The sequence below is a fragment of the Sylvia atricapilla genome, chromosome Z, assembly GCF_009819655.1.
Source record: "Sylvia atricapilla isolate bSylAtr1 chromosome Z, bSylAtr1.pri, whole genome shotgun sequence".
Classification (NCBI taxonomy): Eukaryota; Metazoa; Chordata; class Aves; order Passeriformes; family Sylviidae; genus Sylvia; species Sylvia atricapilla.
Window position 1 is genome coordinate 58,415,589 of NC_089174.1, and position 288,358 is coordinate 58,703,946.

General features: G+C 35.2%; 1 long non-coding RNA gene across 1 annotated transcript; it reads left to right on the forward strand.

Moving 5' to 3' along the window:
- The first annotated feature begins 63,782 nt into the window (after window positions 1-63,782).
- Window positions 63,783-207,455, forward strand: LOC136373640 (uncharacterized). Its single transcript, XR_010745685.1, has 3 exons — window positions 63,783-63,848; window positions 64,187-64,294; window positions 207,409-207,455. It is a non-coding gene; the product is annotated as an uncharacterized lncRNA (long non-coding RNA).
- The last annotated feature ends 80,903 nt before the right edge of the window (window positions 207,456-288,358 follow it).

A 288,358-nucleotide genomic window follows, 5' to 3' on the forward strand; every position in this document is an offset into this window, starting at 1 on the left:
GCACATTAACCTGATGATTCTTCCTGGTATACTTGTATCCACAGAGATTCGGAAGCTATAGACAACTTTAATGACATGTTTAAAACTCTAAAAAATTAATATGCTAATTCAGATGAATCTCTTTTCCATGGTGTCCTGTGTATGTGGGTAAAAGCGCAGCCCTTTTGTCTAGCATGAGTGTTACAAGAAGTTAGTAAAAAGACAGCATAAAGCAGGGGATTTATAAAATACTTCTGTCTTTCTTTCCCTTATGCCTGCATATAAAACTTTCTGGATTCTGCTCTATATTCCCTAAAATACTTTCTCAAGACATATTTCTTCTGAATAAGCTACATAGCCAGTTACATATATATTTATGAAAATTATTTCAGATATAAAAATGGATCAAGAAAAGCAAAAACACAAAAATATTTTTGTGGCAAACTGCATCCTTTCTACCTTGTCTTCTTGTTTTTTCCATTGACTTTCACTTTTTTCTTCTTCTTCTTCTTTTTTAAAATAAAAGGTAAGACAAGAACTTTGATTAGCTTAGCTCCTGATGATCCTGACTTCAGTGGGACTATGTAAGTTCACACCTATCTCAACTTTTAGCTGTTTTGTGCATTGTTACAGACAATCTGATCTGAACAATTCACACTGTCCTGGCCAGAAACACTGCTATACTGACTATGATGAAATGATGACACAGACACCTAAGTAATTTGACTGAATATAGACTGGAGCTCTTACTTACAAGCGTGGATGTGCATTGCAGAGCAGCTCGACTACAGTTATGCTATTTAGTGTTCAGCACATCATTTCCACTCTGTAAATATATCTTAAAAGATTTTCTCAGCCTAAATGAAAGATATGGAAGGTGAAACAAATTGCCTCTTCAGTGGATTGCACAAATTCTTATCCTCAATTTTCAGCATTCAGATTTCACCAACCTGTCTGGGATATCTTTGTCATTATGGTAGTCATACACTTGGAGTACAGCAGTCTCTGCTTGTAGATGTACTCAAATTCCATCTTGCTCCCTCAGTACTTTGAAAATGTTTAAAGGATTATATAGGTGTTTTACTTTGGTTTGGGCCAGTGACCATGTAGATAGAAAGTACATTAGAATACAGAAGGCGGATCTGACAGAATATTTTAAAAATGTTTAGGCATTTAGGGAGAGAGTGTCAAAAGCATCAACTAATTAACACGACTAACAGGTTTGTTATAAGGCCTCTTTATGTTTGCTTAAGGAAAAGGTGCATGATGCAGCTTGACAGAGCTCTCTGAAGGCTTAAAAATACTGTACAAAAGGCTTACATACCATTTGATAATTAAAAGACTAGCATTGACATATGGGCTAGAAATAAAAGAGGGGCTTAAGGAGAGTTAATTAGTGAGAGGGTGGTCAATTCATTTAAAAGCAACTCTCTGGGGTTTTGATTTTTTCCCTCTTCTTTTGATGTTTCTTCTTTCTTCAGAGAGGCATAAAAAATCTGCACTTTCGTAACCTATTACACTTGTCAGGTGATTCAGCAGAGGCTACAATCAAGAATTATAATAATTTTTGGTGGTCACAAGACTCAACAGTAACATTGTAATTACCTTTACTACCACACACAGTTGTGACACATAATTTTAATCTAACAGCATTCTCTCTTTAACTTCTATGGTTTGTGGTGGCTTTTAGAAAAGGTCAAGCCTATGAACATTTGAGTAGTCAATTCCTTGTATTTGGATGAATGTGCATATGTGCACACAATGAAGTCGTAAGATTTTGAGGATGATCAGTTGTAAAGATTATAAGCAGGATAGGGACTGCAACTGGAATACATCTTCTGGATTTCTCTTTAATCTTCTTGGAAGAAGAACTTGAAAAATCCAGCAATTTTATTTGATTCTTAAGCTTGAAAGAAGTGCTGCAATCCTCTTAATTTTCCATTACTATCCTTTAGAGTAGCTTTAATGCCCTGATGCTTTTTTTTTTTTTTTTAATTAGTACTCTTATTGTGTGCTCAAAAGCACTGTGAAAACTTACTTATCCTTGCTTTCAGAATGCAAGGTTGCCTTCCATTTATGGACTCACCTTGAGATGGTGTAGAGCCTGACCTACTGTAGAACCTGAATGCATCTACACAGTGTTTGGTCCACGGGTTTTCAGATACATTCTAATGGTATGGCATAACTTATAGGGCCTGAAAAACGCAGAGCATCTGTTCCCCTCGGGACTGGGCTGTCACACACAGTATGGGACTACATTTTTCATGAGAGTCTTAGCTACATGTAGAGAGTTAACATTTCTCACTTCTTTTATGTGGGCTTCTGGGTTTTACAGTGCCATATGTGAAATCACTGTTAAAGATTTCATTGAAGAATTTATACAGTGATGGCAGTCGCAGTCCATATTACAATCCTATCACTCTGTGTACTGTGAAAGAAATCTAAGGGCTGTCTCTAGTACTTGAAATTAAAACATAGCATTGGTCTTATTTAATGTAATATTTTTCACTATTTTTTGAAGATCCTGAATAAGTGAGTATTATTTCTTTCCCCATACACATTAGGCAAAACCATCTGGTAAGTACTATGTATATAAAGGCCAAAAAGAATCTTTTGCAATAGAGTATGCATACGTGTATGTGTAATGTCTTTCAAATGAAACAAGAACAAAATTACTTCAGCTAGTCTGCTATCTTATCTGTATATGACCTGAAATGGCTGCTGACCTATGCAAATAGATCTTACAAAATGCTGCAGTGTTTACATAACTCTGTGGAATTCACTTGTTGGAAAATACATTCTTCTCAGTGTGCATTTTAAATTATGTCAATTTATAGGACTTCTGCAGAAGTTGATGCAAAAAGAGGAAGAAAACACAGATATTTCTGTAAATTTTTTTGCACCTTTATATTACTATGTAAAGAAACTCTTCCAGTCATATGAAACTAATTTAATCTTATCTTACCAGGTAGCCCAGAATCTTCATGAACCTTTAGATAGATTATGAGAGATTCTTTACCAGGATAGAATTACAGGAAAAAAAAAAAAAAAAAAAACCACAAATACTCATTGACATTAAAGGTGAATTGCAAGGCAGAAGAATATACCCAGGACCTTGGTTAGATTTTATGCTACACTTTCATCCAACAAATAAATATCAACATGATGAGGGGAAGCAGAGGGGCAAGTACCAAACTTGACTCTGTCATGACTCAAGAAAACGGCATGAAGCTGGGTCAGGGCAGCTAGATCAGATACCAGGCAAAGTTTCTTCACCCAGAGATTGACTGGACACTGGAACTCCAGAGCTCCCCAGGCAATTGGTTACAGCACCAGCCTGAGAGATTTCAGGAAGTGTTTAAACAATCCTCCAGGCAGATGGTGTGACTCTTGGGAAGTCAATGATCCTGATGAGTGCCTTCCAACTCAGCATATTCTATGACTCCATGATATATTCCTTATTTGATTTCTAAATCTTCTTTCTAGCCATCTTATCTTTTGTTGTCGACCAACTATTGTTGACATTTTTTCTTAATGTTGTAATTGGAAAGATTCCTTATAAAATTGAAACCATTTGTTGGAAACTGGATTTAGTACATTTTGATCTGCTTTTGACATTTTTTATTACTAAACAGCCTAAAAGCATGAGTCTTATTACTTGGAACTACATACACATCACTACTGTATTTTCACTCTTAAAAATATGTCCTTGAGAGTAAGAGGTCAGATTAAATTACTAACTTGAAATTTGTGATACTTCTCATTCACTGAGGATCTGTCCAGCCTCATCAGCCTTTCTGCTAGTAATCCACTAGGATCTTTAAAAATAAGGTATAGTTTTTACTTTTGAATTACATGAATAATTTAACATATTCTAAGTATGATGTAATTCTTATTTATTGATTGGTTTGTGAACTTTTACTTTAGTCATTTAAGGGGTTTATTTTTTAAAAAAAAACATATTGAAGCATTTTAAGCTTTCCAAAACTGGTTTGAGTTATTTGGAAATAGAAAAACTATTCTTACATAATAAAACTTGTTGGTACAAAATTTAATAAAATTATTGCTCTACTCAGACTTGCCAGTGAAATTTGGTGGTATAAAACATACTTTTCCATCAGCTACTTCATTAGAAATGTCAGACCCCTGTCCACTGTAGATGGAGAAAAAAAAAGTCAATACTCTATATTGTGGTCTCCAAACATCCAGGACCATTAGTGTGTACTTACTGATCATGGTAATACTTCAGAACACTTTAGGGATGGGAAAAGACAGTGGAGTAAGACTGGGACTCTTCCATGGTCGAAGGCTATAGAATAACTTCATAAACATCTGTTCTTAAAAAGGATCATGTACAGGTTTTGGACATAGGAAGCAAAATACTTTCAACATAGCATAGGATGTTCCTGTAATGAATTTGAAGTTGTCTCCTAACTACTGAAATGGAAGGAATTACATCAGTTTGCTTCAGCTATTGCCATCTGCAGAGAAACTAAAAATTATTGGCACCTGGAAAACTATAATTATGTTTTGAGGAATATTTTTAAACTTTGATGGGTGCTCTATTTGGCAAAATTATGGAAACTTTTGATTAAATCCCTGAGGTCTGTGACATTCACAGTAATCCACCATTTTTCATGTTAGTTTCATTCACATAAAAGAGTTAGAATGAAAATGGATGCAAGCATTTCAATTAAGACAGTCACTAATTTTGGTTGAAAACATATATTTTTAAAAAGACCAGACAATTCTATTAGTAATATAAATTTCTTTAAGTCCCAGTGTGCTGAATCAGACAATTCTTTTTACAACAAATGTTTAGAAGATGCAAAGTTAGTCTTATGTAATGAAACAAAAGAAGTAGAACACATTCTTATAATCAGGCTGGTAAATATGTAAAGAGAATGTTATGTGTAAAAAATAAGTTGCATTTATGCAATAATAGTAATTGTACTCAAATTCACTGTTCATGTTTCCCCATTGTTGTATATACTTTCGCAGAGAGTGAAAAGGAAAACAAGACTATTTTAGGGAACTACTGAAAGTCCTCTGTTATATTTGTAACATTTTTGATTGTAACAGTGTCTCTGTTTCTTATAGCTTAGCTACAAAATCAAGACTCAGTTTTGGTGGGGGGGAAAGAAAAATGTCGAGAGTAGAACTTCCATGTGCACTAAAAAAAGAAAAAATCAATCAAATAATGAAAATGTTTAAAATAAAATAATAATCTAGTCATCCTAAATTTTTTCTGTTCAAAATACCAGTTTTTTTCTTTTTCATTTCTTATTTTGCAATTGAGTAAAATAATTAGGGTATTATATGGTCTTTTTGCATAAAAGTGGGAGAAACTATCAAACCATATGAAAATTCATTTGTGGCTTAAAGGAAGTAAGTCTCCTGCTAAAATAAAACCAAACGAAGAAAGCAAAATAATCTTATCTTCCATGAATTCTTTCATGCTATGACTACCAAATTCTTTGGTAATAGAAGATCCCATAGCAAGTGTAAGAAGAAAACTGAAATAAATATTGAATTTCAAGTGGCTTTAACTTCTATGAAGAATGTTTTCTCAGAAGAAAACTTTTAGGTTTCTTCTGAGAAAAGAAGAAACAGATTAGCTCTTCTGAAGAAACACACATTTTTAAATATTGTATAAATGCTGATAGAGGATTTGCTATGATCCTTAGGTTTCTCCAAATGGTATCAGAAAAATTATGCTTCCAGACTAGCCTTCGGGGAAAAACAAACAAACAAAACAAACAAACAAACAAAAAAAAAAGGCAAAAACAAAAACAAAACCAACTTCTAGTCATTTTGACAACATTTCAAGGGTACTGTACTATTGTGGGGTTGTCATTAAAAAGTATGATTCCAAGATTACACGAGTATCTAGTGCCTTTAGCACTACTGTTATGGAAAATTTCAAGATACTCCTGTTTCATAGAGGAGAGAATTTTGTGAAGTCTTTGACCACTAAATAAATACTGGAGTACCTAGTTCTGCCTTTATTCGTACTGAAAAATCTGGCTCATGTTGATAGGCTCTTACATTATTTAGGTCTTGTTCATTTGGTAGTAGAACCAGACAGCAATGCTCTGAGTTGCTCCCATAGACAGGACAATGCATCTGTGGCCATTGTAGGCAGATTTTCCTTAAAATCTTGTGCATTTCAGTGCCTCTCCACTGCCCTGTGTCTCTATATCCCCACCGAAACCAATTAGGAATCCTGTTGTGTGAAGCACCATACAACCATGTCAAAATACAAAGGAGTATTGAACATGATAGATAAATGAGAAGGCTCAACTGTTCAGTTTTAAAATCCACACATTTTAAACATAGAAAGATTAAAGGCCTCACATAGATAAGGCTGGGGTTCTGTATCAGTGCTAGTACTTAGCTTCTCTAGAAAACAGCAGGACTGGTGTGGGACAACCCGCATTACCTATAAATGATTTTCCAGACTCCAGCCAGTATCTGGAGTCTGGCAGTCTTTGACATCAAGAGACAGTGAGTTCTTTGCTTTCATAAGATGGTGTAGTATTTATAGCAGAGAAGGCCACGGAATCCATGTTGCCTCCACACACCACGGGGTACAGCAGAAACACACATTGAACCTAGTGGACTTTCTAACTGGATTAAAAGTTGCCTCTCTCTGTAAAGCAAAGATATAATAGGATTTTATTTGATAATTTCTTTCAAGCTTATTACCTTCAGAGCTGTTGAAAATTTTATATTTTTAAAATCAGAGTCAAGGTGGATTCCATGGAGTTTTGAGGGATTTTCCGACCAGAGGAAGGGGTAAATATTTTGTATACAGTATCTGGTTTATTTCTAGGAAAATATTTTTGTTCTTGAGACAGAGAGTTTTTTTCTCTTTTATTTTTTTAGACTTTCTTCCCCATAGTGAGCTCATTCCACAGAGTACACTCATTTATAAATGTGCTTCTTTAGCACTACTTGAAAATATTATATCAACATGAATAAACAGTAATGATTTTATTTTTCCATTAAGAATTAGTGTGAAAAATAAGTCTTTTGTAAAGATCATGTGTCATCTGCAGTAATAGACTGAGAGGAAGTATTCAGTAACAATTCTAGGAATCACTATTAAAATCATACCCTGAATAATTTTAAAATAGGAATAATCAATTTTCCCTTTCATCAGAGGTAATTTTTCCCTAATAATCTGGAGCACTACCTGTTACTTTGAGATCACTGGCATCTTAAATCCTGGCTTTTTAGTTTTCAGTATACCTAAGACATTCAGGTATCATTAATCTCACATCAGAGCAAAATGCTCAAACTTCAGTGCATCTTGGGAAAAAAAAATTCTCTTGGGTTCCAGAGAGAGATCTGAGGTCAAGGTTTCTTTTGTATTAGTAGATCAATAATAAAGATAATAAAACAGTGCCACTGACTTCTGTCACATCTAACCTTGAAGTACTAGATTATTGCTCAATAGCAGTCAGAAATATTTCATCCTTTCATGATTACTTCACTAATTTTTCACAATCTACAGCACTATCTTCTTCAAATACAAATAAAGTTTGGAAGCAAAAAGGTAACTAAAAGTGACACAATTATATAAACTATGAGCCACCATGGGTATCAATTACCCTCCTAACTGAATACATTACAGAAAGTGTAATTACCTTTCTATTATTGTGTGAAAAATGTTCCGGGATTTATCAAAATTAGTTTCCAACCCCTACAGAGGGTTTTGACTAATCTATCTCTACTTTTTTTAATGAAACTGCTTATTTTTCTTAATATTGAAGAAAAATACTAAATAATTTAAAAGAATTGTAAGTGAAGTAGATCCATCATGTTGAAATATTACACTGTAAGAAAACTGCAGTAACATGGAGTAGAAAAATTGCTGAGGAGGCATGGTGATGAATTTGAAATTGAATGTCTTTTGTACTTACATTAATGCCTTTCAACACATGTAGCTGCCAAAAAAACAAGTTAGAGATTTGGGTCATTACATACACATGACATTTATTTGAAAAAAATAGAGAAGAAGACTTGTTAATCAAAATTTTTCTAACAACTACCAATAATAATGCAAAGGCTTTTTGGCCACACTTCATGAAAAGAGCATAAAAGAAGGCAGTAAACACTAGCTCAACCTTAAGAAAGCAAGGTATTATCTTAATTTACTTTATTCTTTTAAAAAATCATCAGAAATAAAAGCTTGAGTTGTGTCTTCCTTGTAATTTTGAGAAAAGCACTAGCAATAAAAATATGAATCAGAATTCCTGGTCAATACTACTTATAAAACAATCTTTTATTCAGTTTTTGAGAGAGAGAAGTCACGCCTGTGGTTTGGCAACTTTCACCAAAAGCAGTCTGCCCAGAAGTATCTGCATTTGTGGACCTTCCCATACCACCTAGCCGTTCCCATGACTACCTATAGGCTATGGACCTCACAAAATTGGGGTGGGAGCTTTTAAAAATGAGATGTTAAAAAAAAAAAAATCTTTTTCAACTCAGGGAACAGAGATGGTCTTCTCACTTCACTGGCAGAAGGCTTCTTCTCACCTCTCTCTGTTCAACCTCTCATGAGGGTACAAAAATGTTCACTCAGTTCATCACAGATACTTTGCTCAAATCTGAAAATCATCTCCCCAGTTTATATTGTCCACGATTTAAAAGACTACCCTGTTACCAAGATCCATGGGAAATTTTCAGCCTAGAACCAAAGCAACTCATCATCTCTACCACTATAAAATCACTTCTCCTTCACTGACTTTGAGATCTCCATATTGTCCCTTTACATGCCTCCAATTTAGCCTTTTCTCTCATCTCTGAGAAGGGTTAGAGTTTAAACTCTCAATCTGTGTCAGGAAAGAGTTAAAGCCTGCCCAGGCCTGTGGTGGTCAGTGGTCCTGTGAATTCTGCCAGGGCAGCCGAAAATGTTTCAAAGCCATGCCCTAGGGGAGAGGCTGATGGATACTTCCTCTTCCACCCCTGGATCTGATGGTGTGAGCCACTTGCAGCTGCTCTGTAAAGCCCAGCATAGAGTGGAGGGGGGGAGAGATCCCATCCTGCCCCCTTTGCCAGGGGTGCTGGCAGCCACGGGGGTCTGGGGCACGGCTCTGCCACAGCAGGCTGGCCCTGCAGAACTGCAGCCATTCCTCCTCTGCAGAACTGCAGCCATTGCAGCCATTCCTCCTCTGAGGAACTGCAGCCATTCCTCCTCTGCAGAACTGCAGCCATTCCTCCTCTGCAGAACTGCAGCCATTGCAGCCATTCCTCCTCTGCACAACTGCAGCCATTCCTCCTCTGCACAACTGCAGCCATTCCTCCTCTGCAGAACTGCAGCCATTCCTCCTCTGCAGAACTGCAGACATTCCTCCTCTGGGGCAGCAGCTCCCGGAGTCCCGCCGTCCCCAGCCACCCTGGGGGCAGCCGGGGCCCAAGCTGGGATCTCCTCAGCTGCCCACGTGTTACACACTCACTGGACAGGGGGAGGAAGAGGAGGTCTCCAACCCAGCTTCAGCTTTTATATGGATACTACCAAAAGTCACTTTCTGTTTTCTGCGTGGTCAGAACTTCATGTGAAATCCAAAACCTGCCCCTCCCCATAGGTCCCTGTCCTTTCCAAAGAATTCCAAGGTCCTAGCAGAGAGATACTGTTTCAACCCATGACAATGTAGATGGGGTAAAAGGACAGGTCTAGGGAGTGATGGACAACTGGGTGAGGGACGAGATAACCTGGGTGATATCAAACATATCAGGGGGGAAAGAGGGATAATCCATTGGAAAAATAACTTCACAACAACTTAACAAAAACACACCACCACAGTCTGAGTCTGAACATGAAATCAGTCTCTCAAGCATTTCCTTCCATCTCTAACAGAAAAGAAATAAGATACCCACACATCCGCCATTCACTCTCAGCAGGGCTGCTCTGATCTGCTCCTCCCCAGCTTGCGTGGATACCTGGCCCAGGTGCAGCACCTTGCACTTTATCTTATTAAACCTCATGAGATTCCCACAGGACCACTTTTCAAGTTTGTTCAGACCTCTCTGAGTGGTATCCCATCCCTCAAGCATGTCAGATGCACTGCTCAGCTTGGTGTCATCAAATACTACAATTAACAATAGGCAAGAGACATTTTCTTTTTAAAGGTCACAAGATACACTGTTTAGAGCCAAGCTTTTGACCTTTATTCAGGAAGTTTCCAAGAGACCTCTAGCTGAACTAGATGGGGGAAAACAAAAAGCAAGAATTAAAAGAAGGAAACAATAATACTGTTACAGCAAATTCAATTGCTGATTTTGCTAGAGATTAAAATTATCAATATATCGTGCAGGGAAAATACACAAAATTAAGTCTTTAACCCACAGACACACACAAAAATCAACATGCCTGGGAAATTTTAAAACAATATCAAACAGATCACAAGACTACACTGATCAGGTGTATTGGTGGAAAAACTGGTGGAAAAATGTCATTGTGGGCCATGCATGGGCATAATGCTATAGCAGAGCAGAAAATCTTTGTCCTTTTAAACAAAACAAACTCAAGCTAACAGCACTTAAATGATATCGGTCTTTTACTAAGTATAATTTATCACAAATAGACAAAATCAATGAAAATCTTAATAAAATAATGGAATGTGAAAGTAGAAGTGAAATTTGGAACATATTGAAATGGAAGTAAAGACATAGAAAAAGAATATTTCCATGGCCAGAAGAATCAGGAAACTTAAAAATCTCATCAATATTTTCAGTTAATTGTCATTCTAGTATGCTTAAAATAATAACTGAAAAAACTCCTTCTTGATTTGTAACTGAAATTACTAAGCAACTGAAAATACTTGGTAACTAAAAACTGTTATTAATTTCATGGAAATGCTTTTTTTTTATGCTTGCTTCCCAGTGACACTTCTCTTGTCAGTCGCTCAACAGTAGTGAATCTTCCTCACCAAAAATGCAAGTCCAGATCCCAAATACTTACTCTATGCCAGGCCAGAGTGACTTTAAGAGAAAAAATGGTTTATGGAGAACAGAATTGTCATTTTTCCTCATGATAAATCTGTTTGTGATTTATATTAAAATTAATTTTAAAATATTTGTCATTTCATGTCTATGTGGTCTTTTTTAACAATGGAATCAATATTAAATACATGGTCTTAGTTTATTTGCATCATCATTTTTGCAGCTTTGGAGAGCAGTTATTACAGATCTTACTAAAAAATTACAAACTTACAAAAATGACATACCATAAGAAAATTCAAAATTCTTACAAGGCCTTGTAAACCAAAGATTATTTGAAAATCTTTCCTAATTGTTGAAATAGAGGTTTGGGATTTGGACATTTATTTTTAACTAAGTAACTTCCACTATCATTCTCCTGTCTCACCCTCAAAAAGTAAGTATATGGAATTTCCTAAGAAGCTTGTCCATGCTCACCTTTAGAAAGTAACGTATGAAAAAGGAATACCTACCCAGTAACAAATGACCACTAAGGATAAAAAAGGCTTCATGTGGTGGTGAATTAAGAAACACTGATAGAAAGCCACTGCAAAAGCAGATGAAGAATATAAGAACTCATTTTAATATTTTTTCTGGAATGCTATATGTTTAATTTTCTTTTGAAGGTACATAATTTGAGTGAATTTGAATGAAATTCACTGATGTGCTCTCTTAACACCAATGCTTATGATAGCCCTCTTTGCCTGACCTTAGAGTAAGAAATAGTATTTTCAAAGGGAAGAGTTAAATTAATTTTGTATGGTTCTAATAATGGGGGTTTTATAAGGTGAAAAAGTACAAAAACAAGCCAACATATGCAGAGGAAACAAAAAGCAGAGCTAGTTAAGGGGAAAAAATGTTTGACAAAATCTGTGGCTTAACCCCAGCCAGCAGCTAAGCCAAACACAGCTGTTCAGTCACTCTCTCACAGTGGGAAGAAAATCAGAAGGGTGCATGTAAGAAAATAAGGGTTGAGATGAACAGTTAAAGACGTAAAGGAAAGTCTGTGTGAGTAAACAAAAACAACACATAATAGCATGTAATATGGGCAGGCAGGATTTCAGCCTGGAATGCTGGAATGCCAAAGTTACACAGAAAGACAGATGCCATAGTTCTAAATGTACCCCCTCCACTCTTTTCACCCAGTATTATTGCTGAGGATGATGTCATAGAGTATGGAATATTCCTATGGTCAGTTGGGGTCAGCTGTTCCTTCTGTGTCATGTCTCAGCTTCTTGGACATCTCCACCCTCCTTGATGATGGGATGTTTTGAGGAGCAGAAAAATGCTTGACGTTGTACTGCTCCTCAGCACTAAGAGTCTCAGTATCCTAGATGGTGTACAATACACTCCATTCACTATAACATATTTTTGTCCTCTTTTTCTTCCAGGACTAGTGTTTTACTGATGCTCTCTACACTGTGACCCTGCAATGTCACTTTCCCATGTTCAATTTTTATTTAATTTATTTATGTTTTCTGAAGTTTTTCACAGAAAACATGCAAGTCCATCCAAAACATCTTAATTGTTTCTTAAAACTTTCAAAAAGTAAACCACTTGTTTGACACTTTTTTATTTGTTCGATGACTACACCAACCTGTATCCATGTGGGAAACCTGTCTTACGAGATGCATCCCTTGTCTGTAAAAGTCTCTAAATAACAAACATCCCAAACAATGCACTTAAGTGAGAAATATAATGCTCTCATTAGCTCGGCTTACTCTTGACACTTATCTCTAGGGAAACAAGGAGTACACTTTTGCCATATACTCTTCCATGCCTAGCATATTTTCACTCAAGATTATTGTATTCATTTTTCCATTTCACTTCTTTTTTTTCCATCTAAATTTGTTTTTCTTTTTTCCATTTAAATTTGTTCCAGAAAGAGTACAGGAATTAATATCTGTATTCCACTCACCACATTTCTTCTTTGTAATATAAAATACAAGCTATGTGAATGTTTATTCTTAAAGTCAGTGAGAATCTTGGCTTCCACTCATTTATTTTGCTATCCGAAAAATTATTGTCCTAAAAGTCACTCTGGACCTCTGCTTTAACTCTGAGTTTTGGTATTTGGATTCTAGAGACTCTGCTTGGTAATGACTACATGTAACACTGAAGCAGTGTTCCAAAACCTTCACATGATCACTTGTTGTATAACCCAACTATGAGACCGGGTTGACACTTGTGAAGTGATTACTTCATCAGTCACAAGGATTGTGATTGATTAAATATAATTTTATTTTTGCTCTACCATGTTACCACTTATATAGTAGGTAAGTTGCTGAGCAGACAGTGATGCTTAAGTTATCACATTACATGCAGGGTACAGCATAATTTAATTGATGAAGATAGTACGTTTGAGCTTTGAATGCATTTTGGGGTAGAGAAAAACGCAATTTTTAAATTTCTTTTACCAGAGAAAAAAGAAATGTTTTTAATTTACTGCAAATGATGAAACAAGAATGGAAGTATTGATATTATTAGTACTTCTTAAAACAAATTAACACAATGAATTTAAATTATTTTTTTTAATAGTGAAATAACAAGCTTGGTTTTGCTTTTGGGGTATTTTTGTTGTTTTTTAGGTTTTCTTGCCTAAATGTAATTTCTTGCACAATAATATGTATCATATGTATAATAGGTCATTAAAGCAGAGGCTCTAAAACAGAGTTTAACTGGAAAATCACATTACACTACTGGAAGAACTCACTCAGAATCAAGGTTTTCCTGGGGTATGTAGTTCTTCTTAGCTTCTCTGTTTCTGAAGCTTAGTTTCATGTTTCTGTGAGGATTGTTTGTCAGAACACCTCTTTGTTTACAGGGTCGTGATATATAAACCTCATTTTTTTCTTAAGTCTATGCAGTCATATTATATAAATAATTTATACTATTGGCTAGATTTCATAGAAAATAATGAATTTGTGTCTTTGGCATGAAAAAGTATAATTGTCTGAAACTTATATCTATTTCTTGATAATGGCATGATGTTCAAGTAAAGACAAACATAGAATATGGATAAAAAAGAAGGCTTGGGGGAGGTTGAAATATTTTAATTCTACTTTTTTTATTACAGCTTAATTTATACTTACACAAAATATGTGGTAATTCCCGATGGATATATGTGGTCATTCTTAGTGTATAAGCCCATAAAAATTAGGGGAAAAAAATAGTGGATTGTAACTCTCACATAATTTACATAAAACTATGTTTAGTTCAGAAGGGCTTCGGTCCTAAAATGCAAACTTTCACTAAATATTATTATTGGCTAAGCTGGGCATGAGAAGCCTTTCTGTCTTGATGTTAATGAAGACAATGAATTCTATGAACTGCCTTCTTTTTTTAATGTCAGATTTGACAGTTGTTTTCTAATTACATATTATGCATTGATTTTAATTACTAGTGAGAGTTTTATTATGCACCACAAGGAATTTTTCAGTAAAATCCCTGAACTCAAATGTGTTTAGCTATATTGGTAACCTAGTGAAAAAAAAACAAATGCCTCCTGCTTGATGAAATATGTAGACATCACTCTCAGGTCAATAAAATAATGATTGATTTAGCTGCCTGCTTTTGTAATCCCAATCCCAGCCCAACCTGGATCCATGGACGTGGCTTTCTCTCCTGCTCTCAGATGTCCTTTGCCCCAGGCTGTCACTGAATCCAGGTTCTCCCTGGCCACATTTTCTGCCCCTGACCCTGACTTGCAGCCTCAGTGTTTTGGATCCATGTCAATGGAGGGCAGCCTTGCCCTCAGCTCCTGGCATCCTCCCATGAGGAGCAGACAGAACTTGCTCCTCAATCACAGCAGGTTAAGGAAAGAAAACTAACACTGTAACGCTGAGAACCCTCATATGTGATCACTGATGGCAATCAGAAAGCAGAAATTGAAGGAAAGTGTGGATCTTTCCATGGTGTAGGTTGAAGCAACTAAAAATCTGGGGACTTTCTATGCTTGTGTAACTCAACATGATAAATGTGACTATACTGTAAATTTTTTTGGTCAATACACTTTTAACCTTTGCATGATCTTCGGCAGTGTATTTCACTGTGTATTTCCACTATTTGTGGAAAGGCAAAGCTTCTTGTTTGCTCTGAAGTTGCTCCTACACAGTGTCAATGAATTATTTGTGATCATGTTTTCCTAAAACAAAGTACAACATAATTATTATTCATTTTAGCTAAGGAGATCTGTTTACTTATGTGACATTTTTACAACATTTTTCATCTTAGAAGTGCTTATCACATATATTTTATACATTTTTATTTTTGTATCAGATAATTTCAAAGATCCTGTGCTATTCATATTCAGCAGTATGAACAAAAGAAAGACAAAAAAACCTCAAGGAGAATAGGCAAAACAAGCCTTCTAAGTAATATTGCATTTCTCTAGGTTTTTTGAGGACTTTTTCTCTAGTTTCATCAGACTCTTATTACAAAGAATGAAGGAATGAAGATAATCTAAAATCTAGCTAGATCTTGCGTGCAGGTGTTGCTAGGTACTGATGGAACAAAATTTCAAAAACCTGAGAGGGGAGCAAAAAAGTTGCTCTGAATGCTTATCAATTCCTTTTTTTATGTTTCAATATAACTTTTAGAAGTACCTGCTTAAAAATGTAGTGCTTTTAAAAATAAGAAAAAAAAGTCAAAACTTCAACAACAACAAAAAAAGTGTCACTCTATTTGCAAATAAACCACTACATATTTCTGTTGCAATTGCTGCTCTATGTATTCTGAAGACATCAGTAGAATTTTTTGATCTTGTTAAGTTTGAAAGTTGAGACATACCTTAAACAAGATTTTACTTAATTTTTCAAAATGTGGAAATACAGATAAAAGTAGACAGAACCTATCATTTTGTATTTCAAAGCCATTCAGTGGCTGCAGTGAAATGACTTGGACACTATCATTGATCTATGTTCCACATTTAGAGAATAACCTTCAGAAACCACAGAAAATATGTGTAAATGTCGTGTTATTGAGAAAGAGTAGCTTTGACCGCAAGAACTTATGCAACAGAAGCTGTAGAAAATTATTTTAATCTAAAAACTCCCTACTGGTTCAAAATAAAGCAGAACTGTTCTAGCATGTGATACACATCTTATATTTGACAGAGTGTTTCATATATTTCACTACAAAAATATTATATGAGCTATAAAAATGAGTTGGAAGCAGAATTAGTGAATGTTATGCCTCCTCTTGAAGATGTGTTTGCCTGAGAATTGTTGACACTAATTTAATTGCTGTCCATTTATATACTAGAAGATAAATATATATGTAAATAGAGAATTTCACTGAATTTTACATTATTTTGTTATATTGTTTAAAAACTTATAACTTCTAGGTGTTGTAGCTCATTTCCCTAGAATTTGATTGCATCAAAAATATTTAAAGTGTTATAAATTTCAAGTAAGAACTAGAGGTAAAAACATTACAGTACTGTCCATACTGCCTGGCTGTGCCCTGGTAGAGCAGAGAAAGGACTAGAACTCACTATCTTTTGTTTGTGTTCCTCTATCACCACCCTAAATTTTCACTTCTTCTGAACATGCGATTACAAGAGATGTGGTTTGTAAACCATACATCTTAACCATAAAATGCTATATTAATTTTTTTTATTCCTCTCCTCTCCTCTCCTCTCCTCTCCTCTCCTCTCCTCTCCTCTCCTCTCCTCCTCTCCTCTCCTCTCCTCTCCTCTCCTCTCCTCTCCTCTCCTCTCCTCTCCTCTCCTCTCCTCTCCTCTCCTCTCCTCTCCTCTCCTCTCCTCTCCTCTCCTCTCCTCTCCTCTCCTCTCCTCTCCTCTCCTCTCCTCTCCTCTCCTCTCCTCTCCTCTCCTCTCCTCTCCTCTCCTCTCCTCTCCTCTCCTCTCCTCTCCTCTCCTCTCCTCTCCTCTCCTCTCCTCTCCTCTCCTCTCCTCTCCTCTCCTCTCCTCTCCTCTCCTCCCCCTCCCCTCCCCTCCCCTCCTCTCCCCTCCCCTCCCTTCCTCTCCCCTCCCCTCCCCTCCCCTCCCCTCCCCTCCCCTCCCCTCCCCTCCCCTCCCCTCCCCTCCCCTCCCCTCTCCTCCCCTCCTCTTTTCCTCTCTTGTCTCAGCTACATTTTCCAACTCAGCAGGAGTCTTTGCTCTCAACTTTTCAGATGGAGGTTCAACCACAAGCACTGTCTGAAATATCAGCTACCTTAGAGGAATGTGTACACGGTGCATCACAAACTTGGATTTGTTTCACTTTGGAGTGGTTACCACTGCTATACCAAGCTATCACCCTGAATGATCGTGACATGTGTCATTTGAAAAGTATTTCCATAAGTAATTAAGGATTATTTAGCTTTTACATCCTTCAGCCCGTGTTGAAGTCGCCTCTAACAATTCCAACACAGACATATTCTAGTTATTATCTTGTTTAGATTTCAAGTAGGAACAAAGAAAGAACATTTTGGATCTCAGTGTAAAAGTCAAAACAATGTTTACTTCATCAAAGATTTGGGTGGCTTTTTTTCAAGCATCTGCTAACTTGGAGAATGAGAACTTGATCTACCAGCTCAATAGTGGAGGATTTGTATTCCAACCTGCTTCTAAAGTTAGCTGCTGTCATTTCTGTATACACAAACTTGTTAACAGGCAAATGAAAATGGGATTCGACTAGTTACTAAACTACTACTCATATAACTATATTTGTTGTTTTGAAGAGAAATAAGACAGAGCTCAAATAAAGTAATACTATGAGACCCACAGTGAAACTCATTAATGAATAAGGCAATACAGAATGTAGAAACACAGTTTTGCTTTTATATTGTGCTGGTTTAAAACCACCTTGGAAATTAACTTTAAATAGGCTCTCTCTTTTCACTTCACACCCTTCTGGCGAGAAAGGAACTAAGGCACAGACTATGGATTGAGACAAATATTTACTAAAAAAAACAGCAATGGGATGAGGAAAGAACAGTAACAGCAGCAATATTGATAACATGAGCGTACAAAAAAAAAAAAGGTGATTTACACACAAAGAGGTGCTCAACCACTGCGACAATTCCCTATGGCCAATGGGATTAAGACAATATGGTGGTTGTTCCTGCAGCTTGGTAGTGACAGAGTTTTTCTGAAGACAAAAGATAGTGAATGCACCATATAGTCTCCTGAGATAAAAATGAGATGGTGGATGCTGTCTGCAGCCAATGTTCCCCCTCCCTGAACCTGAGACAGCAAAAAGCAATGACAGACAAACCCCTAAAAACCTGGATGGTCTGTGTATCACTGCCCACCACTCCCCTGGGGTTTGGCTCTTCTTGCCAGTGTTTACCACTTTGGCACAGTGCCTGCACTTGAGCTGTGTGCAGCAGTGTTTGGTCGGGCTCAGTGTGACTTGATTTGCAGCTGCTTGATTCCCTGGGGCTGCTTCTGGCACTAATGCCAGTGGTGCATGCACCCCACTAGGCTCAGCTGCATTTGCTTCCTGGAGCCACATCCTCCTGAAGGACAGGGGGTATGAGCAGCAGTGGGGAGAGGTAATAGAGTCCACAGTGCCAGTTCTGGAAACTTCCTTGAGGGAGGAACCGTACAAAATGGCTCACTTTTGGTGTGCATTCATTTCTTTCTCCTGAAACCATGCATCCCACGAACAAAATGTATGGTAGGGAACAGCACCCTAGCCATGCTCCGCCCCTTCTCTCTGCATATAGGATATATATTATTTTCGATGAAAGAACATAACACATACATAAAATAAATAGATTTATCAGCTACAGATTTGGTATCAGCAGCAGTCTAACATGAGCATCTCTGATTTAATTTGACAGACCTTTGAGTGGATATTTGCTTTCTAGAACCTGCCTAGATTCTCTCCTCAGTACAAAGAAAACTCTCTTTTTAAAAGTTGAGGATAGTAGAAGTTGGTTGTTTTAGGAAAAAGACTTTGAGTTGTAATATATTTCTTTTCACTTCTAAAATGGTATATTTCGCTTTTTCTTGACAATATGAGATTGAAAAAGATTCTATTTTGTCTTTGGAAAAATTTTTGAAGTTTGAGAAAGACATTCTTTGATACTTTATTCTTTATATTTTAAATGGCATGCAGTATTATCCTCACTTGGCAGTCTTACGTAATTGCTGAGCAAGAAGTACTAGAAATTTGTGAACACAAATCTCCTATTCCATTAGAGTCCAATGGAAGTGATGAAACATTTTCTTCTTTTTTCTCAGTGGTTGTTCCACTCCCTTTTCAAGTAGACCCAAGATAAAACACATAAAAATGGCATATTTTCATCTTTAAGTCACAACACTTACTAGAAATATCAAAACTCTCAACTTACATTTACACTGAAGTAGCAAGAAAATTATAATCTACCTGTCAAAGGAATGCTACACTAAATACTGCAAATTCAATCCAAGCATATTTTGTGTTGACTACATTTAAACACAACAGAGCTAAAACCAGAAAAGGTGATTACTTACAACTCTAAATACACCTAACATTAACTTAACTAGGAGCTGCAATGTCAATTTAGCTACATTCGAGAAATGCATGAATTATGTATATGTGATTACATTTTTTCGTGATGCTTGAAGTTTATTATATTTATGCAATAAAATGTGTTAATATGCCATGTGCTTATGTAGCATGTATAGATGAGAAATAACTTTTGTATATCTTCAGTGTACATATGTCAAGGATTTGACAGAGCATTTCCAGTGTGTACTTTTATGGAAATGTATTTCCTTTCTTCACATTTCTGACAATGAGAAAACAGGTGCAAAAAAATATGGTAGGCAACTTTACTTTCAAATATTTGGTTTTAATATTTCATGTTTTCTTTCAGTCTATACAATGAAGAGTGTGATTATTTTTATTTCCAGTAATATGATTGCAAAGAAAGAAGTTTAAATATATTTCAGAAAAAATAAAATTAAAAAATGTGTGTTGAAATATGTTTATATATGAGATATATTTTGAGAGAATACAGCTGATGTTTTTATAAACTTTTTTTCTCAATTTTGTATCATGGAGTTTTTCAGGATACCAGTACAGGAAATTAAAAGGCAAATTCTATTGTTAATATTTGACTTGAATGTAATCTTTTAAAATGTATTCTCTGCAAGGTAAAAAAGGTATCTTCTTGGGAACAAGAAGATATTATGGGTCAGGACAGTACTGATAATTTAAAAGAAAACTATAATCTACTGGTTTTGGTTATTAACTCAAAATAAGCAGCCCAAATAACTTGATGAGTGAGAGGTTTCTTGTTTCTGAAAGAGATTGAGAGATTTGACCTATGTATGACTATGTATTGTTATACAATCAGATGGTTGGCTTTTCTTGAGATTATATAATCTGGAAAGAATAAGTAAATCTTTTATACAGATATGGGAAAACTGAAGAGGAAATAAGAAAAAAGCTGAAGATGAGGATGGAATATGTAATTACCCAATCTTAACCACAAAATAAAGGTTAGGGTAAGGTTGCTTGCAGATTCTCCCATAAGTAGAGATGGAAATTAGAGTTGATTGCAGATCCTTTCATTAGGTGAGATACTGTGGTCAGGCCTTCGCCTCTCCTGAAATGTGGACAATTAAATGGAATTTTGATTCCTACTGCCTCCCTGCTAACTCTACCAGTTATCATCTACTCTCTCTTACTCTGCTCTGTCATCACTTTTATTACTGCTTTTAAGTACTTGCTCAGAACAGACTCAGCAGAAGCCCCATAGCCCTAGGGAGAATGAAGCAACTGCAAGTTGAGTCTAGGCGCCCTGAAATAAGAAGCAGCAAAGAAGTCAAAAAGAGCACGTGCTTTCTGCTAAGGTAAGCAATCTGACAGGTAGCATTTAAAACACACCACTAAAAAGAACGTCTTTTAAAAAAATTTTGGCATTCTTGAAGACCAGCTTTTCACAAGAATAGCACCATTTCCTAAATTTGGAATAAATTCTCGTGAATGACTTAATTAGTAGTATCCAGTAAAACATCCAGTAGAGAAGATAATTACTTGATTGTCAAATGGAATAACAAGGGTTTTCCCTGCAGTGAAATCTCTACCACTGTAATTAGGTTATGTCATACTTTACCCCAAAGGGAATATTAAAAACCCAAGACAAGCCAGTTTCATCCACTGTATTTTTTCTGTTTATAGTTTAGTGCTAAATTGCTGCCTTCATGATGCAGCAAAGACATCAATAACGAAATAACCACTCTTCTGTTGCTCAATTAAGTTTGCTACATGGATATTAATGAAAATATGTATCTTCTAAGAGAATTCTGTTAACTAATCATAAAAAATATATGTATGAAGTTTTACAAGAAAAAATAACAAAATAGAAAGATATAGAAGCAGGATAAAAAAGAGCAATAAATATATCTGCAAGGATTATACATATACTGACACACTGAGTGAATTTTGACTTAACTTTTGTCCATTTCTATTTTTCATTTCTCCTTTCTCAGAACAACAACAAAACAACAGCAAAGAAAACCAAAACAACCAAAACAACCTTAAAAAAATAAAGAAAATTACTGATGGATTTGATATGATTTGATGGATTGTCTATCCTTATGGCTGATTCCAGTTGCAAAAAAAAAAAAAAAAACCAAAAAAAAACCACCAAAACAAAACAAAACAAAACAACAACAACAAAAAAAACACCAAAATTATTCATTTAGGTCTTGGTACCTGTTTGTATTTATTTATATAGACTTAAAAGAAAATATTATTCACAGGTGTGAGTACTGTTCTGTTTTCCATATGCATTTGGTAAGTATGAAAACTGGTTGTTTTATACCTAATGTAAAATCAGACCACACTTTTTTTGTCTAGAATACCATATTGTACTACTAAATGAATCACTTAATGGAGTAAAATACACGAGAAGAAAATTGCTTTTTAAAGTCTTTAGAGAATTAGGAGAATCTTAAAACGCCTGATGTTTATAAAATGGCAAAGAAAGTAGTTTAATTTTTTCCTTGAAGTAAGAGTTAAGGAGGCTTCTGGTTTAAGATTTGAATTTTCTCTTAAGATAAGACTACTTTGTAAAATAAATTATAAAAATCAGAAATACAGACATGGTTAGGAGAAGAAAATGTGGAAAGAGACCTCACTTAGATTTATGTTCCATTTTGTTTTCTATTTTTTTAATGTTTTGTGGAGTTTTTGTAAGTGACACATAAACAAAACCTCTCTCCAGTTTCAGATGTCTTTAATACCAAGCTGAGAATGGATTAGTAGGAATATGGACTTTTTACGTGACCATTAGTCTGTGTATTGAGGCTCTTTAACTTGGAAAAAAACCTGCTTCTAAAGCATTTATTGTTAAGGGTCACCATATTAAAAAAACGTAATGATCTTTGGAAAAACAGGAAAATTGATAATGCACGTGACTAGCTTAGAAGCTGCTTCATCTAACAGGTGGGGTAATTTAGGAGTGATCAAATAGGGCCAATGACAGCTAGAAATGCATTATAAGAATTTCTTTGAAATCTGAAAAAAGCAGCATTCTTTTTTATATATTTATATTGGATAATTAGAAAGGTCTAAGGAGGAAGACATCCACATCTTAAATGCATCCTAAAACAGAGATTGACCAGCTTTCTGGTGCAATATTGCAAAAACTACATGGAATTTCCAAATAAAGGACTGACATAAAGAAACTTCTGTGTGCTGAAAATTAAAACCACACTATTATTCCTGCTTTTATTTCTCTCAGCATTGCTGTACTCCTCAGATCTCTATTTGAAAAATCAGTCCTTGCATGAGTGTCCAGTCCATGGAGTGAGGAGTTTTCTGTGGAATTATATTTCACTTTAATAAAAAGAGGTTTATATAAGTGTGACTTTTCTAAGTATCTAAAATCCATTTAAAATTGACTTGTGGGGTGTTTTTTAGCTGTTTGTCTGTTTTTCTTGTTTGGTTGGTTTTTGTGGGTTTTTTTGCTATTGGGTTTTTTGTTGGTTGGTTGGTTTTGGTTTATTTGTTATGCTTGTTTGGTTTTTGTGTTTTGTTGGTGGGTTATTTTCTTTTTTTTTTTTTTCAGTTATGGGAACACAAGTAATTATTTCTTCTTCATTATTATCCAATGATATAACAGTTTGGATCAAAAGGGACTTTAGAAATCACCCAGTTCCAACCCCCATGCCATGGACAGGAACATTTTTCACTAGAACTCGTTCAAAGCCCCATCCAACCTGGCCTAGAACTCTTCCAGTGATGGGGCACCCACAGCTTCTGTGGGCAGTCCCTTTAAGTGCCTCACTACCCCCACAATAAAGTATTTCTTCCTAATATCTAATCTAAACCTACTGTATTTCAATTTGAAGGCATTCCCCTTTACATGCCCTTTATCAAAAGTCTCTCTCACAATCTTCTGTAGCCTCCTCTAAGCACTGGCAGGCCAAAAGACATCTTAACATTTTACCAGATGCTGCTGCTATTGAAAATTATTGTATATGGTTTTGGAAATTATTAGCACATATATCCTTTTTGCCAGTCTCCACAAGCTTTAAAAGTGATTCTAATATATCCATGAGGCCATTTAATATTAAATTTCAGGACCTCAAATTGTCTTCAGGTAATCATCATCTGGTGCAGAAATAGCTATGACCTCCTCTATACTAAAGTGCAATTGCTTATTGATGGCTTCTGTGATGAAGCCCAAAGGTTTTCAAATGTTTTCCACGTGTCATGTTCTCACATAGATTTAATACCTACTAGAAATAAAAATGTAACACATGAAAGTTTGCTTGTAAATTATTGTTACTTTTCCTTTTTAGGCTCTAGTGAAGGAGCATTAAATGTTTTGCACTAGCTGCTGCCCTAGCAATAAGACCTATTAATGTCCCAAGTGATCAGTACAGGCGTCCCTCACCAATATGCACCAACAAGAACCCCAAGATAGTTCTGAGATACTTATGCTTCCTTGTCCACACAAGATTTTATTTCACTGCTGACACCACTAACATGGATTAAAGATCAGACAAATTGTGAAAGTAGCTTTAACTAAGATTTCTGTCTTCAAGGAGCAGGAAAGACAGTATAAGCTTGTTTTGCACAAGTTACTGCGCAGCACCCTTATTAAATTATTTTCAACCACCACCAGCCAAAACAAGGTAAGACCTATTGACCTGGTAATACAGGAAGACTCTATCTTGCATTATACAACTTACCAAACATTGTTTACACATAGGCAGACGCCACACACAATTGAATCTGACTAATCCTTCAAACAAATTTTTATAATAAAAATAATACTTTATGTTTGCTATCCTGAGACTGATCCTGTGGTGACGTTCACTGATTAGCTCATACGGAGAAAATGTGTGCTGAATGTTATATTTTTTTTGCTTGATTAGGAGAATCCTCTTGTAGACTTAAATTTTAGAGGAAAATCTGACCAAAGTCTAGAAAATACTTCTTTTCCCATACACAATTTTTATCAAGAATAGTAGTCTGAAAGCAATGGTATTACTGAACCTCTCTGGGAATATCCTGTGGAGCTATGGATGTGGGAAGATATTGTTAGTCCCTTTGCATATAAATATGATATTGTAAGTGAACAACACTAGTATGCTTCTGCAAAACTTCAGACATGTTTTCTTACAGTTCATGCTTTTATTTTTCCTTATTTTTATCTAAAATTGCTTGATTTTTTTTTTATTTGGCTTAACTTTGTAATGTGAATATTTTATTTTCACAGTTTCTGCAGAAACAAGGCCTGCTTATTTTCCAGACTTTTATAGCAATAGGAATTAGGTTATTTGATTCATTCTCTACAGTTCCTAATTAGAAAAATGTGTATCTCAGGCTGTGGTATGTGGCCTGCCCTACATATGTTGAGAGACATTAAAAGGAAGTTATTTTTTTGTATTTTCCTATCACAACTTTTTTCCCTTTATTATTTGATCACTTGCAAACATGATCAAGGTTTAATTTGAAATATTTCTTTTCTGAGGAAATATTTGAAGTTTTCAAGTTAATGGAAGGTATTTTGTGGGAAAATAAACCACAACAAAGTTAATAAGAGAGATCATAAGTGTGTTAGCAGGCATTGAGGTTGATTTAGATACTAAGGTTAAGTATGAAACATTTCAAGCTGTTTGGGACAAATTTAAAAACAAGATCAATGAGATAAAGGACAAAATGTTTTGCAGCATTCAGGAATGAGAGGAATTAATGATGTCTCAAACCTCAGTAATACATTTTTGGCTCTGCAGCAGCACAAAATCACAGCTGAAAGGGACTTTTTGTCCTCTTTTTGCTTCTTTCCCCTGACAAGAATAGTCTACTCCTAGCTGAGCTCCTCTGTGGACACTCAGAAGCAGTTTCTAAGTCACCTCTAAGGGACTAATTTCCTTTACCCAGTTTTTTACCCTGCAGAAATCTGGTGTGATATTATGGATGATCCCAACAACCATCGGGTATGATCAATTTTATCGTTTTTTGCTTCCATCTTTAATACCGTAGCTTGCAATGTGAACAGTGAGCTACAAATAGTTTTCCAGTCTCACCAAACATTGAGAGAAGTTTTATATCTTCCACAGTTTCTATGTGCTTGCCCACGTACTTGCTTGGTGTGATGACGGTAAAAGTGAAGAAAGTATTTATCAAGAATAATAAAAATGTTTTCATCTCAGGAGAAATGTGCTAATACCACTGGCCAGATAAGTATTTTACTGAGCTGCCTGACGTCTTTTCTGCAATGCCATATCACAAAAATTCCCTTAGTTTTTATCGGTACTATTTGTGCATTGTATCACCCTTGGTCTTCAAAAAAGACACATGTAAAAATTTCTGTACTCCAAAATGGAGTCTCAATTGAGTCAGTGGGGATTCAGGCAGACAGAGGAGAGCATTTTCATGCACCACATAGCTGGATCTGCAGATTGGAAATCTCCACAGGAAAGGGATTTATAAAGGTATGCTTCCTGAGGAAATGAAAAATATTTTCTCTCAGCAGAACTTTCCTGCATAATAAAACTTTTACAACAATATGGTGCTTTAATGGTGGCTGTGCAATGAAAAACTTTTAAGTGCCCTGAATTGTGATTCAGTATACTATGGGTTGCCACTGTGATACTCACTTGGCAAGGTTCATTTATACATATAGACTACAGATCTAACTTAAATATATGGAATAAGGGAATATTTTCTGTACAGATTAGAAAGACTAAACCAATTCGGATTCAGAAGTAAGATTCAGAAAATAGTCCAGAAGGATTATTGCAGTAATTTAATGTTTAGAGAGATCATAAGAAACAGTTATGCAGACAATGAGGACAAGTTAAATGGATCACTATAATACGATTTTTTTGAGGAACAATAATGTAATTTGCAACTATTTGGCACACATATAAAAGGTGGTTATCTGAAAGAAGGCATATTCATGCCTCTGAAAACAATTTGAGGAAACCGTACGATCCTACCACACCTAAATGAACTTTATTTCAGGTTTCTTATTATTAAAATGTCAGGAAATTTTCTCATATCATTTGGATCTGCTCCTACCCATTATTCTCTTAATTCACTGCTCAGACTCTCATTGCTTTGAATATTTAGTTTTCTGTCTTGGCTGGTTGGTGTTTCCCACCCACAGATTTTCCTTGTGAGCTTGTCCTGCTAATGGCTTTTTATTTTCTCAGACCTAGACCTGCCTGCTAGCATCCACACCCAAGCCTTTATGTACTTTCTCAAAGCTACATAGATAGATCTTTAAGTACTTTAACCTGTGCGGAAGGGATTTTTTTTATTTGGAAATCTTCAGTCTGCTTTTCTTTTGCATCTCTACGACTTTTTAGCTAAGCTACAGTGACTGTTTTCCAGAACTCCTGTGCATTTTTTTCCTATATTGTTCTTGTGCTGTTTTTCTTGTACCTGCAAACCCCCATTTTCTTACTGCTGTCTTCTCTAGCAAAGTAAATATCTGTGATGTGAAACTTGCCACTTTGTTGCTTTATTTTTCCTACATACTGCTTTGTGGAGTTTAGTTTATGTTGGAGAAACTCAAAACTTAATGACTAACAATATGGTAGTAATTTAAATGTGCAGTAAGCAGTACCTAATAATGCATGTGCAAGAGAATGTAACAGGCAATCAGCACAGAGTGCTCATGACAGATGAAGCATACTTTAATCCACACAAACATTATCATAGACAGTGACAAACCAGGTGATAGGGTCACACTGAAAATTGAACAGGAGTAGGGAAATCTGTGTAAAAGTCAGCATTCTCATAACCTTCTGCTTTACCACATGCTATGCTAGAGAGGATGCACAGGGAAGAGTTGTATTTTTCTTGAATTGTCACTGGGAAGCTTACCCCTTACACCTCACTCTTGAGTTGTTTAGAGAGATCATAAGAAACATTTATTCAGACAATGAGGAGAAGTTAAATGGATCACTATAATACAATTTTTTTCTTTGTTTTCCCCAGAAGCTATTTCCACACTTAGAATTTATGTGTGTCATCAGCAATGATCTGAATAAAGAATTGAGTGTGTAAGTCTGTCTAAGCATCTTTTGTGCAACACACATTCCATTTGTTTCATTCAGCATTCTGGAAAACAGATAATTAAGGACTCTGGACTTACCTCATAGAAGGGAAAGCTCCTAACAGTTTACCCTATACTTAATCAAGGAGTGTTCTGCAGGGGGTGAGCAAAGAAAAAGTTAAGAGAAGTAAAAAGACATACTTTATTCTTGTTTTCCATATGGAGATTACAATAAGATACAGAAGCAGATACCAAGACTTATGTAAAGAATTTTGAAAGAGCACTTCTCATGATTCAGCTCTTTCAGTTCTTGCAGGAATCTAAGTAAACTCTAGCTGATGTTGCTGCCACTGGAACAGTTTGAGAGTCACAATTCCATCTATTCCCATCTGTTCCTGGAAACACTGCAGACTGCAGCAGGAAAACTGTCTTTAAAAAGTGCCTCAACAATAGGCCTCCAGCCTGAAATGAGAGACATCTACCTGTAAATTATCCAGGTATTTTTCAAATCCCTGTTTCTAACTGAATAGTTAAAGAAATTTGACAAAAAAATTATGCTTCATAAAAGGTATGAATGCAGCTTATTGTTTTACTGATGATTTTGTTATCATCAGTTATCCTAAGGCATCCTAATGATCCTTAGGATCAAAGTATTAATTGATTGGCTTATAAGACATTAAACTACACTGTAACATCTGGTGTGACACACCACAGATTTGCAAATGCATTTAGTTTATGTGACAAGCTGTTTTCAGGCAATTCATCATGTTTTCAGCGGAAGAGGCTAGCCTCTAAAGGATATCCTCTAAAATGAGAGGCCGAGGGCTGTCCCATGCCAAATACAAGTGGTTCTAGCTAGCTCAGATAGATCCACTGCAGAGCACAGCTGAGTCCCTCAGCCCATCTGGAGGTATCTCCAGAAAAGTCTGCTTTAAAAAGGGTAAAAAAAGCTGTGCAATGAATCAGAGGAGTGAGCAAATGTGAACAAAATAGCCCTGCAAACACCAAGGCCAGAGAAGGAGGCGAAGAAGGTACTTCAGGGACTGAGGAAGAGATTCCCCTGCATGGCATGGAGAAGACCATGATAAAGCAGGTTGTTCTCAAATAGCTCACGGAGGATCCCCTACCACAGAAGGTGGATTTGAACTGAAGGAAACTGAAGTCAATGCAAAGCCCATGCAGAAACTGCCTTGGGAGGGGAAGAGGTAGAAAAGTCAAGAGTGAAGTTAAGCCTGGAAAGATGGGATGGAGGCAAAAATGCCCAGTTCCACTGAAAAAATCTACTTTTTTTGTCTTTGCTTTGCACCATCCTACTTTATTTTTAATTGAACATGAGTAAAATAAATCTTCTCCAAGTTGAATCTCTTTCCCTTGTGATGGTATTTGGAGAGTGATCTGTCAACCAGTGAGGTTTTCCACCTTATTTTGTTCCTTGTTCTGTTGAGGAGATAAGGAAATTTTGACTAGGTTGAGGTCTCTGAGAGCCAAAGTTAAATTCACCATAGCAATGCATCAGGAAAAGATATTTGCCACTTACTAGAGAATGATTCCTCATGAAGACAATAACACTGTGTGAAAACTCTGGTGCAAAGAGACACCTAAATTACCAGTAAGGTACCATGAGCTAGAATTTTACACATACTGGATATTTCTTAAGCCTTACAGAAGACACCTTTCTAGTCCTAGGTGCAGTAGAAGTGGAAAGATGACAAAGGGACAATTTGCAAATAATGACAAAAAAAAGTGACAATTGCAAATAAGGGAATAATAACCTTATGCTCAATACTTGACGGTTCTCTCATGTTTTTCATCTAACATGAAAAATATGAGGTAAGCTGCCCAGAGATCCCTCAGAGAATTTCCTTTCCTATTCATGATTTGAATGGGAAAAGTTGTCCACTCACTAGGGTGTTCCTAAAAAGTATATCATAATGTTTATGCTGACACTTCTCATTCTTCTCATGAACAAATAGAGATAACATTGTATGAAGAGGCAGGTGGCAAGCCAGTTTGTTTCATAGAATCATAAAACCATGGAAGTAGGCTGGGTTGGAAGCAGAGAATCATAGAATTGCTGAATGGTTGGAAGGGAGCTTGAAGAGGATCCAGTTTCAATACCTCTGCCATGGGCAGAGATACTTTCTACTGCAGCAGATTGTTTAAAGCCCCATCCGGCCTGGCCTCAACTACATCCAGGGTTGTGAAACCCACAGCTTCTGTGAGCCACCTGCTCCAGTGCCCCACAGCAAAATATTCTTCCTAATATATAATCCAAACCTACTCTCAATTTAAAGGCATTACCCCTTGTCCCACCATTATATGCCCTTGTCAAAAGTCCCTGTCCAATTCTCTTGTAGCCTCCTTTAGGCACTGGCAGGCTCCTATAAGCTCTCTGTGGAATCTTCTCTTCTCTGGGCTAACAGCCTCAAATCTTGCAGCCTTTCTTGACAGGAGAGGTGTTCCAGACCTCTCATCATCTTTGTGAGCCTGATAGACACAGTACTGCAAGTGTGAAAGAGCAGAGTAGAGCGGCAGAATGCCCTCCCTCAACCTGCTGACCATGCTAGTTTTGATGCAGCTGAGGACACAGCTGGTTTTCTGGGCTGCAAGTGTCACGTTGAGCTTCTTGTCAACCAACACCCTCAAGTCTTATCCCTAATGTTGTTCTCAATATATCCTACCATTTTATTTGTGCTTGGGATTGCCTTAACTCACTTATAGGGGGTTGCACTTGGGCTTCTGTACATGCCATATATGCCATACCTCATACGTTATCTGTCAAGTAGGAGATAGGCCACGGTGGGTTCAAGAGCCTTACATAAGGATGGATCACCTGGGATCTTTTAGAGATCCCTCCTGCTGGTGTGTCCCACCCATTAGCTGCCTTAGAGATAAAGCCAAATGTCTTCCAAGATGTAAAAATTGTTACTTCCTCCTAGTAGTGAGCATGGCTTGGGAGAAGGCCATATGTCATACACCACTATCTTATACTACAAAAGAAATTTTGTTGTGTGATTAGGTAATTTATGCCTTGAAGTAGCATATCCCATATGGTTTAATGGACCTGAACATCCAGAAGATGACAACTTCAGGAAGAGCAATCATGAGAAGAAGGTCTGAAAGAGATTCTGTATCTCTTTTAGAAATATCTATATAATAAATAACTCTGTATCTATTATACAGAGAAGTATTTTGTATGATAATAATTCAAATTCTTTTGCAAGAAGTTGAATAACTATTATATTCTTTCCAATCTAGTGAAAATGATGATGATTTCTATACATACAGGCCATAACTGGTCAACTATATTATGCACTATAAATCATGTCAGGCAAGCTGTTATTCTGTTTATTTTAGGCATTTTTTTGAATAAAGAGTAATGTGAGAGAAATAAAATACGTCTAGTCAACAACAATAATGCATTCTTTACCAGTTAAATGACAGAAAAGTACATCGTAGTCAAATATTGCAGAAAGACCTGTGTGTGCGTATGTATTGTAAAAGAAAGGAAACTACAGGCCTTCATTAGCACTATCTTAATAATTAATGGCATAAAATTAAAAAAAAATAAAATCAAGAAAAATTGTAATTTCAATGCATAATTATGTCTGTATAAAATGTATGCAGTAAGAATGTCAAAAAATGATGGTTTCTAGAAAAAGAAACTATCTAAAAAAGAAGAGTTTTAACAAAAGGAAAAGAACAATGTGAAATACTTATTCAATGTAACAGTTATTTTATCAGAAGAAGCTGACAATTTCTTTAAATGTATTCTATTCTGAATTAAAAAAGAAAGTCCTGTATGGGAAAATTAATTCTCTAAATCACAGGATGGAGATGTATGTAGTAATTTTATTCTCAAATGTAATACCTTCTAACATATTACCTTTTTTTATAAACCATTTTGTTTTTCAAATCCATGCAGAGTTTCAATCACCTTTGTACTTAAAAATTACTGTACTCATAGCAAGCTTTAAGGTTTCAGTGTACCAAATGCCACTTCTCCCATTTTTATTCCTTACATTTATCTATCTTGTTTTTTTCATACAGTTTGCTTATCTTTGCAGTTTCAGCATACCCTGTCAAAAGTTCACTTTTTAAGTTTGGTCAGACTTCAGATAAAAAAAAAACAACATTTGCAGTCATTTATTTTCATGCTAACTAACTATCAAATTGAAAATATTTAGGAGTTGGGAGAAGTGTTGTTTTGGGAGAGGGAGAGACTGTTGTTCATTTCTTTTGACTATCCATTCCATCAATGTTGGAGTCCAGGGCACAGGGAAAACCCTTCAAACTGCTCTGAGGGGTCTGGGACATCTGCTGGGACCCCAGGTCATTGCCTTTGACCTCAGCCCATGGGAAAAATTGCCAACACTTAAGATGAAAAGAGAACAGCAAAAATTTAAATTAGATAGTAGTTTAGTTTGTCGCAGTGTGAAGATTTGTAGTTTTGGGTTTTTAGAGTGGAAATAGATAGAGGCAAGATGGAGAATTTTGGGTGGTGTCTTAAGTTCTTCTTCTTCCTATTCCATCTTCTGCTGTGAAGGTGGCACAAAGACATTGGTTGAATGTAGACGATGTAAAAAATTGCACGTCTAGAGTTAGTAGTAATTATTGGTAAAATATTGGTAACATTGTGAATATAGTACATTTCAAGAGTTAGTTGAGTCAGAAACCTTTAAGAGACCTTGGACACCAGGTCTCAGGCTCTTGGCAGCAGTGTCTTTCAGCATGCTAAGCCTGGGGTAAGGCGGCGTGCTGACCTTTGGATAAAAAATTTAATAAACACCTTTCAAGACTGAGCTGCGAGTTCCAATCTTTTTGCAAATTCTTGCACGGGCCTTTGAGAAAGAAAAATCCCCTAATAAGGGGGATCTTGGACACGAAACACAAGATATCAATTTTACATTTTTAGTTTTACCTTGGTGGGGCCTTATGGTGTACATACTTTTGTATCCTTTGTGTAATCTTCCTGTTCTGGGACCTAAGGAATTCAAAACTGTTAAATGAAACTGATATAGATATAGCATATATCCTATACAACCTATATAGATGTAACCTATATAGATATAATCTAACAGACATAATCCTATAAATGTTATAGCAGTGCCAGATGTGGGATTTCTTTTAATGAAATGCATTATCATAATCTAAAACACCAAAACCTGTCTACCAAAAATCAATACCATGCTTTTCTCTGTTATTTGAATCCCCAGAATGGAGTCATTCTGAATATTAACTAGTTGAGGGTGAAGTTTATTCAAGAGAAATGTGAAGATCTGGTGGTCTGAGGACAGAATCTGGTTTCCAATGGAGTCAATGAATGAGAAGTGAAATCTGTTGTATATGTTCTTCACTTCAGAGTTGCTAAATGTGGGTGTAATCTGAACCACAGCATGAGAAAGCACAGTGAACCTTATCCATCCGTGAAGATTCAAGCTCTATACTTCAATTTAACTTTCAGGATTTGTTTCATTTATAGAAGAACTACTACATGATGACTACTAATAATTGTTTTTGAAATCTAATAAACATCAGAATTACTGGTGATATACAGTAGTAAAGAGCTTTTATTTTTATATTATGAAAGTAGGTATCTGAACCAATAAATTTGAGCTTTCTATTCTTGTGATCACTATCTAGTTTGAAAGACAGATGTCTGCTAAGGAAAGCAGAAGCCTCCCTTAAAATGGAAAATGTAAACTCCCTCCCTCAGAATTATAATAATTTTGAAATCAAGGGGCTCTCAGGTGAAGATATGAGAACAAGAATAACAGCTCCTTACCAGTATGTACAATAAGGCAAACAACCCACAACAGCTCTGGCATTAACAACAAACAGAACCACAAACCCAGTGACCCCTTCTCAGCCACAGGCACTTTCCCTGTTGGTGCAGTTCCGGTCACAGCCAGCAGGGGCGCTGGTGGCTCCTGGCGGGCAGGGCAGGTGTGATGACTCCCCCACGGCTGCAGGGGGCGCTGTGGCGGAGCTCAGCCAAGATGGGGAGGGATGGAAGAGAGGTTTGCTTCACAAACCCCCTGTGCACAAACTGATCCTGGTGCCCCTGCAGGACTCTTGGAAGTCACAAGCCAGGACAGCAGGATGTCTTGGCAGGCAGGGGGTGTGTGGCTGCAGTGCAGCAAAAACTTGGAGCAGCGCTGAAGAAGCAGCAGGGGTGGGGCAGCAGCAGCCCAGCTCCCAGAGAGAGGCACGCTCAGGATCCCTGGCACCTGAGCAGATGGGGGTAAGTCTCTCTTTTTAGTGAGGTAGGTGCTAATAGGATCCCAGTTCAGTGGCTGCTCTCACGAGCAGAAGCCCACCCTACAGCATAAAAGCATCTCTGGGCTGGGCTCTGGTGGCAGCAGCAATGAATTCCCTTCCCCAGGCAGCAGCTCCGACTGTTCTCCTCTGAAGCCAAGAGAGAGAGAGCGAGAGCAGCTGCCCCAGCCCGGTCTTTTTTTCCAGCCCAGTTCTCGCGGTATCTCTGTCCCTCAGAGGGAAACTCCCAGATAAGAGATGTGCAACCAGATGCCCTCCTCCCCTTAGCCTGGCCACTTCTTTTGGGTTTTTTAAGTACCCAGTCAATAGTGTTTCCTAGCAACTTACGGGAAAAAAGATTCTACAAGTAAAAAGGAACAAAAGGAAAGAAACCTAACACCCAACAATCACATAAGCAGGAAACACTATCCTTTGGAGAATTCCATCTCCCACCAATACCTTGAATAAATTTAATGGAGGTCAGTGGCTCACTGTGTATCTCTTCAAACCTTTTTCCTCCCTGTTATTGTGTTAGCTGTTGTACACAGTTCAAACCATCACTTATGGCAGGTTATGTTTAAAGGATCAGCTCAAGTAAAGCATTAAAAAATTCGCAAGTCCAGCCTTAGGAAAGTAAAGGCTGATTATATGCTTCTCTTATTTACACAAGAAGCCCTGGTAGACTTCTTATGACATGCCATTGAGAAGAACATAAATTTTTTCATTTCTTTAAAAAAATTATTTATAGCAATTCTCCTGAATGAACTTGTCAATTTGTGTGTTGTCAGATTTTGGAATGTTGTGCTATATCTCTGTTTCCTTCTGCAATTTTATACTGTATCTTTGTTTCCTTCTGTTTTCTGTCTAAATTTTTGTCCTTGTTTTTGTTATCCCACCTTAAGAGACAGCTCTTGAATTTAAATTGCAGTGAATAATCTAAGTTCCCTTCTGCAAGTTAATATTTCCATGAGTTTAACCAAATTAAACTTTGCAAAAAAGTATTTCCACACTGTGAATACCCTAAATTTAATAAACATGCCTAGGAAAATAAAAGTGAGTTGAGAAATGAGACCTTTTTATGGATATAGGGTTACCTGCATCTCTGGTACAGATTTAATGACCAGCTCAGTTAAGTACCTGACAATTAACTACCAGTTTGAAGTACAATTCTTCCTCAGTTGTTTTCCCAAATTTTTCCCAAAAAGGGCAGCTCCTTTAATAATCTCAAGCTGTATTTTCACTACAAGCAGTTGTCAATTAGAATGTAATTACTCGGTTATCTTGAAGAGCATTTAAATAAAGAAAAACAGATGCATTGACTAGAGAATACAGAAATGTTTACAAAACTTTTCTATAGCATTGCAAGTTCTTTTTTGCTCATACATATTCATTAATAGCTATATATGTGCATATATTTGATGAAGGCCCTTTACATAACATGTAATGCTGCTGAAGGAATGGTATTGTTGAAATGGAGTTCTGTTTTGAATTCTAATATGAAAAAAAAAAAACTTTATTAAGGGGGAAAAGAGACCAATAATTGCTTTTATCATGTTACATTTTGGATGCATTTGTAAGACAACCCAGAACAACAGCTCTAAAAAGCTGTTTCCTGGCTGGTAGAAAAGGAAGAAGGAATTTTCAGGTAATTAGCAGCTTGGGGCCACCAGATTGAAAAAACAAACAACATAATAGGTCATAATTTTTATTTACTAGATTCTTAGCAATTAAATTTGTATAAAGAACATTATTAGAAGTGTAGATTAAAATTATTTGTGTTAGATTCTGCATGAAGATATGTTAGATTATGATACGAAAATAACAAATCAGTGGCAAAGTGTCAAAATATGCAAATACTATTCTTATTCATGTATGCAGTAAGGTACTTGTGTGATTTTCAAATAGTTACAGGAAATATAATTCTCGAGAAGTCACATAACTTGTCTGCCAATTTTATGTTACAGTGAAATAGGATAAAATCACTTGTTTTTTTTCAATACATCCAAAATTACAGTATTAAACCAAATTCTTTAGGAGATAAGTGAGTAAGGAGCAAGCATTCTTTTAAAAAGCATTACTTGTTTCTGCAGTATCTGGGTGATATAAAAAATTAGTGTTCACTTCTAGCAGTATTCCTCTAAAAGCTCTATTTGTTATAAAGGCAGAATGTTATCAACAAGTACAAAACTAAGTAACATAAAATAGAAAGAGAGCAGATTATTCTCTTAGTCTTATCCATATGTGTTATGCCACAGTCTCTGAATGCCAGCCAGTAGAGTTATAAAGCAGTGTAATCTGAGCTCCTAGAAATCCTGTCAGTTTGTCTCTGTGCTCTTTATTTGGCAACTAAATTTTGGAAAAGGGTCTACATTCAAGGCATATTCACCAGTAATGGTGCATTTGGCAATATAGGCAATCTGAACTACTTTTCTGAGCAAACCCTGGGTGGGGCAAGGGGCTGTGTTACTGGCAGTGACAGATGAGCGGAGTGGAATGAAATTGATGATAGCATTCTCTCACCTTACTTCTCACTATCATTTCCACAAGACATTTCCCTCCAGGAGGAGTGGAAGTTAGCAATAAGGAAGCAGCAACCATAGATTTCTGTGCACCTTCTGTCCATCCCCATCTGATGGAAAAGCATCTTGTCTCCTCAGGCTCTAATAGTCATGAACGTGTGTTAACAGTCACTATACCAAAAATAACCTCAGAAAACAGAGTTGGAGAGTAAAGTAAAATGATGCTGATAAACAGCACGGATAAATGGTATCCCTTTTTCTACTTTGAAAGTTAATTAGTGATGACAAATTATTGACTTATTTTGTGTAACATTGAATATCTACCTAATTTGTTCATTAACAGTAAGGATTAAAAAATCACTAGTGCCCCAAATCAAAGAGAAAGCATCCTACTTGGGAGTTTGGGTTATTTCTTTTGCTTGCATTTTTCATATGTGAAGGATCAATTAATAAATTTATTTATTAATAAGTGAATAAAAAAAGCCTGTAGGTTAAAAAGCTGTTTGTTTTTTCTCAGTACAACACGATGTGTTTCTGCTGAGAAAGTCAAAGTCACTTCTGTGCTGTGTAAGATAATTTGCGGCGGTGCCTGTGTCGCCTGTCCGGCCAGCCCTGGCACCACAGCAACACAGTGGTTCTTGGCTTATCAGGAGTGCAGCGTGGCTATGGCAAAGGAAATGAAAGGAGGGACTCTCCAGTGGTGGATCCAATCGAGTTTATTGGAGGCTCCAGACGTGGAGTCCTCACCTCGGGACATCAGCCTCAGAGAGACCACGAGCCCCTCTGTGCTGTGACTTTTAACAGGGGGTGTGACACAGGGGAGGGTTCAGTCAGGGACCAATGGGGTACAGTAAGGGTGTGGCTCTTAACATAATAGACATGGGCAACAACCATACAAAACACAATGGGAGGGGGAAGCCTGGATCCTGCCCAATCACTCGATACCTTCCCTGGAAATTTCTGGACACAGGGAGAGGCCTCAGAGTGACAGACAGGACCAGAAGGTTATATAACCAATGATTGACACATAACTGAACATAGGAGAAACCGTACAAGGGGAGACATATGGGGTTACAGAACGAACCATTATATAAAATATTATTGAACAAATCAAAAACAGGAATATGAATAAAACACACCACCACAGTAATTCTTGGTTTGTAGGTTCACAAAACCATATTGGCCTTCTGAAATAAAAAAAAACCTCAAAGTGGGGTAAGCAGTCAATTTTAATGCCTCTGTAAAAGAGAAAGGCAAACTAAAAAACACCTCCTCACCAATACTCTATGGCAGGATCTATGCTACCAGCCTTATTCTAAGTTACAGAAAAAGGAAAAGAGAAAAGAAGAAAGAAAGGAAGAGAAAAAAAAATGAAGGAAGAATGTTGCAAAGAATATGGATTAGCTGTAGGCAACTGCCTGAAAATGAGCTCGTCTTTGTTCATGGTTATGTTCTCATCTAGAGTTTTTCAAAAACCTGCAGTGATGATTATTCATAAACCTTGGGAAGCAGTGTATGCAACTTGGACTAATTTTCTATTTCTAGAAAAGAAAACTCTTTTTAATCAACATTTTCCATAGAGATTTCATATTACATTATAAAATAAATATTACATAGAATATTCATTATGGTATTGTAAGCATAATAAATTCTTTTTATTATTTCATATTTCATTCCATATGTGATATCTTGGGGTTTTTTACTTACTATAGAAAATAGAGCACATTAACTTGTGTTTAATTTTTCTCTTTTTACTATTTTCAATATTTCTGATGTAAATGAAGCTTAAAAATACATAAATTATGAGCTGGAAAGTGGAAAAAATTGCTGAAAAAGAGAAGAACATAATTTGAATTTACAGTTATATTGAATTTATAGTCAGAAAAGGTTAGAGGTTTTAAAAGAAAATTGAATTTAGAAGATTTAAAAGGCTATATTTTCTAAGAAAGCTGTGAAATTTTAAAAAATTTCTTAGCCCAAGCTGTTTTTTATTTTTTTTTGGCACTGGCAGACCACTTTAATTTTGAACTGTTCTCAATAATGTAATGTAAAACTTATTCTCTCTCCCAAAACCCACATAAACTTCTTATATTGCTAAACTCTTTCAAAATAGAAGAACACAAAATCACCAGTATCAGAATTACAGAATCATTAAGGGTAGAAATTGATTTTGTTCTTTTAGAAAATAAGCATAAAAAGGCACAAGACATGTTCGTTGGAATTTTGGGAGAGATACTAGCAACAAAAGTACTAGTGAAAGAGGATTCCTGCATATACAACAGCTTTCAGGCTTGGATTCTTATTAACTTATTTATGCTTATATGAAATTAGTATTTAGCCATTGTAAATTTGCTCTACTGGCCCAAAAATATGAATTCTTTAATTCTAGCAAGAAGAGGTTGCTAGGTTGCAGTCTTCCATAAGTTTCATATCAGAAGCTTGTCCTGTTTTACTATCACAGAACCATAGAATCATAAAATTGTTTAGGTTAGAAAAAACCTCTGAGGTCATTGAATTTGACCTTTGACCAATCACCATCATGTCACTTAGACCCTGTCATTAAGTGCCCTGTCTATTTATTTCTTGAACACCTTCACAACTGTGGCTCCACCACTGTCCTATTCCCAATCCAAAGTTCCCAAATAATACTTTTTTTCTTTGGTATATTCTTGTCTCATTCTTAGTTTTTATTATTCTGGTGACAAAGTCTTCAAAAGGCTTATGCCTTTTTAATTGGAAATTGAATTATCTATCTGGTGGCAATTTTTATTTTTTTTAAATTATAGCTCTCTGATGTTCAGGCTGCCCTCAGATATATAGAAAGACATTTTAAATAGTCATTGGTTGTGATAGAAGAGGACATAGAATTGATCAAAGCACACGAGTGATTACCTTCTCCCCTTCTTGAACTACAGAATACATAATTTTATCTGTTACTGGGTTTTTTTAATGAATCATTTATATGAAAAGGAAACAAAATAAACACTTGGTTTTGTGTCCCTGCATCCATTTATCTTCATGAATGCAAGTATAAAATAGAGAGAGAGGACAAAGAAATAGGAACAGGCATGGTCTGGCTAAAATAGTTTTGTGTGCAGTACAGATATGCATAAATTTCTGCAAAATACTCATTGGTGCTTCTTCCTGGCACCCCTGACTTCCCTAGTGTCTTTGGAAATGTTGATCAGGACAAATTGTACCTGAAAACTTCAGGACATTTCTTAAATTAAAGTTGTAAAACATCATCAGAAAATTTGTATATGCCAGACTATGAGAAAACAAGGACGCACAAAGACATAGATTAACATTAGCTTGACCATATTGAGAAATTAATTTATTCATGTTTTATTCTTTTATGTATGTATATCATAGGCTTATTATAAAAAAACTGTAAGGTGAATCCTCAAAAAACTAATCTTCCAAAGAATCTCTGCTGGAAAACCAAAAAAGGGAAAAGTATATTTTATATTGTATTAAATATCATGGCAATTTTAGAAGAATATAATTTTCACAGGTCAGTAATAAATTTTTGTAGAGTTACATCCAGATCTTTTTGCCAGCACCATTTCCTGCATACTAACTCCATGTATATTTTGTTTGAACTCAGATATTTTTTTTCCCTGAGAGAAAGCACAGATAGCTGGCACTGGTTTTGGTGCATTCTGTTACATCAGTTGGGAACTATCTGGACCAGGGGACAAAAGGAACTGGAAATTCTCTTTTAAGTAATGCTTTTACTAAGGTTTAACTACCTTTTCCATTATTAACGAAGACTGATGCTCTTCTGGTCTGTCAGAAGTCTTTGGGAACTCTTACAAAAAACAGAGTTATTTCTGAATATTGAAAGAAATATGTTCTTTGGTTGGTTTAAGAGACCTTAGAAGATTGTCTAGTCATGTCCCTGTTGCTATAGATATCATTCACCATATCGAGATGCTCAAAGCCTCGTTCAACCTGATCTTGAATTTTTCAATGAAGTTGTACAGTTTTTTCATTCATCAATACACTCAAGTCCTTCTCTGTTCTAATCCCTTCATCCTCCAGCCTGCATTGATGATGGGGACTGCTCTGACTCATCTGCAGGACCTTGCAGTTGGCCTTGAGTCCTGGTTTAGGGAAAATTTTGGGAGTAAAACTCCAAATAGGGTCCCTCTAGAAGGCAGGTTCATTCAGCCTCTCCATGTTCTGGTTCTGGAAAAGATTTCCTTTAAGAAAAGTGGAAGAAACTATTTGTTTAACAAGCAAAATATTTACAAGTACGAAAAAATAATATTAAACAATTAAACCTCCCACTGTTCTGAAGAGAAGACAAATTCAGAAAGCCCTTGTTATGGGGTGTACCTCGGCTCACTCAGTCTCTTATCAGTCCCTCTTGTGCTGGAAAATGCCACGTCCTGGGCCAAGTGGGCCACAGGTGTGATCTCCTGGTGTTTTTCTGGGTTTTCAGTCCAGAGCAGGCTGATCAGCTCCAAAAAAGAGAAAAGCCACAGTCTGGGGAACTTCTCTGCCTCAGCTAGGAAAAAAAAAAAAAAATAAATCTAAAAAGCAAAGGAGAGCTCTCTCCTGCATGTCCATGCTGCAGACAACACAGTCCATGAGAAGGATGCAAAGGAGCAAGTGCAGTTCCTGAACACAAACTGCACACTTCTCCTCACCTCTGCTCTCAGAACCAGCCATAAAGGTGCAGAACTTAATATCCAGCATAAACAGAACAGACAAACATCTGTGATACAAGCACCATAAAGTCACCTCAGGACACCTTGCTAGATTTGATGAGGTTTTATGGGGCCACTCCTCGAGACTGTCAAGGTCCTGCTGTATGTCATCTCTATAAAATGTCTATCAAACTCTGATGTACTGAGTTTGAAGTTATTTTTAAAAACTGTTTTTGAACACTGTGCAAGAGAAATACTGAACTTGCAGTAGTACAGAATATTATCAGAAAATGAAGTGTTGTCAATTAGTACCACACTTTTGAAGGACTTCCAAAGTCATGATTACCACATATAGCAAGGCATCCTTTTCCAAATAAGATGGCACTTGACTGGTGAAGGTAATATTGCAGTATGCAGCTATTTAAAAGACAGGGAGGTGACGTGGGAACAGTGGTCAAGGAGGCTCTGTTCTTTGTCAGTCAGTAGTTTTAGTGGCTCGAGTTTTCCATGGCTGTTTTCTCCAATCAATTATCAACGATTTACTACAGCAGAACAAGACACACACAAAAAAAGACACCTGTCTGCTTTATGTTCATAAAGGCATTCAGAAATTTCCCAGTGAATGAGGACATCCCTTAGTATGTCCTCAGGACCATGAGGTCAACTTTGCTGCACATAAAATTTTGATGTCACCAAGATATTCTGAATCCTTACACTTACAAAACAAAAATCCAGTAGAAATATATGCAAAAGCCATAACTTCTTATACCCCTCTGTGATAACCTATTATGCTGAAGCTCACTAGGGACAGAAGTAATGCTGCCTATTTTGAATGTAAAATTTTCCTGGTGCTGTGTCTCTCTTGTTATTTTCCCTCTAAATCACCCTACAGTGATAAATTTGGCTGTTTAAGGTGTCTCTTCGGCAGGCTGTCCTTTGATTAGGCAATTTATCTTTAACATGCCCCAAAAAAGACATTCTCTATGAACAATAATTGACAGTTAGGTACTTGTACTGTGAATGCTATATTGTACTGGCTAGGTAATATACACGGAGAGTGAGATCAGCCAACACAAATGCTCCTTAATAAATGGCCATACTCCATAGCAACAATATATAGCCATTACTATACAGGTGAAAATATGCTGCAGGATTGGGAAAATACAGACACAATATATTTCATATTAAATAAGATTTATCAAGGTATTCTTTTGCAAAACATGGTTTATGTTAGACAACGTGTCCTACAGAGATCTAGAGTTTGGGTAAAACTCTAAGATGGATGCTGATTATTTTATCAGCCATGTGAAACAAATGGCCTGCAGTTATGTGTGAACAAAAGCAGCTATAATGAAGTGGTCCAGGTTTACATTAAGGCCATGTGAAGTATTAGTTACAAAATTTAAACATTGAAAGACTTAACTATCTTTTCTCAAATATCTCAAAAATGGCTATGTGTCATATAAAATTATACACTAGTGGTGAAGACTTACTAGTCCTGAATTTTAGCCAATATTTCAATACAGCTTTTGGTAGGAAATGTTTGATTTTTGGCTTACACTGTTGGCTTTTATTCTAATGTAGATGTTATACAGTTTTCTTGTACAATGCTCCAGTATCTCTGCCCACATCTACTGTTATAGAGAATCAGCATAGAAAATCTTGGCCAAAAGAAAAAAAAAGTAAGTAAAATCTAACCTTGCCATTATTATATAGATAATTGTCATTTCTAAAGTGAAAATTTCATTTTATAAAACCTAATTAAGTTAAAAGTGAGTTTTATCCACAGTTTCTCTGGGAAATCTGTTCCAGTGTCTAAAAAAGCTCTAAAAAAAAATTCTTCCCTATAACTAATATAATTCTAGTCTCTTTCAGCTTAAAACCATTCCCCTTATGTTACTACAGGCCACTTTCAAAAGTCTTTCTCTGTCTTTTTTATAAGCCTCACCTTTTTATATTGAAAAACCATAATCAGGATTCCTTGAAGCTTTTTCCTTGGGCAAGGAAAAAGGAAACCTGAAATCTCTCCAGTTTTCTTCACAGAAGTGTTCCAGTCCTTTGTCTTATTGTACTGGATAAAGTTTTATAGGACCACTCCCCAAGACTGTCAAGCTGTTTTCATATGTCATCCATTCCTTCATGTCTATCAACTGCACTGCTCAGCTTGGTGTCACCTCAAAAAAAATCTTTGAGTGCTCTCAATCCCACCATCCCAGTCATCAATAAAAACATTGAACAGCCTGTACTGACCCCAAAGGGACACTATATGCCACTGATCTTCATTTGGACATTGAGCCATTGATAAGAGATCTTTGCATACGGCAAATCCAAATTATTCTTTCTGCATCAAATAGTCTGTTGACTGAGCACATATCTCAATGATTTAGTGACAAGCATGTTGTGTGGAACTGTGTAAAAGACCTTGCAGAAGTCAAGACAAATAGAATTAGTTGCTTTTTTTTTCCTTATCCATCAACACAGACATTCCATTGCAGGAGGCCACCAGCCTAGTCAGGCATAATTTGCCCTTTTTCAAAGGGTATCATGTTGGCTGTTTCTAATCACCTCACATGTCAGTGATATGCCTTGGCATGTCTTCCACGAAGATCTTTCTCATGACCTCAGAGAGGAGAGGGTGATCAGTTGGTAACCCTAGTGTCTTTGTTTTTACCCTTTGTAAAAAGGGGAATAAATTTCCCTTTTTAGTCACCATATGTAGTGGCATGACTTTTCAAATATTGTGGAGAGTGATTTGATAACTACGCTACATACTTTACTCAGAATTCTGGGATACATCTTGTCAGCTCCCAAGAATTCATATTTGTTCAGTTTCCTCAGATGGCTTCAAACCTGATTTTCTCTTGGAAAAATGGGACATCTTTCTCCCAATCCCTGTCTTGAGGTTCAGCAGCTTGAGAGGTGTTTGGAGACAGATTACAATGTATTATAAGATTTAGGTCTAATGCAATTTTTGCATCAGTCAAAAATGGGCCATAAAATATTCAAAAAACATTTATGACAACAGACTGGGTTTCATATAAAAACTGCAGTACCTTTCAGCAGCAGCTGTTAGAGGTTTCTGGCTTATGTGGAAATAAAATGCTGATATATAAAGGTTTGGTTTTGACCCTGCCTTTCCATTTATCTCCAGGACAAATCACCTTTTTTTGGAAGCTTGTAGATATTTAGTAATAAATTGTAGCATAGTTTTTAGACTTTAATCTGGTTTATCAGCAGACCAAGGAAGAAACCTTGAATATGTAAGGTGACTATGATAAAAAGACCTTGTTTTATTCGCTGGTGCATTATTTTAAGTGTTAGCAAGGTGGTGTTTTTTTTGGTTTTGTTTGTTTGTTTTGGGGATGGTTTTTTTGTTGGTTTTGTTTTGTTTTGTTTTGTTCTTTTCCTTTTCTAGCTATGCCCAGCATTTGCTGTTATCATACCATATTCTGAATTTAAAAGCTCTACACTAAAAAAGGTGTGGAAGATGATAATTGTCATTGTCATGTCACATCAATATTAACTTTGGAATATGAAAATAAAAAGTTGCCTTTTCAAAGAAGTGCATGTCATATATGCATTTAGTGTTACTTAGAGAACTAGAGTTGTACTTCTTATTAATAAATTGCTGAAGATAGTAACAACTGTGTTAGGTTTGCATGGCAAGGTTTTGATAGCAAAGGAGAAGGATGACAGAGTAGCTTCTGCGAAAAATTGCCAGAACTTCCCATATGCTCAACAAAGCCATCTCCAAGAAGACCCACCTCTGACCAGCAGCGGTAGTAGCATTGCTGGCATAATTTATATGCGAGAAAAAAATTATTATGAGAAAGTAATTGAGGTCAGAGATGACACAAGTGAGAATATGTGACAGAAACAGCTCTGCAGACATCAATATCATTGCAGAAAGAGGGGGAGGAGGTGCTACACGTGCCAAAGCAGCCCATGGCAAAGACCAGGATGAGTGAGGCTGGCTCTCTGGAGAGGGGCCATGGAGGTCCATGGGGAAACAGGTGAATGTCTCCAAAGGAGGCTGTGATACCATGACAGGTACATGCTGGATTAGGTTCCTGGCAGGAGCTGTGACCCTGTGTGTGGAGAAAGGAGCTCATTATAGAGTAGGTTTGCTGACAAGACTTGTCCTGGGCGGTACTACAGGAACAGGTTGCTCCAGGGGACCCGTGCTGGAGGATCCTGCTCCTGTAGAACTGCGCTCTGTGAAGGAGACCCAGACTGGAGTAATTCATAAGTAACTGCAGATTGTAGGAAGGACTTGCATTGCAGAAGTCTGTGGAGGAATATCTCCTGTGGGAGAGATCCCGCTCTGCCCTAGGGGTCTCTCTGAGGATGAAGGAGTGGCAGAAACAACCACAACCCCATTCCCCATCTCCTGCACCACTGACGGGAAGAACATAGGGAGTCAGGAATAAAGTTAAGCCCAGAAAGAAGGGAAGGGTGGAGAGAAAGCACTTTTAAGTATTATTTTCCTTCTATTGAAGGAAAATTGCTTCTATTGAAGCAATTACTTCAGAAGGAATGCTGAGTTTCTTATTGCCATGCTGCTACATGGCAGTATGAAGCAACTAAGTGCCTGTACATGGATCTCTTTTGTATCTTCCTCTGGGTTTCCTAATGTGAAGCTGGCACTGTTACATCAAAGAAAAACCATTAAACAAAGCTAACAGGATTTAAAAAAAAAAAAAAAAAAAAAAAAAAAAAAAAAGATTGCAAAGAGAATGACCTCCTTGTCAGAACTTGATTGTTTTTAGTACCTTCCTCTGATAATGTGTGTCTCAGATAGCCTTTTGGAGAGCTCTAATGGTATTGTAAATCGGCATAGTCTTAGAAAGAAAAATTACTCCTTAATTTATAGCCAGTCAACAGTCTGTATATTAATGAATTATTTTTAAGATAAGCTCTACTTTACAATGCCCACTCTCCATTCTTTGAAAATCATCAGATAAAAAAATACATCCCAAAACGTAAAACTTCATATATTTTAAAATTTTGAGCTGAAACCAAGACACCTTATAGCAGCCATTACCCTTATGACTACACAATCTTCCTATTTCTCAATGTATTTTCCCTGCTTTAAATTTCTACCCTGAAATTCAAACTGAAGTAGGCCTTTAGTTTTTAGATCCAATAGTAATTGTGTATTTCACTTCCACTGTGGCCTTTGATAGAGGTATCTTCCAACATAATCATGTTATTGCTGATCAATTTAAAGACTCACAAGAGAAGACTACAAAACTTTCACAGGATTGGGACCCAGCCTGTAGCACTCACTCCCACAGATGCTGAGAATTCCCACAGGCTTGGCATTTTTCAAAACTAAATATAAAACATATTTTTATTTAGCTTTCCCCGATAAGGTATTTTCACTGGAAAATAACGTATGCAGCCTTTCTCTCTACCATAGATAGTACAGCATAGTACAGCAGCACCTCCTTCCTTCACCTCCTTCAATTAAAAAATGAAACAATAAAAAAAAGACAACAGCAATGACAACAAAACAAATAACAAAAAAAAAAAAGGAACAAGAAAAAAGTCACCCACAACCAAATCCCCACCCCACTTAATTAAACTACATCTGTCACATGATAAAAATGAGAGAGAAGAAGAAGAACCAGGATGTCTGTGGGTTTCTTCTATTTTTAGATACTCCAGAGGCACTTTGATTCTATGATGATGAGGCTATATATGTATCTCGATAGTTAATTCCTTAGTCCTCTAAGGGAGTCATTGAAAAATAAATGTTGATATATAATTGACTCATAGATATGTTGCCTCTGGCAATATGCTATAGAAATGGCATCATGAGATCGAGGGAAACAGATCACAGATTTTAGTAACTGACACTTCACATTTTGTAAGTTTATCCCTATGTATTTCAAATGTTAATTGGGATTATAAATCTCTCTACATTTGAGTGAGGTTGGGCTTTATCTCCTTGACAGTAACCTAGTATTATATTTTAAACTTACAGAATTGAAATTACAAATATCAGCATGAGTTGGAATAGTAAAATTGTATGTTAATTGTAAATTCACAATTAAAACCGACACTTGCTCTGACATGTGACTGCATGAACATTGTGGTGGCAAAATGCTAGCAGTGCTTTTTTGACACTGCATATGTAATTAGGAAAAAAATTTCTACCTCCTGTCAGGGGATTCTGTCTAACTGTAGTGTATGTTTTCCATATCTTTTGTTAATATTACATTTCTGAGAGTGTTTTATTGGTCCAATCAACAACAAACAGTATTCTGAAATTAAGGGAAAGGAATTAGTTAGTGTGCTTCTTGTTGCATGTATAGCATAGAAAATAAAATGGAAAATACTGTAATTTGAAGGCAGAGATTTGGGATGCGTTCAGAGGAGCTATTCGGTGACAATGTCTAGATAGTTAGCATTTTTAAGTTTGACTCCTTGAGGGGTATGGTATCTATCAAGCTGTCTTTCTGACAAGACAGCACTCTACTCAGATATGAATAGATAATGCATTTAAAAGCGTAGCGGGGGGGTGGCGGGAAGAATCACAGAATAATATAAACCAACCGTTAGTAGAAGGCATAACTTTAAATACAGATGGGTTGTAATGCATGTCAGAGAGACTTGTACTATTTTAGAATCTTAAGAGACCATATGTGGGGGCAGGTAGTGGGAGGAATGCAAAATTTGTGGGTTTAAAAAATAACAACAGAAAACCTGTGTTGAAGTTCTAAAAAAAGATCATGTTAATTTGTGATTCATTGCCAAATGCAACTAGAGATTCATAGCACCAATTAAATCAAGTGTTCTAATTAAAATGTGTTTTTGTTTTAGTCCATGAAAGTTGTGCAAAGTTAGCGACAATGTGTTTCTCAATTTTAAATAATTTTAAAATTTCAAGGATGAAGAAGAGCATTGAAAATAGGAAAAGGAAGATTTTGCACTAGTCATAAATCATGATTAAGGTCAGACTTGCCTTTGTGATATGTGTAGTTTTGACATTGAATGACTCATCAACCTTATATTTATTTGGTGGATCTCAGTGCTTATGAGATCAAGGATCCATTATCCCTGTATTAAGCTTGTACCCAAGACGTTTGCAGCTAGATCTTGTAGGAGGACCAGTTCTATCCCATTTCAAAAGATTTAGCTCAAATACAGTTTAATGTGGATAGTGTTCCATAGAATCCTCAGAGTCAAAGAAGACACATTTAAAGAAGCTCTCAAAAGAAGTGGACCAGGAATCTAAGATGTGCAACAAATGTACACATTTCTATGTAGATATCAAACTTTAACTGTTGACACAACATGATTTCTCTTGCATGGATTATATGTGAAGGAAGGAAATTAATATTATCAGATTTTCAAATCCCTTGGTGTGTTCAAGTTTGTGTGGTTTTAAATTTCACATTTGAATTTAGCAGATAAAAAACCCATACAAAATCCCCCCAAAAAACACAAATGAGACTGCTAACTATGATAGTGTCCTATCTTTATTCAAAAAGTTCTTCTAATGCACAAAACTAGGTACCCATATATATATAAATAGTTTTCTGCACGTAACACACATTAGTACTACTCGATACTCAGTCACTTTTTCCTCACAATACTTATTTATCCACTGACATAATCCAGAAATTTCTTATAAGTCTCTTCAAATATACTGTGGAATTCAAATTCTATAAAAATTTTACTTGGTTTTACCTGAAATGTGTTGGAAGCAAACACACAAACACTAACCCATTTCATTTCTTTGGCACTGCAATTTTTAAAGCAGTGCCAAATGTAAAGTAGTAGTGAGTTGTTTCGCAGATATAATCATCCTAAAATGCAGCTTTAGGACATTCAGACAGAGTCACAATCCAGAAAACATGGATCCTGCGCTCTGAAGGGACCTTAGCGCTTTAAGAATGGGTCATGTGATCTGTATAAATATGCATAGGATCTTCGGTTCTTTCGTATGCAACAGGGTCATGGAGGAGGAGTGCCTAAATTTCATGGATCACAGTAGACTTTCTAAGTTAAAAGTAGTACCACATACAACTAATAAAAAACCTACCAGTCAAAAAAAATCATCTCTGAGAAAGCTGTATTATCTCTGCTGATATTTGGAGATCTTTTATACTGAAAAAGTGAAAAAAAACCTCTCAGAATTCCTTACATTCTTAAAATTTTATATAAATTATGTAAGCATCTAAAACACAGGCATATTAAGTATTATAGTTTATCTGTTACCTGGAAATAACATAGTTAATTCAATACCATAAGTAACACAGTGAATTGTAAGTCCATGCTAAATGTAGGGGAAAATCAAAAGTATGTTTGCTATAAACTACTAGTGTAAGAACAATTTAAACAGACAAATAGTGTTTAAGCTTTTTATATCAAACCTGAAATGTTCTTACTACAATTTAAAGAATAATGAAAATGGATAGATGATATTTCAGTTTTGTTTCTTTAGCTGTGCTTTTTTCTTAATTTCATTTATGATTAAAGAAATAACAAGATTTAGTTAGAAATATTAATAGCAGATAAATTTTGTGATACACTTTTTCGGGCATTCGAACAATCAAGCTAGGGTGAGAGAGACAGAAGATGAAAGATGATCAGGGTAATAATTGATACTAATTATATTTATAATGTTCTATTACCCTCTCTACTCAATCCCTATTGGATGGTCCGTGGATCTTGATATCATAACTAGTCAGCTGGAGATACAACTGAAAATATTTACCAAAATCATGATGGTTTCACAAACAATGGCATTTCTGAGGCCTGGAGAGGGACAGTATTGGTAATGAAACACCTGAGCTGCTTTGCTCCTGCCCACCAAAAAACTATATGCTCTTTTGAGTTCATGAGGCCACTATAATCTCTGGAGGGTGACTATCCAGACTTCTAAGCACACAGATAAACAAACAAAACCCTAAAATATAGCACAATATTGGAAATAAGCTCAGAGTCCTAATACCTTGAAGGCAGAATAACAAAGTCCTGCAGACTAAGGAATGAAGATTGTTATGAGTGGCAAACAGTACTGAGATAGGGAGATCTCAGCAGAGGCAGGTGAGAGGTTGGCAGATCCCCAAGAGGTAGGAAAGCCTTCATCATACATAACAGAAAATTGTGATTTCTCCTGCAAAAAGCGCTTTCGTTTTTGCCATTAATGGAGTAGAACTGTTCTTTTTTTATCGGGTTAAGAAAAAGGGATATGTGGGAAGTGAGGGGTCAGAATGTCTGTGGTACTTGTTTTGGCTGGCAGGAGCACCAAAGCCTGCAGGGAAATATCTTGTGTTTGAAATATAATGAGCATCATCAGCACAACATCTAACAGCACCGTAGCAAAAAGAAAATTCCATGGGTGTCAACAGGTCCACAGAACTCAATGTGTGGCCACACTTTTAAAGAAAACTGTCCATATGACAACATCTTGTTCATTTTTTATATTCATAGAGTATGTTTAAGGTGTATGATTAACTTATTTTCTATTGCTGAGACTTCTCTGTTCACATTGCTGTGACATTTCTATTCATATGCTGCTAGCTTTCAGAGAGTTCAACAATACCCCTGCTGCCCTATAAACAGAAAGTCACTACCTTAGGAATACATGGTTTTATGACAAAAACAAATATCCCTTTTTGCTTCTAGCGGTATTACAGAACAATACCCAAGAAAAAATGGTATGAAATAGCATTGGGTTGGTGCAGCACCAGTGGAGTCACATGGTAAGAGGCTAGGTGTGCTGCACACATTCACAGTCCTGCTGATTTTCAGGATAAATCTCTAAGAATAAATGCTCAGCAACACTGAGAAAGCACCCTAGTCATCTGTTTCAATGAAGCTGTGATAGCATAAGCTAGAGGAGATTGCCACATTCTAGTGAGGCTGCAATTTGGACTGCTGAGCTTTCATTGCCAAAGGGGATGTTTGGGAAGCAATGAGCTTATCTTTACTTTTAAGTGTAAATTGACAGATAGGAATAGAGAGTTCTCCCCTCTCTGAAACCAATTTGAGATCAAGATTCTAAAGTCATTTCACACAGAACAGCTGAATGCTGACACACAGAACCTTTACTGGTATAAAGATTCTTGTCTGAATGTGGCTTCAAAAGCAATCATACATTCCCTTTTTTTTAAATACCTCAAGAAAGTTTTTACCTAGTGGAGACATTGCACAATAGCCATTGAAGATTAGGCTCCTAAGTTAATTTATAACTTATTAAACAAACTGCAGAGTCTCAAAAGTTCTCAAATTTTATTATGGTTGGAGCACCCTTGGAAGTTTAAAACCAACAAAGATGTGAGTGTGCTCTTAAGGACCTCCTCTTTCTGTATAAAAGGACAGTGAAGTAGTTAATATTTCTGTCAACAATAAAATGTATATTAAAAAAAATCCAAATCCTCCCATGAAATTGTGATCATGTAAGAAACATTTTGCAGAAGTAGCATCCACATATGTTGGGTTTTTTCCTCCCAGCAAATGCAAAAACTACTGCACTGATATATTGTGAATGTGAATGAAACATTAGAATTTCTGTGAATAGACTATGAAAAAAAATTATGACCTTTTCTTAGTATAACATAAAATGAGTTTTCAAACTGTGAAATATTAGTATGCATTATTTTTTTGTCTGAATATTTTAAAAAAATCTTAGTTTAGGCTAACAGTATAGGGTTGGGTTTTAAAGTTTTGGAGGTTTATCTATTCATTTTTGGAGATCTTGTCTGTCAAATATGCAGAAGTTAAAAATTAAAAGCTAACAAAATATAAAATTTATTTTTGGCATTTGATAAGTAATTATTATAATCTTAACAAACTTGATTAGAATAAAAACATAATTACTTTTTCATCAGAATTCATAGTTAACAATATTTTTTGTTGTTCCAGAACAAAATATTCCTTCAGCATATGCATTTTTATGTTTGTGTTCTGAGCAATTGTTTTTTCTATGTAAATAATTGGTCTTCCAGCAATTAAAATTTTTTTAAAAAAAGCTTATATGTTTCAATAACAGTATTAAAGCTAATACTCAATTTAATTAAGAAAAACATTTGGAAAGAATGCAATCTTTTTTTTTTTTTTTTTTTTTTTTTGGATTAAGAAATCATGTAGCATACATAAGATATTTTCTTTCTAGTGAATAGTTAAATATAAATATGATTCTATAGGTCTGTTTGAATTTGCAATTCTTCTGGCTTGTTGTGTATTTTATTATCACAATTAAGTAAAAAGTAAATGTGTTTATGTTGTGGTTTAAGAGTGGTTTTTCCTAATTAAGTGCTTCTAAGCACTAAGACTCTCCACACTGCCTCTCCCTGCAGTGGGATGTAAAGCAGAACTGGAGACACAGAAGGCAAAGATCATGGTTTGAGGTAAGAACAATTTATGGGAAGCAGCAATGAGATAAGAAAACAAATCATAACAGCAACAGCAGCAAATACTAAGAGAGGGTAAAAGAAAACAAATGCTACTGCTCACTGTGGAAACCCCTGACAACAGAAAATTCCCAATCTGCTACAAACCAGCATCACACAAACTTTTCCTCCAGCTTAGAACTGGCGCCATCCCATCACTCCCTTGGCAACACTTACTCAAGCATAAGGAACCCTTTCTTCCCAAAATTACTCCTTTTCCCCTGCTCCCACAAATGATGTGAGGTTAAATAGAGTAACCTCCCGTGTCCTAGTCATGCCCATTCCTGGCTACTGCAAAAATTAACCCTGTCCTGAATGTTCAGAACAGTTTCTCTGTTTCTGTTTTCCTTTTTTTCTTCTCTTCAGCATAAATTTTTTGGTTAAAGTAAAGGATAATGTAGTCTGGTGGGGCCCTAGCAAGGCACCTACCCAGACCAGGCTCAGCCATGGGGAAGACTACGTTGCTCCAGGCTTTTCCCAGGCAGTTGCCCTCTATCACTTCCTGCAAGTCCCTGACAAAAAAATTTGTGCAATCTAGATCCCAGAAATACCCCTGAATCACTCACCTTATTAACAGTTTCCAGACAGGCCCATTATTCACTATTCTCTGAGCCAAATAAAGTGAATCCATTAATTTTCCAGTGACCAAAGTCAGCCACTTCCTGTATTCTCATTTTCTTTTTTTTTTTTTTTTTTCCCACTGGTACTCTGCCACAATTTTTGATTAGTCAAATTTATCTTTTAATACATCTACCTGTTGTCTCAATAAGGACTATTCTATCATTAGAGTAACCAAGTTTTACTGACCTTTTTGCCCTCTCTGATATGTCCTATGTCACTTTCTTAATTAAGTTGGAATTTCCTCTAAAAGTATATTTGATCCTAGCACCCTTTTCCTGTGAACTGGAACTTGCATACCACTACTGCATCCAAGACAACCACTGATTGTCATATCTGCTCTTCTGTATTAGTAAAGGTAACTGTGAGCAGACCCAGCTGGGCACCACTATTGGTTGGACCATCTAGTACCTATATCACCCGCCAGAAACCTTCTTTTTCACTTGTGTTTTTAGTAGAAAGTTACACTTGTACTCTCCTAATATAATAAACTTACTATCAGGTTAATGAGCATCCAAGGAAAACGAGACACAATCAAGCAGTCATTCTATTTCCATTATTTGTGATTTGTGAATATATTAAAAAAAATAACCAAAACAAAGCAACAAAAGTTTTAATATAGAAAAGACCAGGAGTTTAATCCAGCTTGTAAATATTATTCAATATCTCTAATAAACAAATTTCACGTTTTTTAAAGACAAGATGGACTTCTTTTACCCTCCCCCCAAGGTTTCTGTGGCTTAAATGCTTCACAGAATCAAAGCTGCTTCTTTAGACTCAATGTTGAAATTAAGATCAATGAACACTTCTTAGTGCTCCCATGTTGTCATCCTTGTGTCCATCCCCATGTTCTCCATGGTAAGAGCAGGGATCTTGAAACCGAAACAAAAGCTGATAGCAAATGTTTTAGTAAGGTTAGACAGTTTTCAAGAAGCAGTTTCAAGCATAAATAAGAGGTTTGAAGTTATATGCAATGGGATTTTGCAAACTGATTTGAGAGCAAATAAATTAGGAAATACACTATCAGCCCAGGATGTTGTGGTGACCGTATTGATATACAAAGCTAAGTCCTTTCAATGGCAAATGAACAGAAAGGTGAATATGAGTAAGGTGAATGAAATTATTGGCATTTGAGAAGGCCCAGAATACAATGATATCAAACTTCCTGAACTTATTAGAGGAATAACTCTTGGCAAATAATTTACCGTGGATGTTTCATGCTGTACAGCCAGTAGCTGATTCACCTAACAACCCAAAGTTGAGAAGTCAGTGAAAGAATATACACTTCCCCTCATTCTTTCCCTCTACAAGAATGCAGAGATAAATTAACTAGTTATCAACAGCTGACAAATGTCAGTAAGCAAAGTATGGGACACTCTGAAAGAACAGAATACATAAATCCCAAATACATTTACTTTATTCCTGAATTTGACTGGCTTACTTTTGTAAAAATGAAGACAATGCCCAGACTTATATGGTTTGTGTTAGCTACAAAGCAACTATCTGCAAGCCAAAATAATTATTTTACTTCCCTTCATCATTATTTTGGAGAACTAATAGTTTCTCTATGAGCTGAAACCTAAAATTCACCTTCTGTGAATGGTAAATTTACTATTTTCTGTATGCTTTTGCAAAATGTTTTGTAATGATCATAATTTCCTTACTTTGAATAAGTTGCTGTTATTATGTTTACATACTCTGCAACTGCATGCAGACAATATCAGAGGTTATATTTTTCTTTTCACTTCATTGAGCTGGAATGCACAGATGCCATGGGCCTATTAGTCCCAGTGCCAGCCTGAGAAGGGCAAAGAGTCTTGTCCTGGCCATACTGAATGGGGATAACTTCTCTGGATCTGTGCCAAGTGTTCTGATGCTTAACTGAGGCAATAAGAAAGGCTGAACTTTTTAATGGCAGTCTAAATAATGGATCATAACCAAATAAGGCATTCATTATTGCATAAGCTACCAAAATAAGCAGCTCCTTGGTCACCCCACATTTAGTGCCATGGAGTATCCAGGTATGTAAGACACAGCTCCCAGACTCTACAATACTAGACTAAACTTCTTTCACACTGTAAACTTTTAAAAAATTTATTCATTTTATGAACTTTAGTTAAGTGGAACTGGAAGGGTTTTATTGATTTTTTTGTAATTGAATAAGCTGGTAATTAAGCAGACTAGAGATTCTGGTTTCTTTTATGCAGAAATTTTAATGTACTTCAGTCTCATGATGCAGTTAAAAGAAAAAGTTTCTTCTGTTAGTACTAGGATCACTGAAGGTCAGACTATGATATTGGGGGTCCTCATCTGGAAATAATCATGAGCCTGATTCTGAGTTTATACAGCTATTGGACATCTAGTCTAATGTTAAGAAAATTAGTTACACAAGGCCATATTTAGGGACTTAATAGACAAAAACTACCTTTGTCTTTATTATACTTTAACATTTAAGACTTAAAATAATATCTTATAATTTGGGGGTCTACTTTCAGACTAATACTCTTTCTAAGTGAGTGAATTTTGCTGTGGAGCCTATTGCCCTCCTCTATCAAGGGAGTATTGGAACATACATTGACTTGATTGTTTCTCAGGCAATATATTAAGATATATTTAACTCTTGTAATCTGTCAGAACATGGAAAGCATTATATATCGCTGCAATTTATGGTTCTAATCAAACTTCCTAAGTTAAGGGTTGTTTGTCTTCTTCTGCTCTCTCCTTATAGTTATTGTATTGGGCATGGTAGAAACATTTGTAGGAGACATTCTAAATAGATAAGATAGCTCAAGAGAGTGTGTACTGGGGAGAATTTTCTAGTGAGAAATACAAGTAGAACTTTAGAGAAAGTGAGAGGAAAAATGCTTAGATTTCCCATTAATCTCTTCATGCTCTTTTCGGTTTCACTATTCTTTTTATACTCAGAATTTTTGCTACAGAAAAATCAAATTATCTGTGATTCACTTGGAATCTGATAGAGTACACTGGAATTTCTGGGTAGTAGACTATACTAAATACAGTAAATACTGGAAAGACAATGCCGTAATATTATCTCTTGGTTTATCAAAGTTACTTCAAATATTCAAGCAATCTTATAATACTAGATTTATTTATTATGCTACAATATATCAGGCAGAAAACAGACTCTATCTGATCTTGGATGGGTTATTTTGGATGAAATGAAGAATAAATACACTGTGTCAATAATATGTAATGATAAATTATGTGAGACCTTGACGTGGCCTATGCACCGGTTCCTCATGGGGTACCCAGTGCTTCACATTGAAAGCACAAACGGCTCCTTGCTTACAGGAATTCCAACTTTTCCTACCTTGGCAGTTAGCATGTATGAACCTGAAGTTTTAGAAATATTTCACTCTAAGTAGTCAAGAAAAAAATTGCAGTGTGTGGATTAGTTATTTCCTGATTATGAATTTTACCTCTTGGAAGAGTATCAGTGTTTCTTTGAGAATACACTTACAGATAGAATCATTATTAGAAAATTTTAGTGTGGAACTTTGTCCAGAAATGTAGACATTTTCATCTGCTAAAATGCTTAATAAATTTAAACTTTTAAAAGTTTTAAAACTATTTTTTCTTTGGCACATCGTTATTGTATTTTTGCTATAAAACTTTGAAGACACTCTGTTGAGTATGCAAAGTCTGCATCACATCCTAAAATATTGCTTTCTCTGGCAGTATTTTCTCAACAGCAGTGACACTTCAAATTTAATTTTCTTCATCCATAGGCTTTAATATTGGTTCACCAACATTATGCTTGCCAGCGCCAGTACTGGCACTATATAGCTATGTGAAACTGTATTACTTACCTAATGTCATAGAAAATTGCTGAAAATACTGATCATTCAGACCCAGGCTGTACAATTTTTCTCATCTCTGTCCTCTCTACAATAAAGTTTCACTTTCACCAAAATTTTCCTTCACTGCTGATAGATCTAGTATTGCAAATCATAGATTCTAGACTGCTGAATCATGAAAACAAGTCTGCAGAAAGGTGATTTCCATAAATAAGAAAGAGCTGTGGGTACATCTATTATCTTGCCCTCCTATTTTTTTTTCTTTTTCTTTCTCCCTTTTTTTATTTTTTTTTTTTAATCTCCAAGTTCTTGGTCCTGTTAAAAAATATGCATTATATTTGCCAATTCTTTTGCCAGTAATTTTATTGATGATCTATATTTAGAAGAAATGTGAGAATTCCTACTTGTAGTTAGCTTCCTACAGATCTGTGCAGTAATACATAGAGGATTTTGTTCAGTTTTTATGCATGGCATAAAAATGGCAATGTCATTGAGTTTCTTTTGATATTTCAGTTATGTTAGGGAGATAGAGGCACTGTTGCTGACCAAATCCTGTTTGGCATCTCAGTGCATTTACTTCTCCACATCTGGAGGGGTGACTCCAAGAACCCTGGAACTTTTGCATTATTTTTGTATTATTTTCTCTTTTCCATGAATAGTTTATATTCTGTAGAATTAAATGGAAAAGTTGCTGAAAATATTGTTAGCTATAAGTCTTGGTTTTCAACAGAAACTGACTCCTAACTGCTACATACAGCTACTACCTGACATTGTTACAATATAGGAATAGTATCTGATCTGCAGATACACACCTATTTCTGCAATGAAAGCAGAAAAAGTGTAACAGAGACTAGAGCATAATAAACAGTCATACCTCCAATTACAGGTTCCAGAGGTAATGGAAAACACCAGAGTGAGGCTAAATCTTGATTTAAATAGGTTATTAGAAACCTAATTGGACCTTAGAAGAAAAAAAAAAAAAAAGTATTTTTCACCAAAACCTGAATTATGCAGAATAAGCATTCCTCTTTATCAGACATTATGAAATGCTTTTGGCAAACAATACTTTGATTCTTTAAAATATTTTTTTTCACTGAAGACTTTATTCTCTGTCTAATTTTTATTAATAAGCATTTTTAAAGCTGCATACAGAACATTTTTAGTATAATACATTAGCATATGTTACATTAGTCCACAAATTAAATATGGCATGTTTGCCTGACACACACTTCAGCATGGAAATAATCAAATTTCTTTCTTTCTTTAAACCATTACTATAATAGAGACGGAGGTTATTATATAAAAAACCGTAAACAGAATTATGATTTTTTTTTTTTATCATGAGGTGCATCATTATTTGCCTTAAGGAATTCTGCCATCAGTCATCTTTTTTACAAAAGTGCATCTCCTTTTTCTCTCATCACCATATTTTTATTTTTAACAGTTCACTTTTTTTTAAATCAAGGATATAAAACATGCTCAAGACATATCTTGTAGGAATTAGTGAAGAAAAGAGGCTTCAAGGTGAGAACTACATTGGGGTTTTTTTCCCTTTCATTTCAGAAATCTTAAGTTATCTTAGCTCTGTATTCCAACAGTATAAGAAACTCAACCAAAATACCAGGAGGTGGATTAATGAAACACTTGTCAAGCTCTTCCCAGGTTCTCTGCTTACAAACAGAGACGAGGTTACCCATTTGGAGACCAATCCTGCCCTCACTAAATTAAATGACAAAATGTTGCTTTATCTTCAGTACCACAGATCACAATCTAAACCCATAATAGACTGAAATCTGATTAAACCTCAATGCATGTTTTAATGCAGACTCAAATCCCTGGAATATTTCAAGGCTTACATGAGCATTGGTATTGATATACTGCTCCAACTTTTGGCCTGGTCAGATGGACTTTTAGCTGTTTTGGAAAGGAAAAAAAAAAAAACAACACAAACATATATTGATGTCGGATAAACATTTCTTCCTGTTTATTCTCAGGTTGATCTCTAACACACAGAAATCTGCTCAGATCCTTTTTTTGGACTCTTTGGTTAAGATTAGGCAGGTGCCTAGCCAGAGGTAAGCATGTTCCACAGAATCACCCTGAAGTGTTGCTTTGATGAGGTTAATTATTGCTCTACAGAAATAATAAGGGACAGCAGTTCTATGAATTCAAACATGGGTGCCTAAATAGAGTTTTATAGAGAGGGGGCACAATAGCTCGAGACTGCCAGATCCAAATGCTCTGACCCAGGCTCTACAGTTTTAATGATCGAAGGTTTCCATCTCATGTTATTAAAAATAGATGCAATATTTTTGTGCAGTGTGAAACTGATAATACTTCTAATAAAAGGTTAGGAATAATAAAGAAATAACACAGCACTCAGGTACACAGGAAAGAATACTTTCTTCATAATGGGGATGCATAGACCCATTTAGTTGCTTGATCAAAAGAAAAAAGACATATAGTACAACATTTTAGCTTGAACATTTTAGTTTCCTTTTTAAACATTTTTCATAAAAATACTAGCAAATACCGGTACAATTACCAAACAATTTTAAAGTAAATATATTTACAGTTATGGTGGTTCCTCTGTAAATGAACATAGTTAATATATAAATATTACTGTCCTGAAATAAAATTTCATTTTTTCCTCATGAATATCTTCTGTCATGCTTCCTGAGCAACAGTAGTTCCCAGGAAAAGTTCACAATTTCACGCATGGGGTGTTAGGCTCATGAGTGCATTACTAGTCTTTTTAAGCCAATATCTTCATTTCAGTAACCTCACAAGGAAAGATTGCATCAGCAACTACATTTTTAGGAACCTTGTAATCCAAAGGTAAGAATAACCTCCTTAAAGATAAATTTCTCTTATTTTGTAAGAAAGCTAATTCACATAAATATATATATATGAATGAAGATTTTTCCCAGTTTCTCTCATCATATGAACATTTGGAATATGTGTAGCATACATAGACTTTGAACAATGGACAATAATGTTTTATGCACAGTGAGAAAAAATACATATAATCTTTTCTGAGTGTCCGTAAAACATGGTAATCATGAAAGTATATTAACACTAACAATGTGTAACTCCTTAATTGAATGTTTTATTTTGCTTTTTAGAATAAAGTATTTAGCTCTGACCAGTATGAGCAAGGAAAAATGCTAGGAAGAGCTTGTATTGACGAACCCGTCTCATACAAAATAATCATATGAGGATACCGGGTTTTCAGAGCTGCTTGCAGGCACCTGGTCTTGGTAGGAATAGTCCTTTTTGCCTTCCAGGCGGTTACAAATTGCTGAGTCATCTCCTCAGGATGCAGGAGAGGTTAGACTGTCCCAGAAAAAAAATTATCAAGAGCAGTTTCACAAAACGTTTGTTGTTATGTATTTTCCTGTGTACTTCCTGTTCCTTTTATAAGTTTCATTTTGGGGTGGGAAAATTCAACCTTTTTCTGTTAATGGTGGTTATAAATATGCTATGTCATAATGTCTACTGCTTTTCCTTAAAGATGATAGTTCACAGAAAGCAAAGGTCTGAGGACTGAAGCTGGTTGAAAAAAAGAAGCCCACTGAGACCTAAAGATTGAAGTAAGATACGATAGTATTTTGCATCCTTAAACTGTCAGCTTTGCATTTTCTTTTGCTCAAGCTTCATTATAATTTTTCTTAAATGGCCAACCTCAGCCATAGTTTTCCTGCATGGCTTGCAAAAATGAAATAGATTATGCCCCAAAAGAAGTGCTGTTGATGTACAAAACAGAATATTTACTACTACAACTAAATTCTAAATAAAAGGCAGATATACAAACCACTTTTCCTACTGCATTAGTTGGGTTTAGTGCAGCACGGTCTCTGTTAAATATCAATTATTTCAGATAACACAGGTCATAAATTCTGGCAGACATTGCAGCTTGGAGATTTTCTCAATTCTGATACACATTAACTTCTACATTAATATTTGGAACATCTTAATTTTATTTCTAGTTTATTTCTATATGATTTTGCCTTCACTTGTTTTTTTTCTCCAGTTGCTCTTGTGACCAACTATGCAACACTTTCTAATATTGAATTCATGTCTGCCTTTCACAAAGTTTGAAAACATAGTGTACTGCTCAGGATGCAGAATGGGTGGGTCATTTGGACTTCACTGTTAATTATCATGAAAAAACTTCTTTAAAATACAGTACTGAACAAAAATTTCATACTCATGAAATATAATATATACCAATTTCTTACTCCTGGAAGAAATTTGCAGTGAAATGCAGGAATAAAATATGCTAAACCTGAAAAATATAAATAAGGAAAAAAAAAAAAGGGGGGGGGGGGGAGGAGGGGAAGGACTGAAGATTTGAAAGGAAGATAAGAATGGAAGATGTATAACTCCATACTGATAATGGAGTGTAAAGATCTTAGAATCCCTAATTTTCTATTGCATTTAGCAGTGTTTTACTGTACAGATAAAATCAGTTTTAAAATAATTAGTGAGAATTTAATTGCAAATTAAAGTACTACTCACAAGTGATCTACCAAAGGGTAAAACAGCACTGGGAGGAAGAATGTGGAGGGAAATATTTTTCTATTCTTCTTTTATTGTCCTTCCAACCCCTCCCCCCAAACACTGAAGCTTCATGCTTCAAACTAGGTCAAATTGAGTTGAAGTGAAGCTTAAAGAAAAGCCGGCAATAGTCAGTACCAGGTGCTCTTCGTCGTCTATACTCTTATTTTAAGGGTAGATCTCTAGTTTGTGCAGGATGAACCTCAAAGATGAAATCATATCCACAAGCGGTCGACGCCCCCTCTGCCACCTCTGGGAGGGCGAAGATCCCCCTCTGGCCCTTTTTCGAGTTGCGTGTGGATTGCATCGTCTGACCTGGTGCGGTGACCGCGGGGCGAGCCCCGCCCGCCCCGCCCAGCCCCGCGCCCCGGCAGGGATGCTTCTCCCCGGCAGGGATGCTTCTTCCCGCGGCCTTCCCCGCAGGCTGCGCTGGGCTTTGGGAGAGGCTTAGGCCCGTGCCGTGCCCCTCCTCAGGCTTAACCTGGTGCCACAGCACGAGGAAGTGCTTAAGGCTCAGCATCTGTGGGAGTAGCAGGGGACCAGCAAGATAGAGCTGTACATCTAAGGGATGGGAAACGCCTATCACGAAAAGAAATCACCTTGATTCAAAAAATTCCCGCAGGAGGGGGGAAAAGAGGAAAGGGAAAGCGCTTCTCAAACCTCAGAAATCAATAGGAGGTAGCTGGCATACTGAACAAAGTTTAATGCAGATTAAGCGAAAATTAAAAACCAAAAAAACCCACAAAAAACCAAACCAAACCAAAACCCCAAAACACACACACAAAGCACTAAAATATCCCCTAATCAAACTCTACAGAACACAAAGACACCCCAACAACAATATAATTTTTACAAAAAAAAAAAAAAAATCGTAAAAGGTAAGGTCCGTGAAAAAAATTTGCACATGGTTGTGGGGAGGCTATTGATTAAAAATGTTCCTCTTGGAAGAGAGTGTTGACCAGAGTTAGAAATACCTTTGTAAATTAAATCTCGACGGGATCTATTTATGAAAAAATCTTAATTAAAAATAGCGCAAAAACAAAACTGTATTCTTAACTAAAACGAAAATCCCCTCCTCCCACCCCGTCTGTTCTCAGACCGTGTAGCCTTATCAGTGGAACTGAAAACCTTACAGCAATCACCCCAGCATTCTGCTGTAAAGAAGCAGGAACGGGGAGGGGGGGCAAGAGGGGGAGGAAGGAGGGGAGGCGGCTCCAACGGGTCTCATTGCTGGGAGATACTTTGAGGGCAAAGTAAAAGTGCCCCCTCGAGAGCAGCGCTCCGCTTCTGTCGCCACCGCTGTCTCAGATGCTACAGTATCAGGCGGAGAAGAAAAGAAAGGAATTTGGAGTTGATGTACACGCCGGAGCAGCAGTAAAAAGATATAAGATATCGACACGCTCAGCTGCATCTTGTTAAAAGCTTCCTGCGGGTTGGCAGAATGAAGTCTTTATTTAAAATACACAAACTATCGTCAGGGGAGGAACGGAAGGGAAAACACTAAAAGGGCCAAACGCAGAGTTTAACCCACCGGCATAAGCAAAAGGGGAGAAGAGATGAGACTGGTTTGGGGCGAACGGAAGAGAAGGGAGGGTGCCCTCCTTGCCGCTCAGCCACAGAAAACACCTGGGGACCCGGTGTCTCCACTTAGCTTCGGAGACTTTCTCTTTGATGGTGATAATGATAGCTGCTCTGGTACGGGAAAGAGACTGAGGAATACCAGAAGCAGAATGTGTGCTCTCATTTGGGCGTGAATGATAGGAAAACGTGCCTCGCCAGCACATCCACAGCAGGGCTCTCTTAAATAGTGGTAACATTATTTTATTATGGCCAGCCGGTGGCTTTAAACGTGCATTATTTTAATGCATTATTAATTGTTTTCTCAGGGCTAGAGGAAGGTGGAGATTTGGCTGATTATTATTAATAGCGAGGAGCTCGCTCCCGTCGCACACGCCGGGGAGCGCGGTGGGAGGAGGCGGCGGAGGGGGAGGCGGGTGGCGGAGCGCGCCCCGGCACCGGGCTCATTGCGCGGCTGCGGCGCCAACACGCGGGGCTCGGCGCAGCCCCCGCCGCGCCCTCACAGTCCCCCAGCCCCGGCCCTCGCCCTCCGCCGGGCGGAAAGTTCCGCGGGCAGCGACCGGCGCGGCGCCTCGCCGCCGGCGCCTCCCCATTCCCAGTTCCGCGGGGGCGGCGCGGCTCCGCGGTGTCCAAAGTTGCGGCGGGGCCGGGGGACGGCGGCCGCTGCCGGCCATCAAGTGGCTCGTTAAGGAAATGCAGGTGAGCGGGCTGAGCGGCGGCGGAGGCTGCGCGGGGCCCCGCGGGGAGCGCGCCCCCCGCACCGGCCCCGGCAGCCCCCTCGGGCCGCTGCCGCCCGCCTGCAGACGGCAGTGCTCTCGCCGAGAGCTGGCGGCCGCCGCACCCGCGGCGAGAGCCGCTCCAGCGCCCCCCGCCCCGCACACACACAGACACACACACGCACACCCCTCACCCCTCCTCCCCACCCCTCGCTCGCTCCCTCTCTCCTCCCTCTCGTCACTCTCTTCCTCCCTGTCTCTCTGCCGGCCTCATCGGAGAGAGTTGCAGGTACCTTGCCTCTTACTTCTCCGCCGCCCCCCCCCGCCCCCCCCCCCCCAGCCCCCCTCCTCCACAAATTTTAGGGCGCGGGAGCCCCAGGAAGCCTGCCTATCTATCTATCTATCTATCTATCTATCTATCTATCTATCTATCTATCTATCTATCTATCTATCTATCCATCTATTTGAAAGCACTCTTCAAAAAAAAAAAAAAAAATCTTTGGAAGAATGACTCTTGTCGGAGTCAGCTCTGAAAACAGGGTTACCCCCCAGGAGCGAGCTTCAGTGGCGCCGGATCCCATCAAAACAGAACTGCCTGATGTGGCATGTGCTTCTCTCTCTTTGCAGTTCCTTCTGGGCCTGTGTGGACTAGGGGCACAACGCGGCGCCTGACTGACAGGAGGGGAAAGCGGAGACTCCTTCAGGTTTCCAAAGAGGTCCGAGTGGACAGCATTAGTAAGTAAATTCTCTGTGCTTGCTTACTGTCCCTGTGTTCTCAGGCTTGTCCAGACCTTTTCTTAGCATTCAACACCTACATATGCACACACACACATCTTTATCATTGCATATATAGGTGTATATATATATATATGTGTGCATGCATTTCTTTTTTCCGGTTACTCTTCAGGTCAGAGAGAAACTTGGCCATGGTATCTTGAAACTGTTTTTAGTGGGAAGGCGCATTAAGTGGTTTGCTGGTTTTTATGAGTGAAGAAAATTGAGGGTGAATACTTGTTTAAAGAAACTAAGAATGGCAAGTATTGTATAATGTCATACTTCAGTGCAGGTGTAGGTATGTGGTAGAATACAGACAAAATCTAAACAAAGAGATGCTCCCTCAGGAGGGTTCTGCAGAATGGTCTGATCTGCAAAGCAATGCCAGGTGACAAGACATTCAGTTTAATATAAAATGTGCCTGAGTTATAGATGCTAAGAGTATTTTTGTCTGCGTTCAATTGCAAGCATTTTTAGTCCATATCTCTGAAGTTCTTAAAATTTTCATCAAGTTTTATATGTATAAAATGTATGTATATCTTTTCTTCTAATGAGGATGACAGTTCCAGACAACAGCTTTGCTTTCTAAGGGCTTTTATGGGGCATATTCAAAAGTAGTGATGGTACTGTTTTTGATAGGTGGAAGAGATCTAGGGGAAACAAAATGATAAACTCGTTTAAAAGGGCGTCATGAGCAGTGGAACTGAGGTTTGCTGGCTGAGCTGTAGAGTTAACAGAAGGTACAAAGATCATATAAATGTATGTCATGAAGTGTCTGCTCTTAGGTGTTGTTCAGCACTAAATAGATCTGCATCTGGCAGAGAGAACTTTTGCAGGCATTATTTCTCTTGGGACAGTGGACCCGTTATCGACATTTGCTTCATTTCTCCTAAAGGAAAATTAGTAGTTGAGGGGTAACTGTTTCCAAGGTAGAGAAAGGAAATAACAATGACAGGTATGTAAATGAAAATGTTTGCTCATGTTTGCTAATATCTAAATAAAACCTCAGTGTTATGTCAGAAATACAGTTGAGTCAATTGTTTTGAATGTACTGGAAGGAATCAATAGCATTTCAGCATTTTTTCTCTATTCAGCCAAATGGACTTGGATTTAAATTCTTCATGTGTTGTATCTATTGTAGGGACAATGTGGATTTGAATTAGAATAAAATAAAAATATGTCTTTACAAATTCTTGGCAAAATTGGGTTATTTTACAGTACAAATTCAGAATAAGTGGCTACTGTAAGTAAACAATACAGCTCAAATATCTTATATATTCTGTCTTTACTGTTCACCTAATCAGAATAAACTTGTGCTGTTAGAAACCATTAAACATGAACTTGCAAATGCATTTTATTAAACTTCCAAATGTGAAATTCATGTTGCACTTTCAAGTGTAATTTAAAATCACTCATAACTAACAAATGCCACTGGGAGTGAAAGTTTATCAGGGTCAATTCAAATGCATTTCTTCCCGAAGTAAAGAAATTAGTTTATGTCACAACAGTAAAGACAACTAGACAAAATTTATTTAGGGAATTAATGTAACACAAGCAGAAAGACTAAATCTGCAGTAGCAGATGGATGACATTCAGAGTTGCTTTCAGGTATTCATAATCTTAGAGCTAGGAAGGAATTACAAAGCACAGGGTACAAGTTCTGAGGCCGTGAATCAGGCTGACTTTCGTATTGCATTACAGTAGTCTTTTGGTAATTGACATTTATGACAGAAAAAATACCCCATGAACTCATGAACTTTTAATTAAAGGATAACACATTTTCTGACTTAGTAAGGAGTCCTACTGTTAGTGGTTTTGTACTATGAATTTACCTTTCAGTTAAAAACAAAATGCTTTTTTTGCCACTTTTTTTTTGTAATGACTTAGTAACATTTGACATGGCTCATTGCTGTATTGTACTCCCTGTGGACAGCACATTAAAATAATATATCCCACTAATTTGCATTAACTGTTTTGAGACTGCATGCAGTGAAGTTTATTAGGCTAAGCTTTCAGTTCTGCTAGGTGGTCCTAAACATGCAGCAATGTTGAATGTCTAACAATGCCTATTTGAAAAAAAGAGAAAAAACATATATATATGACTTACCAGACAAGAACTATGTTGTCTAGTTTAGCCTGAATCTCTACATACTCAATGGCTTTATTAGTTTGGAACACAGTCTTCTTAATTTGTCTTTGGGATTTTCTTTAATCTAGGATATGTCATGGCAATACTTTAGAATCTATTACTCAAAACACACACCACTTTTGCTGAAATTACTACTGTGGGAAATTACCTGAGTTAAATCATGGCAATTACATGTGATACACGTTGTATTTGATTATATATTCATGTACAATCTTGAATATTGGCATAGGCAAATGTCAAATCGGGTCAATCTGATACAGAAGAAACAAGAGAGGACTTTAAGAACACCTATTGCTATGAAAATATATAACTGATATAACAAAGTTGCATGTGTCAGCAGTAATGTGGTTTATTATGCAATTGTTCTTGTTATTCAGATTAGATAATGGTCTGAGGAAATATATAAGCAGTCTACAGGGAATCAATGATTAATTCCTCTGACATGTGCAGATTTAAGATTTCTTTCTAATAAAATCTTAGATACCTGCGTTAGTTTTCAATAGACAAAGTCAACTAACACTGTCAATATTAATTACTTAATATACTGAGCTTCCACCAAACTTTGTGGTGATAAAGTGTGATGAAAAAATTATGACAATGTTTCCTTCTTTGTTCTTTGCTAAATGTGGCTTTGCTGAAGAAACAAATAAGCATGCTGCTTGATAGCACAAACTATTTTGAAATGAGGAACGTGATTAAAATCAAGTAATACACCAATGCTTTAATCGTCTTGGTTTGTCTGTTAAGAACTTCCACAGCATTGATAACTTTTGTGTATATATGAGTGATAATTCTACATATTTGAAGTACTATCACTATAAACAAAGATATCATTGTTAGCTTAATTGGAGAACAGGTGAGTTCAGCATTTAGGAAAAGGTCACTGATACTTTTCATCAGTCCAGAGCTTGTTTAGTATAAAAACGGATTGCTACCTGAATCCCACGTAATTAGACTAAGTCCTATTGATTAACTATCATTTTAAAGACCTCGTAACCAGCAAATACAAATTCAACGGTGACATTTATGTGGATGTTCTATAATTTTGGGGTTTGGATTTTGATATCTGTACCCAAGGAAAGTAGTTTTTTTCCTTCATTAGTAGGCATATGGGTTGTACAGAAACTGGCTCAGGAGGAAGGGATGCTCAGGGTGTTCTTTAAAACAGAAAAAAAAAAAAAAAGTGGAAAGGCTGTAGGAAGATCTTAGATTCAAAAGTACTTGAGCTGGAGAATGCTTGTATATGTTGCATTCTATTTTGTTTTGTTTTCCACGGATGCATTATAAAGTCATTAGTATTAGAAGTTTCTTAAAGACCCTTTATGTTACCCCTTTTTCTTGTAAACTTTCCACCTTACAGTTTTGCAGCTATAATACTACCAAACTCTGACAAAGTTAGCAAGGGACCTTATGTCACAGCGATAACATAATGATAGAAATGGGGTCAAGAAGTATTGACAAGAAGTGTAGTTGGACTGTAAGTTTTTGGACATATTTGATTGTGATAAAAAATATTTAGTAGCAAATAAAGATTTAAAATTTTAATAGGAAATAGGCAGTAAGCATAAACTAATTTTCAAATGATAATTAAATATATTTGATAATAATGACTAAGAGAAGAGAACAGGCACACAGGCAAAACAAATGCATATTGGGAGAGTTTCTAACACTTTTTAATGCTTTTAGATGCTGTTTGATTTTCAGTTTATCCTTCCTTGTAGCTTCTTTGGTAAAACAGCAGCAGAAAAGCTAGCAATAAAGAGAAAATTGCAGCAAATTTACTACTCTTATGGTCAATACAACAGCTAAATTGCTCATCTATTTTTATTTGCTGTCAATAGGTGCAGAAATGATCCTATTTATCTTACATTTCTATTGTGTTAAATATGCTTTATTAAGTAAAGACTATTGTGCAAGAAATTGTATGCTTTATTCTAAATTTCTGCATTGACAGCTTTGTAACCACTTCTAAAAAGTGGAGGTTTTTGTCAATATATAAGATGAAGATCTAGTTTAATAAAATTTTAACTGATTGGATATTAGAGAATCTGGTTTATAAAATCAATGTTATAAAATTTCTGCCAGCAATACTGTGAAATTTATCAAAATACTAGTATGTTTTAAAGTTATGCTGAATAAAGTCCTGCTTTAAATGCCTTTACAGTTCTTCGAATTAGCACTTCCCAAAATTATGTACTTAGACTGAGTTGAAAAGTAAAATTAAGATTTTGGAGATGAGTTTGGATAAAGAGGATTCTAGATGTGTATGTTTGTAATATGAAGAAGGCTCTGAATAGTCCGATGATTTTCCTGAAAATGCTGGAGGGGATTTGTTCCAGCTGTAAGCAGTGTGAGATCATATGATTGCTAATTAAGAGATAGATATATTTTAAGGCCCAGTACTCTGCTTTGTATAAATATTTGGTTTAGAAGAATGGATTTTTTTGACATCAGGCAGTCCCACATTTAAGTTTCACCTCATTGTGAAAAGCTGCTTAAACTGAATTCTTCATATGTTTCAGGATGGCTTCTCAAAAGGTAAGGTGAGGTTTTGGTGGATATGGTGCATTCTGTTTTCTTTTAAGTTTAAAAACTGAGAGCTATACACAGTGGCATTCGGGAAATCACTCTCTTTCCAGGATTCTGCTTTTTATTTGGTTTTAGATTACCTAGTTCATTTGCAAAGTACATGTAATACTGCCCAACAGTGAAATGTGAAATGCATATGCTTTTTGTTTGCAGTGAAAATGTGGGTTGAGAGGAAACTGCTTCAGCCAAGGTGATTGTCTGTAAACATAAAGGGGACTCATGGGATTAATGGAAACTGGAATTATTCAGCTCTTCCAGTTATTATGGAAACAGTGTGGGTAAGGTGAACTCACGTTTCCAGAGTGGTCCTCCTAGCTGGTTAGCTTCTTATAGATGACACCTCAATTGCCTTATGATGATGACTGATGTAAAGTGACCAACCTGAGTAAAGGTCCTCTGGTGGCAGCAGGTTGAAAGCGTACACCAGTCTGTCTTCTGGGAACAGTAATTCTTAAGGGTACTGCAGTAGAAGTAACTGCATAAGAACAATTGCCTCTACTCTACTCTGAAAGTGTGAAGTGATTTTTAGACTCTCATGCAGCAGTTTAACAGCCAGTGTGGGAGTATGTCAGGCAAAGTAAGTTTGCTCTAGCTTTGACGCATTCTTTCTTTGTCTCACCCCTACACACTTAAAATGTAGCCTTCATTGTGGTGCAAGGCACAAAGTCTCACCAGACCCTGTACTACATAAACCAGCATTTAAAGTAGTTTGGTGTTCTTCTCACTCTGTTCTTTCTTTTAGCCAAACATGTTTTTCTTCAATCTTTAGTAACAAAGAAAAAAAAAAAAAGTTTTCCATACTGCAACTAGATCTAATACAGAATATTGATTTTTAGTACATGGATTTTTTGTTTTCTAAGCAGGAGTTAAATAAGAACACTTATGGTACCAATTTTTGATATATGTTGAAGGATTTAATTTTAACCTTAAAGGTCAGTTCTGTATTCAACTTCGGATGAAGCACAACATACTTTGAGTTCCTGCACATAAGTATAAGGGAGAGCAATGATGTAACTCTTACTTAGGTAGTTACAGAATTACTGGCAGCAACAAAAAGATAATCCAAAACTGTGTGTGAATTGCCCTTCATTTAGGTAAAATGACATAAGGATATCCATCCCATCAATATAACACTCAGAAAAAATCTTACAGGATGGTGCATTTTCTCAGTTTTGAATGATTTTCTTTTATATTAGAAGGAATGTGTGAGGCAAGCTCAAAGCATCAACATTTCTCAATGGAAACGGTTCAAAGAGAATTCATATGCACTGCCTATGTCTTAGCATGAGATGCTTTCCCTTTCTTATTGCAACCGAGATTTGCCAGATGGCATTCTCAGGCTTCTTCAGAGATGCAGAAAACAATAAAGGGTTTGTCTTTATCAGAAAACATAATAGTATAAAATTATAGCTGATACTTTTTGATCCATCTAGGTTTTCCTGAAGGAAGTGTGTGGGTTTTTTGACTATTAATTATTGTGCGTTTTGACTATGATGTAAAAGTGTTACCATACTTACACGTTAGTAGTACAAAGCAACTCTCAAACTGTCATATAGCTAGGATATTAAAGTTCATAAGAAAAGAAGTCAGAGTTGAAACCTATTTTGATGAAACCTTGAAACCTGAAAAATTCATGCGATGAGAGGAATGTGCTGAGAGAAGCTTGATCAACCCTAAATCATGATTACTGAAATATCCTACACTTGTTAGTAGAAGTATTGAAGAATATACCAAGAATTTCTCCTTGAGAGAAAATTTAGGTAACTTTTTTATATGTTAGTAAATTTCTGAAAATTGTAGATACAGATAAATCATAAAAGCAAGTTTCAAATAATTCATTGCCTATAACCTTTAATACAATTTTTGTGTAAACCATTCATAGAAATAGTCCTAATGAAAAGTCGTATTAATCATTGCTCTTCCTTCACAAACAGAAATCTGCCCAGCAAAGGTCATTAATTTCAAATTTGACATCAGTAGTTTTGGACTGGCATCATTGGCATACCAAGTGGAGTACTTAACAAAAAATAAGAAAACAAAGTAGAACTGTTGTATTAATATAATGATAAGTGTGTCCCCCTTTGAATAATTTAGCCATTTATTCACTTTTGTATTTCAGAAACTTTCCTTTCTCCCTATGAATAAAAAATTCACTAATGGCTTTTAACAGAATTTGTCCTAATCTTTTTTTTTTTTTTTTTTTTTTCCTAAGCGTGCTGGGCAGCTAGACTTGAAAAGCTGCAAAAATTTATTTGTCTGTTTTTTTCAGAGTGTAGGGTTTAGAGTGGGTTGATTTTGCTTCTGTTATTCCATGTACACCCAGCGTCCTCTGGGTGCAACAATTCATTGAAGCAACAATCAGCTAGTGAGGTTGGAAATTCTTTTATCAGATGAATCATCTGGAAAGTGTACAATGGACAGCAAAGCTTCCAGAGCAGCCAAAAGGCATGAAGGTCACCATAAACCATACCTAGGTAACCAAATATTCTTAACCATGCTAGCTATATCTGTGAAAGCCTTCTGCAAAATTAAGTTTCTCAGTGATAATTGGATCAACAGCACACAATAATTGTTACTCAAAGAAAAAGGGAAATAATTCCAACTAATATATTCTGCATTTGTAGAAGTGCAGTGGGCTTCTTGTGAAATTTGTTTTCAATTTCTCATGCTAATGGAGAAAAGTGGCAAAATAGAAAAAAATAATGTTAGCTGCTGGAGGCCGTTTGATGGACTAAAGTGGTCAGGAAATGTGGTTTGATTTTTTTTTTTTAATTTTTTTTCTTTTTTTAAAGGTTATTAATGTTTTGCTGTGTTGTTGTTATTCTTTTTCTGCGCAATCTGTATTAATAAAAATACAGAATTAAAATTTTTTATCATCAGCTTTCATACAGGTTGTGATGCTTTCTTGACCTAATCAAAATGCATGATTCGTCCTATTTTAAAAATATCTTTAATTTGGAAACTATAGGTTTTCGTTGGTTCCTTTTTTTTTTTTTTTTCCCTAGGATTATTAGAGAAAAGTAATCTTTGTATTTGGCATAACAGTGCATCTGTTTTTCATCATCAACTTTAGGTTTCCACAGGTTTGTATAGGTGTGGAAAAGCAGTCTTTGGATATTGTCATTGTCGTATTCTACATGAAATCATAAATTGAGAAGTATCTAAATATACTTGTGCTCAGACTCATCTTTTTTCTGCTCAGCATGGAGGCCAGCTTTTTCCACTCTTTCCCATCTTCCAATTTTTTCTGCCCTTCCTTTGCAGAAGGCTGTAACAAAGGTAGAGCGTCTAATTAATTTTTAAATTAGCTCATAATTTGGATTTCTGCTTTCCCTCACCGATCCTAAGCACAGTGACCCTTCTGGGGTAAGAATTTGTTTTGAAGGCCGATGTCCTCAACCTACTTACTTTGTGTTTTCTAGAAGTGATAAAAAGGGGAAAGAGAGCACTGCAGTTTATGTGAATATTAGATATTTCCTAGTGTAGGTGAAGAGATAAAGAAGTAAGTGATACAGTTCTGCTACAAAATCAATAAATTGGACATTTATGAATTTTGGGTTGAGTTTAGTGTGTTAGTATCTTTGAGTAACACTGAAGTGCACTTATAAGATTATATGTCTTTTTCCCTCTCCACTGCTCTGGCAGGTTTTGGTTGGCTTGAGAACTGCCAATAAGAACAAGAAGGAAGCTCATGAATATTCATGTTCTGTTAATTTTATTAATCATCAATGCTGAACAAATTAAATGAAGGGTGAATTGTGACATTTCTTTAACCAAACATTTCTTGGTAACTTAGATTTGTTTTTGTAAAAAAATAAAATTGCAATTTATGTTTCATTGTATATTTAAATAAGGAATTGTTGGAAGATGCATGATGAAGAAGGAAAGAAAGTGAGGGTAGAAAATGAAAGAAATGGAAAGAATGGAGTGAAAGAAATCCTCAGCAGTAGTCATGTCAGTCAGGTCTCTGGTGCAGTCTCTGCATCGAATCAGATGACACTGTCTTTAACCACTGGATTTAAGTTCCGGTTACCTAACCATAGGTAGCTGATGCATTTTAGATGCCCTAAGGTAGTTGCTCAGGGCTAGACTACTGTTCTCGTGTATCAAATGTGGCCAGTCCCATACAGGTATTTCAGGAAAAAAAAGAACATGTACAATTGCACGTTCCTTTGCATTCAGGATTATGAATTGTGCATGTCTATATTATGATGGTGTATCTAGAACTTTGCCTTTCCTCCTTGCCTTTCCCAAAGGCAAGGATTTTTTTTATGTTATGCTAATTATATCTGATGCTAACACAGCTCCCTTAATCAACACTTGTGCTTAGCTATCAGCATAATTAGATTAATTATGTTTTGGAGACATCCTAGAAATCCTATCATGCATGTATGTGCGTGTTGATAGTGACATTCTTGTCTTCATATTTGGAAACAGGTCATATGTTTGGTTTCATTTCCTTGTTTTGTTATAATTTTTCCCCTTTTTGCAAATGATACACAAATTGATGGAGTCCAAAATCTCATGCTGCTAATTATAGTCCATCCACAGAATCAGTTTATGTGCTTTTCTGCCCTGACACTATGCTGGTGCCTCTGAGACTAATGTGATGAACTTCGTAATGTCACACTGCCTTTTTTTTTTTTATTTGCTACTTTGGTAGGTCACCTTTCCTGATTTTGGAAAGAAAGATGCACCTAGGGATAAGGGTAATATAATTATGCTGAGGTGAGGTGTGTTTTCTGTTTTTGTATTATTGACATTTTGACCATTATGCAACCAGTAAAGATTACTGGCAATAGTATTTTCTTTTGAGGTCAGGGTTATTGATCTTGGGGTAGAAGCAGAGTTGATAGGATAAATCTTACTGTCATAATACCATTTGTATCTAACTTTTGACAGCATTTGGTTTGGACAGAAAGTTTGGGATACATGAATGTGCATTTACTGAAGTCACTTGGATATTATGATCATTAAATGATTGTTGAAAAAGAAATTTTAGTGTCCAGCTTGAGAAGGAGTACTGCAACTAGCATGCATGAGAGACAACCTCCACTTATCAAGGCTTTATAAAGCAAATATTATAGATCTTGTTTGTGAGCCAGAAATATTTTCCATAACCAACAGATGAAGTGATTTTCAGAAGTTATTCTTATAATCAGAACAAAGCAGCTTCATGAGCAGAAAAAAGGATCCAAGAAAAACTTTGTATTGTTTAATCTCATTTTGTGAAAATATATATGCCTCATTCTGGTAGTGTGGTATCCCAGTTTACACAAACTCGGACATCTCTCTATGGTGTTTTGCTGGCTGTCTGCTCTTTAATAACTTGGGGAAACAAAACAAAAACAAAATAAAATACGTCAATTTGAGATTTTCAAGATTTAACCCTACTCCATGTTTCCAAAAGTATTGCAGTATATTTTGTTGTCATTTATGTCTGAATCAAATAAAAGTTGCAAGGCAGATATAACTTGGGAAATGATAAGGAAGATGAATAATAATTAGGTTAATAATAATCATGGTTATACCTTTTGGTTGACAGAAGACCACATTGTAAATTTCAGAGGAAGGAGATTTTATTTTCTTGCTTACTTCTCAAGGATAAAATATACAGAGAAAACAATATAATACTTTTTTGTTTGTTTGTTTGCTTTGCTATGAAATTATGGTTTTAGCAGTGTTAGGAAAAAATTAAGATGTTACTTGTAAAACATATTCATGTGTGATACCTAAGAAGCAAAAGATGACATACAAGCATAATTTGATTTTTATTCAATATAGCCCTGTAGGAATGGTAACTTGTAAAACCTGAAAACAAGGTGTTTAAAAATTGATATAGGTGTGTATTCCTTTTTGCAGGGTAAAAAAATTCCAAAACTAAACCCATAAAACCGTAAGTGCAACAGACATGTTTAGGCATTATTGGAACAGTAACTGAGGTTTTAATTGGATTATATTACCCTGCATATCTCCTTATATATCCTGATTGCTCTGTACTTGCCCACAGAGCTACTGTGTTTTTCAAGCTGTAAATAAGAGAGGAGTTGTAAGGAGTACCACATAGGGCAGTTTTATGAAGCAAAGATAACCAATCAAGAAGAGTGCAGCACTGCTAGACTTACACAACTTCTAACAAGAGTTAGTTTGTGTCTTCCATCAATAAAGGTCTCTCAAGGAAGGCAGTGGACAGGAATCAGGAGGAATGGCTACAATCTCTTTCCTTCTGCTGTAGGACCAGGAATTAAGTCTCTGTCTCATCTCTTTTCAAAAGTAGTTCCAGGAGGCCTTTTTTAGCCCTTAGAAATTTTGCAATGTATATTAAACTATTGATTGATTATAAAAATACAAATTAATAAGGTTGGTATATCTACGTAGCCACAGGCAAATCCTATTCCCAAAACTGCAATAAAAAATGAAATTATTGTCATGCACACTGTGTGTAAATTCATGGTGAAACAGAATTTCCCCAAAATATCAAAATGGAACGTTAATTCAACTTTAGAATAAAGTTGAATTATATCTCACTCTTGCAAAGTGAGATATAATTCTATGTGCTACTTATTTTCATGATGGTATTTGAAAGCCAGTATCTTCAGAGTGTTACAACTAGTGGAAATACATAGGGAATCTCCATTATTCTAGTGATGCATATTTCAAAAATGCAACTATTCAAGTCATTCCAGTAAGATTATATTATTTTAAGTACTTTTTTTTTTTTTTTAAATATATATTTTCATGGTGATCAGCAGGGGTGTTTTTTTGTTTGTTTGGGGAAGGCTATGACCTGATTTTTAAATATGTTTCTGAGGAAAGACACACATAGTATGCTCCTCTTCCTCTCTCCACTATGAAATGATAGGGAAGATTTCAAAAAGTGGAACTTAAAGTATGTGTACACTAGAAGTGCACAGATCATTATTAAATATAGCAGCACGTTACTTAAGTCAAATAGTTGCAGTGGAAGCACAGATGATATATAAAATAAGAAGATCCAGCAATACTCAGATTGGAAGATACAGTTGTACATGGAAATATGAATCTTACAGAATAATGGCCTCCATGCTAATCAGAGGACAGCTGGGGCCAGCTGGAATTGTTAGTAAAGCAAGACTACTTTTTCATGTGCTTCTTTTATGTAAATTCATCACCAGTTAGAAAATCTAAGTAGTCAGCCAAAGTTGACACAATTTGGGTGAATGGTTTCCTCCTCTTCACAGCAGTGTACGATTTATATGTTGTCAAGTCTGTAAACAGAAAGAGCAGAATCTACTAGCTACCAAAGACATAGCCTTTGAAACATTTTTATAATTAAATTAGTCATTTTTTGTACATCTTGAAGATGACAGTATGGTTGTAGTTATATTGTAAATTGCAAATTGTTTTGTTTTCTGGCAGCATCTCAGATTATTCCAAATTGTTGCCTGGCTTGTAAACACAGACTTAGTTATTTGACTACATATCTCACTAAGTGAGACCTTTTTGTTATTTAGTAAGTTAAGCAAAACTTTACTCTACATAGATGTTCTTACAGAAACTTACAATATTACATGGGGTTCTATGTTTGTCTGAAATACTGTGGGACCGACAGTATCTTACATTTAAGATCTTTAGGCTAGAGACGAGCTGACAGATCATGAAATCCAAACATCAGCCTAGCATCACCACCATGTAGACTGTTAAAACATGTCCTCAAGTGCCATGGGTTTTTTTTGAATGGTTCCAGGGATGACTATTCCGCCTCTGGATATACTGTCTCGCCTGCTAAATTTTGGACTGTAGAAAGAGCAGAATCTTAATTATGAAAATTTCTACCAGAAATCTCTAACAATGTTTAAAAAGGATAATAGTTTCTCCTAATAAACTCAATTGCAGTGACTTAACAATGGTCTCTCTTTTTCTGGAAGAAATTAGTTTGGTTTTCTGTTGGGGTTTTTTTCTGGTAGCTTGATAGGTGGGAACAGGTCTTTTTTTTCAATTTCTGGGTCTACGTCATAAAATACACTGGCTGCTTGTCAAATATAGAAAGGCTATAAAATCAACATGATCTAAGGAGCCCTTGGGCTTTGTACTCAGCAGAAATGAGTAGCAAGCTCCAGGTCCTGCTGATGAAAAACCTTCAGTGATTCTGCATTATAATTAGATTCTTGGAAATGTGCTGGAATGATGATTAGGGAGAGTGAGAAATAACACAGATTTATTTTTTTTTTTCTGTTAAAGCAGATCAAGTGTTGTTTAATGCCTCTTATCTAAATGGAAATATTATTCTTTGTTTATAAGTGAATTCTTGTTACATGATCATAAGCCAGTGTCATTGGAGAGCAATTCAGTTGGTTTTCAATTCAGTTTAGGATGCTGATTCTCCTTATAGGCTGCTAGTCATTCCCATGGAACATCAAATCATATTGTAAACAAAATGAAAGTGAGGCCAAATACACTGCAAACATGTCACTTTTATAGTAGGACTATAAAAAGAAGGTTTTTTGCCTCTTGTATCCTGAATTGTTATCATGAAACCTACAAATTATTTGACACCTTGGTTCCAAATTGTTTCCAGGGCAAAAATTCCTTAAAAGAGAAAGTCTTTACTTATATTTCTTTTGAATAAATGGGTGATTACCTTCCTTTTTGTTGCTGTTTTGTTTCATTAACTTTTCTTTTTATTTGAATGGGTATTGCCTCCTTTTCACTTGTGCTGTTAAGATGCCTCATTTAGAGAAAAGAGTTTATTCAACTTTAAAAGATCACTCAGCTATTAGAAATATTGAAGGCTTATGAATAATTTGTAGTTAGTACTTACCTTGGCCTATAATTTGGGGACCTAGATTCAATTAATTTATATACAAGAATTCTTATGTTAATGAAGACTTCAGTTTAGCAGAAGGTCCTATGCTGTTTTTCAAAGGTTACTTTTAACAAAAGTATGTGATAAGAACTGGAAAGTGGGGAAAACATGACTAAAATGATGATTTTTTTTTTCCTTTTGAGGTTGACATATGGTTTGAATTATAAATTATGAAAACTAGTATTACTTAAGTAATTTAGCCAAGCTGTGCTGAGACCCTGAAAGAGGAGTGTATATAATGTGGTGGGTTTTCTTTTTATTTTCTCTGACAACACAGAAGTAAAATCTTTATGTATTTACCTTTTTGAAGTGCAAACGGTAAAGTAAGGAAATGGCTTATCTCTTTTAATTGGGTGGCATGGACATTTTTCTTCAAAATAAACTTTATCTTTCAGTATGGAGACATCAAACCTTTGGATCCCTGGCACTGTGGTACTATGTCATCTTCCATTCAGTGATCTGATCAATTAAATAGGTCAAGATCAGAAAAATGTAAGTCACTCACGCAATTGTTGCTGTTAGTCACTACACCTAATGGCTATCAAATGGCTTAATAAAACAGCTTTTTATAATAAACAGTTGTTAATTTCAAAATATTCTTAAACTGAAAAGAATTTTCCAGTCTCAGAAGAAGAATACTGTATTATGTTATCCTAAGAATATACAGTTTTAAAGGGCTCTTTAGTAATGCCTGCAGCAGCAAGCTTTTTTATGCAAGTTTCCTTTATGGATTACATATATTTAAGGATGCTTATTCTTTCTTATATAGATAGAAAAGATAAAGATGAAGTAATGCAGTGCACAATGTTAAAGCTACAAATCAGCACATATCAGCTTGTATGAGATATTTTGGTAGTGGGACAGAAGTAATACAAATTCAACTGATGAAAAGTTGTGTGTGTTTTGTTTTTGGGTTTTTTTTGTTGGTTTGTTTTAGTTTGAGAGTGTTTGGTATTCGAAAGTGGGATTTAACTGCTAAAATAGGAGGCAAAATATAATTATCTTAAATATACTTATCTTCAGCTGAAGATGACCTCTGACATAACTTTTGACTTAATGACCCCACACTACAGTATTAATTCCTTATAGAAATGCTGAGAATAAAAAAGTTGCAATTTTAGAGTTCCTAATTGCATGTTACTTCTTTCATCCAAGACAATCCTGTCATAATAAGAAACTGAGTGCTTTTTGTTATCTTCAGATGAAATGTGTTTATTTTCTGAAATGAAGAAATAAATGTAAACCTGTTACATATGGTAGTGTTTTTTTTCAGAATGTGCATGAATTATTTTTCACTTTGTTCATATGTATATGGACATTTAGAAAAAATATCAGGCGCATATTTGCTAGCAGAATGAAAACAGGCAAAATAAATTTAAAAAGAAAAAGCAAGCAAACATATTTTCACAGTCAGGGAACTTCTTTCTGTCTGTCCTGCTAGTATAGAATGCAAAACTATGTGCACTGAACATATTAATCAACTTTTGTTGGGGGTAAACATTTCTTACAAAGCAATTAGAATGCAATTGTGAATGGACCCAGAATTGAATAGAAAACTAATGAGGATTAGAGCCAGAGGTCTCAAGTGTTCAGTGGTTTTCTGTTAGCAGGACCATAGCTTAATATTTAATTCTTTAAATTTATCTTGATTCTAAAATGCTGTAAACTAAATGGGAAAAGGAAAGTAGAAATTAAGTCTTTGTTGACAGTTTCTTCCAAAGAAGAGTGGTTCAAAAGAAAGAGGTATGAAGAGGAGAAATTAAATCAAGACAGCTACCCCCTGAAATTGTGTGCCTCTGTGTATGTAAGAGAAGTGGTACACATAAATGTATGTGGGATCCCACTGACCTCATCTGCATGTGATGACATAATCATATTGGTTTCTTGCTGTTGTCTTACAAACAAGACAACAGGAAAAGAGAGAAATGTATATTTTATTATCTAAGTATTTTTCTGACTTGCATTATTTATGTGTTTTTTATCCAGTACGTAAAGTCTGGGGTCCTGATAGAATTCTGTAAGTTGTTTGGCTTGGGGCAGAAGAAGAAAGACATTAAAATATTGTACAGCCAGAACTCCAAATCTCTTGTATGTGACTTTTCTTTGTGGTGTAGTATTATTTTAAATCCCAAAATAGATGTTTGCAAAACAGTAGAAAGCTAGTTTAAGCCAGCTGTTTAAACCAGTGATACATGAACTGGTAAGCAAACCCAGATGAAGGTGTAACCCAGTGCCTAAAATTCTGGAGGTTTCTAATAGGCAACAGAAGCATAGTTCATGATGATGATTTATATTTAATATTACCATTTGTTCTATTTTTAGCCTAAAAGGAATGAGCCAGAACATAGTGAAAACAGAGCAATAGGTAATGTAATCTCCACACAGAGTTTATTCTTTGATAAGAAAGGTAACAAACTAGAGGTTAGTCTATAGATTAGATTTTCCCAGCCTCCTCCTGACAGAAGGAAGGAGAAGAAATGATTAGGCATATGATTTTTGTCTTCCCAACCTTTACAGGTTATGCTTATTATTTAATGGGGACATTTCTGTGAGAACGGGCTGAGATAGTTGAGGTTGTTCATTCTGGAGAATTCTCCAGGAAGATATTTTTGCAGACTTTCAGTATCCTGAGTGCCTACAGGAAACCTGGAGAAGAACTTTTAACAAGATAGCAGACATGATAGTACAAGGGACAATGGCTTCAAACTGAAACAGGGTAGGTTTAGATTAGCTATTGGGAACAAATTCCTCATTATGAGGATGGTGAAGCATTGCAACACATAAGGCAGAGAAGCTGTAGATTCCCTATGCCCGGAAATGTTGAAGGCCAGACTGGATGGGGCTCTGAGCAACCTGGTCTAGTGCAAGGTATTCCTGATCATGGCAGGTGGGTTGGAAATTTAAGATTGTTTCCAACCCAAATTGTTCAGTGCTTCTATGGTTAAAGCCTTATTCATGCTTTCCTCTACTACCCAATGCTATTTCTGAAGTTAGTCTCTTTGATTGATAAGTATGGATCTGCTAAATCACTTCCTTATCCTTTTACAAAACTTTAGGGATTTTAATTTGTGTATTTTTCAGGTTTATTTCAAACTCTCACCTGAAAAATTGGACTAATTTTACTTTTATCTCTAATGATTAAGTGTGAAAAATGTATTATTTTTAATGTTATGATGAAAAGTTCACAGAATATTGCAAGAGCTTGCCAGATGAATGTGCATGACAAATTCCCAACCTGCAATTCTAAAGGATTTTAGATTGCTTCCTTATCTTGCTTTGGTATATATAAATGAATATAAGAAATATTTGCCATCCTCTTTTTTTTTTTTATTAAGGACCATATTTCATGTTTTAGCATAAATCTCTTAATTAAATGTCCAAGTTTACTATTTTCATATTTTGCTTTTATTGCTTTATATTTTTCAATATTAATTTTCATTTCTGCTTCTCAGCTGAGTTACTGAGAAAATCAGAATTCATTTAAACTTGTCTTACTGCTTGATAAGGATGCAGTTTTTATCCAAATTTTATATTATCAGCAAATGTACCAGTCTTGATCATTTGTAAAAATTAAAAACCAGAAGTCTTCTCAGAGATGACACTAGTAAAACCCCACTAGATAGTTCTATATTCAGCACTTTCATATGTCAATAAAGGAATTTTTGTAGTCTGAAGCACATTTCAGAACATCTTAAGTGACTTGACTCATCTGTATGAAGACACCAGAATTCTGATTTTTGGATGATTTGTGCAATGAAATCTTGATTTTTTTAATTTTGAGATATTATTTTATCATACCTGAAATTAGTTAAAGATGTAATATTAATTTTTGTTATCTATGGGTTAAGAGATCAATTTATTCAGAAACACATTTTTATATATTAAAGTAAAATACACAAAGTATTATAATCCTATTAATATCATAATATGTAATACTGTGCTAATATTAATACGTAACAGCACTATAAATCCCTCCATGTCTTAACCTATAAATTACACTGATCTCGTCTTAATATTTGAAATTCTCTAACACCACATTAGATAGTCACAAGAAAAGATTTCTATTGATTCCTCAGCTGCAGCACATCACTATATGAAAACCAAATGCACTGTATAATCTTAACTCTGTTTATAGCTAATGGCATGTTTTGCTATGTAAAGCAGATCTGCATTCCATGTATGGCTCCTAAGAGTAGTTAATAATTTTTTTATTACATTTATTTTACATAAGTATAATCTCTCAGAATATTTTGTCTTTATTCAGCTCTGTAGTGCTAGTCTCTGCTTCTTCACCCACACAATTCTTCTTATTTCCCTTCTCACTTGCTTGTTATTTTAAAAATAAGAGTGGTTGCTACCTTGTGCACCCCAGAAACATTACATATTTTCTAGGGAAGCTTTCTTCATTAATCGGATATATTGTGTCTGTACTTAACTGTGCTGTGTTGACAAGAATTGTTTCACTTCCCAAGTTTAAGGAACTTGCCATGTAATATCTGGTGAGATGTCTATGCTTAAACAGCCTCAAATTTCAGACATTCCTTTCATAGAAGTTCCTCATTGCCAGCAGTATGAAAAAACTCTAAGACCTCCAGTCTATATTTGTGGATAAATTTGGATAGAATAAGACATACTGAGTATTGAGTGATATGACTCTGACTGTCCCAGTCTGGGCTTTGGTTTCAGACAGTGTGGGTGTCCTGAACTGTGTGAGATAAGCTCTCATCTGAGAAGGAAAAATTTTCTGGGTAATAATGGGACAGCTGGGGAGGTAGGAGTGTTTTGTTGCAGCTGCTGGTGTTTAGTGCTGTTGCTTGGGTGAGACTTTGTTGACAGGGATTCTTCTTACTTGCGTTAAGAGCTAACATGCTGATTTGTTTTTGTCCTAGAAGCTAGACTCAAATGGGGTGGAGAAGTGAGACTCTGCCCACTCTCTCAAGACATCTATTGTTAGCATGAAGTCTGTTCTGTATCAGCAACAGAACGACTCTAAACCCCAGCAGAGGCAGAAGAAGAAAACTATTAAATGTGGGCTAAATTTGAAGTGGTGTGTTTCATTTTAAAATACACAGAGTTGATTTTACACTTTGAAGTGATACCAGCCAAGAAGGGGTGAGTCTTCTGCTTTAACATATTGACATGCCCATTATTTAGAGAGAGGCTGAAGCTCTGGCAGTTTTAAAAATAAGAGTCTGGAATGTCAGTCTCAGCTTCTCTGATAGAGTAGATGTATTGATGTACAATTTTACTGCACAGCAGTGATAGCTAAAAAGAAAATCCACAGACCGTGAAGGCATGCAAAATCTGTCATCTAAATTATTGTATCACACATATTTCCATAGTACTTGAGCCATAGAGAACCTAATCTTGGGGCATCATTTCTATAAGAGTTATGGTCATGGCTCTCTTCCAAACAGGACTTGTTGGTCCAATGAACTATACAAAAATCTATTAAGCCCATCCTTAACTTAATATGGTTTTATCTAATTACAATATTTCTTTAATTGCATGACTTTAGTATAACTGCTCATGTTTAAAATCTTGTAGTTGTAAAAGTGCAGTTTAAAATACTATGTGAAACTTCTTTTCTGGTTTTTACATTCATTTATTTTTATGATAGATAAGAGTGGGTAATCCCAAACACCAATCCTCATAAACAGAAGTGGGTTTTGTTGGACAAGTTAGTGGTTTAGTGCACTTGACAGAGTTTTTGGTCTGGATGTCTAAAGTGCTGGACAAGCATTTAGCATAAAAAAAATTCTCAGAAAATTTTGTCTGTAATGGAAATACTTGTTTTATTAAAACAAAACAAAAAACAACAAAAAAAACCTCACAAACACTCCCCACCCCAAAGAAGCAAAGAAAAGCCCCTAAACAACAAGCAGCTAACTTTTTCCATATAAAGTAAGCATACAGCCACAGTGATGACAAAGCCAAAAAAGTCCTGCAACTGCCTATGAAAAGTTGTGTAGGTGTCTTGTGTGAATTGTAGTACAGCTACTTCAGACCTGTTTTTCTGTGAGGTCTGTTCTTCAGCTTGATTTATTTTCCAGGCTTCAAAAAGGAAAATATGCCCCTAAGGAACCCAGGTGACTTGACTAGATGTGAGATGTTCCTTAATTTGCTTCCAGCATCTGTACTAAGGCCCGTTATTTTTATGAACACTAACTGTGAAAGAAAACCACAGAAAACAATAAACTGGCCACTCTTCCAACTGTCTGCAATTCTTTAGAAAATATGAAGATACCTATCAGACTATTGTTTACTAAGAAAAACAGACAGCAAGCTTTATTCTGTTTAATTTATTAACATACTGTACGTCTGTATATTTTTCCATCTCTATCTATGAAATTCATAACAAAGTGAAATAAAAAAAATCTCTAGTAGTTGTGGAACACAAGGACTTGCAAACCTCTGCTTTACTTGCTCTGGCACTCAGTTGATGTGTCTGTCACACTTGTTGTTTTCAGACATATTTTCTGCAACTTTGGTGATGATACAATTGTTTTGAATGAAAGAGTCAGCTTGTGAGTTTTCTTTTTCCAGGACTCTTGTCATATTTTTTTGATGTATGATATTCTTTGTCCAGCATATTGAAAAAACTATGACAAACTTGAAGTATTTGGGATAATAAGGATGTCAGTCTTCAGTGAGTGTAATGTAGCCTGCAAGACAGAAATGGTTGTGCTCTTTGGAGTCTCTCAATTTCATTCTTTCCTTGTTGCCTGTTAATTTTTAAGCACTATTTTCAACTCCAAAATTAGAAAGGTTTATTTTGGTTTTCAGAAATGTTGATGAAACTGGATCATATATTGTCCCCATGAAACTGTTTAAGAAATTAACTTGAGGCCATCCAATGGATAGCGAGTGGCATAGATTTTTCAAAATCTGCCTATCTAATAGACAGATTGAAGGCTTTTAGTAATAAGTCCTATAGCACTTGAAGTTACTATTGCTAAATCATTCACATCCCTTTCTCTCAACAGTAAAAATTCTTATGAGATATCATTAGACTCTTACAACTTATAATGGAAAAATCAATGCAGTAAGAAAATTAAATTTTACTGAGAGCCTTTAGGCAAAATGCAATGTGAAAATGCATTTTAGCTTCCCTTGTGGTTCAGAGGAAAAGGAAGAAATGGAATCTAGGTTAGCTGTCAGTGCACAACAGTTTTTAGAAGCCAGCAAAGCAGCCCGTGGACTAAACTCTTGCTTAATGTATTTCTTCCCTGATTACTTAATAATGTGAAAAAAAACACCTTAATCTGATCACTTGAAAGGTCAGAAGCCTCTTCTACCCTTTTTAAAACCCAGTCTTTGGTCAAAATCAATGAGTAGATTCATCTTCCTAGGAAGAGGATTTAACAAAGGAAAACTGATTCATCTGCTAAGGTATACAGCAATGACATCTGAACCCCTGGAGAGAGAGCAGGAGTGAGAGTAGCTAAAGTGGAATGAGGTGATTGTGGTGTAATCAAAAAGAAGTCGATCAAAGCTGCCAACAAGCTCTTGTGGAGAAGTGACATATACACTACATTTGGTGTACTTTGTAATCACTGTAAGTGGTCACTGTCTTGCTGGCAGACAGATACAGCAAACAAACTGACATGACTACTGCAGATTTAAAGTTTATTAAAAAAAAAAATCCATTAATTCTGTTCTTTAGGTTTGCTGTTTCAAACTCAAGGAAACATTCTGAACATTTTCTATTTCACGCAAAAATTTGTTTATACAGAATCTATAGTTAGAGGACTATATAGCTATCAGAGTCAAGGTTAGATGACAGCAGTGGTCTTCACTATCATTAGAACATACACAGTAAAATTTCCAAGTTCTAAGGCATAATGACAAAATTTCTAATTTCTAAGGCATAATTACAGTTTTTAAAATAAAAAAAATAATTAATCATTTATAAGTTGTACACATGAATGAGATCAGTCTGTTTCAGAAAGATCTGTGAAAGCCTAGAATAAGAATTGTTTACAAGCTAGTTGCTTATATTTTCTCAACTTCTCTGGCCTTCCAGGCAGTAGCTGTATTGTCTGGGAGAGGATTTACATATTCCTCTACACACCCATTATATTTACAAAAAGAAGTGTAAGCATAGATACAAAAAAGAAATGTGTTTAGATAATATGTGTGTTATGATATATTTGGAAAATATGTATTTATATATTTAATGAATAGAGACTAAATATTGCAACTGAAGCACTTTTTTTTCTGGAACTTTGCTTTCTGATCAAATGCAAATACACTGCTTTGTTTTCCAGAGCCTAATCTGATTTTACATCAACACATTTATTTGGAGGGGGGGAGGGGGTTTTAACAGAAATATGGTAAATTAAAAAGAAGAAAAACCCACAATAACAACTGAAAAAAACCAAAAAACAATCCAACAAACCCAATCAAGTTATTACTGGTGGCTTAAAACTTTGCATTTCTTTGAAGAACTAAAAATAGAAAGCTCATTACTAACTTGTGTAGGCATAAAAGAGTGAATATTCTTGATAATTCTAGTGGTTGATGGGGTCTCCTGTGGCTGATTTTTAAGGTTTCATTTTTCAACTTTCTTTAATTTTTTGAACAGATTTACTTTTGTTCTCTTAGTAAAGACCCTCATATCACTGGTGTTTTGCTTCCTTACATTTTGTCATTTAAAAATATGTGCAAAAATAAATCTCTCAAATCTCTTTTGTATAGCTAATAGAAGAAAGACATTAGTTAGCAGCCTCTAAAGACTAACTAAGTCTGAATTTTCTTTTATGCTGCACATTAAAGTCCATATCTATTTAGAGTATTAAGGCACCAGGGAAGAGGCCTATTTGGAAACTCGTATCTAATTTACACAGAATATTCTGCAGTGGTTGTCCAGACTCTGAAGAAGCCCAGGTGTGACAGGCTAACTGAGGAGCTGAACTTTTCCCCAGAGAAAGAAAACCCAGTAATATAAATAAGAGAAATATACTGAATGATGACTTTTTCCAGATATGGTGGAAGTCTTGCCTGCGTTTGTTCTGACAAGAAGAAGGTCATGCACATGTGCTAGGAGAAATTCACCCAAAATAGATTCTTTTTCCTGATTTAAATTTACTGGCAAAGGTATAATCTGTATTATCAAAAATCATCTATATAAATCAGCTTCGTTCAGAGGGAGGAACATTAATTTTAGAAACCTTCTGTGTAGAATTTCTCCATTCACAATGAAAGGTATATCAGTTTCCCCAGTGTATTAATTATGTGTTTCACCACAATTGTGAGGGAGTTATTCCATATGTAGTGGGCTGACCCTGGCCGAAAGCCAGACACCCACCAAAGCAGCTCTATTTCTTCCTTACACATCCTGTCAGGGAAGAGAAAATATAAAGAATGGTACACGGGTTGAAATAAGGACCAGGAGGGATCACTCTTCAAATACCATCACAGGAAAACAGACTTGAAATTAGAGATATGAATTGAATTTATTACTAACAAAATCAGCAGGATAATGAGAAGTAAGGTAAACTCTTAAAAACACCTTCCCCCCAAACATCTCTTCTTGCCAGCTCTACCCCCCCCCCCCCCCCCCAACAGGGCAGTAAGACAGGGAATGGGGGCAACACTCAGTTCATCACATGTTGATAATGTCCTCATCCTGTGACACCATGATATCCCTCCCACAGGAGACAGTTCTCCATAAATTTCCCCAGTATGGGTTCATCCCATGGGCAACAGTCCTCCACCAACTGCTGCAGTGTGGGTCACTCTTCCGTGGGGCACAGACCTTCAAAGACAGGGAGCAGGGCCCTCTCCCCACAAGCTTCCCACAGGGTCCCAGCCTCCTCTCAGACATCCACCTGCCCTGGGGTGGGGCTTCTCCATGGGCTGCAGAAGGATCTCTGCATCCCTGTGGCCCTGTATAGCCTGCAGGAGCATTGCTGTCTCACCATGGGCTGCACCACAGGCTGCAGAGAAATCTCAGCTCTGGCACCTGGAGCACCTCCTCCCTACCTTTTCCACTGACCTCAGTGTCTGCAGAGTTGGTCCCTTCGTGTGTTTTCACTCTGGGTGCAGTTAAAACTGCAATTTGTTCTTACATCTGTTATCATAGAGGCATTGCCACCATTGTCCCAGCCTTGACTGTGGTACCTCCATGTTTGGAGCCACCAGGGATTTGCTCTGCTGGACATTTTTGCTTCTGGCAAATAACCTCAGAAGCTTTTGGCTTCTGGAAAATACCCTCAGAAGCCATCCCTGTAGTTCCTCTGCTACCAAACAAAATACGCCATAGCAGGTATTTAATAATTGTTTCACTAGGTTAATAGGTTAAGATAGGAGATGCAAAAAATGTATGTCATTCTTTTTCTGCTTCACAGACTTTTACCTGTATAATGTATGGATTTTTTATTAAAACAACCTGGTGCTTTTTTAACCTCACATGCAGTCTGGTGAAGATGGCTCTTTCCATATTTACTATTCACTGCAGCTTTTCTGATGAGGGAAAGTGAGAAAATGTATGTAGCTCAAGCATCTGGTGCTGGTTCTGCACTCTTGGAGGAAAAGTTGTCCTCTATGAGCAAACCATGCAGAATTTCCCTGAAAAATCTTCTCTGGAGCAGGTTTTGGCAAAGAGATGAGGCAAAATGATCTGTTTGAACATATTTGTACCCAGCTCTTAAACTCATTAAATAGACAATATCTTTAACTGGTAGCATCATCTCTGAAGGAGAGGAAATAGCCTCCATTATGAACTTGTTATTGTAATGCCAATGCCTGCTGATAATCGCAGTCATAGTTTTGTTGGTAGAATAATCTGAATATTACATAATGATAAGCTATCTGTTATTCCCTCCAATGTCTCTTTTCACTGTTAGTGTAATAATTTATTACATAAGTACTTATATATTGCATAATTCGGTTGTTATAATTGTGGTAAAGAATCAGAGAATCTTATATGTTTTGGGTTGGAAGGGACCTTTAGCTAATGCAGCAGCCCTGAAATGACCAGGGATGTATTGAACTAGATCAGGTTGCTCAGAGCTCTGATCAACCTGACCCTGAGCATTTTCAGGGGTGGCACATTGTCCACCTCTCTGAGCAACCCGGTCCAATATTTCACTGTCATCATAAGAATTTTTTTTGTTACATCTAATCTGAATCTACCCTCTTTTAGTCCAAAACTGTTACTCCTTTGCTTGTCTTATAAACACTGTATTTAAGTATTGAAAAGTCAAATAGGTCCCACTGGGTGCCCTCTCTTCTTCGGTCTGAACAATACTAACTCTCCCAACCACACCTCATAAGCGGTGCTCCATTCCTCTGATCGTTGTTGTGGCCCTTGTCTGAACCCTCTTCAACAGGTCCCTGTCCTGTCTGTGCTGGGTACCTCAAAACTGGATGCAACACTGCAGGTAGGATCTCACTAGAGCTGCTTTGGATGCAGCCCAGGACACATTTGGCTTTCTGGGTTGTGAGTGCCCATGCCTGGGTCGTGTCCAGCCTCTCATCCACCAGCACCCTTGAGTCCTTCTCCACAGGGCTGCTGTGATCTGTTCATCCCCAGACTGTGCTGAGACTGGGAGTATTGCCCCAACCCAGGTGCAGCACCTTGCGCTTGGTCTTATTGAACCTCGTAAGATTCCCATGGGCCCACTTAAAACACTTATAGAGGTGCCTCTGAATGACATCCTTTGCCCCAAGTGTGTCAACTCTTCCATAGACTGAGATCTGCTTACCCTAAAATTTAAAACATTTAGTATAACATTTGCTGAGTTATCTATGGGACTGTAATTCAGGCTAATACTGGACTTCTGGCTAGGGAACAGGAATTTGCTTGACTCAGTTGTGAGTTGAGGGTGTTTTGAAGCCATGCACCGCTTTGGGTTATTTGGGGATAAGTAAATGTGTCTACAGAACCAGAACCTCAACCTTATAAAAGATCATGCCACTTAAATATTTTTAAATTTTTGGTAATGAAATGGCTGGTAATGATTTGGAAATCATTCTCATCTGCTAAATTACACAGATCTTCAGACTCATCATATTTGGAGAATTTTGGAATTATTCATCCCAATAAGTTCTATTATCTTGCATTCTACTCTTGATTTACAATTGTAATTTTATTTGGGGTCTTTTAGGTGCCTTGAATTTGTTTAAGCTGTAACATGTCTGATGTACTGCTTGCCCAGTAGTCATAAATTATTATGTGTCAAATCCATTTACAAAAATTTTGTTTTTCTGGAGTGTTACTTAACTATTAAATATAAAAAAAAGAGATGAGCTAGAAATAATGGAGGTTGAAACAACACATTTAATTTAAATAGGAAAAAGACACTAATTCAAGCATCCAGCTGTGGATAAAATGTTAAATGTTTGTATATACAAGTTTGACAAACTTCCTTTAGACTCCAACTCAAGTAAGAGAGGCAGCAGCCCTGGACTGTGTTGTGAGAGGTGATGAACACCTGCATTTGATGTGTAAGCTCAGGGGTTAGCCAGAGCTCAGGTAATGATGCTTTTTAGTGTACATAGACTTTTGTGCCACTCTTTTCTCTATGTAAGGTACTTAATTTTTTTAAAAAAATGTCAAAAGGTGATATCATATGATACTACTCAGTAGCTACTCTGCTGATGTAGAGCAATTTTGTCTGAACGTAAATGCCAAATAAAAGTTAAGAAAGCGATGACTATGCTGGGACAGACTGGTAAACCACATGTGGCAAGTATTCTGCTTGGAAGGTTCTACACTGGTAAATAAAAAAAAAAAGATATATACTGATATCATGTAGTTTCTGAGATATGCAGTATTAGCTATCTATTCAGAGGCCCACAATGAACATCAGACCACATCAGTAAGCAACCAAGAACAAATGTACAATATTAATTTATCAAGTATTTCTCATTTCTAAAGTGCCATACTTTGGTATTTACAATGTGTATACCTATGTGAGACTTAATTTTATCACCCATACTTACAAGACTTGCATTTTTTTGCAGGAAAATACTGCACTTATGTGTGATGACTCAGAATGTCAAGTGTTCAGCAAGCTTCATGATATATACAAACTGAGTCTTTCAGGCTCTGTGGCAAATTTCAGCATGAATTTGACCAGTAATGTGGCAAAACTGTTGAGAAATAATGACAGAATTTCATTCCTGAAGTTTTGCATTGCTGAGAAACAAAATTGAAGTCCTTATTTCTCCCATGCTTCACCTGTTGAAAATATGACAGTTGATCTAACAGACACTATGGATTCAATCCTTTTAAAACCTCAAGAAATTTTTTTTCCAGTGACAAGATGAGTGGATCCTAAATAATTTGTTAAAATAATGTTACTGAAAATAGCTATGTACAAAAAAAGACGTATTATTTTTAAAAAGTTAAAAAAATACTGAGATAATTCAATAATATATATGAACTAGTCACTACTTTCTGCAAATCTCTTTTTTGGATTCAAAACTTTTTTGTTTACTATTACAATATATTATTTTACTTTTTAACTTTTTATCATAAGTTGTGCAAAAATGAATTTATAACTCAGTAATTAAGACCTTAGTGAATTTATGTTAATCAAAGATTGACTGAAAATCTTTTATTCGATATTTACCTTAAGCATATTATAATTTTTATTTTTCTATTTTAGTTAATCATTGCTCATAAAATAGTTGCTAAAAACTGAATCGCATCGTTTGAGTTAAAAATTAAATATGAGTCACAAAAGGACTTTTGTTCTTTCTGAAACTGCAATGCATACTACTTATATGTCAATACTTGTTTATATGATAGAATAACTTAATTATAACTTCATACTTAAATAATGTATAGAAACATAAAGTGTTAACTCTATGCTAAAACAAAAATATTTCTTTAGAATTGTAATGTAGTTTTCTGGGTTTTAATGTTAGATAAAAAGCAGCTAAACAAAAAATGCCATTTGAGCTTCCCCCCCACCCACCCCTTATCAGATGAACAGCATGGACAAAGTAAAAGCAGAGTAGGCTGGAAACTGGCTGGTTTTAAATGCATATCTCTAGAGCTCCTGTGAGAAAAGCAGCCATTTCCTAGTACTAGGAGGAGGAGTGTCAATATTTTGCTGTTGTTTACTGGCTTTTGTTAGAAAATCTCAAAGCTTACAAAACCCTGATTTTTTTAACAACTATCAAATGGGAACTCAAAAGGTGCCTCATCAAACAGATGAGAAAGATGGCACATACATGGAACAACGTCTGTTTTATACAATCATCTCTTATCTAAGGTATAAAAATATCTGTGTGAAATATCAGTGATTCTGTGAAAGAGCTAGGAATAGCAACTGGCCTCCTTTCTCCATTTCTTTCTCCAGGTCCACAAAATGACTGTTTTTCCAATGAGAATAGGTGCAATCAGAATTGTGAAGTGACTGACGTGAAGTTCTGTAAAATACATATTTTGGGTGAACTGGCTACATAGGAATACAATAGACAGTAGCATCACCACATAAAAATTTCCAGAAATCATCTGATGTCTCAGAAAAGGTGCATCACTGCAGACACTTGCATTTTTTATTTTTTTTTTTTACCTTTGAAACTAGCTAGCTTTGAAGGTAAATGGCACCAGGCGAATTCTGCCCCCAAAAGATCAGTTCCATTACAATCTTTCAAATGAGTGGTGATTAGAGCAGGTTAAAAACCAGTTGTAATATTTTATACAGTTGAAATATTTCTCTTCTGAACCTAACTTTCCATCTGTTCTCTGATCTTCAGAAAATCTGCCTAAAAGCACATATGCAGAAACAATTAGTAAAATAAACAGTGTGGACAAAAAAAGAAAACAAAAAGCAACTCCAGACCCAGAAATTTTATTTCAAGCCTTTTCCTATTTGTACAACAAATGAAAAAAAACCTGTCTACTGCATAGGTATAGTAAAATGATTATAAGAAAAAATGCTATGTGTATTAACTCATGGCAACTCCTAGTAAAATAAAATCCTTTGATAATCCAAATGTTAGATGTGTTTTAGTATGTTAGTGATTTCTAGTTGTCATGGTGGATGTCTATACTCCTATATAAAACTTAAAGATTATATGTTTCTGAGGACTATATAAGTACAAGCTTCATTTAACATAATTGATAAAGTGGCAGTAAAGTCAAAGATCTGAAATTTAAGAGAATTAAAATGTGTAACCATCCACAGTTGGATCATGGATTATCCAATGGTTAGATAACAGCCTTTGATATTATTTAATGAACTATTTAAGAGATAATATTTTTTACTCAGTGATCAGAAAGCAGCTGTACATTTTTACTTTGGTGAACCCTTTTTGTGCTTGATGACTTTCTATGTTTGTCACTGAGAACTGGGCTAAAATGTCTGTTAAGATACTACATTTGAGTATTAGTTTGAAAGTTGAGTCAAAAGCCTTTTGTGTTTTTACTGGATGTTTCTATACTGTGCTTTTCTGAGTCACTGTACAATATTTGATGGAATAAAAATTAGCTGTGTATACCTTATTTGGCTGTCTTTTAAAATTAATGAGTGTATATGTGAGTTAATTTATACTAATTGATTAAAGTGGTTAGGCAGAACTTTATGGTGAACAAATAAAAATCAATTAAGATTCAACAAATAATTAAATATCTTAACGTTATTAACAAAACAGATTAATAGAGCAAGTTATCCCATGAAACTCTGAGGTAAGTAATAAAATAAACTTTTGTACTGTCTTGTCTTGAGTAAAAGTAGAGATCCAACTCCCTATGGAGTGAAGTCTGTGCTTGTGCTTTGACAAATAGTGAATAATCTGGCTAGTGAAGAACAAAGTGCAGTAGCCTCCGTTGGATGTGCTATTTCTGCACCACTATCTTTGGTCTACAGCAGTTCCTCTGTAATGGAGATAAATACTATCTATATAACTTTTTGTATGTAGTGGAGGAAATGTCTGAAAGTGGTGAGGTAAATTGCAGTTTTGAAGAATGTATTTATTTCCAACAAAAAGGAGCCTAGAGATACTAGCTCTGTGAATACTACAAATACCTATTGTCAAATGACATGAATCCTATTTGTGTTCATTTTGTTCTTACACTCTTGAAGAGTGGAATTGTTCTAATAAGCAATTTTTGTGCCATTTTTAAAATGAAGGGATTAACCGAAGAGAATGTTATAAAATACGACATCTGGTATGATAAATTTCAAGAGACTTAATATAGTAATGGCAAGAAACTACCTACAGGCTTGCCCTTTCCAAAAACAAGCCGTGAAATTGAAGAAGGTTTTGAGACTTAAAAAAAGATCCTTCAGGAGGGTAGGGGGAGACTACTCTGTTGGTTCACAGACAAGAACATAGAGACTTAGAGAGCTCCAAAGACAAACTGAAGACTTAAACAACAGCAACAGTGAATCTGTAATGGTACAAATAGATATAACCTGTTGTCATACTGATACTCCTGAAGAAATAGTACAAACATCAGTAGGACACTGGGATAGGAGGCTACGCACCTAAGAATTTTAACACAGAGTTGAAACAACTTTTTTACTAACAAGCACGTGTAAAACTACCTTGGTACTTGAGAATTGTGAGATGAGAAGTGTGCTGCCAGTGTTTAGAGAGGTGTTCCAGGAAAGGCCTGTATATCTGTATGCCTGATATCTTTACTGAACCAACTGGTGAACACGGGATAAATACACTCAAAAAAGAACAAGCTTTATTTAAGGACAGCTCTCCCTTTAAATTCCTTTCGAGTGTTTTGAATGTGTTAGGAATTGCACTAGTAAGTTTCAGTAGACATGTAGATTTCCAAGGCATTTTTTAAGGAATTTTGACATCCCTACAGAAAAATGGAAGGTCTGATATGGGTAAATAATTCATGGCTTGGCTTAGAGGGTAAGTTCTTGCAGTGTGAGAAGCCACAGTGGTTGTTCTGCAGGTATTCTCACATCTTTTAACATATTCATTCATGAAAATACCAGAGAAAAAATTGATCCACGGAAGTGAGAGAGTTTGCTGATGGTACAAAACTACTGAATGTAAAATGGGTGAGTGGTGACTGGCAAGTATGACAGAAGAACCTTACAAATTTGAATGACTAGGCAATAATATGGCAGGTGAAATTCAGTGTGTTTCACATTCATGAACTGAGTTATAACAGTGCTGATAGTTTTCGGTATAAAGGGATGGTTCAATGCATTGTTACTACTCAGGAAAAAGGCCTTGAAACTGAGATAGATGCTGCATGGGAACAACAAACAGATCAATGCTTGACAGCACTCAAAAATACAAGTGACATATTATAAAAGATTAGAAAAGGAACAAAGAACACAACAGTTAATATGATTTATGCTCCTACATAAATCCATGGTTTGCCACAGCTTGAAGATTATTTGAGGAGTTCTGGCTGGCTTATTCAAAAAAGAATGTATAAAAGTGGAAGGAAAAAGGTTCAGAGAAAAGCAACATGGATAACCAGAAGTATGGACTACATCTACTATTTTAGACACGGTTGCAGGTAATACAACTCATTCATTTTAGAAAGTGGCTAAAAGGGGTAGAAGAAGTCTGCAGAATCATTTTCAAAAGAGAGTAGACTGTCCAATGTCTCTTCCATTGCAACAAGCAGGATTTGTTAAACAAAAATTATGGAAAAAACCCCCTTGTTTTAAAACAAAAGAATGGAGTTTTTTATGACAGACGGTGATAGAGTTCTGCAAGTCTTTGCAGGTTGAATGCACATTGTGTACATTGGATGTGCAAATTGATGCTGTGAGAGCAGAATATTTACATGACTTTGAGTAGACATGGAACAAGAACTTGGAGGAGAAATTAACTGGTGCTTTCTGCATAGTTCCCATCACACTCTGGAAATTGCATGAACTAAAATACTTTTGGTCTGGGAAAAATTATGGGATAGCATCAGAATAGTACTATTCTTACACTTTCCGAGGCATAGTTGTTAGAGTGTGGATATTGTGCTAGCTGTGCTCTTCATCCAACTTAGTTTGCATAGTTCTGTTCCAGAAAATTCAAAGAAAAATGCATATATCCTCTACTCAGAAGAAGTTTCTCTTGTGTTGTGTATCATCTGGTCATGATATATATGATATGGTAGGATATGTTACATGTGTTTGGAGAGCTAACTAAACACAACTGGGCTGCAGCCCAAAGATCACCTCTGTGTGAAAGGATAGCAGAACTCCTTCAAATTTTTGATGAAAAAAGTTTGAGCAATTACCCGAAGGCTTTACAGATGTAAAGCAAAAGCTGCTCTGAGGTTTTCCTTATCTGGTATCGTAGTAGAGAAGTTGGCTTTACGTCTTCTCATAGTTATATCTGCTAGCCTGTAGACCATAAGAGAGAAGGTATAGGAGGTAATGTGGCTTTAGTGGCATATTAGGAGTCCCACTACAGAAAAACTAATTGCTTTAGGGCTAATTTTGCATCTTCTTGGCTGTTTTATGCTAGAAATGGCTAGCTGTCTTTATTTGGTGATGAAGAGGATACAGTATTGTCAGTTAAGCTGAAGCTTACATAAAAAAAGAAACAAATGACAGTACGATTTACTGTGATTTTTAAAATTCATACATCATGTTCGCCCCTTTTGCTCCTTTGGCTTTGTGAACTATTTTCTAGCTCATATTCTGAGTGATTCTGTATAATGCAGTTGTCTTTGATTTTTATAGAAATACCCCATTAACCATTTAATTGATATCTTGACCTTCCAACTGACTTTCTAATTAATATTTCCTTTCCCTGCACCTGTTCAACAATTCATTTTTATGTGCTTATTACTTTGTAAAAGGTTGCCTTATCTACTGCTATATATTTTTTTATTCATTTATTAATACATATGATGCTTAGTATTTTAAATAGACCACATTTATATTTCCAAATCCCTTATTATTTTCTTTCTGTTAAGTACAGTATTCTGAACTAGTGCGGGAAAGATTAGGCTAAATAAAACATGTTGTAGGGTTGTTTATGTTTTTGGATAATGTTTGTTTGTTTGTTTGTTTGTTTGTTTGTTTTTGGAGCCCAGTGACAGGCATCAGTAGGATACCATGACAATACTGTAATATGAGTGCAAGTTTGGCAAACCATATCAAAGTCGTTACTTTATTTACTATGATAATCTTGTATTATTCTGTATGCTGACCAGGCTTATATGCACTTGAATGTTTCTATTTTTCCTTTCCATGGCCTTACAGTCTGCACTGGGGAGAGAATAACTGGGTGAAAGGGACTAACAAGAACAGACAAACAGACAGTGGTCTGTAAGATGAGTTAGAAGATGAGTATCACAGCAGGGCAAAGGCAAGAGTGCCATCCCCCAATACCTGAGCCATAGAACAGATCTGTGGAACAGATCTGTGGTGATGGTTTGGGTTAACTAGTTTTCCATAGTAGCATCAACCCAAGAAGTCAAGCCCTTAAGTCAGGGCCAAAAAGTGCTAGTCTGGTGTGTCTCCAGGCACATGGAGGACTGCAAGCTCAGGCAACAAGAATGTGACAAGCCTGTCCTTACAAGTAACTCCTAAATGTATAGAGGGCATGCCCAAATTGAGGCCTATCTGAAGAAGAGCTGGTCACCTGCAATACAACTGGCCCAATCTGAACAGGAGCCAAGTCACAGGGGGACTAAGATGCATGCACAGCTCTGACACCCCTACTCCTCCTTTGTCTTCCTCTTCCTGTTGTCCTTCTGCTTCTACTTTTCCTTCCCCTCTGCTCTCCTTCCCTGGCTGTTTTTCTTTTCAGTTCCCTCATCCTGCCCTTCTTCTTTCCCCTGAAAGAGTCACTGTAGACCAAAGTAAACATGCAACTAGAGATAACGAGAGCCTGTGGGGACAAGAATGGTGTGCAGGACCCTGTCCTGACTTCCAGCAGTTTTCATCTATGTGGTCTACAATCACATCCTGGGTATCTGAAGAACAGGATAGCACTGAAGTGAGAAAGATTGATCTTCTCTATCCCCAAGTCCCACTGACCCATTTGCAGTAGATTAATTGCTATTCATGTGTTAACAATACACTAGTTGTTTCAATGGAATGGTTGAGATGGCATAAATCAACACTATGTAGTTAATTGTGTGTTTTTAATATCAATCTTTAATTACATTGTGTGCCAGCTAAAGGGGAAAAAAAAAACCTGGAATGAAAAGACAAGAGTAATAGTAAACAAGTACCAAAGGAAGTCATGCAGTTTGAGAAAGAACATATATCGCAGAAGCATGTTTTACCAAAGATGTATTTTGTAGGACATGCCCATAAAATGTGTCCTTCTTATAACTCCATTCCTCATAAGAACATTAGACTTCACCAAACTCAGTTATCATTTACTCTTGAGTGCCTCAGAGTGCTCAAGTTGTTCAATAAATTTCCAGGCACTGTGACTGGAAAAAGCTATTATGAAAATTTTCCTATTTTGCTATTAGAGTAATATTTTAAGATGCTGTATATGTTCCATTGAAAAATTATCAGAAGCATGAAATAATTAATGTAAAATTGCTGCTTTTTTATAAATACTGAAAAATGTTGACAAGTTCTTTTAATGATACTACATTGTAGCAACACCTCTCCTGAAAAAATGACACATCTTTGATTTCAGATATTGATTGGATTGATGGATGAGTCTGTAACACCCAGCTAATTGCATTTATTTCCCATGGAAATAAGGGCTGATTGTTCATAACAGTGTTATTGTAAATCTGAATTGTAGTTGTTCTTTCAAATTCTTTCCGTATTTATGTTTCTAGCTGCCAGACAATGTCTCTGGAAGTGTTCAGGAGGTGTGACACTTGGAGAATATGATTTGGGTGGTGGTTATTGTGACATGTTGACAGTTGGACTAGATGATCTTTAGGGTCTCTTCCAACCTTGATGATTCTGTTAACTGCATTATGCTTAGCAATAAAACTAGAGGGGTGGAGATTGGAACTGGCTGGGCCTTGGAAAAGTGAGGTTTTTTTCAAAGTGTTATTTTCTGTAATTTTGTAAGAGAGGCACAGGAAAAGAGAAACACTCTGGCAGGAAGTCTGAATTGTCATACTTTATTGTAGAAGTTAAGGTATGTTTATAATATAGTCTCACTTTGATGCAAATTTTCATGACCCTACCAACATGTGGGCAATTTACTTGCTCTTGAGACCAACCTTAGCTTTGAATTTGAACCTGAAATATCTGATTGACCTTTTAGCAATTTCATAAATTGCCTTCTGAGTGCAATTCCTCTTTAGAGGAGGCTTGTGGGAAAGATTTTCACTTGAAAAATGAATAGCATTCAAATTTCCTTTCTTGATGTCTTCATACTCATTGAGTACAAAGTGGTCATCTGTAATCTTTTGTTTGGCCTTAGTTTCCTTATAATAATAATAAAAAACTTGGTCTTACTTATCAATCTACATATTACACTACATTTATGGAATGTGCTGCCAAAGAATGATGACTTTAGCAAGCAGAGAACTACTACTGTCATCTAAAAGTCTGTGAGATGGCTATATTACTTTGTGCAATAAAAAAAGGTTTATTATACTCTGAGAAAACACTGTTAAAAATAGATGGTTATATGGGTTAAAAAAAAAAAAAAAAGTAAAGAATTCTTACACTATCCTTAAACTCTGCTTTTTCAGAAATGCAGATAGGCTGATAGACTGAACAGACTTCTAACAGAGTCACTACATCTTCATCTAGGAAAATGTTTTGCAGACTGTCTAAGACCAAATAAATAGTCTGCACTGAGCACAGTTTATGCAACTAATACTTTAGATAAAATTTTTATAAAATTCTGTTTTGATTTAGAGGTTTAAGAAAAGATCTTAATGTCCAGATAGTGTATTTATATCACTGATATTGCCATTACATAGACTTGGTCAATAAATCTTGGGTACCAACTAAGTGTGTGCCTTTTGAGGATATCTGCATGCATTGTTTCTGGACAATTCAATGCCTGTGAGATAGAAATTATAACACCTATACTTTTTTGGCAAGCAGTATTACATCACTGAATCAAAGTCTAGATAGAAATACGTCTTTATTTTCTGAGTTGTGGGTTGTTTTTTTTTTTGTTTTTTTTTTTTTTTTTGTTTTTTTTTTTTAATTCCTTTGCTAAAAATAAGACCTTTTTAGCAACTTGGTTTTTTTTGTTGTTGTTGTTGTTGTTTTTTTCCTGCAACTGACATGTGGCTGTCAGCTCCTATCTCCTCAAAGGCTGACAGAAAAAAGAATAACAAAGAGCTTTTGTAAGTTTTCTTCCCCATTACAGCACAGGATTTGATTCACAATCTAAGTGATCTTTCTGACTGTTTCCAAGAGAAAAATATCTTGATTATCAGGAGCTCATGATAAGTGAGTCCACCTCTGAAATATCTGTTAACTGGTTCAAGAAGCTAAAGTCTCTCAGTCGAGGTGGTTGGAAAGAGAGAAACCTTACTGTATAAAAATTAGTCCAGCCAACTTGAAGGAACGAGATAATTTATTACTTTCTTCTTTTGTGGTAAATTCATAATAGTAGCTAACAGCCAGTTTTCTAAAATATCCAATAACTGGCACAACTTTCTTTTCTTCTGTCTTTGCTGCAATTTACAGTGAAGTTAAATTTCCAAAATCACAGTTGGAGGCCATTTAATAAATTGTTATATGTTGGCAGTATCCTGAAGATCATTTGTATTATTTCATTGAGCTGTTTAGCCTTTTCTACCACCTATAAAGACTCCGTAATCATGTTGACATGTATTGCTTTGAACACTGGTAGATACCCTTAAAAATTATACACATTTTTTGTATACACTTCAAATAAATATGGCACTTATTATGGCTCTACTTTTAATTATAAATTCAGTCATGAGGTACAGTGAGATAGCAGGACATTAGCAGGGCACTTGCATCTGAGACTGAAAGTGACAGAACTGGCTTGAAAGGAGTCACAAAATATTTGCTTGTCCAGTATGTACAACATACTCAGTTATGTTAAGAGAACTTATTTCTCTGTTTTTATTTCCTAACCTAAAGAGTCATTTGCTTCCTTTTAATTTTGTAGTTTGTGGAAACAATTTCTACATGTTCTTAGAAGATCTCCTTTCAATAATTCTAACACCTGCAGTAAATGTAGTGAATAGTAGGCTGCAATGATCTCTTTTTTTTTTTTTTCAATCTAATAAAAGCAGACAAGATTCTCTCCACTCATCATTAAAACTCATTGAAATGCTTGAGTAGAGAGTGTTTTTAACTATTTTTTTAATTTTTATTAATTCATTGTCATCCAAAATGTTGGGGTTTTTTTGATTTTTTTAATGAAGAGTTTCAGGCTTTGCAATATAGGCCTAAGAAGTAAATTTATAAGCTATATTTGCAGTACGTTTTTTGTAACTCTTGTATTTTTCTAGTTTGATTTTGGAAGGACTTTTATTTCTGTTATTTTTCACCCATATCAGTATCAGAAATTATATGGTATCTTTCTTGATATTTTTTAGTGGTTTTGTTTTTATTCTTATTCTGTTAGAAACATAGCAAATATATATACAGTACAGTTTCTTTTGCAGGCCCTAAAGCAAGACATTTGGAGAGTTTGCTTGTAATTGCTAAATAGCACAGAAACCATATGGTGAGCAGATATACACTATGGACAATGTGGAATAAACTCTTCCATTAAAAATGCTACTGCAAATATGTAAAAACTTGTGCTCTCTCTACTTCTCTCTCTTTCATTTCTTTAATATCCCTTCTGCAGACAGGTATATGTCATTGATTGGATTTTCTTTATTACAGGCTTACATAAACTAAAAAAGGATGGTCATACAAATGTTGCCATATATTATTTTAGCTGGTTCCACCGTAGGGAGATAGAAGGAGCAGAACTGCTGTGACTGCAGTTAGTGGGACATCTTGCATTGACTTCTGTGAGTTCACAATCTGAGATTTTCACCCTTTAAAAAGTCAATGCTTTTATATTGTATTCTTATCTATTCTACTGAGGGTCACTGTGTAACAAACAGCACTTTAATATACAGTATACTTCCTTCAGCTAAAAAAAAACTCCAAACCCCAAACCTCGATATTTATGTGGTTCACTTTTCTTCAAATCATTACGTGGCAATTAAAGGAAAGCAATGACTGGGGACTAAGTAGAAAAGTGTATTTCATATCCTTTCAGTGAACTAATAAAAAATTTATGCCCTTTTATAATACAGTATAAGCTGATGCAGGCTTGCAAGGGATTGGCAGTAGGATGTTATTCTTAGTACAGAGCATCTATGTTTATAAAGCAAATTTTGCCATTATATCAGCAAGTATAGTTTACACTGGTTTATACAGATCGGATGTATTATATTCTAACCTTTCCATATTAAAAATGCAATAAAGCAGAGTGCTGAATTTTAAGGTGATATTAGAACACAATAACCTAAAAATTAATAACTGATTTTGAAATAAAATTAGAACTTCAGGAAATAGATTTATTCTGATATATATTTATATAGATATATATGATAGATAGAAATAAAGAAAGATAGATATGAAAATCAATGGGATCTCAGATCTCTTTAGCACAGGCAACTGCAGGTTTATTTTAAAAAGTGTAATTATTCTTCATGGTTACAGATTTATTTTTTTCCTTTGACATGCATTCTTTGACCATTTTCTACTGCAAAGATATTATTCTTATACATTTTTTTCTTTCTCCTGTCACCCCTGCTTTCACCTGAATCTCCTAGAAATGGTGCCATTTGTTGTTGTTGTTTGATTGAATCTGCTATACAGTGTCTTCATGGTGGCAATGTAATGTTTTGGATCCTTTATTATTTTTACTTGGAGTCCTGTCTCAGATTTTATTTTTGTCTAAAAGATGATATATGTAGCATGGCATATATAATGTTCTAAGCTGGTGACACACCAAATCAGCATTCTTTTGAAATATTCCACCATGACCTCCCTCTCTCTCTCTCTATATATATATATATAGTTCTTATTTCAAATATACTAGTTCATTTTTATTATAACCTCAGATGTATTAATTAGAAATTATACTCTAGATGTCTTTTTCCCAAATTTTCAATACATAGCTGTGAATTGTAATGGTTTAGGCTGCTAATTGTAACTCCAGCAGTTGCTACCAAATTATTCAATGCAAATTGGTTGGTTGGTTGTCTACATTCTTCTCCAGTAAAGGGATTACTAGTTATGGATTGTATATAGGCCAAGGAACACCAGGAATTTATTACTATCATAGTTAAAATCTTGACAGTCTAATGAAAGTACTCTAGTCATAGCAAATTGACACTTATTTTTCAGACTGGGTAATTATTGTAGCCTATTTGCATTCACTTTCCAATCACAAATAGTGTAAATACCTCTGAAGTATCTCGGTTGTTATGATCATTTCTCCACTGCTTCTAGGAACCACAAGCAATGATTTCAATTTTGGGATGTAAAGAGTACAGTAAACTGCCATTAAGACATGTCTTTGACTCAAGTAAGTTTTACACTAACCTCAGCTGCCCCGTGTATGACTTCCTATCAGGACCCTTCACCATCTGCATGGCCCTCCTTTGGTCATTCTCTAATAGATTAAAATCTTATGTTGTAATGCTGAAAACTTCATGCAGTATTCAAGGTTAGGCCACACCAGTGCAGGAAACTACAGGTCAGGAAGCCTTATTTTTGTACCTAAAAAGATGATGGAACAACTCAGGCTGGTTGTCATATCTCAGTATGTGGATATTGAGTATAAGACTGGTACACTCTTGTTCCGCTCATTTATCAATGACCAGGATGAAGGGACAGAGCTGCCCTCAGCAAGTTTGCAGATGACACAAAACTGGGAGAAATAGCTAATACCCCAGAGAGCTGTGCTGCTGCATTCAGAGAGATCTGGACTGGATGGAGCTGGGCAGAGAGGAATCTAATGACTTTGGACAAAGGCAAGTGCAGGGTCCTGCACCTGGGGAAGAATAACCCCACACACCAGCACAGGGGTTGACTTGCTGGGTGAGAGCTCTGCAGAGAAGGACCTGGGGGTGGTGGACAACAAGCTGTCCATGAGCCAGCAGTGTGGCCTTGTGGCCAAGAAGGCCAGTGGTGCCCTGAGATTCATTAGGAAGAGCAATGGCTGCAGGTTGAGAGAAGAGATTCTGCCCCTATACTCTGCACCAGTGTACCTTTGCCTGGAAAACTGTGTCTGGTTCTGGGCTGTCCAGTTCAAGAAAGGCAAGGAACTCCTGGAGAGCTACGAAGATAATTTGGGGACTGGAGCATCATATTTTATGAGAGGAGGCTGAGGGAGGTGGGTCAGTTTAGCCTGGAAAAAAGGTGACTGAACAGGTATCTTATCAATGTGCACAAAGATCTTAAGGGCAGGTGTCAAGAGTATGGTACCAGATGGTCTGCAGTGGTGTCCAGTGACAAGACAATGAGCACAAACTGAAATATAGTTTGAGGAATATGAAGACATACTGAATATGAGGAAAAACCCTATTTTGAAGGTGACCAAGCACTCTAATAGGCTGCCCAGAGATGTTGTGAAGTGGGTTTATTTTAAACCTGCGTGATCTTAATTCTGTGCAACCTGCATTAGGTGAATATTCTTTAACAGGTCCAGTTGGACTAGGTTATCTCCAAAAATTTCTTTCAACCTCAACCATTTTGTGATGCTGTGATTTTAGGAATTTGTAATTTTTATGATTGGAGCACTTTCATACTCCCTAATAAAGTAACAGTGTAATGCAACCATTGTCTGAGGCTTTAGTTACACATTTGCTGATTCATTACTCTGTAACATTATTTCATAATAAATAAATTAGAAAATTATGCATCATTATACATATTATGCATATAATGTGTATCATATACACATTAGCATTTCAACAATGGAGATATTTTATATTTTCCCCCATTATAAAGCTTTTAAAACTTGATGTAATTTCTGGGAGAGATAGAGGAAATAGATTAAGAATACTTCTATTTCCTTCTGTCATCAACTTTGAGCAATAAGTATCTTGCTGGGTTTTTTTTCTCTCTGTTAGCTTTTTTAATTTGGTTGCACTTTATTTCACATGAATATAAACAACTTAGAGCATTTCCAAATAGTGAAACAAGCTTTTTGATATAGTTCTGGCAAAGCACTGACCTGCAAAACCCTTGGCCTTTCATTCCTTGGTCTCTCCTGAGTAGAAGTTGCCAATCATTCAGAACAGTGCCAAATTGTGTATTGCTTTTGTGATGTGAAAAAGGATCTATTAAATGCTGATGGCAGACTACCCAGCAGATCTATTTCATTTCAGTTGCAAACAAAGTAAATTAAGTCACCAGGCATAAATCTAATTTTTCTCAAAAACAAAAAGCTACTTCAGTAGCTTGCAGCTAGTGAATTTACTGGTTTTTGTAACCGGTTTGATAAAAATATAAGTTACTTTTTTTTTTTTTTTTCCCCCCCTGTATTGTGCTCAAAGAAACTAAAGAAAAAAAAACCCACAACAAACAAAAACAAACAAACAAACAAAACAAACAAACAAAAACAAACAAACAAAACCCAAAAAACCCAACAAACAAAAAAAAAAGGTGAAAGATTTTCCTGGCATTAACCAAAAAGACAAAAAAAATGAATGCCTAGGCTTGACAGCTAGACTCAAAAAAAAAAAAAAAAAAAAAAAAGAGCAGTGCTGACTTTCTGGGAAATTAAAATATCAAAGAATGGACATAGATGGGGAAAATGAGAAACTTGAGGTGGAACATGACATTGGCAAATCTCTTAGTCTCATTTATGGATGAAAAGGAAACACTGAGCTGAGTTAAAAGAATGCAATCTAATTTCCTTAGAGGAGAATAAACAGTGAATTAAAGATGGAAAATTTTCAGTGTATCAGGATTGAATCTGCCTATCATGACCATGAAAACCAAAGTGGCGAAAGAAAGAGGGATGGAATGCATGCTTTAAGGTTGTTATGTCAGAGGAGTGTTGCTAGAGAGATAATAGACAACGTAATGTAGACTATTACATATATGCATGCATCAAAGTGTCCTAAAGGTGAACTATTTCTGTGTAAAAGGCCTACAATTTTAAATCAACTTGAAACAAGTAGCTAAAAGCCTGTCACTTTTGAAAATTCTGGAATTTGCATTTCATGCTTTTATTCACCTCTGAATAAAATTTCTTTACATCTTTACAATGTAATTGACATAGGAGTCAGACAATACTGTAGATAAAGTTATTAGAACTCTACTAGCTAAATACTCTTATATACTCTTCTGACTGCTAACTTCAAAACTCATCTAAAACCTTGGAGTTTGTTCCCAAGTTAGGACTATGTCCAAGCTTTCCAACTGTCCAAGAATGTCTTGGGTGATATTCAAACCTTTATTTTTCCTATCTCTTCAGTTGTTTAGGTGGTAAAAACTAGCTTCTTGTCCTGTTTTGGATTCCAAAAGTGTAGAGTGGGAGTATAATGGATAATAGGACTTTACAAGCCTTTAGTATTGATGTCAAGACTCTGGCATTAGTGGTCCCAGTATTCCCTTTTTGGAAAAAAAAAAATTATGAAGAATATTCTTGCATAATACTGCTTCACAGACCATTTCCTAGTGAAATGCATAGCCAAATCACATGATACTCAGTTGGATAAAGAAGTAGAAAAAATTGGGATAATTATACAGTACTTATCTGTTGAAGTCCTGGCTTATATAAACATGTTTCGTGAGACAAAATATATAGGTTCACTACATACATGCTGCATGTTTCAAAACATAGAGACATATACAGGTGGCGATGAGCCAGACTGTCCTCAGTTGTAGACAGAACATCTTCTCATTCCACAAAAGTGCAAATGGTGAGCAAAAATATTCCTTGACATTATCCATTGTGTGAAATGTTTGGTCAGAAGAAATACATCTGGCCAGGATGCATCGTTGTTCACTCTTTTTCATTCTTACGGACATTTTGCTCTAACAATGAGAAAGCAGCTGGGAAAATGTCTCACTTCTGAGCCTGGATCACACTGAAAAAGTTTTTCAGGAGATGTCTATGCCTTTGCCCTTGAAGTCAGAAAAACATTCCAAGAATTTTAGATTGACCAGTGCAAACAGAAAGAGATGAGTTGTGAGTGGCTTTCCTAGGATGGCACAGAGCATGGTAACAGATCTACAAAATAAAGATATGGTAGATTTAAGGAATGCACATTCCTTAAATCCCATACAGTACCTTCGATATATATTCCTGAAGGTGTTGTCTTGTGCAGATATTATTTGACACTAAATCAAGGAGGTATCTTGTTGGCAGAAATTTCTACCAGTCCATCTGTGTTCCTTTTGCTCTACCTTTGCTGAAAAATTCAAACTCTTTGAGTGTTACCGGTGTGTTGATTTTGAAAACAGTTTGCTGACGTTGATGCAAGCACTGCTTCACCACAAAATGAGAGTTCTTACTGGTGCCGAATGTCCTGTTATTGCTAAGGAAACCTCTTCTAGGCTATCACTGAAATTTTCCAATTTGTGGTAGATTTGGTTAGAATGAAAAAAAAATAGATGAAAGAGCTAAAAAATGCAGCTAACTTATGAGGTGATTATTAATTAAAACTATAGTATAAGGAATATAATATGAACAAGGGAATATATTGCTTATTCTTAAATGCAAAAAAGCCCTAAAGCAATTTATGGTGTGGTTCCCTAAATATATTGGAATGTAGAATTTGGGACATAGTGGTTTTTTGTTAGCAAGTATGTATATATCTAATAAGATACAGACTCACTCATTATGTAAGCATCAAATTAACATTGTCCTTAGATAGATCTCACTTAATCCAAAATCTGTATTATAATATAGTCCACTTTTCATTAGAATACCATTTCTGCTCTCTTGTTTGCTGATATTTTGAATTAAAATTTGCTTTCTCTTGGGGGTTTATGTTACTTAATCTTTATAATTTAGAGCTTTTATTTTTGACCATGAAATAAGCTGTATAATGAAAGTCATAAAAGTAGTTTAATATATACCCTGGCCTATCTTATAGAACTTTTAATATGTGCTAAAATTCCACAAAAGTTGCTTTGATTTTTCTTCTGTCTACATTTTAAATGTTTAAATTTTTAAAATTATATTATGCTATGATAAATTTTATACTGTATTTTGTTCCAGTATTAATATTGTAAGCATTAAATTTAGCTAGATTGATTGTTCTTCCTGTTTTCTATTTTCCTTGGCATCCAGAGCAAAATAATTCAATATCTCACAAAAGTTTTCACTCCAGAATTATTGTATTTCAAAAGCTCTTCTTACACTACAATAAGAATTTAAATTTTCATTGCAGAAATATATCCAACTTGTGCACAAGTGATCTGCAAGTGTATCCCTTTACAGATTTCTCTGTATGTCTAATATGATAAACAAGGCTGTGTGGTCATTTTGTTAAAGCTGATCTTATATTCCATGAAAAACTTACTTTTATGATTTGATCAATCCAGTTTTATTTAGAATTTTAAAAAATCTGAGTGATTAAGATAATATAATTTTACTGTCTTTGGGAAAGTCAAGGTTTCAGAGTCAGAGAGGTAAAGACTCAAAAACAAGCAAAGGCTTGAAAATTTCTGGGCAAGTATTGATGCAGTGATCCTACACATGAATTACTGGCCTACACATTGCTGAAAATTCAAATGTCCTTGGAAGTGGTGCTCAAATAATCCCTCAACTGCAAACTTGGAAGAGTGAAACAGCTATGTAATGTTTTCAGCGAAGTACATTATGCGAAGGGAGTTTTGCTATCGAAATTTTGCAACTTGTGTAAAATATTTTCAGAAGCCTTTCAGAAAAGGATCTTATATTATTTGATCTTGCCTTAAGGATCTTTGAAAGTGTTAGTTTGGAAGCAAGACTTAACTGACATTAATGTTAGATCTCTGTTGTCATCTCACATTTTCTGTCAGTTTGGATTTTGTGTAATTCTGTGGAGTTACATTAGCATGAAATTTGTATTACTGGAAAGTAACTAGGCTTTAGTTCCAAATTTAAATTCAAAATTTCTATCCAACACTCAACATCTGACTTTACATTTGCAATCAGAATTATGTATTACATGTTTTACAAAGAGAAAAGGTAAAGGAAATAAAAATATATGTATACCCATCTCATTACTGTCAGGGGATGAAGGAAGTGGGTGACTACTTATTGGCTACTTACACAGGTATTTAACAAGGCAATAAAATATCAATGTGTGCACTGTTTCTCTGCTTTTGAAATACTCTTTTTCTCTATATGGGAGTACAGTTGCATTTCTGCCTGCCTATTATAAAATGTGGGGTTTATTATTATAGGCTGGCATACACGCAGTCTCCACAAGCAGATTTAACTGCATACAATTAAACAGTATTGATAGATTGTAAAAGAGCAACTAGATTTGTTTTTTCTAATAAACTATGCATAAATCACAAAATAGTTGCTTTTTACAAATGGGAAAACAGGCATTTAAAATAGATTTGCTATGAAGAAATTCCAGAATTAGCATGATGAACAGAGGAGAAGCACAACCTTTCATTCCCCTCCCTTCTTTGCTTGAGCTGATGTGTGGACTGAACTCCAGTATTCAACATTAAAGCAGCAATCTGCAGCAGAGTGGATGAATCTGTGATAAATTGTCCCTTGAGGTTTATAAAAGATATTTTCTATAAAACCAGCCACTGTATGTTTCTCCACATTAGTCAGTTTCTGACATTCAGGCTGCTGAAGCTTCTAGGCCAGTAGTGCTATCTGCCATCCCAAAGCTGTAAACAACTCTTTGTTTATAGCAGCAGTGCTCATACATCCATTTCAAGGTTTTACAGCGATAAAAGGCTGACTGCCTACATAAACTGGAGTGGGCTGCAATGTTGTTATTTTGTTTATTGCTCTTTTACTGCAGTGGTCAAATAGTTCCTCTGAGACTAGACTCTGGTACTCTGCCATCTGTACAGTCAGTGTTAGACAACTTGTGTCAACTAAACAAACCACTATGACAAACAATTATAATGAGCATACTAATTAAATAAAATGTTGCCATATTAAATTGTGGGGGAAATGTGGAAGATTAATAGCAAATTAAAAAGAAGTTGTCAGTTACCTTTTAATGGATAATGACAGTAGCTCCGAGAGAGGTCATGATTATATCCATGCTGCTTCATTTCTTCAGTCTGAACTATTGTTATAATTCATGTCATTTCATTACATCAAGAAAATAAGGGTTTTACTACTTAAGATAGACAGTACATTCTTTTGCTATGTCTGCTTAACATTCAGTGTTGTCATTTTAGAACAATAAAATTTTGAAATTTATGTGGCATTCATTCCCACAAAATTCACTGTTGGAGGCACAGTGTTTTCTCATCTCTTCTTAAAGCTCAAAAGTTTTTTCAATTATTAAAAAATACACATTTCCTTTCTTTTTTCTTTTCTTGTAGTTGACCTTTGAAAAATCATGTTAATAAGTGGAATACCAAGTAAGAGAGTAATTTAATCTACATTTAAAGCATTTTAATAGGGGTACCCCAAATTTAAAAAGCTAAGCCATAAGCTCCGATTATTAAATCAGGGATATATGCCTTACTGTCATGCCATATTGTGCCCGCATCTTAAAAGTGTTCCATTAAATGATTATTCCTTATTTTACTGACCACATTTCAAGTCATGAAGTAATTAAAAAAAAAAAAAAAAAAAAAAAAAGAAAGAAAAGAAACAAGCAGCTTAATTGATTTTAAATAATATCAGGTTATTACAAAAATGAGGAAGCGGTAAATCACATGAAAATGTAATGAACATCTGCAAATATGTGTTTGTATTGGTCAGTTAAAAATGTGTCTTTAGCTTCAGTGGGAAATCTTTAGCCACATACTATTGTCATTGTTAAAGGGAAATAGGAATAAAATCGAGAATAGGTTAATCTTTTCCTATTACTTGAGCTACGTTATAAAAATTGGAAGCCTGACAAATTATTTCTCCAATTAAGCCTAGGTTTATTGTAGATAAGGTAATTATAGGGATATCCCACGGTTTAATCCTGACTGGTTTTGATAACATGGTGCTAAACTCAAAGCTCCCTGACCAGCGTTTTCTGGTAATAAGGCAAAAGACTGGGTGCTTTGAACTCAGTCTTAATGAAGAGCTGTTACAAAACCTGAACTTTTGCTGAGCACATTAAAGGTCTTGCTTAATAAAAACTTTAGGGAGCATACCCAAGAATTTTAACCTGCTATGAAAACATTATCAACTGGAGTGTGTTCATCTTTTCCAAGCACAGAATTCTGATGTGGGTTTTTTTTAAGAGTAGATAAAAGCAGTGAATACACTTTTTGGTGGTTACTCTTCAGCAGATTTTCCTTTTTGGTTTAATTGATATGGAAAGGATGCCTAGAAGGTAATAAGCATTTGTTGATAATAAATAGTAATTATTATCTACTACAAAGAAATAATATTTAAATATTTTTACTCTTAAATAAATTGCTAACAAGGGGTTTTTCTCTTACCAATATAAGGAATGTAGGAATAAAGGAATTGCTGTGTATCCAAAGACTGAAATGAACAACACTACTTCTTTCTCCCTAGGGAGCACAAGGTAATATTAAGTGAAATAAAAAACTATGATAAAGTCATCCAAACCACACTAGTACATGAAAAATGTAGTGTTCATTATACTCAGTGTGGGTGTGGATTATTTCGATTAAATATAAATGGCATAAATTTAACCGGAACTGTTTGTTTTGCATTGAAGTTGGGAAGTTGCTTGCAATTTACCAGACAAGGAAAACAATGCTTATGCAGCTGAAGTGCTTGATGGGAAATCAGCAGACCTTGCTTCAGCTGTAAATTTTGAAAATATTTCTGTATATTTTGATGTAAGTTATGCAAATTCAGATATGCAAACACTGTGCCTCCCAATGAAATCAAGTACCCCTTGAATCTGTGATGTTAGATTGTCTGTTTTCATTTGGCAGTGTTGGGGAGAGTCAAATTCATGGCAGCATTCATTATGATATCCAGTAAAATAAGATAGAATGGAGACATTGTGTCCATTTTAAATGGTGATATTTTTCCATCTTATTTCTCGGGCAATACATTGTGTTTATCTAGAGGCATGGCTGACAGATATTGCTGGAGCCCTTCTATGATGATCTCATGAAGTCACAGTTTTACCTCTTTTCAACAGTGCAGCCATCTCTGACCTATGCATTTAAAAAAGGAAAACAAAACAAAAAAAAAGACAAAAGCTTTATTAGGTAGTGTTATCAGATGCTCTCCATAAATAAGTAATAGTTAATAGACAAGTGTGTGTATGTATGTGGGTATGCTTTCTGCATGTATGCCTATCTAAAAATAAAAAAAAAAGTCCTTTCTAACATTAACTGTTTTTCTTAGTAACTGTACTTTTCCTGGGTTTAAAGATTCTGCAGTTGACATTTGTATCAAAGGGTTAAGGTCTTTGTTGTCATAAGGATGGATGACCTCATTATGACTGCAGTGCATGACTGAGAAAACAGAAAGGTTGAGATGGGAGCACTCACAGAGTTGCTGAGCTAAGAGGATAAGTGCTGCTTGGGACAGCTGATTTGTCATTGGTACCTAATATATCACAGCAAGCAGGAAACATGCTTGTTTTCTGGAGAACCCTGGTAAAAAAGGCAGGTGTTAACAAAGTAAATCTGGTTGTTAATATGCAGGGTCAATCGTTGCAATTACTGCATGATCCATGAGAGTTGATATAATTGTTTAGTTGGAATGATTAATTCAGTCAGGAATACTACTGAAGATATCCAAGCCTATGACCGTGGGTTGGACTCAATGACCATTAAAGGCTGTTTCCTACCCAAATGATTATATGATCCTATGAATACAATTTTATATCTTATACATAATACTTCAAATGCTAATTCTATCTATAATAGATCAAGTAACTTTTTTTTTTCTTTCTTTCTTCTTACATTTAGGTGAGTATCACCAAACTAAATTTGATTTCATTAATTGTTTATGGTCTGTAGAGCAGACATTTCTCACTAGAAGGAGTTATTTACTAAAAAAGTCTTATACTGGTTGATGATGTGATAAAATTTAAGAACAAAACTTAAAGCATTTAGAAGTATAGATTGAATTTTTGTTTGTATAAACTACTATGCTATGGATGTATGAAATTTCAGTCTGTCACTTTTTTATTTTGTATTTTTGCCTTTACAGCCATTTACTCTAATTTTATTTAACTAGGCTATCTTTGCCTACATCATACAGCTCTTCAAATTGCCCCAAAAGCCTATTTTGTATCTCCTCTGTTCTCTGCAATCTCATGCAAAGCAGATGTAAAACATTACCATTTTGATTTGGTGGAGAATCATTCTTAGTCAACTCAGCAGGTGTAAAAGGGTACAGTGAAATGGAAAATTAGATTATGGTATCATTTCTGGTCATCTTTAACTTGAACTTAATTGGTAAGTGTTTTCTTCTGAATAGGGACAGGCCTTGCAATTGTTTTTCTGTAGCTGGAAATCTCAGTTAATGCTATGGAGAGTATAAATACTAGTCTAAAATGTGGACTCTTTATTTCTAAGGTTCTGATTTTTCATTACTAATATTATAATCACAGATGATCTACAGACAATCCTGGTCTCCTTGCTAGGTTAATATATCCTTCATAGCACCTGTTTTTAAACTGATTGAACAGTAAACCCCAGTTTCTATGGTTACACTGGTATTTTTTGACTCAAGAAGTATAATCTACTATACTGCTGAATATAGTAATATTGCTTTGAATACTTCACCAATTTCAGAATTAAAACCATGAAGAATTGAACATCTTCCATCATGTATATGTCTGTGTATTGGCTATAAATAACTGTCTTTTATTTTAAAATGAAGAAAAGATTTTCACAGCATGTTTTACTAGTACTGTGGTAGTAATTAAGGTCCATGCAATGATCTGCCTGGGATCAGAGCATCTAGTTTTCAACCAGGCAGTTTTCAATGTGTTTTTCTTATAGGAGCTTGTGCAGTAGGGAACATAAGAACTTTTCCCTTAATGCTGAAAAATATATGCAAAAAATACATATAATGGCATTGTAGAATAATTTAGGTTGGTAATGACCTCTGAAAGTCATCTAGGCCAAAGCATCTCTGTTAGACTGGATTGCTCATGGCATTGTCTGGAAAGGTTTTAGTATCTCCAGGTACAGAAGTCTCATAACCTCTCTGGGGAGCAATACCACCTTCACATATAAGGTGGTAAATATAAATAAATATACACATAACTTTATATACACATAAATAACTTCAATCAAATTTGGTTTATTTTAACTTGTATTTTTTGCCTGACACCCTATAACTGTGAACATCTGATAAAAGTCTTCCTCCATTTTTTTTCCTATCAAGTATCTGTAGATATCAGTAAGACCCCCCCCAAAGCCATCCCGTCCCAGGCTGAACAGACTGAGCTCCTCCAGCCTCTTCTTGAACAACTGTTGTTCCAGCTCCCAGTCAGCTTGCTAGTCTAAAGGCAACTCACACCAGGATATCAGTGTAATACAGGAGAGTCCTCAGAGAGGTGGGTGGAGTATTACATGGCTCTCAAGTATGGGAGCAAGATCTATCAGTAGACCTTCTGCTTTCACTCTGCTTGCATAGCTCTGGGCATGGGAGGCTCCATTCCTGTTTGGGGGACTCTGCTGCCTCGTTGCCACCTGTGTCCCTCTGTGTCTGCAGAGGTATTACTAACCAGCCACTGACAAGGCTGTGTGGTTGCTTGGGACTGCACATTGTATTTTGAATCTTCAAACAAAACTTTACCTTTTGGAGCTGGAGTAGAAGGAGGTTTGAATTTTTAAATTTATTTTGCATTTGTGTGTAAAAAAAAAAAAAAAAAAAAACCACCAGTTTTGTGCAGGTTATCCATAAAATTGTCAGAGAATAAATGATTGAGCTACAGAGTGGAAAGATATTTAGAATAAACATGAAATGCAAACTTCAGTACTTTCAAAAGTAAAAGTAACAAAAAACAGTCCAGACAATTCAAAAGGATTAGCGACTAAGATATACTTTGGAATTTCATATTCATTAATTGAACATCATAAGGGAAGGACAGAATATATTTTCCATTTTAAAGCACAATCTGAGAACAAGGAATAAAGTGCTAGATATGGCATTGGAATCTAAGCAGCAGCAGAATTCCAAACACATTGGATAAAAATTCAGAATTCTAGGAAGGCTCATATAAAACTGTGTTTCTTGTGAGTTTTGTATCTATTTTGTACCTACTTTATTAAAATACTACATTTTGAGCGTTGACAATTAAAAGTTTTCTGCAAATCCCAGAAAAGCATGTCCTAGTATAAAAGGGTAATTTTAAGAATGAATATCCTCAAATATCCTTCATTTGGAAAATGTGGCTTTTCAACTCCTGTCAGGCATTCCTATAAAAATTATCTGTTGACTATAGACCTGCAAACTGCTGAGAAAATCACTTAATTGCGTGAGAAATGTTTTGCTTTATTTCTGGAGTATTTAAAAAAAAAATCTTTGCTACTCCTCTGTGGCCTAATAAAACAGCTGTGTCTATTTGTAATAAATTATCAGAGACACATACACTGGTTTCCTAATCATAGTTGATTTGGTGTTGGTCCACAGACCAGAGACATAGGCATGACAGCAGTCATGTAAGTTGATTTCACTTGCAATACATAGTCATTAGACTGTACCTTGCTTTTTCAGGGAACTCGAAAGCAAAACCAGCTGTTTACAAGCAATTAATTTATGCCCTCTTGTAAATAATTTGTCTTGGTTTATAAAGACAGATATCCACCAGGGAAAGCTTGAGCTTCCCTTGGAATGGAGAATGTGAACCCTTTCCCTCCAAATTATTATAATTTAGGAAATTGAAGGGCTCTCAGGCAGAGATATGGGGATAGGAATAACAGTTTTTTACTACCACGTATAACAAGGCAAACAAACAACAACAGCTGCAGCATTAACAACAGAACAGAGGCAGGCACCTCGGGGAGCTTTGTTTCACAAGGCCCGGGGCAGTCTGATCTCGGTGCCCCGGCAGGACTCTGAGAGCACCAGGCCGGAACGGCGGAAAATCCCGGGATTGCTGGATGAGATGTGTCAGAAGCTCCATCGGTGGCAGCTGGAACAGCAGGATGTCCCAGCAGGGCAGGGCAGTGCGGGGCCACAGCGCAGCAAAAGCCCTCAGAGCAGCCCCAGAGAAGCGGCGGCGGCGGGACAGGGCCGGCCCCGCTGCAGCAGGGCGGGAGGGGAGCTCAGAGTGCCGGGGCACACGAGCCGGCGATGGCAGATTCCCCAGGACCGCACCTGGTGGTGACAGTGACCTCCTCCCGCGGCAAGCAGCAGCCTGGCCGACCTCTCTCCAGTGCCCAGAGCAAGAGAGAGAAGCTGCCTCCAGCCCTGTCCTTTACCTGCCCCAAAAACTTGCCTTCCCTCTCCTGACTTTTGGCCAGCTGTTTGTTTTGGTCAAGTACCCATAAGTATCCAAAGTTAGTTTCCTAGCAACTTACAGGAAAAAATTCTACAAGTAAAAAAGAGACAAATCTAACCCCCAACATAGTTGTTTCAATTATAAGCACTACTTTTATTTCACACATTCCATTCCTTGACAAACACAAATGTGATCAAAACTATGCAAGATGAAATTTTTTGGTCATTTCTTACTGCCTACTGCCAGCTGAAAGGCTTTCTTCACTGTAGGAACTACCACTGTAGGAACTACCACTGTAGTGGCCCTCAGATCTATGCCAATTGACAAATTATCTGAATAACACCATACTGGCTAAGCTAATCTTCATCTTCCTGATTTCCAAATTTATCCCCTATGAATTTTTGGTTTGTGTTAACATTTAGTTTGCAGAGTAAAATAACTTTACCTTTGGTCATTGACTAAGTAGTAAATTCTGTGAAAGTTGAAAATGCAATTGCAAGCCACTGCACCCAAACAGTATTAAGTGCTGCTCTCAGAACGTATGTTTTTTACCTATTTTTCTCTACGTATAAGGCAGCTCTCTATTATTTTGGATCTTCATGCACTCAGGCTGTTATCTGAGAAAAACATGTTATGCATATTTACTGCATGGAATATGCCTGTCCTCTTAAGTAATCAATCAGCCTCACATAGCTACATTAGAGTTTTTTTGCAGTTCTAAATATTCTACAGCCAGATAAAGACAGAGGATCTATATCATAGAATCTTCGAATGATTTGTGTTGGAAAGGACTTTTAAAGATCATTTAGTACCATCCCTTTCCAACCTGCTCTTGAATGCTTCTAATGATGGGGCATCCAGCTTCTCAGGGCCACCTATTCCACTGTCTCATCACACTCACAATGAAAAATTCCTTCCTCGTGTGCAATCTATACCTATAGACCATCAGTATAAAATCCTTGGCCCTTGCCCTATCACTACAGATCCTGGTAAAATGTCTCCCTCCACCATTCTTAAAACCTCCTTTTTCTATTCATATGATATTAGCTGAAGTAATAATAATAATAATTTAAAAAGTTTCAAAAATATTCTTTGTGGCTTTTGCAAACACCAGATAATAATTAATACTATTGGCATAACCCCTGAAAAATTGCATGTGATTTTACTAAACAGTTTCTGTCATACCAGAAACCTTACTTTGGGGGAATTCTTCTTTTTTAAAGTCTGAATCAGCCCTTATTTACCCTTTTTCTTTAAGATGTGAATTCATAACGGTGGTGAGGGACCCAGGGTTGTGTCAGAGCTCTCTGAGGACCTGTTACACCATAGCTGGATCCTTAGGGTTTGTTATTTATTGAAAACATGAAATAAATGGGGGGTTTTACCCCTCTTTTTTTTCCTCTCTGAATTACGGTGCCCTCCCATGGCCGAACAATAAACCTTCTCACTTCACTAGTCACATAGCTATGTTTGTCTGAAGCAAACTCAGCTAATCTTTCCTGCAATATCTTCACTGTTAAAGATGGACATGAATAACCTGAAGTATAGCCTTTTTTACTGGTGGTTTTAGCAGTAAGCCATGCTGCATCATGAATGGTCTCCAGTGGTCTCTTAGCTACATAAGGTTCTGAAAACCAGAGCAAGGCAAAATGTCCATTTCTACAACTTTAGCTGCATGGATTTCAGCGTGGGAGGATTTTCCAGGTCTGCAGGTGGTATGGCATAGAAATGTAGAAACTAGAGTTTTTGAAAGTGGACAAGCAGTTTTGTCACATATTTATAAAGATGCTTCCCCAAACACATTTAGCACTTGAAAAATCAGAACAAGATGGTTCACTTTAACTGTATTAAATTTTCAAGAGGCCTTAGACAATACTGCTTTTTATCCCATACTACTGGAGTCAACACAATGAGCACCAAAGACAAGAGTCCTGCACTGTTCCTAGAAGCAGATAAAATGAAGAATCTTGCAGTCAAAGGTTAATTATCTGAGAAGTGCAATGCCAGCCAACCTTCACTACCTTGCCACTCAAATGAACCTCTCGAATAAGAAGTGTTGACTTTTCCTAACCTGAGTCTTCTCTTTTTCATAGCATGGTCTTCTAGAATTCTAGGCAGTAGACTTGCCTACACAAGTGTATAATATTTCTGAAACGGGTACAAAGCTACCAAGGCTTATTCAAATTAATAAAGATGACTTCTCCTATTTTTTTAAGTGTTGGTTTTGTTATTTTTTTGGTGTTGGGCTGTTTTTCCCTCTTAATTTAAGTTTGGTATCAGTAACGTTTCATTAATCACTTCCATTTCTAATATCTGATGAGAACTAAAGCTGTAATTTATAAAATCCATGCCATTTTAGTTTTATAAATACACTGTGCCAATTTTGAAATTCAGATATTTTTGATATTTCACATGTTTTTATTCTGCACTATTTGCTTTAATCGGGAAAAGAGGTAATTATATAAATGGTCGTTCAAAGAGATTTCAATAACCATGCAGCCATTTCCCCTTTGCTTTCAACTTCACACACTGCTTTGATTTTCATCATTTATTTTACTCCAACTAAACATTTTTCATACTAGTATAAGATGGTATCATGTTGCTTGCCCTTCCTCTTTCTGTTTTAGTAGAATAGAGTGCATATTTCCATGCTTTATGAACTTTATTTTTTCTTCATTTATAATGGTAAACTATTCCATTCTGGAGAAATCAGACATTGCCCAATGTCATCTTCAACAATCCCAAAGAAGATGAAATTAAGTTCACAAAGCAGTTATACCTAATTGCAGCAATATAGTCAAGATCAGCTGGGTAGCCTGAATTATGAAGTAGGCAACATGCCACATTTACAGTAACTGAGGTCATGAGAATCCTTTCAAATAGTCCTTTAATTTGCAATTACTGTTAAAGTTTAGTTAACAACTAATGGACCTAGGAAAGTAGTCTGTACTACTTGCTGAATCTTAGTGTACTTTGAATCTATCTCAATTGTAACATTAGAATCATGCAATCATAGAACTGTTTATGTTGGAAAAGACTCAGCGTGCTGAGACCAACAATAAACCAAACTCTGTCAAGTCCAAAAAAAGACTAACAGAAAGTCAAAAAAAAAGGACTAAAACTGTTATTTTGCCCAGATACTACACTAGATAGCATTAAGTCAAGAAAAAATATGCACATCAGGTTCTGACTTACAGAATTTTTTTTGCATCCTCTTTCCTTTCTGTATGGGTTCATATCTCAAGCTCTGACCCTCCAACTAGCCCTTCCTTGCAGTGATTTTATGTAGAAAATGTTCCGATGGGTTGTCGGTATCCTTCCACTGGCAACATAGATCCCAAAGATCCTGCTTCTCTCTCCCATTTAACATGCCCTCAATTACAATTCATAAAGTGTACACTGTGCTCTGATTCTGTAACCAATTTTCATAGTGGCTTTATTCATAATGGTGACTATAACCAGAAAGGGCCTGTTCTGCCATGAAATTTGTCTAAGGAGGCTGTATCAATCCCTAGCTTCTGTGCCTCTAGCTTCTAATTAATAAAAATGTATATTAATATCTGCGTAATCAGTCTTTCTTAAAGATATCGGATTTTAGCTGTAGCAAGTGATCTTTAATTTTGGCATTAGAAATGACTCATCTTCAAATCAATGATCTTTCCTTTATGATATTAGTGAGAATACTCCCTGTGAATTAAGGTTATTCAAAAGTACAAGTCTGTTTTTTCATTCATTTATCATTACATTGGGATAGCAATTTGCTTTTACAAATGTAAATAAATATTGACCTCTGGTGTTACAGAAAGAGAAAGTCAATGCATGTTTGAGTGGGACAAATACATATACATTTTTAATAAAAGATTAAATACATACATGCACTTTTTGTTTATTTTTCTCATGAAACTGCTAGATATAAAGTTATTAAACTAAGTAATTAGGAAAATAATTATTCTGGCTCTTCTTTTTTTTAATTTTTTTGGTTATTTTGTTTTTGTCTTGGTTTAGAAAGACAGGTGTCTGCCAGGGAAAGCCAGAGCTTCTCTTGGAATGGAGAATAAAAACCCCTCCCTCTCAATCTTTATAATTTTGAAATTAAGGGGCTCTCAGGCAAAGATATGGGACTTGGAATAACAGTTCTTTAGCAGGAATATTAAAAAAAAAAAAAAAAAAAAAAAAGGCAAATAAACAGAAAAAAAAAAAAAAGCACTGACAATCAGAACATAACATGACATCCTATTGGTCAGGGTGCTGGTAGCAGTCCAATTAAGTCCTCCTAGAGCAACAGATGTGGTTCTGTTGGAGAAGAGATGATCCTGTAGAAGGATGTGGTTTTTCTCTGAACGTCCAGTGGTAGTGAGATGGGTCCAGTCTTCATCTGGGAATCCAGTGGAAGCAGGCTGTCTTGTTGTTCTGAATCTCAGGTAGGAATACTTGGTTCCTCCCTCTGGGTGAAGCATCTCACAATGGGATGCTGTAATTTTATCAATCATGCAGCGAGACTCAGAAGACATCCCCCTGGGCCAAAGATGGGTCATAGAAGAGATAGAGAACACTACCCAACATGGTTTTTAACAGCTGGCCCATTAACAGAGGGTACCTACCTACTCCCACCCTGGAGTCAGGAGGAAAGGGTCAAACAAAGGGAAGAGAAAGACACCTCCCTAACCAGTTTCAACAGATGGCAATAGAATATATACTTTTCATTACATTTTGCATTGCAAACTAAGACTGTTTCTTTGGTTGGGTTTTTTTTTTTTGTCTGGATGGTTTGTTTGTTTGTTTGTTTGTTAAGAGTTTGCAGTGCAGATTTTCCAGAAAAATTAAAATAACTTTGGGTATGTTTTTTCTTAGGTGAATTAATAATACTCAGAGTAAAATATTCTTTCAGCAGGAAAACTTCAATGAAAGTGTATTTTGAAAAGAAACATTCGAGGGTAATTTTATGGTGGTGTTAAGAATGAAAAATAATGTTATTTTCTGTTTTTTCATATTTCTTTTGTATCTGATTCTGTTTGTTTGTTTTGTTTGTTTTAATTGAATTGTTGAGCTTGAAGCGGGGCATGAAAGTATCTTCAATATTCTTTCTTCTCCTTTTTTTGTTCTGTGTGGGTTTTAAAAATAGTTATTTTATTTTATTTTATTTTGGGTTTGTTGTTGTTGTTGCTGCTATTGTTGTTTTAATTTTATTTTATGGTCCAATAATGTTTGGTAGCCATGTATGCACACTCTTCATTATAAAATTTCAATTTTCTCTTATTGCCTTTAGCAATTTTAATTTTCATTAATGTGCAACCTCCATTGATATAATTGTTCTCTTCTAATATTTAATTATTTCCTAAGACATACAGATAATAGATTTAAGATATTGGAGATAGAATAGAGTTAAGATGTGAAGTTACCTTCTTAGTAGTCAGCAGAGGTTCCACCATTAACGGAAGCATTGGCAAGATAGAATAAACCATAATATCATAAAGTGTACTTTAATGTACTTACCAAATGTACTTTTACTCTTTAGATGTAATCAGTTGAGTACAAGACAGAAAGTAGATTTAGCAGTGATTTGGGAAGTATAAGAAAAATCGAATTGGAGCACAGGGCTGGTCTACTGTTCCTGCTTTTACCAGGAGAGAAAGAAGTGGAAGGAGAAAAAAAGGAAAGCCTTAGGCTATGTCAACTTCCTGTAACTCCTGCCCTTCTCTATTTCCCATGTTCCTTCAGAACACCAACCAACTTTTCTCCTCCCTATGATCAATTTAATTTGCTGGATGGCCCTGCAGGTGTTTTGGAGGAGAGGAGCAATGTCAGTGCCCATGTGCCCACCATAGTTGTCTTGGCCATGGGAAAGAACCACCGTGATCAGAATCTAGTTCATCCTCACAGATCCAGGCACAAGTGTGCTCTGGTTAACCAGTCTTCTTTAAATGTAGCCTACTTCCTGACATGCTTCTAAACAAAATGGGTAAATTCAAAATAAGAAGCAACAAGCATCAGAAGAAGGTTATAAATTTCAGTTCAGAACTCTGTATTATTGTGCAGTATTTCCTGAAAGAATAGCAACTTGTTTTTTCTCCTTCATAACTGGCATGAAACCAACTTTTCCCCAGTGTTCAGTTTGAAGACCTGATTCTATTTAATCTGTTTATCAATGATCTACACAATGTGATTGGATGCTACAGTCAGTTTGCATATGATTCCAGGCTGGGTGGGAATTTTTGTCTGCTGAGGGTAGGAAGGTTTTGAAGAGGTATCCTCAGGGGTTGGATCAAGGGGCCAAGGCTAATGGAATGAAGCTCAACAACACAAAGATCTGGGTCTTGCACTTGGATTGGTACAGACTAGGGAAACAGTGGCTGGAAATCTGCCCAGCAAAAACAAGACCTGGGAATGCTGGTCAACAGTGGCTGAACATGAGTCAGCAGCAAGAAGACCAATGGCATCCTGGCCTGTATCACCAATAGTGTGGCCAGTAGCACCAGGGTAGGGATTGCCACACTACTCAGCACTGGTGAGGCCACACCTCTAATCCTGTGTCCAGTTTTGGGTCCTTCACTACACGAAAGACCTGAAAGTGCTGGACTGAGTCCAGAAGGGCAGCAAAGCTGATGAAGGGTCTGGAACACAAGTTCTGTGAGGAGCTGTTTAGCCTGGACAAAAGAAGGCTCAGGGTGAACCTTCTGCAGCTACCTGAAAGGAGGTTGTAGTAAGGTCAGTCTCAGTCTTTTCTGCCCATTAACAAGCAATAAGACAGGAGGACATAGCCTCAAGTTGCACCAGGGAAGGTTTAGATTGCATATAATGAAAAATTTCTTCACTGAAAGGGTTATCAAGCATTGGAACAAACTGCCCATTGCAGTAGTTATGTCAGAATCCCTGGAATTTAAAAAATGTGTGGATGTCAGATTAGAGAAATGGTTTAATGCTTGACTTGGCAGATTTAGATTTCTGTTTGGATATGTTGGTTTTAAGGGTCCTTTCCAATCTAAAGGAATCTATGACTGTAATATATATTTTTGTTCTGAGAAAATTTGATTATAGGTGTTTTACTGTAACTACCACTGTAAAAGAGAATCTTAAACAATTCTTTGATTTGGTTTAACTCTTTCTGTGGAATCTATTTCTAAATATGTAGGGACAGTTTATGATCTCTCCTTATATTGAGCAGATTATGTAAATGCGTTCAAAGGAAGTTGGAAGTATAAATCACAGATGTCGTTTTGATAGAAAGTTTGTAACCAGAAAAATCTACAGCTCCCAAATCCCAATGTGTTAATTACAAGGCGACATCTGGTATACAAATTTATGCCGAGCTAAGAAATGTTCAGACTAAAATAGAGTATGCCTAAGTGGGCTTAGTGTCTAAAACCTATATTCATCATAGGGAAACTTAAAATCATGTGTTTGTGAAGTGTCTGTGATCTAAACTGTCTGCAGGTACAAAAGTCATATAAACTGGAAGGGTTAGATGAGTTAGCGATGTACCCCTGACCAATGTTATATTTTCTCTTTCAATAATATACTCACATATAGGCTGTGTAGAAAAATTCCAAAATTCCTTAACTTGATAGCATATAGTATCTCTGACCTTTAATCCCAAGAAAAAAGATGTCTTTTCACTGATTTTGTGTTAAAAACATAGATGGAGCCAGTTATATCTGCTGGAGTCTATGTGCTTAGAGAAGACTCTTATGCTGTAACAGAATTTATGAATAATATGAAAGTATTTGAAAATGGGGTAATTCAAACACATTTTTCCAAGTTACTGCCCTGCCAAACTTTGAGGAGGGACACTATACATTAAAAAAATGTTTTAGTTAAATCTTGTATGCTTACTTCTAAAACTGGAATACCTTCAGTGGCTGTTGAATGTTCAATTCTCTTTTAAATTGCTCGTAGAGTTAATGAGGACCGCCATAATATAACATACTCCCCTTTATTATCCATCAGAGGAGCTATATGAATTAGTAGCTAGGAAGAAAGAGATTGCAAGAATTCCTTTGCCTGAGGACCAAAATGGTAATGTTGCTGCTGCAGACTAACTGTATCATCCATATGACAGAAATCAATATAAAAAATGGTCTGACTTCGAAAGCCTGGGAGATTATTCATACTGTATCTCTTCAGCTGGGAGGTGGGGGGGGGGGGGGGGGCGGGGGGGAGGGATTGTATAAACTCAGGACTTCAGGGTGACTTACAATGAAGGAAAAGCAACGCTCCATGAATTTGACTTCAGATGACTCCAAGCTGTGTATGACATCAAATAAGGATTACACTGGCCCTTACAAATTCTTATTATGAATACTCTAAAGGAACCAACCCTGATTTAAAATTGAATTTTCACTGGAAATGTACAATGTATTAATTTTTAAATCATATATAGTCAGAACAAAAACTGTAGAATAGAATTAGAAGGTCAATATCATTTGCATTTCCTTAAGAAAAAAAAAAAAAAGTTCAGTGTGTATTACAGACTTCTGGTCAGCAAAACTTTAATCTGAGCACATATGTGTGTCTAAAGCATCAAAAAAGCTATGTAATCTGGACATATTTAGTGACATGGAGCTAGCAATATTTCAGAGAAATAGTTGGTGGTCTGTTTGGCTTGGCATTGGGAAAATGCAGTAGCTCAGTTATAGGGAAGGAGTTCAGTTTCTATCCAGAGCACTCACTTAGATTTAAAGCCTCTCTGCTGTCTGCATTCATGTACTTCTGTGTTTTTGGAAGTAGAGGTAGTTGCAAAGGATTATGGAAAAACTGTCAGTTCAGTCTCAGACTAGAAGTATTCAGCATTCCTGGGAGATTGAGAATAGATATGTAAAGCAGAAAGCGAAGAGCAGTTCATGCTAAAGCAATAAAACTGAACTCAAATATTGCAGATGACATCCTGCAGGCACTAGGGGAAAAAGATTATATTGTTGCAGGGGATCAAGACTGCCTGCTGTGCTGATTCAAAGAATAAAGTCACTGAACTAATAATATGACAGGCTTTATCCAGGGCTGTGACACAAAACACAGACTTCAATGACAGTTTAGAAAATTTCTTAATAGTGAAGCTCATCTGGATGTTTTCTGAAAGCACTCTCTTCTTCTCCAGAAGGGTACACGACAGAGGTTTCAGAATGCTTTCATGATATGGTGAGACAAGTTTCCTGAAAGGGTATCAACCCAGAACTGTGGTTTTCCATGGAATACTTGTCAAATGTTTAAATATTCAGTTAATACTGGGTTTGGAGTAGACCATTTATCTGGCCATAACGGTAATGACTCTATTAAATACCAAAATAGCCATTATTCAGAAAAATATAGAAATTGATTGTTACTAATAAGATTTTGCACTGATTTGAACAATAACTTTGATTCACAGGTTTGAGTGCAAATTTTAGAAGTCTTATTGTTCTCATGTTTTTGTTTTGGTTTTGGTTTCTTCTCTCTAGAGGCAGTAGTTTATATATTACTTACCGTAATAATTACTTATATATTACTTAGGAATTTTAAGTTGAAGGTAGATTCAAATATAAAATCAGATGGATATACTGTTAGTCCTCTTCCTAAATGCTTGGTTCTACTTACAGATGTTAAGTGTTATCTACTAATCCAAGCAAAGCAAGTAACTAGAAATAGAATTTTCAGTCACTTTGTACTGGCTTTGTAAAAGATGAACTATCCTTAGATGAAAATTAAATTTTTGAAATAAAAAATACTTGCAGTCTATTTCTACTTGACAGCTGGCTTGTTTTTTCTTGCCTGAGATGATTTTATCAGGTTTTATGAGAATGTTATTTTATTCAGGGAACATTAAGCATTGTCCCTTTCCAGGACAGTGTTTGCTGCATATGGCATCTCTTACACAGAAGACATATGAAGTAGGGATTAATGTTTGTGAGTTTGTAAATAAAGACAGTACATCAACAGAATTAAATTGTAGGTGCTTAGTGTGTGTGCTGACTAGCACTGTGCCTTCCTGATGTTATATTAAGCAGGAAGACAAACACACAGATTTAGCTTTGTACAGGGAATACTGGATTTTTATTGTTTAAACTTATGTACATAGGTTAGGTTATTATGGAGGACCTAAAATGTGCTGCGACAACCAGAAAGACATGGTTCCCCTGTAGGTTTATGTCATCAGTCTCTCAGACAACCTACAGCATGCAGCATAGCATTACACAGCCGTGTTCAGTCCCACCCACAGGTTCAGTTGGTTGGTGCTTATAGCTCCGATTAATGCAAGAAAATCTTGGTTGCTGAAGCTACTTCTGGCAAATAAGTTTTTATCTGTATGTTTCTCTAGTGTAATTGAGCTAATTTGTAAATGCTGTTTAATAAAAGTCATGCAAAGATTATAAAACTAAAAACTATAAGCAAGTCTATCTGTAAACAGCTCTCTTTGGATTGAAAGATACAAAAAACCAAACAAGGGATTCCTTGCAACACCTTAATTTGGTCTTCTTGTTTTTGTGCACTATGTCATAATTTAATTGTTTAATTTCATGCTGTGGGTGTTTTTCTGTAAGGTCCTGCCTCATTTGATTCATGGAATTGGCAGTATTTGCTTAATGAACAGTTGTTTGATAAGTTCTTCACTTGTCATTCAAAGAATGCACCCCGTGCTGTATTTTCTGCATTCTTGTTAAACCTTATTCTGAAAACAGGATTACTAGGTTTTTTCTAGACTGTGCAGTAAATTATCATTGCAGTTGTGCTTGTGTTCTTTGCAAGAAAAATGTGGAAATTTTTTCTTGTGAGGTATTTTTTTTTGTCATCATGAAGTATATTGTTAAATCCTAAGGCATTTACCACAACCTAACAGAGCAGTTAGAAGCTGGTGGTGGCAGAAAGTGGCAATATTGCTATATAGGAAGGGAGAAGGGGAAGGAGACACCCAAATAGCTATCTAAGAGGGGTCCTGTATAAATCCATTCAGATATTACTAATACATAACACATTGCACAGTGTTTTATTGTCCTAAATATTAAAAACACTAAACCAAAAAAGAGGAACCATGGAATGTCATGTTAGGAATGTCATGAAGGAAATTAAGAAAAATATCAATGAGCAAATTAACTCATTGCTTTTCCTCAGCTGGGAATGGCTGCTGTAATGGGTAACAGGAACATTGTTCCTGGAGTTTTCTGAAAAATAACAGCAGCTACATAATGAGGCTTTCTACTTTTTCTTTTGAAAATAAAATATTTTTTCTAACCTTACTGGGAGTTCTGATCTTTAAAAAATAGCTTTTAAACCTTTAAGCTTCCAGCATTTCTACTGTTGTTTTGAACTAGTAATTTTTTTTTTATCAACTAAAGTCATTTGGTTGATCTTGGAAGACAGTACATATTTCTTGATTGTGTAGTCCTGTCCCTGAAGTAGTCATTCCCCTCTTACTTATAATAAATACACAAGACAGACATGAATTCAAGGCCTAGGGAGTGTTGCAGATAGGAAGGAATTGCTTCACCAACAAAATCTAAAGAAATGTCTTTTTGGTTTAATTTTATTTTAGTAATTGTGCTCTTGGAAATCAAAATTTTTCTGTAAGATTCTTTTTTCTGGGATCTAGAAAAGGGATGGCATTCATATCTCATATCAAGTCAACCAAATAAGAACCCAGACTCTTCCTTCACTTTCTTACACATCTTCTATTCATTTTTTAGTGGTTCTCTTATTAATTTAATTTTTTTTTTCCTTAGCATCTTACCCTTTTTTCTACTTTCTAAGGGATGTAAGGTTTTGGTATGACTAATGTATCACCTGATTTCAAAAATCAGTGAACACAATAACCAATAACATTATCTAGGAAAGTGTAAAAGGGATAGCCAAGTTTTTGCTATCGTTTCTTGAGACTATCCACTGACTTTTTCATTATCTGCAGGTCAGTTTCCTCATCTAACAAGTGACTTTATAAGAACACTTATTTTTTTTCATAGAATCAGAATGTTTTGGGTTGGAAACAATCTTGAAGATTATCAGATTCCAACCACCTCCCCATGGGCAGGGCCACCTTCCACTAGACCAGGTTGTTCAAAATCCCATAACTTGACCCTGGACATTTCCAGGGATGGGCCAGCCACATCTTCTTTGAACAATACCTTTTGGTGTCTCACCACCCTCACAGAAAAGAATTTTTTCCGAATATTTGATCTAAACCTACTGTCTCTTAGTTTAAAGCCTTTCCCCCTTGTCGTGTCACAACACACCCTTTTAACAAGCTCCTCATCAGCTTTCTTGTAAGGCCCCTTAGATACTGATACAAGTTCTCTTCTCCAGCCTGGGCAGTCCCAACTCTCTCAGCCTTTTCACATAGAAGGAGACATGAACTAGAGGACCACTTACTACTGGCCCTTGAACTGTAGAGGTATTTGTTATGCATGAGAGCTTCTAGCTGCACTGACATAGCTTTATCTATTGTAACAAAAATTGCACATATTCCTTGAAAATACGCATATTATTCACCCAAGCTGGAAGAGCTTGGCTGCTCAGCACTTTCCAAGATTCATGGTAATTCAAGGCATCTTCCTGGTAGTTTCAGTAGGTTTCTAGATTCTTCATCTGGTAGATGTGGATCCTCCTGTGAAATACAATCCACTAGCTTTTGGCATGTGTAGATAAGTTCTTTTCTTACTAGGAAGAGTATATTTTCCGCCTTAATTTCCAGGGTTACATGTGACTTCTAACCTGCAGAGCCTTCCTCTCTGCTGGGTGATTTTACTTCTGAAGCCCTGTTCTATATGTTTGTTTCTTGTTAAAAAACCTTCCACCATATTGTGTATTTTTGCCACTATTCTCTGTACCTTTCTGAGACCAATTGTAGTTTCTGTGAAGAGGCTGAGATGGAAATTGAACATTAATTCAGAAGGGCAAATGGCATAAAAAATTTAAGTTATAGATTTTGTTTAGGGTCCCTTCCCCCATAATTCTTCCTGTTCAGTCTGCACTCTTGATGACTACTGGGCAATGAGCTTATATTTGCGCTGAAATTTTAGGGCTGTCTTAATTAGGTTCTTATTTGTTTGTTTCCACCACATGTACCATTTTACATTTACATATGTTGTATTTAATTTCTTGTCTTTTTTATAATTTACTTAAACCTCTTCTGCAACTCACGCCTCAAATTTAGTATTCTGTATATTAATAGAGTCATCAAATATCATCCTTGGGCAATTCACCCTTTTTTGTGACTCATTAGTGAAACTGTTAAACTGAACACTATCCATACAGTCATCAATGGCAACAGTTAAAAATTATAATTTATACTTGTATAACACGAACAACCAGGATATTATGCCCAGCTAGAAAGGGTTTAGGAAAGGCAAGTCCTGCTTGACCAACCTGATCTCCTTTTATGACCAGGTGACTTTCCTAGTGGATGAAGGGAAAGCTGTGGGTGTTGTATCAGACTTCAATAAAATCTTTGATACTTTATCTCCCACAATATTCTCCTGGAAATGCTGGCTTCCCATGGCTTGGATATCTGCACTGTTTGGTGGGTTAAAAAACCATCTGGATTAGGCCCAGCTAGTGATGAGGAATGGAGGTACATCCAGCTATTGGCTGGTCACTAGTGCAGTGTCCTAGGGCTTGGTATTGGAGCCAGTCATGTATAATATCTTGATCAATGATCTGGACAAAAGGATCAAGTGCACCCTCAGTAAGTTCATATGACAGCAAGTGTGTCAGGAGTGTTGACCTGCTGGTGAATAGAAAGGGACCCAGAGAGATCCTGAGAGGCTGACTTGATGTGCTGAGGCCGGTGGTATGAGGTTCAGCAAGGCCAAGTGCCAAGTGCTGCAATTGTGTCACAACAACCCTGGGCAGTATTTCAGATTAAAGGAAAAGTACCTGGATGCTGCAAGGAAAACAACCTCAGGGTGCTGTTTGACAGTGGCTGAACATGAGCCAGGGTGTGCCCAGGTGGCCAAGAGGGCAAATGACATCCTGGCCTGTACCAGCAATAGTGTGGCCAGCAGGACCAGGGCAGGGATTGCTTCCCTGTGCCCAGCACTGGTGAGGCCAGTGTCAAATCCGGTGTCCAGTTCTGGGTGTCTTAATAGAAGAAAGACCTGAAAGTGCTGGAGCAAGTCCAGAGAAGGGAAACAAAGCTGGAGAAGCATCTGGAACACAAGTGCCATGAGAAATTATTGAGGGAGCTGGCAATTTGCTGTTGTTTAGCCGGGAGGAGTCTCCAGAGAGAGAATGCTTTCCTGAAGGGAGGGTGTGGGGGAGAGCCAGGTGGGGGTCAGTTTCTTTTTCCTGTCAACTAGCAGCAAGATAAGAGGAAATTACCTCAAGGAGAGGTTCAAGTTGGACGTTAGGAAGAATTTTTTTCTCTAGAAGAATTGATAAGCATTGGAATTGGGCTGCCAAGGAAGGTGACAGAGTCACCCTCCCTCATATTTAAAACAACTGAGCACGGTACTTAGTGCTGTGGTTTAGTTGGCATGGTGTTGTTTGGTCAAAGGTTGGACATTTTGGAGGTCCTTTCCATCCATAATGATTCCATGATTATAAGGTTTTACATCTTCTCTTCTGGAACTGGTTATTTATTTACATAAGGGTCTTCTGTCTTTTTATGACAACTTGCTTTCTCCAAGACTAGTTAGTTAAAGAATATTTTGAATAATTCCTGGAAACATGAACAGATTTTTTTGACTGGATCTCTCTCTGGTATATGTGTTTATTGAGTTTTTCAAAGAAGTCTATTAAATTTATGAGACACGTATATCCTTTACAGAATGTGTCTAGTCTTTTCTTCATTTTATTGCATATAACTTCAATAGGGTGGTTAAAACTGCCACTTTCAGTAAAACTGGATCTGTTCCTTTATTATTTTCCAGTCTTCTGAGAATACATTTATAGCTGTCATTTATGTTGTTTTCTACAGGGATATCTGATCTGTTGTTTCATTACAGCTGCTCCAAAGGTGTTAGTTTTATACCCAGTGGTAAATTTGATTTCAGATAACAATTTAAAATTCCTCTTCTTTGTACACATCAGAAGAACTATTCAATACACTGTATAATTTTACACTAACACTGTTATAAACTGTGTACAAGAGAGAATATACTGCCTTTATTATTTTAAATATAAGTGCTTGCAGACTGATGTATACAATATTTCTTTGGGCTTTTTTTATGGAGGAATTGCACAGTCTAATAATGACTAATGCTATTATGCTAAATGTGAGTTATACAAACCTCCAATTGTTTGCTGTGTCATTTTTGCTTTGTTTTGGTTTGGTTTTGAGAAACCAAATCAGGAAACTGTTCCTTATTCTGTCAGAAACATGTTCTTCAGATCTGTGTTGTATTTTTCCTTACAGAGTTTCAACATGAAAATATTTCACAGCTCAAAAAGTGAAGAAAGTCATTAAACTAGCTTTCTCATCAGCAAGGTGTAAAAATGTAATTAAGCTGATAGAAGACTGACAATCATTTAAAAATATATTAAAGCACACATACATATGCCCTCATTCTTTTATTTTGTAAATGCATTGTTGTAAGTTATGATTTGATTCATAGTAATAGAAATAGCAACAATACTAGGAATTTTTATAATTAACATAAAGAATATTCATACAAAAACTGCAACTGCATGAAAGCAGTGATAGTACATTATGAGTCCCTCATTTTCCTAACATGAGGAGCCCTTTCATGTCTCCAGATAAAACCTTTTCAAATTCCCCAAAGCCAGACAGAATTGTTCAGGATTCATAACAGGACACTTGTTGTGAAGCTAAATTTAATTTAAATCCAGAGTAACTTGCTTTTCACTTAAAAAATCTGTCATACAACTATGTTGGTGATGGGTTTCTTAGCGAGATAGAACTCTCTGTGTTCCATTATTAGGGACTATGTATGAAAAATGAACAAGTATAATAAAAATTATACATTTGGCTCATGCTAACTGAGCAAAAACAGCAGAGAATATTATCATAGTCCCCCAAAATGTAATTATTTACCATTAATGAATCACGATTCAGAACTTTTTACTTCAAATGAATGTGGTGGGGGTTTTTTTGTGGGTTTTGTTTGTTTTTTTTTTGTTGTTTTTTGTTTTTTTTTTTGTTTTTTTTTTTGTTTTTTTTTGAGTTTATGGTATCTGCATTGATCTAGTGGCTAAGACTTGTTTATATTTATGTTATTTAATATTAGACTATTTTTTATATTTCATCTGACCTCCATTTAATTTGACTATCATCAGAAGTAATCTATCCAAAATATCCTTGTTCCAAATACTTTGCTTTTGGGAAACTAGAGAAGAATCCTTTTGTAACAAGGAGTTTTATGGACTAGTTCTGGGCTATCCTTAACATGGAAGCTGAAATGAGCTGCAGAGGCTCTCTAGTGCATTGCTGTTAATTTTTGATTGGTGAAAGTTGGGCTCCTGGGATTATGGACAGCCCTGCTGAAGTTGGACATATGAAAGAAATTGCCTGAGAGACATGACAGTTAGTCCATTAGGAATGAATGAATTAAAAGATCAAAAGTAGTACTCGATCCTTAGGGATTTAAAGGACTTAAAGATAATTAAAACATTTAAGGCCTTAAAAAGTTTAAGTCCAGTGTTTAATAGAGGAGTTACAGTACATTTTTAAACATTAGTGATATGTGCTCCTAGTCCTTTCCCAATAATAAGCCTCAGAACAGAAGCCTTCTCACAGATATACCTCAGACATGCATGTTTCAGTGCTATGATTTAATTGAAAATTGTCTCCATTTTTCTGGATTCGTTTGCCATCTTTGTTTCTGAAAAGCAATAACTGATTTTGACCAAAGTATTTCTTTTTTGTGTCATTTTGTTTTGTTTTGTATTGTCTTGTTTCTGGCTAATAGAGCCATACATGTGGGGTTTTTTCTTAAAAGTTCATGTATTCGAAAAAAAAAACTTATTTTCTAAAAATAATATTTTTAGAGAATTATTTTTCTTCATATTATTATAGTGTATCCTTACAAGAAATTAAGCATTGTTAGACTTTGGGTTTGGGGTTCTTTTTAATAATATTCCTGACATCAGACAGTAAAGAGCAGCAAACAGAATTAAAAATAAATTATCCTCCTCCTTAGCAGCATTACTTTCTGTACAACAAATGATAAATTATGTGAAATACATCTATGAAAATAAAAAAGTTGCATTTAAAATATGATGTATAATTAAAATATCAACCAATAACTTTGACTACTACAAATTAATATGCATTGCACGTGATCTCAAGTATACTTTATAAATTTCATGGCTAGAGCAAGAGCAGATTAAAATCATTAACTACATCATGTTGCTTATAAAAAACCAGGATCATAGTTACGGGAGAGGGGAACTCCTTAATGTCATATTTTTAATTGACTGCTTCTGTAGTTAATTAATGCTTTAGTGTAGGTTTTGGTTACAGACTTAATGGAAATTATTTTAAGCAGCTATTAAATTGAGGCTCTTTCATAAGAACATTTTTAGAGCTCATTCCAGTTAAAAGGTTGTGTTGGTGCTGAACTTAATTTTACTGTTTAAGAAGTAAATTAGTATTAAATGTTCCACTATAATTTTTTGAAATTTCTATTATCTTGTGCATTCAATAATCAATTCAATTCAATAAATATGACATTATTGATTGAAAAAATTATCTGTCATGTCACGCTTATTGCCCCATTTCTTTCTAGAACACCTTTTTTTAAAAAACAACAAAAACATTTTTCCATGTCATCCTGGTTGCAACCTATTTCTTCAAAATAACACAAAAATGGAAAGTCTCTATTGAAGATAGACCAAATACTTCTTTCTGAGTGTTATGTTTAAGATACTATTTATAAGAGGTATAAAATACATAAAAATAATCAAAACTACTAATTTTGAATCTCTGTAGAAGTTTTTTAGAAGATGTTGCAGGCTGGCCAGAATGTTGCAGTTTTAATTCTTTAAGATTTGAATAGGTCATCAACCTTTTTCTGAATAGTCTGGTAAAACTGCAACATTTTTATCTCTAGTTATCACATTTGTTTTTGAAGATTCCCTTGGAATACTGTGGGCAGAATAGAGGGGAAGAGTCACCTCCCTGAACTTGATAGTTCATGCTTCTTTTGATGCAGCCCAGTATGTACTTGGTTTCTGGGCTGCAGGTACACAATGCCAGCTGGTGGTCAGCTTTTCATTCAGGAGAAGCCCAAAGACCTTCTGTGTCGGTCTGTTCTCCATGATTTCTTTTCCCAGTCTGTAGCTGTGTCTGGGATCGCCACAACCCGCTTGCAGCACATTACACTTGGCCCTCTTGAACCTCATGAGACCCTTGTGGGTCTACTTCCAAAGCTTGTCCATGCCTCTCTGGGTGGCATCCCATCCTTCTGTCTGCCAGCTTCTGTCACTTGTTATCTGTGAGGAGAGACTAACCCCCACCTGTTTGCAGCCTCCGTTCAGACAGTTGTAGATAAGATCTCCCTTCAGCCCTCTTCTCTCCAGGCTAAAAGACCTCAGTTCCCTCAGCCACTCCTTAAGGGACTTCTGCTTGAACCTTTCACCAGATCCTCTGGACACACTCCAGCACCTCAATCTTTCTTGTAGTGAGGGGCCCAAAACCAAATGTAGTATTTGAGATTAATGCCATTTCAGTCATTTAATACCTTTAATGAAATTTTACTTCTTCATAATGTATTGGCTTTTAAATAGCTCTCTTATGGAAGCAAATTTTTTTATTTAAAGAAGAAATGCTAGTTAATTCTCATGTTTTTTGGTAAGTAGAAAAATTAGATTGATGGGCTAAGATCTGTTATGAGATATTTTAGTCTATGAATATTGTACCTCCTATTGCAACAACAAAAGTGATTATTTGACTGAAATACTACGTTGTCACTGTGATTCATAGAACTGGTAAAATTTTCACTATTAGTTTAAAGTGCCTGTTTTGTTTCTACAGAGATACTATCACCTCTAAGAATTCATGCTTCTATGATTTTTTTTTTTTGCTTTTCAAAACTCCAAATATGTGCTTACCATTTTTTTAATGTTAACATTAAAAGAAACATAATCTTAAAAGTGACAGAATCATTAAATATCTGTGTATTTTAAGAGGCCAGTACATTTAACTACTTGCCTCAAGAGTAGCAAAGCATAGTTCCATTCATTGCTGATGAAACAAAATAGTTGATCATTTTTCATAGGTCCCGTTATGAGAAGGAAGATCATATAAACAGTTGAACTTACTTTAACTTTCTTTACTAATCAATGTATATAATTCATAAACTGATTGGCAGAAGTGTTGGTTTTCTCTGATAGCATGAAGGATGCCTTTGGCAATTGTATGCTTTCCTGCCTAGTACAGGAAATTTCTATTTCTGATTTCTATATTTTTTTTTAACTTGTACATATTAGAGTGTCAAAAATCATCAAAATGGATTGGCTTTTCCAGACAAATGCCTCTAAGTTTCTAGAGTAGTTGTATAATATCACTAAGAGCAGTTTTTCTAAATGGTCTGTCATCCAAACTTTGAGGCATCCGTTGCATCTCTAAAGTATAAGACAGCTATTACCGTAGACAGCTTTTGAAATCTATGGGCTTATTGTAAAAGAAAAATACACTAGCTGCAAACCTTAGACAGATAGTATTACAGGCTTGTATGTATTCTGCCCTTTACTTCTTGTGCACTCATCTGACTAGAGAAGAAAATAGTCTTGTCAGTGCTTGAAATTAAATCTACTAATCTAAGAAAAGTGTTTCCTCTGTTCCTGATGACATCTCTGTATGCTTATCCTCTGAAATCATCAATGATCTATGTAAGGCTTTGTGGCTTCAAAAGTTGTCTTCATCTACTGCAAATAAATCCAATTAAACCAATCAAATTTCTCTGGGAACACTTATTCATCGATGATACAATTTTAAAAGAGCTGACTACTCTTAAAAATATAATGTTCCCAACAGAGGAAGTGACATTATGGGTGTAGTAACTAGATTTTGAAATTTGAAAATATTGTGTTGTACTACTCTACATTACTGACACAAAGTTAAGCATTTGGTTTTTAGGTTTAGGTTGACTAAAATTTAATAATCGTCTCCCCATATATTAAATTTATTTAAATAAATTTATTTATTACAAATAACAAACAGTGAGATAAGACTTAAAAATTGCAGAACCAAATAAGGGAAGAACCTGTATGTGTGCAAAGAATTTATTGTTCTAATGTCACTTGCACTTTGGTGCAATTGATAGTCACCCACAACTAGAAAAACTCATGCAATGTTTCCAGTTCACTAAATTGAATAGTGAAAAGTGCCTGAGAAATATGTGAAGGTCTTCCTTTTCACTTTGCCTCATTGCTGAGAGTGAAAGGAACCATGAGGAATATTCTCCTTCAGATGTTCCTAGAGAATCAGGGACAGATCATTTGCCTGCCCTTTCTCGTTCTCCCCTGCTGACCTCTAAAAGCCTTCTAGATGGCTCAAAAGCCATCACATATGGAGAAAGGGGGTAAGAAGAAAAACCATTTTTCCTTGACTCAGTAAACAAGAACTAGGAAAAAGCTTCATGTTTCTCTTTTTTCATTTGATGACTGAGGGATTCGAATGTAGCCTAGAGGTTAGAAATGCGCAGCCTAGAGAAGATTGGAAACAAAAGCGAAAAGGAAAAAAAAGCACACCAGAAAACACTTCTTCATGTAAGGAAGAAAGAAAATTGCTTGAAAGATCTTGAAGTTTGGCAGTATTGTCCAAGGAGTACTGAGGCTTGGGCATTTTGTGGAGCCAAAAGAAATGTGTTGTGCAAAGACACTAAGCTTATGAACAGTAACTGTCCGTAATTCTCACATGGCTGATTTATGTTTCCTCTTCACATCAACAGTGTTGTGGGAAAAAATGTCCTTTTTTTTTATAATCTGTTTATAGGGAGTCTGAGAATGCCTGATTTATTTATTGTATGGCTGATATTTTATAAGAGGATTTGTTTATTACTAAGGTTTGCACTGGTCTTTAATATGGCTATCCTGGACAGTGAGTACTATACCGTATTAAAGAAAAAAATAGTCCATTTTTTGATGTTTTAGCCAAAAAATCTTATTTTGAGATTATAACCCAAAATATAAGAATTAAATTACTGTTTTAATTAATAAAAATAATAAAAATAACAAATTTAAATAATTCATAAAAATAGTATTTCATGTTAGAGAAAAGTTGAAGGGTTCTAATTTGGTAACTGTCAGTGCCTGGAGAAATAACAATATAATAAATAACATCCATAAGGGCTGTTTTTAATGGATACGTTTAATTGTCCTATCCAGGTAAAATGTGATTTACATAGGAATTGAATTTAATATTTATAATATATATAATAATCAAAAATTGAACTCATAATCCATAAATCATGGTGTAATTCTTCAGCCACAAGATCATTCATCAATATAATTTAATTACTATTTTGGGAAAAGTAATATTTGCGCTCCTTTGCCATAATTTGTGTCCCAAAAGCAACATACAGTATGTGGAATGGGAATCTCTTTCTCTGCTATCTGCTTCAAATAAATTACTCTCAATGTCTTACCTATGCTCTCACACACAATTTTTATATTGAACTCTTGATGCAATATAATTACACATGTGATTATTTGTATTAGAGGTTGTAGAGCAGGAATGTTACCTGAAAAGTATTATTAAGTGAGTCATAAGAACTGTGGAGAGAATAGAAAATAATTGACAGACATATAAATCAGATTCTTGTTCTTAATTATAATCATGGTACTACTTTTAACTGACTGATCTGATCTCATAACAGAAATAATAGACTATAAAGATTAGTATTATGGAAATTGATACAATAGGATTTCTTGAAATAAGCATGCTGTAATCTATGTATTACGTATGGAGAGATCTTCTGCATACTGCACTTATCTGAACAGTCAAAAAGCACTGGAGTAATAAACAGTTGTTTTCTGATGGTAAGAAACTTGTGCAAGTGGGGGTAAAGAAAATAACCTCAATTCACACATTCTTCAAGATTTATATATTCTGAAAAAAAGCCCTTTGATTTTCATGCTTTTGTTGAGGAGAGAGAAAATTGCCAACATCTCAAGTGTGATTCAGACACACGTTTTGCAAAATATACTAAATCCTAAGTATTGGCTTTTATATTAATTTTCACCAAGTTTATTTCACTATACTGCCTCCTAAAGCTCTTCACCTAATTTCTATCTATTTTATGAAAAACACTGCAGTTACAGGGCCCTAATCTGAGTGTTCTAACACAGACACCATAGATGCACTGGATGTGAGAAGTATATATCAGATGTATTTTTACTACTGAACAAAAGTGATGAGTTCTTCTAGTATTCTTGATTTCAGATGTTCACTAATAATTATATCCTATGAAATGCCAGATGGTCTCAGTTTAGGAGACAATGCATGTATTTTAGAAACTGAATGCATATTGCCTTCTTGGTCATTAGGGAACATTTTATATAGCACCTAAAGAAAAAAAACTCCAGCATATATGTGCTTTGCACACCGGTGAATAGACTTGCATTTTAAAGGGATGTCAATACTAGAGATTGACATCCTTTTAAAATTTGGAAAAATAATGCTTTCACCTGTCTGATGAAAGTTTATAACTGGAGAAACAATCCTCAGTCTTATTCTTTGTCACTGGATAATCAGATGAGATTGTTTTGGACACTGAGGCAGAAGAAATTTATGGATTATGTGAGACCAATCAAACTTATTTTATGTTGAAGAAGATGATTTGAAATAGATGCTTAACGGCAAGAGAATTAGAGATTTTTATAGAAGTTCCCAAATTCCACTGCATTGCATGCAAAAAAATTTAGCACGTATTCTTGCTTCAGAGCACTCAGGAGGTCTGTTACTGGTGGTTGCAAAAGATTCCTGAATACTTAATTCCTGCTACCAAGTTTTCACTTGGAATTAGTGACAGTAAAAACCTAAATTTATTATTTAGTTGCACAATAGATGTTCAGCAATCTCCAACATCTACTAGCTATAGCCATGCAGAAGAAAAACCCCTATAAAATTTACAAGCAAATTTATAGCATTAACTTCCTCAATTTCATACATATTTTAACAAATCAATGTGTAAATGAATGCCATATTTTTATATTGTAAAATAAATAAATGCACTAATTTTCATCACCTATTAGGTGTTTTGAAATGTAACTATGGACTTTTTGGAACTTAACAGGTTAAAATACCGTACAATACTATCAGATTCCCATCCCAGACTCACAGGTATTTGGCTTCTGTAATTTCTATGTATTCTGTGTAAAATGTAAACAGCTTGATTAATTTGTTAGGGGCAAAGTTTGAAACTGAAGGAAGTTACATAGAATTAGAGTGCTGGGACAGCTTCAAAATCTGGTTTGGAGTTTTACTGAAAGGGGTTTACCCAAACACAAGGGGTCTGTTAATGAGACAAGTCATCCTAGGGCCACAGATGTCATAGATAAAATATTTAATATGCAAATATTTCTGGTACTGGGTTTGATTTATTAAATCTCTTTGAAAATTTTCAAAACATATGTAATACTGTGTCATTTTTTTCTTGTAGTACAAACTTGCCCTTGAATTAATGAGATGGGGAGATAAAGTATCTCCCATTTGCTGTATTAGGCAAGAAACTTCACAGGTAAAACTGCTTTAGGATTCTGCTTCTGCCATTTTTAAGAGTTATAGGCACAAGTTCACGTGAACTGTCAGTAATAAAGTCAGTTCATGGTGTAATGTTCATGTTGAAGCTATATATCATTAGAATAGAGCCACATTCACCAAAGAATTAATGAAACCTTCTCTGTATTTTTCTCTACCGTGTGCAACTATCTGATAAGGTAATGTCCAATGATAAATGGAGTTTATGGTGAACTGCTAGATTCAATCTTTGACTGTAAATCTTCAAAGCCAGCTTCTTTCAACAAAGAAGCTAAAATCGCTGCAGTGTACACCAACTGTTGCTTGAATCAAATTTGTCCTGACAAGGATAGTATCTCTTGCAAAATCTTCCTTAAATGGGGTCACAAAGAGTTCAAGATGAAAAAGCTGGATGGAAAAATTTCTTCTATAGTGGTAAATTTTTTTTCTTCAAATATGTGTTGTAGATACTTTTTACATAAGAAAATGTATGATTTTATATATAGTTTAATATTACCAAAATACATTTATTTTATTATATAATTTCTGAAGAAATATTGTGATCTCCTTTGAGAATTCTTTTCATTCTCAGTCCTCTTGAGTACTTGACCCTATTTGTTCTTTTGTGAATACTTGTTTGACAATGATATAAATGAAAATTAAAACTGTCATGATTGATTCATTATAGCCTTAAGCTCTTAGTAAGAAGATTCCTGTATATTTTAATGCAGGATTTATAAAGCAGACATCAATTAGGCATACTTCTCATTTCCTTTTCATACACAAATTCTGATTTAGGGTTTTAGTCATGTTAATTTTTCTTCACCAAAATCTATTGCTGAATCAATAGGTTTCCTTGCTACAGACTTTGACTGTAAATAGGTAAGGCTACTGAAGTAACTGAGCTGATATGACAGCTGAAATAGACATGGAAGTGTTGTTTTAGAATTGCTTCAGTGACAGCACCATTAATCATAGAGCAAAGCCTATAGGAAGGGATGGGTCATTCAAAACGTATTTTGTAAAGTGCTAACAAAGTACATGTTGGCATATTTTGGGGGAAAAGCATAGAACTTATTTTTAGTAAAACAACAGAATGTGGAAATGTAATTAAGAAAAATGAGCTTAATTTTGAACTTTCTGTGCATGAGTTTTAAATCAAAGCAGAATTTTCAGTGTTTCAGTAAATAATTTTGCTACTGAAAAATGTCAAAGACAAAAACCAGGATCAGATTACTTTTCCTGTTGAGCTATTCACAGATGAATGGGCTGAAATACTTGTTTTCTTTTCTGGTAATCAGAGACCAAAAATAGCAATAATTAAATGTTTAAATTGAAAAGAAATTAAAAGAAGTATAGAAAGGTTTAAAATATGAGCTGTCTCAGAGAGAAGTAGGAGGTGTAAGTTTAAAAACCAATGAACAATTAAAAGAAGGTAGAGGAGAAATTAATGTCCAGGCTTTTTCATGCTAGCAAACTTGAAATAGGATGTGCAAAATGGTCAAGTACAATATATACAATATACAAAACTATTTTTAAGAGAGGATGTAATTGAAACATGAGACTGAGTGCTGGAAGGCTGATAAGTTAGCAAAGACTGAGCACTGATTATGTATTTTCATGGAATCCTGCAAAATCCAGAATTTCTGTAGAGGAGGGGAAGGAGTTAAGCAAAAAGCAAGGCCTTAAGACAGAGATAACAACTACTCGTTGTCAGCTACTATATTCATCGTCTCTCAAAGCATTTCTTCCTGGGCAGTGTCAGAAACATAGTGGTGAGATAAATGAATTATTAATGTCCAATAGTGCAGAAAATCTGGTGATCCACCTTAATAAACAATGAGAAAGGTTAGTTTTGACAACCTCAGCGTAGACTTTCACCTACATATACACTATATATGCTTCACCTATATGTACTGATTCAGAGAAAGTGAAAGGGGGCAAATAAGCAGGCAAAAAGGAGAAGTTACCTGTCTGTGGAGGGAGAGCAAAGACCTGCATGAGGTCATGGGACTCTTCCCACACAGTTACACTGACACAACTTCAATTCAGACAAGAAGTTGAGCATGTAATTTCCTATTAATTAGCTACACTTACAGATGGAAGTGAATTTTGTGAATTGATTTTTTTCCCTCTGGATCCCCACCTCTTGCTAGTATTTTCTTGCTAGAGTTGCTATAAATGATTTATTGAGAATGCTGATAATAATTACCTACTTTGTGAAAGCCAGCAACATATTTGTTTGTATGTGCTGTACTCCACAAAAATTACATTAGAAGCGTAAGCCTGGAAGGTGGTCAGTATCTCTTAATTCTTTTGTGTCACCTGCATCTTTCCATTTTGAAATTATATTCATACACAAATAAGACAATATTTAAAAATTTGATTAATGCAAACAAAACATCCACAAATTACAGACCTTGTTAAATATATGTGAAATCTTTTTTGGATTGTATTTATTGTGTTTTGTCTCATTTTATATATTAGCACAGAGAAATCTGAAGGAAAAAAGTACAAAAGATAACAAAAACAAATGTACAAAAAAAAGCTATGGAAACAAAGAACTTTCTCTTGAGAGCTAATTTGTAGCACTTTCTACTTTTATTGAGGCTATCCAAATGGAAGAGTAATTTAATCTGTTAGTCTTTCGATTCTGTTGCAAATAACATTTCTCTGAGTGTTGTGGTTTCACTTTTCTAACAAAGAAATAGATGAACTGTAAACTCTTACCTAAGGAGAGCTGTATCTTTCTGCCAACAGTGATTATATAGGACACCATGGGAAGTTTGCATCTGCATTAGGCAAAATGTTCAAGGAACATTGTCAGAAAAAGGTTAATAAGCCACCATCAATAGTCTGTTAATATTTAATATATGTAATTGAATGAGAATATGTGTTTAGGTATCAGGTGTTGTTTTTAAGAGTGATGTAGAGCTTGAAGTGAAATAGGTTAAGGATACACTTAGACATGCAGGAAATCATACAACGTAATTGTTTAAAGGAGGAAAATGCATCTACATCTGTACATACAGAATGTAAAAGCTATAAATTGATTTTGAATTCCACTTCTGTGGCAAGTAATGATCCAGTATTGATATAAATTTAGTTTTGACAAGATATATAAAATTGAACTCCACTGAGTTTCCTAAACTGACTTTTTGAAAGTACTTTTTTTAGTATGTCTGTTGATTTCTGCCATATAAAAATACTAGTGAAAATAGGAAACTTCTATTTTGGGAATGTAGAATCTTTAGACATACTAAAACACATTAAGTTATTAGCTATATAGTTTTGTGGAGGTAGAAACCACTTTATTCCATCCTATTATGTTAAAGAAAGATGCCACCTAATTAATATGACATTTATATGTTCAGACGGCCTCTCTTTTTTTGCTCCATCCTGAGTAAGAGTAAAAATACACTAGCAAAATATTTCAGTTATAAAATGGTTTAAATTAGGCCATCTCCTTCAAATGATGGCATTCAATTACATTAAATATTTATTTTTGTATGATACATGAAGAAATTAATGCCATGTTCAAACTCTGACACTAAAGGGTTTTTTTGAGTTATGTAGAATATTCACACATAAATAGTAATCTTGCATAAAATACGTTAATGCTCACAGTTTAACTGTTGCATCTATTTTAAGTATTTTGAAATATCATGAAGCTTTAAAAATGTTTTGCTGCAGCATGTGAAAGTCACTTAAAAGACAAATGGCAAACCTGTCATGAAGACTTGACCCCTCTTTATTATTAGTTATAGTAATGTCCATTTTAAAACACATCACGTTTTACTAGGTTAGCCTGTTGTGAGTAATTTCTGAAAAGTGGTTTTAATCATTGTGTTAAAAAAACTTTATTGGCTGTACAACATATCTGTTTGTCTTTTGGCACTTTCTCTGCATCATGAAACAGTTTCTGGTCTGTAATATATATTAGAATTAAAAAGATCTGATGATCATAATCCTCTGGTCCACATAATATTGCTGCTAAAGTAGGCTTTTTCGATTTTTTGTCAAATTACTTGCTGTGATTTTAAAATCAATTTTAACAGCAATTTAAGTAATTTTATTCCTAATAGTTAAAAGGCTGAAATATTATAACACCATGTATGGATTTAAATTGTCTTCTCCTGAAACATTATTCTATTTAAGTTCATTCTTTTCTTTAAAAATGCATATGTCTGTCTCCAATTGTTTTATTGAAGTAGTTACATGAGTTTCTTCTGCTGGAAATAATTTAAAAATATTAAATTTATAAAAATCAAAATAAAATTTAAAAGGAAAAAAGTACAATTTCATGAATTTTGGATAACAAAAGTTATCACAGATTTAATTTCCTCTTCCAAGAAGAACAGAAGTTTCAAAATATCAAACTCCTCGGGGAGGAAAATTGCTTTTTTTCTACCCTTAATCCAAATTCAGACTATGTAGTCTCATGTATAATTTCATGTATGTTATAGTTTTGTTATAGTAAAGAGTAAAATATGTGATAGTTTTCAGGTGATTGTTCAATTTCAGCAAATTTTCTCCTTAAAATATAATTAATCCAGTTGCATTTATTGTATAGCCAAGTAAATTTTTGCCTATCCCAGTGTGTTCTTCACACTGTTAACTGAAACTTAGCATTTCAGTTTAAGGCAAAACATTTAAATTTATTTAGGGTGCTTTATAAAACAGCTGAGACAACAGTAAAGATGGAAGATATAGCATAGAATTGATTCTCCTCATCAGACACAAAGATCATCCACAGTTTCAAATTCTTTTGCACTTAGTAAATAGTGATTTGTATTTGCTCAAGTTGCCTAATTTATCAGGTGTCTGTGATGAATTTTGGGAGGAAGTTTGTGGAGTCTGCTTCCATGAGGCTGGTGGTATATTCATGCACATTTTCCCCTCTATATTTAACAAAAAGGACTCACCATTTTCATAGTGAATATGTAAGAAAAATAATTTTAATTGCCTTATATTAACAATATGCATTTAGCAAAGTTCAGGAAGTCTTATTTGAATATTTTAGCTTTGAAATTCTTCTGGATTTCTACATATTTGGAAGCTGGAATAATATAGCAATGTCTATATGGAATAATACTATCAATATTTGGGATATCAGTAAAAATTGACCATAAGTACTTAGACCAATGAATAAATTAAATAGGCTGCACCAATTCTTAATGTTAGGCCTCAGAGCTCTTTTTTACACTAGATGCAAAAGTGTATGAAGTGATACCTTCATTGGTATGTTTATATAATTACTGAATGTATAACACTGATTAATTCTTATCACCATGGACAGTATATAGTATGGACGAAACTCCAGGTTTGGAGTTCCAAAGTGAGGCAGATGGACTTTATCAAGAGGTAAAATCAAAGCAATGCACAGGTTTCTCTTTATTATCCTTTCTTTTCCTTTCCTCATATTGCCACTGGAATTGGTTGGGATAACTAATACGCAATAAAACAACAGTAAGAATTTTTCAACAAGCAGAGAAGAGCTAAAAGTGCAAATACCATGTATACACCTGAAAGCAGAACAAAGAGTAAAATACCCAGCTTCTGCTTCGGTTTGGAGTCAGCCTTCCAAAACTGTGAGAAACAAGAAAGATAATTAATTTGGTTATAGTACTGATATTGAAGTTTCTTCAGTGACACCTTTTGGTCTAACTCAGTGAAGACAGAGTCAAAAATGAGCAGTAAAAATGTAATAAAATTTACTCATTAGAGAAAGAAATGTGAGTTCAATTTTCAATACTTTTTTGTCTCTTCATCAGCTTTATATCTCCTTGCAAATGCTTATACACCCAAGTGACATTTAAGTTAAATACCTCAATTTTTTTCCCTAATTTTATCTATGAATCTGATTTTTTTTTGTTTGTGCTAAGATGAGCCACTATCAATTCCACTTAAAAAAGTAAAAAAGCTTAATGGTAGATGGGGTTTTTTTTTATTATTTTATTTTATTTTTATACTCTCAAGAGTAGCTAGAGATTAGTTGTGAAAATGGTGAGTGTTTCTGTGCTTGACTTTTTTCCTTAGATGTGTGTCTTGGGACAGCTCCATATTGCTAATAGGGCACAAATAAAGGAGTTCTGTCAAGGTCTGCTACCGTTTTAATGTCTATGTGACTCAGTACAAAACCATATAGCACTACAGGCCCAGGTCCCAGATGCAGTATAGCTGCATTTGAGAAGTAATAGCCATGACTAATTCAATCAGAGCTTAGAGCTGCACTGAGGCAACTCTCTATGTCTAGTTCAAAAGCTCACTTGGACACAGGGAGTTTGAGTACAGCTGTACCACAGTACATAGCTATTACAAAGAACACATTTATCAAGTGGCGTTTATCCCACTGGCATGTGAGTAAATCAAGTAAAATTCCACCAGTGCCAGTTATTAGAGCAATTCTCTTTTTCAGTTGCTTCATTTGAAGGCAAATGAAAGAAAGTGCTGGAACTAAGAAAGTCGGTTTTTCAGATTCAAGAAAACATATTTCATTATAACCATGAAATACATCAGGTCAGAATATGTCCCAAATACCCAAGTTATGTATAAGATGTATGGGCTGATTTGTTGGTACAAATGTTATAAAAATAATATAACTGTTAGCATTTCACACTGAGCTGTAAACTTGATGAAGCTGAAATGTGTCCTAAATTCGAGTAGCGCTTGGGTGAAAAGGGTGTCTAGAAATGTTTTCCTTCAGTTTCTCCTTCCTTTGCTGTCAATGATCTAGTTCAATCTACTTTAAACTTTCTAACCTAGTTTTTCGTTGCTCATTTTTTGTCTGTTTGGTTTTGGGTGGTGGTTTTTTCTTTGGTTTGGTTTGTTGGGTTTTTTAAGAGAAAATTAAAGCCAGATTGTCACCTCCTAGCCTTCCCCTACAATGTAGGACTGATAAACAAATAGCAGGTACTTTTTTTTGCGACTATTTTCTGGTGTCCTACCTAGGGATGAGTGCTTATTAAGCAAAGAATGTACCTAGCAATAGAGAGTGTAAAAAATTGTCTCCTTTATCTCCTTCCTAAGGAGCCCAGTGAAATGAGGTGCTGTGGCAAAGAGCAATAAAAGGTGGTCAGAATGTTTCTATTGCAGAAGACACGTGACTGCTCAGGGGCTACAACAGTTGACATAAATTAGAGTATCTTTCAAACTCCGTAATGTGTCTGAGACAGCCCCATCATAACTGACTTGGCTGCATCCTGTTCAGCCCTTTAAAGAGAAGGTGGATGTCGCAGAAAGTAATTTTCTAAGAGTGCATTAAAAATCTCTGTAGCCTTATATAGATTAGGAAAACTACCTTATACTTACTGTATTATTTGAAAGCATGGAAAGTGAATACTAAATATGCAAAAAGAAGATGCAAGAATTATATATTTTTATTAAAAAGAATGAAAAATTCTTTGGAGGACATTGTAATGTTATGAAAAATTTCAGACCATCTTCAGGGAGATTAGTGAAAATAGCTGTTAGCTGGATCCTATTCATAAGCATTTCAAAGTAGATAATAATGAGGACAGAAAATTAAGTTTTAGATGGAACAATAAATGATCAATTGTAACAATCACAGAAAAGCATTCAAGGCTCCAGAGATATCTTTCATTCCTAATTATTAATTAGAGATTATCAGCTACTATAATTTTTAATTTTTTTAAGTAAATTTGCATTTTCCATCCATAAAGAAATACTAATGTGAAAGTATGAAATATTGTCATATGCTATACGAAATATAGGTCAATTTTGCACTGGTGTAGCTTCATCATTTGTGTGCAGTTTACTGTGTGCAGTTACTGTGTGCAACTTTGGGCAACACATTATAATAAACATATCAAGTAATCAGAGTGTCAAAATAAGGGCAATGAGGATGGTGAAGGACCTTGAGGTAAAGCCTCAAGGATGAGGGGCAGCTGAGGTCTGTTCAGCCTGGATAAGAGGAAACTGAGGGGAGACCTCATTGCAGTTTCATCTTCCTTGTGAGGGGAAGAGCAGGGGTGGGCACTGATCTCTTCCCTCTGGTGACAGTGACAGGACCAGAGGAAATGGCCTGAATTTGTGTCGGGGAGGTTTAGGTTTGATATCAGGAAAAGATTCTTCACCCAAAGGGTGGTTAGTCACTGCAGTGGGCACCCCAAGGGAAAAGATCACAGCACCAAGCCTGGCAGAGTTCAAGGAGATGTAGACCATGCTCACAACACACATCGTGTGACTCTTGGGGTGTCCTGAGCAGAGTCAGGATCCAGACTGCAATAATCCCTGTGGATCCCTTCCAGCTGATGTTCAATAATTCTATGATTCTATGAAATATTATATTTGAAGTCTAACTCTTCAGCAGCGAACATGCTGCTCTTGAAGTTGTATTTTAGTCTGTAATATGAGTATCCTTCGTCCAGAAGTAATAGCAGCCTATATAAATAATTACATTAATAAATAACTGTATTTCAGAAAAAAAAAAAAAAAAGGCATGACAAAATTCCTTAAATTTAATACAATTACCAAGACTTTAAATGGACAAAACACAATGGTTTTTGGAAAGGAAAATTCAGATCTATGGCAAGTACAGATGTTTGGCAGAAATGAGCCAGGTAGTGGTATGTGGGTGGAGATGTTTAAATCATAATTGGGACTCCTGGAGCCTGTTTCTCAGTTAGCTGCAAATTCTCAAGAATGTTCCAAACATGAAAATTAAGGACTTGAAGGTCTTTGGAATGAATTCCTCTACTTGAGTGAATCCCATCTAAAAGAAGTTTTAATCCTCAAAAGTATAGTCTTTGCTTAAATACTTGAAAATGATGGCACCAGTAAATCATTACTGCTTTGCTAAGGATGAGCTCTGCAAGGTGCTGAGCAAAGTGTCACTTTTTGCAGCAAAGTTTTGAAGCATGTGCTTAACCACATAACACCCTAGGAATAAAGCCTTAAGTGACCTTTTCCCTTTCTACTTTAGAAGATCACCACCTACTGTGGCTGGTTTCTATTTTGGCAAATAGTTGCAGTACGCAAAATGTACTTAGTAAAAAACTTTCTTACAATATTAAACATTTTGATTTCCAGTTTAAGGAAAGGGTAAAAAAAAAAACAAAAAAAAAAACGAGAGAGAGAGAAAGGAAAATTCTTTGAAGAAACTACCTGATAAAAGAAAGAGGAAAATATCTTATTTTGAATTGCAGGATTGCATTCAGATTTTTGTTCATTTGATGATTTGACATTTTGTTTTTACAGGCTCAGCTGTTATTGAGGATCCCTCAATAAAAAAAAACCCTTGTTTATGGCTATTTTCCCCCGATTCCTTATGCACATTAAATCAAGTCTTTATTCAAAGAAACAGCAATGTAGACTGTGGGCCTCAAGAACTGTTCTTGGACTCATTCTGATTTTCTATGTGACCATGATTGTAACTCCTAGTTAGTCTCTATTTTCCAGTTGATACAATGAGAACATGCAGTTATATCTAGGTTCAACAGCCTCAAAATAAAGAATAGGAGCAGAACCTGGTGTCAAAGACCTTAAAAAAGGCTGAGTCACTGAGTGCCCTTCTTCATCCCTGTCTTCATTGGTAAAACCTGTGTCTACAAACTACAGGTTCTCGTGGGAAAATCTGGACTAAGAAAGACTTGGTGGAAGATGATCAGGTTCAGGAATGTTTACATTAACCAGATACAGACAAGTCACTGAGATCTGACAGGATTCATCTGTGAATGCTGAGGGCACAAAGTGAATCACAGGAAATTCTGAGAAAATATGAGAAGCAGCAATTTTGTTTATTTGTTGTGCTTTTTGGGTGTTTTGTTTGTTATTTTGTTTGGTTTTGTTCTACCAGTAGTGGAATACCTTGCCCAGAACATTGAGAAGTATCTGTCACTGCAGTTAACTAATTTTAAAATAAGATCTGACCCTCCTCTGCACTTGATGTTCTGCACAGATGTGGGCTAGCTGCAACTGGGTGACTTGTCTTTCGAAGACAAAATACAAGACTTAGATTTTAAATTCCTACACCTGAGAATTTTTTTTAATATTAACTATTTTTCATATATAATAACTATTTGTATTTGACGTATAGTAGAACAGAGTTTTGATGACAGATGTAGTAGGTGTTCAATGACTAAACTGAGTTCAGGAGATATAACTACTAATTATATACTACCTTTTTCTGGACCTGAGTTTGTATTACTATTGGCTGTAATACTATTACTATTTGGCTGGTAAAAGACTTGCAAGCTTGCAAGCATATAGTTATTATGAACTTCTCACAAATTGTATCATGAAAGCTGTATAAAATAGATATGCATTGTGTTCTACTCTGTTTCATAATTTGAGTGAAAAACAACCCTATTACTTAATCTCCTCTCCTTTTCTCCTTTAGAAGATGTCATTAACAAATCTTTTCAACTCCATGAATAAGTAAAATTACATATTCAGAGTGTAAATGTTTTAAAACTCTAAAAATGTATCAAGAATAGTTTAATTGAATCCTGAAGATATGTGGAAAATGAAAACCGCTCCCAGCAAATTAATAGTTGCTCTGAATATTGAATAGTGGAGTGAAAAATGCTCTTATAATTAGGATTCAATGAAAGTAAGCTGCATTTGTAGCTGTTATTCTCAGGTTTTTGTGGTACTTCTTCCAGGGACATGATTTTGTGTTCTTACTGTATTTTTCTAATGAATGAGCACAGCTGTGCCTTTTAATTCAAAGGATACATTCTTTTAATGTTAAGATTGACGGCAACTATGCAAAATATGATATCTTTAAAATCTAGTTTAAAAAACACATGGTTTATTCTATCAGTCACTGTTTCTTTTTCCTTACTGAGTTTTTGTTCATGTTTTGATACCAAGCATAAGATGTAGCTGCAATCGTATGAACTAATATAAGTATTTTGACCATTTTTTTTCTGAGAAGCATTAACAGGGCTACACAAAAGGAACAAATAAATTATATTTTGCCATGACTATAAAAATGAGTTATTAAACTAATAGAAATTATATTATTCATAGACAATATAGAATTGACAGAGCTTTTAATAATCAAATGAAACCCAGCAGCATTCAATGCAGAATGGGGTAAATTCCTGTCTAGAGTTATAAAAGTAAGTAGTGGTCATAACTAGTATTCTATAAAAAATGCAAGTAGAATTTTATTCTTACTTATTCGACTAATGTTAATACTTTAGCAGTGGATTTGGGTGCCTTTGCTTATAGATTTTTATAAGACTGTCAGTTCTAAAAATACTCCTGTACAGTAGTGACTTAGCTACTGAAAATCCTAAATTACTTAATCACAGTTTTCATATCAAGTTGTTATGCCAAACCCACCATTTCCATATTGAGGAGACGGCCAAGCTGAAATGTCTTTGTCTTTCTGTAAAACTGATTGTCATTGTAGACACTTGAAATGTTGAGTGTTTAATTCATGTTTTGTTTCTGAATGTGGTTAATCATTTTAGGCAGCTCATGTTATAGTAAACTGTCAAAAACATTTACAAAGATGATCTCCACTTCAAGCAGTTCTAGATCATTTTTTCTTGTTATTTTTTTTTTTCCTCCAGAAAACATCATTGACAGATAAGTGCTTTGTTTTAGTTTATTTCTGGGTGTTGAATGAATTTAGGTGTCTAAATATTACTCTGAATAAAAAATTATTTTACGTTCTAAGGAAAAATATTGAAAATAATAATGACTGTTGAATGAAAAGCTGATTTATTATGTAGACATAAATGCATTAAAAAATATTCCTACCAAATACATTATTGTTTGAACAATCTTAATGGTAAATCCTAATACCATATCCACTTTCAAGAAATAGCCCATATGTAATTCTTTATAGTATAATATGCTCTATTTACTGTCATATGTTAATAATAACATGTAATCCTTTTTCCTCTGTCTCTCTCTGTCTCCGTGTCTGTCTCCATGTCTCTCTTCATGTCTTTCTCTGTCTCATTCTTTTCTTCTCTCTGTGTCCTTGTCTGTGCCTTGCCCTGCCCCTCCTCTTATATATAAACATCTATGAATTTGAGAATTTCAATTGGCAAGAAGCCTGAATGTGATTTAGACACTGAAGGTTTGTCCTCATACTGTTAGCAGAGAGCTCCAGGAGCTTTTGCATTATTGGGAAAATACATTTGCCTTCACCCCTAGCAACACTGTTTTACCATAAAACAGGAATAGAATTTCAAAATATGTATTGCCATCTTTACTTAAGTCATCTTAAATCTCTGTCCAGAAAATATGAAAACTCATGTGACAACAATTCAAATCTGAAAAAGTAGATGAGACTTTTGTCTATTTTGTGGAATCACATTATCACAGAACAGCTGAGGCTGAAAGGAACCTCTGAGATCTCCTGGTCCAACCCCCCTGTACAAGTAGTCACCTAGAGTCTATGACCTAGGATTCATCTCTGGGTGGGTTTTAAGTATCTTGAAAGATGGAGATCTCTGGGAAGCCTGTGCTGAGTCTGTGTCACCTTCACCATTTACAAACTATTTTCTGGTGTTCAGATGGACCCCCTTGTGTTTCAGATTGTGCCCATTGTCACTTGCCAGATCAATGGGCACTGCTGAAAACAGCCTGGCTTTGTTTTCTTTAGACTTTCCCTTCAGGTATTTTTATACACTCACAAGATCACTGTCTGAAATTTCTCTTCCCCAAGCTGAAGGGTCCCAGCTTTCTCAGCCATTCCTCATAGATGTTCCAGTCTCTGTATCTGGATATATCATATATCAATCTATATATATATATATATATTTCTGTCATATTAGTGACCCACTGTTGGACTTGCTCCAGTAGCTTTTTATCTCTCTTGTGCTGAGAAGCTCAGAACTGGACACAGCACTTCAGATGTGGCCACACCAAGTGTTGAGTAGAGAGGAAGGATCACCTCCTCCAACCTTCTGGCTAATCAGGGGGCTCACCTCTCCTAATCTACTGCTCCCCAGCTCTGTGTAATGCAACACAGAATCCCATTTTCCCTCTTTGTGGCAAGAGCCTTTTGCTGGTTTATGTTCAACTTGGTACCCACCATTTTCTGTAAAGTAATTTTCAAGGTGCGTAAGCCTGAGAATTTATCTGTTCCTAGGGCTGCTCCTACCTAGATGAAAGACCTTGTATGTGTCTTTGTTGAACCTCATGATGTTTGTTTATTCTTTAATTGACAAAAAATAAAGTAATGAAATTACATCATATGTGGGGCATTTTAGTGAGACCTTGTTTATGTTATTTACTCTTCTCTGAAAAACAGTTTGAAAAACCTTTTCCACTTTAAATTTACATATGTTCATCATTCCCAAAGATCTGTTCGAATACTCATTGCATATTTTCCAGTGACTTGAAGTATCATTGTGTTTATTGAACATATGTTAAGGTTATACGCAAATGTGATAGCTGCATTGTTATTATTTTGAGAATTTCTTTTTATATGCTTAAACATCTGTTTAAATAAGAATTTTGAAACAGCCTATTAAAAATAACCAGTGTAAGTCAAGTGCAACAGTAGCAAAGAAGAGAATTCCAGTTTCCCACCACCCTCTAGACATTTTATTTTTCTTCAGCATAGTTTTTAAACTGAAAACTTTGCATCATGTGCAGAAAGTCAACAGATCTTCATAATTGCAAAATAAGGGTCACAACAAAGTTTTCAAGGAAAAAATGTATTCTGTTGTAAATGTCAGTTCTAACTGGGGAAGTCCATTTGGGATCATGGTATTGTGTGAGACAGGAGGATGGAAGCATTATTTAAAGAAATGAGGCAGATGTTAAATTTCAGTTTATGATTTTCTAGTATATTTTCTCTAAATGGTAGAAATTAGACACAACGTAGAAAAACATTTTATTAGCCAGAAAGAAGAGATAAAAAGAAGGCATACTTCTCTTTAATTTTTCCCTCTTGTAGATATTTTATAGTTCTTTTCCAGACTCTTTTCTAAACTTGTGTTCTGTAATGATTACTAATTTTTATCACTGTAACAGCAGTGTTTCAGTTCCTTCACCAAATTATTCATTTGATCTCTATCTTCCATTTTACACAAACAAAAAAACAAACTCCAGTTGGAATGAAAGCCCATGGTTGAGAGGGGAAATGATTTTCCTCTTAAAGTAGTATGTTAGCTAAACTTAGCATGCAAGAAGTTGTTACAGCTTTTTTATTAAGCTGTTGTTGTTGTCAAATTCACTGTTCTGGGAGTTTATTTTCAGCAATATCTATTCTTCATTAAATGAGAATCTATGCTGAACATGAAAAGAAACATTCTTGACTCACTGAAGAACAACTTCTGACAATTTTCTGTTCCACAGGAGTTACAGTTTTCTGGTATTCTGAAACTATAAAAAATTACAGTACTTGGACATAGTGTGCTGTATTGTAGTGTGAGATATTGTAATGTGATAGTAAAGCCATTTTGAAAAGTCTGGCTGGTGCTTCTAAGAAAACTGGCATCTGTTGAACAATTTCAACAAGAGGAAAGGCAGAAACTAAATAGAAGAGTCAAGACTGAACAGAAAATAGACCACAGAGGGAGACAAATAACCATTCATCTAGTCAAAATACAAAAAAGCATTATATGGGAAACTCCACTAGGGATTGCATAGTACATTCACTCAATAAAGATCTTCTAAGACGTGAGTAGTTGCTAAAAACAAGAACTGAACATAAAAAAAGGATCTTTTCAGTTACTGAGTAACAGACTTCAAATCCAATGATGAAGATCTGCCGTAGCTTCAAGTCCAGGTGGGGAAAAAAACTAATGACAAGAAGGCATAGATATTCAGGAGTAAAATTATAGTCTGTCATTTCCTTCTTGCTAAAAAATAGGGTACTCAGTTTTCTCAGTGAAAGACTTAAGCCAACTGCACTTTTTTTTTTTTTTTTTTCCTTTAGATTGTTTTATCATGGAAATGTAAAGTAAACAGTTGAGAAGAACAAGTTTCTGAACTGGTTAATTGACTAAAAATACTAAAAAAGTAATGCATAGATGAGTATTTGGAAGCATTTTTATTTCTTTTAGTAAAACAAATAAAAATACTTTTTTAAAAAAGTATACATTATAGTATAATTTTAAAAGTATACATTTTTAAGGTATACCTTTTGTTTGTTTTAGTAAAACAACCCTTCTTTCGAGGATCTGGTTCTGAGTTGCCCCATGCTATTGCCATTTTTAAAGCTGCCATAGCATAATGTGCAAATTCCAAGTATTCATCCAATGAGAACATATTATTTATTAAACCACTATGTAATGGTGTGGTTTGACTGAAGGGTTACCCCTTTATTCTGCTTTATGGTGAGAAAAGCGCTATCTGAAGCTGAGGAAAATTTGAACTTAACATTTCAGAAATGTTTTCCTAGACAGAATAAGCTGTCAAAACTTGTTCTGAGTACAATTATGACCAAATGTTTGTATAGATTAGAATGTCAGGAACATAGATTTTCTAATTACACCGAAGTTTTAATACTAAGCTGTTTTGGTGTATAAGCTGATTGATGGTTCTTGTTGATAATTGGAAGAACAGTAATGGAATAGCCACCTTCAGAAATAAGAAGGAAATCTGTGGAACTATAAGTCATTCAGCCTTTCATGGGGCCTCAAAACTATGGAGAAAATATTTCAAAGACATCAAGAACAAGTGGAAAAAGCTGGTAGGGATTTACTAATGATAAATTGTACCTATCTGAATCCATTGTCTTCTGGGATGAGATCACTGTTTTGGTTGTTAAAATTGTGAGAACTGAATGTCACTTACATGCAAATTTTTGGCATAGACTTATATAGTCAAATTGTTGCAATATAGAGTGAATAAAGAACCGTAAGTATTGTTCAATTTTTTTTGTTACCATCTGAATTTATAACAAAGAGTGCAGTCTAAGTAAGTTTGTGGTCCACATCAGTTATGATGTCAAAACTAATTTAGAGGATGTGGTTAATATGCTGGAAGGCAAGACTGAATAACCATTTAAAGGAATGTGGAAAAGCAGGAGAAACGGGCAAACAGATTCATCACTAAATTCAACAAAGGCAAATGACAAGCCATGTCCTGTAGATTATAAATGCCCTTCACAAGTACAGGTTTGGAGTTTGTCAGCTGGAATGCAGATTGACAGGGAAAATTCTGGGTGCAATGGTGCAGTACAGAGCAATGTAACTACTAAACAGGAACCAGCACTGCACCCCTTGTAGCAATTTAGCCCACCACCTCCTGGGCTAGTTTAGCTAGGACGCAGCCAGGAATATCAGGGAAAGAATCCTGTCTTTTGTTTAGAATGTGTGAGACTGGCTGGAGTTCTGTATTCAGTTCTGGCCTCCCCAGTGCAATAAGTCTTGGCTGTGGAAAACCTGTCAAAATCTCTGGACAGATTTGAAAGACTTAAGCAAGTAAGAGATGAACGTTTCTGTGCCCTGTTAGTATGGACCAGAACCTCTTTTTTGAGAGTAAGTGCCCCCTCTGCTTGAGAGAGAGAGAGGATATACCACAAAGTAACCTTTGGTTTTACCTGCATGAACATAGAGGGGACATAAGAGAGCGGGATGGAAAACCCACCTCTACCATTGCAGCACAGGTTGTGATTTCAGAGAAAGAATGACCATCACAGGAAATTCTTCAAGGATACATACCATTCCAGTTTCCAGTGTACATCCACAGAAAGAATAGGAGAGCTAATATTACTTCTAATTCACTTGAAGGGATCTCCAGTTCACACTTGCAAGGAGTGAGGGACAAGTACTATGACCAGAAAGAGAGGACCACTGCCTTCAGCCAGGTGGAGAAAAAAAGACAATCAGATCTATTCAACAGTGTGGTTCCAATGGATCTAATGGGTTGGCATGTCAGACTCACAAGAGTACAAGGCTTTGGTTGATACCCGCACAAAACAGCAGCTATGACGTCATCAACCATCAAGAAGAAACTCAGGCTTTCCTAAGGCGCTATGCGATTTTGGAAGATGCATATTCCAGAATACAGACTGTGAGCCCACTCTTCCATGTGGCACAGAAGAGGGGGTTTCGTGTGGAATCCTGAGCAACAGCAAGCTTTTGAACAAATTGAATGGGATTGTTCATGCAGCAGCTCTTGGGCTATTCAGGATAGCACATGATTTGAAAAACTGGGGCCAATATTCTTTCCTGGGGTCTATGGCAAAAAGTAACTTGGAAGACTCAACCATGACCCTTGGGGTTCTGGAGGGGGAGGTATAAGGAATCCAAGGCCTGCTGCACCACAGCTGAAAAAGAGAGACTGGTAGCCGTGGGGGGTTAGAGATGCTACAGAAATGATTGGCACTCAAGTGCAGCTTCTTTTGGTGCTCTGACTGCCAGTACTGGGCTTAGCATTCAAAGGGAAAGTCCATTGCTGCTTGGAATAAGTAGATCATGATGATCACACAGAGAGAGCTTGAACAGGAATTTCTAATCATCCAGGGATCTTGTAAGTCATCACGGACTGGCCTGAAGGTGGACATTTTGCATTATCATCATCATTGGAGGAGAAGAAGAAGGTGACATATGCTGAGAAGGGCCCACCATATAATCAGTTATCAAAAAATGAAATGCAATATGCTATCTTTATGATAGTTCGTTCTCTATCGTAGGGACACATTGAAAATAGAAAACTGCTGTATGGTATGCTATGTAACAAGTCACAGATGTCATTGAGGAATAAGGTTAATCAAGTCAGGCTGCAAAGCTCAAAGCTGTCCAAATGGATTTAGATATCACTGAATAAAATAAATGGCCAGCTCTCTAACTCTACACCAACTTATGGGTGGGAGAAATTACTCTGTGGGGATGGTTACACCAATGGAAAACAAACGATTGTCAGCACAGAGGTAAACCCATCCAGGCTGCCGAACTGTGACAAGTCGCTGCCCTGGTGGAGAACTTAGATGCAAAAGTAGGTCATGTAGGCTCACACATACCAAAGTCAGTCTACTGGAGAGAACTGCAACAATGGACAGTTGCATTAAGCTGCCAAGATCATATTGTCACAGTTAAATCTGGATTGGCAATATCAGGGTGAATTATTTCTGCCTTGATGAGCCCATGATGCCTCAGGTCATCAGGGAAGAGTTGCAACATACAAACAGGCTTGTAACTGAGAGATGGACTTAACCACAGCCACTGCCTGCCAAGTTGTCCATACCTGTGAAACATGCACTACAATTAAGCAGGCCAAGAGGGTAAAAGCCCTGTGTATGAGTGGCAATGTTCGAAATATAAATTGTGGAGAACTGGCAGAATGAGTACATCACACTCACACAAACCAGCCAAGGCAAACACTACATGCTTACAGTGGTGGAGACAACCACTGAAGATGCACCCCATGCCTTACACTGCCACATGGAACACCATCTTGGGCCTTGAAAAACAAGTCCTTCTGACAGCCCAGAAGGAATTGAGTTGGACAAAAGGGCTTATTGCTAAACTAACCTGAGGGACACCTAGGCCAGAGAGCACAGTATTGAGCAGGTGTATTATATTCCCTGTCATGCACGAGTCTCTGGAAAATTGAATGGTCAATTGCCAAAAAACCACCTGGGCAGAAATAAGTACTAGGACCTTCAAACATTGGGCTATACATTTAGCAAAGGCCCTCTGATTAGTTAATACTATAGGCTCTACTAATCAAGCTGGCCCTGCCTGCCACAGAAGTGGATACAGTCTATGTGATGAATATGGGAAATGTGATACGCAAGGCAGTTTGGATTAGTCCTGCCTCAAGCAAAAGCAAAACCATCTTTTGGATACTCTTTGCTCAAGGACATGGGCGCACTTTGTGGGTAATGCAGAGGGATGAGGAAACATAATATGTACCTCAAGGGAATTTGATTTTTGTGCAAGAACAGTCTACAGTGTTGAATTGTATGTTATTTGTTACTTAATGACACTGCTACTTCATGCCGTAACTACCATGGACAATGAGGATGGACTGCTCCAGGTACACCAGTCATGAGTGCCTGATGCAGCTCTCAACCATGGAACAGCAAATCAGCCCTCCTGCCCTGGAAGACATCTAGGATGGATAGAACTCACAGTCATGGACTAAATGATTTCAAAAGATACCTTGGAGGGGTGGCTATTTACTGTGGAAATTATATCTGTGCTGGTACATAGGTAGGTAGGTAGGTAGGTAGATAGATAGAATATTGTGTATACATATGTCTATATTAGTGTGTATATATATTTGTGTATATATATATTTATATTAGTGTATATATGTATATATTTGTATACATTTATATATATCCATATAGTTGGAAGGTGTAGGATCTGGGCATGACATAGATAGTGTAGAATAAGGGGTGGATAATGTCCTGGTTCTGGTCATGACAAAGTTAATTTTTTGCAGTATCCATGAGGGGCACGGAGCCAGAGGCCATGTGGGCATGGCCTGGATGATATTCTACATCAATTTACCTCATTCCCTTGAGCAGGCATAAGGGACTCCCTGGCTTCTAAGAAAAGGGTCCAGGCTTCTGGTTGAGAAGAATACTGCAGGATGGGAGAAGCCATTGTGCATTGACACAGGGGGTCTGCAATGAGCTTTTCTGCACATGAATCACTCTCTCCTTTGTATGATTTTGTTCTTAGTATGGTTACTTTTATTGTTTCTTTTCTTATCTTATTGCTGTTTCTAGTAAACTGTTCTTATCTCAGCCCATTATCTTTATGTAGTTCAAATTCTTAACTCCATCTCACTGCAGCAGGAAGGGGAGGGAGAAGGAGAGCAAGAGACTGGCAGCATGTTTGGGGGAGTCTTGGTAGGGGCGCTGAATTGGGGAGTACCACTCCAAAACCACAACAGATATGTAGTGAACAAACACAGAGATGGGAAGTGGAATCTGCATCATTGCTGGAGATGTAAAAATATCTACTCACTATTTGGCTTGAGAGAGTCTGAGCCATTTGGTCTGGATTACCCTGCTGCATGGAGGAAATCAGACCAGATAACCAAAAGAGGTCTAGCTTCTATACTGAGCTACACTATGATTCTATCTCTTCAACATGTAAAGATTAAAGGAAAAACTTGTGTATCACTGCCCTGGATTCATTTCCTAATACAGGTCTGTAAGTTTTAGAAAGCTACTGTTTTCTTCAAGTTGCATATTAAAAATGAGATTTTGACTATACCAACATCTTCACAGAATATCTGCTGGAGTCTCTGATGTTCGTGAATTTTGTTTTGCCTGATTTCAAATCCACTATAACTTAGCACAGAATGTTAACTAAAATATTTGTCAAGAAAAGTAAAAATGATCCAGTCTCCTTCCTCAAGAAGAAAAATATCTTCCTATTTTAGTCACATATCCTGTAATTAAAATGTTAAAAAAGAGATGTGGAATGACTGGTCTTAACTATACTGATTAATATTATTTTAGGGATCCCAGAATAATCAAATGTAGTTTTAATTTAATTGTAGCATTCAAAATAAACATGATATATATTATTCTATCACTGCTTTCAAGGTTTCTGAACTCAAAAAGTTATAGTTTTTGATAATTAGGGCTACAGCTTTGACAAGTAGTGGGGCTTTTATCTTTTACATTACCCTTTATCATCTGTAGTAACTCAAAACACAGTAAACATTTAGGTCATGTGTAACTGTTTAGCTACTTTTTATTTTATTATAAGTATTATGATAAAAAGTAGGCATATTTGGTTTCTAAACTTTCTCTTATTATTTAGCCTTTTTGGTGCTCTAACCATGCCACTTAGATATGACATAATTTGATATACATATTATTTTCTTTTGAATCAAACGAAATGCTCTTGATATTTTGAGATACTTAGCTTTTCAAAAGTAGCTTTAATGCAACTAGAATATTGAAACTACAAAAATGTTGATTTTACTGAAATAATTATAATGATCTGCATGTGACTATTCGGGATAATTTAAATGACCCAGTGGATAAAAATTAATTAGTCAAACTTTTTTTGAATATTTTTTCAACCCTCTGAGAACGTTGATTTTTGTCAGACTATGATATTTCATTGCCTTCTCAATCTGAATCATTCTTAATTTGTCTTATTTCATATATTCATGAGAGAATTGTAGGAAACATCATTGAAATTAATCTTCAGTTATTTTTAATTCTGCCTCAATGTCAGACAATTGACTTCCATTCATATGCATTATTAAATAAATTTCTGTATTTGATAAAAGTAAATGCAATAATAAATTATCAGCTACTGCTCCATTTTTAAAGTTTCCTTCCAGGTATAAGAAAAAAAAGATCAAATGCAGTGTGATTTGTTGCAGAATTATGAGGAACTAGAGTTTAGCAGAAAATATTTTCATGAAATACTGGTTTCAGAAATAATATGTTCTTTTACTTTGTAAAAGTACTTAAAAGATACAATGTGTTCAAGGTTTTAACTATCTAAAGCAAAACAAGTTTGTCAATATCATCTCTGTACATTCAGCCTTTTTTAGCTATTTTGTATTCTCACTGGAGTTAATGAGAATCCATGCTATTAGCAGAACATGCAGACTTACGAAGCTTGACTTTTCTACCAGGATAAAAAATTTTGAATCTGGACAGAGAAAAAGCTAACTTGCCTATGTTATGAAAAACATGGTGTATTACAATTCTCAGGTCGATGTAGGTGTTTCAGACCAGTCTTCCTAAACAGTTATGAACAGGTACATAGATTTTTTAGCCTTACCTTGTTATTCAGTATCTGAAATGTTAGTAAAATTACTCAGCATAAGCTTTCTTTTCTTCAGTTCAGGATTTTTCAGAGGATGTGTTCATTATGTGACAAACTTCAGTATCAATATTCAGAACTCATTATGTTTAAAAAATGTATTTAAAAAGTACTGATAGAAATCTTTATATGTGTTGTGGTCTGTAGGTGGTTTTTTATTTGTTTTTGTCTGGTTTCAGATTTTCTTGTGGCTTTTTTTCTAATGTGAAATAAACACAAAGTGTCAAACTGTTGACAGACATTATCCAAGGTAATGGAATTTGTGTTTTTCACGTCAACAGGTATTTTAGAGAAAACAATCACATATGATTTGGAAAACTTAAGTTCTGCCAATATAGATGACTTTTTAAGAGGATCCAGTTTGTTGTATGCAATATGTTTCACAGTACCAATTTTGAAACAAAATTATTGGGATGTATCTCTGGGATTTATGCCTAATAGGGACCATCAAGCAGAATTTGAATGCTTGAATGCACTTCATATTTATTGAATGACTGCAATTACCAGGTCAGCCTTGGGGAACATCCAGATTTCTCTAGTCAGAAATAGGAAAGTTCTGGCTCAGGATCTATGCAGGAAAGAGGGAAAATGCCAAATAAGCCAAATGCCAAATACATCCCCTTGTATTTGACCCAGGGCAGTGATTTTTCCAACCTGACATTCCCCAAATGTAATTCAATAAATAGTCTAATTTTAGTCTAGATAGGCATCTGCCAACTACATCTGGTTGATCTGGAGTTGTCTTGAAGAGTTTGCTAAAGAGGAACTCTAGGGGGAAGGCTATAATTGAGAGTGAAGGGGTCAAAGCATAGCATTGAGAGACTGTGATGCAAGCAAGGACTTGTCTGGGATTTCTAAAAACCAGTTAGGAGGCTGGGAAGTTCTCAGCACACCTGGCAGTGACAGAATCAGAGAAGAAGAAAACCAGTTGAAAAAATGGAGTTTAAATTACAGTAAGGGTTCCACATGAGGTTGAGGGCTGAATTGCGAAGCCTGCTCTTGAGATGATGGTGATCTATGCCCATATATCTATTCAGAAGTTACATATTCACATACTAGATATATTCACAGATAGTAACACAATATAATTTCTGGTTATGTTTATCACCTGAATTTCTGTTGCTATCACAATACAGCATCAAATTTTCATGGAAAAACTTGGCATGTCTTCCCAGTGCTCAACAATGGTTTATGAACCAATAACTTGTTCCTGCCGTGCCTTGTACAGCCTCTGTTGAAGTACATACTGACAATGAACACAGGAACGGTGTGTGACATGTTCCTCACTATTTGACAAAATAATTACAGTTTCACTTCAAACTACTTATTGGTAGGAGAGAAAGCTATTAAGAAGTGGTTAGATTTATACAGTTATGGATGGAAGAATCAGGGGTGAGGAAAGCATTCTTGGCTATTTTTATGGATACCCATTACCTCAGTGGACATAAACTTTGCACCTACTCCAAGTGCAAATTCATAACAGTAAGCACAATATACAATTTTTTTGAAAGTATGTCCTATTAGTTTAAAAATATGCAGTCAATTGTTACATTTCAAGTGTTTGCATACAGTGTTACTCAAGTACATTTTTCTGTTAACAGTAATTTCTAAATTTGTATTTGATTTTCAAACCCATTTCCAAATACTCTTTTTTTTTATTCCCTAGATATGTTAGTAAGCTGGCCTAAATCAATTTAAATTCTATGAATCTGTTTATAACATCAAAATTATTTCTCTGACAGTTTATGAAATTATGTTTATAGAAAACTTTGCTGTAATTACTCTTCACCCTCCTGGTGCAAAGCACATCTGCAGAAAATTTATTAAGAGAGTAATCAAGGAAACAAAAAAAAAACACACACACACACACACAAAAAAAAAAAAAAAGAAAAAAATGCAGTCAGTCACAGTCATCTGCTTGATAAATTTCTTTAGAATTAATACATACAGTGTTTTATTTTGGAGTTTGTAAGCATATGCTGTCATTTGAAATTTGTTAGTATTTGAGCACAGCATAAATCAGTTTGGCAGTAAAGTTGTAACTGTTCCCCTTTAGGCACTCTGGAGATGTACATTTTAAGCCAGGTCTACTTTATTTGATGCACTGAATTACATTGAAATATAATACATAGTGTCAATATATTTCAATTATCAAGAAAGATACTATACATATATAAAATACTGTGTGTTATTTTCCCTGAAAGACAAAAACAATTTCTTAAACACTCTCTTCTCTTACTGACTTTGCAGTTCAGTATGCATTGTCATATGGTTTTTGGGAAGCTTAACATACTAACAAATTTAACTTAGAATTTTCTCCAATGAGTAATGAAATCCTTTCTTAGATGACATAAAAAATTGTGTTGGAAAATCACAGAATGAACCATAGAACAGTCTGGTCTGGAAGAGACCTTAAAGATTACCCAGTTTCAAATACCTGTTATAGATAGGGATACCCTCCGCTAAACCAGGTTGCTCAAAACCCCATCCAACATGGCCTTGAACACTTCCAGGGGTGAGGCATCCACAACTTCTCTGTGCAACGTGTTCCAGTGTCTCACCACTCTAATAGTGAAGAAAATTCTTCCTAAGATCAAATCTACCATCTTTCTATTTAAAGTCATTCCCCTTCATCCTATCACTCCACTCCCTGATAAAGCAAGCCTTCTTATATTTCCTAATGGTCTCCACAGAGTCATACTTTCTCCATGCTGTACAATCCCAGATCTCTCAGCCTGTTCTTACAGGAGGGGAGCTTCTCCCCTCTGATCATCTGTGTGGCCCCTCTCTGGACCCATTTGAGTAGGTCCAAATATTTCATATGTTGAAGGCCCTGGAGTCAGGTGGAATATTGGAGGTGGGGTCGTCTCTCTAGACCTCTCTAGACTGATCACATTGACTTTGCTACATGTTCAGCATATAGTTGGCTTTCTGTGCTGAAAGTCTGTATTTCTGGTTGTATTCAGTTTTTTTCATCTACCTATACCTGTAAATCCATTTCTGTAGGCCTGTTTTCAATCCACTCGTGGCCTGACCTGTATCCATGTGTGGGATTACCCTGACCCGGGTGCAGGACCTTAAATTTTGCATAGTAGAATTTTATGACGTTTGTACAGGTCCTCTTCTCAAGTCTGTCACCCCCTGGACGACATCCCTTTCCTCTAGAATCTCAGCCACACTATTCAGTGTGATGTTGTCCACAAACCTTTGAGGGTGCACTTAATCCCACTATCCATGTCCCTGACAAATGGTGATTCTCATCACATCAGTTAATGATGAAAATCCTTCCTCAGAAATGTAATAGATTTAGCTGGTCAATATTTATCCCTCTTTATGGAATGGCATATAGCTCTTTTGACTGATTACATAGGACAGTGGTACATTGCTATGCATTTTCTGTATTTTTTTGAGTGAATGTGGAGAAAGATAATAGTCATAAAACTTCCAGTTACCATAATAAACCAAAAGTTTTTAGTCATGTAGAGTAGGCTGATATTAATGCTTTAATTTCAGAGCACTAGCCCACCCCATCCCATGCTCAGTAAGGAAAACAATGTGAGTTTTTAACACCCATCGTCTTAGCCTAATGGTTTAGCACTGGCCAGTGCACCCACTAGAATTACTTATTTTCTGCTGTAAGATAAGCATTAGGAGGACAGCAAAACAGGCTCAAAACTTTAAAGGATATAAAGAAAAACTTTATTGACAGAATTAAAAGAAAAATAAGTCAGAATAAACCTTCAGAACACTTCTCCTCCTCCCACACCCTCTTTTCTTTCCCACTGACAACATAAATATACAAAACACGGGACTTTCAGTCAGTTTACCACCTCAAAAATAGTCTTTCCTTAGTTTACTTAAACAGAGGAGTCTCTTTTGCCATGCCATGGAGACTTCTCCACAAGAAACAATTCTCTCATGGGTTTTAATTTCCACAAAGAGCAGACACCCAGAAATTGTGGAGTCCTCTCATCTTTTGCAGCCTTCCCATGGCTGCGTTCATGGGCCATGTCAAACTTATTGGGGTGCTATTTTAACAATGATCTGTTCTAGCATATAAAACAAAAGTCCTTTTCATCCATCTCTGGGAACAGAGTCTTCCTTCATCTATTCCTGGCGTGAAGTTTCTCATCTTTCTCAGTTCAACCATCACATTGGATTACTGCTACTGCAACATCTGCTTATTTCAACACTGGTGCTTCTGCTCATGGCTGTGAGCCGCACCCCCGAATGCATTTCATTGATTACAAGGAAAAAACAAAGTCTGACATATATCAAATATACCTTCACCATAGCCTTATTGAAAGCATTTCAGCCCAAGTCTAAGGCATCTCCTCAATCCACTCCCATTCTAGAATTTGAGTCCTTCTTTATTACCTCAGTGCCCCATGTTGTTTTCTCTACATGTCTTCATCCCTTCATTTTCCTTATTCGGGAGAGAATTGCTGTTTGTAGGTTCATTTGTTCTCAAGCTTTATCAACGGAAATAGTTTTTACAGAGTACTGCAGTTTAAAGGTTTTTATAGAGTCCTGCAGTTTAAAGATTGATCTTGTCCAGGCTCTGCAGTCAAGGAATTGTGTTGTCTTTCGCTGCCATTTACATGGTCCCCGCCGGCACTGTGCAAGTCATGCTGGCTGCTGGTGCCACACCTGCGCCTTTCCTTCATGTGGGGTGCTGGAAATAAAAAAAGGAAAACTTCTGCCACTGCTTTTGCCCTTCTGTCTGCAGCATAGCTGGCTAAAAGTGGCTAAGCAAACAAAGTTCATTGCAAATCATGCCAAGACAGCCACGGTTGTGCGGTACTGGGCCGATTTCAGCTCAGCAGTCCTGGCCACATGGCCACTCCTGGACCAGGCCAATGGTGGCCACTCCCAGCCCTGGATGCTCCTGGCCTTGGGGCTGCCCCCTGTGCAGACCACGGGGCCATTCCTGGTGCTGGTCCCAGCTGCATGGTTGCTCCTGGTGCCAGTATGTCCCCCAGCCAGCATGGCCTGGGGGCACCGCGAGAGATAAAGGACTGGAGGTTCTGCTGGGAAGGGGCCCAGCCCCACCAGGAAGGGGCCCAGCTGCCTGGTGGGCTCCCCAGTGAGGGGCTCGGCAGCCTCCTCAACACCTCTCAGAGGGCAGAAATCTCAACCTAGCCGTGCCGTACCACATGGGACCAGACCCATCCACCTACTTGTTCAAAGGCTGTAAGCCAAGAGAGCTTTTCCCAGGCTTTATTTGTTTTAAAGTGTGTTTTTCCACAGAAGCATTTTCAATTCTTTTTAAGTGGTTTAACTGGGTGTCAATCATCAAAAATAGCCAGGTGATTGGTTCTTCAAAACCAACCAGCTGATTGGCTCCACCAGGTCCCCACAGGAAACCGCCCCACAGCCTGGAGGCTCTCGCCCAAGTGAAGACCAGACTTCATTAAACCATGGCACATTGATAAAAGAAGACATGCATATGCATCAAATCAGAAACCACTGAAATGGCCTCTGTCAGCCACTTACATTTAACAGACTAATCTCTTCATTAAATGCTACTGCATTTGTCAGATTTACTTTTCCTGTGTGCTGGAGTGGCCTGGCGATACAATTTTGGCAAAGCATTGATATTGAATCTACGTACAAAATTTCCACGTTTAATGGAACTATGATAAACCTGACTGACATACAATTTAATGTTAAATTCAGAATTTTTATATCTTTGATATAAATCCAGTTTATTTCCTCATTATATCCAAATGGTGTGCTTTAGAAATCTTTTAAATTACAACTCAAAGTAAATCTGTCTCCTTTATTCCTCATGTATTATCCAGCTGAAATATGCATCTCTCCAGATAGTAAGGGATGTCTAGTTTGTCACATGACTAAGATGAAGGAAGAGCAATTATTTTTAAAATATGTTCCAAACACATACTGCATACAATTTTTAAGGTATGTTTTATCTAATAAAAGGATGGAGGATAAAAAAAAAAATATCATTTAAGCTAAGGATGAATCTAAATAATAGTCCCCACTGATTCAGAATTTATTTTTAAGGCAATCTGAACAGAGAGCCTTCTATTTCTGTCGTTGCTACAGATACTGTTATTGGCTAGGTCATACAAATATATTAGATCCTTGTCTCTAAAAGTTTGCGTGGACTTGCACCTCAGTCACTTTTTAAGCTTTACAGAGTGCAGTGCTGTATCCAGGGGGTTTCCAGGATACAAAGACAGATTGAACAGTGTTTCAGTATTCATCTGAACGCATGCCCTGTTTGCATGTAGGTAATTGCTAGAGTGTGTGTTAGAACTCATCTACAGGAGATTAAAAGCATCATATAAAGGACTTTTGGTAAAGCTTTTAATATCATTTTATGATCAATGGAATTATTCTTTGTGCTTATATAGACTTTATTTAATGAGGATGGATTTTCTTCTTTTGCTAGGATTCATAGATTAAGCTTTAATTTCAGTTTCCTTTGTAGAGATATTTCTGCTTTTGTTTTTAGTATGAATTGAATTGAAAAGGCCTTCAAGTTAGCTTAAATGAAAATGTGATAAAGCTTCATACCATCTGAGGAACATTGATAATATTCAACTCTAGTTAACATATTCTCTCTCTCATATTCTAGGATCATATTCCTTTTAGCTTTCTTAAGATGAAGAAATCTTAATATGTAATTGTTCTAGTGCTATTATTGCTTGTTGCTGTTGATTATTCTTTCTTAGTTTTTTGGACATAGCAGACTCTAAAACTAAAAAAAAGTAAAGCCAGGCAAAATTCAACAATTCTAAGCCATGATCTGAAATCTTAGGCAGTGACAATACATTATAATAAACTCACATTACTTTTAACTAATGCAATAATTAAAATGCAGTAAAAAAAATTATTTCATATTAAAAAATAATATATTTCATTGATTTGTTTTGTTTATTTAAGTTATGTAAGAAATTGTCTTTAAGAGAAAACATGGTTTTAGGTTACACAATTGAAAATGTAGTGGCCTTAGCTCCAGAAAATTTTCAATATATCCTCAGTAGAGTGAAGAATTCAGTGTGTCACAAACTTTAAGAAACATAAGAATTTCTGCTGAGATTTCTATTTTTCCTTGTACAACCAACAGAAAAAAATATTTATTCTCAGTGCTGAAAAAGAAAACTCATTAAATACTTACTTGGTTAGAACTTTTAAGATGTTTTAATTATTGTGCCCTGGACTTACAAACTTATATTTGCTTTTCATGACTGACAAGTAAGTAAATAGTAAAGATGTAAAACCTCTACTCATAAAGTAAATATCACTAAATATTTCTTGAATTTACTTAAATTTCTGTACTGCACTGCAGGAAAGCAGGGACATGGAAGAGTTCATGTTTGTTCATATTGTCATAAAATTAGGACAATTTATTTTTCAATTTTCATTATGGGATCTCAAAGGGGCTTGTGTTAAACAGACCTTCTTAATTTTAGCAGAGAAACTGTTAAAAAGGAATATTAGCTGGCAGGTTTCTACTCTGTAGGAAATTCTGTCATAGTAACTAGTATTCAAGATATTCAGAAGAAATCAACTACTCTTTTCAAATTGCTTTCTCTTGTCTCATGAGCAATTGGCTACAAGAAATACTTATGGTATTTGCATCTGAATTTAAAGAGTAGGTTTTGAAATCATAGGCATATGACTAAACGTGGGGGAAAGAGTCAATATTATGAGATCACTCTTATTGCACTCATTGTGCTACAGTAATACGTGATGTTAGTCATGAGTTAGTTCCTACAGAAACTTTTAGTTATAGGAGAAACAAACACAGTAATTAGCTATAGACTGTATATTTTCCTGAAAAGTCCTTATATACCCTAGGAACTTGGACGAGCTTTCAATGACTATGCACAATTATACAGAACTTCTTGGTTTTCTTAAAATAACTGGAGTTGTTCAAATAATACACAATTATAAATAACTGTCATTGTGTTCAAGTGTTTTCTGAGTTAAATACAGATGATAAAATTGTATGTGTGTTCAGCAAGTTGTTCTAACCTTTTGGGATGCCTGAATATAATTTTTGCAGGATTATTAGAGTACTATTTTCTTTGCATATGTGTGCGTATATCTCAGAGAAGGTAGTCTGTAGAAAACAAGACAGAATTTCTGTAACTGCATTTCCTTGTCCGCTTTTTTTTCCCTTGTTATTCGCTTTGATTTTGTTAATGGTATTGTTCCTTGGGTAATATATTTGTAGAGAAGTAGATTTATTGTAGATGTGATCTGTTTGAAGTTGTTGTGAAGGCATGATCTTGACAAGTACAGCCTCTTGTGAGAAAAGTCTGGAATATTGTGCTTTGAACTGCTTAAGTGGAATTTTTGTTACAGAAATATTGTCTGCTGTTGGTGTTGTAAAGATTTTCAGGGAAGGACACTAATGATCATGCCAGATTTTACTATGCTATAATTAAGAAAATCAGTTTTAGCACCCCAAAGACTGCAGTACTAGTATGAAGGTCTTGAACTTGACATTTGTTTTTGGCATTGAATTGTGAAGGGTGGAAAAGGCATTAAGCGAGGACAACTTATTTATTTTTGTGATCCTGAAGATCATCTCAATGAGATGAGAGAATAGTGCTAGACTAAATACGTGCATTAGAAGAAAACATGGTGCAAGTGTAGTAAATCTTAAATTAAGAGATAACCTCAAGGATAAGTTGGTTTTGCTTTAGTCTTGTAATTACAGAAAATTTTCCAGCAAGTCTTTTCTTCCTGTTGAATAGAGAACAAATGACAATTAAGTAAATGTTATTGAAGTTCTCTTCTTCATATCTATATATCCATTTCTTGTGTAATCTATTTCTTATATTATTTGTATAACAAGTTCCTTAAATGGTTTAGAAATATGTACTGGTGTACATATTACTGGTTAGGTGAATCTAAAATTTGAGTTTTCATGTACCAGCCTGATATAAACCTAGTGCAGGATTAAATCTATTTAGCTTAGCTTAGTTTAACTTTAGGAATAAGAGGAATAAAACAGGTATTGGTATATGAGAAAATTCTATGTATTTTATTCTGTATTCTGCGGTGACTGAGAAAGAACAGTGATCCTTATGAATCCAATTAACTACATTGTCTGATTTAGTAAGAACTTTATATTATGTCACAATCTTAAACTACTTCATGTAATAGTGACTTCAGTCAATCAACTTTTTGCTGAATAAGCTTCTATTTCTGTCACAAGACTCAGAGTAAAGACAAAGGGAAAAAATGTTCTGTTCTAAAACCTTTTTATTTATCAGGCTGAGCCAGAAAAGTGAGGCTAACAATTATTTTTAAAAGTGGTGGTTTTTTTATAAAAACTACTGAAATCTTATTTATGTAACAAAACATAATATTATATTTGAATGTAATGATACTAACAATTAGTAGACAGTAAGAACCCCGGCTTTAGCAGACTGTTTCAACTCTTGGCAGTGAGAAAAAAAAATGAATACATGTATATGGAGTTCTGGTGGGGGTTTTGTTTAAGTGGGAGATTTTGTGGTTTGTTTGGGTTTTTTAATTATTATCCTTTCTGAAACAATGATCTACAATCTACAGTCACTAGGTTTGAAGAAACTGGTAAAGAATTCTTCATCAACTAGATAAAATGTGGGGTTCTCAGCCAGGGGATTGTAAGCAGTACACCAGTGACTACTGAGAAGTCAGCATGGTTGAAAATACACTTAATGAAAAAATCGATCTGATATTCAGATAAATGTGGATATATAAAAGCAAAATATTAAAAATTTTATTTGAGCAAAGTCTGATCCAAACCAAGCTGGTGAAAATCCTTCCCGTTAGTGTTGTTTATAACAAAATTCCTCCACAAATTTAAAGATTCAGGGATTAAAAGCTATTTTATAAATTATGTAGCTAATGCTCTGTTTCATTTGTGATATATTCTTTTTTACTATAAAATATAATGTATTTAATGTGTACAGCAAGAGATCACCTGTTTGATTTTTTCCTGAAGCAAACTGTGAAATGCATGTAAATTCTACTGTTGCCAAGAGATACTATTTAACTTTAAGGTAAGAATTGTACCAATTGCCAGATACTTGAGAAAGGGGAAACATTGCATGAATACCTACTTAATGGCAGCTTTCCAGCATTTACATGTTTATCAAATCTTGCTAAAACATTATTTTCTTAGTTGTGGAAGTATTCAAATGGATTTGACTGGACCAAACAAATTTCTTCAATGAATTTCAGTAAACGATATATTCATATAATAAAATAACTTATTCATAATGAATTATTGTATCATCAAAAGATTAATTTTAACTGAAAACTCTAAATTCATCATTTTTGATAGATTTTTAAAAAAGTTTTCTAATTTCCATAGAGTCTTTTTTTTTCAGAAATTACTACCTATCATTAGCTCTGACTAACAAGTGCCATTGTTTTCTTCATTTGAGATTTACCTGCCAAGTACAGCTTCCGAACTACTCTACCAGTGGTTTAGACTTAATAACAATGATCAACTTTGCATTTTAGCTATATCACTTCCATGAATGTGTTCCATGCATGGTGTAATTTGGTGAAATTGTGAATTTTGCATGTTATGTGTCAGACATGAGAGAAATTGGTTATGGACTTCATTATTTCCTCCATGAACAAACCTCTGAGGCTATCTTGCTTACATTGCTTGAAAATCTTGAAAATGAGTACTTGTTGAGGATAAGAGCAGTCTGACTGAAATTCAGATATATCAGGCATATATTCTTTATGACACACAACAATGTATCTTAGGAAGCAAGCCTAACAATTTATAAATTTTCTAATCTTTTTCACTACTCTGTGATTTAACAGTCCATATGAGAAAGTGAGAAGTTAAAGCCCCATATTCTTATTTCGTTTTTACATTTACTCTAGTATAAGCAATAGATTAAAGATTTTTTTTGTCAGAAGGATAAAGAAGAAATATTTTCTCTGCTAACTTTGTTAATGGTTAATTCCTGTGTAAGTCTCTGGTAGCATTATTGCTGAATAAGGCTTCAGTTGCAAGGAGAAGATGTTAATAAATTAGAATTTTGTGTTCCTTCACCCAGAAATTAATAAGAAGTTTCGTTTTTACTTCAGCCTACAAATGGATATTATTTTGTGGCATACTATACTGCAATATTGCATACTATGCTGTAAAATTTGGATATGCTATGTTCATAGTCTACTAACTTAGATTTTATTGTATCCAAAATATAATAAGATATTAATGGTTATTAATATATTGACGTGTATAACGACTGTAAACTACTTTTCCTGTTCTGTCTAGCACAGAATGTACAGAATTTAATTTCAAATAAATTCTCTTGGGCTAGACTAGTAGCTTCTAATACGTCTTAACTGTTTTGCATAGAATGGGTTTCTAGAGCCTCTCACTTCTGAAATACAATCAGGAATCCTGATGCTTATCATTATTTGGAATCCACTTCTATTTTCAGAACTACAGCGCTCACCTTTTCTTAGGATAGGCAAAGCCCATGATATTCCAATGACTGAATTAGCCTTAATTCTTTGTTAAATGGGATTCTAGTGACTCCAGCTGTAATTATGAGTAGGCAAAATACTTCAGAACAATATTTCCAAAGTGGATAGAAATACTGCAATATCTTGCACATAAACTGTTCTCAAATTACTATATAGAACTAAGTTACTTTCTGCTTGCATAACAAAAATTTTTGAAATTGCTAATACAGAATTTTTCATGTAAATTACATTGAACATATATATAATCCCACCACAGAGTTCTGTATTGCTTTCCAATTGCTGGAGAACTACTAGACAAAAGAAACAAAAATCAAACAAATCAAGGAAAAAAAAAAAAAAAAAGCAACACTGAGCAGGAGGCATTCAGACTGTGGTCCATAATAAGAAAGGTTTTGGTAGATCTGCTGAATCATGGTTAGTCTTCCGCCTTGCTTAAGATTTGCTCTTGCTAAATGTATTTTTGCCTTCTGAAATTTTCTTATCTTATGTATCTGATCCTGATAGTTTGAACAAATGAGCAAGCATTCTGTTTTTGAATTGGAATTTTTATTTTTTAATTGTGTGTTTATGTGTGTATTATGAGGATAAAAGGCTAGGAAAATGAAAAACACTACTAGATCTTTCATATAAGCCACTCAGAATTGAAAGAAAACTTTGATTCTTTATTACTCTCCTGAAACAGCTGATATATTACGTTCTTGGAACAAGCACAACAGGATACTATGGCCATGTGCAAAATTAACTGAGAAACAGAAAAGATGCCAAATGCAGGAATGGGATTTTAATTTTTTTTAATGAGGGATACCATGAAGTATTCACAGAAAAAAAAAAACTTGGAAAATTATTTGGCTCTCTATTGCATTTCCTAAATACTAAATACAATGGACAGGTAGACAATATACCTGTCCATTGGTTAATGCAGATGAAAACATTACTTTTTTATTAGCAATGGACAGAAAAATTAGAACTTTATGGGTGGATCACTGGATCCTCTGTGTGGTGGTAGTGTGAACATGTAATTTATTCCTCAGAGAAAGTGTTTTCAGATTAGGTAAATCCAAATATTCATAGTTTATATAAAAGTTTTTTGTTACATTGATCATGCAGACTTTTTCACGACGACTAAAGTAAAGGGGGTTATGTGCTGTGTTAGTGAATTTGTCTGAAGTGCATTTCTGCAAGCCTACTATGCCACAATAATCTTCCATCTGTTCTTACACTAATGAACTATGTTTTTGTTGTTGCTATCCTTGTTGCAGTAATAGTTTGGTTTTTTATTAGTCTAGTAAACATAACTCAAGATTTTAGCAAGACTAGGATGAATAGAAATTACATTATTATTTCAGTGCTGATGATTTAGACTTATGAGAGCCATACTGCAGATCTTGTTTTCCTAAAACAAATCTTTGGTTTTTTTCACAAGTCAGCTCTTTGGTTTTGAAAAAAAATTAGTAGTCAATAATTATGACTGACAGACTGTTTATTCACCAAGTTTACAATGGGCCTTCTAATCCCACAAACATAAATAAAAGCATAATTATAGATGTATATAACTGTGTATTGAGGACATCTAATACTCTCCGAGATATCTAAACCTGGGTTTGTGTTGGAAAATGTAAACTAAAACCTTCTCTTGAAAGAGCAATTATGTAGGTATACAAAGATGGGTAAAATGTCTCAGGAATACTGAATGAGTAGGTATGGAGATCAATCTTGTTGCTTTTTAAATTCAACAGCTTTTTTTTTTTAATGGTGAAAGGTAAGTTCCTAAGTGTGGAACTTACTTGTTAAGTGTGGATTCTTATTTGTTTCAAGAGCAATGGAACAAATTTCTACATGACCAATGGAAAAGTCTACAAGCAAATAAATATTTTGCAACTGAACAAGGATCAGCTGAATTGCAATTAACTAATCGTAATGGTATATATTTCCACTGATTCCAGTGGTAAGCCAAAAACTTGTGGTATTTGAAAATATGTTCAGTTTTTACAAGTCGCATATTAAAAAATTAGCCAAGAATTATATACTTTCTGAGTGAGAGAAGTGACATTCTGTTTTATTTTGTATTAAGCACTTTAACATTTAGCCTTCAGGATGGCAGAGCAACACCAGAGACCTCATGCTGATCCTTTTGAGTACTCAGCTGGGGCAAAATGGAGGGAAAGACTATCCTGTGGCCAAACTCAGAAATTAACTCTAAGAAAGAAGCTGAAATATTTATCTCTGTTTATAAATATTTTAAAGATGAGGGGGGAAATTTGGAGAAAGGAATCAAGACTTCCATTTTTATACCCATTCACTTACCTGCTATTAACACATCACAGTTATATTACATATATGGCTTTGTACAATTTGCAGAGCTACCCTAAACTGAACTAATCTCAGCTGTATCACAGTCTGGGGTGTGATAATAGTGCTAACATTATAAGCCTCATCCCAGTGTGAAAAGCACACAAAGATTTTTTATGAAATAACAGTGTGCCTGTCCCTTGTGTACACTGAAATTACTTCACAGCATCATTTATGCAAATAAGATACACAGTTAATTTCAGTTAAAAACATTTAGTTACTCTATAAAACTGACTTCAATACAACATACCCAGGTATTTTAAATTTTAAGCCAGAGGGTTTGGAGATGTCTTTGACACCAGATAATTTTTCCTTTTGGAACAAAATTTAATGTCTTTGCTGTTGAATGGATGTTGGGATTGAGTTCACCTGCAACAAGTTTGCAGATGACTCAAAGCTGCTTGGTACAGTCAGCATGCTGGAAGGGAGGGATGCTATCCAGAGAGATCTTGACAGGTGTGAGAAGTGGGTCTGTGTGAAGTTCAGGAAGTGCAGCAGGGACAACTGCTAAGTCCTTCACCTGGATCAGGGGCAACCTGAAGCTAAAATACTGGTTGGGCTGAGAATGTATCGAGAGCAGCCCTGGGGAGGAAAACTCTCTTCTGTTGGTTGTCGAGAAACTCAGTGTGACCCAGCAATATGAACTTGCTGCTCAAAATGCCAAATGCATCCTGAGTAGCATCAAGAGCAGCATGGCCAGCAGGACGAGGGAAGTGATTTTACTCTTTTGCCCTGCTGTCCTGAGACCCCACCTAGAGTACTGAGTCTAGTTCTGGGGCGCCAAGTAAAAGAAAGATGTTGACCTGTTAGAGAGTACAGAGGATGGCTACAATGATGGTCTAAGAGTTGAAGCACCTCTGCTGTATGAAAATGCTGAGAAAAAATGGTATTGTTTTGAATGGGGAAGGGAAGATTCTTTGGAGATATTATTGCAACTTTTGTACCTAGAACAAGCCTGCAACAAGGCTGAAGAGGGACTTATTTTGCAATGAGCTGTAGTGAAAAGACTAGAGTTAATGGTTTTATACTGAAAGGTGATACCTTTAGATAAAATTAAGAAGAAATTCCTTACTATAAGGGTAGTGAGACAAACAGAACAAGTTGCCCAGAGAAATTGTGGTTCCTGAGTTCTTGAAAATGTTCAGAGCTGGGATAGATGGGGTTTTCAGCAACCTGGTCTAGTGGATGGCATCCCTGTCCATGGTGGAGAGGGTTGAAACAAGATGATTTTTATGGCCTTCTTCAACCGAAACCATCCCGATTCTTTAGGATTCTGTGATCCTAAAGCTGACTTAGTTAATAAAGCAGAAAAACAGATTATTTTTCAGTTCCAACACCTTCTCAGGTTATGAGAGATAATAACTTCTGACACTTTTTTATGGCTCTGTGCAATTTATTTAAAAGTATGCCTAGTTTAATGTCCTCTTTTGCCTTGTGTAAATTTAAGATCTTGAATGGCCATTTTATATGATTGTAAGTTTTGTTCGTTTTAGGGTCAAAGGCGCATATCTTAGTAACTTCTGCCAGCTGTACTTTAACTTATTTAACATTTTCCATTTAAATTCTAGTAAAAGCCATAGTGAAGCTGGTACTACAATTTCCAATACCTAATTATTCTTGATATGTCTTTTGTTTCCTTTTATAACTTATTACTACTAATTTATAATAGGAAATAGGTATATTAATGACACACTTTTTTCTTGAGACTATAGTTACATTTGAAGTTCAGTGGTATTGTAGAAATATAGAAAAATATTAAAACCAATTTACCAAGGTGTTGGTAGTCTATGCGCACAAACCGTGCATGTTGGATCCCTTTTTATTTAGTCTGTCATCAGTACTTTACAGCATATGAGAACCAGAAAGGTGAAGTTAATCACAGCAAAAGAAGAGGGTTAGGGTTTTGTAAACTATCAGAATGCTTTAGAAAAGCAAAAGATTTCTAGGTTTGTTAGGGCACCCCACAGCAGTTTGTATATTAGGCTAAAAAAACCCCAACCCAGTCACTTAAGAAGGCAGATTGAACTTTTCCCTGTTTCAGTACTCTACATGAGCTAGACAAACTTTGGGGTTTTGTTTGTTCATTTTAGGATGGGAGATGTATACATAACTAGAGCATAAAAAACCTACTGGAACTTTAATTTTGAATGTCTGTTAACAAAGAACTATATATACCTGCTAGTAACTCATATAGTTTCTTACTTTCAGTGGTATTCAAATGCTCATAGCGAAAGTAAAATATTCTGGGAGGAATAGGACCAGACACATAAATTCATATAAATTTATTTCACAATACATTTAATATAATGTAAGTTCTTTGAGTCCACTACAGAGTGCTACTGTTTACATATGCTGAGCAAACTTCTTTTAAAATTATTTATTCAAAATGTATTAACCACTTAGCTTTGAGTCACATACATGTTGAGTCGTCTTCCCTGTTGGATTATATATGAGAAGACAATAAAAGTTTTTAAAAGTACATTAACTAGTCATCAATATTCATAAAGATTTGATTAGCCATGCAAATTACATGATGCTATATTCCATGATTAAATGGACTTTCATATGCAAGTGTAAAAATTCCAAATTCAGTGTTCATGAAATGTTATATAAAACTGATGAAATTACCCATCAGAAAATATTTATAATAAGTGTTAATTTGCATCTACCAGACAAATGACAGGCATCATCTTCCTAGACTCAGTAAGAAACTTTTGTTTAGTAGTAGGATTAATTTAATTCTTTGCATCGAAATTCTAAACTTTTGGAAGAAAAATATATCCTAAAGATAAGGCTTCATTAAAGATGCAAGTGCCATACGTATCAGTGGATGTCTTTATGCTTTGCAATAAAATAATCATTATGAATTCACAGGATAGATTGAAACATATCTAAAAATGAGTTCTTTCTTAATCCTCTGAAATCTCTGAGAGTGTGTATGGAAAATAGAAATACAATAATAAATTATTATTTAAGAAAAGGAAGGAAAATATATAAGACCTTGTGTCTTATATATCAAAGCTTTCACAATTGTTTCCTTTTCATGGTGGAGAGAAGTCTAAAGCAACCTCCAGCACAGTAATTCTAATAGAGCGGAGCTGGTAAAAAGCTACTACTGATTTTAGAATAAAAAATTTGTGCACCAGTGATCCTGGAGAATCTAGCATTGCCTTTTGTTGTCCACAAATGGAATCATTGCTGGGAAAAAACACTTATAGTTGTATGCTTTTCTGTAAAACAGAATCCAAATCTAATTATTTCAACCTTTGTAGTGGAAAAAAACTCTATGACATTATATTTCTATATTTTCTTGTTATTTCCTTATATTACTTTGATTTCCTCTCTTCAAAGAACTTCTGAAATACTCTTAATGACTTTTTGCTTTACTCTTGTAGGTGTGAAAGCAGACTCATATGGTCAAACTTATAGACCACGTCTTTTGTGCTACAAACAAATTCTGACATTCTGACATATATTGAGTGAAACATTTTAAAACTTTGGTTTTTTACATTTATCAGTAATTGACCTGTGTCTGTCATCAACATGGGGAAAGATTAGACAGTTTATCTGTAGGTCTTCATGGACATTTGTTTCAGAGAAGTTTGTATAACACCTGCATATATGAAATTTGGATACCATGAGTTTGTTCATGTTTTAATCATGGATTTTACTTACACTCAAATATAATTATTGCACTGACATGGAAATAGGAGTAGAGAGTTATGTTGTTCTCTTTTGTTTTACATTGATTGCTATAAATTATTATGGTTCTAGAAGACATTCTTCAAAAGATGATTTTAAGGTATTTTCTCCTTTTTCAAAATGATCTTCTAAATTCTCTATTTGGTGCAATTTTCTGTCCTGTTTTTGCTTTCTGTAGTTAGTGAATTGTGTCATCCACTATTATAATCAAAGCAATTCTGAAATTTCAGAGTAGTACCTGGCCTTTTGTGGAACGAGGTTTTTGTTCACAATTGTTTTGCTACAGAATCAACAATGTTCAAATAATGAGAATACTGTAATAAAACCCCAACATGTTAGAGTGGGCTGAATACAAATTGAGTGCCAGCATGTTTCCGTCCAGAATGTAAGAGATAGAAATATTGTTATCTGCTCAGAAATGCATGAAGTTTTTCATCACTTATTAACTTGTACATTTCTATATTTTAATCTATTATTCAGTCAATAATAGGCAAAAATATTTTCATATTTTTAGGAGGTTTTTAACAAAGTAAAAAAAAGATGAATATCAGTGGTCTATTTAAGATCATTTTACTTAAGAAAAGAATTACACTCCTGTAAAAGTGGTGAATTTTGACAGAAAACTAGTGAATTTTTGTGATATGTTCTAAGTCATGTTTATTCTGAGATGATGGAGATTTCTGTTTAATTAAGAAAATTTTAAAAAATTTTAAAATTCTATTTATTTCAGGAAAGATGACTATTTGAAGGATGCTGTAAAGGGAATTCACCCTCCCTTTGTCTGTCTGCTCAGTCTGACTTTTTTTCTTTACAACCCCATTTTTAAAGACCACATGCAGTGCAATAGACTTCTGATTATATGGTGGCCATAAAGAAAAGAAGAAGCACATTTTATCATGAATATATTGAAATCAATTTGGTTTTACTCAAAAATACACCAGGAACAAAATATGTTCAAATACCACTTATTCTTTTTTCTCTAGATTTTTTTACAGTAAAATGCTAACACAATAATTAGAGTGAAAAACAGCATATTAAACTTTATGAGACATCTTAATAGAGGGGGAAAACAGGAAAACAGGAAAAAAGAATACTTAAGATGTTGTCCTGGTTCTAGGCAAGACAGTGTTAATTTATCCAGTATCCAGACTGGGGCATGTCTAGGATGCTGAGGTAATCCTCATTCCTGGGGGTAGGAACAGGAGCTCCCTTCCTCTGGCTGAGTCATTCAGCTAAGGGAGCTGTCTGATATTGCCTATTGTTGAGGAGTTTCTGTGTGAATTGTTTATTTTTGTACCCTCTGTCAGTAGCATCCTTGCTGTTACAGTTCATTTTCTTTTCTCATTGCCGTTTCCAGTAAAATTGTCTTACCTCAGCCCATGATCTTTCTCTCTTGTGCCTTCAACTCTCTTCTTCATCCTGGGAAAGGAGAGTGGAAAATGAAACTGATACCAGTCTACTACAGTAAATTAAAGATATAAGAATATATTATGTCGTTAATCATTATACATTTCAGTTTGCATTAGCTTGAGCATGCCGAGCATTATAGACAAAGCATGTGCTGCAAGAATTCTTTTTAAGTTTTGTTTTGCTAAAATTTCCAAACAGAAAGCATGCAGAAAGCTAGTCATGAGCATAGTTTGAATCATCTGAAAGGCTAGACATAGTGCGGTAGTTAATAGCACTTAATAACTAGTGAATATTAGTTAATTTTTATGTTCAGCTCTGTGACATTGTTTGCAGTTCTACAGCAGAAATATAAACTAGATTCAAATGCCATGTGCTAATTTTCTCTAACTCATGTATATCAGCAGATCTTTTACTTGGCAGAAGTATTTCCTCGCAGCTTACACAATATTCACCATTCCTGTGGAAGGCCTTTTCAAGGGCCTAGATGATAAAGGGAAAGACATCAGAACAGTTTGCAAGGAGGGAGAAGGGGTACCTAAATAAAATAAAAATGGACGCCAAATGTTTGTAACTTACTTTTTAAACTCTGCCTTGCATAGCAGTTGTTGCTTAGAGAACGTACTGGGTTTTAAAGGTATTTTCCCTCAGTGTTCTACAGTTTGCTGTTGCATTAAATTTTCCATCCTTTCTTGATTCAAGACTTGATGTGACTGCCACATGAATATGGTTTAGATCAGCCAAACTGCATGATCCACAGAACAACTTGAGTTCTGATGTTGGTCATAGGACTTGATTATTCAATTTTTCTGTACCACACCTTTTATTTTTTAGAAGACAGAGTGGTGGAGCTCTTTAGTTTTGTTTTAGAAGGAATATGACTGAGAAGAACATTTTCTCAACACATAATTCTTTAATAGCAAGTGTGATATCAACCATATTTTTGAGACAGATTATAATATTAATAATTATCTCATCTTTAATAATTATGTTATGATCTGAAAAATTATTGTTCAGGGGTAATTTTGCAATTTAGAAAAAAAAATGCACAGTTTTTTAAGTGAGTAAATGAATTCCTAGGGACTAGTAGTGGAAAGTCGACAGATTGATCTGACTACAATTTACTGTATCTACATTTTGAATACAAATTTTGGTATATTTAGTATCAGAAATATAATGAAAAAAAGTACTGCTTTCTTCAGTCTGAATTGTACTATTTCCAACAAATTAATTGTTGTAAGTAAGTGTTATTATCTTGTATTTTTAGGTATATATAATAGCCATAAAATAGAAGCCATTTAAATAACAGAATTTCAAAATTTCAAACTTAAAAATAATCTAAAATAATATGTTTCTGTATTTACAGCTTCAAAAAAAAATTAGGGTGGTTTGCTAATGATTTTCTAAAGCTAATTTCCTTAAGATTTTCTGTGAAATCCATTAGACAAACTGATGATACCTAGACAGTAGTTATTGTTGAATATTGATCTGATTTTTCTCAGTGTTAAACTTTTTTGTTTGTTTCGTTTAAACATAGAGAATTGAGTACTGATACCAGGTAGTCCTACCACAGTGAGTATTTCTCAGAAAGATTTTCAGAAGTTAAAATGGAAGGCAGATTTACAGTGGCTGGATGGCTAATTATGGCACCATTTATTTGTATAGCATAACAAAAGATGTATTATTGTATCTTATCATATTATATTTAAGAAACTGGGCAAGGGGAAGACAGGAGATCAGCATAGTTGAGTTGAAACCTGCTGGTCAAACAAAACAAAAAGAAGCAAACATATACATTGTTGAAATACGATGGATGAATTGGGGATTGTAAGGAAGGCACAGGCAAAGCTGAAGCTGACCTCAGGAAAAATGTAAAGAAAAACAGGTACATTAACCAGAAAAGGAAAGATGAACAAAGCAATCTCCCCAGACAATGCTGGAAAACTGAAAGCAACAGATGAACAGAAAGTCCAAATTTTTTTTGCCTCAGGCTTCAACGGCAACATCTCTTTGCACAGCTCTTGAGTGGATGGACAGCAAGATGGGAACTGTAGGAGCAAAATCACCCCCACTGAAAGTAAAGATCTGGTTCAGGAGCATCTGAGGAATCTGAATTTACAGAAGTCTGTGTGACCTAATGAAATATATACCAAAGCATGCAGGAACTGACTGATGTATTTGACAAGCCACTCTTCATGATATTTGAAAACTCATGGCAGTCAGCTGACATCGCAGTTGACTGGAAAAAGGAAACATTGTACCCATCTTTAGAATCCCTAGAAAGTGGTGCCATGGGAACTACTTTCTCCTCAGCCTCATTTCTAGGTCTGAGGATCTGGGAACAGACCCTCCTGGGAGCTGTGCTAAGACACATGTAGGACAAGGATGTGATTTGATACAACCAGCACAGCTGCACCAAGAGCAGGTCCTGCCTGACCATTCAGTGGCCTTCTATTCAGTAACTTCATCAGTGGACTAAGGAAGGGGTACAGCTGTCATTTATCTAGATTCTGTAAAGCCTTTGACATAGCTCTAAAACATCCTTCTCTCTAAACTGAAGAGAGGTGGATTTGATGAATGAACTGTTAAATGGAAAAGTGCTTGGATGTCACATCCACAGAATAGTGGTCAACACCTGAGAGTTCTGATGGGATGAAAAGGATTGTATCTTGTATCTCAAGGGTTCATATTAGTACCAGTATTATTTAACATAGTCATTAAATAGCTGAAGGGGTTGTTGTGTGCACCCTCAGCAGATTTGCAGATGACACCAGGCTGAGTTGTCATGCCTGAAGGATGGTATGCCATCCAGAATGACCTGGACAAGGTTGAGAAGTGGGCCAATAAGAATCTTACAAGGTTCAACAAGACCAAGTCCAAGGTGTTGCACCTGGGTCGGGGCAATCTCTGGTACCAACACAGTCTGGGGATGAAGAGATCACAGCAGCCCTGTGGAGAAGGACTCAGGGGTGCTGGTGGAGGAGAGGCTGGACACAACTCAGGCATGGGCACTCACAACCCAGATAGCCAAACGTGTCCTGGGCTGCATCCAAAGCAGTGTGGGCAGCAGGGCCAGGGAGGGGATTTGGCCCCTTTGCCCCACTCTGGTGAGACCCCACCTGCAGTGCTGCATCAGCTCTGGGGCTCCAAGCAGAAATAATACTTGTTCATGTTGGAACAAGTTCAGAAGAGGGCCACCAAGATGATTAGAGAGATGAGGCACATCTCCTAGGAGAAAAGGCTGAGAGAATTGAAATTGTTAATCATGGAAAAGAGAAGGCTTCAGAATGACTTAATTGCAGAGTTCCAGTACCTGAAGGGAGCCCTCAGGTAAGATAGGGAGGGCCATTTTGCAAGGGCATGTAGTGACCAGCCACGAATGGATTCAAATGGAAAGAAGGTGAGTTTAGGGTAGATACTAGGAGGAAGTTTTCTGCTGTGAGTATGGTTAGGCACTGTAAGAGGTTGCCCAGAAAATTTGTGGATGCCCCATCCTTCCCTGTTGGAGGTATTGCACACAGGACCACATCTGGGATAGAGCTCTGAGCAACCTGTTCCAGTGGGAGATGTCCCACTGGACAGTGGCAGGGGTTGGAAACAAGATGATCTTGGAAACTGAAGCCAGCAGTTAATACTTGAAATTTCATATTTAAACATCATAAAAGTAGAAGGCAAATAATGAAGCATTTTTATACTGCTACATGTTGCATATTTCACTTTTTAGTCTCCTTGCAAAATAAATACTTATTTTCAATGACAGGTTTGGCTGCTGTGTCTCTATAAGTTATGTAAAAATTCAACTTTCATAGTCTGTGAACTTGGTAGCAATAAAATGAAATATATTTCTAAACAGAAGGATGAAAAGATACATGATGTTCAGTGAGATAATGGTATACGATGTTCAGTGTTTGCCTCTGTGGCACTATTGTATTTTTCTAGTGGACTACATGAGATTTTATTACAAAAGATAATTATAAAAGTTGGAATGATGTTCCTGTGCTGCCTTAGACCTCTTGCCCACATCAAAAATGAGAAGTTTGTGTGCCTTCTGTAGATTAAAAGGTAGGTATCCAGAGTGAAGGTAACTCAGTATTTGTGCTGTTGGCAAACTTAACATCAGAATGTCTAGCCAGGTAAAATATCCATTTATTTTTTAAGTTTGAGTTGTGACTGTTTAAATGCTGCTAATAATTCAAGGTATTTATGAGACAGATTTTTTTTCTGCAGCTATAATTTTTTTTTGTGAATCATTTTATTTATGTACATATATATACTTCCTTACATATCCATAGAAGTGTGTGCGTATGTAAGCAGCTATATATATTTATCTGAGACAAGGGTAATTCTAATATGTTAAGAATTTCTCTTTCCTGTAATAGATGGCAATGTTCAATAGGAAAAATCTGCTGTTAGAAACAAATAATCTTTCTAGTATTATGAGCTCTCATCTAAAAATAATAGGTGTATTAATTACAACAGAAACATCTTAAACTAAAATTCCTCTGAATAAACTGAAATAATGACAGGACCAAATTAACACAATATTGATATGCTATATTTCCTAATACCTTAATCTATTCCTTTTTTTGTTTGTTTTTTGGGAGGAGGGGTTTTGTTATTCTGTACAGGAAAATTAATTTTGCTTGTTTTTGAAAGTACAAATACTTTTTCTACCTGAAATTCATGATTTCTTAAAAATTCACTTTATGACAGAAAAGTTGAATATCTACAATCTGTAATTCTTTTTTTTAGCATGTTATATTTAAAGCTGGGCTTTCTCACACACTTTTCCTGTGTTTGCACTTGTCGGGATGTGAAAAAATTGCATAAAGCCTCTGAGGAAAAGACAGATCCTTGTGTAACACTTCACTTGAAAGATCAGAAGGTATTTGAAAGCACATTTTTTTAAACTAGGCAAATCAGCCATTCTTGAGTGATAAAACAATGTTATTGACCTCTTTAAGGAACTTCAAAATGGAGGAATGTCACCCTAATTTCCCTCCCTGAGTGCATCTTTCATATGTACAGCCTTTTCTATCACTTACCTTCAAAAAAGTTGTCATGAAACCTTTCCATTGTTCCCAAGAATAACTCCAGGTTCCATTTAATGCTATTTTTTGTCTTTCATCTCTCTGAATCTTCTTCATCCCAAGAAGGCATCAGGTACATCTCTTGAAGTGAAATAGGCCATTAAATATCTCCCCAGGACAGAATACTTGTTCTTTATTAAGTCCATAAAAAAGTCATAAAATGAAGATGTGGAAGACTACTTTTTTCTTGATAGGTCAGGGCAACCATCAAAGCAGCAGACGTATCTAACATCTTTCTTCCCTGGGGTGCATTCCTGAACATTCTGCAAAGCCATAATGCTACAGGAGAAAGAATCCTGGCCTTGTTTGGAAAATTTTGAAGACCCTAAATAGAATCATTTGGTGTTATGTGGATATTTTGACATCAAGATATACAATAACATAGTCTGTTAGATTTTTTAAAGTACTTTAAAACTAAATCCTTCTGTTTGTACTTTTTTAATATAATGTAAGATACGTATTAAAAGCAATGTTATATATTATTATGCAGAATGTATGATTAATTAAATCACTTGCGGTATAAAACATTCGCATTTTAATGCAAATACATAATAGGATTTTAAAATAATTCTTAAAATTGATTAGACACCAAAAAAATTATATCTGTCTGGAACCAAATTTAATAAGGCCATTACATTATATATATACTCATGCTTTATATGATAAAAACCTAGAAAAAGATAGCTGTTTGACACTTGTACAATTTCTTTGTAGTCTCCTAATGGAAATTTAAACCTCTGAGTTATACCAGTAATTCCTAAACTAAAATGTCAAAATTCTAGCTTTTAGTTAAAAAATCAGGACACAATTTTGAAGTGGGCTGTAACAGCAGAAAAAGGAAATATAGAACTTGGAAACTCATAGGATGGGAAATCTGCCCCTCCTTTTATGCATTGGAAACTTTTGAGGGGTAGGGAGAGAGGAGAAGGGTAGGTAGGCAAGAGGAAAGATTGGCTAAACTGAAGAAATTGTATGTAATGTAATAAAACCATGGGGCAGATGGGTGTGAAATATATTTGATTCTACTCTTAGCTGAAAATTAGAACTCACTATTAACTGACTGCATGCAAGTTTTTTAGTAAAACCCATAAGAGAAGGGGAAGGATGAAAGGGTTTGGTTGTGTATAAATCTAGAGTGCACAGTAGATGACTGGGATGATAGTACCACAGTGATAATGCAAATGGAACTATTTTCATAACATTTATCAAAGAAACCTTGGAAAGGTGGCAAGAATCTAACAGGCTGCACAGCTGCAGAAGGTGATTATATACCCATTTTCATGAGGAACCAAGTGGCCAGGAAAATACAAAACTGGCAGAGAGGAGAAGGACTTTGATAACAGAACTGTATTTTGTTATGATACATTTTAAATGGCAATGAACCTGAGAGCAAACTTGACAGAAAATTGTGCAGAATCCCTAAACTGAGTTGCCCTCAGGGCATACAAAATTGAATGATACATAACAGTATCTATAGTGCAATAACTATGCAGTGTGCTTGATTAGTGACAGGTATATTACAGACATTAATTAAATTAACAGAAATTAAATTCTCCCAGCTACTAAACATTTCATATAGCCTAATAACAACAAATCCCTCTCACTGACTTTTTAACAAAAACAACAACAGAAAAGTTCAAGATGTGTTTCTAGATTCATCACAGGCAGCAATTAGCTGTTCATGGTGTCTGTTTTTCTGTAGTTTTCAAGAGCAATTGCATCGTTAGAGCATTTAAAATGCAGTGTCAATAGGAAATAGAACCATAGCTGCAAGCAAAAATATTACAAAGCACAAAGCCATTATGTTCTGGTTTTTTGTCCTGAGTGCGATGTGTCTTGGACAGTATTTTTCTTTTTTTTTTTTTTTCCTTCACTGCAAAGAAGAAATGGAAAATAAGGCAGAAAAAATACAGATTTAGGAGAGCATCTGTAAGCAGTCTGAAAGGTCCATTGTCATTTTCTTACTGCTACTCTGTTGCTTGCTTTTAATGCTTTATTTTAAAAAAATTACACCCTCCTAAATTCTTTTGAAGAAACTTAAAAAGCGTATAGAGTCTCACAAAAACACAGTGAAGCAGCAGTTATTCCGTTCCATTTGCAGATGACTGGGACACAGTAAGAGATGTCTCTTTTAAGGTGTTTGAAACACCTGAAACTGTGTATTTTTTCCCCAGCAATCTTACCACTGTAAAAGCCTCGTTTAGCTTAGATTAATAACTCGTCTCTCTCATTTTCTATGTTATATGAGCAGACAGTTTGGTCTAAGGCTTTAATCCAATTCTCTTATCTTCCTAGTTCAGATTTCTTTGTTCTGTATAGGGTCAAATGGTATTGAACATGAAAATGGTGAATCCTCAGCAGTTGTCAATTACATTTTATTAGACAAACCTATCTTTCACTATTGCAAATGAAAGACACTTAGGTTAAAAGGTGCAATAAATGAGACTGCTATAGTGTGGCACACTATGTCAGGTATTATCAATGTGAGGACTTTGTAAACCATCAGTTTCATCTAGATTGTCATATTTAATGACTGCTGTGGCACCTACATCTATTTAATCCCTACATGAACACAAGCAAAAAAAAGTCCACACTTTCATTACCAGAAGTATGGTAAAGAACCTTCCTCCAGTTTTGTGCTGTACTGGTACATTGTGTTGTATCTTTATTGAACCTTCATTTCTTGAGTAAAAAAACTATAGTCAATAATTAGTCCCTTATTATCTCTACTTTCTACCCAGAAATTAAATACATTTTTTCACATCACCCCTCCATTTCATATTTTTCAAGGTGAATAATACCAGAATCCTGTATGGGAATTTTTGTATGAGGACTATATCAAAGAATCTCTTCTTACTCAAAGCTTCTTTAGTACCTTGATTATACCTGCTGCCTTTTTATTCTTCTGTGTTTTGTTCAATAGTGTACAATATTCAGTTCAGAATACAATAAAATTGTCATGCATTTGGTCTGCCATCACTTAACTCTGAGCTTACTTTCAAAAGCTACTGCTAAAATTCTCCTTGTTATTTTATACCTCATATAATGCATGATTGTGGATATACACTTCCATTAACTTCTCCCAGATATTTTGGGTGTGTACTGACTGAAGTTCACTAGCATTTTTTTCACTGTCTCAGAAATGAATGATCAATTCATTGGCCAATATCAGATCATTTTTCAGACTTCTTAATTGTTTCAGTTTATTTAACCCTCTATTTGTATAACCAGCACTCTTGAGTGGCTTCTCCACTCTCTTTTCCCAGTCCTATAAAAATACCACAAAACAAGTTAAATCATAACACAAACAACTTTCAACTTTCTATGGTCAATCTTTTACTCTTCTGAAGCTGACCCAGTCGGTATAAAATGCAGTCCTTGGCCTGACTAAAGCATACCAGCACATAAAACATTTCAGATCTTTACTGTATTTTTGGACCACTGTTGAATGCAGCACTTACTGGGGAAACGGCAGAACAACCTTTTAGTGCTGTCATAAGAGGATATATAGTCCACTCCAGCTGAAAAGCTGAACTGCTATTATGTCAAGAAACTAATGTAAAACAGAGAGTATTTTTAAGTGAAATGTATTTTAAACATTCTGAGGATCTATTTTTACAGCTGAATGTACCAAACTGTGCACAAGGCAGCATTTAAAAAATAAGTTTCATCTGTAATACAACATAGAGGTTGCTGCCCCTGTTCTTTATAATTTATTTAATCCCTCATGTGATCTGGATTAAATTACAGTTAAACAGATCCAATGAATCTATCAGGGAAACATCATCTTCTGTTTGTTGTCTTCTCTTTAGATTTCTGTGAACTATCTATAGCCTATTCCAAAGCATGGATATGTCCTTGGGGAACAGACTATAATATCTTTGACAATTTTCTTACCATAGATACAGAACAAATTCCCTATTCTAATCTGAATGGCATAAAACAAATAAGGTACAATGGTTTGCATATGTAGAAAATTAGGGTAGATAAGTAAGCTGGAGTCAGCAGGCAAATATTAAATCTGTGGCTGTATTATTATTTCATGGTTCATAATTTAGTGATGCATTATCTTCTTTTGTGTTCTCCAGGGCAGAAACTGGTGGCATTCCACTCACACTCGAAGTTTGAAACATAGTTTGGGAAATGTGGGACACTAAATGCTAAAATGCTTAATTGCTGCAAGGATCTATCATTACAAGTCATATGTGTTATCAGGGCAAGAAACAGACTTTCCAGAGATTTGTACAAGAAAATGGAAAAGCAATCAAAGAATAATGAGAGACTCATTAAGGTAGATTTTATCCAGGAAAATAGTAGATGGGGGTGTAGACATACCAGAAATTAAGTTGGACTGATGGAATCTACTTAATTGTACCACCATTTCTAGTCACCATCCAGCCAAAGACATTAATTTCTGTAGGGATTTTGATAATGAGGTTTATGGTTATGAAAAAATCTTATGCACCATGTAGGTGTTTATGATCACCTACTAAATAATGAGTACTTTTAACAGTAAATTAGGCTCTAAAGGAATTACCTAAGCAATAAATTCTGATATGAAAAGAAGTGGGTTTTGCCTTTGGTAGGGCATCTCTACATTCAAGTGTTTGAAATACATAGTCAAAGAACCCTGTGATCAGCAAGCAGCCTTCAGTTATTCCTGTCATGAAATGAAAACTATATAGTACACATTTCAGCTGTATTTTCAGTAATTCATAATATTCTATTTAAAATGTAACAGGATTTGGGTTGGGTTGTGTTGGTCTCAGGCAATAATGTGATTCAGTGAGACTAGAGTGTAACTCACTACTCTTTCAACATATCAACCTGTGAAACAACAACAAAAAATATTAGAAGTTCACTGCAAAGCAGTGTTCTCACAAATGAAAATTTAATCTTCAAATGGGTTAATATAGCCCATATATGTGATTTGCTAACAGAAAACCTATGTGTGTGCTTCTTTCATTTCATTTACTGCTCTCCATTGAAACTCCTAATTCATTTGTTCACTTTTAGCCTTCTTAGGGTAGAAATATGGTTTCAAAGACCTTCGAATAAGAGTTATTTGCCCATAAACAAATACCTGGTACTCTATGAATATTCTGTACTGAAAGGATTTTGTAGAGGAAAAATTGTCTCAAGTGAAGAGTTTTCTTTGCAATGAAATTATTGGAAAAACTTTGGAACTTACCTATATTCTGTTGACATCAGTATTCGTAATTTTCCAAGGTCATTCTATGCAAAAAGTTTCTTACTGGCTGTAATTATATGCTATATTTATGCTTAATTTCAGAGGCTTGGAAGAGGTGTTGTGTGATTTGTTTGGGTGCTTTTTTGGTAGCTTTTTTTTCTGCTTGTTTCTTTTCCTGAAGTCAACCTTTCTGATCTAACACCAATATTTGTCAATTCTGTAAAGTACACAGACTTTGAAATTAGTTTTAAAATTACTGTCAAATAGACTAATATTTAATTAGATATCAAGAAAATAGAACTCAAGCATATGGTATCAGTGCTTTAACAATAATTCTTCTTCCTTAATGATGTACAGAATACAGCAGTTCAACTGTGGTTAAATTAACCAATAGCATTTTTAAGAACATTTAAAATTTAAATTTCTAAAATATAGTTAATATCCAGAAGCTTTAGCTCTACCCATACTGAAACATTCCAGAATTTTGTCAGTTTCAGTGTGAAAAGTGGGGGGAAATTATCTGAAAACATAGTGGCCTCATCAATTCTGTAGTCTTCAGGGGCATTCTGGTGGTGTGCTGTCTATTATGGCTTGCATGCATTTCAGGATATGAATATATGTGAACTCATTCTGTCTGTCTGTTTCAAAAATGTTTTTTTCAGGGGATTTTTAATCTTATTACCAGATATTTCTCTGTACTAGTAGAAAACCTGGGAAAGACTGTAAAAAACTGTAAATGTATGTAGCACTTTAAAAATCATTTCCCATGTTTCACCTACTCTAAAAGAGTAATGCACAAAGGGAAAGAACAAAAACAGACGTGACTTGAAAGAGTTGATTTTTAGAAAAAGAAAAAAAGAGCTGAAATTTATGGATAGCCCACATGCATATTCTTTAGATTAGCACAGTGCTCAGACAGCTAATGAGGAGAGATTTGCACAAATCTGCTAAAAGCCATGTAACTATTCTCTTAAAGCACGATCAACAATTTGTTCACACTGAATTTCCAGACAAGTGAATTTTGAGCTTGTTTGTAATTCTGAAATCAGGATTATCAGCAAAATAGTAAATTTAAGAAACAAAAGATTGTATTTTTAAAAAAACTAAGATTCGCTTTACAAATAATACCCTTTCATTTATAATGCTCAGTTTTGCACATTTCTTATGGACTGACAGGAGTGTTACTACCAGGCAAGTTCAGAATATTATTTATGTATGGAATTCCTCTCAGATTTCTGTTATGTTCTCAGATTTTCAGGTATTGAGGGGAATGTGTATTATTTTTAGCCTTTCAAACTAATTGAACAGACTAATTTTATTCTTTATTTCAGTCCTACTTTTGTTGATAGGTGTTAGGTGGACAACCACCTGGTGCTGCTCAGGATCTTCAAGTTGAGCCCAAGTGAGGAGACATTCAAAGTCTTATGTTATATTTTAAAGGCAACATTTTGAAGATGAAATAATGAATGCTCACCTTGGATTGCTTTCCTCTCAAAGTTTTTTTTTTTTTTTTAATTTAACTCTGAAGGTATTATATTTATGAGAATTGGATAACTTTTTAAAAATAGTTTTTGATTTCAGAATTTAGAGCTCCTTATTTCTGGCAGTTGTGCTTGGAACTTTAACACAGTTTTCAATGTTGCTTTGCAAGCTAGGTTTTAAATACAATTATTTTTCACAGTACTGGAGTTGGGAAATAAATGTACTTTAAATATGGAATTTTTAATAGGCATTGGTGGTGTTACAAGGTACTGCCTTCATATATACACTAGTGGGTTTTATTTTTTACTGTAAACGCTGTACTCTCCTTTGGAAATTATTTGTGCATTCCAGTTCACATAGTTAAAATGTCTTGCCTTTTTATCCTCTCTCTTTTTATACAAGAAGTCTAAGTCAGTGAGAATGATTCTGCTTGGCACATTGAATTTCCTCATCTGTTTCTAAACCAGGGTGGCTCTTGGGCCTTGAGGCCTTGGCAAAAAAGTATGCAATTGCTTTACTAGTTTTTGTAGTACAAATCTAGATGCTTGAAATTTAGATCCTTAATGAAAAAAGCAGGAGTTTCTAGAAGGAAAACAGCTGTGAAAGTGATTGATAAATTACAAAGTAAGGCCATAGACAGAGGCTAGGATTTTTCAGTCTTCAGAGATAGTTAAGGTGGAATTTTTTAGTAGTAAATACTGTTGAATTAAGCAGTAGTAAGTTAAACCTAATGAACTATATTAAAAATAATCCCATTCATGTTATCCCACCCTAGTAGGATATAACACTTATTTAAATAATCTCTGAATCTTGGAAAGCTTCTGAAAAAAAACTCTACATTAGGTAAACTTATCATATTTCTTCCTTTTGCATGGTATTCCAGGAGAAATTGATTATTATTTGTTGAGAATTAAGCACACTTTAACAAAAAGTAAAAAAAAAAAAATAGGAACCCTTCCTAACCTTCAGCAAGACATTTCTAGAAAACATCCATATGTATTTCATATACATAGAAATGCAGTAAGATGCCATTGATCTGTTAGAAGCATTGAGTTGCAGAATATTAGAATTATTTAGGTTGATAAAGACCCTTAAGACCTCTGAGTTCAACCAGTAACTCAACATTACAGAGTTCACCACTCAACCATGTCCCAAAGTGTCATGTTAAATGCTATATTTTTGCTGATCTGGACTTCAAATATGTACCAGAAGCTGGCTCCTGGACAGTAAAGGATCATATGCTAAAAAAAGCTGTTATACAGCAAGCAAAACACTGCAACTAAAAATCCATTACTAGAGTAAACACAATGGAATAAATATTTCCAAAATGGGGATTTTTTGCCAAATATACATTTGTACTTTTTTTGTTTTTTTCTTTATCAGAGATTAATTTTACACACTAAATCAATACATGTCATATCAGAATGTAGAACACTATGAAATTTAAAAGGAATATTCTTTGATTTTTATTGCTTGCTTTATATGGGAGTAAAAATTTATGTTAAGAGCCCAACAGCCAAGGTGGGGCCTCAAAACTGGACAAAGTTGTGGACTGAAGTGAGCCTGTCTTCAGTGAAGCTACATCATGATTACAGTCGCTCTGAAGGCAAAAATACTACATCAGGTGGTGATCACATTCAATTTCCTTTAGAAAATTCAACTCTTCAAAACTGAATTTCTTCAGTTTAGAACTTCATAAAAATCTTTATTTATGATCTGCAGAACATCTACAAACCTCTGAAGGAAACATGAAGCTTGCAACGTTAAAAGGTAGTAACTGTAGTCTTCTGTTCCTCTATTTGGAATGCTTGCTATCATTTTGATGTAAAAGTTGACTATAAATTGTGTAAACTCTTAAAAGGTTTTTGATAAATGCTGTAATGCAAAAAATAGTATAAGAACTTGACAGAAGAAATAAATTATTTAAAGATTTAGCAATTTCCAAATTGCCAGAGTGAAGCAACCAAAGAGCTGAAATCAAACTTTTAGAATAAAGTGGTGTAGAAATATGTGTCCAGAAGAAGACTTTTATTGTTGTTGTTCCCATAATTGGTTAGGGTTTTTTAATTAGTATTTTTTAATTTTTAAGGTGGAAAATGAAGGGTTTTGATGCAATTTTTAAACAGACCTATTTGGAAATGCTCTTTTGTTTCTTTTGAAATCTTTTGTTTCCTTTGAACAACAATGCAAAATCAGGGATACAAATGTTTCCTATGTCTTTTTTATTGGGTCAGATAAATTAGTCAGGAGGTTGTTGACTAATCCTTCTACAAAACTAAGTAATCTTGAATTAAAATAGATACTTCTTGTCTACAGAAACAATTATTTGTAACAGAGGGGCGTACCAGTAGTGTTTGCTCATGTTTTTTCTTGTATTTACTTCAATCAGCTCAGGGACAATTTGGATGACGAACTTAATACTTTCTTAGAAATATTTTGCATCTTCAGAAGAAACATGGACAAAATGGAGCAAGCAGTGCACTGCATCCCAGAAACTGATTTGTGAAATATTTGGAGAAGAGTTGATGCACCAAGTTGGGATGAACCATCTAGGAAATACCATTTGCTCTGCAAAATGATTGTTATATCTTCAACTATAAACCATCTAAGTCAGTGATAAGTGTAAAGTATAGCACTTGTCCACAACTCTCAACTACATATTAGTTCAGATAATGTGTAGGCACCAGTCATTCCAATGACAATGTTGGCTTCAATCATCAGTTTGACTGAAGATTTATTATTATTACTGTGCTCACCTGCACAAGGGTTTCAGGTGGTTAGATAGCTATGACCTGAAAATTTCAGTAACTGTTTCCTGATGGTTTTAAAAGAGAAAGCACTCTTCCCAATATGAGAAATACACATAAACTTTTAATTACATCTTCATTTTAGAAATTAATTATGAAGATTCCCTTTCATCTAAATTGCACAATGATAATTTAGTTTATTTAAGTTAAAGCATTTTTAAAATAGCTAACTGAAAAAAACATTTTAGAACTACTCATAATATATTTACCTTGTGGGTTGCACGTGTACCTCTTGCAGTTTGGATTCATTTGGGGTTTTTCAACCAAGATTTTTTCCCTTCCCTTTTACTGAGAAAACAAATGTGATTATTGTTGGCAAGATGAGACACTGAATTTTCTTGTAGGATTGATACTCCTCTTATTCAAAATAGTGACTCATAAAAGTACATGGCAAATATTTACTCCCACAGAACCAATTATTTTACAAAACTATAAAAACTGGTGATTGTGTGTGTGACATATAAAACCCTGTTGGAGAACAGGAATGGAACAGAAATTGAATAAAACGCTTGTGAGCTGTGACGAAGTTGCATCACGCATTTGCGTGCAGTTTCTTAACTGCATTTTGTGACTAATTAAACCTAGTTAGATTTTGCTTTGCCAGTTTTATTAAATCATAAACAGCAGTTCACTGGTAGACAATGGACCAGTTTTCAAAATTGTCTAATGTACACATACAAAAGTGCACTTAACAGTGAAGACTACAATGTGATTCCCATTATAACAGCACTCTGTATTGCCACAGTACATCCCATTAGCAGATATCACTATACTTTGAAGATACTAATTACCTGAGTCCCTTAGAGAGGAACTGTTGCTATACTTCTTTCATAACACATGAAAGAGAGACTTAAGGTAACAGAAGTTATCTGCCCTCCAGTGCAGAGGGCATAGGTTGGAGATGTACATCAGGAAGAAAAGTATCTGATTTGAAGTACTTCTCTTTTTATTGATACTTGCATTCAGCAGATTTCTTATTGCCAGCTAGCTAGACACAACAGGGAAACTATTTATTCAAAATTTTTTCAACATTAAAAAAATTATCTCTGCAGGTCTATTTTACCAAACTTACAGCCCCTTTCCTTACTTTATTCACAGTTCTCCTAAACTTTGTAACCCTTTCAAGTAATTTTCCAGGCTATATTTCTGCCTCAGCAAGCTTGAAAGCTGGTAAGTTTTCCCATCTGCATTATGCAGTGTGCGCTATGTTGTACAGCATCAGCAAAGGTGGAAACAAAGTTTTCCCCCCCACTGCCTTATAAAATCATTACGGCATTTAAATCAACCTTCCCAACATTCCTTCCACTAATTTCAACTTGTTCTGATGCTAACATGTTCAAATAGCTGTTCTGCTGAACACTGGTAATGATTTCATTCTTTAAAATCCATGTAATAATGGCAGCATGCATTTTCTTTTATGTACCTTTGAGAATGGACAGTGAAATTACCATTTACCTGAAACCTTCTTTCTATTCATAACTATACCCTAAAGAGTAAAGTATATCCTACCCACCAAACCTGATACAAAGGCAAAATCTGCTGTAAAAGTTGTAAGAACAATCTGGCAACCATCTTTGTTGCTTATCCCCTTTTCATTCACCCAGTTAATGGAGGAAAAGGCAAGCATAGCTTTACAATTAAAGAGGTGTATATATAACTGAGACATAAGGAATGAGTCTGGAGGAATGGGAGACAAAGGGAAGACAGGGCTAGAAGACCAGTATATGGAACTGTACAGTGGAGTGCTACAAATACTGATGTATATCCTGTCATATTGGCAGCAGGGGCATGCTAATTTATAAATGTTTGAGTGCCACCAAAGCACGCTTTACTGATTCAGGTTTCATACATAGTGATTGCACAATGTACTACCTCACTGTAGCTTATTTCTCTGATTTTTTTTATCAATCCTTAATATTCAAGAAACTTAACTTACTGCATTCCTCAAAAATATCTGATTCCTTGATATGGCAAACCTCCTTTCTAATATGGGTGCAATGCTATACCTGTCTCATTGAAATTGTAAGTGGATTTCTATCTAAAATAGAACTATTGTAACAGCATCAGTGGGCCCAAAAATCGTGTTTTATCGATTTCAAATTTTTTTCCCTGAAAATTAGTATTAATGAGTTAATTGATTTGTAATTAATGATACTGCTGATTATGTGGTATATGATACATTTTATGACAAACTAGGAAGCCTTTTTATCAACAAGCTGTTTAAATGTTCCTCCTTACATATCAAAATTTAGATCCCCTTTACAATCTCATCTATATCCATTGGTATAGATTCTTTTGATTTCCCAAAAAAATCTGAGTAGGGATATATAGATTCCTTTAGATAAAGCATATTTAAACCCAAGGTATTCCATGCATGATAACACACATCTTGTAGTGTTCAGAGTGAATATGTTCAGAGCAACATTAAAAGAGAATATTGATAGATATTTCGGTCAGCATAAAGTGGGGGTAAAAATTAAAGAGAATGTCTGCATGTTGATTCATCATAGTAGAAATATTACTTTTTCTAAGTAGTATTATTTTACCAACAAAATATATGTGACATCAGTAGCCCTAAGATTACTTCTTTATGCTGAAAAAAATCAGTATTTTACTTCTGTATCTATATGGATGACGTATTGATTAGGGCTAAAAAGATAATCGTTTTAGGGAAATGATGGAAAAATATATTTTGACAGTTTAAATTGGCATTTACCGTGCTACTTCAGTTCAAGCAAATACTTTTCACTGTAGTGGATTAGAAGGGTATTAAATATTTATCATATCAGGAATATAAATTCAGCCACTAATAAAAAAAATCTTCACAATGTGATATTTCTATGAAATACTGAAGACAATCAGCAGAATGCAATCATACACAATTTCTTGTCATTTGACCTTATGTTTGTATGTTACATGTTTTCTCAAAAAACCTAGTCAGGTTTTATAAAAATACAGTCATATAACTGCAGTGGCGCAACTGCATAAAACTATCACAGAATGATTATCTAACAGAATGATTAATGTCCTGATACGTCTAAGGAGATCTGTGGTGTGCTGGAAAGGAATGGAGTTAAAAATGAAATTTGTAAATATTGTGACAGTTTGACTGTAAATCAGATAGTTACTTTCACAGCAAGTATAAGTAAGTTCTCAGGAGAAGGAATTATTGGTGCCAGGAAATATTATTCATTATCTTCCATGGTCAGCTTTACCTTGCAGTACTCGCAAGGCTATTATGTTTTTTTAAGTGTCTTTTCCAATTGTATTCAGAACTTTCTTAAGGAAAAATCTCTGGGCTAATTCTGTGACATTAAATTCATGTATGATTATGAAAATGAACAGTTTGGGTTCTGCATGTTTGTACAATAATCAAAAGATTTTCTCAGCAATTTGGATCATGTAATTAGCTTATGATGACTATGCAGTCAGGTATGCTGCGTCCTGATGCCATTGATTTCTAGGACAATGGAGGTTAGAAAAGAAAATAAAGCAAAAAAAATTCTACTGAATTAAGTCTAGAGGAGTCAGGGACACTAATAACTGACACTGTATCTACAAGGTGTCACTAATATGATTCACAGAAGAATTTCCACAGAATAATCAAAAATATTCCTTCCATACCAGAAGTAAAAGGTCTGCCTTAGACTTGGAGATACCAAGGCAGTGTGTTTGGTACACCATTCAAGAGAAATTTTTATGACTCTTTTTTGTTTAATCTCCTTGCTTCATTTAAATGTCTCTGTTTCTTAAAGGTGTGCTTTTTTTCATTCTTGCTAGGTACGTCCTGTTAATCATTCTCAGTTTTGACCCCTTTGCCCCTCTGTACCTGCCTCTGAACAGCAGAGTAGTGTTCATAATTCTTTCTGGCAAGGGTAAAATTGGCTTCACAGCAGAGTTTTCCAACAGAATACTTCTTACTAGGGCGTTGAACTAGACAGTGAGGGAACACAGTATGCTGAACACAGGGAACTGAAGGACCTGATGAAATTTTTCAGTGCCAGTCTAGTCATCTTCACTGATGGGCCCTGCAGTTATCCATGACAATATTTATTACGGAGAACTGAAGTAACAAAGCAGTTGCTTTGCAGGTTTATTCACTATTTCTCTAAATTTTAATCCAGCTTTCTTTATCTGTGGCTTCTTATTTCTTCCGCTTAGATGTTGCTAATCGCACTTCCCTAGGGAACTTCTAAAACTGACAAATCACACTGTATGTATGTCCACCTGTTTATTATTATACTGACACATAGCAAGTTTTAATTTCAATTCTTGTGTTATTCATGAGGGAGACATTCTTTGAAGTTTAATTCCTAGTTTACTTTGATACTCTACCAAAAACCTGAGCCTGTACAGCTGTAAAGCCCCATGTAGTTTTGCAGTTTGAAAAACCTCGCATTATTCTAGACTAAGGAATAATTTGAAATTGCATGGAATTTTATTTAATTTACAAAGGTAGATGGGGTTATTACATTATTTCTCAAAAACTACTTGATACAAAGAAATTCTGCAAACACACTGTCTGTTCTTTTGTTAGGCTTCACCAAAAGGTATATGGCAAATAAATTTTTTTGCTTAGTAATACGTGCTTCACCATCAACCTTTATGAGTTTCAAAGTATTCAGTTGTACAATTCATAAGGCAAAATCTGATTTTAATCTTAGTGTACACTCAATCATACTTACCACTTGTGATACAATATCTCTGAAGTTATATGAATTTAAAATGAAATTTAAAAGCTATCAAATTGCAAAGAATGTGATAGATCACAAATGGTCATCACTGTTATTAGAAGTATAAAACTCAAAAAGTGGTGTTGAAATGAGAGATATGTTCACCATTGTCTTATTTTTTTGTTGGGTTTCTAGTTTTCTGATACTTTTAAGAAGCTCATCTCAAAAGATTCATCTGCTTCCTTTTTATATATATTCTACTTAGTTCTTGTCATATTTGTGAACTCAAATTTCATAATTTTTAAAATTTTGCAGTTTGCAAATGATTTCAGGTTTACAAGGAAAATTATATAAAAGGTGGAAAAATACAAGGGTTGAAGTGATTTTTATCTGGGTTGATAATGCAGGAAGAATCTGACACCATGCAATTTTGGTTTTAATATATTTTGTTACCTGAGAAATATTTTTCTTTTCTTAAATATTTTCCATTGAATATTCTATCTTTATGCCGTGCTTAACCATAAGGGTAGAAGTCACAATGGAAAATATTTAGGAAAATGTGATATGCTTTCCCTGAGGACAGGAAATCCTCCCAGCTATAAGTAGCATCTGGAAAACTATAAAATCTAGTACTGTGTGCCTCATGAGATAAAGGAGAGATTTACCAGCCTTCTAGAAATTGTGTGTTCTTGAAGTGTTTTACTACTATTAATTTATCATTAACATGCAATTTTACCACTTAGCATTCTTGTATTTTCAGTCAGGCATTAAAGATTTTTGTTGTTAGATTTGGGGCTGATGAAAGGAAAGAATAAAACTACAGAAATGTAATCATAGAAATGTATTCATGGTCCCATTATCCACATTAAGGCCAGATATAAAAAAGCCAATTGTAGTTAGGGAAAAAAAATGTAACCATAAGATGGTCACTTTGATTGCTTTTGCATTAGGCAACTGTTGTACATTTATTTTTACTTAATTTGTTCTCTAAGTTTCTTTTTTTTTTCTATCGTGTTTTTATTTGTGCTTTTTTTTTGTGGGAGTTAAAGGGCTTTTTTGGGTTGGGTGATTGATTTCTTGAAAAGAGACTTAAAGCTAAGGTGTTATTAATTTGACTTAGAGTGATTTGGTGGGGTAGGGAAATGTTTATGATTGTTTGGAAGGCAATTGTCTTTGATCTACAGATAGCTACAGATGGGAGATTGATTTATTAATACCTAGATTTTCCTCTGTCACATACAAAAGCGTCTTTGTTGTCCCACAAGCACATCCATACAGTTTAAAATCTTCATGCATTTGCTAGTTTTTATTTATGAGTTTCCTCCTCTCTGACCTTCTGACATTACTGCATAAGAAACTCACCTGGAATTTTTTGTATAAGAAGCAGAACACTTACTTTTCTAACTTTTTTCGGTTGTCTTATGGACTTCCATATTAGCAGTTCCTGTGTAGACATTTCTGAAATAAATTAAGTCTTCACAACAATGCATATTCTGAGTTTTCAGAGTAGATTTTGTAGAACTGTTATTTCTCAGTATGTGAAAATTGCAGATTTAGGTTTGTTTTTCGTTTTCCTGTGTAAGGAAGAAAAGTCAGTTATCTCGGCAGGTTTAATCTTTTTAGTTGCTCTGTTTATCTAATTTTATGTTTGTCTCAGTCATTTAGTTAAAAGACTAAGGCAAATTAGCAGGAAATTCTTAACAAGAAATTATTATATATCATATAAAAGGGAATGAAACGATGGGGATGGGGGGGAAGTGATCTAGGAATGAATAAAGACACCATCTTTATATTTCTGGATTTTTTTTTCAAATTTTTACCTAATTACGAGGAAAATATATTTCAAAATATACCTTAGAAGCTGCAAATTTACTAATTGTTTTAGGCAGACCTATATATAGAAAGATATGTGGATGATTCGAGACAGGTTACACTACTACACTTTTAAAATTATGTTACTAGACTAAGTGAGGAAAAAGGTAAAATAAGAAGTGTGAAAAACAACATAAAGGACTCTTTCTCAAATCTCTTTCTCAAATGCAACAAGGACCCTAAAAGAGGGCATCGTTTGTCAGAGGGTTGTTTTATTTAATTAATTTTTATCTGAAGCAAAGTAGAACTGTGTCAAAAAATGAGAGGAAATTAATGAAGTGAAAAAGCATTAGGAAAAAGGGAAAAATAATTTCTGGTAAGATTGAGAATTGTTGTTAATTAAGTGGAATACTTCTGAAAGAATTGCAACAGAATTTTTGAAACATTTCAAAGTGTGGTGACTAAAGAGTTAGAGTATTAAGTGCTTTGCAATTACTTAGGTTTTAAATGAGTAATTTTCTGTTTGAAAAATCTGTTAGAGGTGGGAAAATCTACTCATTGAAGATGTGGAATATCTTCATTTGATTCATGTGATACTACATTTGATAAAATGCTTGAGAATAAAGTGTAGAGAAGAAATCTGTGTTGAAAGAGGATGGAAGCATCAAATAAATCTTTATATTTTTTATTCTGACCACAGAATAAAATATTCACTGTATGAAAATATAGGGCAAGATATTAAACCACCATTTTTCTTGATTAAAAGAATTAGCCCGTTAATCATGTAAAAAGAAAATAAATTTTGTTATTTCTCTGTATGAATTTTTTTTGAAATTTCTGTGCCTTTTTTATCTATTGCTGAACAGGTTTTTCAAGATTTAAGGGAGCTTGGTTTTCCTGTGAAAGCTGCAGTCATTTTAATGCACAATGTCATGAAAGGACAGTACAATGAAAATATAAAAAGCCAAGCTTGTTGCATATGTATGGATTTTGAGTAGTTGAAACTAATTTTTTTCTATTTGTGAAGTCTAAAACACTGTTGGGATTACATCAGATTTACCCTTCAACTATTGTAAGGAAAGAGAAGTACATGCTAAATGAAATTTCATCTTTCTACTCCCCCTTTAATGCTATTTTTTCTCAATGTCCTACTTTTTAGCTGCAGTTTAGGGTAACTGAGCTATGACATGTAATTCGTATAAAAATGTCACAAATGGTGTCATTCATTAGCTTTGACAAAATTGCTGGCATTTATTTGAACAAATGTGTTTAATTGTGTCCATGCAACCTCAGTAAATTGAATCAGCATTGTTTTATTGGATCCTCATGAAATTAACGTTTATAAGATTTTTTTTTTTTTACTTTGTGAATATTCATTAGTTATGTCTGAATATAAAAACTTCAGGCAAGAAAAAAAGTAATTTTCCCTAATAGAAAATTTCATTAAATAAAAATCTTTTTCTGTCTTCTTTATTTTCTGGTATTTGAATTTGGCAAGCTAAGCTGTGAAATTTAAAGTAAAAATGGATTTCCAGGAAATTTATTTTATTCAAATGACATTCTTATGGTACACATAAAATTATTTTGTGCACTTTATGGTAAAGGAGTTGGAGGAGCATTAAATGTGAAATGTATTACCAATAATTTTATTGCTATACTTTCCATTACATAAAATTGAGAAAAACTATATGATGGTTGTCTCAATTCAGTTAGGAATTAAGGGAAAAAATAAAAAAGGAAAAGAAATTTTAAAAGATAAAAAAAAAGATGAAAGGTCAGCAAACAAAAATAGCATATGGAAATTATATGCAACTCTAGAATGTAGCTCTGTTAAATATCAGTGCCTAAAGCTCACATCCCACAGTAAGATCTGGACATACGTGGGTGTTTGTTATATATGTTGCTTTTGAACCCAACGTTGACTTTTAAACAGAGACAGAAATTTCACTTATTCACTTACTAGAGAACATCTCAGTTATAAAGTGTTAAAATTTACTGTAAAAGTTTTTGGCTTAGTCCTTCATTCCAGAATATTTATTTTCCACTGTAAATTGGTAAGGAGAAGGGGGTAAGGGAAAACTCAGATTATCTCCAAAGACCTTTTGCTGACCTTTTTATTCTTTTATCTGTATTGAACTCTATCCATATGCTGCCATAACAATGCCATTTATAGTCTCATGGGGCTGTGCTAAATTTTAGGATACTGGAAATTACTTCAGCTAGTTGAAACTGTGAGCAAAGTAAGACATCCATAAGACTCTTCTAGTCCAAAACGAAAACTTAAATCTAACAGGCCAAATCTATTTTGTTAGAGCCCTTAATTACAGCCATGGAAGGCATGCCAGGGTTACAAAAAAGGAAAAGATGCAATTAGAAGCATAAGCAAGGCAAAATGGTCAGCAGAGCTAGTAAGCTGGATCTGTAAATCCCACCCTGAAGAGAAGAGAATAGGTATGTCTCAACTTTCCCAAGTGCTCTCTTACATATTCTTCCCTTTCTCAAACTCTCCCTCCTGTACTTGTTCTTTCTGTGTATTAGAATGGATTCTGATGTTACTTACCATCTGCTCTGAATTGTTCAGTAGTAGTAAGATATATAACCACAATAAAATATTTGGGTTGACACTTCTAGATGTATTTTATCTTATAAATGCAATAAATATTTGGTTTGACACTCTTAGATGTATTTTATCTTATAAATGTAATAAAGCTTGTATCATGTCTGACACATCTCTTTGTCTCACCAAATGCTTTGCCTGACTATAGCAAAAGGAGATGCTTCTCGGGTAGTGCCTGATCAATATTTGCAGTCCATACACCTTCTAGTTCCACAACAGCCACAGGATTTCATTAACATTGTTAGAGGAATCTCTGGTCATCCTATCTAAAGACTTCTTGTTCATGAATTTGCAGTCTCTGTAAATGTACTGATAGTCTCTGTCTACTTCTGAGGGCAAGAGGTTGTACAAGTTCACTGCCTGCAGTGGCAGGAATGATATACAGGGTGAAAGCAGGGATAAGTTTGTCTGTTGATACTTTATGTGACTTAGAGTACCAAAAACCTGAAGGAAAAATGTTTTCTGATATTATAATTGTGTTGCATTGTGCACTACTAGAGCAGTGTGGGTTTTTTAAATTTCAACTCACTCTTTATCAATATATCCTGAAAAATTGTTTTGACAAAAATTTCCTCTGTGACATCTGAGAGCATTTAATCCTTTAAAAGCCATAACTGATCTGCAGGAGTAAACTCTGTATGCCAAGGCAGATACCAGCACACCTGACTTGGGATGAGAGAATCCATCAATTTTGTCCAAAAAGAAACAGCGTGAAAGTAAAATACAGCCAGAGGGTTTTCTAAAGGCATCTGGAAAATACTTCTTCTCATCTACCGTCTTGATTTCTTGAGTGTCTGGTTGCAGGACTTTATTAGAAAAGATTCCCAAAAATGTCTGTAGGCATCTGTCTCCAATGAAATCTTGAAGAAATTAATGTTTTATCTTTTTGAGAAACAGGGAGATTGCACTGAGAAATTAGGGTAAATTGATTTTTTTTTTTTTTTTAACTTCTAGAAGTCTTTTCACTGGCATGCAAAGTTTTGAAGTGTTGAAGTATCTGAAGATGAGTTTTGAGTTTTATGTAGAACTAATGATGTAAGAAGTCTCACAAAGGCCTATAAATGAGGACATATATGCTTCAAGATCTTTCATAGCAGTTCCTGGTATTACATGTGCTGTTGATTTAAACACTTTTACAGTACATGTCTTTTATCAGTGCCATGTAAATATTCCTCAGTAATTTACTAGAATGTTCTAAAACATAAGCTTAAGCCTATTTCATCAACTTATTAAAAAAATGTTTCCAGTGTTTAAAGGAATAGTGAAATTGAAATAGTGAAACTGGTTTTCCTACCTTAGGGTCTTAAGATCTCTAACAGCCAAGGCAGTAAAAATTATAAAGGTTTCTTTTAGAGAGTTTTTAAAGAATAATTATACTATTTCACATTTTGCATTTGCTTAAACACCCTTATTTTGACCTTGAGATCTTTCCAAATGTAGACAAAACATTCATATTAATGCATATACTGATTGCCTTTGGGATTTTTTTTGCAGATTTTACTTATCTTGTAAAATTGATACTTTTGATCTTTTGTCTATCAAATTAATACCTCAGCACTGTCAAAACACAGGACCACATTTGTAGTGTGAATATTTCTATCTACAGTTTTTGATAAAGGAACTCAGCAACCTGAGGAGAAAACAGGCATAAGTTGTCATGATCTCGTGAAGAAAACTGGATGTAGAACTCACATCTGGATGTAGAAATCACATTCATTACCCCCATGAAAGTTTGCAGATTGCATTCTTCATTGGTTTTTAGTTCTGGAAACCTCAGTTATGGCTGAAATTTTGTCTGAAACAGATGTAAAGTCTAGAGAGCATTTTTGTATTCTCTCTGTAAAAACTTGTTGCTGGCTTTCTACACTAGATTTTTGTTCCACTTCATTTTTTTTCCTTTTTCTTTTTATGTTTGATATATATTTATATATGTTTGATATCACTTTTGTCTCAATGCCTATGAATGTTGGATGTTTATTTTCTTTTTTTAAAATTTTACCAAGTTACTGAAATAAAGCAATATTTATTTCTGTTGAAGAGGAATATAAGTTTGATTCGTGAGTATCTTCAAAAAGTGTAATCTATTGTTTAGTCAGCATACCAAAGGTAACTTTCACAGAGATTGACATGCAGAGGTAGCGTAATTCTTGTTTGAAATGTAATTGTTAGCAACTATGGTTATACAGCTGTCATATGAAACACAGTTTCTGTTTTTCAAAGGTACAGCTATATACAAAAGGATATTTCATTAACTAGTGCTGAGACTAAGTCTGTTCACTCCTCTTCTTGCTAGCAATATGGTGACTGTAAGTTCAAAGACTTTTTCTTGATAGTTTTGTTATTCTAAGAGATGAGAAGGATGTCATCAGCAATTAATTCTTGCAAATATCACAAGAATAAAATATATAAACTTGACAAAAAAATCGCAGATATTTTAGCTGTTTAGCTGAAATTGGAATGGTGTGAAAGAGCTGCTGGAAGGGTAAAAAGCAGCTTCACAAAGAAAGCTGCCTATAAATAGAAGTTGGCCTAATTCTTACTTATTCTAGAGTTGGTTTGTACTGCTTCATAAAGTCAGTAAAAAAAATCACTCATACCATTCAGTAGCTGAATTAGGAATTTTCTGCTGAAAACTAAATCTAAATGCACAGAAGCCAGCTGTTTCCACTGGACATAAGAACTGGGAAAAGAATTTTTAACCTCCTTTTTTTTTTTCATTTATTTCCTTGAAACAGGAAAATTTATTATGTATTTATGAAAAAGCAAGCTATTTTATTCTAAAATATAATATAAAATATATGAACAGTACACAGACAATTTACTGTATATGATGAATGTTTCTCAGTGCAGTTTAAATAGAACAATAGATGCTGTCTCATATAAGTGAATTTCTTTGTTCAATTTTCATATATTACAACATAAGGAAAGAAATTGCCCCAGCTATGTTTTATTGTCTCCTACACTTGTTGGCAAAATAAAAGAAAACTAAATATTATGTATCAAGAGTCATTTAATTTCCCTAAGATTCTGGTTGGCAAAACAACCTCAGGAGTTGTATTTTCCTCAGTTACAACTCATAAGCTAAACTCAGCAACAGACATTCAGAACTTAAAATATATCACATTGTTCCCATTCTGTCTTTAATGGAAATGTAATGCACCACAATCTATTTTTAACTCCAAAAGATATCTCAGACAATTATTTTTGGTTTAGATGAATGTGTTTGTCTTTCTGTGGCCAGTACCATAAAAAAGGGGGAAAGGCTGCCTAATTAAAGGTAAACCCATAAAATTTAGTAAAAGTGACATGAAATAAAGTTTAATTTTATATTATTTGTATCAGATGACTGTGGTGATGACAGGAAGAAAAGGTTTGTGGAAGTTATGTGTTCCAATAAAGGACTGGTTTATTTTATTATTCTTTATATGTACCTGGTCTCTTTGAGGTGGAAAACAGACCATGTTCAAGGGGCAGTTGTCTTGCATGTTCAGCACTTCATTACAATAATGGCAGTGTTTAGGTAGTTTAATTGCTATAGGTGACCTTATAGAATGAGGCGTATTTCACCATGGAGTGCAATTACTTTGCTAGCATTAGGGTTCCTTATCATTCCTTGAAGAAAGGAATCTCAGACATTGATTCTTTTCTCCCAATCTCCCTGTCTCCAAATAATTTTCAAGTTATGCCAATTTCAACCAAATACAGCAGAGATTTAGATTCCTCCAGCATTAACTTACTAGAGTTCCCCTTGATATTGTGGAAGAAGCAGGTAGAAAGACTTCTAATGCTGCATATTCCAAAAATTTCTCTGATGGTCTCCAAGCACAGCAGTACATCTGGGCAAGAGAGCACTGTGACACAGTCCATTTGTGACAGATGTTGTAGGATTGAGTACCAGATAATATTATGGCATGGATCTAAGGTGGAGATAATAACAGAATCAGCTTGTTAGAAAATAGAGAGATACAAAATCAGGTTTCATTAAATCCTTTATTTTAGATAAATCATGGAAGCCTGGGCACTGGTTCTTTTGTTTGGGGGATTTTCCAACATTTTACCCAAAAAATGAGTACACTTTATTTATTTCCCTTTATCCAAGTTGATTGCTCAAAATTTAATAGTGAACAATTAGTACCTAAATCATCTAGTGAGTGGGGATACCATGAATAGTAAGCCTGAACCAACTCTTTTATAATCATGTGTTCAGGCAGTCTTGTGACCTGAGTAATAACATGTAAAGGGTATTTTAGATTTCTCATTCATTTCTTTCAGAGGGGACTTTTTTACTAAATCTTAATTTTTTATTTGCAATTTTGACAATTAAGGTTTTTTTCTTTTGCAAAAAACTCTGAGCTATTAACTGAATCATGAAGGATAAGATTGCCAGTCTCCTAAATATATTGTTAAAAACAATAACAACTAGATTTTTTTTTTTCCCTTGAGAAGAGTCAAAGACGTTTTGTCTGAAACAAAGCAGATCAGGTTAGTAATTTATTTGCCATTGTTTCACCTTTTAATATAACTGTTTTAGGCTTTACCTTGTTATATCTTCTCTGAGCCTATTTTAATACTGCTTCTCTGACTGTTTATGGATGCTGAGATATTGCATATACATGTATTACAAGAATTTATGATTTCAGTTTATGATAATATTTCCGACATTGTAAAGTCTTTCCTTCTTTACATGTTGTATTTCACTCATCATTTTATGAACTAACTGTGGGATACGCTTATTTATTTTTCTAAAAGATGAAAAGTGGGAGCTTAGCTTGCAAAAATATGCCTTTATAACCTATATATGTAAGCATATATTAGTGAGTGCTAGAATCTTCACCAGTGTTTTGTAACTGAGGAAAATGTGAACAATTCGACAGATTCGAGTTTGAATACCTGTGGAAAATGATCCTGGGATAGTGCACATGTATATACTTGAACTATGAGTCCTTGTTCACATTGATATGAATATATGGAAACTTTTCTATTGTAAAAGTCCATCCTTTGGGTTAAATATTGGCAAAAACAAGAGTTATTTTGTTAGCTCATTTGGGACTGAAACTCTCTTCAACACTTCTTATCACACAAGTTAACACATTTGAAACCTTGTCATCTGGTTGCACTACAACCAAGTGAGAACTAGCACAACAGAGTTAATTCATTTGGATAACAGTGCATATTTTTGCTCCTGAAAATGATGCTTAGCAGCCAAGTTCTAAAAGAACCTGCATAAAGGTTATGACACTTAACAGGATCCAGATCTCTTGACTTTTCTTCCTATTATTCTGCTGGAGAAAGAGAGGCAGAAAAAGCTAGACACTTTACTGCAGAAGTCTTGAAATTCAAGCAGATAATTTGAGACGTATAGGAGGAAAACACTTCCAATCTTCTCAAGCAGTCAGGTAAGTGCATCCCTGAATTCAAGATCTCAAAAGGGGGAATAATATTATTGTGCAAGCTGTTATACAAAGAACTATGCAATTTCAGCTATCATAATAGCATGAAGTGCTTTGCTTTGCTTTATACTGCTTTTTCTTTTGATTGATTTTATGCCATCATAGGTGTCCCACTTAGTCTAAGAACATGTTTTTCTATTGCATAAAATGAAGGCATTATTTTTTTTCTTTATATTATTTTGCAGTCTATTCTGGACAGCAAAATTTAACCAATTGTGGCTAATCAATAGCAGAGCTGTGATGCAGTGACACTGTACAGTAATGGAATAATTATTAGGATGATATGTATATTATGTGCCTACATCAGATCACTTTTGTCCTTGTTCTAAAGACGAAAGTATATAGAACAGTGGAAGAGCCACTTAAATCCTTTTCCTCAGAGTCACTATAAGGGTATGCATTTCCTGTTCCCAAAGCCCGTGGGACTGTGAAGATTGAAATGTACACGCAAAGACTGACTCAGTTTTTTGTTTAGGTTTGGTTTGAGGGGTTTTTTGCCTAAGAGAGAGAAATGTGAAATTTAGCTGTGGAAGGGTTGTTTTTTATTACCACTCTCCAACCCACTTTTGCATGCCCAAAGGACTCAAAAATAATTTATCTTCTTTTTGTTTCTTTCAGTAAAAACATAATTTGTTTGCTAAATTTAGTTCAGATTCTTTATTCTTATATCCTAAAATTTGTGAAAAAATTTAGAAGTATGCTATTCTTGCTGGGCTCATCTTATGAACTCTATGTGTCTTAACCATCAAAGTCTGGGTATTATAGATTTCATTTTTCATTTATCCATTTTCTTCAGTAGGTGGTGGAGTGGAAGGTTTTTACTGAAACTGTGGCCAGTATAGCACAAGGGATACTGCTATGTTACAAGAACTCATATTGTGAGCAGTTTATTTAGTTTCAGTTTTATGGGAGATTTCTCTAGCTTTTTGTATTTAAGATCTTTAAAGTTAGTGCTGCTACAAACTGGAAAAACAGGCTATTATTTCTGCACTTAACAGATGGCTTACAAATATCTTAGTCATATAAAAAGTGATTAGCCTTAAGGATGCTTTCTGTGAGAATTATTTGAACATATTTTACCACTCTACCACCTTTTACCACTTCTGTTGAACTTAAGAATTATACTAAGAAATTTCTAAAAAGCTTTTCCTTCTAATAACTAACCTTAAATTTCAGATACTCTGTAATTTATACCATGAATGACTCTTCACCATGGTGGTTCCAGTTAGAAACCTCTATAAAAAAAGAAGATAAATAATCTGGTTAAACTTCCACCAGAAACCCTATTTTTATTTCTTTTTCTGATGATAGATAGATCATTTCAGAGAGAGGAAACATATTTTCTATACATAATGATTTTTCCTTCATGACAGGAATTGCATTTTTTACACTTAAAAAATAAATTGTAAGAACACCCCAATTAAAGGATTTTTTTTGTTATTTATGTCTTTTGTACCATTTCTGTTAATCTACAATATTTTTTATCCTGTGTTCTATTTGGACAATATGATTCCAAATAATTAATGAAATACATAAAACAACTAGAATAAAATTCATAGTAGCCACTAACAATGTTTTATATTAAGAGCAATTCCCCTCAGTTAATATTTTAGCCAAAGATATGCTAAAGTATTGGAATAGTATTAGTTGATTACAACTATTCAGACAGCCAATAATAATCTAAGGCTACTAATGTTAGAAGTTAGTTAAATGTTAGTTAGCTGGGGTCAGGCATATAACACCTGACCATATAATCTTAATATTATATCACAGAGCTATAACATTTTCCATTTCAGTTCTTGTTTATATGGCTTTCCAGTCGCCACTGTTATGTCATTGGTGGTAACCCTAAAATTTGTGTCAGAAATATCAGGTAAAATTTGTTGTCTTTACAATTGCTATGTGAAAATACCATAAGTAGGGTGCAGATTAACAGTTTAGCAGTGGTGATTGGAACAAACTGGAATTATCAGCTTTCACAGAATATCATCAGTTACATCATTGCTACAAGTGACGTTAGATATATACACTCACTTTAAATTCATTTTCTACCTGCCATTGCACCTAAAAATATTAACCACCATCAGAGTCAGTGAAGAATACGACTGAGTGCTTTGAACAGTTGAACTGCCCACAAATACCAGCAGTTTATTATATGTTTCAGTAAGAAACATAATTTTGCTTATGTGAAAAAAAGTCAAACAATCTTCACCCCTTGCAGCACCACACAGAATTATTTTAAGCTGACCCAGTTTCATGTTTGGCTAATATAACCCTGTAGGAAAACAACGAATATGACATATATGCAAAAATAAAAGAAAAACGGCATTTTTTCACTATTACAGGTTGTGTAACTCTGGGAGATCGGTAGTCTGACACAGTGCAATCTGAGTATTACAAAGTTATTGAGAAAAGATTGGTGCAAATTTTAGAGGTTTTTTAAATTTTTACATTAAATAATATGCTATTGTATGGTTGTATTTATGATACCAAGCAATTTTCTCAAAATTCAAAATGTTAGCATTGAGATGCTGAGAGATCCTTCATGACACAGTTGTTATATATGTTGCAATGAGGGAAAAAAGAGAACAAGAAACTTTGACAGACTATCAGAAGACAGTTTGTGTGTTTTGTAATATGGAGATCCTCTTGTTTCTGTACCTATACCATGTATCTATCTTCAGGGCAAGTAGACCATCTTTCACAAACCATTTTTATGTTTATGCTTTAGGCATATGCTTATGTTTATGTTTATTGCTGAGTCATTAAAGCAACCTCTGTGCTAGGCAATGTACCTGCAACAATGTTTGGCAGTCAGGCAGCCTTCTAATTTTTTGGGAGGCAAAGGCCTCCTGTAATATGATTCCCTCTGTGGTGAGTGATGTCGCTACTACTATCCCAGCATCTGTAAGGTGATTATCACAGATTATCCCTTACATGTTTTATGGAATATAATAAAAAGATCAATGTTAGTGCCAGAATGAAAAGAGAACATGTTCACATTACTGTTTGTTAGTTATATTACTGCATCGTAGTGCCTCTTCCTGAAAATTTGAAAAAATGCAAGAGCATCTGATTCGGCACTTGTACAAATGTCAGTAAGTAATTGACCTTTTTCTAACCTCATCTATGAAATACAGTCTGTGAGCAATTTGATTCTCTTCCTTTGATCTTTCATGGTGGAATACATATCCTAACTTGCAGCAAAAAGTCTAGGGTATTTTGTGTGTGTGGCATGGAGACCCTACTTGCTCTGTAAATTTAATGTATTTTAGTTGAATTAGTAGGGGCAGAACAATAGCATACTGGCAGGTGATGAGTGGACAGTTTTAGTTTTGAAAGTGCAGTCCAGTTTTAGCTACTACACTTACTCTGAGTTTTACATTATCTTTAGATCACTTCCAATGCAAGTAACACACCACCTTACATCATAGATATAAGATATATTTTCTTTTTCATATCTTTATCTATAATAAGGAATTCTCTGGTGAAGAAACTTGTCTCAGGGTTGCAAGAGCAGAAGACACAAGACAATTTTGGGGGATTTTTTTTGGTTGGTTTTTGGGGCTTTTTTTTGGTTGTGGGGTTGTTTTTTGGTTTTGGTTGTGGGTTTTCTTTGGTTGGTTGGTTGTTTTTTTGGGTTTTGTGGGTTTTTTGTTGTTGGTTTTGTTTGTTTGTTTGTTTTGGGGGGTTGTGGGGTTTTTTGTTTTGTTTTGTTTTGTTTTGTTTTTTTGGTTTGGTTTTGTTTTGTTTTTTTTTTTACTTTTAACTGTTTAGGCATTTTTCTTGTTTCCTTTTTCCTTTTTTCTCTTCACAAATTAGGTTTAAGTTATCCTGAAACATGATCAGTCTATAAGAAGGAAAAATACTAATAGAGGATTACCTGAAAATAAATTTCAGACAAAACTCTCCTTTCATCTAAATTCAGGTCAGAACTTGGAAATATACCAACTCAGAGCAGCCAAATACCAAATAGATTGATCAAAGAAAATCCATACGGATTTTGTTTGTTTGTTTGTTTGTTTTGTAACCAGTTAAGCAGAATTTCCTTATCTTGATTGTATTCTTTTATTGCCTAGTGAACAAATCTTTAGGTTTCTTAATGTAATCTTCATCACTTGTTTCCTAAGAGCATATGTATTTCAATATGTTCTTATATGTATTCATTTATTTTATCACATTTCATCAATGCTGGTTCTGTTCTAAGCATTACTAATTTGTGCTATTTTTATTTAGGAAAACTCATAACTATTGTGTTTTTTCAATTTTAACATTCTGTGAAGTGGAAAATGCAGTTATGTTGAGGTCATACTTCTATCACTCCAACTTGTTACTTGGCAAAGTTGTGTTTCTTAAGAATTTTATTCAATTGCTGTGATATCTTCAGGTGAAACTCAGCATTCAAGTAGGAAAGACTTTGCTAAAATAATTTTTGAAAACAATTTCTAGAATTTCAATGTAGTAAATATACAAAGCAGAAAGCAGGACAGCTTGTCAGTCAATGGAAAAGTCTTTGGGTTGATGAAGATGGATTCTTCCTCATGACTAGCTGAGCACCTCTGATGCTTTTGCTTTGTTTTTATGTTAAATAAGCACGCCAAGCTCAGCTGGTATTGCTGCATTGGCAAGGAAAGTATTTGGAAAGTAAATAAATATTTTAGCTTTATTTATTTCTGCATGGAAAAAACTATTTGTCCTACAGAACATCTGTGGAGGAAGGTTGATTTTAAGTGCCTAGAAATTATTTTGTAATTGGGCTTTTTTGTGAAGTCATCAGTAACTTTGGAAGACCTATACATTTTGCTAGATCACTATTTCCTTTCAAATATAATCTGTATAGAATAGACCAAACTGGTAGAACTCTTCCATAAGAGTTCTAACATAACTCTTCCCACTTGTAAATCACTGTCCTGATACAACCATTCCTAATTTTTTTCCAGAAAATTTATGTTCTGAATTATATAATTTCATTTTGCCCTTTCCTATTAGGTTTTAGAAGGGTAAAAATATTTCCATTGATGTACAGATACATAGAATATGCTAAGGAAATTGTACTTTAGTGTCTCTCCAAATAAAAAAGGAATTGAAATTACTGAAGCACAGAGATGAAAACACTTGTTTTTAAAAGTCTAAAAGAAAAGCACGAATAATGCAGCACATGCTTCATACAGAGTTATAAATTTCTTTGATATTGATACAGTCATGCTCAACATTTTCACTGCTGTGACTATAACTTTCAAACATCCAGCATGATATAGGCAATGTGAAAAACACTGCTATATACAGAATTTTCTGCACACATTGTTTTGTCAGATAAAAAAAGAATCTAGATAGGATTTTTATTTAAAGATTACATTTTGTGTGTACAGATTGTAACTTTCTAATAATATTAATAAAGTAGACTTATTTTCTGTGATGGAATACTTACTGTGGGGTATCAGGCCAACAGTCCTGTTTTATCCTATATGGTTCCTATAAAAAAGTTTTACATAAACCTTTAAGGAGACAGGGGAAAAAATTGCAATTTGTAAACCTCGTAAATTGAGATCAAAATTTTTTAAATTATTTATACTGACTGTAATTTTTATATTGTGGCTATTCCATAGCCACAATATTTTTAATAAAGTTCTAGAATAATACAAAAATTCTATTTCCAGTATGTTGGGGTTTTTTTCTTAGAATGTTAATGAATTTTATATTTTCTTAAGGAGATTTTTTACAGAAATTCTGAGAGTAACCACTCTCAGTCAAAGTATTTACACATGCACACAGGATTGGAGAATTTTGTGCTTTCAGAGATCAATTACATGAGGCAATATCTTACGGATTAAGTAATAAAGTTCTAGGATTTTTGATTTAAATAAAAAATATTGCTAGGGGACAGACTGTTTCTAATTAACCATTCTTTTTTCTTTGCAATGAGTTTGAGGATCAAAATAAAAACTTTTTTTAAAATTTATTTTTTACACACTGATTAAAAAGGATTGAAATTTCCAGAATGTTTGCTTCCAAAATGCACTTAATCTTAATTCCTATTAATGTAAATTAATTGTATGTATTTTGAATAATCTTTTGATACATTTTTTGGACATATCTTGAGTAACCCTTAAAAAACATGGTCTTTCCTACTTATGGGCAAATAATATCTTTTAAAAGAAATGGGGGGGGGGGGGGGGGTTTGACAGTCATTCTGATAAAATGGAGGATATGAGGCAAGTAAAACAGGAGGAGATAGAGCTATGTAATTCACTGTGTAGTTCTATTATCCCACTTATTTTAGAATTTTTCTGGAACAATACAAGTGCAATTCACTACATTTTGCCTTTTAAGGTACGTATGATGGAAGATTTTTAGTCATATAACAAATACGCTTTCTGGTGTAAAATGGAAAAAAAATCTTCTCCATAAAATAGTGATATCTCTACATGCTTTTCTGGTGGGAAAAGTAACTGAGTCTTTTACCTCTGTTTTAAACCACAGAGGTAATGATCTGGGACTGTGATAGCAACATTCTTTTAAAAAAATGTCAACCAGTATATGAATTTCATGGTATTTTATCAACTAAACTTTATGAGACATTGAGTCTCTGAACTTCTTCATGGTTCTTTAGAATCTTTTTCCTTTGCATTTTTTTTAATGAATTCGGGGGATCTTGTATATTTAAAACAGATAAACCAAACTGTAAGTGTATATCCAATATATATCCCCAATATATTTTTTCAGTACTTTCAGCTATTATTAAGATTTTATTCTTTGAGTCATTATCAGCTGGGTTTTAGTCTTTATGTACTTTAGATTAGTTTGAATTCAACAAAAAACGTAAAGGTACTGCATTTCATCCCAATTATGTCTTCTCTGTAGCATATCAGGATATATATGTACATAAACAGTATAGAAAGTTATCTTTACTAAAAAAGGTTGTTTCTCATTCGTTATTGATGAAGATTTATGTAGTATTTCCCTTTCTTGTTACATATCGTGTTCAGGAATTGCGTGGCAATTTTATGTAAGCATACTTTCAGTTTCTAGATGTATTCATCTAGATGACGAAGACTCCAGAGTGCACTCTTTCACCTTTCTAGTGAAATATTCAGTACTATAGACTATAGATTATCTCAAGTGATCCTTTCATCACTCTGAAAGTCCAAAGATAGAACATTTAATATGAATTTTTAATCAGCCTTTTGTCTGTGCTGATAGTATGGCAGATTAGAATTTACATTTTGTGAAGTGTACTGCAAAACCAGAGGTGAATATATCCTTACTCAGCAAGATACGATTCAGTAAACAGGGAACAAAAGATGCTAAATTCTTGGGAAATTTTCCTGTCTATTTGTGTATTTTACCATACAGAGAAGGAGAGGAATAGCATATCTACTCCACATGCAGAGGTACAATGAGGCTTTCTAATGTTTGTTTGTCTCCCCTGTCTTCACACAGATGAAAATGGTTTGCTAGCTTTATAGAGTGTAAAGTTGAAAAGAATAGAAAGGAAAAAAAAAAAAAAGCAACCCCCAAACAATTTTTAAAAACATCCCCATTTTATTATACTTCTATATAAGCCTATACATGGTTTGCAGCTTAAGACTTCACAGAATTCTTCTGGTTTCCAAGAAGATAGAGTATGACAGAAGAGGCCTCAGATTTGGAAAGAGTGAGAAAGATGCTTCAATTAATGGAACAACCTCTGTATGAGCAAATTTTGTAGAGGAGTCAATTTATTAAAGACGTGATAGAACTGTAAAAACTTATTATTTATTCTGGGTGGAAAGACAGTGATTGTATGTGAAATTAATAGGTAGATTATCTTTAAAACTAAATCTAACTCTTTCACACAATAAGGAGGTCATGTGTACAACTCCAAATACTGTAGTGGATACAGAACATCTAAATGGTGTAAATAACATGTTAAAATGGGACGGACAGATTATTTTAAAAATTAAGAGGATGTAAGAATTGTTAACATTTAGGTAAAAGTAATTAATACTAATTAAAGAACCCAATGCATATATTTAATTTTACAGACCAGATATTATTTTCAGAAAATAGTTGCAAAGTAACTTAGAGTTTTAGAGGAAAAATTACTCTCTTAGACTTGAGAGTTCTCTGGAATAACAACTCCATTAAACTTATATAATATTTTGACAAAAAGAAAGAGTGAACTCCATGCACTTTCTGTGCATTGCATTAGCATATTCCTACACAAATTGTGGCAAATTTGTTTGCTTATTCTTTTATATTGGAGCCATAATTAGGACAGAGTTAGTATAGAGAAGATCAATGTCTTTTTGATGTTGGCCTCTATGATATCTGGAAAATAACGGACTTTATGTTCCAAAGGTAGTAACTCTTATAAACTCATCTCTACTTGCAAAGACTGATTTCTGCCGTGTAGAAAGAAGTGTGAATACTTCCACAGTAGTTCTATTTTATCAGGAGTTTTTACCAAAGGGTATGAGGCCTGCTCTGCTAGCCCTTGATATATGGTCTATGAGCATAGCCCAGGCATTAGCAGATGGGGGTCAGCTCAAGACATTTTGGATTACATGTCATAGACGCATACTGTAAGTGTAAGGGATTTGAAAGTGTTTACAAAGCATTGGTTCTCCTTTCCTCCAATGATGTTCTTGAGGAGAGATTGGATCAGGGTAGAAGAAAGTTGAAATTATGTTTTCAGAGACAAGGCCTATGTCTACAGAACATTACAATGCTGCTTCTCCTCAGCTTCTAATAGAAGGCCTCTTTTTTATTACAAATATATACAATAATACATTTTGATTCTTTGAAGGGACAAAATGCTTTTTTAGTTTCTGTCAGTGCAAAGCAATTTGCATTATTCTATATCATTACTCTCAATCTAACCCTGTGTTCTGGGTTTGTTGTCAACCCTTTTGCAGATTTTGGGTTTTGGAAAGAAACACTTATGAAAGATTGATTCACAGAGTAGTCATTGAATGAGAGGAAAGTAAATACTTTCTTCTCTAAAAGACAAAAGGGGAATGAATGTTTACTAAGTCAAAAGTCAAGTAACAGGACTTAGCATATAGGACTTACCATATACCTCGCCCTCTGTTGTTGCTAAGAAAACAGAGAGGAGGTTAATTCACCTTTCTCACTGACATACACGTCTGTCTGTGTTTGATAACGAAGTGGGGGGAAAAGAGATATAAGAAATGAAAAAGAATATAAGATGTTGGCTGAACTTCTGAAATTGAAGTATATGACAAAGAGGAAGGGAAAGGCATAACTACGCAGAAACAAAATAGAAAAAATTATCAACCAATATATAGGAGAGCTTTAACTCCCTTTCTCTTCTGCATTAGGAAAGTGACTTAAAAAACCTCTCTCGCTACAAAAAAACCTGGAGGAATTACCTGGAATTAAGGCATCTATCTAAGTATAGGAGGTTGTGTTCTTTTTCTGAAAGGGCATTCATTGATTGAAAAATAAGTGATAACTTTTTATAATCTGCATCCTCACTACTGTGAATGTGCTGCTATTCTGAGTTTACACCCAGTGTGGAAACATTGATTAAAAACATCTGGTGTGCAATTTTCAATCTGTGACTAGTAGCTCCTAACATTATTATGAGGGTTTCCTTCTCCTCCCCTTTGTGCATGAACATTTTATTATCTGCAATAGGGGGTCTCTTATTCTGATCTGTACATACAGTTACAATTAATGTTAATAGTGATTCCCAGAGTGGAGTAGAAGAAAATACACCATATAAATTTAATTTCTGTAACTTCAGATCCATATATTGGGGTGAGAATCTAGCAATTTCCATAATATTTCAGACTTACAAATACAAAAATGCTGACATTTTTGTTTTGAGGTTTATTTTTTTAGTGCAGATGTTACTAGTTTCACTGCCTTTGTAATTCCTAGCAACCTTCCATAATTTTTAATGACAATTTTTTGGCAATCTATACAAAAATACATTCTCACTATTCCCTATCCTTTATGGTCTAGGAAGACCAACCAGAGCCTAGGAGGCAGTGGGTGCTAAATCATTAAGGTGTGACAGATTTATGCTTGACTTGAAATTTTCTCTGCTTGTGACTTTGTATAGAGGAAAATCAGAGATAAAGCATATTTTTGAAACAATAAAGAGATAAGCATTTCATAGAAAATAAATTTTGAATAAAACCCAGTGAATTGCTGCATTAATAAGTAATTTAGAAATTGCATCTTTGTAAAGATGCAATTATATGCTTAAATTTATACTTCCTTAATTTCCATCTCTTTCTCTAAGAGATTACTAAAAATGTCATAATCTTTATGCTCATTATGGTATTTTTCTTATCTTCAAACAGAAGCAGTGAGCAGCACTGAGTAAAGGCACAGAAATATTCATTGCAGATCCACAAGTTGCTCCAATAAAATAAGGATGTCAAAATAGTGACTAAAAGAGAGGATTAATCACTGGGAATTTTTTGTCCAGTTCCTGTACTCCTAATCCTGTCATCCTTTTTCCAAAGTGGATTATCTGTACAAAGCATCGTTATAGTGCTGACATACTACATAGTCTAAACATGTAAATAGGAGAGAATTTTATGCTAATAACTCACTTGTGTCAGTCTGTGCTCCTGCATCAACAGTAGGCACCAGGAATAAGAAAATTGAAGCCATTTGGTAAAACCTTGAATAAAAGCAGAAAATGTGGATTTTTTTCCCCTTACATCCCATTAGAGCTTGAGTATATAGGTTTTGATTTTCTTCAAGGAAAAAATAAATTAATTTGAAATATTAATGAGCAATAAAAAAAGAGAAAGCCTGCTCAGGAGAGTTAGAGACATTTAATTGTTTTGTAGATTTTTATTCTCTCACACTTGTTTACTTTTTTTCCTCCCTAGTGAGGTAAGCTCTGTATATTTACCTAGAATATTATACAATATTCCAATCTTTATTTACTGAATTAGACAAATAGCAATTATTGCAAATTTTGTGGTTCTACTGAGATAGGAATTTACCTCTTTATTACAACTTTTGGACTTCTCATTTAATATTGCCAGTAGCTGTGTAACCAGTGGCACATTAAGTATTTGAGCTTCCATACTAATTATTTTGTTGTTTAACAGTATCAATGTTAGTTCCTAAATTAGCAATCTCAGCTAATGGAATGAGCTAAACAGCAATGAATTTGGATAAAATAGTGCAGTGTACAACATTCTGCTGTTTTTCACAAAAGATTAGTGTATTGGCTACCTCTCTATATAACACCTATCTTTTTGAGATATGTCAAGACTTGTAATTGAAAGAGGTTATTAAAAAATCAAAGTATGTTAGTTTTAGTGTTTAGCTTTAGCAGGGAAAATTATTTAATTTTAAGCTCTTAATTTTACTCCAAACACTGAAAGTTTAAATAGCCCATTTTTAAGCTCATTTTATTTCATTATTCTGTTTGTTTATAGGCTTTTCCATGCTATTAGTTTTGGAGAATATCATCAAGCACTAATGAACTTCTGACTGAAAGACTGTATTTGGACTATTGCTACAATGCACACCATATCCTCCACTGAAGTATAAAATCTTAATTTACTTCCCTTTTCTATTCATGCATAATTCTGTTTATATTTTTTTTCTTTCTTTTTCTTTCTTCCTTCCTTCCTTCCTTCCTTCCTTCCTTCCTTCCTTCCTTCTTTCTTCCTTTCTTCTCTTGAAAATATACATGCCCAGACAAACATGAGCTGCAATTTCACTAGGAGTCTTTTGGCTACCTTTTTTGTTTGTTTTGCCTTGTTTTGCTAAGTTTTGCTTTGCTTTTGTGGGTGTTTTTTGTTGTTTTTTTTGTTGGGTTTTTTTTTTTTTTTTTTTTTTTTTTTTTTTTTTTTTTGGTTTGGTCAGTTGGCAGGTTGATTTGTTGGGGTTTTGTTCTGTTATTGCATTGGCGCTTTTTTTTTTGTGTGTGTGTGTGCGTGTGTATGTGTGTGTGTGTGATGTTGGTTTATTGATTGTTGTTTTGCTTATTATTTTCTAGATTTTAACATGGGAGACATCAGTGAAATGATCCCGGACAAGTTCCTTAGCATTTTTAAATTGCTAAAGATGCTCTGATATTTGATGTGCTGTATTATTCATTTCCTGAAGAAATAGTCCAATTTCTGAAATTCATTGGAAGGCTTTTCTTACAGATTGTCCATGAATGATTTTTTATAATGTATGTACTTTTTTACATATTTATGAGAACATATGAACACGAACCTTGAAATAAACCTTTATGGAACTGATGTAATCCATTGTCCGTTGAAGTTAATACACAATACATAAATAATACTTCTGAAAGACAAAAAATCCACCTTTAACCATGTACTAAGTAACATAATATTAATGAGCTTATAATTTAGTTGGAATTACTGCACAGTAAGAGTTCTTTACTTGAGTTTCTGCCGTGAAAGAGCAGGACTTTTATTATTCGAATGTGTAATCACTGCATTCCATAAATGGGTATCTTCTTTGTAACTGTCCTTGTTGTCAGTCTTTCCTAAATACAAGGCTTGTAATAGGTAATAATTATATCTTGTAATAAATCCAAGTAAAAATATGTGATTATTGTTTTTTAGAAGCCAGTATCCATGCATCTGATTTTTGGGGGTATAGTAACACAGTTCTGACTTTAATTCTAAACAGTCCTATATTATCCATATGGAAAAGACATGGATTAATTAAAATAAACAATCTTTTAAGATAGTTTGTTACATAAAGTGAAAATTTTGTTGAAAAGATAAATTTACACCCATTTCTTCTAAAGTGACATGCTTATCAGTGGTCAGGACAGGGCTAACAAGTCTGTGAGGCTTGCGAAGTGTGTGGTAGGTATAGTGGATGAGTATCACATCCACTATAAAAGAAACACTGCAAGATTGATTTTTTTTAAAATTTGAAAAAGGCACTGGGGCCTTTGTATAATATGACTTTCAAATTGTTCATGGGAATTGCTTGATCATGCACACTATGTTAAGAAATCTGTTGAGGCTCTTAAAATGCAGTTCCTTTTTACTGTTGTAATTGCTGGGATATAAAAAAATTAGTATTCACTTCACTCTTCACTAGACCTAATCTTGATCCAAAAAGTAAATGGAAAGTAAGTTGATCTGTTTCCCCGAACAGTAGTTAAACAAATTTTAGAAAATTTACAAGTCTGTATAAAACAGCTGTGCAGAAGTGGTTTAAAGGTTGCATAAGAATTGAGATGAATTCAGAGTTAAAGCCCTTAATGCTCTATTGATAGTAGAATTCCACTGTTCTTTTGTGGAGTATGCAAGTGATTGAGTATAAATCCTGGAGAGAATCTAAAAAGAAAACAATTTTTATGACCTGGTCACTGAACATTTCTCCTGGAAAAATATATACTTACATACAGAGCCTGGAAGTCACTGCATTTCTCCCCTACATAACAAAAATCTTTATTTTATGCATCAAAGTACTGTTCAAAGAACTGATAAAATCTCTTATAACAAAATCATATTGTTAACATTATGGAAAAATCTTTTGTTGCATATTGTGCGTTGCTTGTTATTTGTAGAATTCATGGGCCAGATTTATATATGTTTAACACAAAGTCTTTTTCAAAAGATTGTCAAAATAGCCAAGAGTCTAGCAAAAAACTTAAAGTTTGGATGTTTGTGGTAGGGGATTTTTGTATTGATGTGGCTACTTTCCTTTTCTTTATTACATCTGGTTTATACTTGAAGAACATTGGTCAACTCAGCCTCAAGTATGAAAGAATTTCATAAATATGAATTTTCTATTTTGTTTTTCTCCCCATCTCTGAGTTTAAATTATGTTATGAGATATTGGACCTTGCATAATACCAGCAAAATCAACTAATATCCTTATTCCTGTGATAAAGGAACAAATAAGCCATTTCACTGAAAAAATAACAATTGCTTCTATTTGAAACTTATTTCCCTAATTCTCAGGAAACTATCTTAGATATCCCTTACTTTTCAGTCACAATTAATGAATTACAATTTCTACAGTTAGGACTGAAACCTGCACAAATATTTTCAAGTAAAAGAAAACAGTCTTAGAAAATTGCACACTACTAAATGCACTATATTTGTTACTAATATTGGATAGAACAACAAATACCAGGTATCTCTTATAAATTATAAACTCATGTACAGCTTTATTAAGTTTTGGCTATTCTCTGTCCCTAAATGGCAATTGCCAGAAGATAAAACTGTATTGCCAGAAGGTAAAATAGTATGTCAGGGAGAAATAACCTTCCGTAAACTCACTTCATACAGCCTTTTATCAGATGTGAAATGCTGTGGATCTGACCTAGCTTATGCATTACTATGCATAACCTAGATTCTATATTCAAAGTGACTGGGAGAACTAGTGTATATTTTGATACTGAAGCATGGGGGGGTTTTATCCCTTGTGTTAGTCATTTAGCAATATACTGAGTTTCAATATGGAAAAATCTGTCAAGGTTCACACGGTATATATGTTACAAACATTGATCAATTTATTGCAATTATTTAAATAGGGTTTCACAAAATCACTGAGCAAGTGAATCACAGAAGTGGATAGTTGAAGGTTGGGATGGGCCCTTGTACAACCTCCCTGATAAAGCAGGGTGACCTGCAGAAACTTGGCCATGATCACATCCAAATTACTTCCGAATATCTTCAAAAAGAGCTCACAACCCTCCTGAGCAACCTGTGCAAGTGCTTAATTACTTTCACAGCAAAAAACAAGTGCCTCCTGCTGTTCAGATGGAAGTATCTGTGTTTCAGTTTGTGCCCATTGTCTCTTGTTGTGTCACTGGGTGCCCCTGAAAACAGCCTAGGTCTCATTTCTTTACACTGGCACCCCATATATTTACACAAATTAAAGACATCATCCTAAACCCTCTCTCCTTCAGGCTGAACATCCCCAGTTCTCTCAGCCTTCCTGCACAGGCGAGATTCTTGAGCTCCTAAGTCATCTTTGTGGCCATTTGTTGGATGCACTTTGGTAGCTAGCTACATGTCTCTCTTGTACTAGGGAAATCAAAAGTTGATAGAATACCCTAGGTGTGGTCTCACCAGTGCTGAGTAGACTGGAAGGACCACCTTCCCTTACCTACTGGCAATGTCCCACCTAATCCACTCTGGGAAGTTTCCACTTGCCTTCTTAGTCCTGTGGATACACTGCTGTTTCCATGTGCAAATCTGATCCCCTATAGCCTTCCCTGTAAAGTTGTTCCAAAGAAGAATAAATGCCCATCTTGGATCCTGTATGTTTGACCATATTCCTCCTAAGATCCAGAACCTGGCACTACTTTCTATTTAACTGTTTGAGGTTGCTATCAGATAATTTCTCTAATCCTGTGTGGTCTGGAAGGCTGCATAGCCCTCTGGCATGTTGTCCACTCCTCCCAGTCCTGCATCATAATCAAACATTTTAAGGCTGTACTTTGCCCTGTCATCCAGATAATTAATAAAGATATTGAACATGACTGGACCCAGTACTTAGCTCTGGGGTATGGTGCTCACTACTGTCCTATATTCTGTTGTTGCTTAGGCCTGTTAACACAGCTAGCTCTCAGCCCATCTCACCGTCTGCTGATCCAGCCTGTATTACTTCCTCTCTGCTACGTGGAAGTTACGGAAGGACATACAAGAAGACTTACTAAATTCAATAGGTAGACAATTTCTTCTCCTCTTCCCTCATCTAGAGACTTTTCATTTGATTGTAGAAGGTTATCAGACATGCCAAGATGACTTCTCCTTGGTGAATCTGGGTTTACTATCCCTGATCACCTATAGATACTCTTTCAAGAGTTTCCAGGATTATTTGATCTACCATCTTCCCAGGTATGGAGGTAAGGCCAGATGGGCCTGAATCCTCCTTCCTGCCCCTGTTAAAGATAAGGGGATGTGCTATCCTTCAGCTCTCAAGCACCTCTTCCAGTTGCTATGTTTGTACAAAAATGAGTGGCCCTGCATTGCTGGCTTCTGGGTGCATTACTTAGGGCACACAGAGTTATCTATGTTAGATTTCCTTGAATATTGAGCTAGCTGACTCTTTATCAATGAATGTTTTTCACCTGTTCTCCAGGGACTGGTAAAGACTCATGTTTAGACTGTCTCAGACTTTTTTTCGTGTGGTGTTTTGTTGAGATTATTTTGTTACTTTATCCCTAAACAATAAAATGAACTGAGGTTTTTCATCTATGATGAGCAAAATCTGTTGAAATTTAGCATATGAATAAATTAAATTTAAAATGTTTTTTGGACTAGCATATTTTTTAAAGAATAAAAAAATGTGAATAACATGTTTTTTATTGTTTCTGATTTGTTCTTTTCTTATTTTTTAATAGAGGGAAAGCCTATTATACCAACCAACAAGAAAACTTCTTGTTGCCAGTTTCAAAGGATTTTATTGAAATAAGTCTTACTAAAATTAAACCCATTATTTTCTGTTTCATGTACTGCTAGTGTAAGCAATTTGCACCTTTATTCCCTGAAAGTCATGAGACATTTCTCACAGTTTCAAGCTCAGCTGTAAATAACAATTCTGGGTTTGTGAATAACAATTTAAATGGATGAGCTCTGTAATTTGGTAGTTTTTCATTTCAAACTAAATAACTTCCAGTTAAGGCAAAAGGTATGTGACTTTGTGTTTCAAAATAGCATGAAATATTTAATATATCATGGTCTTTAAAATTTAAGTTTAGTAACGTATAAAATAAAAGAAAAGTCCACAAAAGTGGTATGAATGCAACATAGTAAGTATATTATAAAATGTTAGTTGAGCAGTCCACTAATATATGTAGTTTCATTGAAATTTTTCAGCTTCACTAATTTTTTCAACAACTTAAACTAAAGAAAAAGCTACTATTAATTTACAGGTTTTGTTAATCAAAGTAAAATTTTAAGTTAGATAAGGAGATTGATAGAATTAGTTCAAAAGCAGACTGTAAAAATGCTCAAAGAGTAAATATACTAAATCCCATTATGCCAGTTTTTTTCTCCTATTGGGTCAAAGCTACGATATCCTATTCAAAGCGGAAAAAATGAACATCAGGATAAATATTGTGATTATACATAAAATCCTTACCTTTTTTTCATTTAATCTGTGTTAATTAAATATTGCATTGCATATTATTGCATTTATACAGTCCTATTTCAACAGCTGTATTTTAAGTTGTCTTCCAAAATAAAAATTTCTAGATAGTGCTTTTCTTTTTTTTTTCTAATAATACACTAATGATTCAAAAGAGCTGCTATGCCTTTTCCTCAATTATCTATGAAATGCTGTGTTTTCATACCATTTCTTTTTAATATTTTTTTTAATTCCATATAATATATTTTTGAGGTAAAATTTCCTAAAATTATTTAGTCACAAGAATAAGAAATGAGCAGCACAATATTTTGAAACATATATCCATGTGCAGAGATATCTGAAAATGCACCTTTCTGTGTTTACACACTGTATTGAAAAATGTCTGCAGTTCCTCAAGCACTTAAGACTTTGAAAAATTAATTCATTTTCTCATTCATAATTTATTAATTGAAGCCATTGGCTCCTGTCTTCTGAGAATCTCAGAACTATTGTTCTAGGCAGGATTTCTTCAACCACTTGTGTCTAAATGCAAGTAAAGATGTGCTAAAGTTAAAACTTTAGCTACAGAATTCTTAACCATTCTTTATCTCAAAATAACTGCCTGTCAGAGATGTAAAATAAGGGAGATAATCTATTTTATGTTTAAATTTATATAATTTTTAATGTCTATGCAACATTTTCTGATTAGGATTTTACTTCTTTTTTTAAATTTTTTTTTACTTGGCAAGCAATTGATAAAATAAATTGAACTGCAGAATGTAAAAATGAAGCATATGTATGTTAGGTCATATTAAGTTCAGTTTTTATTATGAAGCATAAAACTGTACTATCCTGTTCTGCAGGATAAAAATGGACATCAATATGAAACTTTGTGGCTTTAATTAAAAACATATTATTGATGGTATCAGATTAGTTATAAAAAAACATCTAAATCTGTTTTAGAAATAGTCACCATTTGAGGATTGTCACTGTTGTAAGAACCTGAAGAATGCCAAAGGCCCAAGTGAAAGTTCATTGATGACATTTTTTATGTCCTCCAAAGGAAACGGTCATAGAAATGTTTGGGTTCGAAGAAACAATAAAGATGATCTAGTTCCAGTCCCTCTACCATGGACAGGGACAACTTCCACTAGATTAAACTGCTTAAAATCCCATCCAACCATGTCTTGAATACTTTCAGGGATGAAGCATCCATAGCTCCTCTAGGCAACCCATTTCAGTGTCTCACCACCATCAAAGCACATAATTTCTTTCTAGTATCTAATACAAGCCTATTCTCTTTCAGTTTAGAGCATTCCCTCTCGACCTATCACAACAGGCCCTTGTGAGAAATCTGTCTTCAGCCTTCTTGGGGGCCCCATTTGGATACTGAAAGGTCACAATAAGATCTCCACAAAATCTTCCTTCTCCATGCTGAACAACATCTTCAAATAAGAGGCACTCCAGCCCTGTGATCACCTCTCTGGCTCTTCTCTGGACTGACTCCAAGAGCTGTACATCTTTCTTGTACTAGATGCCCCACACCTGGAAGCATCACTCCAGAGAAGGGTAGAGATGCAGAATCCCCTCCCCCACCCTGCTGACCACACTGCTTTGGATGCCGCCCAGGACATGATTGCCTTTCTGGGCTGTAAGTGCACACTGCCAGCTCATGTTTGAGTTTGCTGTCAACCAACACTCCCAAATCCTCCTCCTGAGAATGGTTTTCAATCTATTCGTAACTGACTCTATATTTTGCTTAGGATTTCTCTCGTTCAAGTGCAGAACCTTTCACTTGGCTCTGCTGCAGTTCATGAGGTTTGCATGGGCACACCTCTCAAACACATCAAAGTCCCCTCTGGATCCCTTCCCACCACTATGTCAACTGCACCACAGAGCTTGGTGTTGTCAACAGACATGTTGAGGGTTTCCCTATCCAGGTCACCAAAGAGGGTAAAAAATAACATGTCTAATATCATTTGCTGAGGAATGCCACTATTCACTGTTCTCCACTTGGAATGGAGTCATTGACTACAAATCTTTGAGTGCAGTGATTTATCCAGTTCTTTATCCACCAAGTGGTCCATCCATCAAATACATGTTTCCCCACTCTAGAGACAGTGATGTCAAATGGGACAGTGTCGAACACTTTGCACAGATCCAGGTAGATGACATTAGTTCCTTGTCCCTTATCCACCATCACTGTAACCACATCATAGAAAGCCACCAGATTTTCAGGTGCAATTTGCACTTAGTGAAGCCTTGTTTGCTGCCATTAATCACTTCTTTGCTTTCCATGTGCCTTAGCATAATTTTCTAGGATCATCTGTCCATGATCTTCCCAGGCACAGCAATGCCCAGGGAAGTAGTTCTACTGGCCTGTAGTTCCCTTGGGTCTTCATTTTTCCCTTTTTGAAAATGGGGGTTATTTTTCTCCTTTTCTAGACAGTGGGACCTTCTTCAGATTGCCACAGCTTGTCAAATATAATGGATAATAGCTTAGCCACTGTATCTGCCAGTCCCCTCAAGGGCCCAAGAGTGCAGCTCATCAATTTCCATCAATTGTGTGCCCTCAGGTTCCTTAGGTGTTCTCGAACTCAGTCTTCTACAGCAGGCCATTCTTCATTGCCCCCGGCCCAGCCTTTGCGTTTGGCAACTTTGTCGATGTGGCTACAGCACTTGTCAGTGAAGACCAAGGGAAAAAAGTTATTGAGTACCTCAGCCTTCTCTATGTCCTGCATAACCAGATTTTATTTTATATTTTTTTCCAGAGAGGGCGCAGGCTCTATCTAGTCTTCCTTTTATTACCAATGTACCTACAGAAGCTTTTTTCTTGCCCTTTGTACTCCTGGTCTCATTAAATTCTGTCAGTGCTTTAGTTTTCCTAAACTGATCCCTGGCATCTGGGAAGATCTTTCTGTATTTCTTCCAGGCTACACGTCCTTGCTCCAGCTGTCTGTAGGCTTACTTTTACTGTTTGAGTTTGTCCAGGAACTCGTTCATCCATGCAGGTTTTCTGGTGTTTTTATCTGACTTCCTTTTTGTTGGGATACATCACTCTTGAGCCTGAAATAGATGATATTTTAGTATTAATCAGGTTCCTTGGTTCCCTCCAGGGTTTTATCCCATCCACTCTAGCAATCCACATCCCTGAAGATGCCAAAGTCTTCTCTGTTCAAGTCCAGAGTAACAAGCCTGCTGTGTGTCCTCCTAGGTCCCCCATCCATATTAGTTATTGAAGCATTTGCTATTCACACTGATATTACCACCTTAGAATAAATGACCGTGTGTAAAATCTGTGCTAAATATGTCATTATTTGTTTTATTTTACTACTTGCTTACAGTTTAAATTTTATTATTGTTCTTTTTATTGCCAGTTCAGCCATACTTTCCAGTATCATATACCCTTAGATGGAACATATATTTGCTTCTATGGTTATTCCAGGAAGAGGACAGGTCAAACTGAAAAACATGCAAAATACTTATTGATGGTGATCTTTTCTGTTTTACTGATCATGATAAAACTACCTCGTCCCTGACACAGTAGCAGACTGAAGGTCTGAGAACTCTGTTTCTATACTGTGTACAAAGACCTCCAAGAGGTTCAACGTGTTGGACCAAGGAGAACATCTTAATCTTAGTATTTTTTTCATTCTTGAGTCAATTTTTGAACTGTAAGGCAAAACCATAAACCTGTTGATGTGATAGCAAGCTGTAGTTCAAATATTATATGAGGTTTTAGTGTATGCAGCTGAAATGGAATATATTCTGTAACTCATAATCTGATTAGAAAATAAAATAAGAGAACCTGCAGTATGATGCAATATTTTCTTCAAAGTACTAAAGAATTCTGCTTCTATTTCTTATTAGTTTAAATCAGTTTTAACACAGCTAACTAATATTTTCAAAACATCTTTTTTAGTACAAGTACAAGTCAATTTTTTAATTCATTTAGGGCAGATTTGGGAGGAAACTTTTAAGGGGTTCTTTTAGAAAGCAGATTTAAGTGGCCCCTCCTTTTATTGGTTTGGGAAAAGATTTTTTTGGAGAAAAGTGGAAAGAACTGTTTATTTAACAGGTATCTACAAGCATTAAAAATGAATAATATTAAATGATAAAACCTTTCGCTGTTTTGAAGAGATGGAAAATTCAGAAAGTTTTTGTCATGGGGTGCATCTCAGCTAGCTCAGTCTTTTATCAGTCCCTCCTGCTTTGGAAAATGACGTCCTGGGTCCCAGTGGGACACAGGCATGAGCTCCCAGTGTTTTTCTAGGTTTTCAGTCCAAAGCAGGCTGATCAGTTCCAAGAAAAAGAAAAGCCACAGTCTGGGGAATTTCTCTGCCTCAGCAAGCTGAAAATTAACAAAAAGCAAAGGAGAACTCTCTCCTTTTGTCTGTCTGTGCTGCAGACAACACAGTCCATGAGAAGGATGCAGAGGAGCAAGTGCAGTTCCTGAACGCAAACTGTGCACTTCTTCTCCTCACCTTCGCTCTCAGAACCAGCCATAAAGGTGCAGAACTTAATAACCAGCATAAACAGAACAGACAACTGGGGATACTAGCATCATAAAGTCACCCTAGGACACCAGGTTATATTATAGTCATGATATAAGTCTGTAATTACAAAAATATTTTACCAAGCTTATCTGTATATCAGCTAACTGATAGTGCTGGACTCTTCCCAGACTGTAGTATTGGATCAGGACAAATGAATGAGAGTCTAGAATCTGCAAACGACTGCTGTATTCAGATACTTTGTATTTGGAATCCTTTTTTTGGTTGGTTGGTTGCTTGCTTGTTTTGTTGGTTGGGTTTTTTGCTATGCTTTAAATCCATATACAATAGCTACTCATTTTATTTATCCCAGTTTGATCCTTAGTAATATCATGCTTAGGCACATAGGGCAGAGATATTACATGAAATGAATGCAAATGTCCATTATAAAGGAAATTCAAAGAATAATTAACCTCTCTGAGACACATTATATCTTCATGCTTCTTTGGGAATGGGATTTCTAGATATATTCCTAGAAATTGTGCACATTGCATACAACTACTAAATATATTATATTTATTCTGACTTTTTCTATGAATAAATACCTACTTTTACTTAATTCCATATTGCTGCCCTGTGCTTTCAGACCAACACTGTCAATCACTTTCCAGAAGAGGGATGAATAGTAACACTTATTTTATTTTAACTAGTGAAAGAGCCAAGATATCAACAGCTGAAAAGGGAATGGTTCTGAACTCATTGTAGAAACCTTGTCAATTACAATGCTGAGTGTAAGAATAATTCTGATTTGTGTATTTGACCAGATAATATTAAAGCATCTGCTTTAAATATAGAAGTCAAATAGATAAAAATTAGGGCATTGAAATGCTATTTTTGGCTTATACCAAATATTTTGAGAGAATGTTTCATATCCAGAAAGTCTGTATAATCAGAGATGTGGTGTGAGTTAAAATAAGCACCATTGCATCTTTGTTTAATTTAATAATATATTATATATATTTTTTTTCTTATGTCTTCAGGAATTCTTTAACAATGAGAATTACAGTTAGACAGTACTTAGAGCTAAAAAGAGTAAAGGACAGGATGAAGACTTGAAATAGTGTATTAGAGAATTTGAATAATTTCCTTTCAAGAATGACATTTAGCCAATTTATTTCACTATTTCGAATATAATTACTCGTGATTATGTGTAAAACTGTCATAGAGATTGGTGATGTATGTGTAAAGTGAGCTCTGTGGAGCTGGAAAAATATTTTGTGGGGTAGTTAAAAAAAAAGCTTTTAAATTTGTAATTACTGAAGTTACAGCTCAGCTGTTTTGATTTGGGTTTTTTTGTTGTTCTTTAATTTTTTAAAAAATCATAAAAAATAGCATAACTGCTTGTTTGTTCCACACATTTTCTGAAATAAGTCTCGTTGTTTATGCTAAAATGAGTACAAACAAGCATAGGTAAATAGACCTCACGGATTAAATAATTACCTTATCTTCCCTCAAATATTAGAGATCATGACATATTTATGTTAGTATATATAATATTATAAAGAAAACACTTTTAATGTCAAGAAATGCAATAATGCATTTGGTTGTCCTTATAATATGATATAATAAGAGAACTACAAGTAAAATATCTACATGCAGCAGGTAATGACTGACACAGTTAGCAATACTCTTTCAGATTTTTGAAATCATCTTATCTAAAAGGAATTGTGATGTATGTTGATTGAGTACATACAAAAATGTATACTTTAGGCAGTAGTCACAGAGACTAATTTTAGGTGTGTGAGACTAGTCTTTCAGCTGGGTTTCCTGCTCTGGTAATTACATCCAGAAAAGCCTGTCTCTCTCCCTAGTAGCAGAGATAAGGCTTACAGATGTGTTATCTGTACTCTTGGATAACCTTTCTGAATATTCTTGGAGAGACCACAAAATGAGATATGCACTCCTTGCATGAGGGCCTTGCATTAAGCCCCTGTTCCTGCTCAGTAGAAATCTGAATGGCAAAAAGCTTTGCTTAGATTGACTGAATGGATTGGAAAAGAAATCAGTCTTCTAAATACCATCCCTTCCTAGGGTAAAACAAAAACAAACAAACAAACCCAACCAAAACCAACAAAAACGAACAAACAAAAGAAACCCCCCACCCAAACCTCAGTTTTCATGGTTTTGTAAATTTAGGCTACTTCCATTTGGAGCAAGAATGCTATCCTCTCACAGTGTGTGTAGTTTGTCTGTGCAACTCCTAGATGAAGCCAATCTTCAAAAACTGCTAGGTTTACAAAATATGCAGGGACAATCTTAAATTATTTCCCTTCATTTACTTTGCCTTTTTACTTTTATTTGTGGTAAAACAATGTATCTCTATAATTTAGTTTCTTTTAAAATCATGAAATAAAGTATTCCAAATTTTAAATAAAGTATTCCAAATTTTAAAAAAATATTTTAAGATGGCTACTTAATTGGGAAATACTTTATCAGTGCCATCTAGTGTAAGCAATCACAAACCAAAGAATATTTTCTACTAAGTTCACACAGTGCTACAACATGTGAAGTTCTAAATGCTTGTCTTTGATATTAATGTCTCTTCAGCAAATATTTCCCAGCCAAATATTTTATCAAGGGGTTTTAAAATAGTTTTCTGAACAGTAGTTATTAGAAAAAGGCTTGTAAGGCTTATGTTTCATTTGAAATTACAGTAATAACTTTATTGTGTTCTGAAAGAGCAGTGCAGATAAATAAATAGCTTTATCCCTCACATCTGATGGTATTCCTTAATAATCCTAGTCATCCAATTGCTCACACTTAGTAAGAAAGAAGCTACCAAAAATGTGAATTTGGCAATCTAATGGATATAATTTCATAAAAATCTCTGTTGAAAAAATTAGAAAAAATAATATAATTCCTGTCATAATAGTAGAAACATAGGATACTTACCTTACGTAGGGTATCAGTCCTTTTTCACATGTGAGTGACCTTACTTATAAATTTTTACCCACCAATTGTTAGCAATTAAAGCTGCTCTTTTCCCTCTTTGGAGAAATATGTTTCTTTTCGGTTACTGATCTTTTCAACATGAAAAGCAAAAAGAGATTCAACTTGTTTATTGGGATCAGAAGGCACAAAGAATAATTAATTTCATAATTCTTTTGCTCAACCTTATTAGGTTGGCCACTGACATTATGATTCCTGAAGGAGCTATGCTTTCAAATTACTCAAACCACTGCTCTTGTTTCAGCCATCCTCAGAGATGAAAAAGCATGGAAGAGAAAATTGAGGTTACCATTGTGTTTTGTTGTCGGATATTAACTCCGAATCCTTAAACTTTTATGTTTTCTATGAAAACATCAAAACTGAACTTGGATAAAGTTGCTATAGAAAGGAAACATGCACAGTGCAGTATCAGAATCCCTGTGCTCTGTGTTATGCAAGTTTCTATACGTGTGAAGGCTGGGACAGAATATGATCTTTTTTTTTTTTTTTGTAGCTCACCTATGTCCTATATTTAGAAGTCCCAACAGAACTAGAAATTATTTGAACTATGTATGAGGTAGAAACAATGTATTGATTTATTTTATCTCTCTGGGAATTGGACATATATATACACAATTACACACAGTTACTTATATTTCATTTAATATATATGTATATATGTCTACAAGTTATTATGTGTGTGTGTATATGTGTACATATACATATTTATAACTGTGTAAGTATATCTAGGACTAAGAAGTTGTTAAGGGAATGATCAAGACTGACCAATATCAGGCCAGTATCAGTCCTGATCACTACATATATAAAATAGTAATCTCTTAAGAATTTTCTACTGAATTATATCATGCAGATATAATGCCACAGATCCTATATGAGTCATCTCAGAGGACAGACTATGGTTCCTGAAGTTTCATAGCCATGGACATCACAGTTATATGGTCTGAGTACTCTTCAACAAGGGGAGCAGGATCAGGAATTTTTCAATATTTTTCCATCTCTGTGTGGATGTTTTACTCTCCTTTACTTCTTTCCTAAAGAAAAAAAATGTTAACTTCCTCTTCATCAGGAGATTTAAACCTACAACTAAGAATAATGGCATACTGGAAAGTCTGAGAAGCCATATTCTTATGGTTCAATGTTTTTCTAGCTCACCTAAATAAATTTTTATACAAAATGAAGCCTACTTAATTGAAAATAGTAGAAATATTCCAAAAAATATGTTACAGCTCTTTGGCAAGAAGATGAGAAAACTGAATTTTGTCATTTCAATGGTACATCGACCTGGGCATTTTGACCACAGTCTGTCCAAACAGAATGATTCCAACAAGTATTTATTTTCTTTAATGATTTTGTATAATTCAATAGCTAGTTTAATTCAGAACAGTGAGCCTCAAAGATATGTGGAGGGTAAATATATCCACAGAAAGTGGACATTTCAGGTGTGGTTACAACAGTGAAGCAAGATTGATGAATCTTGTCTAAGTCTACCACAGAAAAAATTGGTATGTATCAGGAAGCAAGTTGAAAACAGAACCATCCATAAACTACTTCTTACCAAATCTAATTTTATTAAACTTGTTTGGCCCATTTGATCTGAATTTTCAAATATGATTTTAAAGAAGCTGAAAATGCATATTTAGAGGTACGTTAATTGTTCATTTACTGAGAAAGAAAATGTTAGGGTTTTTTACTAAATATACAGCATTTATAAATAAAATATAAATAATAATGGCTTACCAATAACATTAGTACATTTAGGAGTCTCTACTCAAATGTGCCAAAATTATTCCTTTATTGGAATTTTTATTTTCTTTACAGTATGGCAGTTAAAGCAAATTCTATTGTGCATGTAGAATGGAATTCAAGATCATTTGGTTCAATGTCTAATCCCAATAAAATTACAGAAAACTAGCTTAATGAGCCTTTTAAAGTTTCTGAAAAAAACCCCAAAGAGCTAAGCTACTGAACTGAGTAGTAAATGAGGTAATATCAGAAAACATTTTCTGAAATTATTTATATACTTTGACTAATAGTTCTTTTACTAGGGCATTTTGTGGTGCTATTGATTGCAGAAGGAATTTTTAGAAAGAATTCAGTCTAGTTTTTCTCTGCTATGCAGCCTTAATTTTGCTTGCAGCTAATGGAAAAGCTTATATAGAGCCAACTTCCTGAAGAAGAACATTTAATTCTAAAAGATTCTGGAAGGAAAAGTGTCAATGAGTTCTATGCAGCATTCTGTCATCATAAAAATAATCAGATGGTAGCAGGAATAATCTTTAAAACATATTCTGTAAGTACCTAAATCTGATGATATTTTTTCCTGTATTTTTCAAGTATTGTCTTAGTATTTTTGATTTCTTTAAGTATTATAGTGAATGGAATTATGAAATTAGACTTGCCAAAATGTTTTGCATGTATTAAACTTTAAAATTTTGAAGAGCAACTGTGACAAGAATTGCTGGTTTTCCAGTTAATATTTCACTATTTCTAGGGAGGTTTAACTTTCCTTTTCTTTTCTTCTCTCTTCTTAATGACATCTGTGTCATGTCCCCATCTTACTACCCTCACTATTTCCTAAAATGATAATATATTTGGCCTAAGAATACATTTAATTCATAATGGAGGAGAAAGAAAGACAAAACCTACTCTAGCTAATGGAAAAACTTTGGGTTAGGTTTGGGTTGGCTTTTTTGTGTTATTTTAATATATTTGGTCTTTACCTTATCTAAACTTTAAAATGCTTATTTCCAGTATTGCTGTTTTATAAAGAGTACATGTGTCCTTCCAACTTAAAACAGTGTATTATATCATGGTGGCATACGATTTGTGATGCAATTTCATAAATGTCTTAGTCATTCATTGTCTGCAAAATAAGGACTGATAAAAGGTAACTGGAATAGCTATAAAAGTTCTTAAATGTCTTCTTTTTTCTCTTGCCTGGAAGCATGATTACAATGTAAACCAGGCAAAATTTTTTGAAGTTTCAGCAATGGTGAATTCTTATTTTCACTATTATTATCTTTTAACACCTTTTCTGACACTTGGAATGTTTTTCTCGATAATACATAAATGGTCTGATGGGGGAAAAAAAAGCTGTGTGCAGTCTTCACAGCTGGTGCAATGTATCATTGTGCCTTGTTGTCATCTGCCCACACTTAATTTATACGCATCTGATTCATTCTTGTTTTCAGACAAGACACAAAATAAAATGTATAAGTTTGATTTTTTTAGATCTGTGACAAGACGCTTCCTCACTCACTTCAAAAATTATTACTGTGAATATCAGAAAAACCCACACTGAAATGTTGATCTGTGTTCAAGAAATAAAACACGTGGTTCCATGGTATAAATATATAAACATATCAGCTGTGTTAACAGAAAAGTTCTACTGTTATGGAAGGTACTTTATGATGTTCTAGCAGATAAAAAATGCAAACATATTATATGAATAACTGATAATGATTTGTTATGCTTACAAGTAAATTTATTTCTCTTCAGAAGCATGAAAGATGTGTGCATATTTTGATTTCTGGTCAGTGAGGTGCATGAAATCTTACACAGTGGATTTATATTTAAGCTAATGACTAGTAACTTGCTCTATTTCTGCATCTCTCTTTTCAGTTGGTGGGTGGAAACAAGCAAAAAAAATTAATAATAAAACATTTATCTAGGAAAATGCTAAGATATCTCTACAACACCCTGGTGGCTACACAGATACATGTCACAGACTATTTCTTATTATTTTGTTAAAGCTTTACTGCAAGAATGCTTATTCCATTTTGTATAGCTTTCATCCACATGTATATCGTACTTTCCACCATAAGTTCAGTATAGCTCTGTGTAATTAATTTAATATTGGTAGCTCTGTGTCATCAAGTTAAATTTATTCGTTGCCCAGAACCATGACGTTAGGTAGCAAAAACTGTTTTATTGTGTTTCTCATTATTTCCCCTCAGAAAAAATTACAGAATTTGTCATATAAAGAATTCTGTAGTAAGTGAGTTTTTTATCACCCTAGCATTAATCCATACTTATTTAATTAAAGGTGGGAGTATAACATATATTGCTTACAAAACTATTTTTAGCATTATTCAAAGCTTGACCATTAGAAATATGGGTGGTGTTTTTTGATGCGCTTTTTGCTGTTGTTGGGCCTTTTTTTGGTTCGGTTTGAATAATACTATCAGGACAGGATTACACCCATTTTTTTCTGAGATTTATAAAATCAGTTTGAAGTGGCAATGAATATTTGAGAGAGCATTTCTTTCAAAAAGAGTAGGATATTTGTTTCAAAATGCCACATAACTCACGTACTTCTTGATTTTTCCTATATCATAAATGTGTTAGCAGAACCATTTTATTAATACACTAGGAGCTTAGTTTTTTCTTCCGGTGTTACTGCTAGGAATTTATCATTAACTCAGTAATTATAAAAACCAATCCATATATGACCGCATTTTATTAGGGAAAATTAGAATAATTATTTTCATTATGTGTATAACAAGATAAGTAATTGGGGAACAGTGAGCTCAAACATAAAAAAGTTTTGTCTTTCCTGGATTTAAAAGTAATTGAAGTTTGCATCTGCTTCTGAAGTTTGGATATTGTGAAATTAGGAATGAAAAAAGGAGAATAAAATGTTTGTTTTCTCCTTCAATAAAATGTGTCCGTGTCTAAAATGTTTGTCACATCTGCAAGAACCACCTATTGCTCAGCGCATTCCATAACACCAAGGACAAAATCATTCAGGGGTATTGTTTGTTCCCGCTCTGTGATAAGGAAACATTTTGAAAACATTTGCTTAGGTGCAAGGAGGTTTTTTTGTTCTAACTCTGATGAGAAGACAATAAAAAATGGTCATGTTTTTAACATACCTGAGCATTTTTTCCAAAATACCCACCAAACTTCAACACACATGCTAAGCTTCCAAGATGTAACACTCCATCTTGCTGTTTACATAGGAAAAAAAGCCGAAATCGCATAGATAGTTCAAACTAGATTTATCTAGAGTGGGACAAATATAAGTGCATATTGTATAATCCTGTGTTGTGCCAAAAGCATGCAGAGCAACACTATCTGAGTACTAACCATCCAAAATAAAAATGAACATAAAAGCACTCAATATAAAGGATTTTTTTTTTTTTTCATGGTCTGCCATTGAGATAAAATATATTTGCTGCTAAGGAAGGCAAGGAGAGTGTGAATTATGAAACAGATAAGAGGTTACAAAATCAAAGCATCACAAATCAAAGAGCTGACAAATAGCAAGCAGCTTCCCCTGAGAGCAAGAATTACAATCGAGTTCAGTTTGTGTAATCTTCGGTACAGAAAGCTGTTGTGCTTGGGAAAAAGGTGAATATGTCTCTAAAAGATTTTTTTTTTCTTTTTTTCAGAAATGGTGGGAATTAGTTTTATCTTTATGGGGTTTTTTTAGATATGAAGGGAATAAAATTGACAGGACTTTTTGCCCTCCTTAAGGCTTTTGAACAAGTACGAACCGCTTCATAGCAAGTTGAATACATATAATGAAAAAAAAATCCTGAAGAATCTGAGTGTACCACATGACAAATTAATACTTTTTGTGTAAAGAACTCCAGTTGCAGACATCTACTTGTTAAAATTTAATAAAGTTTCTATGTCTAAATAAATAACCCATATACAAAATTAACCTTTCCACAAGTTATGTTCACAAAGCTACATGAGCATAATACTTTTAATGCTATGGATTTGATTTTATTTGGAAGTTAAGGTGGTATGTTAGAAAAGCTATCCATATCATGGATTTGCAATGCTTTATTCAATGCTTTAGTATTTCTCTTGAGTACTACTATATAGTAGTAGCTCATGATATGTATTATTATGGCCAGCATTTAGATTTTAATCATTGAAAATCAGACTCTTACTGAGATTTGAAAAGGTATTAAAGTCCTACTGGTTAAGATTACACTCTCAACTAAGACAAAAAAAGGCTCTTGTATGAGTGTTCTGTCAGTTCCTCTGGACCACATGACTTGGAATTTTTATGTAATCCTCTAATATGTATTGAATTGTACTAAGTCAATCAATTTCATTCATCCAACATGAGTTCAAGTCCCTCAGGGTTTGTGGGCTTCTTTTTGCAATCTCCTCCTTTGTTTTCCAGTTACATTTCATTTGTCTGTCTTAGATAAAACAATTATATTCCATATTAGGTTGCATTCCGCCACTTTCTTCGGTACCTCTGTATCTCCTCAGTCTTAGAATAATTAGCCATTTCTTTTTCCAAATGAAAATAGTTCACTGATGTTAGGAAAATCACCCACTAACAATGTTAACCAGCTTCATGCATTATTTCAATTCACTTCTAGCCTGAACTATAAAAAAGACCCCCAAAATTGCTGGAGTTTGGCCCCTTCTTTTTAAGTATTTTTCATGTTCATTTCTTCCAAAGTGTTTGGGGAAACTTGGATTTTGGTAAAAAACATGTAATAAGTACATGTGTATTGCTTTCTTACAATGTTTTGGCAAGGGTTTAGAATAACACTCATTCTGGTTTAAACTGAGAAATTAAAGACTAGTTTGATAAAGACAGTTCGATGATTTACTGAAAGAAAAAAAATCTTTAATTTTCCAGCTTTGATACATAGGAATCCTAGTATTTTGTTGAGATTTGAATATTATGTTCTATGCTAGAATGCACAGAAACATGTGGAAACACTTTTTGATCTTCACATAGAATGAAAGTCATTTAATATTAATTTATTAGAAAAAAATACCAGGTCTTTTCTCATTTCTTTGTGTCCTAATTATACTCCAAAAGACCCTTTTTTAAGATGATTTTGAAAAGTATTTAAATTAAAGGGTATTTCATTTAATCTCTTCCTTTCTTAAGTATTTTGGATGAGACTTTAAAATTATAATCTACATTATAAATTATTATAGGTTCAAAAATAACTGGTTTTCAGTAATTGACTGGTCTTAATTTTCTCTGTCCTTAAGTAGCTGATAAATATGATATTTTTATGCTAAGAAATACTGTCCAGCTGCAAATCTTCTTGACAGATTTACTGAGTTACTGTATTTGTCTCTTCATAACAAGTATTGATCTCTCAGATTTCCAGTCATACTACTTTTCAAAGTTATCTTCATTTAGCACCTGACTATTGATAAGTTCTGTGACAAGTGAGGGTAAGGAATAGAAGAGGAGGAAAGCATGAATATGACTTGCTAGGAATGCTGCACATACATCCATAAAAGTGTATATGGTTATATGATTAGATGAATAAAGATATAAGTACATATAAAATCACTGATTATGTGTATACATACATACATGCAATATATATAATAAGAAACATAAAATTGATTTGGCATCTTTCATTATCACTTGAACATAATTTTACATTATTCATCTCAATATTAGCTTAGTCTAGGTTATTTGTAATCAGAAATTCAGTCCTTTCACAAGTCCAGCCCTTCTTCCTTTGCAAATCAAGTCAATCTGTGAAATGTATTCCTTTTAGTATTAGTTTTAGTACAGAAGTCTGTATTCTGTTTTAGTACAGAATTACATACACTTAGTTTTGTGGTGCATTCCAGCTTGAAGAACCTTATGTGATGTGCTGGGTTTTTTATATATCAGAGAAAAACATACAAAATTTTGTTGATAAAGCTTTGAAAACTTAAAGTGATGTCAGCAGCAACTGACTCAGGATCCTTTTTAAGTAAAAAAATGCTTCTTGAGCTGTTGGAATTATGTTATTCTCATGAAAACAGTTGTTGCTTGCTCTTTAGTTCTTAAGTTCTCACTAAAGACAAGAGTCCTAGAAGTTTACTCTGAATCAATCTGCATTTGAATAATTCTGCACTGGTAGAATGAAAGACCTTAAGTGGAAATGTTAATAACAATAATAAACATGTTAATAAAGTCACACATATAGCCTGCTGGGTTCACCTGAGACACGCAGGACAAAGTTTGCTCTGACTCTGGGTATACGCTTGGAGATCCTGTACTGTGTTCTGCCCTCACCTCTGCTGCCAAGATTGCTTGCCCACTTCTTTGTGCCTGTGGAAATTACCCTTTATCCAGGCTACTTGACAAAAGAAATGTTGTAATTTTGAAGAACAGTTTTATTATTAAAAACAAACAAACAAATAAAAACTCAACTAAACAAAAAGTTAGCAAAACAAACGAAAATTAGTCTGTTTCTGGGGGTTTTTGTTCCTCTATGCCTTAAATTTGCCCTGTGTCCACATGAAGCCATTTCTTATATCTCTATCTCACCAAAGGTATCCTGCCACTCTCAGCTCACTACAATGCTTGTAATGCTAATCCTTCAGGAATCAGTTTCTCTCTGAATTCATTCCAATCCATGTCCTCAAGCAGTCACTCTTCCTTTCATCCTCTATTACCTTAGCTCCCTCTTGAACTCCTCACTCTTCAATCTGCTGCTGTGTTGTAACTCTCTCAGGTACAATCAGTGTGAAATAACTACTAAATATCTTTTTCAACCATTATCTGTAGTCTTGTTGATTCTCACAGGTAATTCTCCCTTATCTTCCTAGGGAAAAAAAAAAAAGCCTTTCCTTAGCTCCTGATGAACTGTGACTCCTATAAAGGTCTTACTTGTTTTATGGATCACCTCTCCCTTCCCCCCACCTCCTTCAGGCCCTTGCCTTTTGTAATTGATACTTTCACAGTTTCCACGTCTTCAATTTCCATTGAATTAAAATAATGTGTGATTAAAATGTTAGATCAGATTATGCCATCCAGTTTAATCAATTATGAACTTAAAATCCAATTAAAAGATCAGTTTAAAGTGTATTTTGTTTGAATGCCAGCTACGAAAACAAGAGTTTTAACTAATGTGATATGCTGATTAGATAATATTTTGACTACCAAGACGTACCCAAGTTTTGTATTCAACTAAAGACCATCTGTGAACTTACACCAATTGCAACAGACTCTAGTGACAGAAGTGAGTCCAAGAAGTTTACAGTCCTAAATAAAATCATTATTAAAAAGTTGCACTTTTTCATCATTTTCAGTAGTAAAATGTTGAACAAACACTGACTGACAAGTTCACACTCCAACTATGCATAACCTGTTACTTTTTTTGTAAATCAATCAAAAATCCTTCTGTCAAAATAGTTTACAAACTGTGAGCATTTCTGTTGACTTCAGTAGAAAAGCTTGCAAGACTATCAATCTGAAAGTCTTTTAATTATTAAAGACAAGTAAAAGGAAGAAAGAAAAATGGCATGAGAACACTTGCTTTTTCTTTAGGCAGAATTCACTACTGGTACTTTTTTTGTTTACCTGGGGAAAAAGACCTCAGCCTCTGAAAATAACTGGAGATAAATTAAATAATTATTGCATTAACAAGTACATACAAAACTGGAAGATGTGTGAACATAAAATAAATTCTGGTTTATTCTGAGTCTGTGCTAGTAACAGAAAAATGTCTTTCACAGCCTCCCTTAAACTTTGCAAAGTAATTCAATTGCATCCATAAAAACTGGGAAGTTGATTTTAGACAGTATTAATACAAAATAAACCAAGCAAAATAACAAAACAATCATCCACTATGAGCTAAATTTCCCTTTAAGCTTATGCTGATTTCTTTTTTGAAATTTACAAATAAAAATAATTAGTTATGAATCACTTCATAGTGTGACTCAAGTCTGATTTTATTTGATGTCTGTAATTTGGAAAATGGGTTTCACATTAACAGAAATGTTTGCCATTTGTAGTCCTGATGTAAATTTCTAGGAATCACCAGAACAAGAGAAACTAAAGTAGAATTTCCCTCCCCTGTGTTTTCCAGTGCAAATCACAGATTAGAAATCCAATATGAGTTACACTAGATGCACTTCTTTTCGTCTTTTGTAAAATAAGACAACTCATCTAATTAGTCTTACTGAAACTGAAATTCCTTCTGAAAAAAAAAAAATTCCAGCCTTCTAACTGCCTGTAAATCACTGCACTCTTTGTGTTTCAAATTATAATCTTAAAAAAAAATCTCTGCTATCTGGTCTATAAGAGGCATTGTTGGCTTAATTGATACAAAGATATAACATAATATATCATGATGACAGGAATCCTGCAGCAATCTTTTTTTTGTTTTTAGGCATTTATGGCAATTGAGTTCAGACATTGTACCTGCCCTGTCCACTGTATAATATGCACTTGTCATCTTTTTAGGAAATAAATTTTTATAGGACATTTTATAGTAGTTTATCAAAAACCCAATTTATATAGAATATCTTTATATATGTTGGAACTGCAGATAAAAAAATATACATAAAAGAAAAAAAAAGAAAAAATTGGTTGCAACCTGTTTTTAAGATTTGTTTAAACTGCTTCAGCAGTCTTGAAGATCTTCTATTCCATCTTATCTCAGAACAGTCAGTTGCCGTCTACAATAAAGGAGCTGAGCATTTCACTTTGTGTCCTGTTCTCTGAATTGTAGACCTTTAAATGTACCATTGTTTTAGAATTTAAGTTATTAAGAAGTAATTATAAATTATAAAAATAAATAAGTTTTTCTATACTATAAGCTTACCTACCCACAACTACCCTATGGAATAAGATATTTTCTGTTCTATAATGAAACAATACTTCTAAAAATACTTCATAATGAGTAACATTTATCACAGTAAGTATTCCAAGTCTAAGAGACACCTGAAATGCAAAGTTTCTTCATCATAAACAAAATGTCACTAACTTGAAGGGGAAACACTGCAGTGTTATCCTTGTGACCTATGAACTAGTAAGCTAAAGACGAATAATTTATATTATGCAAGAGTAGCTTTTTTTTTTCCCAACAGATACATACTGCAACTACTGAGTAAAAGGTCAAGTAAGTGCTCTAAGTGTCCTTTTCTAAAGGAGAAAAAAAATCCTCACATTCTTTCAACAAAATCCATATTAAATATACTGAAAAAAAAAAGCTTGATAAATAAGCAGGAAAAAAAGAGGTCAGTTCAAGTAGGAAATCATATTTTGTCTCAGCTGAGATTGATGTATGGTACAGCACATAAAATAGGTTAGGGTTCATGACAAATTAAGCCTACCACATGCTCTGGAAAAGTCTTTCCCAGCAGAATGATTTTATGTGTGACTGGTGCTTATGTATCTGGTTTAATATTGATGAAACATTATTTTTGTTCTTTTTTGTTTTATAGCTCAGAAATCAGAGCACATTACCCTGTTAGAAAAGAAAGTTTTCGCATTCTAAATAATATTATATTCAACTATTTTCTGCCCAGGAAATCCTAGACAAATATGTTACTAAATCTCTGTGGTTTATTTTCTTGATACAATGGACTTTTCTTTCACTTCTTTTTTTTTTTTTTTTTTTTTTTTTTTTTTAATAATTATTTGTAAGCCATTGTAAAAATAATCCTGGCCCTTGATTATCTGTAGCAGCATGTGTCTTGTCTGTACTCTGGAAGTTCATAGCAATCTTTTAGCAGGGATTAGGCATAAATTATCCTGTCCCTACTGATGTATGTATTTGCCTGGTAAAAGCAGTTTCTTGGCATTTCAGAGATGGTCAGAAGAAACCTTACTTTAGTATAAATGGGTTTCCATTGCCAGACATCAATAAATTCAGTACTTATTCAAACTCATTGCTCCTAATTTCACTAAACAGAAGGCAACTTACTATCCTCTCTGACTTAGATACATGAGAACTTGACATTTTGTACTGGACACACAGAACTTCTCCCTCTTATCATGACAGAAGCCCAAAACCTTCAAAACTGCTTCTAAATGAAACTTCAAAATTACTACTGCAAAATATAAATCTTCAAAACTACTACTGCAAAAATACTGCATATTTTTAAAGGACACAGCACCAGAGCTTTGCTAATGGAATCCATTAATTTCCAAAATGCTTCATATTAAACATGTGCACAAAGTGTTCTTGCACAAGACTGCATCTGCTTCTGTGAATATGTACTTTGTACCCAAAATGTCATCAAAAGTGTCAATGTATATATTTTCTCACCTGTTCCTAGACCTTAATCTGCCATCTATATTCCAGCAACATCATCTGGGCCAAGGCCCACTGAGAATTCATTTGGAAATAGTATTGATAAAACACCTTTACCTCATAGCCTTATAATTGTTGTATTGACTTGGTGGAAATAACATTCAGGCTGGAATACACAATTTTTTGCCTCAGGAGATCCACACTTCATATTCACATTGTATCCAAACTGGGCCTAATTGCAATAGTTTAGATCAGTTTTCAGGGATATACAGAAAACTACTCATGATATCTTGTTGCTGCAGTTGAAACAACTCCTTAACTGCTAATCAAAATTCCTATAGGGACTTATTAAAAAGACAGTTGTTAGGTAGCCTAGAAAAGTCTTCAGAATATGTGTCATCATTGCAAGAGCTGTCCAGCAGTTCTGGGGACAAGTTGCATGAGACAGAAAATTGCAGCACACCTTTTGAACATATACACTGTAGAGTATCCATTTTTGAGCGGGCAGATAGACTTGATATGGTTACGTTTTAGGGAATTGTATTAACATTTCTTATTTCCCTTGTACTGTCTAGTTTTCTTCCTTTATGAGGATGACAATATAAGTTTCAGTTTACATGGCTGATAGTTAAGGGGTAATTGTTTAATTACATTAATTAGACTCTTCTTAAAATCTCATCCCTTATTAAACCTGTCACCTTCCTCAGAAAACAAATTTTCTTCATAAATCAATTCTGCATACCTTGTGGCAATGCTTATTGTCCGAAAGACAGATGATCTTATAGTTAAAGGAATCACATTGCTGTAGAACAAGTAATGATATAGCAGTTCTGCGGTTCCTCTTAGTACTTTCATTTTGCTTGGTGATTTTGAAGAAAGTGCTTAATTTTAAACTGAAGATCTGTTTTTTCTGGAGGAACAGTATTAAAAAATAATTAAAAAATCTAGTGTATGTTAACATCAGCCTGTTTTCTAGCAAAAGCTGATAGATGATAAATGTTCTCTGTAAGAATGACCTTGGTTTTCATCTATCACAAAGTTTTACTTCCCGTTAAACAAAATTACAAATGTTTTAATAATGTGATCAGATATTTTCTGTTTCCTTATTTTCTTTTTTTTCTGTGTATTCTTTAGATAATTTATTAAAACTTAGCAAAGAAACAACACAGAATAAAGCAGTTGAAACTTAGGAAGGATCTTAAGTAAGTGTTGCTTTCTTGTTAATTATACTATGTTCGATAAGAATAGCAGCTGGCCACTTTGAATAGACTTTGAGTAGAAATTTCAAAATACAGTTTTTACATGTAAATTAAAACAGAGAATCATAATAACAAAATTTAAATGGTTTTGTCAAGTAAAATACACAGAAATTGTCATTAAAATACTACAATGGTATTTTGCACAATTAAGCATAAAATAATGATTTAAATGACCATGTAGTTGATTTTTTACTAATGTCAGTTGGACAGCAGAGAAAACCATAAATGAAATTTTGAGATAACCAGATCCCAACCAACCAACCAACCAACCAACCAAAAGTTACTCTTTCAAAAATTAGCCTTGCTAGATTCCTTAATTGCTGATAGATTTCAGAAGTCAAGTTTTCTAAGCATTTTTTCTAGTTATTTTTATCTATTTCAAGTTCATGGGATTTTAACTTTTTTCTTGTCTATTTACATATTAATACTTTTCATGTATAAGTAGGAATCTTTTTATTTTTCAAAGATTTATTGATATTTTCTGACTTGACATGACTCAAGCACAAAAAAACAGCAGTTGTGCATTAACCTGAAAAAGAAAATTAGAAGTCCTCTGAGTGGATTACAGACTGGTAACAGACACATGTTAGTAAGAACAATTAGTGCTATAGATAACATAATTCCACATCTACTCTGTTGCTTTTATATGTCCTTAATAGTGACAGTGATAGTGAATGATTAGGATCTTCTTTCAACTCTTACCTACTCATAATACTAAGTGGAAAACATGGTTAGGGGTAACCAGCTATAATTTAATCTAGTCCACAGCTGTAGTTAAATGATTTCTACTCCCTTGCCAAAGCCAGTTAACATGACAGGACTACATTTCAGGTTTAATTGTTGCCTTTAAGGTAAGGAAGGTCAAATCCTTGTTTATTCCTATCAATCAAGACTACCCGTTATTATATTCCCATACCTGTCAAAGATCACTGGTTGTTATCTTCGCATGAAGATGTTTAATTCTGATACAGCTTTTCTCATAAGAAAGATAAAATAGCTGCATTTTATTTTGATAGCATAATGCCATAAAACAGAGGTTGGTATATTTGTATTCAGAAATCTTTTTTGAATAATACTGCTGCCTATAAGTTTCTGTTAATTTGAAAATACTTTAAATAACTTTTTCTTATTATGCAATTACTCATTTACCTTTTCCACAGAGAAATTTGGGGTAATCAAACATGAGTATTATAGGTGGCTTGATGTGACAAACTGAAAAAATTTACATAGGAAATAAGTTATTGGGGTGTTTTTTCTGTATGAGCTGACTTGTGAAAATGTAAAACAATACATTTACACACCTTAAGTTTTAATTGAGAATATTCCAGAAGTATCTTTAGTTATTTAAATTCCTTCTTGAGCAGAATAGGGAATATTCAAATTAAAAAAGAGCAGGAGATAAAAAGAGGAGCCTGTCATAAATGAGAAAGAAAACTGTAAATCTCAGACTGTGTTCCTTAATTTTACAATAATTATACAGAACTTAACTCTCAAATTAGTTGTCTTCAACCTCCTGGGTTGTCAACAGGTTTAGATTTTCCCACTGCAGGTTTTTTAAGGTTTATGACAATGTATAAAAGCACATTACCTCACTAAACATTTCTAAAGCTTTGAAACCTTGAAGCTTTCATTAACTTTCAACTTTTGGTTTTGTGATAGAATTTCATATCAGTCTTTCTTACTTTAGATGTGTTCATCATTCAGTTTTTATTTTTAATTTAAAAGATTTTACAATTGGATTATAGTTGGGATAAAATTTGGTAGATGATAAGCAAAGCTCAAATCATATATTGGAAACTGAACAGGCATACTTCTACAAATGCATGTGTGTAACCATCTGGATAAAAAATATATATGTGTATATTTATATATTTATATAAAATATTAATATAAGTAAATTTTAATTTCATACAAACTCTCAGGTCTTGGTTTTGTCTGTTCCAGTGCTGGAATCAGTCGCAAAGAACAGTTAAAGCTATTACTCTGTATTCCCATTCCACTCTACATCCCTACTACGTCCCTGCTGTTGGCAATAACAGCAACAAAAGAGCACTTCAGTAAGATAAACTTACTGTACAGAAACTAAAGCAGAAATAGGAACAAGTAACTAGGACACAAAGCAACATAGACCAAGACCTTTTTTTCAGCAGCAACATACTCCTAGGGGGATGTAAACAAACTTTGGAACTACAGTCCCTGGAAAGAGAACAATAGCAACAATTACTCACTAAAAGATATATCATTAAAGTAACATTACCGTTTCTTATTTTCTTCAAAGAAAATTTTTGCTGAATGTGATATTCTACTTGTATGGGAAAATATCCAGTATAAATGCAGTTAGCAAAAGGTTTAATTTCCGTAAAATAGTTGTAAAAACCAAGCAGTTTGTAATTTATTTTCATGGGTACTTTGAACCAATTCAGTAGTCAGCATAAAAATGCATCATAAGATTCAAAGAAAAAGGATGTGCTTTTTATGGTTTACATTATTGTGCAGAAGATGTTTTCTTTCTTTTTCATTTGTACATTTATTTCTATTTCACTTCTGAATGAAGATGTTTGCAGTGATTTAACTGGCCATGGTTCCTAAAGTCTTCTAGGATTCACTGTCTTCTGCTATTCAAGGAATCAGCAAGAGTTTTTTTCAGCTGTCCTCAAATGAAAACAGAAAATGTGCATCTTAATATCACTGAGCAGCTTAGTTGATTCAGGCAGGTCAGGCATTTCTTTCAGTGGCACCATCAGATGAAGCAGCTCACCGATTTCTCCCCCTTTTTTTTCTTTTAGTTTACCACACAGCCCAATAAAGAACATACTCAAGTGATTAGCAAGGAAGCTGCAAACAGGTAAAGGAAAGTAGAAAGTCTGCTGCTGGGACTGATAGTAGTAATCATAGAACAAAAATGACAACAAATCCTTTTTTTTTTTTTTTGTAAATATATGGTAACAATAAACCCACGTTAAGTATTGTTAGCCTATTAGACCTATAGTGTAATATTTTGCTTTATTTTGATATGCACTTTATTTTCAAAAAGTCGTAATCAAGTATTTGATGAAAAATATGCCATTAATATACCTTTCTACTGCTTATGTGTATGCATAGCTTTGAGATCTTAAGTATAGTTTAAAATAGTCAATGAAAGAAGAATGAATGTTGTATAGGCTTCAAGGTTTTTGTAAGCCCATTTCTTGGAGAGAAAAAGAATGAGGTCCTTTCTCATCAGCCATCTCTATGTACAAGAATGCCTTGTGATTAACAGAGAAGCATCCTGTGAGGCAGAAGTAAATAGTCATTACAGTCTTATATTTAAAATATATCATAGCAGAAACTGTGCTGAATAATGAATAAAGTAATCTTTCTGTGTGAACAGTGTTATGAAATAGCCCAGTCATTTCATTAAGTATGCTTTGATTGCAGAATGAACAGCAGATCTGCTGTATGGGTGTTTTCTGTTGAATATATTATGGGTGTAGATTGTGAGGCTTAGGGGATTTTACACTTTGCTGTTCTAAGTTGAAACATAACTACATTATTGAAAGTAGGTATTTTTAGTTTTAGTGTAAAAGTATTCATTGAAGTGATATTAAGTTGTAATTTTTATTATTCTTCAGCTCCTGCTTTTCCAGCATGAAAGTTTTACATGCTGTTCTTTATAATTATACCAAACAAAAAAAATCAGACAAAATTTCATGTTTTCATCTACAAAAAATGCTAAAAAAGATCTTAGTAATCAAATGCTCTGCAGGTGAAAAACAAATACAATTGGATATGAGTAGACCATGATAGAGTTTTACTGCCAAGACAACAGGAAGTAACTGGAAAAACCTGTCATAGTACCAAAAACAGACTCTGTAAATCATGTAGAATGCACCATTCAGCCATCTTTGCAAAGATCTACACTAAAATTGACAGTAGGTAGCAAGATAAAACTTTCTCTCACTAATACATTCCCTGAAATAAAATCCTATTTTGATTTGATGGGGTTTGGAACCAGCAAATGATACTATATATTCCCTTGATGTGGGGTGGAAGGAGTTCTCTTCAAGTATAATAACAAACAGAAGAACATTTTCTTTAACAATACATTGATTTTTAGAACCTTTTTGTTTTTCTTTTTTCCTCTATCACAATATGTAGAGAAAGCATTAGTTGTACATTACCTGTAAATGGATTAAGAAGATATCCACTGGCTTAAAGACATGTATTCCTTTAAAGGTTATGCTTGGAAGTTTTCTTAACTGGCATTGTTGTATGTGAACATCCAGGATTCACTTGATTCTCTCCAATTTTTTTTCTTTTCACGTACACAAAAGGGACAAAATACTCTTGACTCCCTCATGGGTATAAATCAGAAACAGAGGTTTTGGAGAAAGGGGGATTAAGGCACATCTGTCTTGGCAGTGTAGCATGTAACAGAACTTCAATCAACATCCGCTTTCTGCTCTTCAGAGGAGCATATACAGGGCACCTACCTGCACTGAGATGTGTCAAAATGACATCTGATCACCTTGACTTGTTCAGATTACAGTGTCTGTGGATCAGAAGCATCCATTCCTTTGCCTTTCTTCCACACAGAAACATATTTTCATTGAATAATAAAAGAGGTACTAGAAGTAGAAGCATTATTTTTTTCTTGCAAGAATATCTCATTAATTTCTATTATGTACATAAACAGGAACATTAATGTGGTTTGGTGGGTTAAACAAATAAACTTTTGCTTAAAACATTAACTTGATTTTACAAAATTTTCAATATGTAATTCTATTATCATTGGAGAGAAAAAGAATGTGATTATACTTGGTGTTCTTTACGAATATTCATCCACAGAAGTAGCAAACATAATAAATAATAAATAATTAAATAATAATAAATAAATTTAATAATAAATAATTTAGATAAATAATTTAGAATTGGAACAAGACAAATTTATTAATGCATTTGTAAGGAATTCTGTTTTTAATGTAATGTATCTACTCTAAGATGGCTGATATCCACATTTCTATTGCAGGATATTCCTACTTTATGGCACCTCATTTGGGGGATATGATACATTACTTGGGTAATGCAAGCTGAAGTATAAAGTTTTGACAGATTTCATATATGTATTTTAAGAATGATGGGTTTTCAAGAAAGCATATCTGCTCATCTACTAAAGTAGGCTGTATTCATAGAATCCTAAACCATAAACAAGATTACTTTTAGGCATATACTTTGAAACTGAAGTAGCCTGTCTAGGCCGACGGTTCATTCAAGCCACCTATAAATAGATATTTTAAAGAAAAATTAAATCTGACTGTTTCTCAAATTCAAGATGGCTGTATATTTCCACAAAATATTAAAGAATAGGGGAAAAGGGGAGTCATTAAGAAATTCCTTGAAGTAATGCATAGTACATGTGGGCCACTTATGAAACTATTTCCAATATGTATGAAAAACATAGTCATAAGATAAATCAGTATTTCATTAATTAGCTATTACTAGAATTCTGTTACTAATCAAAACAAGTACTGAGGAAACTTCTGCAGATAACTTCAATGAGGATATTGCTCACCTCGGATTACATTTTCCCATTTAACCAAAGCAAAAGCATTTTCAAGATCAAGCCACTGTCACATGTGTGTGTAACCATTTGATCAAACAGATTGAATACCAATTGAATGTCTGTTAACATTATCTTTCAAAAGCCACTGCAGTGAAGCTTCTACAGCTCTTTCTAATAGGAAATAAATCTAATAGGAAACAAATTATAACTTCCAGTGAATTACTTGACCTCTCTCTAAAAGTTCCTCCATTTCTTACCTTATTACTATTTGTTTCTTAAAGAGAACAAGATACAGATGATCTTCAGTTTTGTCTTCTCTGGGAAGGTTGATGTCAATAGAGTATGTGCTGTCTATTAAAATTGTGCTTCCTTATTAAATTCATATATGATCATAATTTCAGTAATTCAGGAGAAAGCTAAGATGTAATTTTACTGTTTACTCGATTGGCATTAATGTCAGGTCCAGTAGAAGCAGGTTTAAGTTCAAAATTATGTAAAACTGCTGAATAGCCAAAAAATGGTAGCTGTTCTTCCATTTATCTGCAAAATTATAGTTGTTTTTCAGATCAAAAAGAAATTACCTATTTTTTTTAAATTGATTTCTGGTCTTAGAAGAGTTAAACATCGTAAAGAATTGGCTTATTTTAAAATAATGAGCAAGATAATTTACAGACCTTAATAAATATTTAGGTGTCTATTTAAATTTTTCATAAAAACATTCAAGTAAATAAGCAGAATAAATGGTGTAGCATAAATTAGATGCTTCAAATTCTTCCATGTTCAGTCATTAAAATTACGCTGCTGCAGCTATCTATATATATATGCTGCTGCATATATCTATATATATACACGCATATATACATTGTTTATACCATGCATGTTTTCAATACTAATAGAATGATGAATTGAATCAAATGCTATGAATTGAATCAAAATGCTTGATTTTCATCAAAGCTCTTGCTATTTGATCAACTTGAAACACTCACTACCAATTTGACTAAGTGTTGCTATGTCATTTGGCATTATATTTTTAATTAGAAAAATCTATCTATTATATGTTATTCCCATCTGGAGCCAAAGCAGCCAGGACATTAATGGCTAGACTCTCTCAGACTGTACCCAATGGGTAGTTGGCTTTGATGACAGTAATACTGCATAACTGAAAAATATTTTTTTGAGTTTACAAACTACAAAACTCCTAATAAAGATATTATTGACACTGATTATTTCTGGATGAAAGAAAATAATCTAAATTCTTGAGTAACTATACTTACTATCACATAAATTCTGATTCTATCTCTGCCATTTATCTGATAGGTAACTGATGGGTCACTGAAGTTTTCTCTTCTCTTTCTCTTCCTTGTTTGTATTTTCTCCAGTATAAGAGTCAATGACCCTTAGCATTTAGTTAGAGATTACTGATTTGAGGTCTTTACTAGAAGACCTTCAGAGACTTTACCTTCAGAGATGCAGAATTATAAACTCTATCAGAAATACAGATTTGCATCTCTTGCGTAGCAAATTTCATCTTTGTTAAAAGAATTTTCAAGCAGAAAGATTTTATAAAAGGTAAAATAATAAAAGGAGTCTTCTTTATTTCATACCATCTTTCATATAATCTGCTTAGTGATATATCCTATTCCTTTCTTGATTCCTCACTCAAGGATACAGGGGCGAAAGCTGCTTCAACTTCAGGTCATATTTTGCTTCTAGAAAGCAATGTATTTTGTATTCTGTTATAAGAATATGACTTCACAGCAAAGAAAAATTCTGACTGACTCTGAGGCCTTCCAGATAAAAACAAAGGATATTGCATTACGTCTTTGTCAGACACGAAGGAGTGTGGTCATATAGGAGAGTCTTCTGCAACTCACGTTCAGCACCTTTTCGTGTGCTACCTAGAAGCTCAGATGCGGCTTCATTGATCACCCATTACCTCTACCAAGACAAAGAAAACCAGTTTTTTACAGCAGATAAGATGGAATGATTCTCATCACATGTGTATTCCATTCAGGAACATAATCTAATAACCACTTTACCTAAAATTACATTACTTGTAATGTAACAATCTGCAATATATGAATGTAAGAATGGCTGTTAAGTGAAGGTAAGACAGGAGCAAGTAGTGACAGAAGGACAACACCTGTAAGGTCAAGGACAGAGTTTGCAACATCCAAATGCATAGCAAAGCAGAACTGGTGACAGTTTTGGTGCCAATCACTTCTATAGAGACAGAGTAGATCCAATGTCAAGCCTCAAAATAGTTCAGCTGTCTGTGTCAATTCAGACTGATAGAGCACAGCCAGACCTTCAATATAGCTGAGGCAAGTCTCAAGAATAACAGTCTGAGCTTGAGAGCAGCTCCTGCAGTGAGTGAGCACCTCCTGCCTCTTTCACACATAACAATTTCTTAGCAGCAAGAGTCCAGTGTAGAGTGCTGCACTGTACCAGAGATGTCTTGATGAATAAGCCTAAAATGGTCCTGACAACTGGCTTTCCCAATCCCAGAGGCCTTCCACCGAGGTTTTAAACAGAACTGTCTTGTCAAAATTAAACAGAACTCAGACAAAATAGTATTTAATTAGATAGGTATCTGGCTAAAACATATTTTAAATTGTATACATAATAGCCAAGGCCTCAAATTTCACATGTGGCTTTTCCAATAATCTCAGTAATCCTGTTATTCCAGTTAAAGTTTTGTAAACACTCTGTAAAGGAAAGATAGAAGAGAGAGAGGAAGATGAAGATACTGAAAGGTAGTCAAGGAAATGTGACAGCATAATCTAAAATTTGTGTGCAATGAATATTTAGTTAATGATTAGTTTAGTGAAGAGCAAACCCACTTTGTAATCTCCAAATAGGACCCTACATCATTTTTTTTCTGTTCTCTTTAATCATAGATCAAAATACTTAATCTAAAATGCACCCAGGGTGCTTCTTTCTAATTGTTTAATGATTTCAGTAAAATCTGTTGGTAGAAACAGAGGTTTAGAATTTTCAGCTCCTTGGAAACATGCTTGTTATTTTTATCCGTGGCTGACGTGCTAGGGAAGAAGAGCAATTTTGTTTACTCCCAGGTGGTTTAAATTTGATTTGAACTCATAGCTGAGTTTAAGCTGATGAACAGCTTTTTATTGAACATGAATAAATTGAGAAATTCAGATTAGTCAGCTACTTTTTTGTAATAATTTAAATTCCAAAGAAGATGCATTTAGCAAAAATAGAACAGAAAGCTGTGTGCAATTGATGAATTGTACCTGATGACTAGCTGACTTAATAAAATCCTTAATGAATTTACTGCTGTTCTAGGTATTTTCAGTATTGGTGTTCTTATGAAAAAGAATTTGTACAAAACAGAGTATAACTGCCATGAAATATAAAACAAATGCTTGAATGAACCCATATGCAGACCAATATAAAGAGGTACCTACCTGGTATGCAAACATACACAAAAGCATTTCCTCACAGAGTATCCTGTAACAAATGTTTTGTTAATGTATAAAAAAGAAAAGTGTCAACTGACTAACATGGTCCTTTGATAACTAATAGGGCCTTTTGAGCACCTTGTCAGCATTCAGTTCTACTTCAAAGTCTGAAAACCTTTCTTAAAAATAAAACAAAACTTAAGCAATCTCATTGGGAATCAAGTAGAATTACCTAGGCATAAAAATCAATCTGAAGATGGCTGGCTGTTGACTGATAAGACAAGGCAAAATTAGAGTTAATACAAAGTTTCAGTTATATCGTTTTATTCCTGACAAAATGCTGTGTTATTCTATTTTTGAAGAAATGTTTTTGTGTAGACTTTTTATAGATGTATATAGATGTAAACTTGCATACATATAAATATATATGAATGTTCATGCTTTTTTAGAAATGTTTTGAGACCAAAAGATAACAATGACTACATATTACTTTAATCTGCTCAGGTACCCACATAGCAGTGATATTTCCTTCTCATGAGAATGACAAATTGTGTGATTCTGCTGTCTGGACAAAGAAGGAGAAGACTAAAAAAGTGACATCATTTTAACTGGCAAGGCATCTAAACACCACACAGTTGTCCATTCACCACCACCTTGCTCCCAGTGGGATGTGGAACAGAACTGTAAAATAAAAAAAAAAAAAAAAAGTGGACTGAGATTAAGACAGCTTAATAGGACAGAAAAGAAAGGGGAGATAGTTATAATAGCAATAATAGGAGCAATAATAATAACAACAAGAAAAATAGTAACAATAATAGTAACCAAAACAAAGAATGCATACTGCAGATGCTCACCTCCCACACTGACAGATGCCTAGCCAGTTCCTCAGAAGCCCCTCCACCAGCTTTTCCCATAGTTTAGATGCTGAGCATGACACTTTATGTTGCAGAATATCCCTGTGGTCTGTTGGGGTCATCTGTCCTGCTCATGTCTCCTCCCAGCTTTTTGTGTTCTCCCAGTCCCTTTGGTGGAGGCCTGGAGAGAGTAGCTGGAAAGTCCTTGTTTTATGGTAAGCACTATTTGTCAGGAACTCATCATTGTGTTATCAACATTATTCTCATCCTAAATCCAGAATGCAGCACTATACAATCTACTAGGAGGAAAGTTAAATCTATCCAGGCAAATACAAGACACCAAGAGAGGAAATATTGGAAAGAGGCCCTTTGTATTTAGTGGAAAGTAGTTAGATACCAAAAGTTTGGCATTTGGAGAATTGGTGGTGGACCATTATACCGAGTCCTGTGAAAACAGACTAAGCTGATACTATCTTGCTTCAGATTAAAAGATTCAGAACTGGGACAGATTTGTGTTGGGGTGGGAGGGGTGTTTGTTGGTTTATCTGTTCAATATATGAAAAATTCTCTGTATTGCAAAAAGTTGAGTCTTGAAAAAAATTAGTTTAGTAATTTCCAAATTTCAGAAAACAGCAGGTTATCACTTGAGGGTATTTTCTTACGTAGATTTCCCTAAATAATTGTTTCCATTAAATTCTTATAAACATTGAGCACCTTGGTAATTAAAAATTGCCTATTTTCTATATCAGTGTGGTTGATTATATGCTTGGTATGTTGGTATGTTATAATTTCTTTATTTTGTACATGGAAATATTTCCCCAAAATTGGATGAATCTTAAAATAAGATGAAAAAAGCCTGCAAAGCATCCACAGGGGCTTTGTAAACCCAAGAGATAACTGTGGCCCTCCAATAAATAATACCATCTGTTTTCTACTTAGTTAATGCATTTATAAATTCTGCTGATTTGTTATTATTTGGTAGTTAGTAATAAATTATTACAACATTTAATTGAAATAAAATGCTTGGGTTTATGCATTAATTTAGGGGACTAATCTTTCAATATCTGACTGCATAGCTAGTCAGTGTGATAGGCAAATTTTCATTTGCAAGGATTACATGCAAATCGATTTACTTACATCTGTAGTCCACTAATCTGTTTATAAAGTTATTCATGCATCATAATAGAGTGACAAATTGATATCTTTAAGCTGGTTCTTAAGTTGAAGATGTGTCAGCTCTAAGTACAGTTGCTTTCCCTTTCCTGTTTTCTCATAAACAGTGGTACATCTATTTAGAAGATCATGGGTCCAAAATGGACCAAATGCATGTGTGGTATTATTTGCTGCTGTGAAAATGTGCTTTTGAAAATACTCTTGTCAGTGAAAATACAAAACTGACAAGAGGTAGAATTAATCTAGAGGGTTGAACAACTCTTTTGAGGCAAGTATTAGTTTACTCTTATCAACTAATGTAAGCAAGTTGGTGCAGTGACATTCTTTGCAAGCTGTCTGACTAAGGACTCAGTTGAGAAAAGTGTTACTGGAAATATAACAATAACCAAAACAATAACCAAACACTTCTTCATAGTTCTGTTTTGTGCTCCTAGACACAGGAAAAACTGACATTTACCCATGGAAATTTTTGGATAGTATTCAATTGGAAAAAGAATTGCAATTACATGATTACATATTTTGCACTGAGAAATAAAAAAAAGATTTGTATTCCAACTTCTGTCTCTTTCCTAGCATAGGTAAATTTTCTGCAAAAGCCATTGGACACCTGCATGTAGTACTGAAAATAGATGAAACAGAAAACTACAAGAGCAAAGAGCATATATTTATGCCACGTGCATTGTAATAAGGATCCAGGTATGATGTTGAAGACACCTAAAAATTACCATGAGATTACCCTCCATTATAAATAAGGTATAACTGAATTATTTCTGTAATACATGCATTACAGGCTGTGCTGTATTAGCACGGAAGTGATCTTTTTTCCAAGGAAGTATACGGCCTGATTGACCGATTAGCATGTTCGAAACGCTCCTTTGTACAGGGGTTAAGAACCAGAGGATCCGGCTGGTTGCCCTGTTTGCCGTCCCGCCCGCAGCAGCGGCAGGCCGTCCCGGCGCCCTCGGCGCGGCAGGCAGGGCCGGCCCCGGCCGCGACACTGCGCCGGGCTGTCCCCGGGGCCCCGGCAGCTGCTGGCCTGGAAAGGGGAGGCTGCAGCTAGCAGCGGCTAGTCCAGCCGACTTTGAGGCCTGCCCCACCGCTGGCCAGGCCCAGGGAGACATCCCCCGCGTCTCCGGGACCACCGCCTACCTCGCTACTGAGATCCCGGCCCAGGTTCCTGAGGGGGGTTCCTCCCCGCCTCAGCTCAGCTTCGAAATCTAACAGGGCAAGAATTTAACTCGTTCACAGCACAGATGAAACTTGCAAAGTGTTAACCTTTCTCCGAGTTTTAGGAAAGCCAGAATGGGACGTGTAAAGAAACAATATAAAGATACCAGGGTTGATGAAGGAGAAGTTGCATCTTAGATGAGGAGATGGAGAAGATGCCTTTGGTTTTGGGGTGAAAGTCTGTGAGCCGTGGCAACAGAATGTATTATGTTGTAATATCCCTTTAAATCATGGAAAATATGCATTGAGGAGATGACGAGAGTATTTAAATTGTCGAGATAAGCAAAGGTATTTATGATGGAGTAAGTAAATATTGAAGTAGCTGTGATCTCATGAGAAGTTTGAGAGAGAGAGAGAGAGAGAGAGATGAGATGAAAAAGATCTGCCCCCAGAAAGAGAAAAGACCTCTGCTTCTAGAAATGAAGAAAAACCTTTGCATTTGGAACCATTCATCTGTAAAATGATACCCCAATGAACTTCACAGCCCATATGCAGCTGCAGGAAAGGCTGCATGATACAGGAGGGTTTTCACAACTGCAGATTTTCCTGGTTTTGTGAGAGTTAAAAGCAGACTGCTTTCTCTTCTGGAAATCTACCATAACAGACCAAAAGAGAGTTATCTCTCTAAATGGACTGATGAAAGACTATTTTATAAGTGGTACTAACTTAGAGTTCCAAGATTTGTCCTTATACATGGTCTGTGAGAAAGAAAAGTTGTTGAGGAAGAGGGAAAGTGTTTTGAAGGTTTTATTATGATTCTTATTAGTTTTGTCTTTCTTGTAGTTTTGTTAATAAATTTGTCCTTATACCTTTTAAGGTTTGAGCCTGCTTTGCTTTTCTCCTAATGCTATCTCACACCAGAAAAAAAAAATAATTCTAATGGGCACTCAGATCACTACACTAATTTTGGGAAAAAGAAATTGGCAAACATAAAACCACTAATCAGGCACAAACAAGTACAAACTTAATGTCCCACTGACAAAAATGAGAAAATAGTATTGCAGTATAAGGAAGGTGTCTTATTTAAGTTGGTACTTCTAAAAATTTCTTTATATTCACATTCTTTTTATGTTTGTATTGGCAGGCTAAGTGAGATCACTAAGTGTATACTTGTGTGATATAAATAACTAAAGGTGCACATACGATTTAAATACAAATTTTTTTTAAATTAGTTAATTACAAATAAATTATGTTAATTAAATATATTAATTACACTGAGCAGTATTATATATTAAATATTTCAGTTCCATCTATGTTTTAAAATTTTCTTATTATTGGACTTTGAAAGAAAGGTTTTTCTTTAATTACCTGTTTATATTTATTGTTCAGCACTCACCAGTAGCCTCATACCCAATTTACATAGTATCTGTGCTTTTTTGTCATTAGAAATTTTTCTCTTCGGTATGTGAATATGAACTTTATTCATGGATTTGTAACAGCTTAAGATAGCGTTTCAATAAGCACAAATTATATAAATGATATATATATATATATATATATGATATAGTGTGGAAAGAAAATTACAATTCAGAAATAAAAAATAATAATTTTCTGGTCACAGTCCTTAAAACGCATGCTTGTTAAGGTGAGTGCTTTGTGATTCTGCAGCTTAGAAGAACACAGTGCTTCCATAGACTCCATATAACTGGAGAATAAAAAAGACAGTCTTGGTAAACAGACAGAATTGTCAAAAAATTCTCTTGAATACGATAAGTAAATATTAAGTGAAAGGTAGCATCATATCCACAATATAGTATGACCTGCTTATACTGAAGAGTTGGTGTGACGGAAGTGTATTATTCCACTTTACAGTTAAGTCCTTTCTGTTATGCTTTTATAAGCCTTGTATTTTTAAGGCATTTATTGAAGCAGTTATTTATACCCATCAGTGCTGGGTAAACTGATGGTGGTGGTACATTTGGACTTTAGTGTTACTGTTGCCAATAGTCTCACTTTTGTAAAAAGTCTTAAAAACAGACCCACTTATAGTGGGTTGGCCTGGGCTGGATGTCATGTGTCCACCAAACTGCTCAAACATTCCACTCCTCAACGGGACACAGGAGAAAGTGCAACAAAAGGCTTGTGGGTCAAGATAAGGACTGGCAGAGATCACTCATCAATTACTATCACAGGCAAAATAAACTCTGCTTTGGGGAATTAATTTAGTTAATTGCCAATCAAATTAGAGTAGGATAATGAGAAATTTGCCCAAATCTTGAAAACACCTTCCCAGGCTTAACTGAGCTCCCAATTTCTCTCGCTTTTTTCCTTTGAGTGAAAGATGAGCAATGGAGGTTGGCACCAGTTCATCACACATTATTTCCGTTGTTCATTCCTCATCAGTGTGAGGATTCCTCACACTCTTTTCCTTCTCCAGTGTGGTCTATCTCCCACAGGAGACAGTCCTCCATGATCTTAGTGTGAGTCTTTCCCACACACAAGAGCTTTTCACTAACTGCTTCACCCTGAGTTCCTTGCACAAGAGAGAGTCCATCAGGAACAGGCTGCTCCAGTGTGGGTCCCCTATAGCACTGTCAAAAGTCCTGCCAGCAAACCTGCTCCAGTGTTGATTCCTCTCTTCATGAGGTCACAGGTCTTGCGAAGAACTTTCAAATAGCTTAAAATTTTCTTCATCAGCACTTAAATCTGCAAGGCATTCTGCAGGACACTCAGCTAGGTGGGAAAATGCGAGTGTTAAAATAATTAGCCTCATATACAGGATGATGGAAAAATGATAGTTTGTATAGCATTTCAAAAAACTATTGGATATTGGCAAAACTGAATGATGGTCATAATGTCAGTCTCAGGAAGATTAAGATACCTTAGGCTTATTCACAATCTTCCAAGAATTCTGAGTTACTTCCTTGAGATAATAGAAGCTCAAATGTTTCCTTGTGCTTAGTCTTTTTTCTGTATCTCTACCCAGATTTCAGATCATTTGCTGAAACTACGCGGCCTATGCCAGGTGCTCTGTTGCCAGCACACAATTTTTCTTCAAGAATTTAGAATTTTTTTTCCTTTTTTTTCTAAGTAACTTTGATAGGTGATATTCTTCTCTGCATCCTAAGGAATCCAAGTCTGCTATGTTGATTGCCAGGTTAAACTTACAATTAGACAAGATGCAGTTAGATAGGATCAGGTCAATTACTTGATTTTGCACATAATAAGTGAGAATTGAACTGATAAAAATGGCTTTATTCTTTGACATAGGCCACAAACAATCTTAAGTCTGACTTGACTGATATTAATAAAGAAGATGACAAATGTGATAAAGACAAAGACTGTTTCATTTATTTGGATCAAAGAACCTGGCTTTGTTCAGCCCACATAACTGCTGTCCAAAGCTATCCTTTCACTGAAATGTATTCTGTAATAATTTTCTATGTCTTCTTTTATGCTTTATATATTATATTTCAAAACAATGCATTGCTTGAACACACTTCCACAGCACATAGGAAATTGAAGTGCCTTTATTTGTATTGTGATAAAATTAGCAGCAGCACACAGCATTGTTTCCTGTAGAAGAAGCATATCACCACATTTTATGCTTTCTCTTTACACTGGATATATTCTATCTCATAAAGCAGACATCAACAGTCTCTTTCCCCTGCTGCAGTTAACTTCATGGGAGCTATCACATTTTTACACGAAAGATACTTTACCTCTATTTTGTATCAAAAGTACAAAACCCTGTAAGAGAGTTATTTCTCCTTCACTTAAAAAAAAAAAAAAAAAAAAAAAAAAATCAGGGAAACACAAGGACCAGAATTTTCAAAGCTTCCTATCAAGGCTGGATACTTAGCTCCCTCTAAAGTCTCACAGACAACTTTGAAAAATTCAGGCTACATATTTTTCATCTTACAGATGGTTTTAATCATTTATACAAGGCCTGTCAAATTCTTCATTCCTTAGTAATCTCTTTTTAGCATTTAACCAAAACACAGCTTTTCAGTTTTGTTGGTGTTACTTTAATATGCCAAAACTACTGCATAGCAATTTCTTGGTGATGTGAAGCATTCCTTTTTCTTGCTATGTTTCAGTACAATTAATGGATGACTGATGTCCTATACCATGAAAATAATTATTTTCAAATGTGAAAATCTCTTTTCAGATTAAATGTGTTGGTTTTCACATTATTGCATAGAACAATGCTATTGCCAAAAAACTGACAATAGAGGCTCTTTAGCAGAGGCAGCTGATGAAGCATTTTTATTCCAAATATTTTTTGTTTTTTTTTTTTTTTTTCAATTTGCTGACTGCCCATTAGGCCAATATGCAATTTAGCTGGGAAACTACACTGATGGTATGGATTAAGACAAATGTAAGAAACGAAATAAGAGACAGGTATAGTGCCTTACTCTTTTATTATTGAAAATTATTTCATTCTTTTGTTAAATTTCTATGTGAGTAATTATTTACTTAAAAGAGCCTTTAATATGACTGCTTTTACTTTGTGATGTTCCAGGATCACTGTAAACTGTTTGCACTTACAAGTGTATCTAAGTTTGTTTGATGTATATTTTTTTAAGTTTTATGGGTTTTTAAATGAGAAATATAATTTTACTGATGAAGTATATAGATACATCTAAATAAAGCACCACATAAAGTCATTTTCCCATCTTATGTGAATACAAGTGTAAAAATACTGTGAAATATTTTGGTTTGAAACAAAACTGAATTATGTCTTTACTTAAGTATAAACTTGCTTTATATTCTAAGATTACCTTTTTCCCTTTAGTAGTGAAAACATTCAAAATCTTTTGGTTTAAATCTTATACTGAGCTGCAATAATAATTTGAATTTTTTATTTAATGGACAAAGTTAAACAAAAAAAGTCTTATCTTTTGAAAATGCTACTGTGAATCTTTAGCTAGGAACTGGCTGCTTTAATTTACTTTTCTATTAATTTTAGGCTTTCAGGCTTTGTGTGTTTGAAAAATATGTATGTCGCATCATCTTAAGATCAAATATATTCAGTGGGTGTCTCCAAATAGTTATTCAGTCTTTACATTACTAAGATCAATAGTACTTATCTAGTAGTAACAGTAGTACTTTTTTATTGTTTCAGTGAATACAGGTGATCAACTATATTACAAATAAAAATAATAAAGGATATGTATACATATCTAATAATAGATCTGCTTTCCAAAACAAATCTTCTGATCAGTTTAAGTCCCTTTAAATTCAAGTGCACTATAAAGCGCAAACTGGATTCCTTCCTTATGATACAAAGTTGGAAAGCTTTACAGTACCAGAATTGTACTGTATCCAAAGCGAAAATGGTCAAACAAAATATCTGAAATGTGTCTACTATGAATTCCAGACCTTCAGCACCAAGTGTTTCTCTCTACCTATCAGAGCTGTTTGACATGGTAGTATAGATGTGATCTCAGTGATCCGGTGTTAGCATCTAATGTAGGCAACTAAACACTGCCAATCTGCCAGTCGACAGAAAGCTGAGGAGATGTTGTCACTGAAGGCCAAAAAATAAAAAAGAACTAAACAGCAAATCCTTAGCTTTTTTGACTGTGTGACTTGGCCCACTGTTCTACAAACAGGTGTGTGTTAAATTAAATTAAATTAAAGGTTACTGCTTTTCCTGCTAGTAATCCAGGTAACCAGTTTATCAATCCAGACCTCTTACATAATCAACAGAGAGAGTCTGTTTGGGAAATAAAGTCCTTTCAGTCATGTTCTGAAGTATCCACTGAGGGTATAAAGACTTGATATTTTACTCTATATGTAGAGAGAATTTTCATATATCTGTACAAATAACTAATCCCAGCAAGGTCAGTGGTGCAGAAGCCTTTTAGTGAAGAATAACACCTTCACATATGCAATTTTAGATACCTTACAGGGTTTGTATTATGTGTTTGGTTTTCGGTTTTTTTAAAGCAGTAGTTAAAAGTTTTATTACATTATATCAAAAAGGTATGATGGAATATAAAGTATATTAAAATCTTTTTCCTGTAATTAATTGCAGTATACATAATGATTTGTTATGTTTCTTTGCAGATTTCTCAGTGTGAAGAAAAACTAGTAGGAAGGATAAATTAGAAAGACAAGAAAGAGGTTGTCTTGGACTACTTGAAAAGAGAAAGTATAATGACAGGAAATAGGCTTTGTCTTCTAAAACCAAGTATGGCTGGTTTGGGGAGGGTTTTTTGGGGGGGGGTGGTGTTTGTTTTGTTTTGTTTTGTTGGTTTCAGTTTTGGTTTGTTTGTTTGTTTTTGGTAAAACAGCATATTTAGCATGAAACTTTCTATTTGGATTTTCCTGATTTCCTGATTTTATTTTTTAAATATTTGAAATATGACATATTTGTAACATGATAATAGTAACAATGGGAAGCAAAACATGAATTGTAAGAATTATCTAGGATAAGCTCAGAATATAATTTTCTCATACTGGTTCATTTAGAAATTGATGGGGAAAGGCCTAAAGTTGCATTGGAAATACATACATCTCACAAAAAAAATTGGTAACTGTTTCTATTACTGCTTATTCTTTGTTTGTGTGACAGCTCATGCATGTTTAGCATACACAGAAATGCCAGACATCTGTCTAAAGAAAATGGCATTGTGAGGCCCTCAAAAAAAAGAGTGTAAAAGTGGTATTTTTTTGCTCGTGCTACCATATGTTTTTAATACACATTAATATTTATGATGCTAAGATTCCATCTCTGAGGCCATATATTTGGTATTACATTTTAAAGCAGAAAGGATTTCTTCAAGCTTCTTTTTATACCGTAGATGTCTGTATTCATGCTTAGTTCTTTGGTGAAGCTTCTTCTCCTCTTGTTAGTTTTTAAATTATGTAAGGAAAGAGGAATAAAGATAGGTACTATTAGATTCCTTATTCATACCTAATGTATAATGCAAATCAAACATATAATCGCTATATAAAGTTTTCAGTGTATCTCAGAATACTAACTCATTGCTCAGGAAGTCCATTATGTGTAGGCAAAAGCCTCTGGAATATCTTACACTATTTTCAACCCCTTGCTTTTCTCTTTCTATCTTAAGAAACTGATCTCTATAGATAAATTGCTAGATCTGGTAGAGCTAATGTCAGAAATGACTGTAAATTCCAATGGGCTCAGAATTTTTATTTTTATTTAGTGTTTTGTTGTGTATGTGTTTATATGATCATGAATTGATTGAAGGATGATGAGCACTGCTAATTTGCTACAGCTGTGAAGTGATATTCTTGTTTTTACCTGCAGGACAAGTGCAAAATGATCGAAGTTAGACTGTGCTTCCTTGCATAGGTACAATAAAAACTAGGAATCATTCATGTACAGTGAACTTAGTTGATTTTGGTTAGGTGTTCTCCCAAGAACAGAAGATACATCAGCTATGGAGTTCTAGGTTTAGGATTTAAATTTCAGACCATGAGATGTATAGTCCTATAGCAGTTTGTTGTCAATGCTTTTTCTGTTCTTTCCAGTGAAGGAATGTAGAAGAAAGTTCTGGTATTAAGCTATGTTTGCCCATAGATCATTCCTAATGGTTGAAACAAATTCATCAACTTACACAAAATAAATGCTGATTCATTGCAAGGAAATATAAGGCTATATAATCGTCTTTACTGTATGTTTATAATAAATCAGGCTTTAAGATTGCAATCACATTAATGCATTTTAATAGTATATAATAGTCTGTGGATAAAACAAGTGGCATTTTGGGACTGCAACTATTAATCTGCATGTAAAGAAAAGTCTTTATATATTAGTAAGAGTTTTGCTTACGAAAAAATGCCCCATGTACTTCCTCAAGCATACTTGCACTCCACCAGTTCACCTTGATTCAAAATTTTATGCTTTCATATAGTAGCTAACAAATGAGCAAACAAGAGCACAGATGTCCAAATTTTAAAAACAAGAGAATTGCTGTGACCTTCTTCCTTCCCTGCTAAGCACTGTGCAAGGAATGCATATCAGCATCTTCACAGCCACTGTGTTATAAATCTAGTTCAAGAATGTAAGGATGTAAGATCTGGATTGCAGACAACAATAAAAATGAAATTTTGTAATATGAAATAAAAGATTGGTAACACTTCACAGTAAGTGGCTAATCATTGCTTCTTTGATGCCTATTATTTCCAAAAAATAATATTATTTACAATAAAATTATTTAGCATAGCTGTATGGAAAATCTAGAACAGCTGAAAAAAATCACACTTTTAATATTTTATTCTTTATTGGACTTTTTTAAAAAAATTAAGGAATGGAAAATATCGACCAGCTTAAAAGTAATATTTTTTAATATTATATTCCTTATTGGACATTTTTTAGAAGTTGAGGAGAAGTCATCTGCTGACTAAAGAAGGGAGACATTGTTCATATAAAATGTGTACCATATTATTACTAAAAAAAAAAAAAAAAAAAACAACAAATTATTTGTGTTATGACTTGAATAAACAGTGCTAAAAAAAGTAGGGGAAGAATGACAAAGCATTTGTAAACAGCAAGATTTCATGTATTGTGACTCAAACTGAGTCATAATGGTAGGACATAGAGCTGATACATTTAAGAATAAAAGTCTGTTCTCCTAAAGAGTAATACAATATGTTTAGTTTTTCTAGATTAATAAGTCTACTCTTTTGGTATTCACATATCTAGTTTATGGCTATCATTTTATATGTATCAGAGATTATTAACATAGTTAAGGAAAAAGAAACTGGTATCCTGAAGATATAGTATGTGGATATTGACGTAATATTAAAAAGCAATAACTGCAGATAAAATTTTAGGAACTTTCAAAATTATTACATGACTCAAGAGAAATGATATGTGACCACTCAGTAAGAACAAAATTATGATTGGCCTACTCACACAACTAGTTCTACTGAAATTGATAGGATTATTCATGTAAACCAGGCCAATTACCCTTGTCCTTATTAGACTGACATTGGACTAACTATTTTAAAGTTTCCCAGAACAGTAAAATCCTTTTGTACATTAGTTTGAGCTTAATTTTTCTGGCATACAGAACAATAATTCTTTGTTTCTGACTTACAAACAAAACAGATGCAAACGTTTTCATCCGCCTCCTCCTCCTTTATTTCCCAGTGTAATTTCAGTACAGATTACCCTGTGAAAAGCACTGACTGTAGGAAAGTTGCCTAACAGATGCTACAGACCTGATTTTAGTTGACAGTTTCTTATGGTTATTTCAAGATCAACCTGTTCTATCTGCTGTGAAGCTGTTCAGAGTCATGCCCCTTGGGGTATGTTTAACAGATCTTCTGTCGCTACAGGTTCAGATAGATTTAATTTATTTTGCCAGCCTGCCTCCCAGTTAGTGACAGCCTTTTGCTCCTGTTGTTCTTGCAGCCAGGTATGGAGGATCTAAATGTGACATGCAATTTCACATGCAACTCCTCATTAAAAATGCAGCTCTTTGCAGGATTTTTGCTGCCAAACTATGGTCTCTCCTCTCTAAATATATGTTTTCCTGTAATAACTTGTGCTTACAATGTGCAGTAGGGAGAAAAAACACGCTGAATGCTGAAAAGTGTAGTTCTTAATAAAGATTTTTTTGGGGGGCGGTGTTTTTGTTTTTTGGGGGTTTTTTTGTTTTTTTTTTTTTTAATCTATACTTTTCCAGCAGTGTTTCTGGTATGAAAACTGGTTCAAATGAGACTAAGTTTTCCAGGGCACTAGAATACCAAGTGGACATTTAATTTTGACAAAAGCATGTCATTGCATTTCCCAGTTGCAACTGTCAGGATATTAGATGTTCCTAAAACCATAAATTAAGACTAGTTGGAATAACTTCAGACAAAATAACAACTGACACATCTGCAACCAGCACAACCAAAAAGAAAAAAAAAAAAAAAGTTTTAAATGGAAAGATAAATTTAAAAAAACTAAATAAAACCTATTTCTATTAAAAAAAATTAAAACCTAGAAATTAAAAAAGTAAAAACCAAAAATAACAAAAAACCCAACCTTTAAATTCTTTGTGAGCAGGAGATCCTACTACTAAGATATTTTCCTAGAGCAATTGTAAATTTCACTGCAATATGAGGATAAATTGCTGATTATATTTCTCTTTTTTTGGGGTTTGAAAGTGGAATGCAATACCTTTTTCTTTTTGCTTTTTCAAGGAACAGTCTGTGCTTTTCTTAATAACCTTTAATCTTAATTTTTTCTTGCATTGTTAACATATTCCACAATCTATCTCCTTTGTACCTCTTTTTTTCCTTCCTATCTATATTTTGACAGTAGGTCAAGTGTTTTTGAAATACTTATCTTTCCTTTTTGTTTTTGAACTTTCTGTGTCTTCCTGAATTCTTTTTCATCTTTGGAAGATCTACAGATTCCTCCACTCTTTTTTAAGTGAGAGAAAGAGTGTACAGCTTTTATATCAGAATTGTATCATCTATATGAATATTTCATTTTTTTATAAGGTTTGCAATGAGAATGACTATTTCTTCTCAGATATTCAGACCACTTCATTTTGCATTATTCACTGATTTAGATGAAATTCATCTATGGCTTTTAAAGAGAAAAAGAATTATTTTGGTTGAATTGTTGTCTTGCAATAGTTTAGTGCCCAAAGGAAGAAGAAAGGACAGGAATAACTGTCAATCCACTGCAGTTTTTATTGAAGTTTAATTTATATAACCACCTTTTAAAGAATTATTTTCTTCTTGAATGGTAATTTTATTTCCTTGTCTTGTATAACATTATGGAAATTGTGCCTTATAAGCTGATATATAAACATTGGGGTTTTTTTTTCTGTGTCTAATAGTTCTGTCAAGGAATCCCTGTCTTGTTGCATTTCTTTGAGATATTAAAAGGTCTTACCCAAAAAAATAGTGGTTCAAGCATCCATTTTCTCTGATTTTATGTCATCACCATCTAATAAAAAGTATTGGATCCACAGAAGCATATTAAGAATACATTAGATGAACTTTTTCTCCAGTCTTTGCGAATACAATTTGAAAGTCAGGGATAAATAAGGATAGGACACGCTTAAGTATAGGTCTAATAAGAGTCTGAACATCACACCTGTCTCTGAAAATAATGAGTAAAATTATGTTTAAAGTTAATACCTTTGTTTAAATTATTTTCTGACTCTTCAGTGCTACAAGATAATCTTAAACATTAGTGCAGATATAAATAATACGACAAAGTGGGTTCATCTTGCAGTGAACATAATACACATTTCATTTCTTCTTTGCCATCTTAATCTGACTTTAAAGCAGTTCAAAAGTATGGTCTTACTCATACTAATATCTGTATTAAAATTTCATGCTTGCATTAAATCTATACATATTTTTCATATTTATACATAATGCTATATCCCCTTCTTGTTTTGATTTGTTTTTGCCTAGCATGCCATAGTAATCCTACCTCTTCATTTTGATATATCATTTCAAGTTTTTACAAGCTTTTTATTTACATTGTGTATCTTCCATGAAAACTGATGTTATATTTTTTACCAAGTTTTAGTCTTTCAATGATACTCTTAAATAGTTTCATTGTAATAGTCAGCTAAGGTCCATAATGCATTTTTCTATCATTAACTCATGAAGCGGTACCACTGCTACGAGAATGATTATCAAGTACAGTTTGTACTTTTCTTAATTTTCTATGTCTTAGTTTTCTTAGTTGTCTTAGTTCTGTGATTTTAGCTTTCTTTTTTGTCTTTCGTGTACAATGAACTACATTTAAATACATTGGAATTTTTTGGTCTATGGGTTCTCATCTAATAGGTAATCCATTTCTGTATCATGCCTTCATACACCAAATGAATTATTTCATTTATTGGATTTATGCTGTTTGCTTTTGGTTTATGTGCTTTTTAAAATTATATTCAAAATTTTAAACTGGATGAGCTCTAAGGTTATTCTTTGTATCATGCTGTTTACATGTAGGCTTTGAATGTTATCATGCTATTTACATGTAGGCTTTAAGAAATTCATCAGCACCTGAACTGAAGGTAATCACCTACTGCTGTGATACTTCTATAGCCTCTTCTATTCCTCTGCTGTGTGTGAGCTATATTTCACCTGAGTTGACCTTCTGTGATTACAGTGGTTGTCTGATTGGATTTTAGTCCAGTCACATTGCTGTCTGAAAGACTTCATTTACTTAGCCAAATAACTTGAGCTTGCAGGTCAAACAGAACATAACAATATTTAGATCACTTAAAATATCATGCAAGAAATCCCCAAAAGATTAGCATACTTGATAAAGATACAACCTTCAGAATGATATTTTTTCACTGGAAATGTATTGAAGATGTGTAAACCTTCATAAGAAACATCTACAATTTATTACCTGAGGAAACATCACCTTGTTTCTTCCACTTAGTATGGATTTGCCTATAACCAGTATATATGTGTTTGTAAGGCCTGTGTGAGGATTTCTGAAATTTACAAGAGAGTGAACTGCTTCCAACCTTTTTCTTTTTTTTTTTTTTTTTTTACAGGATACTGCTTTACTAATAAGCCCCTCCAAACAAGCAGTTTGACCTAAGCCATATCCTTGCCACAAGCCAAAAAACAAGCTGTGAATGATTAGACTTTGAAATTATGTTCAATGAAGCATGCTTCTAGACAGACAGAAACCAAAGTCAGCCCCAATTTTTGATAAGGCCATATAGAGAAATGTTCCCTTCCTGCTTGTGAAATGTAAATGTGCAAAGGTGCTGAAAATAGCTCAAGAAAAGTGCAGATAGTAGGTCAGTACTCTTTCTTGCAATATATATATTTCCTTCATTATAGTGCATCTTAAACCTGTTCTGGCTCTAAAAAATAAATGCTCAGCATTTATATATAGAAATTGCAGTCCTATCCATTTTATTTCTGTAAGTGATGTCATTAAATCAATGGTGGAAGTCACACAAGGTAAGCACGTATGGCCCTTTGTGTGTCTTTTTAAAAAGATGCACATTTATCAGAGAGATTCATTATTAAAATGTAATGTTGGATAGATAAATCAGTGCTGGTTTTTAAAGGTTAGATCAGTTATATGGGTCTTCAAAGCATGTGCTGTTTTTATCATAATTAAGAGCTCTTCTTAATAAGATAATCTTTTTTCTGCTTTAAATGCATATTTTAATGTTGGGTCTGACTTTATGACTCCCGTGGCCTATAAAAAGAGCTCTCTGGAGGATGAGTTTCTTCTGTCATGAAAACTTTTGAGTTTTCAGGAGTTTTGCTGCATAAACAAAACTCATTGAATTTTTTTTAGCTACTGAAATGTATAGAGATTGAGGTAACTCTTATAACTTATTCACTGCTCAACAGACCAGTAAATAATCATATTGGCATAAGAGTATTTTGGCATCTTATAAACTAAATAAAGTAAAATAATTGGTAAAATGCTTCATATTGGTAGGATTGCTGAAATACAAAGTGACCCTAGGAATCTCAGAATCATTTTCTAGGATAACACAATCTGTGAGAAAAAATTTATGAAAATTAAATGAACAAAAATTTAAAGAAATCAAAATAGAATAAATACAATGATTTTTAATTTTGCTTATTTTAAAAAATAGAAAAATTCTATGTAGTTAAAACAACAAAACAAAATAATTAAGTAATTACAAATAATTAAGACAATTTCTTTCTAGGTATGAGGTAGAGACAGTGGAGTACTAGAGAGAAAGGATGAAGTACCTGTGAATATTAAATGGAGAAAACAAATCAATATAAACAACAAGACACTGTTACTGTAGGAAGTAACATGTTATCCATGAATGGATTTTGCATAGAATTAAAAGAATCACAGAATCTCATAGTTGTCACATCTGGAAGGGACCTCTGGAGATATCTAGTCTAAGTCTGCTGCAAAACAGGATCAGCTGAAGTAGGCTACACATCCAGATGGGTTTTAAATATCTCCAGAAGGGGAGAGTCCATGACCTCCCCAGGCAGCCTCTTCCAGTGCTATTACACTGTTCCGTGTAAAGAAGTTCTTCCTCATGTTGACATAGAACTTGTATTTCAGTGTATGGCCACTGCTACTCCTTCTGTTGCTGGGCACTACTGAAAATAGTCTGGCACCTAACTTTGAAATATTAATAAGCACTTATGTGATTCCCTTTCAGTCTTCTCTGCTCTAGACTAAAACGGCCAAGTCTCTCCTCATAAGAGAGAAGCTCCAGACCCCTGATCATCCTTGTGGCTCTCCACTGGACCCTCTCCAGCAGCTCCCTGTCTCTCTTGTGCTGAGGAGCCCAGAACTGGGCACAGCACTCTAGGAGTGGCCTCACTAGGGCTGAGTAGAGGGGAAGGGTCACCTCCCTCGACCTGCTGCCCACACTCTTCCCAGTGCACCCCAGGATTCCATTGGCCCTCCTGGCCACAGGGGCACTAATGGCTCATGGACAACGTGTGATCCACCAGGAGTCCCAGGTCCTCTTCCACAGAGCTGCTCTGTAGGAGGTCAGCCCCAGCCTGTGCTGGCACTTGGGGCTCTTCCTCCCCAGGTGCAGAACCTGGCACTGGCACTTGCCCTTGTTGAGCCTCCTCAGGTTTCTCTCTGCCCAACTCTCCAGCTAATCAAGGTCCCAGGGAATGGCAGCAGAGCCTTCAGATGTATCAGCCACTGCCCCCAGTTTAGTGTCACCAGCAAACTTGCTGAGGATGCATTTGATCCCTTCCTCCAGGTCATTCGATAAAAGCGATGAATGTTTGATAAAGGAAACTTGGAAAAATTCTGGAACAGTATTCTAATGAAATGTAGTGCAATCCAAAACCCACCAAAGGGTTAAGATGATAATATCTTCTTTAATTATTCTGGCTTTGTGGCTACTTTTGATTCTAGAGGATTGAATTTTTGAATCAAAGATCGTCGGCAGTCTAATTTATTTTGTTTTAATTCTCTTTTTTTTTCTTCTGATTTATTTCCCCATTTGGATTTGATCTTGTCCCATGATGTCCAATTAATTTTTCCATTTGAAATCAAAGTCATTAAGACATATTCCTGTGTACACATATATTCCACTTCAACAAGGTTTTCATCAAGACCTAGCAGAATATTGACTCATCTTTGTTTTTCAGTTCAATTTTAATAGTGAATATAACAAAACTGATAGAATTACTTTTTACTTATTACTAAATATTGACCCCTTCTTCATGTCTCAATATCAATGTTTCCTTGAATTTTATTTTTGTAAGCATTTTGGTTTTATTTTTTCTCACAAAGAAAATTTCAACTGTAACCTCAGCTTGTAGCATATATTGACAGATTCTAATCAGTTTTCAGAATACCTGAATGGTACTTTTCCTAGATCAAACTAGTCATATATATTTGGACAGTAACACAGGGGTTTTTGTCCTCTGAAAGTTTTGTCACAAATATTAGTCGTGACGTATGCAAGGCCTTCAAGTGATTATATCTAAAAATTGATTATTGCTCTAAAGCATTATATTTTTTTATATGAAGGTGTTATTTTGACATACTTACAATTTGTCATAAATAACTGGAAAAGGTACCAGTAAGAATTTCAGATAAATCATTCTCCAGTTTTCACTTTTGTATGTAAGTCCTTAATTAGGCATCTATTAGGGGTGAAACATGATTTCATACCAGTCTGAGCCTATTGATTCTTTTCCCATTACCATAACTGTAAACAGATAAAACTAAATCATAATTGCTATGTTGGATGTATCACTGCATATATCATCAATAAACTAACGTATACTCTGTTTAAAAATGAAATTTTATTTCAAATGTGCTTCTTGATAGTTAAGTTGAATGCATTTGGGGCCCACTATTGAAAACCAGTCTGATCTGGGTCTGAGGTATAATTCAATTTCAGGATGTAAATAAAAATTTCAAGCCTCCAATTTTATCAAACTGAAAACAAAATATGGAATGATTGTTGACAACTAATTTTTTTTTTTTTTTTTGATTTTCAGCTTGAATGAAAGATTAATTGATTTAAGACATCAGCATATTTCTGCAGGATTTTAATAAAACATATTTCCTGTTTGAAGACATACATTTTTTGTAACATTAGGAAGTGTGAGGTGAATTAATACTTTAGACCTCATGCTGCAGAATCATAACAAAACGTAATTTTTCTCCACATTAGGGAAATTGTAATAGAAGGCCCCAGGATTACACTATACACAAGATCTGGCTTGACATATTCTGGTGACATATATATCTTTTAATGCAGGCAACTGCTAAACAAAATCCTCAAAATCATTGATTGCTGGGCAATATACTGAAGTGGTTAGTATTAGATGTTACTAAACAGAACTGAATGTCTAATTTTAAGGAATTTGCTTCAGCTATCTCTGAGGAAAGCAACAAAGGCAACAAATGGGTTGAGAGTCAGGAAATGAGAACTAGTTTTCCATCAGTAAGAGTTTATATGCATTTGGGTTCCATATATGGAACTCCATGTACAGGTGGTCATAGGAAGATGTATTGCAGGTATGCAATTGACGTAGTGAGAGATTAGAGTCTGACTTAGTGCCTGAAATGTGGCCTGACTGCTCAAGGCATTGTTGAGCTGGATTGTTACAAGGAGTGAAGATGCAGAATGTAATAGCAGGGGTACTCAGTAAGTCTGAGCTTTAGTAGAACTTTAAGATCAGCCTTTATGTTTTCTTGTAGGCCTTGAAATCAGACTATTTGTCTGGTGAAAATTACAGTATCTTGGTGTTGCAGTATTGGACACACAAAGGACGAGGCAGGCAGCAGAAAGTCAGGCAGGAAAAGCTCTATTTTAATACTTTTGACTTCATTTATATACACTTTTTACAGAAGACAAAAGATTGGTTACACAGGTTGCCATCTTTTTGACTTCGTAGGTGAACATCACCATCAATCATAAGACTCCTCCCATAGGAGAAATATGTAAACAAATTAGATAATTATATATATATATATATATACATAGTTTACACGAAGCTGTGTGAGAATTTCCACTACAAAAATGTAAACACTCAGAAGGCAAGAAAACATAGGGCAACAATATTGGATTGTATATGGTACATGGATGCTGGTGTTCACACTAAATAAAATATGTATCTCTTTGCACAGAGATTTTACTATCCCTTCCCTATTAATGTGAGTATTTAAATATAAACTCATTACTATTTAGTACTGAAGTGAAATTAGAGCTGAAACATAGTATTTTAGAAACCAGACAGCACTTTGCAATAAATCAGGCTTGCTCAATCCTTTTAAAGTAAAGAAGTCATAGAATCATAGAATGTCAATGGTTGGAAGGGGCCTTAAAAATCATATTATCCCAACTCTCCTGTCATGGGCAGCGACACTTTTCAGTAGGCCGTATTGCTATAGGCCTTACCCAACCTGGCTTTGCCACAGTTTCCTTTAGCAATGTGTTACAGTTTCACACCACCCTCACAGTAAAAAATTTCTTCTAATAGACAATCTAAACATCCATGATAATGAACACGTAACACAAAATTGTGACACTTTTTATGGAAGTGGAATTGGCTTGAAAGCTTTCACTGCTAGTTGTCAAAATATTTTTTAAGTTCTTAAGCACTGAAAATTAGCTAACTGTCATCAGAGAAACCTGTTGCAGTAAGATCCATCATTTTAATTTCTTACTGAGATTATGTGAGAAATCAGCTATGCAAACTCTTGTTTTATGTAAACAAAACATGGTCATAGATGTCTCCTCTAATACGACAAAAATTATTAATAGTAGACATTTAAAATTAGATTTAGGGTTTTTTTATCTTGAGACATTCAACCTAGTTTAGAAGCCAAAATTTAGGTTTTCCATTAATGGATTTATTTGTTTCTGATGGGATATGAAATATAAGCTCCCTTGGCTGAACCCAAAAAGGATCTCATGCCCTGAATAATAAAATTAAAAAAAAAAAAAAAAAAAAAAAAAAAAAAAAAGGGCAGGAAAGACAGGAACCCTAAATAATATGTGGAATGTGATACAAGTGTCAGCTTAGGAATATCATCTCAGTTCACTGACAGGTTTGTCCTACTCTTACACAGTCATAAAATTTTTCTGTTCCATTTGGCATTCTTCTACCTGCAGGGTTCTGAGTCACAGAGAAACTATTAATTTGAGCTCCTTGTGTGGATAAATGTAGTCTGCATGTTCGTTTAACTACACTTAAGTACCAAGCTGTAGCTGAACCAGTAAGATTTATTAGACCAAGTTGTGGTGGACTGAGTCAGTCTCACAGCACAACTGGTATTGGCAACATGTATAACTTTCCTGCAGGTAACTGATAAATAAATAGTCCTGGTTTATTTTACTTTCTGCATGTGCTGAATATACGATGTGTTACACAGAAAACTGATTTGTAAATGGTAACTTAAACTCAAGAATAAATATACATTTTTTTTTTGTCCCCTAACAAGTGAAAATTATCATCATTGATTTTTATAAAATTCTGACCTTTTTTTTTTAGCCACACCTTAAGAATGCTGTGATCAGCTTCCCCCTGAGTCTTCTCTTCTACAGGCACCAGAAACATTCCTTTAGAGTTTCCTCATAGGGCAGATTCTCCATCCATTTGATAATTTTTGTGGTCCTCCTTTGGAGCCTCTCCGGTCTGTCTGTGTCTATTTTGAACAGTGGGGTTGAGAACCTAATATAGTATTCGAGGCATGGTCTGACAAGCTCTGAGTAGGATGGTCATGTCTCTATCTTTGCTAGTAATGCCCCTGAAGATGTAGTACTGGATCCTATTTGCCTTTTTTGACTCCTGTTCAGCTTGTTGTCCACTTTTTCTGGCAAGGCTTCCCCCCAGCCACATGCATTTTAGTCTGGACTGGGCTCTCTTGTAATATCATCCCAGAGCCTTGCACTTGGCTTTGTTAAAATAGAAATTTGAACTTTGAAAAGTTATTGTTAGCACTCTCTTCCAACCTGTCCAGACTTACTTTCAAGAATGTTCATCATTCTGATAAGTTCCTGTGACCATGCAATTTATTGTCATCAGTTCTTGAGTCTTAATCATTCTTCTACTTGCTTGTTAAACTCTAGAAATTGTCTGAACTATTAGGTCTAACAAGATAACGGGAAAATATCCACTTATAGAAGAGGCTGCTATCTGTTTCAGTACCTTTTGCTAAACATAAAAATTGGTTCAAAATTATGTTGCCCCAATAAGTTTCCTTGTGAAATGGATTTGTGCAGAACCTTGACTTTTCATTTACTGCTTCATGGGAATATTTACATTTGACAAAAGTTAATTAAAGTTAATTTCTATCTCCCTTCAGCTATGCCTCCAGTTCACCACTCAAAATATGAGACAGGAGTGTCTTATTGCTTCTAGTCCATGCCCACAGCTTACTTTGAAAAAATTCCAAGAAATGTTGACAAAGGTTGTTATTACCTCCAAGATCCAAGTAGGCAGAAATTTTTCCTTCTGCTGCTTGTAAGGCTTTGACCTTTACTCTGTAAGATAACTGTGGCCAAAGTGGACATTTTCCTTTTGCATCTGGTATCTAGAGTTTAGTCTTAAATGCTCCTGTATAATGAGGAGTAACTAGTGTATATTTTACTCATAAAGTTTTTATGAGACAAAATTAATTAGAAATATAGTCTCTGTTATACAAGTAACATTGCTGTATGACTCATGGGAAATAGAGAGAAAAGTTGGAATCAATGTTTATTAAAAAATTTGTAACAAACTAATCTGTAAATTGGTGTCACTACTAATATGTTGATTGAGGTCAATAAATATTTGTAATCTTCTGGTAAAAGGTAGTTCTTTACTGTTCACAGAATTTCTGTTTCTCCTGAAGTTAAAATATAAATAGAGTAAAATTTGTTAAGTGATTTGGAAATAATGACTATCTGTTCTTATGTTATTGTTATATGTCTATCCAATTAAATTTTTATTTATTTAAAAAGAACTTCAGGAAAATTTTCCTAAACTTATTATTTATTTCATGATTCACTTTTAAAACACCATATGAAATACCACAATATTTTTCCTCTCCTTAAGCACCTTCTGGGAAATCAGGAGGGCTCCCTGAAGAACCTGTATAACGATGCATGTAGCATGGGGAAGAAACATGGTAAATTAACAATATGTGTAGAGTGGCAGAACTTTGATCTAGTTGGAATCATGTTGATACAGTGGAACAGCTTACATGATTGGAGTACTTCAACTGAGTTATTAGGGCTGCTTTTTAGGAAGGATGGAGCAGGAAGATGAGGAGGTAGAGCTGCCCTGTACTTAGAGAGCAGCTGAAATGCATGGAGCTTTTCCTGACCATGGATGATAAACAAACTGAGAGCTTTTTATTGTAGACGACCTGACCGAGAAGAACAAGGTGAGAGCTTCTACAGAGAGCTGGAAGGAGCCTCACATTAAGTGATGATCCTCATGTCAGACTTCAATCACACCAGTATCTGACAGCACAGCATGGAATAAACCATATGGGACATTCCTGAAGTGACAATTTCCTGACTCAAGTCAAAAAGGAGCCAGAGTGTAGAGATGCTTTCTACTCTTATACTTTGTACTCTTATACTTTCACAAAGGGAAGGATTTTAGGAATGTGAAAGCCAAAGGCAGCTTTGATTACCATTTCCATGAGATGGTGGAGTTCAAGACCCTAAGAGGAGAGAACAGAGTAAAAAGAAAGTTTCAACCCTGAGTTCAATAGAGAAGGAATTGGCTTGCTTCAAGGCTCATCTTGAAACAATCCCATTACATAAAACCTTGCATTGGCAGAAAGTCCCAAGAGAAATGGTTGATAATCTGGACTCATGTCCTGTGAGCTCAGAGCAGTCTATTCCAACAAGCAGGAAGACAGGAAAAATATCTGAGGGCCTGCATATGGGAACAGGAACAAGTTCCCGCAAAACTCACACATAAAAAAAGGAGTGTATGAAGGCTGGAAACAGAGACAGGTGATCTTGTAGGAATAAAAAGACACTGTTTAAGCATGGAAACATGCATGTCAGAAAGGATCCTGAAAACCATTTCCAGGTAATTGATAAAGAAGAAAACCATCAGAAGCAGTCAGTATTAATTTATCAGGAGGGAGTCACGCTCAATCAACTTAATAACCAGTGTTGAAAGGACAGGTTTGGTAGATGAGGAGAGTAGAATGTATACTGACTTCATAGATTTCACTGTCTTTTGACAGTCCCTAATTCACCTGACATTACAGACAGTTTCTTTTAGGAATTCTTTACAGAACGATGATAACATTATTATCAGGAGTCAGAAAAAGGTGGCACCAGTCACACCCTACCATGATGTCTGCAGAGACAAGTTGTTGATAAGTTTTGGAGGTGGACAGTGAGATCATTTGCAAGCCAGCTGAAGACACAAGGCGAGAACGTGGTGGTGAGTGGAACAAAACCTGCTAGAAAACTGGTAACTAGTGATATACACTAGGGGCCAATCTTTTCTGACCCTTTTATTATTCTTTTTAATTATCCGGAGAATGGGGAAGATTGTAGCCTCGGCAGATTTGTATATGACACAGAACTGGCAGGGGTAACTGGTATACCAGAGGTTTGTACTGTTATGAAGAGGGACCTCAATAGCCTGGAGAAATAGTCTGACACCAACCTGATAAATTTAAGAAAATGTTGAAACTGGCACCTGGAAAGGAATATGATCATGCAGGGCTCACCCATCCAGGAAATGGTTTTGAAGAGTTTATGGAGGAATCCAAGCTAAACATGAGCTACCACTGGGCACCTGAAACCAAGATGACCAACAGCTTCTTAGGCTAGGAGAAGGATTTTCAGTAGATCAAAACATGATTTTCCTCTTTATTGGGCACTGGTGGGGCAATATGACTATGTATATATGAGAACATTTTGTTCACTTTGGGGTTTCTCAGTATCAGAGAGCTACAGACATATTAGAGAGAGTTCAAAAAAGTTCGCAAAGATGATTTATGGGCCAGAGAAACTCTCCTATTAGGGAAGACTTAGAGAAACAGGACTGTTCAGCTTGGAGTAGGGGAAAATTCAGGATGATCTCTTCAATATGTGCACATATCTAAAGGCAGGGTATAAGGAAATAAAACAGGATATTCTTGATTTTGGCCAGTGATGGAAATGGGCAATAGCATAGACCAAAGCACAGGACTGTCCACACTAGCAAAGCTTTCTTTTTACAATATGCTGACTGAGCACTTGAATAGGTTGTTCAGAAAGATTATGGTGTCTCCATCCTTAGAACTAATACAAAAACCCAAGCATTCAGTGGTGCCCAGAGGTGCCCAGTGGTCCTAGTGGTGGGACACGAAGCAATGCACATTAACTGGAACATGGGAGCTTCCATCTGAACATCAGGGAACACTTTCTTAATGTGAGGGTGGCTGAGAACAGGCACAGGATACACAGAGGGCTTGTGGACTCTCCATCTTTTGAGGTATCTGAGGGCTGCCTGGACAACATCCTTGTCTTGTTTGAGGAGGCACGTTAGACAAGATAACCCTTCCAAACATAACTGTTGTGTGATACTGTGCTCTACAACATCAGTTTTGAAAGATATTAACCACCTCGGCAGCTAAACAAAATTAAGAACCTATTCATCCAGTACTGGATACCTTGTAAAACACCTTCATGTATGGGACAAGGAGTCAAAATTACAGTACAGGTGTCAGATATTTTTTAATGGAAGATACGTGAATAAATTTTAATTGCTAAACAGTAGAAAAGCCTTTGACTTCTTCCTTCATAGAAATTATTGCTGTTTCTTTTCTGCAACGGTGGCGGCTTGGTCTTCAGGACCGACAGCACGGGGTGCACATGGCTCCTGGTGTCGCCGGGCTTAGCAACAATGCTTACACCAATTTGGTGGACGGTTACAAAAAGCCTTTAATATCTCAAACATGCAGTTTATATACTCTGGGGTCTTTCACTACGTCAGAGGGGTCTTGCTACATTTCCTGGGTTAGAAGGGAGAATGGAAAAGTACTGGCACATGTTAGTAGAGCTTACATTCTTGTGGTGATAGCTTATCTTTGGGGGGTTGGAGTGTTCTGCTCTTCCCGTTACAACTGCGATCTTCCGAGCGCCTGTCCCTATCCAACCACATCTCCCCCCCCCCCTCTTTTACAAAAGAACGAGGTAGTTATATATATGTATGTATAGGCACTAAATGAGGTAGAAGGTTAGGATTTATTAAGGGAAAAAGGAGTTTGGAAACCTGAGTGAGTTTTTTTTTTGCCAGGCAAGTTTTGGAAAATCTTGTGACTGGCAATGTTCCCTGATTAATTCACAGCATTTCATGTTGGCCTATGAACAGAATGTTAGTTTGTTCTAGGCGAGCTTTGACAAATGAGACTATCTTGTTCAGCAGGCATGGTCCGAAGGTAGCAGCTAAGAGTAGCATTGCCAATGGGCCTACTAAAGTGGAAAGTAAAGTGGTTAACCATGGGGATTGGTTAAGCCAGGATTCGAACCAGCCTTGCTGAGCTTCCCTATCTTTCTGTCTCTGAGCCAGTCTGTTTCGGAGTTCTGCCATGGAGTCTCTGACGACTCCGGTGTGGTCCGCGTAGAAGCAGCATTCCTCTTTCAAGGCGGCACACAGGCCTCCTTGCTGCATGAACAGGAGGTCCAGTCCTCGCCTGTTCTGCAGGACCACTTCTGAGAGCGAGGAGACTGACTTTTCCAAGTAGGAAATAGATTTCTCAATCTTATGCAAGTCCTTGTCTATGGTCATTTGTAGCTGAGACAGACTTCAATGTTGCGTTGCTAGGGCTGAAACACCTGTGGTCGTTCCAGCTGCTCCTAGGCCGAGTAGCATTGCGATAGTTACACGTGTCATTATCTCTCTTTTGTGGAGTCTGTTGGATTCTTCGAAAAGGTTGTACACTTCTTCGTTTGAGTGGTACAGGACCTTAGGAACAATCAGAACTTGGACACAGAAGTCGTTAGAATCATTGAACTTGGGAAGAAATACACAGGGACTTACTCCAGATCTCTGACAAACCCACATTGCAGACGCAGCTGGAACTACCCACTTATTGTTTTTTCTGCTGGGCTTTACAACTCTGGTGCAGACATTCCCTTTTCGCTCAGCTAGTGTTGCATTACCAAAACATTTGCCTCGACCTGTGACTTGACTCAGGGTAATACCTCTGCGGGGTGTGTCCCATCTGCACTGGTGAGGTGCATCAGCTGTGGAGTAACTGAATGGGGTGTTTAAAGCAACTCCTTCATAGAAAGGGGGTTGGACATCATAACAAAGCCAACAGGAATTGGTTAGGTTAGGGTTAGATTCGTTCAGGGATAGGAAGGTAGCTTCTAACATACGAACGATTGGGTCCGGGTCTGACCTGGCTGAACGGCCTATCTGAAAGGCTTTTGTATCGCTAGTTGGGATCTTGGTGACGCTTGTGGGTAAGGCTTTGGGGTAGGTCATGTTTCTCTTTGTCTGCGTGCTTTTAATCACCTTGTTGGGTCCAACAGCTCGGGATGCTGATGGTTGGAGCCTGGTAATTCGCACATTCACCCACTTTTTCAACCCTTGAAGGACCACTGTCCACGCTTTACCCACTGTCCAACTAGGATGATTGGGCTGCAAGACTGTCATGTTATAGTATATGCATTTTCGAAATCTAGGGATTTTATAGCTGTTTCGATAGGAGTTTCCATGTACAAAGAGAGGTGTTTTGCAACCTGTGGGTGCCCAGGTGAACTGTAGGAACTTGTCGGGCTCTTGTGGGTCTATGTGACCCTTTTGCAGTTCCTGTTCAACCAGTTCTAATCATGCTGCCACTCGAGGCTCTGACAGGGACCACTGCTCGACCCATACGGGGTCTGATGATTTCCAAGTCAATTTGATCGGCAGCAGAGGGTGTGCGGCAGTGGCCCTCATTATAAATTTGTGATCTTGACTCCGAGCATAGCCAGGACATGCCTTCCTATTAAGGGTGGAGAATCTTGCAAAATGTAAGGGTAAATTGCAACTGTTTGTTCTGGTCCGTTTTTTGTGTGAAGTGTTATAGCTACTAATTGGGTGCTTTTCTATGCCCTGGATTGTCCCCCCACCCCGTTCACGGGAGGGACTTCTTTAATTTGCCAATGTCTGGGCCAATGAGATTGGGGAATAATCGTGCAGTCTGATTGTAGCAGCTGGTTTCTACTCAGCGCATGCTACTTTTATTTTGCCCCAATCAGTGAGTTTGTACTGAGTTTGTTCCCTTACGTTGTTAAAAGCTTTGCTCGGTTTCGCTGGAAACCTCATAAATTCTGTTATCTCCGTTTCTGTATCGGACTCGGAGCTCTCTATAGAGCTAGCCGCGGAGCTGTGGCTCCCTTCCGTGTCGGAAGCAGACTGCTGGTAGACTTCCGGTTTGCTATGCCTTTTTGTCGGGCTCCGCCCCCGTTCCGCCTTCCGCGGGTGGGTTTGGTCATCCCCTCGGGCTCGGCCCCGTTCCGCCTCCTGCACCCGGCTCTCCTCCCGGGGGTGGCACCGGCACGCCTCTTGGGGGCGGTCCCATTCCCACCCCCTGGGCTCGCCCCGTCCCTCCCAAGGAGGGGATTCTCCCTTGTATGGTGGCATTGGGAGCGGTTTCCGATTGCGTATCCGCCCCCCCTCGCTCTCCCGCGCGTGCGCTGTGGAGACCAGCAGGTTCGGACTTCTACTAGTCTCCCGCATGTGCGCGCTCGAGGGGGTTCGTGCTTCCGGGTTTTGCGCGCCATGCGGTCGGCCGCCCCGCCCCCGCTCTGGACGGTCGGCGCCATCTTGGCCATATGGCGGCGGCGGCGGTGGGGCTGCCGCTTGTGCCCCGGCTTTTTTCTCGGCGTCCCTCGCTTCTCGCGCGAGCCCTCCCCAGAAAAACTGCGTGCGCTCCTCCGCCTGCCGCCATGGCTCGGCGGTCGGAGAAGCCGCGATCTCGGGCTCTGGGGGGGGGCTGCTGCCCAGCGCGCTCAGCGAGAGCGCCGCTGAACCCGGCGGGGTGCCGCTGTCGGACGCGCTCGAATCTCAGAGATCAGAGCGACGGGGAGGAACAGTCGAGAGAACCATGGTTTTTTCGGGGGGTTTCGCGGGGGTTTTTGTATCCGGGGGTTCCCTCGGGAGGGTCTGAGGGTCTCCTGTGGGCTCCGGGGAGTTCGGGCGTGCACTCGGGGAAGGGTGTAACGCGCCTGCTTCCCGCGTGTTTTTGCTATTAATTTCGTTATCCCCAGGGGGTTCCGCGGCACCGTAGCCCCCCCCCTTTGCTGCGTAACAGAAAATAAACACATTTTTGCAGCATTCCAAGTTTCTTGTTCTTCTATTGCTTTCTGCATCGCTTTCTCAACTTTTTCCCATGCTTTTAAGACTTTTCCACTGCCGGTGGCTTTAGTATCTTCAGCCAGAGCAGCAGTATATCTCTCCCAATCTTCTGATTTTAATATATCTACGGGGCACCTTATCGCGCCCAAATCCAAAAGCCTTGCAATAGCAAGATATAAATCCCTTTGGTCGCACCGTATCCCCCAGTGGACCTCCATACAACCTCCTTACAACCTTCGCTAGGGCTTCCATGCCATTCGCTGGTTCTTGGGGCGTCCCCCTGTCCTCCTTCGCAGTAGATCGGGCCAGCCGCTACTGCCGCTGTCTCCTTCCAAGTGAAAATCCCGTCCGCCGAGGTTCTCCCGGGTTTCGGCACCACTTGTTGCTGTTTCTTTTCTGCAACGGTGGCGGCTTGGTCTTCAGGACCGACAGCACGGGGTGCACATGGCTCCTGGTGTCGCCAGGCTTAGCAACAACGCTTACACCAATTTAGTGGATGATTACAAAAAGCCTTTAATATCTCAAACATGCAGTTTATATACTCTAGAGTCTTTCACTACGTCAGAGAGGTCTTGCTACATTTCCTGAGTTAGAAAAGAGAATAGAAAAGTACTGGCACATGTTAGTAAAGCTTACATTCTTGTAGTGATAGCTTATCTTTGGGGGGTTGGAGTGTTCTGCTCTTCCCGTTACAACCGTGATCTTCCGAGCGCCTGTCCCTATCCAACCACAAGAAATCCATTTTTATATCCTGATAGTTTAAAATGTTTTTTAAACTATAATTTTTGCTAAGTATTTTTGTGTTCTAATGATTACAAATCTATTCTTTTAATAGAGGCCATTTATATATAAGGTCTTTAACTCTCTGTTGAACCAGGAAATTTTTCTCTTCAAAACCACACAGCTCTACAGAATACTCATTTCAAAATTAAAAAAAAATAAAAAAAAATATACATATATATAAAATCTTTAGAAGTTAAACTTATTTTGATACAAGGAACAGAACTCTAGTTATGATAACCTAGAAATATTTATCTAATGTTAATTTTGTTTTAACTAGTGTTAAAATTTAGTGCTGGACCAAAAAGAACAGTACACAATTTCAGTTTTATCAAGGCTAGATACAACAATATTTTGCAAATTGGTCTAGAGATCAGACATAGCTTTTTCTACCTTAGCTGCTCATTACCAGTATTGCTATTACATTATCAATAACTGTCAATAATATAAGAAAATTTTTAAAAAAGAATTTTTATATTAAGAAACAAACACTAAAAAATTGGAGGATTTTTTTTCTCTGCCTTTTTCTCATTATACTGGTGTTTTATATATGAACTCAATTAAGGAATTTAACATTCTGTAGACCACTAAAGATAATGCATTTTTAGATTTTATGCTTCATTCTTATTCAGTCAAGTTAGGAATTCAATATGAGGTCCTATGTTGCATCTCATTTTATCACGAATTAGATTATGAGGTTTTCAAAGAAGAGAAATCTTTGATTACCAAGATCATGTCTAAATATTAGCTCAAATGAAAGTGCCCCATACCAGCTGTTTCTATTTAAGCCTCTTCTTGTGTTCACTGTAAAATTGTGAACCAATAGTCAGCTGGTTGAAGAAATGTTGGGTTGGATCATGATGTTGCTAGTATTTTGTTTTCATAACTGTTAGGCCAATAGATTTCAGAGAAATTAGATAATTTTCCCCAAAATTACTTGGCATCATTATCATACAGAGCTAAGTTTGTCGATGTTTAGAAGACACCGTACTCTAGATTTTAGTGAGAAATGTGTGAGTAGATTACAGAAATACTAAGGTCTAATATCTAGTTATCTCATCTGTAATTCTTCAATTTTGTGAATTGCTCTCCTTCTGTTTAGTTTTTGTTTTGTTTTGTTTTCAGATTTTAGTATTGTGCAAGAAGTAAAATGCCTACCATTCAAGAAAGCAATTTTGTAAGTGTATTAAAGTAATAGCACTTTAATGTATGATTTTTATTCTCGGTAAAACATTTACCAATAAATAATATTTATTGCTATTAATAATTTTCTCACTGGAAATCCTTGTAACTTCAGCTAGTTACAAGATAAGCTTTGTAACTTTATGCTAGTAAGACAGGATAAATTAAAAGGTATGGAACTGCTCTCTGAATACACATCAGTAAACATAGGAAAAGTATCTCATTGCTCCTGTTGACATTGAACAATTTTTTAAAATTTTTTTACTTGTTCATGTAGACACCAGAATAGGTTCTTCTCTTAATGACATACATGCTTTTTTAAAATGTGATTATTTTGTAACTGTAATAGACATAGGAATTTTTTCAGAGTTAGATCAGGGGAGAGTTTTAGCAACCTTTCAATGTAGTCAGAATTTCAAATTAAAGCAAAACAGCATGTAAGCCTGGGGAACATGATACATACCATGATTTTACTTCCATCTCTGAATTCAGACTACTGGATTTTTGGGAAATTTGCCTTTCCTTCCCCCCACCCCACCCATAAAGGCATTTACTTTTAAATGTTGA